Source organism: Xiphophorus maculatus, chromosome 4 (assembly GCF_002775205.1).
Source record: "Xiphophorus maculatus strain JP 163 A chromosome 4, X_maculatus-5.0-male, whole genome shotgun sequence".
Classification (NCBI taxonomy): Eukaryota; Metazoa; Chordata; class Actinopteri; order Cyprinodontiformes; family Poeciliidae; genus Xiphophorus; species Xiphophorus maculatus.
Genome location: NC_036446.1, coordinates 5,561,449 through 5,849,806, shown reverse-complemented (window position 1 = coordinate 5,849,806; position 288,358 = coordinate 5,561,449). Strand labels below are relative to the sequence as shown.

The window sequence follows — 288,358 nt, the reverse complement described above, 5'->3', positions numbered from 1 at the left end:
AAATTCAAGCAGAAACTATCCACAAACTTCAATGGATGGAAGAATTGTGCAGGTGATATCAAACAAGGGGTCCTATGTTAACATGTAACTCGGTTTGTTAAGATGTTTTTTGATTGAAATAGCTTTTGATTTTAGTACATGTGACCACTTAATGCTGGACATTCAAAGAATGACTGTTTGCAGTTCTTTCTAATCCATAAAATGTTTAGAAAATCTGCTGTGCATAATAATTTGGAACAGTGCATTTTGAGTTTTTTATTTTTGAAAAAAATACTGTTCTTATGGGGAGCTTTGTTCAGTAAAATTTGATTTATACTGTAATAGTTTATGACTTGAAAATTATACTGACCATCATTTGCACTGACCATTTAAGAAAATCTGGGAAAATATCACTTGCATAATAATTTGGAACACGGTGTAGAACTTAATCAGGATCAAAGCTATCCTCTTTAACTTCAAACACAAACTCCATTTCTTCATAAAGGATAATGGCAAGAGCATCCGTGAGAGCTCTACAATATTGCATAACAATCCAGAACTTCACACCTGATTAATCAACACTTCCCTTTGTTAGAAAAGAACCACAAGCAGTGATATCCTGCTGTCACAAGATCTACTGACCAGAACCTATAAAAGACAGCCCTAATGAACTGCTAAATAGAGCAGACTTGGCAGATTCCTTTCCTTCTGTATTCTTGAAAGGTTTTGCTAAATGTGTTACCTTCTCTGATCCACACTATTTTTCTATGACAGACCACTGTCAGAAGGATAAGAAGACATTAAATTTCAGCTACTCGTTTAAATGTAAATGAAAAGATAAACTCAGTGTCATAGAATTTTGATTTGAATTTTGTCATAAATAAACAACCTGCTTGTTGTAAACAGAAAAGGGGTAGAGGTTCACCATCCTTTGTAGAAAAACGACTGCCTACAAACAATTCAATAAATTTGGACAGTGAATGAGAGGCTGTGGATTTATCACATTACCTGTGATAGTAAGCACTAAAAACATAAATGCTTTTTAATGATTTCATCTTATTTTATGTGTGCAAAAAATAAAATAAGATGAATGGTTGTCGAATGGGGTGGATTGGGTATCAAGAGGTTTAGTTCCAGGCTAAACCTGCTAGTAGTTGGAATGCGTTTGTTTTTTGGCTCTTCTTTTTATTTTCAGCAGATAGAGCACATTAGCATCACTGCGCCGCCATTATGACAACCGCTTCAGAGGGAGTCAAACATCAGACTGGGTCAGTCTGATACTCTGTATCCTAAAGAGAGGTACAAACAGTCCCTCACAATTTGAAAAAGACTGGTAAAAAGAAGAACATGTTAAATTATCCAATGTGGAGAAAAATCCTGTCTCCATAATAAGTTCTTGATGTATGAAGTTGAAGAATCAGTGAGTTGAATTCATGAATTCCATTTATTAATACCGAAATACAGCTGGTGCATTTCTCATGCTACCTTTAGGAGCTAGCAGGACAAAATGGCATCAAGCAACAGTTTTTAATTCCCTTTGTTAGACCTAAAAAAGGCATTCCCTAGTGTGTAATTTCCTTTAACCTTAGCTTTGTGTTTCCTAACATGTAATTTCCTTTAGCTTTGCCTGCATGTGATCTATGTGAATGTATGTATGTGTATCAGAGCATGCAAATACCTAAAAGAGATGGAAGAAAACAGAGAATTTTTTTTTCTCAACCACAACATGCCAAAAACAAAGGAGAAAGAGGCATCTGGAATTGAAAAACTGTGCTAAATTAACAGACATTTTCTGTGGTGCAGGGGTCAAGGTCAGTGAGGAGACAGAACCAAGCAGATCAAGCCCTGCCTACATGGCTCCATCCATCCATCATCCCCTGATCTGGGTAAATACCGTGTTTGTGTTTTTGAATGTGTTCAGAAAATTAAAGGGGGCTAATCAACAATATTACACAACTGGTGTGTAAATGATTAATCTGCTTGATTCATTAAACAAGTTTCATACTGACGGACCAGGAAAAAGCACACATTTATGTATTGCAAAACAAAACATTTTAGTAAGTGTTCCAAGAAAGAAAACTCTGAATATATAGGCTATATATCTAGTCATTCTCTTATGTTTTCTCATTAATACTCAACATTTCTTATTTTTTAGATATAATAACCATTTAAGATCTAAGGATTGTGGTACAACCCTCAGCTTTTTGTCATTTGAAAAGAAAAAAAAACTAACATTTCCCTACAACATGTAATAAGTCAGCATAACTTTGAAGGTTGTTTTTAGTTCCCTAATATTTGCTTTGGTTTTTATTAGCTGCTTATTTAATAAACTTATGTTGACTGATTTTTATTTTGTCATTAAGTACATACACAGTAGTTTTAATTGTTGAAAAAACATTTGTTTTTATACTGCAAATAGTGCTCTACTGTTTTATAATTATGGTTCCGTTGTGCCATCCAATAAAAGGCCTCTCCAAGCCAACCTCCCGGGCTGATTTTCCACACGAGCCCACCCCTGATGGTGGTAAACCTTGTGCTTTGAAGCGGCTGGCAATGAAGGAAGAGATAAATTTTATATCGACAATGGCAAAAAGATGGAAAACCTTGGAACACAGTCTGCCACTGCACCCACCAATACAAGTAAAATCTACAGGATAAAGAAAAAACAAAAAAGTAGGAGACCGTGTGGTCTGTCAAATCAAAATATAACTTCTTTTGGAAAAGATAGATGCTGCATCCTTGAGACCTAACAGTGTATTTTTAGTAGACATCCATGATGCATGTTACCTCCAAAGAGCAGTTCATTATCTTCATCTTCTGCTTCAGAGATCCTGGATATAATGGGTGCCATGTTTCTTGCCCCTGTTGTTAAATGAGTCTGGTGATGTTCCAAGCTGTTCAGACAGACTACTGATAAGCTCTTGATGAAGGACAGGCGACATTTCCTTTTATCACTGTTCTGCCGGTATGTGTGCAGCAACCTCTTTGACTCCATGTTGACATGAGAGGTCACTCTTAACTTGTCTGACGGAGTAGGTGCATGAGCTTTCTGCTACTGCCGAAAGATGTGATTAACCTTATCATGATGGTGTGTCATTGCCCGGTTTAAAGCGTTTACAAAAGATTTTAGAAATAATGTGTAACTGACCCATAGGCTTTGGGAATGATGATATACCATACTGGTTAAAAATGCATGCTGTTTATATTTTTAAGAATGAAGTGATAATTTTTACTTGACTCCTTATGGTGATTTTTGTGTCTTAAATTGATTTATTATTAAAATACTACAATTTAAATAACCATTCTCAACAGTTTTGTTAAAATTAGAACTTCTAATGCAGTTATGTCTAGATATCAACCAATCAGTTATTAATTTCTGTCAACGTGCAGCTACAAAGAGGTATCTACAAACCGTTGGCACAACAGATAAAAAAAAATTAACACTGACAAATAGCACATGCCAAAGGTTAAGTAAAATGGAGGAGAGGAGGAAGACGCATAATCACCAATGGAAACTGAACATTTTCATGCTGGAGGGGAGAGCGGATGCAGCCAGTTGGTGTTCTGGAAATATCAACCTTATTCCCAAGTCTAACAATTATATTAACATGATAAATAATATTTGAAGCCTGGCTAAGGTCAAGCAGGTCTACCACTGAGTGCCTACTGCAGAATAAATTTATCAGATGGTAATTATTAACTCAGATTAATGTCTTCAATCCTGTGAGGTTTCCTAAACCTACAAACTTCACATTATTTTAATTAGACATTTCAAATAGTCACAAACCTTATTAACCCAGTCTCACTGGGGTTCTTGAAGCAGTCACAGACTAAGAAGTATGGATCTTACAGAAGTCTTTCTGCAAGTCTTCTCTAGCAGTGATGGCAAATAATGATATTAGATAAGGTAGGCTATTTACAATACACATGCTAAGATAAGACTTCACTAATCTTAAACTGGAGAAAATTTACTGGACAAATTCAACCTGGCAACAACAAGTTCTCATGCAGCTGCCTTTTCATGTGTATCTGATATTCACTGCGTGATGCATCATGTGATATAGGAAAAGTCAAAAACAGCTAAAATTATGCTTTCCTCCATATTGAAAGTGGTTGCAGACTCCACTAATTGGTCACTGATTGGTTTTAGTGCCACGCGACAGCAAAACAAATTCAACACTTTTCAGCTTTGTTCTTTCACGCCACCAGCCTGCGTGTGCATGTCTATGTGTAAAAGATTCAAATTACAGCTGACGTAATTCGTTAACATGAATGAATTATGCCAGCCGCTTGGCTGCAGGGAAAGCAACTGTTGCCTCTTCGCACAAGTTCACTGGGAAATAAATGGAGAGGGGGTGACGTCATTCCCGGTGTGTTGAGCGTATTAGGTTTAGAGATTCTCAAGACCTTTGAAGACACATTGTATGTTTTGTCTTGTTAATCCATTTTCTGTGTTAATCCATTTTCAATGCATTTGGTCAAGGCACGCAACCTTTTAAATACAATGTCCTGGTATTACATATTCCATAATGTTATACACTAACAATGTTCCTGGCAGAGCCTTTGAAAGAGAAAGAGGCCCATAGCATTACAAATTGTCCTCCATACCCAACTGTGGGAATAAGATGTTTTAAACATTTTTACCCACATGTAGTATTCATACACATTATTTAATTTATGTCTATCAAGGCCAGTATTCCCATATTTTTTCTCCTGTACCTTCCCATACCATCCGGATCACTGTGCATGCTGCCAAAATAAACTTTGTCCTTGATCAGCATTGTTTGTCACAGTTCCAAGTGTTTTAAATGTAGGCGTTTTTGCAGGAGCATTCACTAGGCTTTTTGCTGACGCTTACAAAAAGTGTCTGGATAAATCAACTTACAGCTAAATAATGAGACGCTACATAGAATTGATAACTGATGACTGCTAACTTAATTTCTCAGAGAAAACATTCGAGCAGCTGGGCCATTACTTAGGCCAATAGTTGAAATGTGATACACTGAACAACCTAGAGGGATTAGATGGAAAAAAATTGTCTATATAATCTTGTTGTTGACCGTTTCTTGGATGGAGCAAAACTATGGACAGCTGTTTAGGTCATTGACTGATCCTCTGAGGATGTGAGCCAGCCATTTGTACTAAAACCTACACAGAAAAAGACTATTTGAACATACACTGTGCCTTTGGTGGTTGATAGTGGCTGTAAAAATGAATGGAAAACCAATAGAAAGGTGATTAAAGCAGTAAATCGCTGCTCCCTTTAGTATTTAGACACATACTAGATGCCAAAACATGTCCTTGTTTTATCATTTAAAGTGCAAAATCTAAATTCAGATAACATTTGAACCTCAAATTTTCTAATAAAAGCTGTTCATATACAGGTTTTATGCAACCATAAAATCCTAAGACATTAGAACCACAAAACAAAATGTCTGGTGGTAATGATCTTTCCAGCAAACAACACATGGCTTTATTAGCAGTTTCATTAAATCTCACATTAAGTGGGACCCATGAGAAACCATCTCTTGTAAAAACTGTTGCTCCTGTTCCAAATGATCTATAAAATTGTTGCAGTAAAATCAGGGCCTCCCAAAGGTCAGGTGTCAGCAACTTGTGGCTCTAGAGCTGCATGTTGATGTCTGAGCTAATCACACTGTTCCTTCAAAACTTGGGCCAAAAATCACTTACAAATGAGCAATATTTTTATTTAGAAAGTTAGTAAGAAATTCTGTCTATATCAGTTCTCCTTTCTGTTTTATGTAATATCTGCATAAAATGTCAACAAAATACCACCTATGGTACAAACACTTATTTTCTTTAGACATTTTGTCATTTAGTGGCAGCTGCAATACTTTAGTTTTATTCTCAGGTCTTAATTGGCTTTATTCTACACAAAATAATTATTTTTGGTAAAGTTTGATCATTTATTTAGCTGAAAACATAGACAGTAATCATATAGTTTTTATACAGTAGGCATCTATGAATAACAAAGGAAAAATCACTATCATCAATATAGTACTAGGGGACATCCAGGTCTTTCGTCTGTTTATCTCCAAACTGAAATCTTTTATCTTCATCCTGAACACTGTTTTGTGCGTAGCCCCACTCCAACAATCACTAGTCACATTTTCTTTCCCTTTCAGTGACAGCATCGAAAAGAGAAAAAAAAACTGCACTCACAACAAATAAATGAAACAAACCATATCAGGAACTTCTGTTATTCTCACCTTGTGTTGTGACTGAAGCTTTGCAAACATTTCCTTCAACAAAGTTTGTATTCTTCAGATTCTATTATGATTTTATCAACAGTGAAATACTGCTGAAAAAATATTTATGTAATGTAACTTGTCATTTAAATGCATGAGAAGTATGGATCAAAATATCTAAAGCCCTTGAATGTAATTTTCTGTGGGGTCGTTATTACTACCTGTAAAAGAGTTGTTTTCATCTATGTCCTGCTTTATTTCATGCAAGACTCTACAACAGAGCAGATTTTTAATAACATCAAGTTATAAGACCTTAATTTAGACTGACCATCATAATGATACACTAAAAAAAGTGTTCTTTGATTTCCAGTGAACTAACATGCACCCCTAAATCAGCTGGCAGTGGGAATCAGACAATCATTCTCTAGATTGGTCTAGACCAGTGCTTCTCAATTCCAGTCCTGAGCCCCCCCTGCTCTGCATGTTTTAGATGTGCCCCTATTCCAGAACAGCTGATCCAAATGATTGCATGACCTCTTTTGCAGCCATCAAGTACTGCAGAAGCCTGCTAATCACTTACAGATTCGATCCAAGTGTGTGGCAGAAGGGAAACACCTAGACATGCAGGGCAGGGGGGCCTGAGGGTCCCCAACCTTTTTAGTACCACGGACCGGTCAAGACTTCACAAATTTACTGCGGACAGGGCAGGGGGTGCGTACAATGATGCCGATGCTGCTGTTTCTAAATCATTCTTTAATCACATTAAACAGTATTAGTTTATACAGCACAGATGTTTTGAACATGACATAATTCTAAATTATGCATAGTCATAGCCTGTCACCCATCACAATTCATTGCTCAGAAATGTACTTTATTTGTGATACTTTCAATATTTTCTGCAGTGGTGCATCAGGGTCTGTTGTGCTCCATCCAATATTTCAGTTTGCCAATTTTAGACAGGAGAGAAAATTTGAGAAACTCTCAGCCTTTTCAATGAAGCCATCTCTATTATTTTGTTTAATTTCTTTTTTTGGTTAGCAAATTCTAATCTGTATTTCAAATTTTTAACCAAGATTTCCTTTTACAGATTTAACCTTTGCATAAATGATGACTACCTAATATCAGGTGCATTTTATTGTTACCTTTGGTTAAAACATCTATCCTGCAGTGTTAAGCTCTCTAAAATCATTGAGCTTTGCATAATCATGTCACTTGCAATTATATTCATATGCCCGTGTTACTTAGAATGTGTAGAAGTAAAGCCTATTTTAATAAGTAACCTAACGCTTATATTGATAATCACTGCTGCATTTATATTCTATATCTTCATAAGCAATTGTTTTGTCTGGGCAACATTTTTACTATCCTTAAAAAAAGAAAACCCTTTCAAAGTCACAGTAAAGCTTCTTAAATATATATTTTTACATACATCTTGTATGATTCTGTAAGGGTAAATCTCAATTATACTTTCATTCCTGTTTTGGATTAAGATTTATAGAAGTTTTATTCTCAATGCTGAAATGTTTACAAAATTTGGTGTTCTTGATATTATTCACTTTCAATCCCATTGGTTATACTATTGGATAACTTGAGCAATTCACTCCTTGTCTTTGTACTTTACATTTTCTTTTACCCCGAGATCTATTTTTATCATCAATGTTAGAAATTTGTTTGATAATGTATAGCGTAAAGCACTTTGGGATCCTCTCGAAGCCTGATTTACTGTACTTGCTACTTACAATTTTTTGGAGGAGTGAAAAGTTATAAGCAACAAAATTATGTCCTGCCCTTTTGCCTTAACCAAAATGAAATGTTGAGTGACTGAAAGAGACAAAAAAGAGGCACTGGACAAAACCAGAACCACAGCTCACACTTTCTCCCAGGTTTGGGAAATTGTCATTTAGAGTCAAGAGACCTCAGAAAATAAACACACGCAAACACCTGCACCATGTGGATGAAAATGTGTAAGTTCTTGTTCTGAGGGGTCAAAAAATTCCAGTTGTTAAAAATGGAAAAGACCAGAGGGAAGGAACAGCTTAGGTTAGATAGCCTTGGGCTGAACACAAGAAGGGAAAACTCTGAGACTAGCCCAGAAACAGAAAAGCGAAAAAGGAAGAGTCTGTGTTCAAGGATGATACCCAGTAAATGATCTAAGATGAAACAGAAAGCTCACAAAAAATAAAGGATAGGAGAAATAAAGCAGCGTGAGTGACAGGAAACAGTTGTTGTGAGGAAGAGTCAACTGAAAAATTGAACAGAGAACACATCAGAAAAGTAGATCAGACAGACAAGAATTGTAGTAGCAATTTTTCACAAGTAAACAAAGACTTATTTCATGAGGCTGGCAACGTTCACTAGTGAATGACGTTTTACTTGAACTTCTTAAAATATGTAGACCGACTCCTACAAAGATGAATCTTGTGTTGGATCTTTACTTTAATTATTAACATTTCCCCCAAAAGACACTTGTACCAAGAATTAATCTTGCCGACTGGTCTTACCACATTGTTTGTGCCTCAACAGGTCCATTACCATCTAAAAATGCTACAGGGTACTAACATTTTTCAGTTCGTTCTTCATCAAAAAAGATGCAAATGTCATCTGTTGGACCTAACACATGCACTGAGCTATGCTTTCAGGAACTTTACTTTTTGGAAGTCCACAAACCCACTTCCATGAGATTGCAGGTCCTTGTGGATCACCCATCATCCTGTGCATACATATGTTAGATGAAATGTACAATACAGTAATATGTACTGAATGTACATGTATGTATGAATTATGTAATTCTATGTTGTTACATAAAATAGAATTACATAATTCTATTTCTAAATATAGAAAGTTAAAAAATCCTAAATAAAGGAGTTAAAAAATCTTCTACTAAGCAACTTTTGCTAATTAGCTCGAGCTAATTACTCAAACTAATTAGCTTTAGTTCGAGTCTTTTTGGACTCGAACTAAAGCTAATTTGGATTGTCACCTACCAAACTCAACTAACACCAGGAAGTTGTTTGGAATTGACAGGAGAATATTTTTTTCTTTTTTACACAAAATTTTGCAAATAGGACTGCGCAGATGTAGTGAGGTACCCATTTTACCCATTCATTTCTTTATCTTTTGGTGCAAATTGTGCTGCTGCTGTTTTTTGTGTGAAACTACATTGAAGCAAGAACTGTTGGAAACAATTACATGTAGGCATACAGACACAGAAATAGGATTGATAAATGTAAAATGAAAACATAACTTTGATAGCTTCATACAGTGTAATTTTCTTGAGTTTTGATATTGTTCTATTTTCAGAAAAAAAAGTAAATCTGCAAGAGATTGGTAGAAAAAAGTAACTAAATATCAATAATTTTGAAAGTAAAAATGATCCATCCACGGCGATTTCTGGATACTGAGAACATCCCCGTCACCTGATGTTGCAGTGGTCTGCTGGATAGTTAGAATAGTTATAGTTCACAGATTGAACCACAGAAGCAAGTTTCAAGGTGATTTGTTGAATAGGTTGGACAAGGAACTTTTAAGAGATTCTGACAAGGATTCTGAGCCATTTTCATTCAGTCTTTTTGACCTTTTCTTTGAAGAAAACAACTCAGAGAAGAATAATACTGCCTGAAGCAAGCATTTCAAATGAAAGTGGCTCAGCCTTATATACTTGAGCCAGATTAAAACTGTGACAATCCACACTTCTCATTTATAGATGGAGTTATAAATGAGTCATTTAAAACTTTAGCTTTTTAACAAAGTACAAAAGCAATAAAAACACATGTGAATAACAACTTTTAGAAAAAACAGAAAAATGTATAATCTGTCCCTCAAATTCACCTTCTACAACAAATCTCAGTTATGTACATACTGCAGATGTTGAGTTTATATAGGATATGATATATGGAGTTCAGTTACGTGCAATGAGGTTCACAGCTGGTGGGCATTGACTTAATCAAATTCATAAATATAAACACTTTACATGTTTGTTTACGTACAGAAATTTTGTGCATGTGCACAACACTGGAGGACAGAAAGACTATACTTTTACATGTCATCCATAGCTGCGCTGCTGCCTCACCAGCTTCACTTTCTAACATTTGAATGGAAGTTGCGAAAATTCAGCCATTTTGAAAAAAAAAAAAATCAAAATTGGTTAAGCTAAATGAAAAATAAATACTTTATAGTACAAACCAAAGGTTTGCAAAATAGCAATATAAATGATCTTATTGTATATTATTTTTCCAAGATCACAGGTGAGGCTCTCCCTCACCTGCCTCCCCTGACCGCAAAACAACTGAAAAACTAACTGGCAGGGAACAAAATCTCTAGCATGGGTTTATTTTATTTGAAATCAAGGACTGTCCAATAAGTTTACATAAATACAGTACATCAATTAAACAAATAAAATAAGCTAATGTAATAAGAATCTATTTAAAGGGCTTGTATATTGCAGCATATATTTTGAAGTGAGGCTAATGCATCAGTTGTATGACATACTCAATATTCAAGTAGCACTGTTGAAAGCTTTTAGCAAGATATTCACATTCGGGTACTTAGAATAATAATGTTTGGCCAAAGGAAAATTAGACACCAACACCAAGGAAACAAATGACATTTTATTGTGTTTATTTATTAATTAAGAGACCAAAGTCTAATTAGGAGCCTGGAGAAAAAGTGAATGGAAAGTCACGGGTACTGGACACTAAATATAAGTTCAACAGCACTTCTGAAAATTTGCTTCTTCTTTTTTTAATTCCATTTTGTCAATCACTGTTTATTTTAATGCTTCACTTAAATATTTCCTTTTTACATGAATACCAAATACATGCATTTAGAAAAAGCTTTAAAATGTTGTCAAATATTGTTAAATATATATATATATATATATATATATATATATATATATAGGCCAGTTGAAAAATGACACTTGAGCCTAACTTTGTATGTTTTTGACACCAGAGTTTTTGATAAAAGCACTAAGGCAAACCTTTTCAACCTGTGTGGATTATTTTTCACAGATCCCCTTTGAGCTCTTTGGACTCTTTTTGGTTGTCAGAGCACCGAGTGCTGTCAAACAGCCTTTTTATGTCAGTCTGGAGAAGCTACCGCAGCAGGCACTGTCAATTGTGATGACTAACAAAAAGTTAGGAGCTAATGACAAGTAAAAAGAAAAAAAAAACCTTTTAAATAGTTTGTGAGTATACATATCTAGCTAATTCAGAAAATATTCAAATGCATTTGTACAATGGTCCACATTATGCTTAAAAATGTACAGGTATTGTAGCAAAATAAAATTATATGCAAATTGCATGAGTACAACTTAGACCTAATTTTTACCTAACAACTGTGTGATTTATTATCTTACTTACAAAGTTTGCTTTCTCTTTATTGCATCTCCATCAGCTGAAGCAGCCCCAAATTTGGGTCGGCAGCACTTCTGCCAACAAGATCAATCTAAGCACATGCTTTTCAATAACCAATATAGGCATATTGCATACGAATGTAACGGCCAAAAGCTCATCTAAATGATAACAACAATATTTTCTACCTCAACAACACCCAGCTCAAGCACTTAGCACCTTAATGAAAAAACAAACAAAAAAAAACACAAAAAAAACATAATTAGACGCTAATTAGATACCAACTACTCACACCTGGTAAACATGCAGCAACCACAGCGCAACACGGTCCTACCCACACAAATTACCATGCTATTTGTAAAAACTCACTGAACCAGCAGCCACAGAAGACAAAAAAATATAGCTAATTTCACAAAGCTAAAAACATAAATTTAGTCCTACCCTGTTGTGTCACGGTCATAATCCATGTGTTAGAGTAAATATTTCCGCTGTATGCCCTGTAATCCATTGTCCTTGTGTCACACTGATGTGATTCCTCACTATTTTCAACTTTTCTATCACTTTGGATACCGCCAATAAACTCAAAGGGTCCTTCCTACTCTTGCACGCAGCTGCAGTTTTCCCTCGTTTAAGGAAATACATTTTCACTTCTGATTGGTGAAAGATATTTCGTTGGTAGTTTGTAATACCCACTGATTCTATTGGCTAGTGGATCTGTCAATCACCCAAATCAACCAATGGGCTGCAGATAATCTGCCCTGAAGGTTTGGTTTTATGACTCAAATGCTCAATGCTTCTATAACCAGGGCGCCCAGGGCAGTACTTCTTAGTAGCACTTTACGCTTATATTGTTTCAAAAACCATTGTTATTAATTACAAAGAATATTTATAGCAAGATATGGTGCCAAATGTCCAAAAATGGCACACTTGAATGTACGCCTGGAATTTTATCAACCAATACCTTTCTAAAATGTCTATGCTTAATTTTTTTGGAATGAAATGTGGTACAGTAGATGGTCAGAACCTGTACTGTGAATTGCTAGAGGTTCTGGATTTCAACTGGCTTTCAAGGAAAATTCACATTACTTAATATATTCTATTAGACTGTATATATATATATTTTTTTCACTGTGTGCCATATTTATTTGTTCTTACTCGGTAATACAATTGTTGATTTGTAGACCTCTAGAGTATTCTCTGGACTATTACCTTCTTTAAGGTGTATTTGACTGTAGTTCCTGAGATATATGGGATTCATTTTGGGGGTGTCATTTTGAGAACTCTCCAAAAAAGAGGCTTGGTGTTCAAGGGGTTGAAATTTCAAAATGCAGCATTATGTTCAAATATAATCCATCCACATACATATTTGCTAACACTTCCTGTCTTAAAAATAAAAAGAAGCAAAAAGCCAGATGCTTATGAACTTCATTGACTTCACAGCACTTGCACATTTCTTAATTTCTTGGCATGTCCCTTTTGTCTTTGATAAAAGGAGTGTTAATTACCTTTTTGTATTACTTTTTGCTCATCAAAACAAATAAAATGAGAATATTCCCATAAAACTATTATTACCTCAAAAAGTTTATTTAAAAAATACTAGAAAAATTTACTAAGGATTAAAACAACCTTTTCATACACTGCTAACTTTTTTAGTCTTTCACAATGTAATATAATGAAACACTGCCTAATGAAAACAAAGATGGAAAACCTATTTGTAATGTTGCATGTATCTCTTTATTTGATGAATGTATTTAAATGAATAAATAAAACACTACGGCGTCACAGCACAGAAAAACACAGTCACCTGGGAGGCATGTTTTGTAAAGCACCTTTTTTTCAAAATGAAAGCGGCATCCAAACTGCCACCCCTGAGCTGGTTCTCTGCCACTCTGCGACAGTGTGCCTGCCAACCCTCCACCACTCTATCACTTCTTCTCTGACACCCTCTGTTTAATTTCTGCACTCTCGGAGACTGTTTGGCTGCCATGAACCCATTTCTTTCCCCTTTTCCTAACCTCAGTGGAGTCCAGAGGTAAAGACAAAATATTTAATCTTGTAATAATTTTCTACATGGTGTGAGGCCAGAAACGTGTTTGATCACCCACTCTGCAAACAGCCTAAGCGCTCTGTGACGACTTTAGTGCTATTTGCAATTAACTGGGATTGATACAGCCCTTTATCAGTACTTGCAATTGGATTTTTGTACAATTTAAATGTCACCTTTTTACATGAATTCATTTAATATGTTTCACCTTGACAACACTCAAAAAAAGTAAACTTAGTTTTGATTAACATGTAACATGTAAGCCGAATAAAATGAGATGTTTTAATGACTGGAATTTTTCTAAATGTATAATCCAAGAAATTTCTCATCTGTGCTGGATCCAGTAACAGTGATCAAGGTACTCAGCAATTCAAGCTGAAAACAGAAACAAAACCTATATATCATTTTCCACTTCAGCACAGGTGTTCCCATAACACAAATACACTAAACCTGTGCTGGCCATAGATCATCTACTTTTGTCTTAGAAGTACTTTTTCACAGCATGCACACACTCAGATTGAAGGCAATATGGGCCTTGGCTGTTTTCTCTAAAATCTTTCAACATATGGATTGGGGAGCTAGGATCAAACTTCCAACCACCTGATTGGCAGACCACTGTTCCCCTTGAGTTACCACAGCTTTGATTCCTTTCAAAACTTGTTGACTTTTTTTAGTTTCGCTTGCCAGAATTCAACACCTCTGTCTCACTAGATTTAAATGTTTTAGTGGGACATGCTTCCATTATTTTAAACATGTAAAAGGAGCACCTTTCATGACACTTAAAACTCTCACAATAGGCATACTATAAATAGTGAAGACATTAATCTGGCTCCTGGCATGGAACAAAAGGACAACATGGGCACAATCATATTTTATTGTTCAACTTTTAAACCCCAAAAGAGGAGGGTTTTATTTGCAGACTTTTGTCTCTTGTCTGTCATTTTACTATTTCTTTTTTTCTTTTCTGCCCACATAATCTCTGAAAAATACTAAATACCCTGAGGAAGAACCACCTGTCCTCAGAGATCCTCACGAACTTCTACCGCTGCACCATTGAGAGCATCCTCACCAACTGTATTACAGCTTGGTACGGGAACTGCTCTGTCTCCGACTGGCAGGCGCTGCAGAGGGCGGTGAAAACTGCCCAGTATATCGCCGGGGCACCGCTCCCTGCCATCAAGGACATCTACAGGAAGCGGTGTTTGAAAAGGGCCGGGAAAATCACAAAGGACTCCACTCACCCAGCACACACACTCTTTTCCCTCCTGCCCTCTGGGAGGCGTTACAGAAGCCTGCGGACCAGAACCACCAGGCACCGGAACAGCTTCTTTCCCACAGCTGTCACGCTTTTGAACGCCTCCTGACATAAAACATAAACTATAAGGACTGTACTCCCCTATCCTCTCATACAACAGTAACACATGGACTATCCTCACACACACACACATCACGGACTGTTTTCTTCACACACACATACAACCTGTAAATTTTATCTGCCATTATTTATCTTGTATTATATTATATACATATATAATCCATTCCCTAACATTCTTGTATATTCTGTATATTCTGTATAATCTGTGCATATAGCTCCCATATTTATATTTATACACAATATCTATATCTCTTTGCTATAACCCCTTATAATCCATACATACATAGTCTTGTACATCTGTAAATAAATATTTATATCTCGTAGAGCACTTCTGGATAGATGCAAACTACATCTCGTTGCTTGTACTTGTGACAGTGCAATGACAATAAAGTTGAATTCTATTCTATTCTATTCTATTCTCTATTGCTTTTTTATAAGCCCACTATCTTTAATGTTCACATAGATCTGTATGTATGTGTGGCTATTTGTGCTTTAGACTTTACTCATTATTGAAACTAAAAAAGTTGCCTTTGCAGCTCACTTTTTTGAGGATATTTTATTATTTTGAAAAAGATTAGAGGCAATAAAACACTGTACCAGAGACAATTACACCCAGTATGGGGGTGGTTTGAAGAATGTCTATGATCACTTTGCTTGTTGATTTTTCACTTTGACTAATACATCTGCAGGAAAAGAATTATTATTAAAGTAGGATGGGTTCCTTTGCAAAGTCTTGAGGAAATTAAGAAAACAAACATCAGTGATGAATGACTTTTGCTTTTGATGTCATTTTAATACAAAAAAAATCAGCACATTAATACTCAGTCCCACAAATGCACTCTGCTTCTTCAGTGGCATTCTTAATCACCTGCGCTTCTCCTCGTATTTCAGCAAACCTCAAGATGAGTGATTGTAAACAGGTGCAGACTCCTTCAGAAAAAGTCCTCATTTTGCACAATGAATATGCAATTTTATGGCACAAATCTTTAAAAAATAAATCGTGATCTGAATGCCTCTTCTGATGTGTGCCTCTCAAGATGCTCAGAGTTACCAAAAGAAATTTTCCTACATGTGAACACATTCTGACAACACAGGATTCTTAATTCTTTTGATTTTCCAAGTTTCAGTAACAGTGTCCTTACTGGACCTTGTTTACTGAGTTCAACCATTTGATGAGTTATGTGTGCAATGCTTTTATATACACAGTAAAAGGTTGTGACTGCAGTCCAGCAATTTATTTTAGTGTCCATTTTTAAGTTTTTAACTTTCTATTAGCACTATAATATTTGGTTTTGCTTTCAAATCAGCTTTGCTGCAGTCTTGTTATCATTTCAAGAGTACACATAGCAAAAAGCACTGGATTTTACTATTAAGATAGTTTTACTTTTCAAATTAATAGTTTGAACAAAGGATGGTTTGACAAATTTATATTTCTTGGGCTGCGTGAGGTCTGGTAAATTTTAATACAGCATATTCTATCTGAATGTGTTAAGATATCATGCACAACATTCGGGAAAGACATCATCACATTTTTCTATGTTTTGAATGACTGTTTTGTGACAGTAATGACTATCATTTTCAAAAATCACAGTATATGACCAGATGTTGTGTAACATGCCATTGTCGCTTCTCAAATGGTTCTCTGAACAACAAACAACCCGGAAGCTTGTATTGTTTTACCTAACATTTATTTGTTTGCATTCTTATGTTTTCTTTATCCCTAAGGAAACTTGGGGCAAGTAAAGGGACTGAAAATGGTACGTTCTAAACCTGTCTAATGAGCTAGATTATAAAATAATATAATGTTATTACTTATAATAATATAATAATAATATATTTTCTAAATAGGATTAATCTTTTTACAACCTCATATGTAAACAACCCATTGGACTTTTCTTTTAAAATCTGGCTGCTGGGTAATAGTAGAAAAATAATAAAAGCCAGCTTTCAATCTAAAATCTGAGATGAACTTTCTTTTCCTTTTTTTCATTTTAGCTAAGTTTTTCACAAGTCAACAACTGGAGCCAGATTCTTTCAGTATTCATATTTTTCCTTTAAATTAGTTGTTTTGTTTTTTTCAGTGAAACTGTACAAAGGTTGAAAACGTATTGAACATATTTCTCATGTTCTCCTTTTAGTTCACAGACACCTGGCATTTTAACTATAAGGCCCAAATTAAAAGTATTATGTGAAAGATGCTCCAAGAATTCAATGAGTAAATAGCAGCCAGGTGCTGCTTATCTACACACAGTTAGATAAGCAGCACCTAACTGTGTGCTGCTTATCTAACTGATCATCAGAAAGTGTATCCACCTGCAATAAAGCAAAAATGTTTTTAGTTTGCAGATTTAAAGCAGTGAAGCCCTCAATGATATGAAAGAACCAAACAGCTGTTACTCATTGAACTGAGATGTATGATGAGGCCATTTCCAAATACAAGTCAGAAATACTCAGGGCCGTTTCATCTTCCAAGGAATGAACACTGAAGCCATTTTATCTTAAAGTCAGGAAGCGCAATGCTCAACTAAATCCTAGTCACTTAATGAGGTCTAAAACTCCACAGGCCTCACATTCTATATTTCATGTTAAATTAAGGGCATGGATAAGATTAGGAAAAAGGAATGACAAGTGAATGATAAGTTTAACCTATCTGGGTTAGGGTTGTCAAGTGACAGAAGGAAGTCTAAATTTCCAAAGAAACCACCCACAACCATGTACATAGGATTTGTACATAGTTGTGGGCTTGTTGATAATCCAGTAATACAGTAGTAACAATTTTACTTATGTTATTAAACAACACACATTTCAAGGCAGTGGTATTACTTTGCAGTGTGAAGAGTAAATACTGAAAATGCTTGCTTGCCTAATTATAGGCAAGCAAGCTATGGTTACACTTTTTTGGGGTTAAGTTTTACAATTGGCAAAATACATCAGCACATAAAAGGGCAACAATTACAAATGGTCAGAAGGATTAAGGATGTTACAACACGGCTGACTTGTAGATTAGCTTTCCATGAAGACTGGAGATGGTCCAGCTTGTTGCTCTGGAAACAAAGTGCACATGCCAATGACCTGATTCAAACAAATAAGACTGAATAACAATGAATTCAGGAAACATTTTTTTTCCTCAAGAAGAATAAGCAACGCTTTTAAGGGAAACACAACCAACTGCAGTCAACCTGTTAAACATTTTGGTGCATTTTAGTCACAATCTGTAAAGTTGTATACTTCCCTATTTAAACACATAGAAAGGCTATTAGAGTCCCTTTGACAGAATAACAAGATAACAAAATATCTATGTTTATATATTTTTACATGAGTTGTGGAAGACAGACAATAAAAGTATCATAGGTATGGACATTTATGGGTTATTTGCACAAAGATGACAGCAGAACTACATGTGAATTTGATTTTGCACAGTTTAAATATGAATATAAAAATACTTTTTCATCACATTTATTGTAGTTGGTTGCAGTCAGAACAGAAGTCACACCATATGCACTAACTTTACAGAAATCCTATTATTGCACCTGCTGCTTTGTATTTGGCTGGGACAGTCAGTTTTCTCCTCAAGTTGTGAGATGGAATGTTCAATCTGATATTTCCTGAGATGCACAATGTGTGCTACGCTACAAATGGACAACTGACTTACCAGAGACTGAATAATGTGTTTTTCTCCATGTGTGAATTAAACATTTTGGCAAGGCTTCCTCCAAATAAGCAGATTGCTATGCGTCTTATTTTTTATTTTATATGTAGAGAGAGAGAGAGAGAGAGAGATGTAATACAATACAAGAAAAATGCCCCCGACCATGCCTCCAAAAAAAGAAAAGAAAATGAATTGTTGTCCTTGTAAAGTTTCTTAATACATCAAATGTGAATGTATGGTGGTAGATACCTCATAGCTGCCCGAACCACCGGATGAATTGTCTGCCAGGCTAAAAGTTATTAAAGATTTTTATTACCACCTATTTTATGCTCTACAGGTACAGCCGCCTCCTGCCAAACAGCCAAAGATTTGCGAAAAATCATATTGGAACTAATCAAGTTTTAGCTTTTTAAAGTGCAAACTGTAACAATCCTGGCACCTGTGCCAGTAGGATGAATTAGTAAGAAAGTCAGTTCTCTTATTTTAGAGTTGAAAAATAAAATCAGGTAATTAACCTTTTTTTTCTGAGGCACTACTATGGAAATCACTAACTGCAAATGTTAATTATATTGTGAAATGCTGTACACGTATAATTTTGCAAAACAACCAATGAATTAATTGTTAGCAAGGATGAGTGCACATTATTCAAGTGTTGAGAAACAGCATGGATTAAAAAGCTGCATGTCAGTGAAGTATACCCTCTGAGCAAGTTTTTGTTGGACAGAAAGAGAAAAGACAGTATTTGCCTTCAATAATACGAATTTGAGTGTGAAAGGTGAAAAGAAATCAGCATAAAGATATTTACTGATGTGTAAAAGTTGTAGAAAGGCATTTGGGGTTGATTAGCTAAACTAACCAAGCCTTACTTGCAACTCTGTGTGTCTAGATGAAATTTGGACAAAACCAAGGTGCTAGAAAAGTCCAACTTACAACATATTTTTTGTTGGCTAAACAAAGACAGGAACTGGACAACCCTTATTTTCCTTAAAAAATATCCATGCTTGTCGAGGTTTTGTTCTCCGAGTATAATGCTGTTCGTTTTTTGGGGGTTTCTCCAAAAACACGGATGTTAATTCATGTTGTTTAAATACACTTCAGACATGACGATTATGTAGCTGTGTTTTGGTCTTTCACATTAACCATTTGATGTACCTGTGCAGGTTTTTTTCCATCTCTTGCCTGTAGACCAGTAGGGGGAGATACCTTCACATGTCTACTTCCCTACACTGAACCAGAATAAGTTGGTAAAGAAACATAAATGGGTGGACTACAGTGTAGTGCATTGCACTGAACTAACCACTAAATTAAGAGTTATTATGAAATGGGGAAAAAAGCCCTAAAGCAAACTTGAAAGGAAGAAGTCCAAATTTAAGGACAAACTGCCAAATTCTGCATTGCTGCACACTCAACTTCACATTGTGCACTTGTTATAAACAGGTGTAGCCAGAAAATCCATGTAAACCTAAATGTTGACAATTTATTTAATTTTTAGATTATGGGACTCATATGTAGCCAAAACACCATGCCCTTCCTGGCATTTCTCTAATTTGTTACTTGGCCTTTCAAATGTTGGTTTAAGGGGACAGCAATGAGCAAATCATTTAATTTAAGTAGGACTGTACAGGAAGTGTAGCAATCAGGCAGACAGGGAAATGTCCCAGATGTTATGTTTTAGATGATGAATATGCGGAGGGAGTGAGACTCTTGGCATCTGGCACAGGTTCATTGCCTGCTTTCGGATGGCCTCATTCCTGTCAGAGCCCCAGCCACACAATGTCTGTTTGCGGAACTAAAAATAGTGACAGAGGCAAAGCAACACTGGAGAATTGTGTTCCCAAAAGACTGACGTTGGCCTGAGAGCACTCATGTGAGCTGTACTGTCACACACCACAATGCTTTTTTAAACACTGTAATGTACAGAAAACAGTAAATGCATTCCTAGATTAGGCAGTGGGAAAAACAATACATGTTTTTTGCTGAAAGCTTTGTCCTCAGATAACTCCCTCTTAAACAATAAAACGGCTGCAGGTTCTAAGTTTTTGATGGTAATTTTATACCAAAAAGATGACTGTCAGGCTGTCAACCATCTGCGGTCGTGACTGCCTGCAGCTCCCTTTCACTGGATTTTCACAGTAGTGGGCTTTCCTCCCATTGTTGCCGCTTCCATGCCATTTATGTACCACCTGCTCTCAAGTGTGAATACTGCAGACAGCTGTAAAATGTCCAGCCTGTCCAAGCATTGCTGCTACAGGGGTTTTTAGGAATAGAAGGTGCTTTTTCAGGTCAACTTAGGATTTTAAATTGGTATTCTTAACAGGAGAGACAGCAGCTTTCTCCTTGTTTCCTCAGTTTCTGCAGGGATTGTTTCTTTCATTGCTCACAAACTGTTTCAAGGCGCTTGCCTGCTCAATGTTTTCTTGCCTGTCTTATATAGATAAAGCAAACATTTGGGAAGCCCTTAAGTTTTTTTTATGCTAAGTCAATACTGTTCATCTTCACAATGGTAGATTCTGATTGAGCTAAATCGTACAACGTTCTTCATGTTTTAAAAACTTAGACCTATATTTAGAATTATCAAAATGTACCAATAATCCTAAATGTAGTTTGAGAGTTAACTTGCGGAGGGTGTTGCTTTCGAAATCTCTTTGGAGAAATTTAAGACTACGGCTACAAACACTATGTATACATAGCGTGCAAGTAAAAACAAAACAAAAACCACTGAGCTTAGTATGAAAATACCATCATTATTCAAGAGAACACAAAAACATTTTGCATCAGAATATTTACAGAGATCATTCTCCATTGCTCACCATGCAGAATATGAAGAATTGCAAAATTCCAGTAAAGTCAAAACAAAATGCTTGACAGTAAACAAACAACAAGGATGATCAAAAAATGTGAAATATGAAACAGTAAGGCTCAGTATAAAGTGATTCCAAAGCTGTTTTTAAAAGTATATAGTGCAGACCCAAAAGAGTATATGTGGTGTTTTTTTATTTTTGGAGTGATGAATAATTCAGCAATCTCACAGCATGATATTATAGCACATGTATTTAGGAACATGAAGTCTCTTTCTATTTTGATGCATTTTCAAATTCTCAACATGGAACAAGGCCAAAAAGGGAAACCTCCTGTTGTTCCAATTGTGGAACTGGAATTCTTGATTTTTGCTCATCTGAGTCACACCAAGAAGGGTGATATGATTTCTTTGAACCCAGAATATCATGTCACAGTTCAGCATGGCTGAAAAAATCTGACAGAGACAGGAAACAGGTAACCAAATGTACTAATTTAAAAACATAAAAAAATATATAGATTGATAAAATATGAGCACCACAATATCCTTTACACTAAATGCCAACTGGCAGAATTGTGCTCCAGCATCTGTAAAAACAGATGCTGGAGCACTTTCAGTATCTGCACTTTCAACTGAAGCTGCCTAGTCTATATTAAACAGTCACCAGGAGCCACAAAAATACTCCTAAGAGGTACAGTAAGTCCATAATGTTTGAAAACTCCATTTACCATATGTATTTTATTATTCATACGTAATTGGATCCCTTTTCTCATAGCCAAGAAAAGTGTAACTACCTGTTTCAACACCTAGCTATGTTGCCACTTAAAAGCTTTAATCAGCGGTTCTGCAGTTATTTCCTTTTTTATCTGTACTGCGTATTTCAGACTTTCTCTTTGGAAGGTACACATGCCAGAACTGAAGACAACCTGTCTTCAGTGCACAGGAGGTTGCTGTGGTAGTCAAGAGAAAAATGACAAGCACCTGAGACAAATAAATGAAGCTGACATAGTACAGTGCTTTGATCAAAGAAATACTAGAAACATGTTGCTGTAAGGGCAGAGAATATGACCTAAAAACTTTGTGCAAGTGAAAAATAAGTTTTATTCTGAATTTTGAACCTTTAATATGAAACCACATCCTTCTTAAAGGGGCAGTAATATCAATTTCCTAGGCACACAGTGTAATTTTATACCAAAAATGCTGTATATGCCTAATAAAACTTAAAAGAAATTTGACATCACAATTGCATGTCTTGAAACCGGGCCTCTGTCTCTTTAAAGCTGGGGTATGTAACTTTCATGAAAAAAATTTTAAATTTTCAACATGTCATGACAGTACAAGGAAAGTGCATCTGCTCTTTCTGACAGCCCATCATCACAATGTGGCTCCATTCAGTTTTTACCAGTGCTTTACTGAGAAGTTCTTTTGTAAGATGAACTCTGAAGATGCACAGTTCCACCAGATGTCTGCTAATTGCTGCTACCACTAGTCTGGAGGAGCTGAGTGGGGGATTGGAGGGGTAGGAGTACTCTATGAAGCAGAAGGTTGGCTTAGAGACCGAGGCTCGGGGGAGGAGCTGCATGGAAAAGACAGCGCTACGAGGCTACCAGGGGAGATTGAAGGATTTCTGAAACATGCATGAAAGAATGAAGGCAACACTCCAGATATGTATTTGTTGAGGAAATATCATATAATATGATATAAAGCTCAAAAAAGTTTATTTTACATTATACTGCTTCTTTATCATGTACTCATCACATCATACCTTACTTCTTTTACCACTGAACTCAGCGGTAATAGAACTATGTGTGTACTGGTCAGCTTGCAGCTTCACCATTCCTGATGGTGGTTTTCTTGTGTGAATTTGTACCCATAGTAAGAAGGTTTAGTTTATCAGGGTGGAGTTTATGAGAAGTGCATCTCAGCATGGAAACTAAGACTAACATAACATCATAATCTGGTTATCAGTACATTTAAACAGCTATTGTTAACTCATGTTGCCTGGCATGTTTACTAATTCACTGTTGCAGGTACTGTAGGCTTACTGACCTTTTTAAAGCCCTCTCAAAACATCAGATGCTCTGATTGTAGTATCACTTGGCTGTGCTGCACCCACTCGGTAGCAAAGGTTGCTGTTTCCATCCTTTGTTGCTTCCTGTTGAGCTGCCTCATAGGTCTCATGTACCAAGACAAGATCTCAAATAGAGAAATTCGAACAGCCTGCTCTTCCAAAGACCTATTTTTCCTCTCTACTATGTGTCCCCACCAGGTTTGTCCTCTTGGAACTCATTTCTTGTTTTATAGACACGGCATTAATTCTGTCTCAAGAGCAGAATCAGGTTAAGGGTTAGTTTGAAGGTATGTCAATTTATCCAGCATGGCCTTTGTAATTAAACTTATTTCTGCTCTTTATTTAAAATTTGTTAAAGATTTTACACAGATTGAAGAAGTTTCAAATTGCTTATCAGTTTATTTTTTGTCCTTCATAAGAACCTTGTATTTACAGAGACATGGATGTTTTGAGGTCATCTGCATGCTATATGTAGTGTGCTGGTTATGTAAACAAAAAATCAGAAAAAAGATGTGAGAAAGAAGTTCAAAGTGAAACAGAGAAATACAAATCATACCTTGTAAACTTTTGAATTGTACAAATACCATCCAAATATGATTGCATTTGCATTATTCGTTGATAAATCATACAAAAAAGAGGTTTCATATAGGTAAAGTACATCTAAATATACTTCATAAAACCCCTCTGCAGCATTAACACGACTTATTATTCTCTGTTGCAGAATGGTAATGATATGCATGAAGCAAATTCTGATGTTCTGATGCAAATCTAACTGGGCTTTTAGATAAAGATCAAAGACTTCACAACCTTGCATCAAATTCTCCCTCTCTCTTTCTTGCACACACACACACATAAACCATGCATTTCATTTGATGCTTTGAACCACAGAGGGCCTCACACAGGAAAAACTTTAAGAAGGGCCTAAATATGAAATGATGCAATTATCTGACACATCCTTCAATAGGTGAGACTTCACTCTTTTGCCTGCTTGAAGCTCTGTACTTGTGCCTCTCCGTTCTCCCCCAGTGCCGAATGATGAGGGTGCAGTGAGCATTAAAGGGCTCCTTTGAACAAAAAGATTCAATATGAAAAGGAATGAGATATTAGGCAGCAGGAGGGGATCGTAACGCCACTGTTCCCCCTCCCTTGAAGCTGTCATATAATTAGATAAAGGTGACACTCTGCGGTGAGTCCTTTCTGTTAGAGAATTTTATGTGACCCACAGGTCAGCACATGGGAAGAACACCAGACACTGAGTGCAGGTTGTTCCTACCTTTAAGTCAAGGTGACATCACCTCACAACAATGGAGGAGGATAAGAAAATCAAAGAACACAAGGAATACTGTACAAGGGAGATTTGATGTTGGAAAAAAAAGTTACTGTAACAACATGCCTGAAATTTAAATGCCTGCATAAAATGTAAAAGCAAGTTTCATTGTTTTCTATTATGTACAAGTTGCAACATTTTAAAAACTGCTGACTATTCATTATAGACAATACATTAGGCAGTTTTGCTAATTTGATCTGACTATAAAGTGAGAATTTATTTGTGTGAATTTATGACAAGTTTATATGAACTACTCAGCTGAACTCAAGTGTTTATGCAATTTTTATTTAACTGTCTCCTTATCACCAAATACTTTTTTCATTCAAATCAGAAGCTTGATATGCTTTATCAAAGCCACAAAAATCACCTGACATCGTTTGCTTTATTCTGACCTAAATCTTTCTTTTCCAAAACACCAAGTTATTTCATCTGAAATAACTCTTAACAGTAGATAGTGGTTTATTTTCACAATTTCATCATGCACCAAAGCTTAGCACAATGAAATTTAATCAAATTAAGTCAAGCTATTTTTTATACCAACCCATGCTAAAAAGCAATCCAGCTGAGCTTATAATGCGACAACTATCAGGGTTTTCAACTCATTTTAAAATTGTATTACGTTTAATTATTGCATTTTATTAAACACATTTAGATTTGATTCAGGCTTATTTTTATCTAAACTTTTTTGTGTACCAGTTTGAACAATGAAAAAAGTCTACATGGACAATAGGGTGTTGCTGAGTCTTTGATGCTTGGCCGTCTCTTAATGATCAGAAGCAGAAAGGAAGATCTGTCATATTGGCAAGGGATTGGGAGCACAGAGTTTTCTGAGACCTTTCTAAGGCTTTTCCCACTGATCTTCCTTCTTTTGTTTAAAAAAAAGTTTTCCTAGTTCAGAGAACACATAGAAGAATATGAGATCTGAAACAAAAAGATGTTTTTAAATGTTATCTAAAGCTTGAGAGTTAAAAAGGGAAAAGAAGTTTACTTTATGGCATACACTTGAATTAGGATTTTGATTTAGAAGGAAAATGCACAGCGAAAATAAAGAAAAAATATGTATGTTGCTTAGGGTTGCTAATTTAAATATCTATTGATATTAAAAGAGATGAATGATGAAATAAAGATTGCATGATTTAATAAACAAAACTAAGCCAAAAACAAAAGAAGCTGGTTATGGTAAAAGTAGTTAAACAATATAATGTAACGTATAGTAAACAATATAACTTGGAATAACAAGAATAACTTGGTATTGAACTTTCATGTAAATGTGGCCATCTCATTGTAAGGCCTGGAAAAACTGCTGTGTCATTGTGTTGACTAAGACAGGGCTCTTCCAAGAGAAAAAAAGAGATCACAACAATGTATCCATACTTACCCTGCAAATTCTTTACATTGTAAACATGACAGGACTTGACATTTCACAAAATGCATGTTTTTTATGTTAGGGTACATGCGAACAGTGACTATCAATATGTCAACGTCATAAGAGACACTGTCAAGACAGCGGAATAAATTATCCTAAAAAGATTAAAATGAAATACAGTAAATATATCATGCCGATATGCTAAAATCAACTTGTCCTCTGAAAAGGATAGAAAGTGTTGGGTAAATAAAGATGGCAAAGAGTAATAACTTTCTGAGACTCTGGCAAAAAAATAACATTTGAACAGTTGCAATCTCAGATGAGCAAGACTGGCATAGCTGAATGGCAGAGCTGATGTTGTGCTCTCAGGCCTTTTTCTATTTACACCCTAGCAGTATAGTTTGGCAATCATTCATTGGACAATCTGACATGCCTCAAATTGACGTGAGTCTTTGTGACAAAGACTGTGACCAAGATTTTATTAGAACTATCTTGCACAGTGCCACATGCAGTAAACTTAAATTTCTTTGCTGTGGCGCTGCTAACTTAAAAAATGCTTGAGGGAGAGGTCACTCTCACAGTTTTAAAAAAAGCAATGCTGACTTTGGATAAAAGGAAGCGAGACTTTGTGTTCTACTTTCACCTTTTCACTTTGGGTTCTGCAGATGAAACAATGTCCCTGCTGTACAACTGAACAAAAAGTTGTTTAAACAAATGTGACACCTTATTTTTTTATTTATTTAAGCATGCATGCATCCATGCATGCATGCCTGTCAGTCACACCTCTGTCCATCCATACCTCAGATGCCTTCTGTCGCTATCTCAAGCATTTAATCTACTAAACCCAGAGTATAGTCTGGATAGGTCACCCGTCCATTCCAAAGGGTTTTATTTTCATCTAATTTCTCCTGGTCAAATGAACATGTAAGAGCAACTTATATTGCACAATGTCTGCCCTTGAAAAATGAGTCACAGGGTGCTTTCAAGGCAGTCTCAAAGCTGAGTTCTCTCTACAAAATTATTTTTTAGGGCATCAAATAAAATTTGTTGTAGAGATAATGAAAATTCAGTAAAGAAAGAAAACTTTGTGGAGTCAGAGTGATGTATGCAAGTCTTTTCTTATACATCAATTTCTTTGAACTAAATGCATACAAACTCAGGCTGAAAAGTTGTCCTAGACACAGTTTTTTCTTGTCTTTCCATCACTGACTAATAATATTGTGCGGTTTTTTTTAAAGCTATGTGTTGAAAAAGTCCTAATTATAAACTTTTTAATATGGTGTACTGCAGCATTACAAAAAGTTTGGAAGACCAGAAAGTATCTCCGTAATGCAAACCCCTACTTCAACAAATCTTGCTGAATAGGTCAGATATTTATGGCCGGAGTTTGAGGATACTGTTTTTGGCAGCAAATGAAAAAGTGCTTGTGGCTTCACCTGGAAATTTTGTAAAATCTATCAGGGGATAACAAAGATAGATGTTCCAACTAATCATTTGAAGCTACTGTTGCAACAGCTGAATTGTGTAGGCACTCTGAGTCTGCAGAACCAGGTATTTTTTATCTATTTTACATTATTGAAGTGATTGTTTTCCCATAAAGCCTGAGTCCCTAAATGCTGAACAGGCTCTTTTCAGACAGGGATTTAAGTTGTTCTATTGGTGTCCGATTGCCAGAACAAAGCCACTGTTACAAAGATTGATGTTGTACTTGTTAATAATTTTCGGTACATATTGGGAAGCAAATGGTCAACGTGGGATTCTGCACAGTTTTAGTATGCTTTCTCTCATTTAGATCATGAATCAAAATGTGGGGGCTCTGTGTGTAACTGTGTGATCAAGATTTACTTCAGTTTTTAGATTAAGAGCAGATGCTGGCATTTATAATTCAAAGTTTTCCTCAGTGAGTTGGCTCATAAGAGTATCTTTGTCTCTGCCCTGCAGCTTAAAACTAAACCTTAATGAAAATTAAAAGCAAAATGAAAAGAATATGAAATGGTTTGCTTGGCTAAGAAACAGACATGTCTAACATGATGTAAAAATTACATCAAGTCCGTGGTCTGATCCTGTAATTTTAAATAAAACAAGTTACACTATGTTTTTAATTTTATTTAGAAGTGCAATTAAAATGTACTTGGATCAATTTTATATATTTCTCCAGAGGATTTATTCGCTTTGATGGTTTCAAACATACTTTTTTGCTGTGTCTTTGCTTTGTTTCACAAAAAGTGAGACTTCATAGAATAAGCTTGTTCTGGTCTACATTAATTTGAGAAAAATGGGCTGTTTTATAAAAAGTTCACACTCTTAACACCTGCATCTGATTAATGTATATGTACTTTTCTACAGCAGCTTTTCATCTCAATAATCAGAAAGACGATTGCAGTTGTTTTGAGTTTTTTGGATGCCCCTCTTTAGTGGAAATTGCTCTGATCCTTCTAAACACATTTTCATGGCTTCAACTTAGTTGTACTAAATGTTTTGGTCATCTGGATGTCAACTGCAGTATCTAGTAAGTTTCTAATTATTTTAAATCTCTACAGAAGTTCAAAAATTGAATCATATTTATTTATTCTCTATCAACTCTGTTACTAATTTTGTAACTGATCCAAAGAGAATCAGATTAAATTAACTGTCTTTGTTCCAAACATACTTCTGACTACTGTGGAATTTATATTTCTAATGGTGGCCACATTCAGATGTTAGTTGGATGGCCACTTCTTATTCAGTCACCACTCTGAACACTAATTACGCTTGCTGGTTGTCCAGCCTTGTGCTTGCATGAGAATGAGTTCTCACAGTGGCAGTGGTATGCAGCTTAATTGCATACTTTTATGCAAATTAAGTTCAGCTCCAAACACTTGGTTCAACTGTGTGATTGCAGTAAAACTTTCACCTCTTGAATGCAAGCTTGAAGCTCATTGTTACCCTTGGTTAACATGACAGTAGACAAAGCACAACATAAGCAGAATACAGAAGAAATGTGTTGCTGGATTTGTCTGTTCCAGAACATAAAAGCTTTCTTTTCATCAAATGCTCAAACCATTTTGTAACTGATCCACTTTAAAGCGGTCGAATGCCAAACAGCTTAGTTTTATTAGAGTGGAAAATGCATGGTTTGTCATATGCATTTAGGATGAAAAATAACTTGGGACTGTGGAATAATTCATGGATTTCTAAGTAAGAATCATTCCTGGAAACCTTGATTGTACCAAAAACCCAACTATATTAAAATGGAAAACGTTCTCTCCTGTACTACATCACAACTGTGTGAAAGTATCTTAAAGTGCAGCACTGTCAGATCTTGCCATCGTGTGAATTAGGTAAGTCCAGCCAAGCCCAGTTCAGCAGAATTCAGAAGCTTTATTTCTATAAACTGGTATTTCTGTTAGATAACAAACAGACATAAGCAACGCAGAGGATCCCACAATAAATCAGGGACAAAGGTGAACTTAAATATGCTGAGAAAACACAATCAGGAAAACAAAAACAGCTGCGTAGATAACATCCAGGTGGCGGGAATGAAGAGAACAACTAAGGATAACCAAACCCATCATGAGAAGCACTTAAAGTAAAATATACAGTCCTTCTATTAAAAATGTTAGTTTTAATAATTTGACCCTAAATCACTTGATATTTTACATGAAGTGTCCAAAATTCTAGCCTTTGCTATATTACCGAGATAAGTTCACGGGTTCAGTGAAAACAATTTAAGAATTCGAGAAATTAATACACCAAAAAAACATAGTTTTGCTCTTTTGGGATTTAATGTTTTTTAATGACATTACAAAACAATTTCTTGGGGACTTGAAACATTTTTTTTCTTGAAAAAGAAAATGGTATGGTTTTCCAAGTTTCTTTAGTAAAATTCAGAAAATATATTTTCTCTTACATCCTTAACTGAACTACAGTGCAAGTAATTGCCTTCATAGCTCACCAGATCCTTAGATAAAGTCCACCTCAAGAGATGTTGACAAGTCATATTTTCCAAGTTCAAATTGAGTCTCAAGTCACCAAAGTACAAAATCCAAGTACTGTAAAGCCTTTGAAAGGAAAATCTAAGTTAAGTCTTCATCTCCAATGACTGAAATAAATGTATTCCTATCAAATCCTTGGCATCTAGTGCATCTCTAACACTGCATCACTGCAATTTATATTCTGATTATATACCTATGTGCTGTTCATATACCTAAATTACCACATTAATATATATTAATTATTTTTAAATCTTTTAATTTCCATAAACAGTTGTCATTTATCTAGGCATGCAGAAAATTGCAAAACTTTTCTTTACATTATTTGGAAAATTGATCAAATGTAATATTTACCCCATTAGAAAAATAAACAGGCATTTCCTATTATGCTACAGCTTACATTGACAAATTGTTTTGAGTTATTAGGAGCCTATCCATGAATGTCATTATTTAATAATCAAGCACATCCTTAACAGGAAAACATGTACAGCAGAGCATCACCTGTCAGGGTTGCAGCTTGCATACAGGTTTCCTTTCAATCTTCATACATTCTTTATTCTAAACCATTCCTTTTCAGCTTTGTATTATCCTGCCTAAGGGTAAACCACTACCCCAGTTTCAAATCTTTTGCAGCCTCTAATGACTTTTCTTCCAGAATTGCCCCATATTTAGTGCCCATAATCCTATCTATTCTGACTTGCTTCCACCTCTCTACGGAGCAAATTATCCCGATAGCATGATAATGCAAGCAAGTTTCAGTGTACAGTAGTTGATTATGCGGCAAAACTGGTGGTGGAATTGAGGACTGCTGCAGGCTAAACTTGGATGAACTTTCTGTCCGACGCACACTCCAAACAAACTCCAGACCACTTCTGCATCAGGAGTGATACATTTATTCTGTTTCAAATCTAAAGACATGACGTGAGGATGAACCACTGACTGAGAGGCAGACTGACCAAGTCCAAGCAATTAATGTGGTCCAGGTATGGCACCATACAACACGGTCAGCAGAAAACATGACATCCACCAAGGACTCCCCACTTCCTCATTCAGATAAAGTAGGTGTGCCAGAACGCACGCCATCCATACCTAATGACATACCTCCCCACCACACACACAGGCAAACACATCATCTGCTACAGTGCCATTGCTGAGCATTCGGCTGTGACATTAGGAATTTGCCATTTTCAATCATATGGCTACAACACTAGCGATGGTCTGTAGAGTGACATGCAGTGTTAGCATTTGCCCTGGCTCCCACACAGCTATTTGTATGGATGGTGAAAAGATTAACTTTGGTCTCCTCTGACCAGAGCACTTTTTTCCAAGTGTTAGATATGTTTTTGATATATAGCCAGTATTTTAACTTCACCATTCTCCCATAAAGACTAAATTTTTAGAAGTTAATAGCTGTCCTTTCAACAGACTTTTGTTTGTCTCTGCAGCTCCTCAAAAGTTACCATGGCTGCTTCTGTGATTAATACACTCCTTCCTGTTCAGTTTAGGTGGATGACCTTAGTAGCTGTGCATTTTTTCATTTTCAGATGATGGATCGAACAGAACTCTGTAAGCTCTTCAAAGTCTGATATATTGTTTTGTGTCCTAACTCTTTAAACTACCCCACAACTTTATCCCTGACCTGTCTGGTGTCCATGATGCTGTTTATTCACTGAAAAACAATCAGGAATTTAAATTAGTTTATATTTGGTAGAGTCTATATTAAAGGAGGATGTTCTATAAATTTTATTCTAGGTTGAGTAAACCTAGATTAAAAAAAGTGAATCTTCTCAATTTAAATATGGGTTACATAGATATTACAGATGACTATTAATAGCAAATAATCCATATGTTAAACTCAGCATAAGGTAACCTTTAAATTCTTAGTGAGATGGAAATATGTATTTATTTTAAAATTGTAGAATTCTTGAGAACTATGAAGCTTTTAAACATTAGTAAGTTTTAATAGTTGTTAGTAATACAGGAGAAATCATGATATTGTTAATTTTAGAGGTGTGTACAAATTTTCTGGAAATAAGAAACTTTTATTATATGGTGACCAGAAATAGCTATGCAAATATTGAATAAAACCTTTAATTTACTGTATTGCAGGCTAGACAATGTTGCATTTCTGGGGCTGCTGTAACAGGCACAGATTTGCACTGTTGTAAAGCTGCAGCACTACGCAAGGAGCCCAGAAGAGTACTGTACACTCCTTGTTTCTATGGTAACCATGAACATGTGTGAGTAAAGAGGAGGAGACCACGGTGAAGATGCTCGAGGTGAGATCATGATGCAAAATGACTTGACCATGTAATATTCTTCTCTTAATAAGTGGGTTGGTGTTTGGCATCTATGTGGCCCCCAGTGACTCCGAGTCATTTTCTGTTTTTTCCTCCAGTTTTGAACCACGCCTACTGCACAAAACAAAGTAATTCTCTTGGCTATAGTGCCAGCAGTACATCTAAGGTGGGAGACTGACAGGTCTGGTGAGGATATCTTTATGTTTTCTTTCTTTTCTCATTATTTCAAAAAGAAATGCTTTGAACTATGAGAGAAGGCCACTGGGGGATTGAGAAGTGCGAGTATGACGCATAACATGTTTAATCTTACAGTAGCTTCAAAGTCTCCATGGACTTCTTTGGAATCTATGACCCCCATAAAACTAACATGGTTATTTCCATACCTTAGGGACTTGTGGAATACCAACACTGTAAACAGATCAAAGGTACAGGATTAAAATAGTGCCGCAAATGTAGACCAGAGTGCGGTGGTTAAAGCTGTCACCCTCACTAAGAAGTTCCCCAGTGAGTTCCCCTGCATGAATTTAGATCTGGCACTCTCCAGCAGCCCATAAGCAGGCATCTGAAGTTAAGTGGTTATCAACCACAGGAGGTAGTGTGAATGTGGATGTGTTTTTGTCGCTTGTCTCTGTGTTGGACCTATGATGAAGTGTATAACTGTCATGCATCTATCCTGCCTACTGAAAAATAATAGCTGAGACAGGCTCCTTATAAACCTGAGCTGGGTAAAGCATCATGTAGGGAAATAAATGGATGAATGTGGACAACATTTTAATTAGCATCCACTGACACATTTTGTTAATAACTCTTTAATGTTAGAGTATTTATATTGATTTTCTCACTCCATTTTGAACTGAAAAAAATTAAGTTAACATACCAGTACATTTCAGATGAATTCAGCACTGAATTCCTGTTTGATTAGAAGGTCAAGCAAGCATTCTTGTCTTGAGCTTACTATTTTTTGAGAAAAAGAGGAGGGTGAAAAAAAGAAAGAGTAAGGATGGTGAGATGGTGAAGGCCCAGGGAGAAGAAATAGGAACACAGAGCACAAAGGAGAAACTAAGAAGAGATGTACAAGTATGAAGAAAACAAGCACAGGACAGAGGAAGATCAACTACATCAAATAGTATTATGTTCTACACTAATCAGCTATGTCATAAATTATGGACTGAGGATGAGGGATGCTAGTCTGGGAGTTTATGCAAATATCTGGTAGATATATAAAGGTATAAGTCATTTAAACAGATTGTCAGATTTATAAAAAAAAAAATCTGCTTCCCATATAGTAATTAGTAGCTTACTTCATCAATACTTTAAACCATGTTACATTTTACAGTGTTTTTGTATTTTTTTCTTTAGTTTACATAGGAACTCTAAGGAAGTTAAGTTCAATTTTACTAACCACACCTGAGCTTGAGTACCATCATAACTGTCAGATAAAAATTTTGCCTAAAGGAGCAGTGTTATGTAAAATCGTCTTCTTTGAGCTTTACATTATGTTATATTGTTATTCAATCATCAGAAGCCTGGAATGTTGCTTTTATTCTTTCCTGGATGTTTGAGAAATCCTTTAATTTCCAGTGGCAATTGTTTGGGGACACTGAGTGCTGCCTTAAAGGATAAGCTCCTCACTGGAGATGCAAATTCCAAGCTTCCAAGCATTACAGAGCACCCTCCCCCCACGACTCTGCCACTCAGACTAGCCAGCAGCAATTAGCAAACATCAACGGAGTGTTTGCTAATTGCTGAGCTCATTGTGTGAGCTACTTCTCAGTGCAATGCTGGTAAAAGCATTGCTAAAGGTTTAATAGAGGATGTTGTAGTGACTTCGTGACTATCAAAAATAGCAATAGTTTCTTAAAGAGACACAGGCCCAGTATCAAAGGAATTAACTTATAAAGTCAAATTCCTTTTAAGTTATATTTGATATAAACAGCATTTTTACAAGTGAACAAAGTAAATTGATTGTGCTATAAAATGGCTGGAAAACATACTGTCCTTTAAATAAGACCTCTCTTACAACAGGCAGGCTTTAGGATCTCAAAATATTCATGCCATATTTTAAGAAATTTAAGAACAGATGAGAAACAGAGACATTGACACCCAAAATGTATTAGACCTCTCGCAAACCAAACTGAAAAGCCTTATCCACAAACCTACATAAATGTGGTGAACCATCCTAAGAGTGTCTTGGCTATCAAACTCAGTCAGAGGGCATCCATAACTCATCCAGGAGGTCACAAAAATCTAGAACATCTAAAGCACTGCAGGTCTCACTTGGCTTCTTTAGGGTCAGTGTGCATGATTCAACAGGGAATAAAACAATCTGCCACAACAGCTTTGATTTGGTTAAGTCAACTGATTGCAAGTCAGTTAGAATATTTTTTTAACACAGGAACATACAGTCTTAAATGATGCCTGTTTGAAACAAAATCCAAACGTTTACGGTCTTAAATTCCTCTTCAGCGACAAAAACACTCATCCATGCTTAATGAAAGATGTTGCTGCCAAGGGTGATGCAACTAATGATTACTTTTTCACATTAGACCAGGTAAGTCTGGATAGCTTTTATCCCTTAACAAACAAAATTATCATTTGACACCTGCATTCTCAGGATATTCGTCTGTAATTTCAAGCACTGTGCCCCATTTCAAAAATCTTGAAGACACTCCGAGTGTCAAAAGTGTTTTGGGATTTAGTAGATTGTGAAAATATTTTGCAAACAGATTTGTTTGTGTGTTCTGCTAATTATGTGTGTAGTCGTGCAGAATTACTGAGTGGTTTCTGCTTTTAAAAGAAAATGCAGAAGCAATAATGGAAAACATATTCTACTTTTGAACTTGGAGATGGGGGAGGGGGAGGGAAGCCTTGTTAATAACTTAATGTTGCTGTGCTTTTAAGATTTTCTTTTCACAGAAGGCTGAAAAAAAAATTAAAGCATTTTCTTTGTTTTATTTAGGGGGTCACTAGCTAAAAAGGTTAAAAATCACTAGAGAATTAGCCTCATGCCAATCAGCTGTCAGACACCAACGGCTTGCCCTTTAAGGTTCACTGAAATACTGCGGTTTCACCCTTAGAGCTTCTCAAGAGTAATTTAGCTGTGCCTTTGATTTTTTTTAAAAATTAGAGCATGGTAAATTAAACATGATTTCCCCTCTTCCGTTGTTACTTCTGCCCATGCTGCTGCAACAAATATCCAAGTTTATATAGTACCTTTGTAGAAGAGCAATAGGATTTATTTTTTTTTACAAATATGGGCGCCTTGATGAACGTCAGTCAGTTGTAGCAAAGAAGCCTTTTCGCTTGTGAAATGTGATCACATTTAGAAAGGTTCATCAGGAGCCAATGTAGCATATGATGATCTTTGCCTTGCCATTTGTGAAAAGACTCTTCCACACACCAGAGGCAGCTAATATTTTCTGCAAAACTGATTGATTTGGGCATGTGAACTAAGATCAAGGACCTCGCAATAACACAGCCCTACAGGAATATGTTAAACAGATTAGCAAATAAATTATTTAAAAAGTAAAATAACTGTCATTTTATTCTTTTTACACCTGCTTTTCTCTTTCTTCCTTCTTGAGTAACAAGAATGCTGCTGACTGCCCTCACTACCACCCACTCACATCACAAAATATGTGTTATGTACTGTAGATGTTTATGTTTATTGTTCTAGCTGCTGGCCATATAGCACTAAAAATGTGTAACTAATCCTGCAAAAACAACAAAAGATCCTATTTGGAATTCCAACTAGCATGTGCCCATAGGACTATACAACAACAGTAGGCATTTAATCAAAGACGATGCTAGGCTACTCGCTGGCAGTGGGAATTTTATTCAGCATCATACTTAAAACAAAACCATTGTGATCCATCTTTTGGTAAGTTTTAAAATCATTATGGACTTTGGAGAGTGATTTCATTACCAGCCTGACCAACAAACAGCCTCATTTTAAAATGTAAACAAACAATACGCCTAAAGCAACTCTGCAACTACTACTCCTTCTTGGCCTCATTACAGGGCAAAATCTACACACAGGCTCCTCAGATAACAGAACATAATAAGTCAGATGAGACTTTATACCTTAGATGCCTGAGGCCTGTATTGTTCTTTTATGTTGTCCTTGGCCTTAATTGTGTCAATGCAGATAGATTTCTTCTCAAAACTTTTGGATGTTATCGACCAACACCAAAAAAAGAAAAAGGAAAGTAAGAACAAAAAATCCTTGATTCATTTTCTAAGAAACATCATTCCTTATCAACTTTGACAGGCCTGTAACTAAATATTGAAGCATTTAACCCTGCGAAATCCAAAATCCAAGTTTTTTTTTTACTCTGGCCCAAAACTTTAAAACTTTTCAGTTTGAAACTTCGCTTTTCGTTTCTGCTTCCACTTGCTGTTTTGCTTTACCATCAAGAAATACCTGGCCTGGGCAACAAAAAACATTTGGTGCCTTGTCTCAAAGCAATTCCTCTGACAGTGTATCCTTTTTGTACAAAGCCTTTTTCTGGTCTGCCAGTGACGAGTCTTGCTGCCTCTGCACCAGACACAAATTCTGACACAGAAAGAAAAAAACTTCAGTTGAATAAATTACACCAAGTGTTGTAAGGAATGTCACAAAAAGCACAATTTGTGTCTGTCAGCATACAATGATTTTGAACCGGTTTCTCCTTTTTCCGAAAGAACAGGTCATGTTGGAGGTACATGATGAATCAGGATCTTTGTTCCAAATGTCAGACATTTCTTTTCACTTTATAGTTAAAATTTTATCTAAAATTTTATTACAGCTTAAGGGGTGTATTTTAGCAGCCTTAGTCCAATTACATTATCAAATCTGTATGCTCCAAAAATCTTACCCATATCACAGCTTCATACAAAAAGTTGTTAGTGAGTCAATGACCAAACTTTCTCTGGCACACTAATAATTTTAATGAATCAAGTTGAATACAGCCTTGCCACTCTTTAGTGTGAGGGTTGCCCTGACTTGAATGTTCTGGTCCAACTTGATATGCAGTAATTGCATGCTGCTTTCATGAAGATCATTTTATCATATTTAGCTGTCTCTCAAACACTGAGAGAAAGTTCTTTAATGTTTTTTTTTTTTGATGATTGGTTGGGCAAAGGAATTAAATGTCAGAAAATGGTAGAAATATTTCCTAAAATTAAAAGAAAGGTTTACTTGAAGACACAGCAATTTGCCTAAATGTGAAATTATACCATGCTTTTCATTGTTTGATTTTTTTAATGTTGCTAGTAGGAGTTCCAGGCAATGTACTTTATTGCAGTTTGTGGGATTTTTTAGAACTGACTGACAAAATGAAAATACTTTTGAAGTAGAAGAAAAATGTTTAAATTCAAAATGTTTGCAAATAAATAAGTAATCCACCGCTACTCTGAAGCCACCCATTTGCTTTTGGAAGTGATCAAATAGTCCACCTGGGAGTAATTTAATCTAATTCGAGTACATATTTTCTGTAAAGCCCTTAAAGCTTGCTAGCAAATATTATGGAAAAAATTGCCTTGTGAAGACAAAAAAACCCCAAAAAACCCGGAAAGGTCAGGGGTAAAGTTGTGGAGAATTTTAATGTAGGTTTAGGATCTTAAACAATGTTCAAAGCATGGAATATCTAACAAAGAGAAGCCATTTAATTCTGGAGAAACTGCAGGGAGCCACAGCTCTGTCTGTAATTGGAAGAACTATTACTCATACACTCAACTATTTCGCCTTCATGGAAGATTTGAAGAAAGCCATCGCTGAACAATAGCCTTAAGTTGTCAGCACTTTTGCAGTGTCTCACAAACCATTTAGGAGACACTGCAAATATGTGGAAGAATGTGCTCTGGTCAGATAAAACCAAAATTAAACCTTTAGGCCTGCAAAATATTATATAGATTATTCTAAATGCACCCTCCTTATGGTGGCACATGGAAATGGCAGTATCTTACTGTGAGGATACATTTCTTTAGAAGGAAGGGAGGCTGCTGGAACTGGTCAGAAGATGAATACACATACATTCAAGCATTTGAAATACTATGAAAAGTTTTGTTATATTACTGTGGGGGAATTATGGGTCACCATTTTTAAAATTATGTTTAAAACAGGGGGGCTCATGCAAAAAGCTAGAAAACACAAGAGATTTACATAGGACAATGTTTAAATATATAATAAATAGAATGGTTTTTCAGACATGTGACGGTTCAATGGAGTCCAACACACCTAAATCGCCTCTCCAGAATGCAGTCTAGTTGGGCAGAGTCCTGCTAATTTGCTAATTATTTCATTCAGCGGTGTTGGAGCAGAAACACGTTTAAAGTAGCAGAAAGTCCGACCCTTGGACTGACAGTTTGACACCTTAGGTATAGATCAAAGCTCATGTCTTAAATTGGCCCAGTCATATTGCAGAACTGGGGATCTGTGGCAATATTTGAAAGTCGATGTTCACAAGTGCTCTCCATTCAATCTGACTGAGCTTGATCTGCCTTCCAATGAAGAATGGGGGGAAAAAAATCAGTATCCAGCTCTGTAAAGAAGGGAATTTCATATCTAAAAATTGTAGGACCATCTTTTACTGCAATTAAAGTATTGATTCAGACCAACTTTGCACAAATGGATACAAGACTTTTCAGGTTTTTATTTTTAAAAAGTTATTAAACCCATACATAAAAATGTAAAAGGATGAATATTGTTGCAAGGTTGTAATTATTAAAAGACAAAAAACATGCTCCTTACCTTTAAAAACATTTGACGCAGCCAAAAGATCATGGAGAATTATTTTGAATGACCTTACTTCACATTTAAAATTTTTCAATCAGCTTGTAGGATGAACATCACCAGTTGCCAAATTCTAATAAAAATGCATGTTTACATACCCTCTTCTTGTAAACAAGTAGGGATTAAATTTGGATTATGGCACTGTTGTAGCTTTAAAGTAGAGCGGCAAAAACATCTGCTTGCTAATGTTTTGAATCATCCCTAGCAGCTAAAAACAAATCAGTATTCTCTAAGGGTTCTCATGACTCAGCAGCGGTCATGCACTTTCTTTCCTTTAAGCTAATTTTCTTACATTTTCAGGTTAACTTCTTTCTGCAGTTGCTCTTGTTTTATTAATTGTATCCTAAAGACAGTGTTTAGCTTCACTCCCTTCTTGAAATGTTCGTCGGCACGTTTTATGAAAACAGCACAGGGTATGTTAGCAGGGTTTGAGGAAATTATGTTCTGCAATCCAGTCAATGAAAAAGATACATCATGTTGTGTAACAATACTTTTCTCTTAAATATGTCTTCTATTTTGTTGTGTTTTTTACACTTAAATATTTCAGTTGAAACTAAATTAAGTATCAGGGAAAATAAATTTAGCAGGTAACAAAGCAACTATCAAATGTTTAGGGGTAACAGCTACCCAAACCAACCTCTTCCTCTGAAAACAAAAAGTAACCCAAATATTTCCTTTTTTGACAAGAGCTGCAGTCAAGCATTTGTGTTAACCTGCAATTAGTGCTTTACAATCACTATTTGGAGTCCCAGAACCTCAGAAATGCATTTTTGTTCATTTAAACTACTGTCACATTTATACATGTAATTTCTTGACCCAATCTGTCATGGGTGTGTCTACTGAAATTGAACTCCAAAAATGTTAAACATTTTTCATAATTCAAAAATTTTGAGACCATGTTGGTCTTTATACCCTTGTTCCCTTAATAAATAAAATACATTTGAAAACTTTACTTTTCGCTGGTTATCATAGTTTGATAATAAAAATGGTTTGATCATTTTTGTAAGAATTTCAAAAACTGAAATATATACCAAAATATTTTTTTAAGGCAGCACACCAGCTCTAGAATCTCAGGCATTAAAGGGTGTCTATATTGTAAAATCTAGTTTTTTGAGCTTTAGATAACATTATAATGTATTTTCCTCATTAAAAACATGAGTGTTCCTTTGATTCTTTTATTCGTGTTTGAGAAATCATTGAATCTCACCTGGCAGCCATTCATGGGTGCCAAAAGGCTTACTTTCACTATACTTCATTATATCAAAACACTCCTCCCTGGAACTGCACCTGCCTTGCCTATCATCCTAACTTCTTGCGTAAATTATCAGGGTGATATGACGTTATTTTTTATTTAATTATCTATGAGTAATTTTATTGATTCTTATATACAGAATAGTATAAACATCTAAGTGACTTGCAGATACTGTAGTTTTTATTCATTTATAAGTTTTTCCACTGAAAAAAAAAGATAAATATTTATATATTTCTTATATTTGATGTTATGGACTTGTTTTGATATTTCCTTTCCTTTCTGCATGCATAGGTGAATGCCTGAGGCACTGGAAAACCAAAGCACTGAAACATGACACCAATCAAGCTGAACATTGTTGGAAATGAATGAGCCAGGATGGATTACAAAAGCGGCTTTCAAAGTCAGGTTAACAGTGTATGAACAAGCTTCTTAGGCAAATCAAGCAGCTCCATGTGACTTCATTAAGAGCTACATGTATTCAAAAGATGTCAAGGTATCTTCATTTAGCTGTTTATTCAAGCATGCATTGAGAAATCAGCTGTCATTATATCAATGACAAAATATTCCATAGAAAATAAAATCAAAAACACATTTAAAAATATGTGTCTATGAAACAAAATTAAGTCTATGGATAACCTTCAAATATGTCTTTTCATTATGACGCATTGAACTGTACATGTCTTCGAAGACAAAGTTTCAGTTTTCTCAGATTTAATACCATAGAAGCCAAAATTTTCAGTATCTGCTTGTGAACAAAACACAGACTTGGCACTTCTTCGTCTCCTCTACCAGCGGCTGTTTTCGACCATGTCTGCAAGAGGTCACCGCACATCAGGGGTATCACAGAGCAAAACAGTTTCTTAGAGAAATAAGACTCCATTTCTGCGATTGATTCACACTAGTTCCATTCTGCAGCCAAGAAGAACATGTGCACACCTCCGCACACAATCTTTTTTCTTTAGTAATGGCTTCACCACTCAGCTCACCAATCCCGAGTCACTGTCATGCTGCCAGACGTGAGAGACTGACAGACAGATAGTTGATTGACAGGTGGATGGAAACAAGACACATCCACCCATCCATCCATTTTCTCTAATATTTTTGTTCTGCTAAGGGCGCAGACGATGATCTGGTACAGCCCGGACAGGTTGGCAAGTTCATTGCAGTTCAAAAAATGTGCACACAACTTAGAGGATATAATCATTAACTAATCTAATACACATTTGACAGTTGGAGGAGCCTCACAAAAACTAATTAGAATGTAATTATTATTATTATTACACTGGAAAAGTATTTGAAATTCCTGTGTTACCCTGCAACCTCGGATGGCTGAGGGTAATGTAGTAGATGATCTTCCCTCAACGTGTGATGCTGCGATATAGAAAAGACGAGACACACACGTTGAGCTCCTTTTACCTTCAACAGGAAGATTTATTCTTCTGGTGATGACCGTACTCCATATACACTACATATGCAATACTTCATATCAAATACTTCAGGTATCACTGTATAACTTCAACAAATAACCCTTCGATTCAGTACATTACAAATGACTGCGATATCCCTTTAAACCGAACAAGAATTATTTTAACATGCTCCATCATGAATTTTATTGAATGACAAAATATTTTAGATAGCTTTTAATTCTCTAAACCAATTAGTTTTGTTTTAACTCAAATATCTTGTCCCTTTTCCTCAGAACTTTTGTATTTTTTAACTGTCAAAATAAAAATATATGGATTTGCTTTTAACTATTTTAATAGCTTTTACAATTTTTATTTTGCACAACATATACTTTAACATTTAAGCAATGTAGCTTTTAACTGTTTTAACAACATTACAGTATTTTATCTCTTACACAAAAAAAACTGCTCCGTTAATACAGTCTCTTCATGTAACCATTTACTCATTGAGTTTGACAACAACATTGTTTCTGTGTTTTTTTTAAATAACCCATAAAGAAAAGACACCAGAAAAATGTCTTTTACTATTTCAAAAGTGAAAAATATAATAAGTTCAAAGTGCATTCAATCTCTAGTCCTTCAACTGTTTCTCAGCTAGCTCAACACATGTACAATGTTCGCTCGCATTAGCATTAGTTAGCCTCCCGAAATACATCCCGTTTTCTACACATTATCAATCCAAAGCTGTACAAAGTGACCCACCAGTTAACTCTCGAGTCTATAACCTCTTAATTCTTGGACATCACATTTATGCATCAAAATACATTTTTACTGACCTGCGATATAGAAAAGACGAGACACAAATGTTGAGCTCCTTTTACCTTCAACAGGAAGATTTATTCTTCTGGTGTGCTCAATCTTTTCTTGGTCACTAACGCGTCAGCGCCCCTAGCGGCCATGTGTAGCATTGCACGGACTAACTGAAATAACGCTACAGAACTTATAACGATGAGAAATTAAAGATACAAAATGAAAAATTATGTTGGGGTGCCTATTTTCTTACTTCTTGGTTTTGTTTACTAACAACTTGTTTTTCACCCCTCTACACCTGCTTAAAGGTTGTTATTTAGAATTGAGATTTATTGGTTCATGTATTCTAATTTATTGAATAAGAGAGTGTTTATTTTGACTAAATAACACATTTAAAAAAAATTAAACTGTGGAATGTAAGCTGTCATGCTATCTAAACTAGTATTCAAATGAGAAATACTCATCCATCAGGAAGTGGATGCACAGCATAGGGACTTTAAAGTTTCTTCAAGATCCCCTTATCTCCAATTTGGCAGGAGGCAAATTTCTATGGGCTTCTTATGAAATAAGCAAAAAACATAGCATTTTATCAAATGACATCATAACGTCATTATATAATCATCAAATATACATCAAATATTTTAATCAATGTTCAAGTTATTAAAGAGCTGGGATTGTAGCCTTGTTTTAAAGGAGCTAAGTAGTTTGGCTCTTGTGCAGTTGTTTGTAAGTTTGATCAAGATTAACAGAGCATAAAAAATAAATTCTACTTCACCATGTTTGGTTCTGGGGATGCAGAAGACCTGAGTGGTGTGTTTAACATATAAAAAAATAAAACAAAGTTGCAATGGTTAGTGAAATGCCATACTGACCTAATTGTATGATGTTTATTGCTCCTAAAAATAGCAAGTGAAAATCTGAATTAGGCTAATCCTATCTAGTTTCTTTATAGTGACTTTGATTATATATGCAACTGAGGCATGCTGTGTATCATAAATGTGTTTTAAACTAGTTAAATACCTTCATTCCATGTGTGCACAACCATTTTGTCAGGTTGTGAATATTTCACTGATAAGAATGACTCAAAAATATATATATTTTGCTTCCCTCTGTGTTGGAATCCAGTCCTGAGAACATTTTGTTCTACCATACCACAAACACTACTGCAGGTAACTGAGCCACAGCTACAAATGTAAATGGAAGAAAGAGTTAAAAGTGACTTGCTGAAACCTTTTGCCTAGACACACACATACTGTGATGTTTGTGTGGAAATGATGGAACTGATACAAGAGCCACAATCAAAAAGTTGACTTTTAGTTGCTTTCCTCATTGGAAGCACAGCAACACTAAAAAGCGACAGCTGTGTAGTGTTGAGTGTGGCTCAGTTAGACAGGATCTGACAAGAAGGGACACAAAGGTGGGCAGAGCCAATTGTAGTTTCAAAAAAGAGGAAAATGTCAGCAGTTATCTGGCAAACTGCTTACCATTCTGCAAGGTTCCGATCGTTGCCTTCTATTAAGCCTATAGCACAAATTTTCAGTTTAAGTATATATATCTATATAGAGAGAGAGATAGATCCATCCATCCATCCATCCATCCATCCATCCATCCATCCATCCATCCATCCATCCTCTTACACTCTTGTCCTTAGTGGGGTCAGGAGGTGCTGGTGCCTATCTCCAGCTACATTCTGGGCGAGAGGCAGGGTACACCCTGGACAGGTCGCCAGTCTGTCGCAGGGCAACACAGAAACAGACAGGACACACAACCATGCACACACACACTCACACCTAGGGAGAATTTAGAAAGACCAATTAACCTGACAGTCATGTTTTTAGACTGTGGGAGGAAGCCGGAGTACCCGGAGAGAACCCACCCATGCACAGGGAGAACATGCAGACTCCATGCAGAAAGACCCCGGGCTGAGAATCAAACCCAGGACCTTCTTGCTGCAAGGCAAAAGTGCTTCCAACTGCACCACTGTGCAGCACTGTGCAGCATATATATATATATATATATATATATATATATATATACTTAAACTGAAAATTTGTGAAATTACAGAGTATAACTTATGTATCACAAAAACAAACCATCACAAACCAAATCTGTAAATGTATATAAAATTAGTTTTACTGTATGTGTCTAAGTATTTAATATTTGTTTTTAGATTCAAAGTTTCAAGTTGGAGAAAGATTATTCTGCTGTATGGCTGAAGAATGAATACAATTTTACAAAACAAACACCTTAAAATATGCAATAAAAATGCTGTGCTTATTGTATGGTTATTGTATATTTCTGTAATTTGCTGGATTATTGCAGTTGACAGCATTGTTTTATAGTTTGTTTCAAAAGTTTAAAGTTTTGAAATTAAAAAATAATTCTGACTGAAACACCTCCTTATAACACTAGTCATTAGGAGCAACAAAAGAACTTAGAAACTGCCTGCTACTAAATCAATTAAACTGGAAATAAAATAATGTAAACGATAGAAGTGATCCATGTCATACTGAATCATAACCCAGCATAGACATTTAGATATTCAAAGAGAGTCAAAATATGAGTAAGTAGTATGCCCTTCTTTTAAACTGCATTATTTTTATCAGTGGTTTATGTACAAATAGAGCAGCAGGCATACCTAAGGTATTTTAGTTACTTGCCTGAACATCAACTCATCTTCACATTTATAAATGCTTTTTAACATAATAGTAGTGGAGTTAATTCATTTTCTTGTATTTACTTTGTTACTGTCAAAAAATGCAAGTAAAATGCTGTAATTCAGCAAGGGACTACAGCTTTTTTCTTTCTAAGCCCAAACTTTCGTTATTTAAATTAAACACTGACCAACAAGTTACAGAAAAAAAGGAAAGGAAAAAATGCACTGGTTGAAATATAAAAATATATGTATCATGTTTGGTGTTTGTTAAGCAGATGTAGAGGGGTGAAAAACAAGTAAAAACATTTTTCTGTTGTCTTTTCTTTATGGGTTATTTAAAAAAAACATAGAAACACTGTTGTTGTCAAACTCAATGAGTAAATGGCAGCATGAAGAGATGGTATTAACGGAGCAGTTTGTAGTTTTTTTTGTGTAAGAGATAAAATACTGTAATGTTGTTAAAACAGTGGATACAGTTAAAAGCTACATTGCTTAAATGTTAAAGTATATGTTGTGCAAAATAAAAATTGTAAAAGCTATTAAAATAGTTAAAAGCAAATTCATATATTTTTATTTTGACAGTTAAAAAATACAAAAGTTCTGAGGAAAAGGGACAAGATATTTGAGTTAAAACAAAACTAATTGGTTTGGAGAATTAAAAGCTATCTAAAATATTTTGTCATTCAATAAAATTCATGATGGAGCATGTTAAAATAATTCTCGTTCGGTTTAAAGGGATATCGCAGTCATTTGTAATGTACTGAATCGAAGGGTTATTTGTTGAAGTTATACAGTGATACCTGAAGTGTTTGATATGAAGTATTGCATATGTAGTGTATATGGAGTACGGTCATCACCAGAAGAATAAATCTTCCTGTTGAAGGTAAAAGGAGCTCAACGTGTGTGTCTCGTCTTTTCTATATCGCAGCATCACACGTTGAGGGAAGATCATCTACTACATTACCCTCAGCCATCCGAGGTTGCAGGTTAACAAAGACCCAAAAGCAGCAGGCATGCAAAGTAGAGTTAAGTTTCTTTTGTGAATTTTAATGAAAAGATGAACAAACTTACAGCACAGTCCAAAAGGCTAACTGAATAGTTTTTCTATTCAGTTGCATTTATCTATTACAGTACATCATCCTTGAATTTCACCACAGGTGACATTCTTTGACACCTGCAAGTACATCTTGGTAAATTGGAATATGCATTCCAGTGAGTCTCATTTGTCAGATTAAAAGAACCCTTTGAAAATGATAACCTCTAAAAAGTAATTAACATGCTTTTAATTAAGCTTAGCTATGTTAAAAATGCCGTTTACTGGTCGAATGTAATATTCTGATGGTCAACAAAATCAAAGCAAAGTTTTAATTTGCTGTAAGCAAAAAAAAATCATCATAATTTACAGAAGACAACAACCTGTACAATTCAGTTTAGTTATGTAATTATATATGTCAGGTTAATTGTAAAATATATATATATATATATATATATATATATATATATATATATATATATATATATGTATATATATTACACCACTGAATAAATGTAAGTTTTGGATTGTTTCAGAATATATTAAAATAATATTTGAAAAGAACAACTTTGGCCTGAAAATAATTGAAGAAAAAAACAAAACAAAAGATTTACTGACAAAAAAATTATAATTTAGTACAGTCAGTTTTACAACTCAGTTAATGTTTATGTTTGGAATATTAACATGAGCAAACCAATGACCCAACAAGTATAAATATCAAGCATGCTGAATTTGAAGGAAAATAAGACAAGTTGAAGGTCAGAAAGTGATCAGATATCCTTAAATGTGTCATTAAAGAAATTATAGATGCAAATTTGCAATAAAAGTACAACATAAATGTAATCAGATCTGTTAAACTTCTTAAAAACTGGACTTTGTTATTGTCCAGATGCTGAATGATTTCAGTCCTTGAATGAAAACCATGGTAAAAAATAGCAGGAAATATTAATGAGACACAATCCAGATTTTGGGATAAGTGTGGAGTACTAAGCACTGGTAAATAACTGGACAATTTTTAGTATTTCACTTGTCAAAACTGAGCAAAGATTATATCTAACAAAACAGTCGCATCTTTAAAAAGTCAAAGAATAAACTCCTTAATTCTAACTTTTAAATGTACAATCTTGAGAGATTGCTGTTGTTTGTGTTGTGTCCATGGTAGAAGATAAAAAAAACTCTTCTTTTTAAAAAGCTTCTTTATGTGCTTCCAAAGACACTGTTCTAAGCAGCTTTGTTGTCTCAGAATTTTTTCTTGACATTTGTGTTCTGCTCCAGATTCCTGAGTGCCCATACTGATAAATATTACCCGACAGGTGCTGCACTCTATTTTGAGACCTATAATCCATGTTTTTTGTAAGTTTGAGAGCTTTCGCCAGGTTGGCTCTGTCATGCTGAGATGAAAACAAAGGGGATTGTGGCCAGGATTTGTTGACCCACAGCGTATCTTTCAAACTCTGCCACATAAGCTCAGAGCCACCAGCGGCCAAAGCAATGGGAGAGCAAGATCTTGGTGAAGCTTGCTCTGCAGTACGCAGGCTTGGGATATGATCAAAGTGACAGTGTGGTTTTTGTATGCCATCTCCATTTACTGCTTGCTGTTCGCTGCTTGTAATGATGTACTTTTCAAGCAAAGTTAGACTTTATTTATAGCCGAGTTGCACAAGAGATTGGTTTTCACAAAGATCAACTTGATGATGGTAAATGTAAAGGCAGCATAATTCATTGTGGCATAAATTAACTCATCTAAGCATCTAAAAGAAAAACTCTCCATGTGACTCCACAGATTTCCTTTTAGATCTGTGTAGCTTTTATTCAACAAGAAAATCTGAAATTAAAATAATATGTACTCTACATTCTGGCAAGATAATTAAATGAATTCATACACTGCTGATTTTTCACATTTTCCCTCTTGCAAAGAAGGGAGAGGTCTGTAATTCTCATTGCAGGTATGCCTCAAATTTGAATAAATTGTAAACAAAGAAAATCACATTGTATAATTTTTAAATATTAATTTTCCTTTCTGTGCATGAAATATGCCTTAACCCCTACCAATTATCATACATTTTGCCTCTCACAGATCTGTTAGTACAGTTTTAAGAAACTCTCCTTTCCTCCACTGTATTTACTGCTCATTTGAACTTTTTACCTGTATAAAATTCACCTGTTCACACAATCAGTCAGACTCCAACCTCTCCACCAAGACCAAAAACCTAAGGACACTAAAGATGAAACTGTAAACCTGCATAAGGTTGAAAAAGGCTACAGGACAACAGGCAAAATGGTGATTCAAGAGGCTTGACAGTCTCAGTCAGAGTGGAGCTGCATGGAAGATCTTGCCTTGTAGCATGACAATGATCATGAGAAAGGTGACATGAGAGAACCTGGTCGTTGAACCAAAGTGAGCTGGAACCACAGTCCTATAGGTTATCAACAGTAAATAGGATTAGAAATATTGTCTTAATACAATGCAAAAGCAGATAAGTGTCTATAAAATAAATCTGTAATTTGTGTCCCATAAAAAGTTCAAATAATCAAATATCTAATATTTGATTATTTTCTTAATAATGTATTAATAATAATATTATTCATATTATTATAATAATCTATATATACCAAATAATTTACAAGATCATTTGTTTCATGTATAAGTCTTAGAATTTATGAGGAACCTGTAATTTTTAAGTATATTCATATCATTTATATTCACAGTAAGTGCAAGATGTTTAAACCATCTTTGCTGAAGCAAATGGTAATGCTGTATGTTGTATGGAAAAGATATTTTGATGCACAAGTGTTCTCACTTGAGTGCACCTTCAGGGTAATGGCATACAGACAGACTCGGTTCCAGGATTGGGTAGTCATGGTTTATATAATTTTGAAGTGCATGCCCCTGAGGAACACTTGAAAAGGTTGCATTCTAGGATTTTTTTCCTGTAATAATTTTTTTCCTCCTTTTTTCTCACTCTTGAACACCACATATCCTAGGTAGTGGATGAACATGCATCCTCAGATGAGGCAGTTCATACAGGTAACTGAAGTCTTCTGCAAGTTTGATTGGTCATGACAAGTAAACTGCTCATTAGTTTTTGAGTATTATTCACTCTGAGCTGGAGATTTTGCAGACAGTAGTCCTAAGACGACTGAGGTCAAGCACACAGTGATAGACTTATGTCATATAGTATTACTGCTAAAAAATAATATGGTTTTTACCACCTCTTTACATTCAACCTCCAATCAACAGTGATGCATATTAAATCATTGATCTCTTTTTTGTATACTCACTAATCCTATTCAGGGTTGGAAAGTATCCCAGCAGTTATTGGGTGAGAGGAGAGACAAATTTTAAACAAAAAACCACAATGTAGAAAAAGTGTGTGAAAAATTTAATACTTCTACTGAAGTACAGTACGCTCCATTAGGAATTTAGAACTTGAACATCAGAGTTGTGATGCCAATATACTGACCATGTTGATGATCAGCAGGTATGAAAAGCACGTTAGCAAGTCTGTAACAATGAGGAGTGTATCAGCATGCTGAATACACAAAAACACCCAAAAACGTCTGAATCAAAATCCTTTTACAAGCTATACCAAAGTTGGGATGTTTATATTTTTTAGATCTCCAGCCATGAAGGACTGGTATAACTATTGATTCAACAATGCACTGCAACACTTCAACAGGAAGAATAGTTTTAGGAAAGAAACTCTGTGATCTTTGGGAGCTTATAATAAAGGACTAAGACAAATGGATGTCTCTCTTTTCACCCATTCATTAGGAGGGCAACATCGGGAACATAGCGTGCCACCTAAAGTCCTTTCACTGCTGGTTGAGAGAAGATCCACTCCATGTCCCAGGAGCTCTGGATCCAAACAGGTGACTCTATTAATCAGTTAAAGGAATAAACATTTATCCTGGTTTCATTCAGAACCGTTGATCCGGTAACTGATAGATTATGCATCAACTCTTCAAAAGAGATTATTGACTTCTTAGTCAAAAGTAATAAAGCATCACTTCACTCAAAATAAAGTTATGGTTTCTGAATATTCACAATTCACACTGAACTGTGACATGATTGCATTTTGTTATTGGTTTCACTTTATTGATTTTTATATATTTTTGTTTTATCTTTCATGGTTTTAGTTTCATTATTCTTTTATATTTTTCTTATTAGCACAGCAAGTTTATCGATTAACATGTTTAACTACATGGTAAAAGTTTGTGCAAAATTTGGTTGTTAATAAACTCTTGTATATTGAGTTTATATTGAGAGAATTGCTATTCCACAGCTTTGCTGTTCAAATAATATCGGTGCTGGATTTATACCTTTATATGTTATTAAATATATAACATGTATCTATAAACATTGATTCATATTATTAAATATATACTCAATAACAGAAATTATTTATTTGAAATCCAATATGTCAAGCTATTTTTCAGTTTGTAAAAAAAAAACCTTCATACATTTACACGAATGCTAAAAAGGGAATGCAGTGATCAGCAAAACGGAGCATTGTTTTTGTTTCGTGGACAAAAATGGTCTTTTTATGCACAATCTTTCTATACAACGTCAAAGACAAGAGTAATGAAGTGGGAAGCAATATAAAAAATGTTTCACCAAGCCTTTTCACAGTTGAACCAAAGGAGTGTACATAAGATTGAGATTTGACTGCACAGATTTGACAGCACTTAGTTAAACTATGAATAAAACAAGGTGGCAGAGATAATCCCATCCTTTTGTATTTTTGTGCTGCTCTAAAGCTGGACACCTGCACTAAATTGACTCTGTCTTGACAGAAGTGAGATATTGCTTGTTTCCTATAGAACATGGTGCACTCCCTGGTTTGCAGCTTCATGACTCATACTCCAGCAGGAAGATGAACCCAAACACACTTTAGAGCTCTAAAGAATGTCTTGAAGAACAAGATGGATAAAACATGTAGGGTTTTGAGATTTTGCTTTTTTGTTTTTTTGCAGGATCATTGTCAGTTTGTGAGTCTGTTTGTAACTGAAACAAAATGGATGCATGACAAGAAAACAGAGCTGAATCATTAACTTCTAATGAGAATTTTGTCAGCCTTTCAAAATTAGCTTTCGTATCAAACCAAAACCAAAATAAAAACGTGACTGCTATAAAAAGCAGTATTTTTTATAAAAATATTATGTTTATAGTCATGACAACAGTAAAACTTAATCAAACAATGAAAAGGTGCAAAGAAAAGAAGAAATCAACTTCAGATTTTTTTACATTTGAAAAAAAGCTGGTATTCTTAGTGGCTCCTAGGCCCATGAAATGAATTCCTCTGCAGTCATGTCTGTTTTAATGCTATCTCAGGACTTTAAAATCCATACTATGCAATATTGGTTTTTAGCTTTGTGCCCATTGTACAGTTTTCTCCTTGCTTTTTAAGGACTGTATTGCTGATGCTGTTTGCATGGACAGGATTTTAAGGTATAGTCATGGAAAGAGATTTCTGGATTTGAGAAAAGGAGTCATCCTCAAGCTTTCGTCTGCAGACTGGTTTGCATTTCATTGTGAAGTGGCCAGGTGTCAGGAAGCACTACACTCGTCTTTAACCTTTTTATTTTAATTCAATGTGTAAATTTGAACATTTTGGGTAAAAGCACTGCTGAGATATGTGTTTTGTGGTGTGTCTTCTGTGGCAGTCATATTGTGTTTCAGCTAAAGAGGAGTCCAAACTCAACCCCAACTTCTTAACACTGAATTGAGTTGATAAGAGCCAGATTTTACTTGGTTGAGAGTCTGAAAAAAGTTCAAATATTTAAAATAATAAAATGACTTTTAAACTATGCATACATAAGATGTTTGCTTGATATTTCATTATTGGAAGTAATTGTTTCTTATGTGAACGTCAACTTCAATGTTGTCTTTTTCTGTTCTTGAAGAAACAGGAAAAGACACCTCAGCCTATCAGCCTGAGGTGATTGGCTGATTTGAATTGAGAAGGTGGAGTCTGAAGTGTGTGTATATAGGTGGACTCCTGGATGGAGCAGAGAGACTGATGGAAGGGCTGTCATTTTGAAAGCTGCTGTGAAAACCGATAAACCAGCTTTGTTTGCTGTGCAGCCAAGTCTGAGTGATGACTTTTCTTTACCACACCACACCTCTCAGAGTAAGGCTGTGATTCTCAACTGAAAAGAAGTGAACTGCACCATCTTAGTTGGGGAATAGGATCTACTTCGAGCAGTTGACTTGACAATGAAGAAGTGGCTTAGGTGTCTTACTCACTAGTGGCAGGATGGATTGGAGCCTTGTTTGCAGGAAGGTGGGTAGTGCTCTTGTTTATTGTGAGGAGGAAGGATCTGAGACAAAAGGCAAAACTTTTGATATACCAATCTTTGACTGAAAGGTAGGTGGAATCATCCTTAGAGATAGGGTGAGAAGCTTGATTATCCTGAGGATCCGAAATTATAGCTATTGCTCCTCCTCAAAAGGAATCAGAGGCGCTTCAGGAATCTGTTTAGGACGCCTTCTGCACCTCACTGTGGAGATTTTCCAGGAATTTTGCACTAGGATGAGACGACAGGACAGGCTTCGAACCTGCTGGAGGAACTCAGAAACCCTTTCGACATAGAAACACCCTGAAATCCCCTAAAATAAGCTGGAGAGTGTTGCCGGGCAGAGAGACGTTTTCTACTGGACCTGGTACACAGGCCACATGCCTCCGATAAGCCAAGGTAACAGATGCATGGATTTTGTTTTGTTGCTCATGCAGTATTTGCATTTTAGTGGTTATATTTAAAATTTGTGTTTTATAGTTTATATTGTTTTCAAATAGGAATTTCTGGCTATACATTTTGTTAGGTAATCACTGACATTTTTTTGGAATTGCATAAACAGGGAACTTGTATTTTTTAACAAGCCTTTAACACTAGAACTACCAAAGATTCCCAAAATGGGAATCTTCGTCTAGGTACCAGAGAGGGGCCAGTTTGGCCCTGTCCCTAGAGCTACCAGAGAGGGGCCAGTTTGGCCCTCCAAGAGAGGGTGTGAAGAGGCACCTTTGTTATGTAAATAAGGCCATTCCAAGGACAATCAGCGTGAAAGTTGATGTAGTGAGTTTGGCTCTCCTCCCCCCTGCTGGTCCCTCAGGCTATGGTCACATCTACAGAGATGCTAATTAGACCATTCAGAGTCGTCAGTTTGGCCACATTTGGATGCTAATAACCCAGTTTGGCCCTCTCTCGGTAGTTCTAGGAAGATACCCAATTTGGCCCCTCTTGGTAGAGATAGGAATTTCTCAAAATCCTGGTAGTCCTAGGGTTTTCTGGGCATATTTCACCTAGTAGATGTACTTGGTGAGACATGCCCACCATGCATCAGAAAGGTTTCTGAGACATGCCCAGCAACTCTTGAAAGGGTTTTCTGGGCATGTCTCACCAAGTAGAGGCCCACAGGGCAGATCTAGATTACACAAGTGACTGCATATTCCTGTTGGAAAGGGCATGCATTGGGATCCTCCAGAATGTACTGTAAAGAGTGCAGAGAGTGAAAAGTGTTGCTAGGGAGACTTGTTACCCTAGCGGCCCAATGTCAAATAAGCAAAAGCCAATAAATGAATGGATTTTACACAGATTATTGAACATCCCATTAATTTAGTTTACAAAAGTGTTTTTTTTATTTTCAAATGTTTAATAAAAAATCAGTGTATAATGAAAATAGCAACCATATTCCCACATTACATAGTGCATGACAGTCTCACAATTATTGTTGAAGGAACTCATTCTTTTTTGTGTTACTGTTTTGTAAAAAGCTTTCTACCTTGTTCATTTGTGTTGAAGAGAATCTGGTTCAATTTGTTTCAATTTAATTTATTTCATGAGATTGATCTATTTATTTAAAGGAAAAAAAATAGGTGTTATTCCAAGATCTCTTTGAATCTTTTCTTTTTTAACATTCAGCATACAGTATACAGTACAATCAAAATCACTTTTGTACAATTACATCCAGTCAGGTGCTGGTTAAAAGCAATTCATTTATAGTATGTGCCCAACCCCTTGATTATAAAAATGATACAATTATACATTCCAGCTTGGGACACATGCAGCATAACTTAGATTTGACTATGTTATTCATAAATTCCTATGAAATCAGTTCTTTCCTCACTTCATCCAAATATAAAACAATGTCTTTTTAGCATTGATAGCCTTTCAATAAGCGTTTCTTTATTTATGTATAGTTAAAACTGGGGGGGGACATATCTTTAGCTAAGTTTCACAATTGCACAGGTCAGCTGTAATATGACAGTGAAGGACCCTCTCTACTGAAATACACAAACTTAATTAAGCTCTCAGTCTAATTACACAGCCTGGAGCCACTTCTTTCTCAACTTGTCCTGTTGGGGCTGATGCCACATTGAAACACACACAAATGACTGCAAAATCTTTACAGACTGTGCACAAGTGTGTCAGGATAACCCACTTCATCTGCTCTTTCATCCCCGACTCTTTAAGTGCAGCTTGTTAATGTGCTGATAGAGTAAATGATTTTAATGAGGTAGAGGCTTGTGATGGAAGACCTGGCTTACAAACCCATCAATTCTAAGCACCCAGGGAAAGCAAACCTGGGTCAAACAACAGGTGGAGATAGCTTTAAAGTTTTGAATACCAAAGTAAGGACCACATGACCCAAGTACATCAGTACTTTAGTTAGATGTCCATCACAGATAAGCACTGACTTTACTTTTTTCTTTTTTTTTAATCTCTTGGTATTATCTGGAAATTTTAAGAGCAAGGTACCCTATTTGGCAGGAACAAATGACTTGGGAAGAACAGATGAGACTAATCAGTGGAAGCATCTCTGAGTGAAAATGGTTAGGATCTGCTATAAGGGAAACACAAAGAAACATATTTGATAAAAAAGTGATAAGAGGCTCAATAGAAGTAGAACTAAACTTAAGAAAGAGCTACATAACAGTATTACGTTTCCTAAATCCAAAACATTAAGATACGTTCGGCCACAGAGGTTTATTCTGTTATATTTGTTATTGAACTTAGAAGTTATTGATGATATATACAAAAAAGGGGAACAAAAATGCCAAGTTATCATTTAGAAAGACAATGCATTGACTCATAAAAAAGTGGAATCTGAAGAGTTGTTCCTATGGGACCAAAGCACAATATCAAGTTAGACAAGTTTCACCCTCATTTAGAGACCAAATAATTGCAGGAACATTGACAGGGCTGAAACAGCCTTTTCATCAAGTAACCTCATTCAAGGTTTTACTGCGTCATAGCACAAAATGACCTTAATATTTCTGCCCAGCGAGAACAGAGTTGATCAATAGCAATGAGATGGGTAAGATTTCTGTCTGACAACACTCATTTTCCGGTCTTTACACTGGTGCTTAAGGCTTTTCTATAACTGTCTCACATCATCTTGCTCTATTTTAATGATCAGTTATCCTGATGTAAAAAGTTAGAGTTGTACAGAAATCAATGTTCTGGAAAGAAATTCTGAAATCAGTAAAGAATAAAACAAAGAAAAATCAGCCTCAGAGGGAGATATTGTGTTTTTTTCTGTATTTGAAAACAACCTTGAACAATGACCAATATAAATAATATGAACAAAGTCTTAAAATGCTCTATTACTTAATTTTTGCATAAATCAGTGTAATTTACCTCCGACTACTACTTTCTTGATATCTGTGTTCTGTAATCGACCGGCCCTTGAGTAATTTGCCTCCTAAAGCCATGCAATTCCTCTGAGGAAGGACAAATTTGTAGTCTGATTCAGAAAAGCTTATAAAGAAAGCTTGCTCTCAGTAAAAAGTGTTGCACAATCACCCACTTGCTGAGAGCAGTCTCAAATATTCTGAGTTAACAACTGGGCACCATTAAAATTTGAATGAACACTATGTTTTATAAACAATAGACTGGATTCTACAAGAAGCTGTTGCTAAAACACCACTTTTTGAATAATTTAGAAGTAAGCTCCACGGGCCATTGTTTAAAATTGTCCACCTCTATCTTAGAGGCCATAAAAAGGCTCATTAGAGCACACAGCGTTTCTCAACTTATAGCAACTGTCACCATTTCCTCTAATGCTGAAGTTATGAAAATACATTATCCACTAATCATGGCTCAGTATAACCCTTATTGGCCTGATGAAAAGCACACTAAAGAAACAATCAAATGTATATGTCTACATATAAAAAGGCTCAATAAGTGGATTTAAAATGAAAACTAATGAAGTTCCAGTATATTCCTCAAAGTGCAAACCTTAATTTAGAACAATGCTTTTTTTTCTTCATACAATTTTTCAAGCATAACTTTTATTCTTGTTCTCATCGATTAAGAAAAAAACCTTCTTTGTTTTATGCGTGCAAAGTCTGGTGAATAATTTCAATGAGTGCCAGTTTTAAGACTAAAAGTGCCTTTTGAAAATAATAACATTTTAGCAGGTATTAAATGTACTTTTCGTTACCTCATTAATAGTAATTTATCTGTCTTACGTAATACTGCAATCTTAACTGTAGTTTTTTTTCAATAGCTTAAAGTGAAAAATCATGAATGACAAAGTAAGGCTCGAAAGTCATGTATAATTAATTCATACAATGTGTTTCACTTCTTGAACTAAGTTACTGAAATAACTTAATTTCCATAGTACTTTAATTTACTGAATGGATCTTCAGTAAATATTAAGAAAAATAAATAAATAAAAGATTAAGTTGTAAAACCTATGAAGAGGATGCAGTCCAACACCAGCCATTTGCCATAATTGATATTTGATATAATAAAACATGCATTTTAATTATTTCTGTTATTTAAGCTTTTGAAACGAATGCATTTTCCTTTCTAGAAGAGGTAAACATACTGGAATCAAAGTAGAACAAACAACACAAAGCCCACCTACCTCTCTTTAATCGGAATCTTAGACATAATCAGTTGTTTCACTGCATGGTGTTGCATAATTTTACAATGCATCTAACTTTGTTTTCTTTATACCGCAGATATGAATAAAACGATGTCAGAGACCCACTGATATTGTGGATCTACACAGCATGCTCTCATGTAATTTATGAAATTAGCCTAGTGAATATTACTCTAAACGTGCTGTGGTTACAGAAACCAGTAGAAATATTGCAAAGGATTTTCTACAGTTCGAGTTATTAGAAAAGTATAACAAAATTAGGTGAGTATTAAAAATTTCAGGAGGTTGGTCAATGGTATAATTAGAATTTTGAAATATCTTGTAACCCATGATGATTTGAACATTTGCCACCAAGTGTTCAGTGTTTCAGGGAGCAGCAGTGGCAATCTCCAAATAGCAAAAGTTAAGATACTGCTGTTGATTAGATGCGTTGGTACTGCAGTAATTAAAGTCTTTTCTTTGGAAACTACAAACTTCTTTGCATCTATTACATTTTAGCTCTACAATTTTACAAATTTGAAATTTATAATTTAATCTATTTCCTCATTGGATGGGAAATGTGGGAAATATCTTCAGGTATTTTGGAAACTGAGAATTAGCAGAAATTATGACTCATAAGTCAAATTCATAATTTTAAGCTGTGATCCAGACAGTTTTATTGATACTGCTGATTGGTGTCTTTTTTTTTTTCGCTAAATATACACTGTCAATATGAACTCAGCTGAACAATTGATAATGGACCTACACTGCAGGATTTTCCACAGGTATAAAGTTTGTTAAAAGAAAATAGATATTTACCGTTAAAGAATATAGAAGAAAATGAATATTATTTTCATTGTGTATTTGAGTTGATAGCAAAAGATGACAGAAAAAACTACCCAATCTTCTGGCATTAGTGAAGTGAATTCCATAATGTCTCTGGAACTTTTGACAAATTTTAACATGGGTTCTGAAGCATTCAAGTTGCACTGGAGTTACTAAGGGCTCAAAGTTTTTATATCTGAGGCAGAGTTCAACTCCAGTGACCCCCCACTGGGCACGTTATAAGTCTCTGTGCCTGCTGGTCATTTTCAGTGGAAATAGCAAATGATGCTGCAGCTCTGCAGAAAACTTTGAGGGGATTTGAAAATCATCATAATGGAACACACTGATCAGAGCATATGGATTTAATGTAACCTAACATTTTCATTTAAAATCCTTATCAATAAAATCTTCCCTTGTAATCCCAAGTAAAGGCTTTGATGAGTTGTGGTAATCCTAAAATCCAAGTAGTGTCCTCAATTACAGGTTAACTACTTTTACTGCAGGCATACAGAATACAATTGAACACTTCTTAAAAAATAAAATAATGCAAATAAAATGGGAAAAAAACAAAAATGGATATTTAATAGAACTTTAATCAGTTGCCTTGTGTCTTATGATATTTCAACAGAGTTGTGTGGAAGCTTGTTTTTAGGAGGGTTGAAAATGATCAGGTAAAAATGATTTCAGGCATTCTTTACAATGTCAAAAGATGGTCACTGGTACACATTTCCTCATGCTTGAAGGTCATATACACTGCTCAAAAAAATAAAGGGAACACTTAAACAGGTGTTTAACACTTAAAGTGTTCCCTTTATTTTTTTGAGCAGTATATATTGAAAGAGTTTTGTTGTGCTTAACGGTGCTGGTTATTCTAATTAGCTTAAGCGGTTGCACCTGTGAAGGTGTGGATAAAAGCCAAGGTCTTTGGCTCATCATTGTTACTGGAGCTGTTTCTTTGTACTTTTGTGGTGTAGATTTGATTATGATGTCTTAGAATGTGTTTCTTTGGCCTTCAAGAAAGATTTCTTTTTCGTTATGCTGACTTCAGTAATAGTTATATTAAAAATGTGGCAATGAACACCTAAAGTACATAAAATAAAACGTATTCTGATGATAATATCAGGGTTATTGTTATCCAAGTGTGAAATGTCTATGAGTTCAGGCAGTCTCCCTAGGTGGGAGATTAAACATGACTAGAGAGTATTGTAGCATGTCTGCCACATGTCACACTCTCTGACATCTGGGTTTATACAAGCAGCTCACATGTGGGCTGTAAATAATGGTTTTGTGTGCCATCAGCTCCAGCACATGTTATGCCACAACAAACCCTAAAAGGTACATAAGCATTATTAGGGAAGAAAATGTAGCCCTAACATCAAAGGCTCTGTAGAACCAACCTCCATTTTGATGTTGTAATTTCAGAGCCTCTTTAATAATTGAAAGACACTTGAAATGAGGATAATTGAAACTATCCTGTACTTGGCAACGCAAGGGCTGAGAGATGAGAGTGATGAAGCAGACTCAAAAGTCCAAAAGGGTAAACACAATTATCATGAATGATGCATCCTAAGGGATACCATCTAGCAATGCAAAAAAGCTTTTTTGTTTTTTAAAGCACAGATTCACTCTGGGGGGGAAGCTGTATAAAATAATAATAATTAAAAAAAAGAAATACGGCCATTCTCCACAGAAATTGTTTGTGTTGAATTGAGAGGCTTGTTATTGCAACTATTTAATACATTGTTTACAACTTCACTTTCTGAGCCAACAGTGTATCTAGCACTTGGAGAACCAAATTGCTATCTTCATGTTGATAAAAGCCTGCTGCTTCCTTATTCAACCAGATTAATTACTTGAGCCTTTGTGCTAACTCAGGAATCATGAGTCTGAGATCCCCCTTAAATTGGATCCTAAATCCTAATGCTGACTGTTGTTACATTTTTTTTTAGCTGAAACATTTACTAAGCAACCAACAATGTACAGTATCTACATTTTATAACATGGCATATGAGACTGAGGTTGCTGCTACTACGTACCCAAGGCAAATAAAGCTGCAGACACACTACATGAATGTCACAGTTTTCATTTTGAAAAGAGTACATGTTCTCACGAGCAGACATCACACACTGGACCTGCAGAGGGATCGCAGACCATAGGATTTTTCAGACCATCTAAAGACAACAGAGCACATCAATGTCTGATGGAAACTCTCAAAAGATTGACAGGTTGAACATACAAGTAAGTGACAGTTATAGAGGATATTCTCAAACTGCAGATGATCTATATTACTGTCTCTCACATAAAATGGAAAAAGATGCAACTAAAGACATGGACTAAGAGCAAGACAGAGAACTCAGAAATGTAACAGAATCAGCGAGTTTGGTTGGTTGAAGGATGGGATCACCGAGTTTGTAAACACCACTGACTTCGATCGTTTCTTCAAGAGTCATCAGGGTCAGTACAGCCCTCAGTCAAAGGATGGCACCATATGTACAGCAAATAAAGAAAATCACAAGTTACCAAAAGCAGAAAAAAAACAATATGCCTCATTTGAATCAGAGCGCTTAAAAAGTAATTCAGATTACTTCATGTCCATAAAAAAGATTTACCAACTCTAATGGTGATTAAAATGTTTTTTGAACTTCAGTCTCTGCACTTTGGGTTCATTATGGGAAGTTAGACACAGTATCCAACTTTGATGTCAAAACAGGGGTGTCCAATCAAGGTCTGGCAACCTGCATGTTTTAGTTTTAGTTCAACAATCTGGTAGTAGCTACCTCCTCGGTATATCAATGTTCTGCAGAGGCCTGCGAACGAGCCATCATTTAATTCAGGTGTGTTGAACCAGAGAGAACAAAAGAAATTCAATATACCTGCCCTTGAGAACTGACTTTAGACCCCTCTGAGTTAAAGATATGCTGAGGGTGTATTGCATCAAATTTGAAGAGGCAGAGTTGCTTATATCTTATTTACCTTATTCAGTTGTATTCTATTACCTACACATATTCTGTTTTGCCTCTATGACATCAGTTAAGTCACGTTTCTGTGCATATTACATTTCAGTAACAACACAGCTCAACACCAATAATTAAACAAGAAGCAAATGTTGTCTTTTGTCAAATGCTATCAACAAAATCGTAATGAATAGACTAAATCAAATGAAATATATTAATGTTTCAGTTGTTTTTCATAAAAGGTGACTCTAAACAGGTGGGGAGTTTAGCCTTGTTTTAAAGAAATTCTGTGCTTTAGCTGTTTTACAGTTAAAGCACAAAAACAAAAAAAACTGAATGCTGCTTCTCCATGTTTGGAAATGACTGGGGATTCAGAGTAGACTTGAACCAGAATACCTGAGTCAACAAATGTCAAGACCAAGAAAATACAATAAAATTGCATACTAAATCAGCTTCAATAATAGAGATACATCTACAAATGCAAATTTAGATTTTGCGTTGCAGTAAAAAGACCTTTGCATTAAAAATAGCAGAAGGCTTTAAATTAAGCCATTAAGTATATTGATTTTGAAAAACATTAGGATATGAGCTCTTTTCTCAAATCTTCATTGTGGTAAGATCATGTAAATATTTCTTATATTGATGAAAACTCAACAGTATGTGTTGCCGGTTTGCTCAGCTGGTCAGAGTGTGGTGATAATACCACCAAGGTCACGGGTTCAATCCCCATATTGGCGAATTGAAATCTACACTATTCAGAGAATCAACACTTCAAAAAAGCAGTAGACTTTAAATTAAACCATTATGCATATTGATTTTGAAAAACATTAGAATATCACTGCTTTTGTCAAGATCATGTAAGTTTTTCATACATCAATGAAAACTCAACATTATGTGTGGCTGGTTCGCTCAAATGGTCAGAGTGCAGTGCTTATAGTGCCAAGGTCATGGGTTCAATCCCCATACTGGCAAATTGGAATCTACACTCTTCAGAAAATCAACACTTAAAAATAACAGAAAGCTATAAATTAAACTATAATGCATATTGATTTTGAAAGATGTTAGAATATGAGCTCTTTTCTCAAATCTTCATTGTGGTAGTGCCACGTTAGTTTTCTTAAATCCATGAAAACTCAACATTATGTAAGGTAGGTTAGCTCAGATGGATAAGGTGTGGCACTAATAATGCTGAGGTCATGGGTTCAATCCCCATACTGAACAATGAAAATCTAAAGTCCTTGAGACAATCAACACTTCAAAATAAAAAATGGTTCTGAAATAAAATCAATACTTCAAAATAAAAAAGGGTGAAAAATAAAATCAACAATTCAAAATTAAAAAATGGTTCTGAAATAAAATCAATACTTCAAAATGAAAAAGGGTGAAAAATGAAATCAACACTTCAAGATGGAAAATAAAATCAATAAATCAATACTTTTAAATAAAAAAAATGCTGGAATATAAATTTAGCACTTCAAATAAAAAGACTGTAAAATACACCTTTTAAGCATGTTGATTTTGAAAAACTTATTAGCAGTTTTTTTAAAAATCTTCATTGTGGTAAGATCATTATGCACCATTATGCATATTGATTTTGAAAAACATTAGAATATCACTGCTTTTGTCAAGATCATGTAAGTTTTTCTTACATCGATGAAAACTCAACATTATGTGTGGCTGGTTCGCTCAAATGGTCAGAGTGTGGTGCTTTTAATGCCAAGGTTATGGGGTCAATCCCCATAATGGCCAATTAAAATCAAACTTTTCAGAAATCAACACTTAACCTCATCTAGAGATTCCAGTGAGTGGGCTCATAAGTGTTCAGGGTGGACTTTCACTTTGTGGAATTGTGTTATGGTTAGCAAAATTAATATTCCATATTCCTTTTGAAAAAAAAAGGCAAGATGAAAATGTTCCTCTCAGACTGTTACCAGTGGAAGAACCCAAAAGCTAAGATCTAATAAAATGGGATTTGACGAGTTCTCTTTGTAAAGCACATTTTTCTGATGCCAGCATTAATGTACATTTTGATAATACTTAAGAGCAGAAGATTCCACCTCGGTATAGATATATTTTTCAACAATGAATTCTAGCTTTCTGCATTTCAAAGGCATTGCTGTAAAGGCAAAGTTAATGGGTACTTGACAGGCCTGCCTGCAGCCCTGAAGTGTCACATTAGAAGGTATATGATAAACAAATAAACAAAAATGATTATTTGCTTTTGCAAATGTTAACCCCTTTTTACTGGATGAATGAGACAAAATAAGGTCTGAAACACCCTATTGCTCAACATCCCCAAGGCTAAAATGTCTCTAGTTTGAAGTGTTCTGCGAATAAATTAAACCTCACAAAGCAGGATAAACATTTCTATTACATCTTGTTTGTAATGAAAGCTTGCCCGAAATATACAAACTTACAATAACATTGACTTGTTAGTGAAAAACAATGCCTTCCAATATCAAGGTTCTTAAAAACTTTTAAACAGTTCTTGTTTATTTCACATCTGTCTGACATTATCCATACTTTGGTTCCCTTAAGCTCCAAACTCAAGCTGGAGAAGGTGATGACTGAAGGAAAAAGACAAACTATGTCAAATAAAACAAGAGAACAACAAATGGAGAATTGTTTATGTTAAGATACATATCTTTCTATGTGATCAAAACCAAAGGCTGACCCAAAATGATTTGTCCAAAGTATATTTCCTTATTATTTTTTATGTTTATATTCAAACATAAGTCTCTGAAAAAAGCAGAGAGCGGAACCAACCCAGAAAGGCAAAAACAGAATAACTGCAACATGTTGACATTGTTTTATCTAGAAACCTTCTGATGATTTGGTTTTTATTGTGATATACAGAGAACACCTATTATAGGGAATCTGGGATCAAATTCTTAAAAGTAAGAGAGAGAAAATGTAGCAAACATTCCAACACAGAGTTCTGCAGCTCACCAGAATATTTCCTTTAAAGAAATCAGGATTGGATGAAATGCATGAATTGCTACAACCAAATAATATTTATTTTCAAAAAAACTTTTGGTTCTATTGACTGAATGCTGCTTAAAATATTAGATGGCATTTTAATCAATCTAAATTTGACTCAGTTATGCTACTTAAAATGTATTTGCATATTTGTTTTTCTGTCTTTTGTTGCAGGTGAATGAAATGCAAATTTCTGTCCTCTCTCTGAAGTCCCTTGACAATCTTTGAATTCAATTTCCTACCTTTGATGGATTATTAAATCCTACAACTACAGCCCACATCCCATTCTCATCAAAAAGAAGCTGCATCAAATTGGCTCAATGAAAGACAGCTTTGACTTTCACATTTCATTTGAGATGGCAAATAGTCAAGAATCCACACACAGAATAGTAAGCAGAGAGGAGATGTTTAACCTTTCAAAATACTTTGGGGGTAAATTGCATTTAAAAGGTCATTTTTATTAGTTGTGAGAGGGCCACTGGCACCAGACCAGGTCAAAAACAGATCCTATAATCGTCCTGGTCACAAGCTACTGACATTTTAATTCAGTCCTGGAAGAGCTCTCAACTCAGGAAGCTCAAGGGTTTTGAGGTAGGTTACACCAAATGTCATTTTTCACTCACACGTGCACGCCCACATTCACAAACACACAGAAAATAAAAAGCTGTAGATCAGCATTTTCTTACTCACATTTATAAACATAGGAATACTTCAAGTGGAAAGGCACAAAGATTCAGTTTATGTGTCTTGATGACAACTCTTAACCTCCTTGAAGAAACTGAGTACGATTTGTAAAGCTGGTGCTGCAGAAATAAAAATGGATATAGGTTTGTTTTTACCATTCAAGGTCACGGGAAATGGTGGATATCTTTCCTCCATAATCCTTATATCCTCATATCTGATATCACAGCTCAAATATCCAAATGTTTTCAGCATAGGATGATGGCAGGGCTTTTAAGGTCATTACTAGAAAAGAATACACGAAAAGTCTCCTATTGCTTATTGGTTCATTGTTTAGCCAATGTTTAACAGCTTAAGTGACCAAAATATATTTTGTGATGTGACAAAAATGATTTAAAAAATGTAATCACGCCTATACTGAATGAATCCAACATTGTTATGAGCCTTAATTGCACAATGTTTGTGTGTAGAACTAAAGAAACAAATGTATGTCTGACACCTATTATGTAATCTGATTGACATCAGTGCACAACGTCGAGCAAAAACTTAAGGCAGTAGCAAAAATCTGAGTGCACTGGTTTCTGAAGGCTGTCGAACAGATGAAATATATTTACTTTATATTATACTTCTGCTCAGGAAGCAACAAATTTTCCAGCTGCAGACAGTCTCTTGGGACTTCTTACCATCAGCATTAACCAACAAAAGGTTAACATGCACAGGTGATACTGACCTGAAACAGGTGCCTACACAGATGTCTTGCTTCTACTAGTTTCTTACTCAATTTAATGAATTTTACATTGTTTTTAAGTGTCTTGCATAAGTCACATCAAGTAAGTGAGGCTAATTAAGAGCTACTGTAGTTGTTTAATGCCCCTCCTTTGCCTGGTTTTATCTATTTTAACAGAACTAAAGTCCCTTTCTCCTGTCGCTTTTATCTCAATTATTTTCTATACATGCGTACTGCACAAAAATATAAAAGAAAACTAAAATAAAGAAAAATAAACACATTTAGGCAAACATTGCATTTTGTTTTCAAATGCAGCAATAAAACCCATCTTTGAGGAGATAGAAAATGTATTGTTTTACAGTATAATTCACAATATATGAATTTATTATATCCCCTTATGCTACTAATCAGTCACTTCTAGTAGCCTCTCAGCCACTCCAAATGCAAAAAAAGCATAATTTTTCTGCCCATTGCAGAGGCCAGGACTGCAAAGCATAGCCTTGCTATGTTTATATCCCAGTAGGTGTCAAAGTCAAGAGGCAATGCCCCAGGCAATAAATTCCAATTAAATGCTCATTGAACCGTTAAATGTAAATTACATTATTTTCAGTTAACTCCAGACTAAATATGAGTTTCTGTATGGTTATTTGGGCTCAGTCTAAAATATACTGGCAACTGTGCATAAAGATTCTAAATATCTGGCATACACTCTATGGTACACTATGGGAGGAATGTGCCAATAATCTTTTATCTGAACTCCAAACATACATATTGAATGCTACCTTAAAACCAAAACCTGCACCCCAGAAATAATAATGTAAAATAAGTAAAATTGACTTTTTTGAGCTTTAAATAATATTATAATGTTATTCTCTCATCCAAAACATACCTGAAGTATTGCTTTGAGAAATCCTCGAATGTCCCATTGCATTCAGACTAGCAGCGCAGCAACTGGAAAACAGCTGGTGGAAGTATACATCTACTGAGCTTATCATGTGAACTACTGAACTTCTCAATCCAAGTGTTGTGCTTTAGTAGAAGTCAAAAAATATTATAATTGCTTAAGGCAATTATAATATACTGCATGTTCTCCCTGTGCACGCGTGGGTTCTCTCCGTGTTCTCCGGCTTCCTCCCACAGTCAAAAACAAGACTTTCAGGTTAACTGGTCTCTCTAAATTCTCCTTAGGTGTGGCTGTGGTAGGCATGTGTATGCGTGTGGGGGTGGGTGTTTGCCTCTGTGTTGCCCTGTGATAGACTTAAGACCTGTCCAGGGTGTACCCTGCCTCTTGCCCATCTCGTCCCAACCCCAATGGGGTAGGGGTGTAAGAAAATGGATTAAGTTTGATATATATGTAGCATATATATATATGCTATATATATATGCTACTGGGGGTAGCATATATATGCTACCCCCAGTAGCATATATAACTGGGGGTAACATTATTGATTGTGCTATAAAATGGCACTATGTGTCTAGAAAACACAAAACACCCCTGGCACCCCTTTAAATGTTTTGGTTTAAAGTGCAGATTAGCCCTATACATATCATACAGTATGGTGGATAGCCTAGGGAGAAGCCATAGCTAAGGCCCCAATATGTTAAAGAGTGCTTTAGCAAGTCTTTTTTTTGCCTGAGGAGGTCAGACTTTTTAACATATATGTATCATCTAAGACACAAGTGCACAGTTGTATGTCTTAGATGAAAATACAGTTATCTATCTATCCATCCATCTATCTGTCCATACAAGTGCATTTTAATAAATTAAAATATTATTGAAAGAATTTAATTCACTAAGCAAAACACATGATATGTGACAGATAAAAGTGGACTCCCAAAATCAAAGAGGTAGGTGAAAGTAAAAGGCTTAACCAAGAACTTTAGCAAATTATGAAAAGATGCATAATATTTCTGAAAGAAATACAATTTAGTTAACACAGATATTTTCATATTCCTTCCTGTCAGTTAAAGGCTTTTACCTCATTTACTGATGAGATGTTCTACTTTGAAGCAGACTTCACTTACCTGCATGAACTGCCTCAACTGAGGATGCATTTTCATCCACTGCCCACTTTACCTTACCATCCCACTACATCAGTTATGCTGGTAAAAATGATATGCACTTTTTGCACTGCTTGGTTTATGCTCATGTTCTCAGTTTACATCACAATTTACTTTTGCTTATAGTTGCTATTTGGTTAGATTTAAACATCCCTGTTTCTTGATGTGACTCAGAAACAGCCTACTTATATGGCTAAGCCAAGCTATGTGGTAAGGCTATGGAAAGTTACCATAGCCAAAATACTTACCATAGTGGTAAGTATTCTGCTATAAAATGTACCCATTGACTGCATTCAGTTAGCACTGCATTGAAATACATGGAAATATACCTCACGATTATATCTTATTTTTCTCTTAAGGTTACTAGCTGATGCTAACATTTTTTCTCTGAATCAGCTAAATCATCAACATTTGATGTAAGTTAAACTTTATAGTTTAAAACATGTCATAAATAATAATCTTGTAAAGTAATGTAATGTAGCAGCAATAAAAATATTAATAAATTTAAAAAAATGCTAGGTGCTTATGCGTGTTCTGTACTGTGTCAGTTAATGTGGAAGTATGGTTCTGGTGTATCGGAGGAACAATCTGTAAATATTATAGGGATGGCCTCTTTATTGGAATCCCTGGTAAGACATGTTAATTTTTTTTAAATATATCTTCATCTTTTATTGTAGCAGTTTTATTGTGCCACTGAAAAATAATTTGAGAAAAAAAGTCCCACAATAGCAAATAATTGTTTTAAGAAAAACTGCAAATATTATAATTAAGTTCTAACTGTCTGCTAGTTTCTAAGAACTTTCTCTTTTCGTATGATGTGATAGATGGGTCTTCTTCTAGGCTACTAAGCTGGATGAATGTCTGAATTTATCTCGCCACCACATGCATTGTGCAAGATGGCAAGAGCCGTAATAAAAAAGACAAAAGTCGCCAAATCTCACTGTTAGAGAACTGCAGTAAAAAGCGTCTTTCTGGGTCGCTTTTCTTTGGGACAACAGTAAGACACTATTTAAATTCCAACAGGTTATATGGGGGGAAAAATATTTTTTTCAATATTTCGCAAGCATTTGGAATTTGCTAAATTAACTAGAGTGATGTGCTTCTGTCATATGTGCCTACAGCAAACATTTCAGTGAAGTCTGGCATGAATATTTAGAAAAGCACCTGATCCCTACTGTTAAGTATGGTTGAATATACTTGACAATTTAGGTCTGTATCTCTTCCAAAAGTCACCAATGACGAGATGAGTTTTTTTGAAAAACTAACAGTATAAAGAAAAAAAGAACAATTTCTCTTAGTAAACTTCAGTTCAATTCAACTGAAAACATTTTATTTTCAAAGCCCTGATTTACAGCAAATGTAATTTAACGGCATTCTACAAAACAAATAAACCCAATTTATATACAGATATTACATTGGCATGTTATATGACATTAGTGACTCAAAACAATTTGTTAATGTTGTAGATATAGCCTCATATTAATAAGCACATTTTAGTCTCCCATACTAAATGCTGTGTTAAAAGACTGGATCACTTCAAAACAAAGTAGACAAACCTCTGACACGCTGTTGCTGCTAAGCGAGCTGCAACATTACAAGGACACTTCTTGCTGAAAATATCAGAATAAAAGCACTTTGCACTCATTTACCTACTAGGCTTTGTCTTTGTCATTATGTTGTAATGCCTACCTTAAATGTGAAAATCTTTACCACATTGTTCATGAGAACAATGAGGTTTTGTTCTCATTTAAAACCTGAGAACAAAGGTTTTAAATGTAGAGTTAGAAAATTGTTTCCCCATATCATTAAAATTTCTCCAACTCAGAAGAAAAATCTTGAAACCCTATTTAGCGTGAAAATAGCTCTACAGATAAGTAGACAATATGAAGACATAAATAAACAGGTGTTAATTGTGTCATTACAAAACAAAAAGGTTCTGATTCATTCACAGATCCAAAATGACCTTTCATGTTGTGACCTTAGAGCATAACTGCCTACATATGCCTAATTAGAAGCTTGAGGCCTGACTGAATTGGGTGTGAAAGACTTGAGACTTGACTTGGAAAAATGGCTTGAAAATCTCTGCCAACTGGTATAAAGTTTTCTATTTAAAGGAACCCAGTTGACTGCATCAAGTGACGACGTTTCAGCAAACACTGAGCAATCACAATGTTTTCAATGTGGCAACACTGAACTGTGTGGTATTTCCTTATTCAGTTAGCCAAGAAATGATCAAAAATGATCAACAAAAATTTTAATCATCAAAAACAAAACAACTTTCAAAACCGCCATCTCAGCCAACAAATCTAATCCTACAGAAAACTTGTGGGGTGAGCTGAGATGATGCAGGCTTTAGAGTGGACTCAACATACTGGACGATTTAGAGAGATTGTGCAAAGAATAATGGTTAAAGATTCCGATCATAACATAACATTTAAAAAAAAAAGTCAGCACTCAATTTGAACACTGGCATCTTCTTAAATGTTTAGTGTAAGATTATGTAACTGCAATCAAAAATAGGTTTACTTTATGACCTTTTAACCAAGGATGTTTATATATGTAGTGAACATTGTACCAAGGGTCTTCAAATCCAGATTTCGAGGTCTGGTGACCTGGAACTTTTAGATATGTCTGCTTTAACACAGCTGTTTCAAATAATGAGTCATTGGCAGGTCCCCAGAGACCTTTTTTGCAGGAGGTGATTCAGCCATTTGATTCAGGTGTGTTGGAGAAGAGGTACATCTAAAGGTTATAGGCTACTAGACCTGAAGACCTGGATTTGAAGACTTCTGGAACAATTCATTCTAAAAGGTTTTGAAAAAAAAAAACATATTTCCTTGACTTTGTTAGGATTATTACTCTGTATTTCTGTTTGAAAATATTTCTGAATGCTTAACAGTTAGGTCATTATCTTTTGGGAGAAGAGGTGATACTTTCTATACATGCGCTTTAGCTGCATGCATAGAAAGTATAGCATGCTGTTAGTATGCAGAGAGTGCAAAACCTGAGTCAGGATTCATTTCTTGGATCACAAACAGGCTCACTCGTTTCTTTCCCACAAATCACCATTTATTCTTCACACATTTACTGAAAATTACAGTTTATTTAAAGGACACAGGAAGGTCAGATAACACAGATACATGTAGCTAGGAGTTACTACTCAGTGCATGGCACATTCTCAGGGAGACGACCCATTGTGAGTCTTTGGCTCTTTGCCTCAGGAGTGTTAAAGGCAGAAAGAGTGCTGAATATTAAACGTTGAACAGTTGGCCAGCCAACTTGAGCCTTTATATTTCAAAATGTGGAGTAAATTAACCTTGCTACAATGAGTGACAAACAATATTCTAAGTTGGGTAGTAGTAGTAGTAATAATAATAGAAGTACTTTTTTTGTCAATTGATATACTTATCACAGGAAACAGTGTCAGACCTCACCAGTGCAAAGGGTATTTCTAGAAAGATCACACATTTAGAAAGCAGTGTCCTCACTTATAATAAAACTCAGAGAATTAAACAACAAATGAACAATCATGAAACAAGTTACCAGTGCCACTGCTACCTTTGAAAAGAATATCTAAACGCATGCCATTTTACTATGACGGTTGTCAGATGACAGTTTGAAATTTGTTGACAGTTCCAGTGTCTCAGCCTTCTCTAACAATGCTCATATGCATATGTCTTGCTCTTTGTGTGTTTGGCTATGTTTGTGTGTGTGTATTTTAAAAAGTAAGCGTGTAAGTCAAAATGTGTGGGCGCACGTTTTTCCTTGTAGGCGTGCGCAAGTGTGTGCTCTTAGAAAGATCCTCCAGGCGATGCAGGCTGCTCTGCGATGACATGCTGTCTGCTCAGTTGTATTCGTGGAGCTTTGTCTTTTTGCTGCTCTCGCCGTCTGCATCCTTATTGTCGTGTGACAGCTTTGTGTCAAGTTGTTCACTCTGCACCTGGTCCTTTTGCTGTTGAGTTACAAAAAAGGTTTACATTAGAAAAGACCGAAAGGATTCAGTTCTCCAGAACAGAGGTGAATATAGTGTTGATTAGAGGAGATAGAGCCATAGTCAGACTCCTCTAAATAAGGCTTGGAACACTCTGAATGAGGAAAAAGAAATATCAGGCTGCAGAGATAAATCATTTAGAAATTTCATGCCACCAAGATGTGAGGTGGAAGGGAAGTTAAAGCAGACCTGTAAAATAAAGGCATGTTCTTCTGTAAACAGAATTCTTAGAATAGTCCTGAAATGGTCTTGTTATGACCTAGTCATACCAATTACAATCATCCAGCCCAGCCCTGATGGTTTTTTTTCTCCCCTCCAGGGGATCTTTTGTGGGCTCTAGTGTCCCTTATATGAAAGTAGGCTGCCAGGAAAGGGGGAAGACATGCGGCAAATATCGCCGGGTCCGGGAATCGAACCCGTGACAGCCGCGTCGAGGCCTCCAGGCCTCCAAACGTGGGTCGCGCTATCCCCTACGTCACCACACCCCAGCCCTGATGTTTATAGGACATGAACATTACATTGTTTTTTTGCTGTCAGAATTCAACTACAAACCATTCTGGAGCAAACTACAGCAAAATCAGATCCTCAACCTATGAAAAGAACAAATCTTAAAGTACAGCAAACGGAAAACCAAAGTGATATTGCAAAAAGGGAAATCTTGTTACAAAACTGAATTTCTCTGATTGTCTCTTTAATTCAGTTTTGTAACAAGATCTCCCTTTTTGTAATATCACTTTGGTTATAAAGTAAAAATTGAACTTGTCCACAATTTTCTTGAGAAAAGGGGCACAAATCTGTGTTCTTTGCCATTTCAGTAAACGTTTTGTCCATCTTATAAAACAAACCGATGAAAAGAAAAACATTATTTTGATAAAATATTTGATTCAAAATCTTTTCTGATCTGATTTTATTTAAGACGGAACTCAAAGGTAAGAAATCAATCTTATGTCTTTTAAAGAGCATTAGAAAGTGGGGTATTAGGTAATTATATCTATATAAAGTCAAACTAAACCTAGATGACATAAAAACAAAACAGACACTCTTATAATTTCACAAGTAAGGATGAATAATTGCCACAAACGTAGAGCTAGTTTAAGCAATGGGTCTGATCTTTTGTATAGCAAATAAGTAGTTATGAATTCCTAAAAGCTGTCCTAAAATGAGTTCACAATTCTTCATAACACTCATATTTGGAAATGATTGCAAGCCTGGAATGCTCACAATCTGAGAACAGTCTCTTACCCAGCTGCCTAATTGGAGGCTACAAATCTTTTGCCAACTTCAGCTCGTAAGAACAACAAAACTAGCTTGATTTCCATTTACCCTCAAACCCTAACTTGAAGAATACATAAGAAAGGTTAGCATGCACCTTTTGAACACATACCTGTATCTAATTAGGTAAATTAGAAGAGAAAATCTAAAGGTGAAGTTGTTTAATATTTTCTTAAAAGGATCCACAATTAGTTGTAACAATAGATTTTATTTGGGAAATATTTATTTTAGATGTAAAAACAATACAGTAATAATACTGTAGGTTATTTGTTGTTATACATTTTAAGAAAATATTGTCACAGAAATGTCGCCATGTTGTTCACACTGCAATGCATTCTGGGTAAATGATGTGCAATGGTCCAACTGCCTGACTTTCTCCAGCCAAATCAGTGATGAGTAACATTATTAAGCCTTTTTGATTTGAATTGGAGCTCTTTGAAATCGATCGGAATGTAGAAACCACAGAAGGTGATGATGACCAAATGGAGGAAGAGGACAGAGTTGGTTGTAGGAGCTTGCTGCAGCTGCTGCCTTCAGTTTCATAAATGAAACAATGAATGACACCTACCTCTGGTTGGACCGATTGATCGGTAAGTAATTCTATAGCTCTGTGTCGGTTCGGCAACAGCTGTTTAGGGTCCGAACTTGGGCCGGTGTTGTAGTGGTTTCACATTCAGTAACGTGTTCTAGCTCAGTTAGTATTTCCAGTAGCAATAGCTCTGTTAGCGCTGCTTGTTTTTGATGTTTCTCCCAGCATCTGTAGAGCAGTGTCTGGTTTGGCAACACTGTATAGGGTCAGGTGGGGTCTGGTAACAGCTGTATAGGGTGGCTTTGGTCTGGTCGGATCAGTGGTGTTAGTACCGGAGACAGTATAGCTCCTGTTAGCATCTCAAAGAGTCTTCGTAAATCTTGTTGGTACAATAAATGTAAAGGGCACAGATTAAGTCCTTTGGTAGTTGTTTTCTGTTCCGTCTCTCGCACTGCGCTCTTCTTTCTTTCATGTGGGAAATTATCCAGATTTGCCTCACTTTTTTCGTTTCTCTTTTCTTTTTTCTTTTTTTAATTGCAGCCAATAGTGACACAGTGTGGCATTATCTAAAATTACACCAGGCAAACGTGATATGATAAAGAACTACTAAGATAAAGTTAGCCTTCCTATGTTTACTCTGTAGATTCCAGTACAGAATGGTCCATTATGCATCATCAACCCATCGGTGAAAAAATGGCGACCTCCATGGGTGAAAAATATAACAAAAGATGCATATTTGTGAAATAGTTATGAGTGTTGGCGTATCACAAACAGCATTTTTTTAGTTAATACTAAAATTACAACATACTTACACTAACATATTCAACCAGTCGTGGATTCCTTTAAAAACTTGATGATATTTTGTAATGTCTGATTTTCCATTTAGTTACGCTAAAGTAAACACCAGGTAAATAAAATTATTTGACTATTTTGTAGAACTTGTTAGGAGTTGTTTTGTTGGCTTGCCATATGGAAGCAAACCAACAAAAAGCACTCTCTTTTTGATATAGACGGTGAGTGAGTATGAGAGGGAGAAAGGGATAGAGAGGAAAATGCTGCAGTAAACTGAGCTGTTTCTGAAGGTCTGTAGGATGTGAATTGCACAATTGTTTTTATTTAAAAAGTAGGAAGAAATTAATAGTAAAGACAATAGATGCTTTAATTAGTCTGATTCCCCATCAAACTTTCTTATGTATGTATAAATTGTACCATCTGTAATTCTGTTTGAGTAGCTTCTGTTTAGAAATTACATTTTCATTTGATGGAATCAAGTTGAAAAGTTATTGTAAGACTAAACGCTATTGATGAGTGCCCCAAATCTATGTGGACACATGAGCTAATAGGGTATTTTAGCAGGTTTCTTAAAGGTGTATCTTGGAAATTAGAATAGCAAAGAAATTTTATTTTTCCAGTATTATAAAGTGAATTATATAGTCACATTACTCAAAGTTTTGTATATTTCAAGTGTTAATTGCTGTTAATTTTGGAGATTGTGGCACAAGTCACAATCTCCAAAATAGGATAGACTGCTGATGTGATCTGCCCAGCAGTCTTGACACCTTCCACCAGGGACCTAAGTTTTAAAAGGTCACTGGTTCTTGAGAGCTGTATCCAAACAAAATAATTTAAAATTCAGTTGACGGAAAAGCGTTATAGAAAAAGGTGCACAAACTAAACAATAATTTATCTTGTGAGGCAAAGCCCATTCAGGAATTGCAGCGAGATTTTAAAGACATCATACACAGATTCACCCAGGACATGGGCTATGTTCCTCTTGGTAAATCAACTTCTTTTTTCAGATTAAATTTTGTATTTAATTTGGAAATTAAGAGATCCAGAGGGAGAGTGGAGAGGCACAGGACCCAATCTGCTTGGTATCAAGTATACAATTTCTATAGGAAATGATGATTTGGGGAACAACTCCAAGACAGAAAATACTTCATACCTTCATACGTGCTTTAATAGCCATGGGTTCACTGGACTAAATTCCCCAGCAAACTGACCTTAACCCCAAAAATAATCTATGGGGTATTGCGGAGAGGAAGATGAAAGGCACCATACCTGAAAATGTAAGTGAGCTATTAAAGCAACCTGGACTTCTTCGACACTTCAGCAGTCCCAGAGGCTACAGTAATCCCTTCTAATCGAACCCTGTCCAAGTATTGAATGTCTGTATTGTACAGTACACTTATATACATTTCAGTAGGCCAGAATTTCTGTGTAAAAAAATATTTTAATATTGGTCTCATGTGATATTAACATTTTCTGAGAAACAAAGTTTAGAATTTTCATTAGTTGTAAACCATAACAATCAGAACTAAAGCAATACTTGAAATATATCACTCTGTGTGTATTGAATTTATGTTATTTATAAGTCTTGCATTGTGAAACAGTTCACTGAAACTGAAACTGCTTTACCTAATGTAAATTATAGCATGGGCTGTTAGATTTGGACAATTTCTTTCTCTTTGCTTCTCTAATTTCGCCATGTTCAGCAGTACAATGGCAATTTAAATATTTCTGAAATGTAAAGCAGTTTTTAAATATTAATTCAGGCTCTCTGATACTAATTGTTTTTTTTTAAGTAAGCATTTTAGAGCTTGCATTGATAGGAAGCATATATGCACTGATCTCTAGCAGCTTCAAATCGAGGCCAGTGGTATCAGCTCCTTTTGGTGAATGACTTCCTTAGATAAATGACAGTTTGTGCAATGCTGTGTACTTTACTATGGATGGTGAGAAGTGTTTCACCCATAAATTATTGATGTGGAAACTCTGGCTGCTTTGTTTTTTTTTATTATTGTTTGCTGCTTGTGTGTCTAAATGCTGTGCACCCAATTTAACCATCACATCCTCTTAGTGTAGGATGGAGGAGAACTTCCAAGCTGATGATGTGCAATTGTGTTGGGTTTTCATGTTACAGAGGTTTTCCTGGCGTGCTATGAAAAAATCATAAAACTTGCACAAAATAGTGTTAGTTCTGTTGCAGGGTTTTAATCCAAAGCTTGCAGTTATGCATGGACTTAATCTTGTTGACTAAAAAAAGAGGTCACTACTCACGCTGTGCATTAGTGAACAGAACTCAAAGTTCTTATTAACGGATGTAACATCTAAGCATTACAAATTAAAAAAGTCACTTTGAAAACATGTGTTTCTCTAATTTGTGTCTATAGTTCACAACACATTAAAACTGAATCTTTATATTTTTGTGATTCGAGTTCAGGATCCAGAGCAGCCTTCTTTTCCATTTTAATAATTTAAGTCATCTTTGGCAATGACAGAGATGACACATAGACTCTGAAAAAGAAAATTCTCCAAGCATCTGTTTAGTGCTCACCAGTGTCACTTCAGAGAATGCCTTGAGGCTTGCTGACTGCTAAGAAACAGAGTTACACACGGCTCTGCTTGGCAGTAGACTGTAGATTAAATGTTCATCTTGAAACAAAATGCAAGAAAAATGGCAGATAAAAATGAGTAGTATAGGTCCTACCAAATGATACAAGCTAAACTGAAAGGTACATCTAATTTTCACCTAATTCTACTGGAAAATTGGGCATTTCACTTAGTTATGAGGATTCCTGACAACAAACAGCACTGTGTGCTTTGGTATTTCCTTTTTTTTCTATATGTCTTATTTATCAGCAGTACAACTCCCCTAAGCACACCCGGGTATAAGTAGCTTTTTTCATTTATTCATAAAATAAATACATAAAAACTCTACTGCAAATCCACATCGAGTGTGGCTTGTACAAAAGTATTCATAACCCTTTAATGACTACAGCTTCATTACATTTATATACAACACAAAGTAGCACATAACTGTTATGTAAAAGTTTCCAAGATGGCGGCGCCCAAAATGGCTGCGGCTGCATGGGCTCTCGACAACTTGCGAGTATTTGAGCAAAATACGCCGCCTACAACGCTACAAACTTTGCATCCACTCAGTAAATTAGCATATGATCGCCAGCGTCTGCTGGAATTACGATCATCAAATGATTTCGGACTCTTAAATACGACTACACTGGAGTGTTTACGTGACCTCAGAGTGCTACGGAAGCAAGATCCAGCGGCCCGCAGCGAGGCGGACTCGCCTAGCAGCACTAGCCGGAGGAGGAGAAAGCGAAGGCGGTGCAACCGGCAGCGGAAGCGCGGCTGTCAAAGTGGACTAACAGCTAAGCTAAACGCTAACCCCCACAGATCGCTGCTTCCTTCCATCTTCCTCTCCAACGTCCGCTCTCTGGACAACAAAATAGACCATCTGCAACTAGAACTGTCTTCAAAGAGAGAGTTGAGGAACTGCTGCGCTCTTATTCTGACGGAGACATGGCTCAACTCGTCCATACCGGACAACGTTGTTAGCCTGGAGGGGCTCGCTACATTCTGCGCAGACAGGAGCAGCGCTCTCAGCGGTAAAACCCAAGGAGGGGGGCTGTGTAATTGCATCAACAACAACTGGTGTAAAAATGCCATGACTGTTGCCAGTTACTGCTCCCCGGACATCGAGCTTCTGACTGTTAACTGCAGACCATTCTACCTGCCCAGGGAGTTTACTGTGGTTAGCATCACTGCTGTGTATGTGCCCCCCAGTGCTAACACTAAAGAGGCTATGAGTGTTCTCTACCGGACCATCAGTGATTTGCAATCCTCACACACAGAAGGCGTTTTCATCATTGCTGGGGATTTTAACCAGGCCAACATGAAGTCTGTTCTCCCTCACTTCAACCAGTATGTGAATTTTCCAACCAGGGGAGGAAATACTCTAGACTTGGCCTACACCAACATCAAAGAAGCATTCAGAGCAGCCCCCCGCCCCCACCTTGGCTCTTCAGATCACCTATCTGTCATGCTAATTCCTGCATACAAGCCCCTGCTGATCAGAACAAAACCTACAGTGAGGCAGGTGAGAGTGTGGACTGAGGGGGCCATGGAGGCACTTCAGGACTGTTTTTTTTTTTTTTTAAATCTGGAAAGTGAGTTGTGCATTTATTTTCTGCCCCATAAGTAAACATTGTTATAGAACTAACTTTTGCTGTAATTGCAGCTACAAGTATTTTGGGTGTTTCTCTATCAGCTTTGCAAAACTACAAACTTGCATTTTTGTCACTTCTGATCTGCCTGTATGTTCAGGTTTGTCGTCCTGCTGGAAGGTAATCCTCTATTTATTACAAAGGTCCTTTGCAAGTTCTGAATTAGTTTCAAAATTATCACAACTAAAACTCCAGTGTTTTGCTCTTAAGGTTTACAACTTTAGTTTGTACTACTTTGTACACCAAAAAGTATAGACGTGCAAGAGCAGATTCTGTCATAGCTCTATTATTGAACTAATTCTGTTGTAGCTCTTACACACTACAAATAAATAATAAAAACAGGCTAACTTGTACAACTTTTAGGAATATGTGAGGTAGGAAGTATGTGGCAGCATGCTCAACAGTTTTAAAAAATGTTACACCTGTGTTTACAAATGCTGGGAAAATGTTAGACTCTCAAATTCCAACCCATTAAATGAGTAATAAATTTTGCTGCAAAAGACTGAAGGCATTTTATTGTTCAAGTCATTAACATATGTATTCTTACAAGCAATTCCTGCAGAATAAAAAGCTTGTCAAACTGAAAAATTAATCTGAATTCTTTTAGTATGAATGGCAAGTAGTTTATGTGGATCTTCAGACTAAAATTCACTCAATTTTATCCAGTCCCGAGTCACGCTATGCCATTTTTCTTTGTCCACCCTTCAAAGAACATCTTCACATCAAGCTAGAAGCCTCTCAAGTTTTCAGTCTCATAAATCGAACATGAGGACACATAATGAAGGTAGACTGACTGAAACGAAGAGCGCCTTGATGCAGATTGATCCGCAGGGACCGGAATGCAAATTACGACTAATCACATTGTTTACTACACCCTGAATGGCAAAAGGGCTGTGAATGAGGGATGTGGGAAAGAGTTGATTGTAGGCTTGCTGTGGTAAGCCAATTTGAAAAATTTCCCTTGCAATAAAGGAAATACTGAAAAGGTTTGGAAAGCAGGGAAATATGTTACATATCACTTTTGCAAAAAGATGTAGGCATTTATATTTGTCAAAATTAGACTTTTAATTTATAAATATTTTTCTGTAATTTTGTTTTTGACTTAAAAAAAAGAAAAAAGAAACTGAATCACTTCATGTAGACTGACTCTTTTATGCTTCTGCATCACATAAAATAACACATCCCTTTCTCCACACTGACCGCCCAGGCTCCCCTGACATGAAGACAAAAAACAAAACAAAACATGCTTTCTAGCATAAAACAAACCAACACTCAAATGTGTCCATTGGAACTGTGTCAAAATGTTCTTGAATTCTAGGCATGCGTGTTCTAAATATGGACTTCTGCCACTTGGAATGGGAGACAGTTGCTCAGTTCCGACGTATTGCACTGCATTTAAAATTAGATGCATTGTTTTGCCATCTGCCAAACAGGTGTGACTCAGTTCAATAATAGATTGACGGAGACAACTATGCATAGAATTTGGCAGACCATTGAAAATCACACTACAGAGATGTCACTGGCACATTGAGTGTTGGATTTGACTGGATTGGTAGTCTTTTCTTATCAATATGATGTAGGTGGTGTTTCTTCTTTTATTTCAATATCTTTTGATTAGCGGTTGCCATCAATTATGTAGTCATCCTGCTAGATAAGTTTAGGTTGTCTTTCCTATAGAAGTCTTTAAAATTGAGTTTAATTGCAGCTTTTGATCTTTGGAATTTTATTTTTGTGTTTTGCTTTATTTTGGTATTTAACTTCTACTCCCACCTTCCTTTTGTGTTCTGTCAGCCATTTCTCCCATTTCCTCATCTCACTTCAGCTACTTGCCTTCCCTCACAGCTACACCTAGTTTCTAATCAACCACCTGCTCCTTGTCAGTAATCAACTCTCCAGCTTCAACAACTCTCATCTCATCAAATCCTATTACTGCATCCAACATGTTTCCTGGTTCATGTTTTCTTGTTCAGGTTCTCCCAGGACATTGAGTTTAGTTTTTTTTTCTTGTCTGCACAGTTTAATTTTGGAACAACTTGTCTGATGTCTTGTCTCTACATTTGGGTCCTTCTCTTTACCATTTTTATGATAATATCATCCTCATGTCCTATAAAGGTTATGATGTAAATAACCAACAGCCTAAATATGGAGGATATGCAATATAATCGCCACAAATGACCATTCTCTCCTCTTTAAATAGCAATTATAAAAAAATGCACTGACTAGGCTAATCGATGATGCAGTAAATTAACCCAAAGCATAAAATAGTCTCTGTAATTAATAATTAGAAAAGTTGTCTATAAAAGTAATGGCAGATGAAGTATTGTATAGCATACCTGAATGTCTGGTAGGCTTTTGCTTCCTGGGGCTGATCCATTCGTCTGATTCTGGAAGCATTCACCTGCGGCCTGTAGGAAACAAACAAGAGCATATAAGTACATTGCAGACAGTGATTGTATCATCTTTCTGTTTAGATTAAAAACTAATGAAGTGAGTATAACCATATTAGTGAGCCAAACGTTTTATCAATAATAATCATTGATTGATTTTTCTTTCACCAGATAGAACTTTGATTTAAGCAAGTAGTTAATCTGTTGGAAATCTAAAATTAAATCTACAAACAATTGATTTTACAGCAGTCAATGTCTTCAGTTTAAAAAAAAAATAATAATAAGGTTGTTGCTAATTACAAAATACAAATGAACAAATTTATATTCTCTTCCCAAATTAAAACAAAACAAATAAGAAGTGAAGGACATAATCTAAAGGAATCTATTAAACAGAAAATCATCTTTCCTGTTTAATAGGCTATTTTATACTGTATTATTATTATTTTCCAAGCTCAGTTATAAAAGGAAAATAAAAACAACCTTACAGCACTTGTGTTTGACTGTAGGGATAGCATTAAATAGGTATTATCTGCAGCTTTCTTTCCTCTGCACACAGTGTAGGGAATTGTGGACAAATAGTTCAATCTTTGTTTCATCAGAAGAGAGAATTTTGCCTCACAGTCTGAGAGGTGTTCAGCTGGCTATTGTCAAATTCCCAGTGGTCTCTCATGTGTCTTTTACTGAGCAATGGCTTCTCCCAGGCCAATCTAACACAAAAGCCTGACTGGTCAAATAATGCATCAATGGCCATCGGTTTGTGAGGTTTCCCCTTCTCCACTGTGGGAAAACGTTTCACTCTAATTACTTAATCTGGCAGGGTAAGCAGATCTAGGAACTCTGTTCTAGATTTCTTTTGATTTCAATAAAGCACATTTTCTAATATTCTTTTGAAGATCTGAACCTTGACACGGTCTTGACATGTCAATTTTGCTACATCACAGCTTGCTCGTAACTCTGACAGTCATTTTCAGCTGTAAGATGTCACACATATAGGTGCCTGCCCTTTTAATTGGGACTCCTGTCAAGTTACAGAACAAATGCAAGGTCTATTGACAAAAGAAGAGAGCTTGTGACTTTTTGATGCTGGTTATAAAAAAGATTTCTCTGGATTATCAGGAAACATACTGGCCAGAGTGCAAACCCAATTATCCCCAAACGAAGTTCTTCCAAAGAAAACAATGGTTGTGGCTTTTTTTTTTTTTATTAAAGAGAGACTGTGTGGGAGTAGACTTAAAACATGTAATTTAAACGTGCAACAGTCTTATTTTCACCACAGTGACAGGCACTGCTCAAGAGGAAGACAACTTAAGCTGGTGCAGCAGGACACATAATCAAATAATAAGCATAAATATGATGCTTATTATATTTATACAATAAGTGTAAATATAATAAGCATAATATTATTATACATTATTAAATCAAAGGTTATGTATGCTAAACATAACCTTTGATCCATTGAGTTACCAAAGAGCAAAGAAAACATGACATTTTCTCTGTGTGCCAGAACCCCACTTCCTGTTGAGACTCCATCAGAAAACTTATTTTGAAGAACTCTAATACTGAAAACCTTAATATCACAGAAAATCAGGAGTAGTTTGTTTTTGATAATAAATACATATTCTGCACGACATGTCGTCTGTAGGTAATATCTCAATAATTGATTGAGTCAGTTCACTTCTACTCCCTTATTCAGGTGATTCTGATCTTATCAAGAATATTGGCTGTCAGTAAATTTTCATAACTTACTGCTTCCAGTCCCCAAGACCGGGATTTAGACTGCAAGACACTAAACTATGCTTCCCTCATTCTGTGCTTTTAAAGTGTCAGTGAGGCTCTATGTGAGGAGTGTTTTCACAACAATCACAACACCAATGCAAAGCTGGAGCAATTGAAGGAGATAATTTGTATATTATTTTTTTGAGCAGTGGCAGTGGGGAGGACTAATTAGTAAACTATGTACCTTCTCATAAATATAAAAAAACGGAATTTTCTCATGACAAACTATAAAACAATGAACATCCTTTTCCCAAGGCAAAATAAACTGCTCATTTGAAAAGGAGTGCATGGCACACTTCAAGACTATATTTACAGTTCCGATAATTGCAACTATGATTATGATGTTAGACCTTTTGTCTTTTACATGCTTCTATGTATTGTAGATTTATATTGTATTTATATGTTATTTTTATCATTTTTGTCTACCTTAAGGACTACAGATGGAAATCAGCCAGTAACTAAATCTAGTGCAGTGCAACTCCTCTTATGAGATTAATGTCCATGTTTATGGTCCTGAATAAATACATTCAAACTCAAAGTACGTCCACAGTGCCATCTCTAAAGAATCCGCAAAAAATATGTCTACTTAGTGAAAATATACAACACCAAGAAGGTTGTATTACTTTTCAACCATATGCAAAAAAAAAGAAGTCTAATTAATCTTTATTAAACAAGAATCAGATAACAATTTGAAACAATTTCATCACCAAGGTGAAACTTGCTAAAGATCTTGTAAGTTAGCCAATTTTCTAACCTTAATGAAGACGCTTGAAGTAAGTTGATTTGATTTCTGATGAAGGAGCATGAATTTCATGAAAAGATGGAGCTCATGAATACAAGCCCTGTGGTCACATAGACTATTACCATTAATTACTCCAAACGCTCACCTTTTCCATCTGGCACTCTTTAACTCCAACATTCTCTCTTCTTATTTCACTGATGTTCATGGGTGATTTACTGGAGGAAACAATTCTCTGAACCTTGGAGATATCCTGAAGAGAGAAGTAGACACCTTTTTATTTTTATTTTGGGTTTAAAAAAGTACATAGACATTTAACAGCTCTGATGGAGATGGATTTTGACTTGTAGAGTACTTACAATATGCATACTATTTAAAACAAAACTTTGCAATTGCATTGGGTTGACTTGAAGTGGATATATAACCTAAAATTTCACAATATAATAGAGAGGGAATAGAGGTGCAATATTTCACAAAATTCACAGCTCAGTTTGCTTTAGTTTCAGGGTACACTTTTCAATTCAGGTTGTATCATTTTTTTTTCTTTTCTGTTTTGTCAACATTCCAGAAACGCCATACAACAGCATTCGATAATGAGCTTTTTTTGTTGCTGCAAGAATGGGGGCTCCCAGGAAAATGTTTCCAACTCTGAGTCTTCACAGCAGCCAGGCGAAAAAGCAAAACAGCTTCCTGACCTGGCTGTTGTGCTCTGCTGCTTCAACAGGTTAAAAGTACAAGACGCTTGTCTTGCATGTGTGCTGAGCTAAATGACATACACATGTCCCAAAGCGAGACAAGCCAACCAAAGATTAACAGCAAGACTATTGACATGCAATCACAACTGGGGTTTGGTGACCCTTACTGAATTTAACACAAATTACATATGGGAATGTGGAAAATGTTGCTTTTTGTAGGAGCAGCATTCAGTCATACACAAAAAAACATGTACAGTAATAAGTGCTATTGAGTACATGTTGACCACAACACGGACCTTTTCAGCTGAAATGAAGCTAGAGGGAGCATCAGGAAAAGGTTAAGTCAAGTCAAGCACATTTAAGCAACAAAGCAGTTCAAAGTGCTTTACATTATAAAATAGGGTGAAAAAAAGCACACATCCCTCTACACAAGGACACACTCCAGGCTAGAACAGGCCCTGTGTCAGGGTTTCCCAGTGCATATGGACTGTAAACCTCCAAACTGAGACTTACAGAATGCATCGTGATCAGATGCAACCTTAACTGACCGATCTTGACACAGAGAGTGAGTGCCTGTATGGCTCCTATGGAGGAAGCAAATTTTCTTCCAAACTTAGTCAATATCAAGACTATTTGTGAAGTTATGAGGGTGAGACTTGAAGCCAGACTGATAAATTGAGAACTTAAAACATTTTGGGCCAGCTCTAAGACAAACCAGAGCAGCGCCTACATTCCTGCAGATGAAGCCATAGTCGACCCATCTCCTTGTCCATACCACCATCATTTGTGAACAAGACACCAAGATACTAAAAGTCAGACCCCTTATCTGAAGGGAGCAATCCACTTTCAGAAGGCGACTTAAAACAATTTGGATTTTTGTTGTGTTTTTTGTTTTTTCTTATATTATACTACAGGTTGTGTGGTGAAGACAAAAAAAAATATGTGCTAAATGATAGTAATTTTGGCATTCAGTATTTGTTTTCCAAACAAGTATACAGTTAAAGTAGGTCAGATTTGGTCTCTTGAGAACCCTTTGGAGTCTTGGGTCTAAATGGCCGTTTTGGTCTAATTTTGAATTTACCCTTATATTTTCACCATAAAAACTATTTACCTTACCTTGTTTGGTATCATTATTTTCAGAACATCCTAAACTTTGTGATTTTACAGTGTTTGTTTCATTTTGACAAAATTTATTATCACATTGGAGCAAAAAACACACACAGAAACATGACGTCATGCCCGCCACAGGGCGGGCGTCGACCTTAAAAGGTTAAAGTAAGATAGCTGCGAAATGAAGGGAGGCAGTCTTTGCTTGTCACTGCCAAACCTCATTCCGACTTTGTCAGCTGAAGTAACATGCTTTTAGCAGGTTCAGTGGAAATGACTTTACTTGAAGAAGTTACCACTTTTTAGCCATTTCATGCATAATTTTAAAACTTCTGACAGGATCTGTCTCAATCAGCCACAGTTTTTTGAAATGCAATGGAAAAACCTTTTACATGTAATTTTTTTGGAAGTGATCTTCCAGTAAAAAAGCTGATGTTTAAGGTGAGAACATTTATTATTCAGCCGTTTCAGCAGTAAATTGAATTCCACTGTAAAATCTTAAAAAAGTGAATAATGTGATATAATTTATAACATAATGGGTCAGTCTACACCCATTGGAAAAGCTGACTGATGCTTTTAAAAATGGCATAGCTTGCAGTTATATTCACTCTCTACAATGGGTCCAAAAGTGTGTGTGCAGGCCCCAGGATCAAACTTCAGACAGTGAAAAGTCACTCTTCATTCACAAACTAAAGCAGAAGGTAATGAAAATGTCAAACTGCGAATCTAAACATTTTTCACTGTTAGAGCCTTTATACACAACAAAGCTGGAACGCATATAAATGCCCTTCTGGATTTTTTTTCTGATGTTGAGAGGTACTTATCAAACAAATCAGGGTTGCCAGAGCTCTGCATTTCCAACTCTCAAGGATGTGAAATACTATGTGTGAATATGGGCTTACTCACATTAAAGCTAATCTTATAATTATTCGATGCTAACTGAATATTTAAGAAAGCAGACAACATTTTGGGAATCTGCAGGTGAATTATATTGAGCCCTCAATCCTTATTTCATCTTTAAATGACAAATTATGGATGTTTAAAATTTGTAGACAATTTCACTTGATAAATGTTCATCAGGAGAATTTTAGATTTATTTTTTTAAATAAAAAAAATATATATAAAGCTAACATTTACATATACAGTATATATAATACCACCTAATAATATACATATATGCTTTATAGATATGCTTTATTTGTTTAATCAAAGAAATAATCACACAAGTGCACACAGGAGAGCACAGCAGTGGAATGTTTGAGTTATCTTCTCTGGCACAGTGCTCTCAGCGTCTAATGAATCATCTCCCATCACTTTGATGAAAATTGCATACTATTGGACCACAAGCCTTGGCTCTCCCCCCAAGACTGTTAAATATGAAGCAACTTCCATTTGAATGTTGCTGATCTCTGCATCTTCACACTAATGAATCTTTCACCAGCTTGGAGTCTTCATGTGTGTCCGTATGTGTGTGAGAGAAAACATTGTCAGTCTTATCTATGGAATTAAGCCAAACTAAAGGGTTATGTTTATTCAGGCTATATGATTGGAGCTCAAAGTGGAAAGATTGATGGTGCAAAACAAACATTCCTCCATGTCACAGGAGTCAAACTCCAGTCCTCCAGTCCTCAAGGGCCGGTGCCCTGCAGTTTTTAGATATGCTACAGGTACAAAACACTGGAATGAAATGGCTTAATTACCTCCTCCTTGTGTAGATCAGTTCTCCCAGCCTTGCTAATGACCTAATTATTCTATTCAGGTGTGGTGCAGCAGAGGCACATCTAAAAGGTGCAGGATACCGGCCCTGGAGGACTGGAGTTTGACACCCCTGCTCCATGTAATGATTTTAAAGCAAAATTAGATTTTAGACAGTGCTCCCAAAAGTGGAACAACTATTTCATCCATGATTTATTTCAAATATCTCAATATAATTTTACTTTCTTCTGGCCAGAAATACCTTGGAAGTCCCCAGGATTAGGGAGTCACTGGTTTGAGAAATATCTGGGTTTCCCATCCCCCCTCCCCCGACCCGACCTAACAATACATACATATGGAACTATCAGTGATTTTACAATAATACCACTTTTATATTACTATATGTGACTGACACACAGAAGAACTTGTGTTGAAAAGTGGCAAATGTAACACAGTATACACAAAGTGCTGGACAAATGAGCAGTCTATACAATAATTCACTACAATCTCCAGATGGTTAATTTAATATAAAATTCAGTATATGTTGGGTTTTAACAAGTGAAATGAGCCCTTGTGTGATGCACTGTGGGATCATAAAGTGCAGAGGAGTTTAGTCTCCACTGAATGAAAGGCTGTGCACTTATCACTGCCACAAATTGTATATGCAAGACTACTCAGCTTTTTGAAAAGGTTTTTGTATGAGGAGGTTATTGGGCTCGAATTTTAACCAAGTAACATTCTTTTCCATTCCAGTGTACTCTAATTTTGAGACTCTCCAGATAAGGCTTAATTCAATAGGGCTAGGTGTCATTAGCATATCTAAACCTGTGTCTTGATTTGTTCCCTTTTGTGTGAACACCTCCACGTCTAGAACAGCCACAGCAGATGACACAAATGCTTATGGTTACACTCAGTGGTATGGCATGGCTTGGTGCAGTTCTTTTCGCTATTTTCTGTCATATTCTGGAGAGCATTTCTACTGCTATTTGGACTCTCTCTAGCCAGGTGACGCTTCACAAAGTTATACAAAAACAGTCAAACTCTTAAACATTGCTGATCACAAATGTTTTCCAGAGATTGAACTATTAAAAAAAAAAAAAAAAAAAAGTAAAAACGGAGAAAAAAAGCATCATCTTTATGTGCAATGCTGGCTAGAGACAGACCAAAAACAAACAAAGAACAAAAAGCAATTGATTTATACCTATTTATACCTAGTAGATATAGAATTTCAATAAAATATTGTTTTTTAAATACTTTTTAAGACACTGTAGACATCTATCAAGCGATATAAAAGGACACAGCAGTCTGGGCTAAATTTATTTAGTTTGCCATTTCTTGTGAAATCTGCTCATTGGGGTTTTCACACCAGACAGGCAAAGACAGTTCAGAGTTGTTGTGGAGTGTAAGCAACAACAAACCTCTTTTACAGCATGATTTGTGATCCACAGTCTGAAAGCAGTTCTGTAAGCCTTGGAGATCACTTCAGAAACAGAAGGTTGGACATCAAGGTTGATTCTTCGCCGTTATGGCTCTTAAGTTCCTCAGGATTTTGTCACTGAATCGTAATGGTCATGCTAGGAATATCCAAGTCAAGATTACAGGACAGGAGGGATCTACAAATTCTTTCAGCAGAATCTGATGCATATAATCAAATGCTCAATAAGGTGAATATTTTTTCTCTGAAATTTGTTTCCCTATTCTTCAGTTTCCTTGTTGATTTTAAGATTAGATACTATTTTATGCTCTTGCCCTCTTTTGTTCTAAATATATGCTCTCTTGGCTGTTAGATTATTTGTATGATATTATTTGTGATATATTAAAAAATGCTTAAACTTATTATCTTAGAGTAACTTTGTTGAGTTCTTCTTAGCTTGTAATAAGAAAATGATCATATGATAATCCCAAAGTCAAGTTCTTGACATTTGTGACTCAGCTGTATGTTACTTGGCTCTTCTAAACTTAGTAAGTGTTGTTTGTTGTTTTTCATTGCCTAACTTGAGTTAAATTTGGCAGTGATTTAAACAAGGTCTGACCCTCCTCCACATGCACAGGCAGAGTGGACAGATGGAGCACCACAGTAACTTTTACAGTGGGGGCTAAGTAGGATTTATCAGACAACCTGTCAAAGTAGCAAATGCTCACAACTGAAATTCTGCTATTTGTATGCTAATGAAGAGGAAAGTAATAACTCTGTTAGCATAAAAATCAGACCATTGCTTTCTTGAGTTTTTCTACTTATCTTTGCTTTTTTAAGATGTTTATTTTCATCTGGTTTGGGCATGGAAAGGAGGATGATGGGGAAATATGAACTTTTCTACTGTATAATGGAACCTTACATTTTGCTACCAGAATTTACATGTACATGGCTCCTCAATTAGAGGTTACTGTGATCTAAGATGCCACAACAGAGGGGCAGCAATGGTACCATGGAATCTGGATGATTAAAGATAAAGAAAACTTAGAAGTGGTATGTCAAATTTCACCACCCACGAAAAGAAGCACACAGTGAATTGTGGCAGCTCTGAGGGGGGGAAAGCCTCTTAAAGCCAGTAATGCTCACCAGGATCATGGCAGATGAGACACAGCAATCCTACGGCCTGCTTGATGATTTCAAAGTGAATGCTTTTCAAAAATAACAAGTAATACAATCTTTGATTGAAGTTGACGTGGCTGCTTGAGGGGAACCAAAACAGCCATTGGAACCATGAACTGAATTTTTATTAAATAACAACTATATGTATATTTTTGTTCCCTCTGAATTGTATTTTTATGTCAGCCAGAATGGGTATTTTTGAAGGCCCAATGTTGCTGCATTGATCAAACCTTGACAGCTGATATTGGTCGTAAAATGTCAGTGTTTTCCAGAGAAAACAAAAAAGCAATATCTACACTGAAAGCTAAATCCTATATTTACTATGACTCTCCATGGCAGTCACCTTGTTTTATTTCTAAAAGGATTAAATCCTAAAGCCCCAGTTGAATCTGCTGTGACCTTGACTTAAAGAGACTCCCAACAAAGACTATTTGACAGTGAGTAATTTTCATGGCGGACGAACATAGCAAAACTCCCATAATGCTTGAAAGTAATTGTATTTTATATTAAAAGCTACATCACCCTCTACAAAGGCAAGCACAAACTTCCAAACTGCTGCCTGAGTTAGACATGCTATTATTCTGAACACCCCAGGAATCATGTTGGCCCAACTCTTATATTCTGTAGTAATTATTGTCTGCCCTATTTCTCTCTAGAGAGTGGTACTCGAGGTACTAGATTCACAAATAGCCACTTGAAGACGAGGTTATAATTAGCTAAAAAATTTCTGTTCATATGGCATCTTGTACATTATGTACACACTGATGTGCAGTGAAGTAAATATTGTAGCAAAAAGGTTCCCAAGCTGGCTGTTTCAATTTGAAATGAATTTTAGGCTGGATGCATCTAAATAAGTAGTGGGGGAAAAAAAAAGAAAAATTTACCTGCTGTAAAGGTTTGTGGGAAAGCTTTGTACACAAAGAAAATTCAGATTATCTCTAATTCTGATTTAACAGACAACAGCAAATATTATTTTTGAAATTTGAAATATTTGGCAGGGACTTTGCACAATAATTAAAATTGCTATAAATGTGCCCGAATTAGCCATTTGGCTGTTTCTTGTGTGTTGTCCCTGAACATTTAGTATTTTTTAAAAGTATCTGTTATCAGTACTTTATGCAACACATGAAAGCACACGTATACAAAAATATGGTATCCCATTTTCCAGGTTTGGAAAATAGTATACTATTTACACAAATCATAATAAAAGCATTGTTATTTGTAACAGAACAATTGTACATGCTTGTTAAAATATGAAAGCACTGCAAAATTACATGTAGTTTTTAACTTTTGTTATAAAATTAAATTATGCATTTTGAATCAAGATATTGAAGAGAAACAAAATGCTGATTCCATTATTATAACTACGACCAGAATATGCAACTTGTCATGCATGAAGTATTTGCAAAAGGTTTTGCATGTTAATAAACAAGCAGCTATTAATGCCTGAATAATAAAACCCGGGGCCCTGATGTATTAAGTTTTGCAAAGTTGTTTCACTAAAACTATTTTGAGGAAAATTTATTTTTGCTGTCTTTGCATCAGATTTGTGATGTAAATGTATGCATGTTTCCCTTTGACAAAACTTTGTCACAAGGCACTTGCAAATTCTGATGTCTGGTTCCTGTTTTTAGACATAAACGGGGGATACAGGAAAATGATTGCAAAAACAAGAAGCATGGTGGTTCTTTTCTTAAAGAGGCTTTGATCCAACCATGCATTTTCCTCTAAAAAAAATAAGAGAAAACAACATTCTAAAGCTAAACCCCTTACACAAGCATTTTATTGTGCTTTGTTTTAAATTATGTATTTCAAAATTTGGTTTCAGGAAAAAATATATACATCCCCCTTGTCATATTGTTGAGAAACAATTGCTTTACTTTTTTAATGTTAACTTGTTTCATTTTTCTTTGAAGAAGCACTGCTGTAGCTAATCATACTCTGGTCTGTTGTTTCATCTCACTGATTTAGTAAGACATCACTAAACCTGTTTAACGATTATTGCTTTTCACACAGCGCCACTAGCAGATCTACTCCTGCCATTGTTTCGTGTGTTCAGACATTTTTGAAATGAAAGTTCTCTCTGTGCATGTTTACTGTTTCTTTGTGTGTCTGCTTCCTGTCTTCTCAAACTCAAAGTTGGTTGCAGCAAATGGCTTCTGAAACATAGACTGATTCTGACTGGGGCTTTCTTATGGTTAAAAGGAAGTGACTTTTCATTGCTGCCACATGTTTGCTCTGTGTGAGAGATTGCTGTAAAGCCAATGACTGGATGTAACTGGCTATGTTTCCTTACAGATAACTTTTAACTACTTGTAAACTGAATTAAATTGTCTTGTATTACACTGCAGATGTGACTGTGAATATATATGAATGTGTTGGATTGGTATGAATGTAATTTATTGTGCATTTCTGTATAACTGGAAATTAATTTCATCTGTTTATGTTGTTAAGTGTCTTTGGATGACACTATGTGAATAAAAATCTAAGGTCTAAATTCCATGAATAAAGGGTTCAGTCATGCGGGAATTATCTATGTTCATCCATTATATGTATCAGTGTTTAACTTTTTTTCAACAATATTGTCAAGGCTAAGCATTTTCTAATACTGGCATTAACTCAATATTATCACGAAATTTGAATTTTAAATGCTCTTGCTATAAAAGGCTATTCTAAAAGAGGTTAGTCACTAAATGATTGCAGAAAGTAAAGGACAAAAATGCCGATACATCAATGCCCTTGACAAGGGCTGCTTTTACTGAGTGCATGTTGTTGCTAGGATACAAAAGCATCCTAGCAACTATTGCTGATCTCAACTATTGCTGATAGTTGAGATCTATCTCTCCTTTGTTATTGGTGATTGGGTTCATATGGTGGGTCCTTCCCCCCTCTTGATTTTGCAATGACAATGAAGGAAAATAATAAAACTCAGGAAATGTTGCAGTTCACCTATTTTTGACTGAGAACAATGTGAAGGCAGAAAGTTTATTTTTATTTTAATTTTATTCCTCAGGGACCTACCATTTCTGAACTGCGTCAAGGTATATATTTTTTCTCCTAGCGAGCATTAAAATAGCCAACCTGCTTCAATCCTTTAATAAATTTTGGCCTTCTTGACCAAAATTATTATTTCTTTTGCATATTAATGCCATGAACTGATTAGATACTTAGATAGAATGGCTTATTTGCGATTCTCTGCTTTGCCCACCACAGGGTCTACATAAGTTATTCAAACCTGTGTTTGACCATCCATCCATCCATCCATCCATCCAGCACAAATGATTACACTCTCTCGTGCAACTCTTCAGCTCTTCATGGGAAATTCCAAGTCATTCACAGGCAAAATATATTAGAAAAAATATTCAATATAAAAGTTATGTTTCAACTCAGGTAGGCTTTGAGTCTACTCTCAAACCAGGACAAGTACAAAGTAAGGAGTCTGGTTGGTTTCCAAATCAAAATCTCAAGCCACCTCAAGGGGCTTTATTTAATGTGGAGGTGCTCAAATTCTTCATTGTCTTGTTGGTTTTGTGCTCCAAAAATATGGTTTAAAGCAGTAAGTTATTTAAGAATAAGTCATCGAGTTTATCAGTCCTGTTAAGGATACAATCATTTAAAAGGACAGTGTAAAATCTTTAGGGGAATGTTCAACAATGACTTAGACACAGTGACAGATAAATTATGTCAAGAGGTAAAACAAGATTTTGTAGTGAGAAGTGTCATCTGTCTAACTCACTTAATGTTGGACAATGGGGAAAAATATTATTTTCACCAGTTTTCTTGAGCTTTTGTGTTAAATGTTTCTACTGATGTAGATTTTATACTGTACAGTAAATAGTCTTTAATGCGTAAAACAAACTTGTAATCTTAGAATGTTAAAATTCAAAATTTCTTCTGTAGAGTGAATAAAAAGATTTGTACAAGCCAGTGTAAAAGACAGCTTGGCAGAGTATATATTGACATCTGAGAGGGAAACATCCTGCTCAAGGACAAGCGGATCTCATCTACAGCAGATGTATGCTTAACAGAGCAATCTCTTCACTCATTCATCAATTATAAAAAGGTTGAGTTTCTTACAACGCCCAGGCCATCTCTTGCAATAACATTAAATCAGATGGAACTGTGTGAAATATTGAATACCTTAGCATGTGGCTGCTGAAAGGTGAGTCTGGAGCTGTTGATGAGCGATGAGTATCTGAATAGGTGGCTGGGGGAGGAGGGGAATCTGTGGCTGCTGCTGGGCTGGTTGTGCAGAACAGCTGAAAAGCAGATGTGAACTGTGTCCTTCAGTGCCTTCAGCTGTGACTCCTGTCCCCGCAAAAGATTACACACAGAAGACACCTGAATCTCTCCTTCCATCCACATGAAAAATGAATGTAAGCCATAAAGCCAGAGGTCATGCTATTAAGTGACTGCCAAACACCTAAAAGTCATTGTTGGGTAAGACACAAAGAAGAACTCAGCATAGTAAATGTTCAGTAGAAAAAAAATCATTTACATTTAATCAATAATAACAGACAGAATTATAGGTATAATTATTTTACAACAGCCCCTGATGTCAGTACTCCAAAAGATGAACTGCAGAATTACCTTCTTGCGTAATCTGCATTTTTTTTTCTTCATGCAATTTTAGCTCATCCAACTAAACCCTGCTAACAGTATGTCAATAGGCATATGCAAAATGAAAAAAAAAAAAATCTTACCAATTAAACCTGAAGCATGTCTCTAAATGACTGAATCTAAACAGCATGAAAACACAATCTTGGGTGTGAAAACTGGGAGAAAAATCTTGGTACTTACTCTTCTGTTCAGAAACTACTTCTAAACAATGCTGTTTATTTTGCTGCACATGATTTATTCATTCAACAATTGGAATGTCATTTCTATAATTTAATTTCTTAAATTGCTGTTTGAATTGGTCAGATTAAGATATTCAAAGCTGCTTCAGACATTCAAAAATGTTAAATAGATATTATTGACCAACGTAAACAACATCAAATCCTTATTATGTCACCTTATCAAGGGCTGTCTTCTCTAATTCCTCCTTGGCGATGGTTAGCTTGTGCTCCAAGTCCAGAAGCTGTTGCCCCTGCAGAAATGCATGACCACAGATGTAGGGAAAAAATATTTTGAAGGTCTATGAAGATATTAGAACTGTTACATCAATTGCTACACAAAGCTATGATTAGTTTGATCTCTACAATAAAAAATTACTTGATAACCCCTCCTCGACAATCTAACCAGCCCCATAATGATCATTATTTTTTGACTATATTCCTCTGGATGGAAGAGAACACACAAAAGGGTCATATTCCATAGATGAGCTGATTTACCATCAGATGATGTTAAATCATCATGAGAATCAACAGCAGCTCCTCTGAGGTGTCTTTAATTATTGATAAACTCATCAGTATTGCAGAAAAATACGCTCATTTTAGGATTATTTGCATGCAGCCTACGTTTGACCGGCCTTGATAGTGAACTTTTGAGCCATGAACTTTTATTGGGTGTCTTTTACTGGCCTTTCAAAGTGATAAACTGCATAAGCTTACATTATGGAGCATCCAAGGTCAGATAGCACAATAAATAGTAATGGCAAACTCTGCAAACAGTCCATGACATTAGAGAGTGAGACGATGACCCAAAATAAGAAGGTTTTTTTTCAGAATTTTATCATTTTTAAAGACAGGTCCATCCATTCTACCATTTACCAGGGTAAATGGTAGAATGCAGTTTTCTTTTTTTAAGATTAGTCATTCAGGGATGATAAATTATGATATATTATTAAATGATATAAAATTAAATTCCGTTCAGTTTATTTACCTGGAAGTGAAAATTCCCAGTATTACTTTTAAAAGTATCACATATTTCTTCCAGTAGGTCTCTTCTCACACAAAGCAGAGTTTGGAACTAATACAAGACTCATTTGTTACTGTTGTATTGTGCTGAAGAGAAAATCAGAGCTTATACATCTTCAGGAGCAGTTCTTTAATAATTGACACAGAGGTGTTTGCACAGAAAAATGAAAGTGTTCACTGACACACAGCTATTTCCTACATAATGGGATGGAGTTATATATTTTAGCAAAGATTATATTTTTGAGATTGAAAAATATTTAATCAGATATTTACCACTAAGCTAACGGCGCTAGTCCAGTCCAGGCAATGTTGGTCTAATCATTGTTCATGCTTTACATATCTTCACTCTCGCTTAAACAGTAAAATTTATATTTAATAAAGAATACATTTCTGCAAAATCTATTTTTGGTATTGAATAATGAGCTCACTATATATTTAAAGGAAATGGATATTTTGTAGTGTGTTTTTGTGCTGTATCACAGCACAGAGTGATTACATCTATTACACAGAGCATCATCAAAAGATAGTCCATTGAGGAGGATGCATGCCTGACCACTCACCCAGAAATGCTGACTGCCAGGGTTAGTGCCTCCAAGTCGCAAGCTTCATATTTCCATTATAGAGGTTTGAGGTCAGTGGGCCACTAGCTTTTCAGCTATATATGGCATGCAGCTCCATCAGGCCATCATTTTTCTTTAGCCTTTTTCTTTTTCTACGCTCGAGGAAAAACAGCTCGGGGGGCAAATTTAAAACTGGACTGATGGAAGAAAGAAGATATGAAAGCCTGAAAAGAACTTCTGCTCCAAAAATACTCTCTCAGAGAAGCACTGCAAAGGCACTGGCCGTCCTTTCAGCATTTTCGATGGTAAGTGTGGGGAGACCTGCATCTTTGAGCTGTTTACAGCTGACACATGATGTAGATGCTGAGTTTGATTTCTGTTGCTATCTTGAAGTGCTACATAAGCAACAAAAACACATCAAGTGCAGAACTTCTAACAAGACAGCATGTCCCTATTGTGAATCTGCATTTCTTAGATTTTAAAAACGGAGTATTCCTTCTTTATAGCTACAAGTCTGTTACTTTTCAAAACATAATTCCACTGTGAAGACCCAAAAGCGGCTTCACATTGATTGTGTTACAACAAATCTAATGATGTTACTAAACTGTAGTACTGTGTGTACACAATTGATTTAGTTCAAAGCACTTTGTTAATAAGTTGCTTTAGCATTTTATAGAGAACTTTGAACTTAACAGGGTATCTTTCAACATGGCAATCTATTATAGGAGTCTAAGCACTTTGCAAACTGTTAGGAGAGAATTAAGAAAATATTTGTTTCAATTCCCCTCAGTTTTTGAGGTCATGGTCACTCCTATGCACCTGATGTGTGGCTATTAGATTCAGGCCTTTGCAAATTTAAATTTTTGAGTAAATTTGTTGTGATATATGCCTTTGCTCTCTCTTAGCACTGTAAACTTGAACGGCAGTAGAAGCTACGATAAGTCAAGTAGTAGTTACTACATTATAAAATAATCAATGGGTGAACTGGATCATATTTGTCGAAAATATTTTAAAAGCTAAACAATTTGAGCTGTTTCATGTTATGGGCATGAAGTTGGTTCAGAAAGATTAGGAAGTGAAACTAGTACTTGCTGCAAATGGAGTTTCTAGACATCAAGGAAGGCAGTGACAGTCCTAAATGGTCAGCTTGTGAAAGGGTAGGATGGAAATGTGACACATAGGTTTGCTGTAGTGCTGTAACACAATCTGTGTGACCAGGTAATTGTGTGTTTTTGTTTGTTTGTTTGTTTTTTTCTTTTTTAATTGCAATCACCAAAATACCACTTTTATGTTTTAATTATTTGCATTTGAAGCACTGAATGCATTTGAAAGGCCAGCAAGAATTTCATGGCAAACTTCTTGCTTTTATTGTTTTGACAAAGCTTATTAGCTGCACATTTTGTGTCTGGTGCCACAGATCAAGACTGCTCAGTTATATACCATGAGTACTTTCATTCCTTGTTGCTGGCTTCATTGTTCAAGTACACTTCATTCCAGAATACTTTTGGCTCCACTGAAGCATCTGATTGACCAGAGACACCTTTAAAGTGGGCGACATCTTTGCAGCCATATCATGAAACTGTAATGTAACGTAATATAACAGTCCATTAACCCATAAATTAGAATAATAAGTTCTGTTGAGTTCCTTGATCATTCTTATCAGCATGCACTGTGATGTGCTGCAAAATGCTCTTTGATATGGTACAGCAGCTGTCATAACCCATTCAGTTGCTTTCTGGTGGTAGGTTGACTCACATTCCCCCTATGATGTTGATGACATTTACATATCTCAAACTACTCTTTGCCACTTTCTGCTCCTTTGTTGCTCGCTGGGGTTTGGATTTTAGCATATAGGAATTGCAGATGAGGTTTCAGCAACAGGAAGATCAGGTTCAGAAGAATGTGAATCATATCTGTTTGACCTTCCCACATGCGTAAAAGAAATCAGGTCGTACCATCAAACAAGGCTGACTATTTCAATGGAAAAGAAAAAATGCTCAAATTAGTCTCTTGCCTTTACGGATGCAAACCACGTCTTCAGCATAAATACTGAATGTTCGACATTGAGAAATAAAGTTCTTTTACTTGAGTGACTGATCCAGTTTAGAGACAGTGATTTACAAGATCTGACAGCAGGCGAACAAGTCAATACATTCATCATTCACGGAACAAAAGCAGGCCAAAGATCAGAACACCCAGCGACAATAAATTCAGCTTTAGAGCTAATAGTAGAAAATGTAGTCTGCTATCAATTCACCTTTTTTAAAATCACATCTATCTGCATATATTATAACTTTAAAGCATCGAAATGCACACTTATAAGGAGGCATTACAGAATATTTTTTGCAGAAATATGGACTGACATTTTACCACTGCAAACAAGACCGGAAAGGTCAGTCCGTGTACCTGTGAATGCCGATAAATATTACGTGCTCACTCAGATATGAGAACATTTAGTCCTCACAATACAGAAGAGGCAGACAAGTAAGTGAAACTGGCCACCAGTTTTGTTTTTTTTTTATTTACTGCCGCTCATATTCTGCTAACAAAGGTAGCAGACGCATAATGCATATCTGATTCCTTGAAATAAGGACCTCCCAAGGAAATACAGAAAAACATGATGTCATATGTAATTTGGGTCAGGAAAATTCTTATTTATGAGCTTACGTAATTCTGTATTATCATCTGTTGTCGAGAATGGTCAACCACAAACCTTGTTTGACTGAAAGGGATGAGCCGTATCATGCAGAGGCAAAATCAGAGAACAAGATTTAGCAGTATGTGGTTTAAGAGACGGCCAATTGACTTTGCAGGCTGCTGTCTGGCTGCAGGCAACTTTGTAATTGTCAGCTGAATTAATTGGAGCGCCGTCTGTGATGGGATCATTTTTTTTTCCAAGGTAAGTGTTTACCCCTGGTCTGTTACAAAGCCACCCACCCACCTTCAGTTTGAGCTTACCTTAAAAATTAAATCCTTTTTCCCATACCGCAGTTCTTTCAGTTGAGCCTGGATTTTTTTGGACTGCAAGGGAAAGATAAGAAAATAAGTGTTAGCTTATTTAAATAGCAAAACTGGTTTGAGATGTAGCTGGATTCTGCAAGCTGCAGCAGCAGAGTCCTTTGTGAGTGTTCCCTGGGCAAAGCTCTGACTCAAAGAAAGGCCCTACTGAGAGGAAGAAAACATCAAATCTGCCCTTCACTGAACTGCATAGTACACAAAATAATGCAGTCATGCAGTGGCTTCTTGCCCATTGTCTAAGTCTGAATTCTTACTGCCCCCACACATGCGACTGCTGCCGTCGCTACATACTTGCAGGTTTTTACATTGTGACTGGCTCTGGCCCATTATTGGATCGCAACACACATAAACAAAGAGGTTCTTCACTGCCAACTACCCTGAGCATGAACGGTGTCCAGAGCTGCCTGACATTCATTCTGCTGTTTCACATCACTGGGCACAACCTAACACTGGGGCTGTCTCTTAGTCATACTGCCATCCTTAAAACTGCTTATTGTATGAACACTGAAAGCCTTCAAATGAAACCCATTGGTTTCTGGCAACACCTTATGACACCAAAATATTTGTAAGTTAGGTATGCACTGTAAACTATGGAAGGCTGAGGAGGCAAGCGTGAAAAGAAATTATTTTACACTCTGACCAAAAATGTTCCTTTTCTCACAGGTATAAACCATTTTAACAAGTAAAGAATACTAAAGGAGGGACCATAAGTCTTTTTTTAAACTTAAAAATCCTTTTTTTTTGAGTTGGCCAAACAAATGTAAGATATAAATTGAAAGAAATTGCACCCATTCACAGAAGTCCTTCAAATTTCTAAAGCCACTTGAAAACATTTGGGGATGGATGTAAACGAAGATAAAAGAAAACAAAACAACCTTCAGTTGCAGAAGGTGAATGCCCGTTCTGGAGCCATAGCTACATCATGGAGCAACAGTTCGAGCACCCTCCTGCAAACACTTAATATAAAGCTTCCTTAAACAGGTTTTTAAAGAAAGCAACAAAAACAGCAGAACTGTTCATTACTGAATTATTTTATTGACATATTTAATTGCCTGTCAGACGAATTTCTTCTAAAACCATATACTTTTGTTTCATTCTGCATTTCAGAGCTGAGAAAGAGGATTTGAGAAAAATCTATTTGCTTCTTCCAAAAATTAAAAACTAAATTCTACAGAAAACCAGAAAACCTTAAAAACAAAATGAAAGGTAAAACAGATTGGACTTATAAGATGAAAAAAAAAAATGTACTGCTTGCATTTTAGGGCCAACCAAAGCACAAGTATCTGTTGAGCAAAATGTACCATTTTACCTCAGATCAGCAAGAAGTAATTATTTTATCATTTTAGGCGTGCTACAAAAAAAAGAAATGCTGAAAAATGATTTGTCTTTTTGTCAGTACACTGTGTTGTGAAAAGCTCAGTTGCAATGAACCATAGACATCTGCACTGAGTCTTACCTTATAAACCGGGAAGTGTGAATATACTGAGCTTTCTGAATTGTTTTGACTTCTTCTTCACCCTGGAGAATTACAGCAGTATTTTCCTTTATTTTTTGACTAAAATCCTTCACACACGAGGCCTGCATTCTCAACAGTTTTTCTAAAACAGTCAAAATACAGTGACACTGTATTTTGGAGCTAGTTGTAGTTTAACATCTTTCCCAAACTTTTTTTGAGAGAAGACTCACGAAATGTGTCACTGTGAGTCATCATCCCTGGGAGGTCGATGACAGAGCTGTTAAATTTCAGCAGTCTGTCCAAAGGACAGACATAAACAGAACACAGTGTGTCTTTTTCTTTTTTCATCCAATGGGTTTACTGTTTAATAACAATCAATGATAGGCTCTCAAATATGGAGACAGTTGTAGAGTTTAGTAATATCATTCATTTGGGTTGTTTTTGTGAAGCACTTATTGTTGTCTGTTCAGCCACAAGGTAACAGGCTTATTAGGAATTGTTACCATAACATTTCTAGTTTTATGAAGGCACCCACTACAGTTATAGACATCCACGGTAAAGACAATTTCTAAATCTAACCTATTATGCAAGTACATTTGTTTATTAGGCAATACAATTATGACATAACATCAAATATTTTTGTAATCAAATTCACTTCTATTATAGCTTTTGGCACCTCAATTAACTCTATAACGGTAAAGAAAACATTTTGCATTTAGTAGCTCTTTGAAGGTTGTTAACTTTTAGAGATACTTTTAATTTGACAAACAAGCCTCATTGGGATGTGTACTTTAATTTATTGAATATGACTGAAGCTGTAATAAAACTGTTGTATTAAAGATGTGCTGGTAGTCCTACTCTTACAGGCTGTAAACCAACCTTTTTTAAAGCATGGGTTAATATTATTACATACAATTATATATATATGTCAAGGATTAATAAAGTATGTATTTAATTGTTTTGATTATTTAGAAATATGTGTCTTTGTTGGAGACCATCCAACCATTCAGGGAAAAGCAAGAATGTAGCTGGAATTCATTAGAAATGAAATTGTACAAACATTAAAAAAAATTGTAACTGTGGAACTGAACCACATTTATAAAAATCACCCAGTGGAAAACATCAAGAACATGCAAATGTAATTCTGAAAGGTCCTTCAAAGTTTTACAATCAGAAATCTCCTTTACCTAGCAGTTTTAATCAAGCTTAAAATAACTGCTAAAACTTCCCACTTTCTATGTCATGATTTAAAACTTTGCAGATTTCTGAATTGAGTTTATATTTACATTTAACAAAGGAAAGTCATGTCAGCAAATCTCTGCAAAAATGTTAGAAGGATCTAACAGTTTTATTGTTGATGCACCCTCAGAAAAGCTGGGTTTTTTTAAAGCGTTCTAAAGGATCCACAGTAGAAATGTATGCATTTTCTTTAAGACTATAACGCTTATTTTTCTGTTGTGTCTCATAAAAATGATCCAATTTTAGTTTGTCTGAAGATGAAAAAGAGAAAAAATGCTGTGAAATGTCCAAAGTACATCCTCCCAGAAGTATTGTGACTTGTCAACATTTATTTTAGAAAACTCCAGTCATGCTCTTTTATGCCTCTAGTTCAAAAGTGGGGTCTTGCTGGGTCTTCTTCCTTGGAGCCCACTTTCATTCAGAAAGCAAAGAGACATTGTTGTTCCTTCATCTTGAAGTTGAGATTGTGTCTTGTTTTGAGGTTTTGTGTGTCTTTTTTCCCCACAATTTAAACTATTCACTTGGGAGGCTCTGGATACAGATTTGTCTCTTGTTCAAGGAGATTAAAAACAACAAACTCATAACAGTAAATTCAAAGTGTTTTACATCTAAAGCCAAAATGAAGGCACAAACTTTAATAATAGAACAAAGATCACACAAGCAGCAAAAAACCAGATAAACTGACATTTATCTATTTATATTAAAGAATAATCTCAAACAAATTTACTAATGTATTGTGACTCCATGACAACCGATTTCAAATCTGTAGATTGTGGTGCTGAGTTGCAGTGTTTTTTATTTCTACTAATCACAAAAGACTTGAGGTATTTCTTTTACATATTTCTTAGGACCTTCTGTGGGGCTCAGTTCGTCCTACTCATGTGGAGGTCACTATGGGTAACACAGCAAGGTTTTAATGAGGTTGTAAGTATGTTCAATACAATAATTTTAATTTCTAACATGTTACTTAACAACAAAAACAATACTGAATTTGCAACAGGATTTGCTTTTAGGTTACATTGTCCTTAAAAGCTGAAAATAAAGACACTAACTGAAAAGATTGTAGTAACCTTAATGACTACCAGTGCTTATTGTTGCCAGATGCTTGCTCATTAAATACACTTTTTTAAATTTGTGTCCTATAATAAATTAAATTTCAGAAGATGGTATTATAACACTTAAAGAAGACTACATGTAATTTGACCCAAATATGTTCTACTTAATAAGGTATGAGTTGGGTTGAGTCGACTATACACAATATTCCTATTAGATGTGAACTAGATCAGTTTGTCTTGTTAGTGCATTTTGATTACATTTGTTGTGTATTTGTTCAAAATGGCACAATATTAGCAAATGTTTTCAATCAATCAAAATTTTGAAATGCTTGACACTTAACAATCAGATGGTGTTTACTGAACTCTATTTCTCAATTGTTCTATTTGTAGAATCATCAGGGTTCTTCTTTTATTCCAAGCGACCACACAGAAAATTGGACAGAGAGAAAAACACAGCAAATGACCGCAATCTGAATCTCAAATTAGGGAAAGAAATCTTCTAGTACCTATTGTGTCTATTGTTGGAATGCATTACTGTCAGGTCTAAATACCTATTAGAGACAATTAAACAAATACAGGAAAGACAAGAGAGTTAGATTCTTTTATACTCGCGAGGAGAGCAGACAGAGAGATGTTTCCAGTTACAAATCTCCACCTACTCTGGAAACACATCTCCCGCTCCCTCTATTTTATTGATCTTTAGGAACCCTGCCACAAGGGGCGCTGCAACCCTATGGGGTGGGGTCAAAGCATTCATCACATGGTTGCAGCGCTAAATAACATTCACTTCTAGACACATGTTATCTATACTCTAAATCTTTCTTGCTCCAGGCCCGGTGTGAAACAAGACACATTGCATAGCTTCAAAGCAACGGCTTTGTATCACAAAGCAGCACAGAGCAGAGTTTATTGTCAGGCCTGTAAAACTCTGCTGGGAGCAATTAACACCTCTGTCTTGTAGGAAGTCCTGCAGGGCAACAGCTGCTGAGAGTAGCTGTCACCCCTATTTCCCAGGGCAGTCTCAGGATAGAATCAAAGTTATTTAACACACAGAAACATTATCTAAAATGTAACTACAAGACTACATGATACAACAAATATTTGATAATTACTAATAATACAATTTATCCAACAGTTCCCTCCTGTTTATCGAATATTTGTTCCATGCCCCTTATCCCTCTAAAAACAGTCACTTCAAATGATTTTCAAACTGGAAGTTCATGTTTTGGAAAGCAAACATTTTTACACTCAGGGGTTATACCCAGTCCAAAAATTAGGATCTGGATACCTGTCAGAAGAAGAGTCATCATCAGAGTAGGCTTTGTCAACACCAGATTTTTTCTCTAATAAAGGATACATCTGTGCCATCTGGTCCTCCATGGGTGAAATCGCTGTGGTAATGAGACGGTTGAACAAAGAACGCAGGCACGGAACAAAACAACATCCACACAAAGTCAAAATTGCAGCAAATACTGCAATTGATACTAAGACAGAGGACACAAGGTTTCTATACTTCCCAAAAGCATCCATCCATGCATCCCACATGGAAGTATCCACTCCAGAGTGTTCCTTCATTTTGCCATTAAGGGTGCGAAGCCCTGTAATGGCCTTCGTTAAGCTTCCATCAGCTGCTGTATTGTTTGGTAAAAATGTGCAACATTTTTCTCCAAAAATCATGCACACCCCTCCTTTCTCAGCCAGCAGCATGTCAAGAGCTATGCGGTTCTGAAAAGCCATCAGTGAAGTAGCAGCCAGCTGTTCATACACTGTCTCGAAACCAGCCTGTATCCAGTTTCCCAGTTTTTGTACATTGTAATGGATGTAATTTATTCCGTCTACGTTTTTGTTAATCGTGCACCACCAACAAATTGTAGATTCAACCCCACCCTGATCAACTAATTTATATTCATCAGGCACTCCACGAGGGACCCCGATGGCATCGATGTATGTCGGATCAGTATCTGTATTTTCCATGTCACTTCACGTTTCTGTAAGTGTTGCCTCTTCTGAAACAAAACACTAGACAAAGAAAGTATTAGATCTTCAGCAGATGTAGGACAGACATATACAGGCAATAACAGAGAAAACTAATGCACAAAACCCCGTTACCACCAGCTTCAAAAGACATGTTTCTAAAGTAATGTTTTGCCAAAATGTTAAACATATGCAGATCTTTCTCTTAAACCAATCTTATAAAATAAAACTAAACAAACAAAACAAAACAATCACAAAAACTTAAAAATGTAGTTGTAAAGCTTACAGTTACCATCAAAAAATGAAAATCACTGTTAATTAAACTGTCCAGTTTAAATTACTTTTATAGTACAAACTGGATCTTACTAGTTATTTGTCTAAAACATTCAACATGCTTTCCTTAAACAAAAACTCAAAAGAGTTAGACCTGGAGAAATTATAATGTCAATGTATAATTTAACAAATCTAGGCATTTTCAGAATATACCAATTTTACCTAGGTCTTTTGCTTGTCGTTGAATTTAAAGTTCTATTCAAAATCGTTTTAAATGGATTTAAAATCAAAACAAAAATCAAGTTCAGAAAAATCATTATAATCCCGCCTGTGTACTTTTACTGATTAGGGATAACTTTAATCAAGAACAGATTCTTCAAAACATTTCTTTAAACATTCTTGCTCCATTAAATTAATGCTCTGAAAATGGCTAACATAATAATATTTTTAATCTCTATAATTGTTTTCCTAAGTTAATTTACCAAAATATGCTTCATTAATCGCTATAAATTTGTTATCTATTGTTTCAAAATCCTTTAGCCCATTATCAGAACATGTTTCAATGGAGAATGACTCAAATCCATTCAAAAGAAACATATATTTCACCAGACCATATCTTTCCTTTCACTTTCTATGTGTAACACGGATCAAACATGTTCTTCAAAAATAAAAAATATTATTCAAGTAATATAAAAGATAACCCTATAACATTCTCCCCCCTGTTGATGCATTATCTGCTAACGCATCACATTTCCACTACTTTTAAATAACGATGTTGAGAAAACAGGTTTATGATGTTCCCTGAGAAATTCTACCAAATTCAATGCTGCCTTTTTCCCAAAAGGTAAAACCCGTCAAAACAAACAAAACAATTAATGTTAGCATGCTTTATCTTCAAGATTACTATTTTCCCAAAACACTTTACATTACAGTTTTAAAGCTCCTTATCTCATCGTATTCTTATAATTGTCAAATAATTCATTTTATAAACTCCTCAAAAATTTTCACTAGTGTTTGACAAGGCGTGTTTACCAATTAAGACTCTGTGAAGGTTTTTTGCATTAACCAGCCAGAGAGACATTGAAGAAAATTCAAAAATATAGTCTACAAAGAAAATCCAAAGATGATAAATTGGGCCCAAACTAAAATCAACATAACAAATACAATTCAGTTGTTAACAAAACAAACTCAAACACAAACTGACCTAACAAACAAGACATGAGGGGAACTTAAATAGTGGCTGATCAGACCATTAACACACACTAGCGGTAATTAAACACACAAAAACCTAACAAATACTGGTCAGAATATTACCAAATCTACAAATGAAAGAAATTAAACTAAAAACCAAATTTCCCCCTCCCTAGGTGAACAAATGGAATGGCCCGCTAGGGAAGTTTGACACCCATATATAGACACCAATCAGCTGGAGCTCATCTGTATGATGAGCAACAGGTCCAGAGGAAACTGGTAACTCAAAAGAAAGAAATTAATTTGTTATATTTAACAAAATATAAAGAACGGACACTTAAAGTTAACTAAATGAATACACAGCAAATAGCTAAACAAAAAGTCAGACCAACGAAAACAAAATTCAAAAATAAAAAATCCAAACTACTCACTAATCGATATATAAAGTAATATTAAAGGAAAACAGCAAATCAGTGTTTGGATGCAAAAAACTTATATTTAACATTTTCCACATTATTCCTTGCTCACTAAGTATTTACTTGCTTAAACTATTTACACTAAAGAGAAAATGTTTCACTAAATCTAAGCACAATCCTGCCTTATGTAATTAAATCCTTATATTTTTAGATTTATTATCTTTACCATTAACCCATAAGGTATTTCAAACTTAATATTATCCTTTAACAACAAATTTGTACAGTGTAGCAAACTTTTTCTATATTCAATCAATTTCTTAGTCAACAAGTGAATTACTTCTATTTTATTCTGTCCTGTAGATTTAATAATATTTTATCTATCCTAAAGTTTTGGTCAGTTTAAAAAGACCGATTGTGAAACTATCTAGAATCGGTTGCATACTGCAGTTTGTTGTTATCTGAGCAATGCCTCTTACAGTTAGAGCCTGTTTCTCTATATAATTTATGCATTCTAGGCATTCCCCTTGTTGGCCAACTGGAAACTCCCCCTGATCTACGCAAAGATCAAAGGGCCATCTGCCTTCTACCGAAACAAAAGAGCGGATAGCTGGCCCTGACCCCCCGTGGCTCCCACGGTCATTCTGAGTACAGAACGACCTGAGATAAGACCTCACAGATACCTGAGAAATCTAAAGTCTCTGTCTCCCAAGGAAAATGCAAATTTTATGGCTTCGCCTGTGGCCTGGCCTCACAGTGGGGGTCCCATTGAGAGATCTCCCATAATCTGCATTTGGTTCCTGCGTCTCTGAATGCTTACCCCTCTGGTTTAGTTTTAAATGCTTAACACAAACCTGTTCAAAATAAGAGTGTTCCATATACCTTTTAAAATTAACTGTATTAAGCATCAAAAATAATCACATTTCCTCATTTCATTTGCAGCCCTCTCTTCTTTCTGTAGGCATTTTTGAAATGAAGTGACCTTTTGTAATACATTAAAAGTTCTTGAAAAAGAAATAAATCCATACATAGAGTAATGTTAATGTATCTCCATACATAGAGTAATGTTAATGTATCTATCTCACCATCCCCCCAGTTGAGACATGCAAAAACGCCATGGCTCAATATAGCAGCCCACTTATACAAGTTGTTTTTTTTAACAGGAAAAATAGGAGTGTTACATGAAGAATTTTCACACTGCACTATGACTCCTGCCACAATAAGATCTTTAATTTCTAGTTTTATACCCTCCTGTGCATCCGTTTTTAAAGGATATTGCTTAACTTTTGGTCTAAACTCTGTTTTGGGTCTAATTTGCACTGGCAGAGCTTCTTTGACAAGACCCACGTCTGTGGGCCCCTTTGACCATAATTTATCAGGAACGTCTTTTAAAAGGACTTCCTCTTCTTCTGTAAGAAACATTTGTCAGTTTTGTTTGGAGTACAAATGTTGTCCCCTTTTGCACCCATGTTGTCCAGAACAATGCTTTTCTAGTTAACCCAGTGGAAGCACTAGTTTCTATGTTTGAGGAAGTAGTTACCCAATCGGTAGCTGCTTCTCCTTCCTCAACAAGATTACCTAAATGATTCCACTGCTCATTTCTTTGTTTAAACAGCGATACATGCGGGGAGGTCCACGTTCTGTCTAAAGATTTCAAATCATCAGGAAGAGCAACAGCTGCAACGGCTGTGTGTTTTGTATCTGTATACAGATAGGTCACTGTAATTTTAGCTGGAGTGACCTTGTTGAGCCTGTCTTCATAAATCTTGTCAGGCTCAGCCGCATTCCTGAACCAAAGGGTTATGTGTAAATTGTCAGGAGGCATTTGATCCTGTGGGGCAGAGATGGCTTTACCTCCCTCTGTCAGGAGTGCCTGAGCAAAGTTATGCGGGGGTCTGCAGGGCACTTCTAATGTATAACAATAGTGCGGATTGCCATTACCCTTAACAACAAAGAAATCTCCCTTTTTCATTTCTGACTGCCTTTTAACTGCTATGTGCCCATCAGTGGTTGGAATCAGAGCTAAACCTAGCTGTATAAGGCCATCTCTGCCTAATAAGTTTACTGGGCATTCTGGGAGCATCAAAATGGACAACTGGCAAGCTTGTCCCTGTGGATCTCTAAGCCAAACTGGCTCTGATTCATTGACTTGCGTTAATTTTCCCCCAGCTGACCTCACGACGACAGTTTCCCCACTAATCTTTACCCCAGTAATGTTTTCTCTGCATGTTGTTCTACATGCACCAGTGTCACAAAGGAAAACTACAGGTCTACCATTTATGAAAAGAGTTATTTCTGGTCTTACACTATCCATAGATAATAAATCCTGTAGATTTAATTGGACTTCTTAACTCTCTAAACTTTCTGATTCTAGTCATGCTGACTGATCTATGTATTTTTCTGGGCAATGTCTGGCTATGTGTCCTTCCTTCCCACAACACCAACATCCTAAATCATTTTGTTTGAAATTATTTTGTCTGTAATTATTTTGTCTGTAGTTTGCTCTTCCCATTCTCCCTCTCTGTCCTCTGGGGTTTTGACTTCTACCTCTGAAGCTTCCTCTGCCTCTCCTTTCTTGATAAAATATTTGCTCCTCATCTTGGAAAAAGGCTCCTGAAACCTTTTTCTTTTCTTTTGAGACCTTTTCTGCGTGTATAGCGTGGTTAATGTATTCGTCTAAAGTTCCAGTCCCCAATCCTATGTAATGTTTAGCTACCCACGCTCTAATCGCATCTTTTGACCCTGCATGTAATGCATTTTTTAGCTGTTGCTTATATGGACCATTGTCATCATTATTTTCCACTAACCCACTGTGTGTTTTAAATACTTTTGTCATTCTCAGGCTATATTCATCAAACGATTCTTCCTCCTTCTGTTTGACTCTGCTTATCTCAGTGTAGTTTGCTCTGCGTTGATATCTTTGAACTGTCCTTGCTGCTAAAGCATTAACTCTGTTTGTTAATTCATTACTATTGTGTGCAAGAACTTGAGGAGGGTTCCCTGCTAACAATGGGGTCCAGTCTCCTCGAACATGATGCCAATCACTGCCTAAAGCAGTCATCCAGACTTGTTGAACCTCATTTCCATTTAAATGATAAGATTCACGTATGTTATTCATGTCTTCAACAAAGCGGTTCACATCCTCTTTAAGAGGTGTGATCCCTTCTAGCGCCTTTTTATATCCTCCAGGGTCCACGTTCTATATACTAGAATCGTGGGCGCTGCTCCATCTACTCCTGCATTAAGATTTGCTACTTGTATCATAGGGTAAAGATCAGTCGTGTGTGGCTGACTATTTGCCTCTTCTGAAGGGCAACATGGGGGAGGGAGAAAAAGCCCAGTGGGAGCTACAGCTCCCTGCACCAAAATTTCTCCCCAGTTCTTAGACCACTTAAAGTTTGCTTTTTGTGATCTAGTAATAGGTCCCTCACTACCTTTTTCCTCATATTGTGGGGGTGAGGGCAAGTCGGGGTATAGTTTTGCATTTTGTATTATTTGTTTCTCCCCTTCTGTTTTGTTATTTTGGTATTTGGTAACTTCAGCTACGTCCCCTCCCCCTCCTGCTGCTTCCTGCTCGTCTGCCTGCCTTTTCACACTTCTGAAACTTGTCTCATCATCCTCCCTTCTATAAAACATCAAATTCTTTGATTTCTGTGGGTTTGACTTTGTTTTTATTTTATTTTATCCTGCAATACTGTTAGTTTCTGTGAGTTTAGACGGCCGTCAAAGTTGTAGTTTGTTAACCATTTATCTAAATATTTTATTTTATGCGGATCCTAATTTTCAACATATTTCCAGTCATTTGATTTCAACCTGTGTGTTGGCTTATTCTTGCTTATACTTTGCCCATTTTTTATTTTTTTTATATTTAAATTTAGCCCAGTTTGTCGACGCCTAGGGAGTCCTAAAAACTGGGGTTCTGTTCAGTAGGCCAGCAATTGAAACAACCTGTTGAGGTAACCCACGCTTCAACTCTTTCGAGTGGGGGTTCTTACCTCTGCATCCTCAAGAGGTTTGCTGGTTACAATCCTACTGTTTTTATATGAGATAAAACACCAAATGGTATTTATATCTCCAATCACACTCACAATCATACGTTTGTTGCGGAACTTAAGCGCCTGCTCCGCCGGACTCCGCCATCCGTTCCAATTACAATTTTAATGCCTGATTTAAATATTCTTATTATTGATTAAATTTTATTATTATATATCGAATTGAGGAAATTTTATTATTTTTATTTTTATCGGCTAATTGATTAAATTTTATTATTTTTATTTTTTTATCTTCCAATTTATTAAATTTTACTGCAGGTTCATACTAGGCTCCGTGCGCCTGTTGTTTTTCCACGAAATTTTGGCCAAGGACTTCGGACGCCCTTCACGGATGTTATGTTTTATTTTTACCTGTTAGAGTCTAGAATGTCCAGGGTTTTCTTATTCGCGCAATGACCCGCAGTCATTCGCCACACTTTTAAACAAGAATCTACTCACCCTCTCCTGTCTTCCCGTCAGAGCCGTCAACCGTAAGATCCCAGCAGGCAGGCAGAGCGCCAGCCCTTGAACAGGTTCTGATAAGCTTCCACTAGGAAACTTGCCGTGCGCACGGTCTTTTACTGGGGTCCACCATGCCCGCTGGAATCCTTCCGGTATTTTGGCATCCGGCTCGAAGGACCAAATAATGTCAGGTCTAAATACCTATTAGAGACAATTAAACAAATACAGGAAAGACAAGAGAGTTAGATTCTTTTATACTCGCGAGGAGAGCAGACAGAGAGATGTTTCCAGTTACAAATCTCCACCTACTCTGGAAACACATCTCCCGCTCCCTCTATTTTATTGATCTTTAGGAACCCTGCCACAAGGGGCGCTGCAACCCTATGGGGTGGGGTCAAAGCATTCATCACATGGTTGCAGCGCTAAATAACATTCACTTCTAGACACATGTTATCTATACTCTAAATCTTTCTTGCTCCAGGCCCGGTGTGAAACAAGACACATTGCATAGCTTCAAAGCAACGGCTTTGTATCACAAAGCAGCACAGAGCAGAGTTTATTGTCAGGCCTGTAAAACTCTGCTGGGAGCAATTAACACCTCTGTCTTGTAGGAAGTCCTGCAGGGCAACAGCTGCTGAGAGTAGCTGTCACCCCTATTTCCCAGGGCAGTCTCAGGATAGAATCAAAGTTATTTAACACACAGAAACATTATCTAAAATGTAACTACAAGACTACATGATACAACAAATATTTGATAATTACTAATAATACAATTTATCCAACAATTACCAAAGAAAATATTTCAGTGGTGGAAATATTGGTGAATATTGTGACAAAGACATTACTTGCTGCATAAGCCTATTTTTGTGTTTCCTCTCTTTCTCATCTGTGCCTCTATTGCTCTGGGACCTTTATTATTTTGAGCATTGTCATTTGTGTCCATAGTGAGCACCTGCTTCCATGAAACTGTCCAACTGAGTAAATATAATGTGTTGGCATGTAAAATGCAACTGTAGCAGCGTGTGAGCTATTTGAAATACATTTGAATTGTTCAGGTTATTTATATATGTTCCACTTAACAGAATCTATGGTTTCCGAAAGTTGTTTTTTTTCTGTACCTTTCATGATGCAGTACCCAGGAGATGTGGGCCTTATAAAGCTGACAGTAATTATTTCTAACATGAATGGCTGGAAAATAATTACTGTCAGCAGGATTTTACATTGTTTGAACTCTGTCTTTTAGAAGTAAATGTGTTATGTTTCACTTTCCTCCAGTGAAAGCAGCAAGATATGTTTGTTTGTATTTCATTTGTGTTACAAGCCTGTGTTCTTCATGTGAATATTTTTTCTTGTGTGTTTTTTTATTTTATTTTCAAGGTCATCCAGAAGACCCATTGCATCTGTAATAAAGGGAGATGTAGAAATATTAATTATAACTAAAAATCAGCTATCAATGCTATGTTAAACTTTGTTCTTGAGGTGGGGGTCTGCTAAGGAAAGTTTATTATAAGTGGATTATATTGACCAACAATTACTGCTGTCTAAACAGACCTTTGTAAGATTAATATTGCAAACACTTACAGTATATGACAATGCTAGTATACAATATATTGTGCAGTTCAATTATCCAGTAAATTTGTTGTTCCTTTTATCTACAAACAACTGTGTTTCATTAGCATAAAATGTAGCTTTTTCCCCCAATACACTTTCTAGAAAGAACTGATTTCTCTTATATGAGTTTGTTTTACCATAAATTGTCCCTGTGGAACAACACAAACAATCCCCATGACAAATAGATCCAAAGGTGACAGGACACAAATTGCCAGTGGTACTTAAGCAAAAATGCAGTTATCCCCACCTTATGCTAAATTTTTAAATGCAACAGGAGTGCAGCATGGTGATAGACCTGCACAGTCTAGCAGTGGGTTGCTGATGGCTAAATGCTCACAGACTCAACTATTATACTTCAAAAATTTCTGTCAGAGTAATTTGATTTATTCAATATGAATAGTGAATGAGGTAGACGACTACAGCCATACATTTATATTAACCATAAATTCAGCCTTTGTACACTCCCTGCGGACGGACAAATTGCATTGTAGGATATATCATACAGCCGTGAATGCACATCTTCCAAACAACATACTATCAAAGCTGCCAAACATCAAACAAACCATGGGAAGATCTTACTTTGATTTTTCTTTCCTGAAAGAGGCCTGGGGCATCCTAATGTTACATGGCATTTAACATTATCACTTATCATCATGTTGGTCCCTCCTGGAAGGCTTAGTAAATCTGCAATTGGCTTAAAACTTGAAAGTGCAAAGACACACACAAAAACCCTACTTAAGACATAAATGGGGTAATGTGATTGATATAGATGCTTATCCATTTGAGTTATTAAATCAAAAGCAGAAAATGGTTGCACTATCCACTTCTTATAATTGTACATTTTAATAATTCCTTTCAGCCACGTTGCTAAGTGTCAGAAATCAAATAGCTGTTAGTCTGAAAAAAAAACATACATTAGATGTTTGTCCGTTTACCTATAAATATACTGATAAATTACATTATTGACAAATTAATTTATTTAAACTTTTAAAACTTATGATAGATTCATTACTCACCAAGTGATTTTTAAAATTATTATTCTGATTTATATCTAATAAAATGTCAGTCATTTAAAAAAAAACATTTAAAAATAAGTTAGTTAAATGAATGTTTAATACAAAAATGTTATGTCTCATGAGCAATACTACTGACATGATTCCAGTAGATGGGCACTGACACCTTCCACAAGAAAGATAAGCTTAGAAGTTTACTAATAAATAAGCTGGCTGCTTAGAGAGAAAGCTTGAGGGACATTTACAAAACTTGAACCATGACTGGAATCAGTGCCACAAAAACCACCAAACACAAATATTTGAGCTGTAAATGTCTCGCTCCTTATATTAACTACTAAACCAAAAAACTATCTTGTGTTGGCAAAGCAGAAGCAAAACTGGATAGTCGCTCAGTGGTCCAAATGAATCATTTTAAATGAAAGTAAAGAGAAAAGGACACAGATTTAGCATTTCAACTATTATCCCAGGGCCTAGAAGAGATGTAGATGGCACACAATCCAAGTTGCTTGCGGAACAAATGTTAATCTTCATGATACATTAGTTTTACTTATTGCATTGAATAACTAAAATCAGTTAATGTTTTGCTGTTACTCAATCATACTGAGATGTTTAATGAAATAATTTGTTTTCTGTCAATTGCTTGACAAACAAAAAGTAGTTTGTAAAGACCTTTCTGTCTCTCTGACTGTTATTCACCTACTCTTTTTATTAATAAAGGTGCTTGGAGCATTTGTTAAAATAAAGTTGTGGTACTGGAGAAATTGTCTTCAAAGCTCATTAATTGTCCCAATATCTACAATGATAATGACATGCAGCTTCATTCAAAAAGCCCTGCAGAATTAATTACACAAGGCCATTCACCTTGAAATGTGACATTACATGAAATCTTCTTAAATCTGCAGTTTTTATATTTTAGCCCTCTTTGTAATTTGTCCTAGTAAGTGCTATTGGATGGATGGACGGATGAATAGCTGGATGGATGGAAGGATGGATGGACAGATGGATGGACAGATGGATGGATGGTTTCCATGGATGCTTCAGTTAAATCCTGATGCATGAATTCAACGTAATTTCAGTGATAACAGCTCTTACACTGAAGTGTGAAAACATCATTCTTCAACATCATGACTGCGCAGCAACACCATAAATTTGACAGAGGAGAGAAAGGGGTGATAAATTCATGCAGATGTGAAACAGATTAAAGGGCATCTCAAATGCCATTTATCTCCCTCCTTTAGCAAATGGTTCTAACTTTGACACTGAATCAAGGTTCCTCAGCTATCAGATGTTTCCCTTGAGCGCATCAGCAGCATTTTGATATGTTCTGTGACATTTACATAATGAACTGATAAAACGTAAAATAGTCAGAAATGTATAGCAGGTGGTGCTGAATATCCTTCAAGGTTTTCTTTCCAGTTTGAATAAAGGAGCAGGATTTGTGGTTTTATGTGATTGCTAAAGTGAAATAACTGATTCAGGTACTTGTGAGTCGCTTTCTTCGTTGTGTCTAATTTTGAATTTGGCAAGAGTTCTTTCTGACTTTGAGTCAAGAGATTATCTTTGAATACCATCAATTCCTCTACTTTGGTTTCAAAACTATTCATGAGTAATATATCAATTAAGTATCAGGTTAGTGCCAACACATTCATAAATATGCTTATTTCTCAAAATCTTTCCTTTTGAGAAATAAGCACTGCTCAAATGTTCACAACTTTAGAACAACACTTTGTTTAAGAACCTTTTTTAAATAACACCATTTTGTCTGGTATAAGTCTATCACCATCCCACAACTTGGCTTGGAAATATTAATACATTTGTCCACAGCCTTCTTCGTGTGATCCAACAGGTTTTGTGTCTTTTCTACTTTTGTGGTTAGGTCATTCTAAGAATTTAATCTATTTCTCATTAAGACATTTATCTGATGAGTTGGATGTATGAATCTGAAAACAAAATATCTAACTTAATAAAGAATAGTTTATTATTTTACCAGTCTTGAAAAATAACCTCAGTTCCATTTAAAGAAAATAAAACAAAACATATGATTTTGCCACCATGAAGTTTCCTGATAATTATGATGCCCAGGCTTGTTTTTGTGGCAGACATACATCATGGAGTGAGAAAACTAAAGAACATCCCATGATGAGCATTTGATTAGATTCACTGTATTTGGTAAAATGTGTAAACTCAACTGGACATCATACTTAATGAACATTTTAATGTTTCATTATTTCACTTATTATTGCAGGAGATGTGTCACAATAAAGCCGAAGAAAGGTTTGAAATGATTGATCAAAGTGTTATGTTTTAGCCCACATTGTGTTTTTCGTTGTTGTTTCTATTAGGTGAATGGGTGAGTAAAAGGTTTATCCATGTCCAAAGGACGACTCTCGATTCTTGGAGCTGCACTTGAAGTCTTTGCATCAGGATTTTTTTCTTCTTTGCTTTCATTTTCTTTCATTATTTGAATTGATTAACTCAGAATTATTAATGCCTTGAGAATATTCTAATTTAAAATTAATTTAAAATATAAACATTTAGCACCTAGACGATAATGTATTCAATGAATATAATAAACATGTAGAAGTGGCACTATGAACAGATGGTACATAGTCAAAGTGTGGGGTTTTCGTAGGTGTAGCTCCTTGAACAGCTTAAACAGACAAACTTGAGGCAAAAAAGGTGCTCCTTGTAATTACCTTTAGCAATTGTTTTTCAGGCTCAGAGACCATCTCTTTCTGTCAGTCTGTGGTAATTACAGTGCGATTACAGGTTCAGTCGGTAACCCTTTCCCTTAAAACATAAATAACTTTCTAGGATTAAAGTCGAAGCATGGAACAATTTCCTCTCACTGATTTACTTCAAAAGCCAAAGTCTGGTAAGGGAATTGAAGACAGTGACCTCCATCTACCTGTTTTCAGGAAAAGTCTGCAAGCTATTTGCTGGCTTAAAGACCTTAAAGTCCAGCAACCGTGACTAGAGTTCTTTTGACAATAATCAGAAAAATTCAGAGTAATTTTTCTTCATGAGTTCAGTTGAATAGGAATGATTTGTATTAGGTACAAGGAAAAGTTATCCCTTTTTCAACCATTTGCCTAAAAAAAAGTTGGCTCAGTAAATAATGACCTGCAGATTCAATCAGAACCTTTTCGTTGCCTTTTTACTCCTTCCAACACATGAAGAGTTCCAATCAGCCGGGCTGCATCTCAAAATGTGCCATCATCTTCTCAGGGTTTGGATATGTGATGATAGCAAAGATAAGCTATCGCTGGCAACATGTCAGCGAGTTCAGCTTGAAGATTTTTGAAGGAAAGAGGCCAGAATTTTTAACTCCAATTTTCTGTGTCTCAGTGGGAGTGTGGGAGCAACCTTAGCTTTGGAGCTGACTTCAGAGCTGATGAAAAGCTCCTCAACATCAAAAGCTCCCAAACTCAGTGTTCTCTTTGAGGGCTTTAGATATCTAACTTCACGTGGTGTTGACTACTCAGATTAGTCCATTATTGCTGATGCAGTTAAAGCCTAAAGGGGAGTTTCCAGTAATACAATTCCCAAAGTAATACTGAAGCATGACCCAAAATTAATTATCCCCTCAAATTCCTTAATGCTGTGAGATGTGACTGCCACGATGGGGAATTGTAAATAATGAAAACATTTTTAACTCTAGAGCAAGAGTTATTTAAAATATACCAGAAACCTATGAAGTTTTATTTAATCACCACAGAAAAGTTTACTTTTTTCTCTCCAAGTTACCAAGTTTATTATGAGTAACTAAAAGTCCAGCAACAATTTTCTTGTCATAATTTTTGATGTGTTTATTCAAGTACAAACGATTTAAATGAGTAGACAATGAATGAATGGAGAGACACCATTCTTTGTAAAAGTTTTAGGATCCCTTGAATACGTTTCTCTTTTTTTCATGTAATCATAAAATATATTTTTCAGACTATTGCTTTCAATGTTTTTTTTTCATAAAGAAAAATCTGAAAAGTGGGACATGCATTCATATTTAACCGCTTTTACTCTTTTGCCCCTAGATACAATTAATTGCAGCTAAACTCCTTCAAAGTTCACTTATTTAGTAAACAAAGTCCAACTGTGTGAAATGTATTCCTTGATAAACATGAAAGAAAGTGTTCTGGTCAGACCAAAACTGATCATTTAGCCTACATGTAAAAAGGAATATGATGGCCAATTCATATTCAAATTTGAGTATGACCTAATTAAAGTCCAGTCAAAAGTTGAAAACTTGTGTTTGCAGAAGCTCGCTGAGCTTGAACTATTTTGCAATTAAAGATGGGTAAAATCTTTTATGTATAGATGCACATTTGGTAGACATCTACTCAAAACTGTAATTGCAGTAAAAAGTTCTTTTATAAAGTATCACATCAGCCTTTCCAAAGGTAGATATCTGGAGGGCTCTCATTATTTATGAGCTTTCTTTTTGCACACTAACATCAGCAAACTGGTCACAATAAAAATTCGCTCAAACTTAGATTTTACTTCAGAGGTCTGACCTAGAGTCTCTCTGTTACAATAGCAGTTATCAAGCTGCCCACATTATCGCTGTAAAAATTTAAATAATTCCATAAGCCCTACAAGAAAAGGTCGAGAGTTTCAATGAAACAACCACATAACTATAAACGCTGCGATTACACAGCAAAAATCAGCTGTGATGTGAGCATGTCATCAGGATCCCTGCCAGACCCGCTGTCTTGTACAAGACTTCACGGCTAAATTACAGCATAAGCTTCGGTCAGCAGGAAGGTAAAAGGCAGCAGTCAAAAGCTCAAGGCTTCAATGAGGATGTGAACTCCCTGGACTGTGCTGACTATGGCAACTGGCAGCAGAGTCGAAGCACGAAGAGATGAAAAGTGACAGCGAAAATGACACAGACGAACCTCACTCAAAGCTGCTCTCGCTGCAACTATAGCTCCTCAGATTGCACTGCACAGCAATCAAATGGCTGACAGTTAGTACAAGTTGCTCTGAAATTCACTAGACAGGCAAAACCAAGCAAGTTTATGTCCATGTCTGAACTCTAGATGAATGTATAAGTGACAGAAAGAACAGAGTTAAGAGCTGCAGCACTTGCTGAGATTGCCTGGAAAAAAGACTGCAGATGCAAACAAGTACAAATTGTTATGAGAGACTAATTCACAAACTATTGTTAAAAGTTACATTGTAAATGGTCTGCAATTTGAACCTAACTTCAACTGTTATGAACATTCCTTCCTGAAAATGTGATTATAACAAACCTTAATTTTAGCTGCTAATGCTGTCAATACATAATGTTCACACTTAATATCGGAGGGTGGCAAGTCAACAAAAAGTATACAGATAAAAAACTTTAAATCTTTTCTCAAGTTTATTAAAACAATAACATACCCAAGGCTGAGTAGAACCTCAAAACAAATTCACCAAAAACAGATTTTTCTAATTTGTTTTGTGTATTTCTTTTGTTTAAATATCTTAAGCTTAAGTTTGGCGAATTTTTAAGCTGTTATCTGTTTTGTTGTATTGTTTGCTTACAAGTCCTGATCATAATCTCTTTTGAATTCTTCCAAGTCTGTTATCAGAAACAATAATATGGAGCTCAGAAATTACTGCCTTTGTAAAACAGAAAAAGCCCTTACCTCTTCAGCATATGCATCGCAAAGTTTGTTTCCAGAGAGTAGTTTATTTTTTAGGCTCTTGTTCTGAAAAACAGAAAAGAAAAAAATGGCATTAACTTCTGGACAGTATGTTCTCTTAGCTTCCTTTTATTTAGCTTACAAAAGCACTTTGACTCAGTGTGCTACCATTTGTCCAGACCCACATTTTGCTGCAAAGGAACTTTGGCAGCAAGTGCTTGGTTAGTCCTCATTTTCAGGCAAGACCAAAGAGCAGTCACAGATGCAATTGTTTAAAGGATTCACAGATATAAAAGCTTTTGAAAGGAGAAAGTGTAGCTCAGGGTTTCACCCTAGTTCAACCTAGAATTAAAATCATTTGCAAACCAGAGGACAGATGCAAGGTGTGAGTTTGAATATTAAAATCTTGCGGTATCACATAAATGCACTAGAGCAAATTGCAAAAGATTTGTTTCAAATATGAATAATCCTTTGTAAATCTCTGTAAACTTAAATAACTCATAAACAACCCAAATTTTTAAAAATGTGACTCTTTACTTTTTTAAATGTGTTATTTTCTCACTTGAAATCATAGTACAACAAAATAATTCATAGTTAAGTCAGGAAAGACCCAGATTTTTTAACAGGAAGGTCACATGTCAAGACAGCAGAGAATTCTGGCCACAGGCTTGATGTGAGATGACACGCCACTAAGATCTTTTTCTCTGAAGTTGGTCTGAAAAGATCCGCTCCACATTCTTTAAGGGGGGAAATTTGCAAATGACACAGCTGGGAGAGATCATGCTGAGGCATAAGAAAATAAAGCCTGAAAGTGATAAGAGCAATTTAAGAGGAATGGAATTTTCCTTTATAATTGGCAATGATCTGTTAGTATGAGGTTTGCTTAAGTAACTTAATGCTTAGCCTAAAACACATTCAGATCTTGAGATGACTCAATAAAACAGCACAATCAGCCATGACAAAAACTTCACCAGGGTATTTGGGGAACTAAAATTGGACTGTTCCCAGCATCTGCATTAGCCTTTTAGACGGTATCTGTTGTGATTTAAAACTGAACTGACTATACCTCAGAGATGTTAGGAATGAATGCTGCTTGGTAAAAACTGCATAATTCAGGAAATGTGATACATTATACAATGTAAATACAAGCTTTACATTTGTTCATTTTTTCTTTAGTCTGCGGATACAAAACAGCAGTATAAAATCACAGTATCTGCATGCTTTCATAATTTTGTTGTTTTGTAAGGCTTTGATGTTTTTGGATGCTCTGTTACTCTTCTCTTTCTCTTAGTTAAAGCTGAATAAATGTACATATGGATGTCTCTGTAGTGTTTCTGTAAATCCTCTAATTACCTTTTAGTTAAAGTCCTTTGTAGAAAAATATGGGGCAAAAGATGTTGGAAGCTCTTTTGTTGTTTAATTCAGCTCTATTCATTTTAATGTAGTCTTTCTGTATGGTGTGAAATCATAGCACATTATAACAATTCAGTTTATATACATAACTTTACATTATATATATGAACTGAATCTGTGCCTTCAGTTTATGTACATAAACTGTGTCAATCATACAGACTGTACAGACTGTCTGTATGATTCAGTCTGTATGATTGACTGAATCATACATACAGTCAATTACAAGTATTCCCGTTTGATTCTAGCTATAAAGCACTTCATTCAAGTTCACTTTATTATGTCAGTATGGAAAATATTGGGAAATCCAGCTGATTGCATAGAGTTGCTAATTTTGCAACAATCACTCCACCTGAACAAAAATATAACAGTGGACTGCTGCTTCCATCAAGTCATTAATTTTGCAGCAATATTATTGAACTGAAGGGCTTGGTGTATCTGAAAAAAACTGCAGGCATCCGATCAAAGATGTGGCGTCCCATTATTATCATTCAACTTACAATTCTTGATGCAGCAAAACAAACCAGTAAACAGAAAATATCAAACTTAGAACTCCTTTCTGATAATACAGTTGCTACAACTACTGAACTACTGCAAAAAACTATATCAAAAACATGTTCTGCCCCATTCTAGAACATTCCCACCCATTAAGGCTCTGATAGGTTGTTGTCGACCATGATTGACAGGCAGACCAGCCAATCACGGTTCAGACAAGCCTACAAGGCGAAGTCCAGCGAAGCTGTGGTATTTTCCACAGCCGCCCCCAAATTGTCTGTGATAATTTGCAGCTTGGGAAATATTAACTGAAGATCAGCCCTTCATTCTGGAATTTCTGGAAGTTTTACTAGACGTACTACAGGGCGAATATAGTTGCGCTCTTTGACCTGCACTTCAGCTGTGCGGATTCTCCCGTCTGCTCCAGGGAAAACCGTTTTTATCAAACCAACAGGCCAAAGAGCTCGTGGTAACTGTGGGTCTGCTATCATCACAACGGTTCCAACTTGCAGGTCTTCAGAGTGCTCTTGCCACTTATTCCGAGCCTGGAGTCCTGGCAGATAAAACTTTAGGAAATGTTTCCAAAAGTGGTCAGCTAACACTTGACTATATCTCCATCTCCTCCGACCAGCAATCTCTACTTCTGGGTATTTAACTTGAGGAAGAGATGGGTCTAGCCGCCCCATCAACAAGATGTTAGGAGTGATAGGATCTGGGTCAGCTACATCTGCTGAAACATAACCAAGTGGTTTGGAATTAAGTATTCCTTCAACTTCCACCAAAAGTGTGCGCAGCACCTCCTCTGTCACAATTTGGGCACCCAAGATTGTCGTGAGGGCCGATTTCAGGGATTTAATTTCCCTTTCCCAACACCCACCGAAGTGCGGTGCTCCTGGAGGGTTGAATCTGAAGTCTATTTGTTGACCAGCCAGTTGCTCCTGGATTTGTGGCTGAAGGCTCCTGAATGCCTCGGTCAGTTCACGTTCTCCAGCTTTAAAATTGGTGCCTTGATCACAAAGTACTTCATAGGGCTTTCCTCTCCGTGCTATCAGACGTCTCAGTGCCAACAAGAACGAGTTGGCATCAAGGCTGGACAGCAGATCTACATGCACAGCCCTTGTGGTCATACATTTGAATATGATGCCCCACCGCTTCTCATGTCTTCTGCCAACTTTGATAATGTAAGGTCCAAAGCAGTCTACTCCAGTAGAGTAGAAAGGTGGTTTGAATAGTCTGAGTCTGGATGGTGGCAAATCAGCCATTTGGGGAGCAACAGGTCTTCCTCTCCATCGTTTGCAGCCAACACAACGTCGCTGATAGCGCCGAACAGCCTCCCTGCCCCGTAGAATCCAGAATCTTCTCCTTATTTCAGCAAATACCCTCTCTGGTCCTGGGTGGTGAAGCTCTGCATCAATATCCTTAATGATTAATTCTGTCACAGGATGACGAGAATCGAGTACGAATGGGTGGATAGAATCCTCTTCAAGTTCAGAGGCACGTCTCAAACGGCCTCCCACACGAATGAGTTCCATGGATTGGTCAAACTGTGGATCCAAAGGATACAACCGACTACTAGGTCCAACCGTTTGGCCTGATTTGAGCTTAGGAAACTCAGTAGGAAAGCTGTCCATTTGGGTTTGTCGCAATATTTCAATTTCAGCTTTTCGATAATCATCTGCTGTGGAGCTGCCAGAGGTGTGAGCCGCCCCATGAGCACGTTTCACTGTCGCTTCTACAAGATCCCTGAAAGTTTGGTACTGTGTGACCCCAGGGATGGTGGAGTTTGGAATGTTAGAAATGGTTCCACAAAATGATGAATGTTTGAGCTCCTCTTCGCCATCCATGATGGAAATTGAGGGCATGAGCGGCCATTGATCGATAGGATCTTGAAGAAAGAGAGGCCCATGTGTCCATCTGGAGACAACGGCTAGTTCGGTCAGAGTTTTTCCCCTGGTTATGTCATCAGCAGGATTCTCCTTTGATGGCACAAAGTGCCAATCCTGTGCTGAAGTCAGCTCCTGAATCTCTGCCACCCGGGTCCCAACAAACACCTTAAAGTGGCATGACTCAGACTTTAGCCAAGTTAAAACAGTGGTGGAGTCTGACCACAGATAAACCTTCTGTATAGGTATGTTGAGTTCAGTCTTTAGCACATGAGCTAACTGTGCACCTGTGAGAGCTGCACACAATTCCAATCTTGGAATGGACAGCTGCTTTCGTGGGGCTACTCGTGACCTGGCTGCTAGAAAAGCAATTTCCTGGATTCCATCTGGAGATTCTGTGACCATATAGGCAACTGAGCCGTATGCCCGCTCTGACGCGTCACAAAATATATGGATGTCTCTTTTGCTGTCCGGTAGATCTAACTTTTCCGTGGTGTAACATCGAGGTAAAGAGATCTTCTCTAGGTCGGGCAGCTCTGCCTGCCAGGTTTTCCATGTCTGTAGCAGGTCCTCGGGAAGTCTTGGATCATCCCACTCTCTTTTTTTATCCCAGAGACGTTGAATGACAATCTTAGCTCTGGTGGTAAAGGGGATAATATAACCAAGGGGGTCATACAGGCTAGCCAGAGTTCTGTAAATGCTTCACATTGTCACTGAGAGGTCACCAGTAGGAAGATGTTTGTAATGCAGCAGATCTGTAGGACAATGCCAGTGGAGTCCGAGTGTGGATTCAAATGTATCAAGCTGATTCTGATTTATCCACAAATTGCTGCTAGTTGATCTGGCATCTTCTGGGAGATGACTGATTACGGATGGCACGTTGCTCGCCCATTGTCTTAGATCGAATCCTCCCTCAGTCAGGACATCTCGAAGTTTATCAACTAACATCTTTGCCTCCATTTCTGAACTGAAACTGTGGAGACAATTGTCCACATAGAAACCCCTTTCAACTGCCTCTCGGATGTCCTCTTCAGGCAGGCTGTGATCTTGAACATGCTTTTGCAGTGCATAAGTGGCACAGCATGGACTGCAGGTGGTCCCAAAGGGGAGCACCTGCCACTCATATACACTTGGCGGTTCCTCCCTTTTCAAGTCCCTCCAAAGGAACCGCAACAGTGGTTTGTCCTCAGGGAGAAGTCTCACCTGGTGAAACATTGCTTTAATATCACTAGAAATGGCCACTGTATGTTCGCGAAAGCGAAGAAGCACTGCCAGCAAGGATGGGCCTAAAGTAGGACCTGGTAGGAGTAGTTTGTTTAAGTTTCTGCCTTGATATTGGAATGAACAGTTAAAAACTACTCTGCTTTTATTGTTGTGCTGTACCAAGTGATGTGGGATGTACCAGGCTTCATCAGATTTCTCCACTTCTTCAGGCTGTAACTTCAGTATGTAACCAGCATCCTCCAGTTTCTTCATTTCAGCCTTATATATTTCTGCCTGATCAGGATTTTTAGTCAGTCTCCTTTCTATGTTTCTGAGGAGTGGAAGAGTTGCTTCAGGAGTAGCATGCAGAGGTTCTGTGCCTTTAATGCGGAGCATTGGGGTAGCATATCTGAGTACTCCACCAACTTGAGTTCTGATAGTCTTTTCTTGAAGGGTGCACAAAGCCTCACTATCTTGTCGGGACCTGGTCACTTCCTTTGTGCTCCGATATGGAAGAACATCAAGTTGCCAGAGCTTCTCAACTTGTTGATGCAACTCAATGGTGGGAGACTGAAATGAGATGAAATTACATTGTTGTGTGTCTGATCCCGGTTTCACTCCTTCCGCAGGGCCCTGTAATGTCCAACCTAAGCGAGTCCTGACTGCTGCTGGGCCACCTTTACTCCCCAAGAGGACCGGTTCCATGGGAGTGATTAAATATGGGAAGTCAGATCCAATCAGGAGAAGTGGCTGAACCGTGTTTATCGGTTGAAGTGGTAAATCTTGCAGATGTTTGTATTTTCTCTGAAGAGCAACAGTGGGTTGACTGTGTTCTGCAAGGTTTAAAGATTTAGCTGTGAAAGCCCGGTTAATCCAAAATGTCTTTGCTGGTTGAGCTACAGGGGAGACAGAGAATGAAACTGCATGGCCATGGATGACCCTTGAGTCCTTTTTCACTGTGTGGAGAACAAGAGCTTCAGCTTCCCCTTCCAAACCAAGCTCACGTGCTGCACTGTGGAGCAAAATGGATCTCTCCGAACCATCATCCAGAACAGCGAAGGCTTCCATACTTTTGCTCCCGTTACTCAATCGAACCTTGACTATTTTTAGAAGAACTTTACGCTTGGTTAGAGAACGTCCAACATAAAGTTTGTCATCCACACTGCTTGTTAGACATGCACCCACAATGGTTCCCTGGTCTGGGGGTTTCCCCCTCTCTGCCGTCTCCTCTTTTTCCTGCCACTTCTCATTTACATCATGTAGTATCAGCAAGTGCCTACGTCCACAGGTTTTACACGTTGCCTTGAGAGTACATTTGGCAGACAGATGTCCTCTCCCACAACGCCAGGAGCGGTTATTTGTTTTGATCCACAGCACTTTCTGTTCCTTTGTAAGCTGCTGAAAGTTCTGACAACCGTTCAAAAAATGACTGGAATGGTCACAGTAGGGACAATATGGTTTATTCTTGACCTTCTCAGTAGTAATGGCATTTTGTGTCAGCTCAGAAACCTTGGTCTCTCCTGATTTCCCAGAACTGAGCAGTAATGCTGTAGTTCTTGACACCACCCTTTTGTCCTTTTCTGTGCCTCTTTTCCTTTGGCTATCTCTGACAGGAGTACAGAATCTGGTACTATCTTCATAAACCTGCATTTCAAAATCCAGCCATTCTCCTAGATCATACAGAGTTGGAATTGGAACCTTACTTGGATGCACTCTTCTTCTAAAACTGCTTCTAAGCTCGTGTGGAAGCTTGCTTAGCAATCTGGAAACATGAGACCCACAATGGAGTTCAATACTACCTTCTCTTCCTAGTTGCTCTAACATGCCCAACAGAGAACGTATCCATAGTGCAAACATGCGAAATGCTTCCCCATCCCCGCTGCGTATGTCTGGTCTATCCATCAGTTCTGCTATTCGTGCTAAGGCAAGCTGATGTGGCTGGCCAAACTGCATGAACAGGGCATCCATTGTGTCGGTGAAAGGATGTGGAGAGTTGCAAAATGAATCTGCTATCAGGAGAGCTTCTTCTAACTTGAGATGATCTGTTAGGACCTGATATTTAAAATGTTCAGAAGCACCTGCTGGCAGAATGTTATCAAGAGCAATCCTAAGCCTGGAGAACTCACGTGGGTCTGGATGCACAAAATAGGGTATAGTTGGAGCAGGACCATTATATGTACTTCCGTGTTTAGGGGCTGAATGTGAGCTTTGGATCCTTCTATAATCATAATGATCTCCTCTTTCAAACAGAGCAGAAGCAGAAGAATCTGGGTGCTCTAATCTGGAGATTCGGGATGTGACTGACCTTCTCGGAGCTGGCACTGGAGGTGTAAAGGTTCTCATTTTCGCTGAACTTCGTGGCGAAGGAACTGGAGCTGCTGATAGGCTTTCCGACACACTCTCTTCGCATATTTTATTTCCATACCTGTAGCCTCGATCTGAATGATGCACACGCTTCTCTTCGTGAGGGCCAGTCTCTTCGTGAGGGCCAGTAGACTCGTCTCTTATACTTGCTGAAAGTGAATAATGCTCTACGTCTTCCCTCTCTTTCTGTAGTGTGCGAATCCTTGGCTTTGGGACAGGAAATGCTGTGGTGTATACATTATGGGCTGCGGGTGCAAAAGAGTTATCTTCAGCCTCGCTTGCTGTGAGTTTCTCCATTTTGTGTTCCATCACCTTCAACGTCTCCAGGACTGTGGACAGCTGTGCTGCTGTTTGTCGCAACTCCTGCAATTCCCTCCTCATCTCATTGTTACTGTGATATAGATCATCTCTATCTCTTGTGAGCTCCAAAATAGCTTCACGTTGGCACTGATTTTCTTTCTGTAAACACTCCTTTTCTCTCTCAGCTTCATCAGCATCCTCCCACTGATCCATCATTCTCCAATGGTTAGGACTAGGTTGCTGGCTAATGGGTGCACTGCAATGATCTTCCGCATCTGAATCGCTGATATCAGATAAGAGCATCTGTGCTCCAGAAGCAGGCTGATGCACAGGCTGATCCAGTGTATAATCTGCCGTATAGCTTCGTGGACGTGCAGTTCGTCTGGGTCTTACCACGGGCTGCATCTTGGGTTCTTCTTCTCTAACTGGAGTGCTTGTCGCCATGTCCTGCAGCATTTCCCAACTCCGGCTCAAAGGACCACAATTGAACTGAAGGGCTTGGTGTATCTGAAAAAAACTGCAGGCATCCGATCAAAGATGTGGCATCCCTTTATTATCATTCAACTTACAATTCTTGATGCAGCAAAACAAACCAGTAAACAGAAAATATCAAACTTAGAACTCCTTTCTGATAATACAGTTGCTACAACTACTGAACTACTGCAAAAAACTATATCAAAAACATGTTGTGCCCCATTCTAGAACATTCCCACCCATTAAGGCTCTGATAGGTTGTTGTCGACCATGATTGACAGGCAGACCAGCCAATCACGGTTCAGACAAGCCTACAAGGCGAAGTCCAGCGAAGCTGTGGTATTTTCCACAATTATACTGGACCTTTATATTTTGATAATGGAGATGAGAAATAGGTTAGATTCATGTACTGTCTGTTCATTGTTTCTAAATTATCATGTCTAATGTTTGCCAGCCTCACGCCAGCTTTTGGGTCCTCCTCAACAACATACAAGAGATTTAGCATATGTGTTTCAGAACTTTGGATCTTTTTTTCGCTGAAGTGAAAGGGGTGTGAATAAAAACAGGATGTTAAGATGGCATCTACACACATACATAAAAAACACTCAAGAGATTTTCAAATGTTTGTGTGAGGATAAAGACATCAAATAGAGCCTTTTCACACAAAGGTGAGTTGGATAGACATGCGATTGTGTTTTTGAAACCACAGGGAGAAAAATGTTAAAAGAGATCAATTTGCCCCTAGAAATGCATGTTTGACTGATGTGTTTTAAAGCTGTATACCACATGGACACAGCTACTCTGACATAAAATGAACAGTCAGAATCAGACTTCTCGATGAAACATATGCAGTAAAAATATGCTGTTGGTGGGGAAAGCGTCTAGAGATAGAGAAATAAATAAGTCACAATTCCCAACAAAGATGAAACAGTCCAGTGGCGCTGTATTTGCACACACTCCTCACCAATATGTGGACAGATTTTTGGAAATATTAACAAGTTTCTGGAAAAAAAGTCTAGCTTTATCAATGTTAGGCCATATTTTTTGAAGCTGTCATGCATATTGCACGTGACGATTTTGGAATACTTTATCACAACTACACACATACGGTGTGTACCAGACTCCTCAATAAACACACTAGAGGCGCACTGAGCTGAGGTAATGAGCTGCATTGGCAGCTGTTTTGTGATTCAGTGAGGCAAAACTGCTCAAGCATCACTTCCACACAAGACTACCTTCTATCGTCCCTACAGTGGGACCACCATCTGAGGACATGTGGAACTGGCAACTATCGTAAAATGTGAGATAGCTTAGCCTCAGGACATACCGAGAGTGAAAATTAGATCTTTTGGAATCAGAAAGTCAAAGAGCATTATGCAAAATGCAACACACTGAGCTGCATGTGTCATAACGTGTTATTCTTTCAGCACTGCCATCCTCTGGATCTAAAAAATTTGGCTACTGCTTGCTAATTCATTTATTTTCTTTGCTATCTTTATCTACTTCAGGGAAACTGTGGGGTGGCGGTGGGATGTGTGTGCATATGTGTGAAACATATCCCATCTGTCATCGGGTGAAAAGCAGAATATATAGTGAACAGAAAGCCACTAGGTCACAAGACCGAGATAGAAGCACATGAGACAACTTATTTACGTGCATTCAAAGATTAACCTAGAATCACAATTTATATGCATGAATTTGGATTGTGATAGAACATAGAGAAAGGACATGAACTCAATCAATAAATAAGGGTCTTGCCAAAATATTGACTTGCAAATTATTGTGCACAAACCTTTAAAAATGAGCATTCTCATGAATAGTGTTAACTTTTTGGAGACATTTTGGGAACTTGGAAATGCTTGTTTTACATGACAAAGTTAATTTATGGAAAAAGGGCACCTTTAACGTGAGAAACTTCAATGTGGGAAAGTTTTAGCATGAGTGTGGTTCAGGTTGTCAGATACACAATATTTCTGTGGGGACTGGTTACTGATAATGCATGCTTCTCATTTTAAAATCCTCATTCAAACTTCTCATAAAACAACAGCTCATACCATTGGCCATCAAATCTTCCTAGATTATGCCAAGATGTTATTGTGTGGGAGCTTGATGCAGGCAAGAATTTAGACCAGTTGTGGATTTGGAGGTACAGCACAAAAAAGCAGAGGAATGAAGCCACAGCTAAATAAATTCTGTCACTTCTAACATGTCTCTCCAACAGGCAAATGTAGTCATGTTGACAGTGCAGAAAGTTTATTGCTTTATGTGACAGACAGTTTTATCAAGAATTGTCACAATTGAAGAATTGTGAAATTTATTAAAGAGGAATACCAACCACGTTGTGCTTAAAGGGTGGCTGAAATAAAAAAATGTAGATCAAATAGGATAACTTTAAAGGAGAGGGGTGTTATGCAGAATTTATTATTTTGAGATGCATATTATGTTCTAATACTATTCTCCCATAAAAACATACAGAAAAATTGCTTTGATTCTTTCAAGCATGCATGTTTGAAATATTCTTGAATTTCTGGTTCACTGTAGCAGTGCAGCACTAAATGCCCTTTGATAGTCATTTAGTGTGTTATGTTATACATAACTTATTATCCCCAGCCTATGTTGGGAATTACTGATCTTATCACTAAACACAAGGGTAAGTGAATTTAGTGTTCTATACTGATCTTTGCAGCCAGATTTCACAGTGTTCAACACTCATCAGTGTAGGGTCCTTTCAGCCTTAGTGTAAAGTGTGAGAAAGTAACTCTTCAACAAACAGGTTTTTCATTTAATCTCAGTCAACTTGTTCTGCCATTCACACCACTGAGTGTGAAAGTCACACGCATAATAAATTAATTCATTTATCATTTACATTTTAAATATCCCTTCAAAGCTGTTTCCTCACAAATGTAGAGACTTTTAAAATATAAATACAGCTTCCATGTGATTCTAATATTTCTATTTTCAGAAATAGAAATATTCATGCCATCATACTATTGATGGCATGAACCTTGGTTGACATCACTTATAAGTGCCACAAGCGAGGCCTTGTTGTCACAACACATTTTCTCTCAAAAGGTCAAAGAGACAGGAAACAAGTCTTTATCAAGATGTTTCTTTTGCGTTAGTGTGCATTAGCATACTATGAAAATATGCCTTCATTATTCATGTCAATTAAAGCCACATTAAACACTGAATATGTTGTCAATGTTTGTGTAGGACTGTCAAGCAAAACCTTTCCTTTTAAATGACAGATATTAGCTGGTCTGCTTAAACATTACTGTCAAGAAAACTATAGTCGGAAAAAATATTATTTAACCAGACCTAGGAATCTTAAGCTGTTTACACCATGAAGTATAGCTGAAAATTCTGGAAACAATAAAAACAGTAATCTAACTGTGAAAACCTGAGTTATTCTGAGAAGTACATAGTGACATTCTTAAGTCTGTGCAGAAACATTTCCTGGGCTCTGTTGAAGGACCATAAGCACACTTATCATGCTAAAGCAAAAGAGAGAATGCAGATCAACAAAACATGTCATTTGTATAAATTATGGTCAAATGTTTAATTCACAAAATCCTATGTGCTCCTTGCTAGTGTTTATTAGTGTCAGTGAGCAAAATAGTTGTGATGCCGGTGCAAGTGCTTTGGAGTGAGAGGTGAAAATGCTGGCATGCAATAAAATGGATGCATGACCAATGGTTGTCTTGTAAGCAGTAAAGATACATTTTATGGGGCCTGGGCATCTCAGTTGTTTTTTAAGCTTTACTTCCTAAAGAGGATGACTGTATTGCTCTTTTTCAGAGTTCTCAAAATGTTGATTTCATGTACTATGCTCCTTTCTAATCTTTTTTAATAGTTCTCATCAGTTGCAAAACAAAACCAAAACATTTTTTGCTTAAAATCCAGCAATAATTTTGGCTCACACAGATCCGACAAGTATTAATCTATTATGATTGACTGCTTCTCTAATCAATGCCCTCGTTGCCCAGTTTGTAAGTTCAGATGGAAGACCATAGATTTGCAGTTGTGCAAAGGTCTGTGCATTTGTTTTTAGAAAAGTTGTGGTTTATCAAGTTTTTAAAACATCCACAATTGCTGCACAAGCCTGCTTTAAACATATCCACAACTTTAAGGTTGATCTTTCTGGTGTGTTCCCAAGTCTTTGCAGTGAGATTTTCACAGGACAGCTGTTTAGACATGGATAATGAATTCCAAGCTTGTGGACTGTGTAACAAAAATTTGCCTTACAATTTATTAATGTTAACAAATACTATGGGGTATTTTTGAGATCTTTATTTGTAAATAAATAAATAAGGCTAACCATTTCTCATTTTTCCACCTAATACTTAAGGGTAACTTTGTTTTGACCCATCACTTAAAATCCCAACACATCTCAGTTTGTAGTTGTAAAACACTGTGCATTACTATTATATGCCTTTTTCAATCCACTTACTACTTGATATCTTTATGGAAAAAGGCTTCCCTCAGGTGAAGAAAAAGGTCTTCTAAAGTTCACAAAATGATTTTAACATTTACATTTAAAATGGGTTTTCTTTATGCATGCTAATAAAACGTGCTACTGTGAAGCGACATCTGCTATGAGAAAACTAACAATGTGACATCTTTTACTAATAAACCTCATGTATTGTACCATCCATCCTCACAATTTACATTAAATAAACAATATGTTTATCTAATTTTCACAGCCATATATTTGTGTATGAAAGAGATAATGAATCATGTTCCAAAGAGATGGGGAAAAAATCAATATGTACTGGTTCTGACATCTAAATAAATGATATAGAGCTATTATTGTTATGCTTTTGATATGTAAAAATGGTGAGAATGACCTTATCCTTCACACTTTGAAAGCCAGTAAGAGTAATAATTAAGAGCAGAGAGATTGAGAGTTGGATGAGTTAGTTTCATAGCTTAAATTGAACTACAAGCTGCACCAAGCTGTGGTCAAAATGTTTAATGTTCACACAACCTTTTAGCTGTCTCTCTGTCCTGAGTTGATATTAACCCTTCATCTTTGTTGTCATACTTTTCATCTTTGCTGTTCCCTGTACTTTAATATATGCATGTATAATTAAAAAAGAAACATGGAAAGTTCTGCCTGTTTGACAGCGTCTGTCACATATTAATGAAGAGATTTCACACATAACACAACCAATTACAATCTATGTCACTGTAGACCAAGAACCAATCCCAAAGCATTAAAAAATAAGACCGTCACAATGCAAAAAAAACTCAGATGGGGCCCACAAGTAGCAATGTATTTGAAGAACCCATCTAATATAGATTGCTAACATTAGCAAAGCAAATGTTCGGAAATGATAAGCTATTAAAAATGACACATCTCCAGATATCTAAGAAGGCACTTGCCAGCTTCACATAAACTTATCTTGGCAGTTCCTTAAGGACTCCTGAGGTCAAAGGAGAGACTATGCATAAGTGATGGTGCTTTTCTGTCACAAGTCCATTATTGTGGCACATAACTTTATATAGGCATAGAGTTTCAAAACAGAGTTGTTGTTTTTTTTAACATAACCATTTTCACTTTCATTTTACTTTATGTATGTACCAGCAAATAGACTAAGAAAAATGAAAACATACAGTGCTAGTAGCTATAGCTTATTTCCAGCTTGTAAGGCCAGTTCAAACCATTTCATTACTTTTTCAAGTATATGTTCATATGCACCATATCACCATTAATATGCATTACATTCTGATTTGATGGAAATATTTCTCGTATCTTCCTTTGGCCTGACCATATGTGTCAGTTCCATTTTTTCTGTAACGCCTTGGTGAATTTCTCATTTAATGAGTTCCAGTATAAGACATGCAACAAGGCTTAGGGCTATTCAAGAAAACAAGATAAGATGAACTAAAGCGATCCTCTTAGAAACATGGAGATGCTCGCTTCTGCTCATTCCTGAGCTGGCACACTGACCCACTACTCATTCTGATCAATTTACTTGCATTAATCTTTACATAAGCTAAATAAAAATGGACTTCTGTGGGATTGTCTCTGCATTTTACAGACTTTTTAAATTTAAATACAAATTTGCCACTTATAAGAGACATGATATCTGAAAAAAGCCCAAACTAATGTGAATTAGTTTCATAGCTTAATTGAACTACAAGCTGCATCATCATGTTCTTCATTCTCTCAGATGAAAAGGTAAGACCAAGCAAAATTAATAAAGGCAAAGAAATTTCAAGATAATTTTAAATAAAACATATTTATACATGACATTTCCACAGTATTTATAATATATAAAGCAAAATATATTAAAATCCACCATAATCCACCATGAATAACATTGTATTGGGATTCAAGTTAAATGTGGACTATATTTTCTTGCCAAAATCTTAACTGACTAGCACTTCTGTGGTCTAGCATGTGCTCATGTCTCTTCCACATCAACAGCTGTGAGAGTGGAGCTTGGGCTGAGCAGCTCACATCATGAAGAGAGAATGGAAAAGGCAGCATCTATAATGGTCTTTCTATCATAGCGTTTGCTAACACTTCAGTTTTGATTAACTCCTCCCAATTACAATGTGAGAGAAAAACGTAGTTGCCACAATCTTAAAAACAATTTTGATTTTTCTGTCTCACTCAGCCTTACACCTTGTAATCAAGAAAAATTGCTGACTGAAATCTTTGTCTTACTTTTAGAGATATGATTGGGAAGTAATGGGTTCGTCCTGCAACCAGTTGGTAGCCGGTTCAAATCCCTGCTTGTTGGCAGTGGTCAGAGGGCCCTGTGGCGCCAATTAAATGGCAGCTCTGCTTCTTTCCATGTACTCCAGGGCATCTGTGGCTGATAGGTAGTTTGCCAGCATCAGTGTGTGAATGTGTGTATAAATGAGTGAATGACGAACAGTAGTGTGAAGTTCTTGGACTTGACAGACTGCTACAAAAATTTACCACAGTAACATTTGCTGCTCCATTGTTTATTACTAAGAAGTTTCTATGAAAATTAAAAAGTCTTAATGAATAAAAGTGAAATTAAAATTAATGTCAATGTATCATAACAAACTGTGTTAAACTAGTAAAACAAATTCTATTGGTGAAAAACACATCTAAAAATGAAAGATAAACTAAATTTTAACTGTCACACACCTATTATACATTAAACACCGAGAGCAGTAAAAGAAAAAAAAAAAAACTTACATTTAGTTTGTTCTTAAAAGAAGAACTTTTCATGCTAACTAATTAGGTCAACAATTGCATATAAATTGTTAACCTCAATTTTAAAATTAAAATTGAGTCATTGCATACAATTCTGTCCATCTGTATGTACACCCCTGCATACAAATATACATCCTCTGATTATCAGATCATATTTCATCTCCCCAGCTCCTGAAGGAGAATTGTAAGGAGTTCTCAGGGCCAAAAGGGATACACAGATAACATTTTTTTCTCTGAACCAGAGCATTGTTAAGGAGTGAGCTCATTTTAGCAGTTAGGTCTCTTTGTAATCCCACTGAGATATGGTCATGCACCATGTCTCATGAACAGTGGTGAGTGTTGAGACTTGGACTTGTAAAATAAAAAAATAAAAATTTGCCTTTTGGCTCATCTCTTTCTTCCACATGAAAGGCTACAATGCCCCCATTATGGGAAAAACGACATCCTATTCTATTCATCTCTCTTTCCAACATGCCATCATCCATGAAGGCCTCTAGATAGGTAATCTACCTTACTTGGGATAGAAATTAATCTATCACCTGCTAGAAGAATTCCACCTCTTTCCAGTTGAGAACTGCAGTTTTAATCTTGGAGAACCTGATTCTCATCACGCCTGTTTCACACTTAACTGCAAACTGCTCCATTGCATAATAATGATTGTGAATAGAAGACACCCACAAAACGGAACTTGAAGCCAGGGTTTTTAAACTCTTAATGACTGCACTTCTCCATAAAAGCCACAAAATGAGCAAGTAAACGATGGCAGAATCCAAATCCCACACAAAAAAGCTGAACTTTGCGCTGAAGAAGTGGATACAGCACTCTCCTCTGAGAGTATCCAAATCTGAAAATGATATATTCACACATCATCTTCACATAAAACCCACATCAGACATAATTTTGAGTTTTCTTAATATTCACATTACACCAGCACATCTGAAAGGCTAAACAAAGCATCTAAGGTCTGACAGTGGGTTGACAATGCCACATCAATATTTTTGTTACTGGTTTCCCAACAATTTTTAATAGCTTTGATAAACAGTGTTTTGATGTACCACATAGCTATAGTCAGACAATAACTGTGCAGTACACGACTACACAAAGGTAGCAGTAGTAACCTTAAGTGTCCAATGTTTATGTGAAACATATCTGTAGTCAGTGGGAGAAATATCAGCCGTCTACATGTTGCAGGTTGTTGCCTCACTGGTTTCTGACTCTAAGGTTTTCACTGCACTTTACATAACAAGCATAGTTGACAACTATGTCCCTTGACTTTGTGCTGTCCACTACTATATATTGCTAACTGCTTTTTGGGTGTCCACTGTCAGACAGAGTGGGAAAATGTAGCTCTTAACCCCAACTGGAGAAAAACACTGCAGAACCTTGATTTGTTCAAATACAAAAACCGTGTGGGGAGAAAAAAGGCTCCAGAATTTTGACATTTCTGTTATTTATTATGCAATCCAATCTGTTGGTATTGTAAGAGGTAGTCATTAGTAAAGTAGATGCCAGTAATGGGACAGGGTTAATAATAATGTTGTCTGAAAAAACAAAAAAAGAAAATGCAAACAAACTAGTAGTCACTAGTCTCTTAGATGCATTCATACAGATTTATGTGGTGAGCGCAGTTATTTACATAACTATGGCACATCAGCAATATGATTCATCTTTCCAACTATTATACATCTGAATCTTACAGCTAAAATACCTATAATGGTTATTTTTTTTAAAACTACTTTCTAACTTGAGACTGCCTCACAGTGTCCAAACAGTTTGAATTGAAACAAGTTCAGTTTTGGTTAAAAAGCCCCAAGCTAGAATAAAATAAAAAAGTAATTTTAAAAAATCATTTATTTTTCTGAACAACAAAATAACCCCACAATAAAAAAAAAAAAAAAAAAAAAAAATATATATATATATATATATATATATATATATATATATATATATATATAAAGAAAACCTTATCATCCGCACTGAAATGTCACAGTTGAATATGAAAGAAAGCTGGTCACTTGTCTAGAAACTGAAGGCCAAAAATCAATATCCATGGCAGACTGTGAGGAATAAAGCTGCCATGTGACAGCATGACACCAGCACTCTGAACATAGGGAGTCCATCTTTACCTCTTTCAAGCAAGTTTCTAAAATCTGAGTTCAGCTGCCGTTCCCGAGAAAAAACCAAAGTTTAAAATGTAGTCTCAGTAAAACAATGTGCAGCATGCCACAATTGTAATCCCACTGAAGAAAGTGTTATGCATAAATGTAAGAGTTGGCAGCAGGTGGCTGCGATACTCAGACACCCCACACACTGAAAATGACGGAGTATGATTTTTCACTTGATGCTGATGCAAAACTCAGAAGTACCTCTTTGATGTCGGAGGCAGTTTGCCGTTGATTGTTTTCCTGCTTTTACTGAGAAGTTCAGGGGTTACAGTGACTCACTTATGAGTCATTGCTGTAAAGAACAGCTGTACAAACATATTCATTCTAACCCATGTATCAGAAATCCTGACAGCTGATGAAACACTTCAGCAAATTGTAAAATAATAATTTACTATGTACATACATATACAGTACACACACGCACACACATGCATATACATATATACTGTATATATAAAAGCTATGCTTTGATTTTTTATCAAAGCATAGCTTTTTCATTCAAATTTAGGAGTGATGATTCTGGAAAAGTCTCAAAATAAGACAAAGGTCTGAACACACAGAAATAAAGAAAGTAATTTGTGTTATTTTAAACAAGTTGCAATGTGGCAAAAACCACACTGGAAACTGTAGGCAGCCTTTACACATAGAATGTGATGAGTGGGCTCAAAGGAGGAAAGAAGGATGCACATAAAAGTACTCTTGCATATTGGGTGGTTGCTGGACCATTAGGACTATAAGATCGAGTTTTGCAGGCTGCTGTCTGCAATCTGTTAAGAAGAGGGAGAAAGAGCCAATACAGATAGGAGATTTTTAGTTTAAGCCATGGCCAGATTTTGCGGAGTTTAGGCTTGATCAGTCACTGTCCTCAACAACTGATTCTGAAATAACTTGTGATTTTGTAGCATGCATAGTGACATGCTGATAACATAGCAAATTAAATTGCATTCAAAATCCAAAAGAAAAAGAAGTAATTTTGGTCAGCATTTCTGTTATGAGCTCTCAAACTGCACAACTACCCAGATACTTTGTGTGTAATTAATTCTGATTATGATGATTCCACAGTGTATGTAAAACACTACACACAAAAACCATTGTTCCACAGTGAAAATCCTGGGTAATAGCCTGCTATGTCACTTAGATATGTGGTTTTGTGTGAAGGAGTCAAGTTCATATTCGACCCTCATCTGAACTTTTCTTTCCTTGGGATGAAAATGTTAAGCTTTACTGTTTTTTGCAGTATTCAGTCACATTCGGTCAGTAACTAGGGATATATTTGAGAGGTTTCTGATCACCTCCAACAGTCCAAAAACATTACTGTTAGTATAATTGGTCTCTCTAAATTGCCCTTGGTTATGTGTGTGTGTGTTGTTTGTCTTTGTGATGGATTGGTGACCTGTACAGGGTGTGCCCTTCTTCTCACCCAATGATCGCTGGGGATAAGTACCACCCCCCACGACCTAACAAGGACAAGCAGGTATAGACAACGGATGAATGGATGGAAAGCAGCTACCCAAGCCAACCTTTTTCTGCAACAAAATACAACTGTTCTTATTAAACTGAGAAGTAACTGCTTTTACTCACATTTTCTGTCTAACTGGGAATGTGAGTACACCAGAATGAAACACGCAGGATAAATAAAAATCATTATACCTCTCTGAAAACATGAAGTATAAGATCTCAAAAACCTACACCTCACTTTCTGATCTGAAGAAATTTAAGAACAGATGAGAAAGAAAAAAATAACACAAAGGCTGCCAGGAAAACAAACATTTTCCACATCTTGTTTGGCAAATAACATCTTCATGATCTCCATTGTTTTTGAGAAAATATTGCTGGACTAATAAGAAAAAAGTCTACCAAAACTAACAGCAATTCAATAAAAAGTATTATCTAGAGCTGCCTCGGTTTTGAGGACCTGGACAACTTGTATTAGATAAAGTCATGAATAAAAAAAAAAACACATAATAGCTTTGGAGAAGTTGTTGCCACCAAGTGTAGCACAAGCAGTTTTTAATTTTAGAAGGGCAATTACTTTTTCACATGGTGCCAAGTTGGGATAGACAAAGAAAGCAAGTTCACATTCATTTAGAACCAAAAACACTAATGTTTTAACTCAGTAAGAGTTCAGAAATCAATATTGGGTTAAATAACCATGAGGTTTTCAATGGGGTTCAGTGCAGTGGTCTCTTTTTGAACTTTGAATTGAATTTTGTGAAAGGTTCATATCGCTTTTTGTGTCAGAGTATGATGACGACTTCACTTTATATGATTAACTTTGTCATGTGATTATAATTAAAATTATGTTTTTAAGCACTCACTCTCAAAGGATCTAGTGTTTCTAATATCTGCTACTTAAAAGTTGGTTTCCATTTCACCCTAAAGTGAGACAAACATTTGAGACTTATATCCGCAGAATGTGTGTTCACTTTCATCCTTATTACATTGGTCATTAACGATAGTAAATATACTTTCCTTTTCTATTTTTTTTTCTGTTGAATATTTCAAAGAGAAAACTATTTTTTGATTTAGGTATTTGTTGTAATATATAGAACTCAATCTTTTTTGAAAATAAAGTTTTGTAATGTTGTAAAAAAATATTTATGGTCTGAAACTAACTGGATAATATGTGGCTATCAGCATTATGTTCAAAGACACTTAAAATAAGATATATCACCTGTAAATGAAACTGAAACTGCTGCATAGGCTATTTCACAGATGGTAACTGCAGTTTGTCTTTTTGCATATTGCAGCACTTTGGCAGCGTTGGAAGGAAATGCAGATTTAATACGAGCTGGTCTCAAGGTCCCAGAAGGAAAACATACTCTTGTTACTATGCAATACTGAAACCACATGATATGCTTGAAGTTTTCAATAATCAATGTAGACTTATCATTGACAACAGATGGCAAAACTACTTTATTCCATTATTTTATAGGTAACCATCATATATTCTTTTTTTACAGATGTTGTTAGAACAGTTCATTGTGTTTGTGTACAAATTTACTATCTATAGAAAGCTGTCCTCACAAGGGCTTTTAATCAGATCCAGCGATCTCTGCATACTTCCTGACCAACGGGTTATCAGCTTTAATTAAAAAAAGAAATAACACAGCATTAGGAACAGAGCACTTCACAAAGATGTTTATCCTGATGTCATTTGTTATATAAGTACCCCTGCTGATAATAAATCTGCAAACAAGAGTGCCAGAGAAGGATCTCTAGTACAGCACAGCAGCATCTACTTTAGATGTTCAAGTTTGTAAATTTACTCTGATCACAAAGAAAGTCTTTAAAGCCTGCTGCAGGCAATATGAATCTAAAGTGTGTGAGCTGTGTGTTAGTACACATATAGTGCAAGTAAATATATACACAGTGGATGAAACAAGTACTGAACATGTCAAAAAAATTTCTCATAGTAAATATTCATACAAGATGTCACCAACAACGTAAGCAATACAAAGAAATCAAAGCAGATTAATCAATAAATTATGAGTACACAAATGGAACGACACAAGGAATAAATAACACAAAATGATTTACTAAAAAGCACAGAAACAAACCAAGAAACCATCTGAAATCATCATTATGTTTATGTCCAGTTATGTGTAATAAACTACATATGATTTCCCATTACCAAAGTGATGCACAGTGTTATCAATGGTGAGACAGACCTTCACAAAATGTCTTACAATGACAATGGTTACAAATGCATTTCTGACCGTCTGAATGTTCCAGTGTCATTGTAGCCAATGACTCTCACTTGTAAAAAAAAGAATGATGATGAAGCTTGTTCAAAGTTTGCTTTGAACAAGCAAGTGTAGGAAGTGTAGGAATTGGACTAGGCTATGATATACTGGGGCAGCATGGTAAGGTCAGACAAAGCCAAAACTGAGCTCTTTGAATGACCATGCAGTGGTTAAAGTGCATGAAAAATAATATTTATTAACAGAAACAACAATGGATTGTGAATGTCAGTATCAGTGGTGTAATGCAAATGCTTGGATGTGGTGTATGAGTGCATATGGAAGAGTTGAAGTGCAAAAACAAAGACAAACTCAAATGTGCAAAAGGAGGGGAGCTGAGGCCGACAACAGAGCACTACAAGCAGCAGAGCGGACGCTGAAGACCCAGAAGGTGGAGACAGCCAGGTTCAAATACTCTGTGCTCCGAATAAACGGATCAGAAACACCTGCAAAGGGGAGGAGCACAAAGACAGACAAAAGCACCACCTGCAGGCCAGCTCTTAAGGCCCAGGGCCATAATAGTACAGCATCCCAAATATACCAAGCTTATAATAGTGAAGGCTCATACTGGCTGACTTCATATAATTTAGAGATGGATGAATGTGGGAATGAAGATGAAATAAGACCAGAATTTCAATCAGGACAATCAGTCCCAAACACATATTCAAGGAAACTCTTAATTGGTTAATTGGTTTCACACAAAGAAAGAAAAACAAATAGAATGCAACATTCAATCATCTGACAGTCATCCACTGAAAATCTGTAGAGAGAACTGAAAATCAGAGTGCCTAAGAAGGACACCTTCAAGATTTGAAGACAGTTTGTGTGACAAAATGGCTCAAAATCACACCTGTAATGCATGAGACTATTTTCATCAATCAGAAGACATATTGAGGCTGTCACTGCCAAAGAGGCTTTTCCACAAAGTATTTTATATAGTTCTCTAAGTGTGTTCAACACTCATTCCTGAGACATTCCCATTTTTTTACACATTACTTCACTTGTGGATTATTCTTTTACTTGTTCGGCATGTGTGGATTACATAGGTTGTTTCTCATATCTGGTATGAATTTTATGTTTAATTAATGACTTCATAGGACATATTTAAAAAGAGAAAAACCTTAAAATGTTCAATATTTATCAATCCTTAATTTACCTGTTTGAAAGCTTAAGTGCGAGTGCAGCACAGAACAATTTATGAGTTATGATGAGGACCCTTCCTTAGCGTCTTTGACCACCAGAGGAAGTCAAATGATGAGAGCGGCACAATTAATGATGTGAGATGATTAAATAAAGCTGGATAACATATCCCACCACAAGCTACTTCTTAGACATGCCTGTCTCATTTCTTATCAAAAGCAAACTTTTTGATTGATACCAGTAATGTAATGTGTTCCCCTTACTGTGTGTGTATATACTGTACATTGCAATTTCTTTTTAAATAAAAACACATACGTACATTTCTCTACAGTGGACTCAACCGTGTCATAACTTTAGTACACTTACAACTAGTCTGCTGCAATTTATCCACAAAATTTATTTGTGTGCCCAAAACACAGGTCTGTTTCAATTGGTGTATTTCAAGCGTGTTAGATTTGGTTGTCTTCATGTTGTAACTTTGCACTGCACCACAGTCATCTGTTTGCATGTGTTGCAATGAATGTGTTGCAAAATTAATTAGTATCTTTTCCCAATTTGCTTGTGTTTTGTCAATCGGAGTGTGGGCGTGTGTGTGTGTGTGTGTGTGTGTGTGTTTGCTGTTGTTGTTCTAAGTTGAAACACACTGAGCTGATGTTGGAATAGCTGTATATGCTATTTAGCCCCAGTCACTTTATCCCGGAGAGGAGCTCTTTTGTAATGTTCATGCTGCCCATTGTCCAGATTACATTTCTTCTCCTCCTCCCAAAATTTGAAAGCTTCTTTTTTTCTACAACATTGGATAATGAGAACTAGCCATATTATGTAGTGAAAATGGGGCTATATTCATGACTGGCTGAAAATTACTGAATGGATAATTTGAAAATAGACATCTACATCAAAGAGGAGTTGAATCAGATTTCCAATAGTGCAAAGAATAAGGTCTGAAATGTGACTAAGTGGATAGACATGAGGCTATGCTTTGTTGAGAAATACTAAAGCAGTTCATTCAAATGAATTCATGATGTTCAATAGTTTACTGTTATATTTTTTCTTTCTTTTGTCCATAGAACTTTTGAAGTCAATTTCTAGTCGTTTAATGATGAACTTTGATAACCAGTCACAAGAATACCAACTTAAAGAAGAGTAGATGATTTTCAAAACCACCACACCTCCAAACAAGGCAAGCACGGATGCCACTTTTTCATAATGGCAAGCAGCTTGAACATCAATATTTTGTTTTCTTACAAACACCACATGCTTTACTTGCAAGAAAAATTTTTTTTTCCTTCTTCTAATAACAAATATGAACATATCTTTGTTACATTGTTTTGCAAAACAGTAATACTCATCTTCTTTGAGACCCTTCATGCAAGCTAACTTCAAATTCCTGGAACATTTCTTTAATATTTTGCATGTACATATCACATTAATTACTTGTTGAATTAAACTGCACAACATCTTGACCAACAATCACTGCAGTAAGTAAAACTAATCATATCAGTTACATTGAAAGTAAGCGATAAGAACAGGGTTGTTAACTTTTTAATACAAATATCATACTTTACCTGTGTAACGTCAAATCTATTTGATGCAAACTGAGGCAGAATTGGTAACTCTCTTAAGCTCTGCTGGTGCTTGAATAGCAAGGTGGCATAAATTGAAAGAATACGGTTTTAGTATGAAAAGTAAGAACAAGTGAATTAACGTGAATTAACCATGCCTGACACTGAACTTGAAATGTGCAATATTTTAAGTGAATTCTTAAGTATTTTTAACTTCTCAAGTCAGATTTTTTAAAACCATTATATTATCTGGCTGAAGTAAATCCTAATCAAGATTTTTCTTTGCTAATCAAAGGCTCATTGAAGCTACAAGGAGATCTAAATTTGTTACTCAATAGATGCTGATTGCGTGGGAGGATATTTACCAGCTCATCAATCACTGCTGATTGCTTGTTTTTCTTATAATCTTTAGCTAGTTCTTGAATAAAAATACATATTCTTTAGTCTTACTTGCATTTGGCATTTTTTTTAATGTATTTTAGGTCAGGCAGATCTGCATTCATGAATTTGCAGCATCTAATCAGAGGTTTTTGCAATATTTCAAACCACAATGCCTGTAACCTTCATACATGAATATATTGTGACTGGACACACAAAAACAGTCACATTTGGACAAACATCCTATTCTACTTAAATTGAAAACTCATTGCCTACATCAGACAGCAGAGATTGGGAAATATATGCAACCTCATTTGTCTGCAATGTTTCTTTCTTTACAATTTATATATATATATATATATATATATATATATATATATATATATATATATATATATATATATATATATATATATATATATATACAGTATATATATATATACTGTATATAAAAACATAACTTACTGGATTAAATTAAAGGACAGAAAAAGATATATCTATAGAGTTAAACGGTCACTGTTGATACCAAAGAAAATCTGACAAAAAAAGTGAATACATTATTTTGAGACTTTGTCCAACTCTAGCACTTTAGCGTTAGACAACACAATGAAGTTATGTCCTTGTACTTGCTTGAGCAACACAAAAAAAATTTCTGTAAAGGAGAAATTTTCTTTTCATGTTGAAAATCATCCAAAGTTAATCACAAAGTATATTCATGAAGGCTGAGGAAAGATTTGCTGATATAACTTACAACTTTATTTCACATTTATATGTGGAATTTGAACAAAGCATATAGCTCACTTAGGTTAATCATTTTCTTGAAACTTCAACAGTGTTATTTTTGCTGAATTTCTTGTCAATCATCACTGTGGAATAATAAGTTAGGTCTCTTGTCTCGGATACATGAAAGCAGCAATCAGGTGCAAGCCCACTTGTGCACACAGAGCAAACTGTAACCTACACGCCATCTAACCTCTCATTATACCTATGATTTTACCAGCTGACATTTGTTCTTAATGCATGTCAGCTGTAAAATGTGCATGAATCTGGCTTGATGGAGTCTGGATGAGTTATAGAGTTTATATCTGTCAAGTTGCTACCTATTTATTTAATTCTCGTCACACAACCCTAAACAGGATGAAACAGGTTTGGAAAATATATGGATGTATGACTCAACTCAAAAATTGCAACCTGGCATTCACTAGTAATGAATGGCCATATCCATCTGATTTCTTAGATGGGTAGTGCCTTGAAAACTAATTTATATTCATCCCATTGATACCATATACAATCACATTAACCAATATACATAATTACTAATTGGGAGATGCCTTATGTTGGGTATTTTAACCTGTTCATATAAAGAACCATACAGAGAGTAGTATCACTTCAGCCTTTGCAAAGGGAGAGAGTCTCAGTGGTGCCTCAGGACAACTCCAACTCGTCCCCCTGCAGCAGCCTGGGTTTATTGAAAGTGGGGTGGGGGTCGGTCATAAAACAGAAACTTAAAGATAAGGAGTAGAGCGGTCCCTCTGAAATGATAGCTGAAACCGGTTTCTCCAAGAACAGCATGGTCCACCTCACCTTGTTTCCAGCTTAGAGTAGCGAGACAAACTTATTCATGAGATAACTATTTGCAAAACTCTGACACCTTATATTTTTTTTTAGTAAATTTTGTTTCACACTAAAAGCCTTTAATATTACAAGCCCCTATGGGCTTGTAATATTTAAATTGTATCATGGAATTTTGTTCATAATTTGCATCAATTAATTATATGTATACATGTACTGTATATCATTCAAATATATAACTGATTATCTATAACAATACAATTTTTTAAACGTTTTTGTCCAAGGCTTCCTAAATATTCATATAGGATACATATTCAATTTTTGGCTCACTTCATTTTGTCACCTTTGTTGCTAGCATTAGTATCACAAAAACATCCAGTAAATGTTGTGATGCCAGTAAATGTTGTTTCTCTGCCATTTACCCAGCAAAATGACATTCTGAAGACATGAAAGGAGGAGGACAATGATGTGAAGCCATTTTAAACCAAAAAATACATCAGCATCAGCAGCTCTGGGCTGGGAGTGTGGCAAAACTGTCTATTACAATGCTCTTTGAGAACCTGATGAGTCCCAGCAGGATCCAAGTCAGCCTGTAAATCATTCTCCCGCACAATACTCATAATAAGCCTTGAAAGCAAATCATTGATGACGGCTTGACAGTGAATTGCAGCCATAAAGCTTCCCCAGTGACACCATAACAGACCTCACAATGATATGCAACATAAAAAGACATTCCAAAAGCGTGGACTGATGTAAACAAAGGGTATTGTTTGCTGTATAGATGTTCATTTCAGCTTTGCCAGGAATTATTATGAACTTCACAACAAAAATCACATTTCCGTAACAATGGCATTACACAAAATGTTTTGAGTATGCATTCCCAGAAGACAATATTGTTTGAAAATCTGTCAGTCAATAATGAAGAACCAAAGCTTATTGCTTCTATTAACAAAATGTTAAGGTTTCCTTGTTTTGATTGTGTGATAAACCAGGGCACATACACTGGCCACATAACATGTCATTGGTAACCCTTTGAACTAATAAAGATTTTCATTTAAAAAAGAATCCTTTTTCACCTGTCACAATTATGACCTGTGGAATAATGTGAAACTTTGCTTTTTAAGTATCAACATGTAATATAATCTGAAAGCATTGCTTCTTTATTTGAATATAACTTACAAGAGCATTACTTTAAATTTTACTGCTAGGTAATATTAGCAGTGATCTTGTCAGTAGAACATTGCAGTTCAACATTTAGTGAAAAGCAGATATAGTGTACATGCAATTAATTCATACTGAACATAAAATATTTAGGTGCAATGCCTCTTCTAGAGTACACGTTCAAATATTACCATATTTAATGTCATGGTAAATAAAAAGGCTGGACATAGAGCGCAACTCTAGAACAAGGTGCTTGATTTGTTTGCTCATAACTATTTTTAAGTGTTGTCACTCATACCGTCATTAGAATAAAAGAACAGATAACATCTATGGTAGAGACCTCAATCTAAGTAATTAACAAAAGTCATTAACAATCTGAACATTTTTCTGTGAGCAACACTGTTATTCTTCTTCATGTCCCACGCTTTCGAACTGAAAAAGGGAAGCAGGCATTCAGTGTGTTGGCCCCCGCAGCGTGGAATCAGTTGCAGTCTGAACTTAAGATGTCGGAAATGATTTCACTGGACTTATTTCGAGCAGTTCTTAAAGATAGGGAACAAGATTCTATGAAACAGTGTCATTGTTTTTAAATTGTTTTTATTGTTTTATACTTGTGCATATGTATTCATTGTTTTTATCTTGTAACCAGGTTGCTATGTATTGCAAATTTTTGCTCAGGTCCCTCTTGAAAATGAGATCTAGATCTCAACGGGGTTTACCTAATTAAATAAAGGAATATACAGTATTACTCAATTGACGTTATCTGTTGTACTGCTCCTTCTCATCATTTGGTGACTGTAATATTCATCACTTCTGAGTCTTTCCACCCCCTTTATAGTTCTTAGAATACGTCTTGAATCACTGGGGTGAAATAGGTTAGTAGTCAGGCTGATCCATAAAAAACTGTTTACTTTATAAAAAACAAATTACTGTCCAAGTATTAAACAGATAAAAACAGCAAATGGTTTTTTAACCTGTTTATGTTGGCATTATGTCCAATTTTAATTAACTGGATACCTCAACTAACTACTGTTGAACATTAATTTGTCCACAAAATAATTTGTTAAAGTTTGAATTTACCATGCAAGCTACTGTTGCTAAAAGTGTCCTTGATGCCCAAAGGCATCCAGGAATCTTCTGGATCCCCTTGCAAAGTAGAGGACCATCAACACTTCAATCTATTTTTAAGGCTGTATTTTGGGATATTTGCTAGAAAGAAAGTTGGCAGTATTTGGATTTATAAACTTAAGAAAAAGCATATTACAGGAAAAGATACAAGATACGCACACACTCCTCATGTTTTTGGTCATGCATGGGGAGAACTCTATGCATTAAGAGAACAGGCCAGGATTAAAACTCAGAACCTTCTAGCTGCAAGGTAACTAAACACTGCTACATCGTGCAGCCTCAAAACAATAACGGATACAGGAAAATGTTCTCATATTACTCTGCATGTATCTGTGATATAAATGTCAACAATATAAGTCCTTTGACTTCTGTTGGCCACAAACAATCCATTCTGTGATTGCAAAAGCCCTCAAACCTGCACAATATGCAGATGTGAAGCAGAGAACCGAGAACTTAAAATGTCAACAGTGATGCAGCAGTGAGGACAACTGTGTATTTATGAAATCATTTCTCTACTGATGTTTCCACTGCTTGCTGCTTCAGCCTCTTGCCAACAGTGTAATTGTGAGTAAGTAACTTCTGCACCAACTTTGCTGTAGCACAGCGTTTAGACAAGCTTTCATTAAAAAGGGCTGATAATTTGCTGTCTCACTTCAATTACAGCCCAGTTAACTTTAAATCAAGTCTAACAGTTGCCAAAGCTGTTTGCCAGCTCTTTGTTTTGGCAAGATTAGTGTGTGCATTGATGACTGGCTTATGATAATGAGGATTAGTGGCAGGACTGGGTTCCGAACATGTGAAAACATGGAATCATACAAAAGCTGCAGTGGCTGTGATCATCACTCTGCCACTTTCATGCACCCTCATTACTGTTTCCGTTATTCATCCAAAACGAGATGTTATGTGTAAGTTAAGGAATCTCAAATTGTCAATCACAAAGCTAAATCATGGTCCTTTTAAGGATTATTTAGTCAGTTGAACTGATCTGCTGCAGAGTATTGCAGATGTGTACAAACTCCTGCTGTGAAAATCACTTGATTGATTATTGAAGTGTCTCTACGTTTCGCTCTGATTACTTCCAGCAGAGAGACATCCAAGAGCAAATCCAATGCATCTAATCCTAGAACACTCATACCAATGTCTTAGTATGTTTGATATCACAATGAAAGTCCATTAATATACAAGCAAATATTCCACTTTATGAGGCCTTTAGGTTGTACCTGTAGTGATGACTGATGGTAGAATATGGATTTGTTATGGAGGTTTCCCAGAATCAAATCCATATCAGTTACAGCAGAATGTAGCTCAGCACCACAGTGTGAATTACAGGGTAGAATATGAAACCTGGTGTTTCCATCATAAGTGGAAACACTTATAATAAAACCCAAAGTACTAGGTTTTGGGATTTATGTATCCATTTATTCCATGTTACCTGTGTTCATGATATGGAAAAGATAAAAATAACCTTTGAAGTCAATGATTAGATATTTTTTTCTTTCCCATACTGTGGGTGAGCTACGGTTGTCTGTACAACGATATAGTTAGAAAATGCCAAATCTTTCACATATTTTCTTTTACTTTACAATTATGTACTACTTTTGCTGTTTTAATCATAACTATAAAGTACCATTAAGTATTATGAGGTAAATAGAAGTGTAAAAATGTAAAAACATGAAAAAGTAAACAAGAAAAAGTAAGAATGTCTTTTCAGTGCAGTGTTTGCCAATGGGAGAAAACAAGAAAACCTCTGGAAGATCTTCAAAGCTTGGTGTACTAAAGAACCTGTATTGTATAGGTCAACTTTTCCGTTTTGAAATAAAGTAACCTTTGTTACAACTGTCACATTATAGCTTGTGCTCAGTCCAACTTTATCCAAAGACAAATAAGAAAAAGAATAAATATAACAAACAAATCATGAAGTCATGTGAAATGACTACATCTGCTTTCACTGTTACAAGTGAGTCATTTTAATATCCAGGAGGGACTGATTGAATTATTCCACTTGGTGATTTTGGCCTTTTGTACCCTGCTAAAGATGGCAAGATGTTCCCTCTAGGCAGAACACTGGCAACTGTTGATCAGTGAAATATTGTGACATCAAGTTAAAATGTTCCAAATGTGCCATGTTTCTAGAGGTCAGGAAATTACGAATACCAAAAAAAAAAAAACATAGGGAACTGCATAGCAGACTGTGACAAATGATTTCACCAATTTGTGAGTTGAAGCAAATGTCAACTGTAATTAAAGGTGCATAAATATAAACCCCCATAACATGAAAAAGAAAAAACAATGGATAAAAATGGAAATTAGTTGTTTTTTCTTTTTAAATGTGCAAGAAAATTCATCTGATTCATCTCCTGTGACTCACATTGTTTGCATGCATCTTTGATAAATTCACAGAAACCTGCACAGTGACAGGTACTTCTCAGAACAGCTTGACTCCAGTAATTTGATGTCATTATGTCATTGTTTAGTTCCCAATCTGAGTCACTTGATCATGTTACTGAACAAAAGTTTAATCAGAACTGCTCCCTAATTAATTTGAGCATCTGGCGAAAAACTACTTTTCACAGTGAAGCTTTGAGCAATATTGTGTGATTTTTCAGAATAGTTTCATCATCTTGCTCTGATTTAATTTATTAGCTTGATGCAATTGAAAACATTCTCTGTTACTGTATTACATAAATATTACACAATATTTTTTTTTCCCATTGCTTCAAAGTTTAGACCTAAAAACCAATTATGAAATGGGTTTGTATTGATTTCACCATAGAGGTTTATCTGCTAGAAGAACCTTTCTACATTTGTAAAGTCTTGTATATTGTTTCAATCCATTCAGAAATAAGCTTTCATAGATCCTTGTTGATCTGTTAAAAATACTTCTTGTACTTATAAGCCTCTGTAAAAATTAATTACATGGCACTGTATCATTTTGATTTCAATTATCAGTACTGGTCTGCAGCAGTCCCCTAATTTTCTTGTCACATTACAACCTAAACAACCCTTAGGCAAAGAGAATAAAAAAAAACTCCAATGTATGGGCATAAAACATCTTTAAAGTCTTACATGCCCAACATAGCATGCTCCATTAATAGGCAGATGTTATTTTGATTTCTTTTATATGTGCAATCTCGTTTTTTTCCTTTTTCCTCATTTCTGCCGATAATGAGCTAAAACGTAAATAGTAAGGATTCGTAGTCAAAGTTTAATTGGAGTGATGTTTGCTGAAGTTTTTCCACAAATGATTAAGGCATCAACAGTAAAATTCTTGTGGTTGTGAAAACCTTCAGACTGAAAGTTTTCAGCTCAACTTATTTGCACTAATATTGACAACCATGCACAGGGGTACTTTGAAAAGAGGCCAAATTATCATTCAACAATTGCAATCATGGCTGCAGTGATGATCAAAGAATGCCCTCCTGTGTTCACAAAACATTTGAAAGAAACCCTTGTGTTCAACCCAGTGTATGTCCACCTCTGATTGAAATTAACAAGGCCTTTCCTTGGTCCCCTCAGATTGTCAGAAGTCATTTGGCAAACTCAGAAAATCATTAAATCAAATTGATCTGAACAATGAAAAGAGCCAGAGAACTTTGATGGGTAAATTACGACAAGATAGGTTTGATACATGTACCTTATAAATGTGTATTGGGATTCTTGTCAGCATTTGATGATACTTTGATGACTCACCTCTTGTTGTAAATCCTTGATGATTTTTGTTTTTTTCTCCATCTCCACTTTCAGAAATTTTATCTGAGGACAAAAGAGGAACAAGGAACACAATCAGAGAAGCAAACAGCGTCTAAGTGTGTATCTTTTTAGTCAGGGAACAAGGCAAAATGCACAAGCAATTAAATGGAAAGCAGTGATAATAAATTCTCTATCCCAAATGTGAGTTCATATAATAAAGATTTAATTATTGTGTGCGGAAACTTAAAACAAATGTCTAAGAGACAGATGCTTCAGACAAAAAAAAAAAAAAAAAAGAAGTTATTTATGATGCTGAATAGTTATATTTTTAAATATAAGGCTTTAACTTCTTTTTTAGATGCTCCAGTGGGAAACAAATCCTCTCACATTCACATTAGAATGCTTTTGTCAAACAAAAGAAAAAAAGAAACAAAAAATAATAATGCTACTGAACTGCCACACAATGACAACATAGACCGGTTAAAAATGGGTCACAAAGAATCAGAAAAAATATTACTAATCTTCTTAAACAGCTTTGTAGTCTAGCCTATAGCAAAAATTACTCATGCCTTTGGGGAGAACAGTTTTAGCTCCAGATTACCACACATTTGCTTCATTACACATTTGATTCAAGTAATATTAAAAAAAAAGAAACTAACTAGAATCAAATACTATGGATTTACTGTAGGCACTAAAACAACCATGAAAATTTATGAGTAGAAAGAAACAGAAATGCTTCTATATTTTAGTTGATTGTTTGTTTGTTTTTTTCCAGTGAATAAGTCCAGACTTATCCAGTTGACTCACATTGCTACACAGGTCATAATTACATCAAATGTCACTGTCACTGTCTCTAAAAATACAAAGATAGAGAGAGCACTACATTCGAGCGCTAATTGTTGTTTCATAAAATTGATTGTGACACGGCCTCTTAATTGCTGACTGTGTTCAGCAGAAGCACAATGAGAAATACATTTGAATTACTGAGATACTGTACATGCTCATACAAGCATGAGCATGTTTGCAGTTGTATATAAAAGTGAATATAAAAACAGTGACAGGGATAGAAATAGCTAAACACCTGTGATACAATGTAATAAAACTGACATGATAAGTCATTTCAAACTTTACTGTGATTTTTATTTGTACAAATTAGATGAAAAAGAAAACACTATCCAAGATAGAAAAATATATTAAACACCTTTCTATTGATATTTTGTTAAACTGAGTTTCAAATTAACATTAGAATTCAGCCTTCTTTGTTTACACACTTCTGTGGAATTGTCACTTAGTTTATTTAAAATGTTTTTCAGTGTCCATTTCTCAATTTGTAATAAGCCAATGCAGTTTTGTGTGTCCTTCTGGCATTGGTAGCACATCCTAACTGTGGGAGAATTGACATGTTTAGGGATGAAGTTTATACTCTAAGAGTAGAGATCTGAGAATCATTTGACAAAAAATCTCAACTCAGTGACTATCGGCATGGAGATTGCGACCAGTTATATAGAGACTTGTTTTTCTAGTGAGGGAGAAGGCATCCCAAAAAGCTTTCATCTCAGTTATTTAGCATCAGTAGAGACGCTATGGCAAGATTTTAAATGGGTATTCTCCTAATACTCTCTACAGGTGTTACATTCACTAACAGATTTTCCTTGTAAATGTTGCACTAATTGAGGGGAATTAAACAAGCTTTCCAACATCACAGTATCAAGCACTGCCCCAAAGATATTTATATAAAAAACAAAAATAACAAAAAAACATTTAAGTTTAATGAAACAAAACTTAAATCTTTCATCCAAATTCCAGAATATAAGTTTAGTCCAAAAATAACACTTCCCATATCCAGTAGATCTCATTTTGACTTGAAACCTTCATTTGTCCCCTAGAAAGTTGAAAATGTAGATGGATTCTGCTGTTTAGTATTAATGTGAGTTGAAGCATGGGTTCAAACTCACAAAAGAAGGAAATACAGATTTTAAAGTGGCCCAGAACTATATCTGACAGATGATCTCAAAAGTGCTGTGGACTATAGGTCCTTATAATCTGACACATTTGGATTAGTATTGCAGAGACAAAGTCGGCAAATATTGCATGTCAAGATGCTAACACAATCTTATCAAAGAGGACAGAAAATATTTAGTCTATAAGTATTTAGATATCCATTCATCTCAATTTAAAGGCTCTTTTAATTTTAAGATATGTCCACATAAGACATTTCACTTGTTAGTGCTGTGTGTAGATTGTAGGTATGTTTGAGTGCAGACTTCCAGAAATGTGATACATTGATGCATTTATTCCCGATTTGCTCACAGTGCCCGACTTATTGGCTTATATTTTTATTACGGCAGAGTGATATCTTTGTTTTTGGCAATCCTTTTGTCAACAGCTCAGCATGCTTTCCTGGTACAGGCATGAGCCCTGTGAGTATGTGTTTATTTCAGCCAAATGGAAGTTCAAACACCAACTGCAGATGGCAAATTCCTGCCATGGGCAACCAAACAAATACATTTGGTGTGTGTGTATAAGACAGATAGGCTGAGTTTGGAGTTTGTCTGTTTTTTGTTGTTTTTTTCCATTCTAAGAGTATTTTTGCTTTCCCAAGTGTTGTGTGTCCTTGGGAGAGGTCGTCAAGATAGTCTCGGGGACAAAAAGGAAAAGATTCATAGGGCTGGTGACCTCATGCCAGGTATACACCCCAGGGAATAGTAAACTAAGTCTTGCCAGTTGACTCACATCCCCAAGCAGCACATGATAACATCGAGGTTCATGTTTGAGCCTTTCACTCACTGCCACAGCCTGAGGGGATGGTTAGAAAAACAGCAACAAGAAAAATACTGGCATTGGGTTTTAAAGGAATAAACAGCACAAAATAAACCTCATTTTGAATATGAAGTTCAAAGGCTATTGTTTTAATTACTAAGTTTTAGACATTTGCATATAAATTGTAGATTATTTTTATAAATTAGGAAATGTTTGTAGCACTTGTAATTTTTTTTCACTTTGTTGACAATGTCTAACATACTGATCAGGAATATTGTACTTGTGGGACTTAGATGATGCTAATAAAATGCATCTAAGTATTGAGCCAGTGTGTCTGCTGTCATGAGTGCATTTCTTAGAACAAATACAGAGCGTAAATATTTGAAACTGATTAGAATGACCTTAATTTTTCAAACACAAGGCACAAACAGTTTACGATATAATTGAGCTAAATAGCAGGGTATTTATTTAATCCTGAACAAGAGGATTTTATTCTAATCCTATAACTGTAATCATGAAAATTTACACTACTTCAGTTCTGACTGACTGGGAAGAAATTACATATAAAGTAAGAAATAAAACACCCAATCAAAACCACAGTGGTGTTTCTGATATAGGTCAAAGCAGCAAACAAGGAACATAAACTGGTACAACAGAGAGTGCTTTCATCCTTAGTTGGCAGCTGTTTTATTGGCATCTAAATGGTAAGAGGCAGTTATTTAAGATAGTAATTTCTATGTTCTGGGCAGAAAAAAAAATGTTTGAAGGTAATGTAAAAGTGGAAGAGAGCATGTTTCAGCATCCACATCAGTGAAGACTTGACATTCTAACCCGCAACTTATGCCATGCAATTTAATATTTTTACATGATAAATTGGAGAAGCCACCCAGACGTTCCAAGAACTCACTTATTGGCTGGCTGGGTGGATGAGATTGTGCCATGGCAGTGATTACTCACAAAAAGGTTAGAGGGGTAATGCATGACTTTAGGAGGCAAGCTTGTGTCACCCTTTAGCATCAGCTATGTTCAATGTTTCTGACAGCTCATAAAGCTCTTTATCTTGGATAAAACATGTAAGTCAGGTGTCAGATCTCTCTCTTTGTGTCAGACTTTCAGACTTTCAGGCTACAGAGGAGAAAAACCAATACATTCACTTTCACCAGAGGAGAAGAGTGTTTCAAAATGCGGTTGTGTATTTTCTCAGGATAACTGAAGGCCTTGTCATAAAATATGAGGCAAATAAAGACTGCCTACTGTTGTAAAGACATAAATGCCTTAAACTATCTTTACATAACAAGAACAAGTCGAATCTTTGAATAATTGGGGGTGAGTCAGTACTGAAGTAGCCTCTTTTCTTTTTAGTACCAAACCACTAGTATGCCGTGAGTCAGTGCTGCAGTCTAATTTACAGCAGATATATTATTTTATTTAAGTAGTGAAAAGGATTTGAGTAGGTAAGTAAGTTACACAGAAAGTATTTATTTTGACTGAAAATGTGAGAGCTTATTATTACAGGTATTGTATAAATGCAAATCAATCTATTTGCAAAAGCTGGAAGTCAAAACTACTAATTTAGAATTTAAATGACTTGTGTAAAATTCGTCCTTGCTGATATGACATCAAGGTTAAATTACAAGGTATTTGCACCTTAACAGTTTTGTATGTTTTCTGTCACATGTGTAGGTTCCAGATCATCAAGCAAAGGTTAATATCAGAGAAAGATAATATGACTAATCATTAAAAAAAAACATTGTCCGAATGATTTATTTTGGGAAAGTAAAATAACTATTCGAATCAAACAGACAATAGGTGAAAAACACAATCTCCCTCTTATTAAGTCATGAATGGACACAAAGGCTAAGTAGAGTTTCAAACACCACACCTGTACCTGATTACAGCCAATCTTGCAAAATCGAGAATATCTTAAATATAACCTGAGGTAGATGATAGCCTATAACCTACTTCATGTAGATATCTTAATCTACATGATGTAGATTCAAAGATCTACTTTTAAAAATATCTGTATTGATTTCTAGTAACTGTCTCCTATAGTTGCAATATCAATAACCAGATAAGTCTTTACATCACAAGAAGGAGCTGGAACACTAATTACCTGAAAGTGAGTCAGTACTCTAGTGACTTCTTCTTATAAATCCAAAATGGGAATGAATAGTATTGCTTACATTTATCTTTGTTTATCCTACTTAAAATTGTGTTTGTCTTCAATTTTGGTAGTTAAAGGGAAAATCAATGTATCAGTATTTATAGTATTTAGAAATTATAAACTATATAAGAAAAATAAATTACCTTCATGAATGAATTTGACTTTTTTATTTAAAGTCTGTGTAGTTTTAGCAATTATGAAATTTTTGGATAAGCACACTATTAACTCCATTTCAATACTTAAAATAAATGAAATAAACAGCAAAAACCGTCCATCTGTAATATTATTTTGCAACCTAAATTATGTATGGTCACTCTTCACTTCCCTCTGAATAATGGCAGTGTATTCTGTGCATATTTAATGGCCTAAGAATGTGGTTTAAAGTAATGGTGTCATTTGCTACAAGTAAGATACATTTAAAATCAGTGAAGATCTGATTATCTAAAGAAAAGTAACTTTGTTCAGCAAGTTACTGAAAAAAGTCACACGACCATCTATTTAAATTAAAACTTTTGCTTCTTTCCATTATATTATATCACAATATACACATTAGATCAGGGTTTCAAAATTGTAATCAAAAAAATAAGATGTGGCAAAAGGTTTTCTCCTGCTGTGTCAGAGTTTCAGTTTGAAGTTGTGAGACAGAAGAAAAAGCCAGCTGCTGTGTAATGAGCGTCGATCACCAAGGGGGGCTGACAGGTGACGGGGCTGGTTAGAGGAGACCGAGCGCTGATGGTGAGGTCATCTCTGTCTTACCGTGGCCTGCTGCTTTTCAGCTTTCTCATTTGCCTCATCCAGCTGCTTCTGCAGGGCTGCCTGGAGGGACTTCATCTCCTCTCTGTCAAGTGGCAGGGAAGTGAGAAACACCCTGTTAGCACATCGTCCTTACACTCTCCGAGCCCTTTACTACACTACCTCTGAATGGTTTTCTAAAGCACACTCCTTTGAGAGAAAATAGATTTTTGTGTAGAAACAAATACTAGTGACAATAAAATAGTTTTTATTTTGTAGAAAAGAAAAAAAACAACACTTGATTTAAGCTAATTTAATCACAATGATTTTAATATTGGTAGATTTCCTTAATAAGTGTTTATAAATCTTTGGGGAAGAAAAATCATCATTTTGCAGTACCTTTCCTAACTAGTAAAAGTGCAAACAGTTGAGGCATGAACTGCTTTTGACATTTGTGCATATCAAAACAAATGAATGTTTTCTCTGCTCAAAATACATATTTAGTATTTGGTTTTCTTACACTGTCTAGCAAAAGAGTTCAAAACCTCTGAATGTTTATACATTTTTTTATAGTAAAGCAAGAAATTAAAGTGTATTTGTCTCAGATTTTTTTAGAGCAGCAAAAAGTAGCACAATGCCAAACAGGAAAGAAAAGAATTAACATTTTCAAATGTTATTACAAATAAACCCTGACGTGTATGTCATGCATAACTATTCAGCCCTTTTTTTTCTGCATCCTGATTTCCAAAGATCTTACCAACCAAAAATCAAAAGCTTACACTTTAAAATTAAGAGCAGTGTTTCTTCTTTTTTTCTTCTTAACGTGTCCTGGTGCTTTTATGGATTCCAATAAGACAGATGATAAGAACAAGAGGCAAACCTTATTCGGATTAGGGAGTCTGGGCCACTCTTCTGGAGCCAGGCTTTGACTCTTGGGGCTCAGCCTGAAGAATATACAGGAAGTCCCCTCTATGTGGGCCACCACATGCAGGTAAGAACGGATCAGTTGCCATGCAAGTTGAATGACAAGCAAAAGCATGGTGGGGATTCTCAGCCCCCAGCTGAGTGTCTTGATTGAGTTTTCTACAGTGAGCAAGACAGATGCCCCTTTGTGACTTCAGGTTGGAAGAAGCAAAGGTTCTGAATGTTGGCTATGCTTATTGTGCTGGCAGCATAATCTGGTTTTAGGACATGGAATTTCACCTCACTGAGGTGCCAGAGTTGTTGTGTCGGGTTGAGTAGTCCCAGCAGGAAATAACAGGACTCACAGCTTGAGCTCTGAAATCAAACTCCAGGAGAAGAGCTGGACTCACTCCTATGCCGAAGTTGCCCAGGGAGAGAGGTGTCAGGTGGGGTGGGGATGCTCATATTCCCCTATGTGAGTGTCTTGATTAAGCGACAGGGTTGCCTCTTTGCAACTTCAGGTTGCAAGAAGCAAGATTCTGAAAGTTATCTGCACCAATGCATAGAACAGCAGTTCAGATTTCCAGGCCTTTTTGGAGTTTCTGACCAGAACCCAAACAATGTTCTAATGATAGACTTGTTGCTGGGAACAGAATTTCCATAATAAACACTATGTTTGAGCACAAAGTGGTTCATAAGTTTTACACCAGGGGTCGTAACAGGCCTTCATTAACTGGTAAGAAGAAAGCAACAGCACCCTTAATATATAATCATAATCCATAATCATTGTATGGAACAAAGTTCAGATGAAATGAAAGAAAAAAAAGATGTTTAGTCAACATGTAATAAATATATGTGTGGCAGAAAATTAACTCTGCACCTCATCTTGGACAAAGCTTCCACTTGGTAAGTTGGCATGTTAGCAGAATTATGCATTGTGGAAATTGTTTCTTTGCATGGGGAGTTAAACCTCACAGTTGTTATTTACGTCATTTTATTGGAGAATACAAAATCTCTAGGAAATTACATTGAAGTTTTATTTATTGAGGTTTGTGGTTGTAAGAAATGTTTAAAAGGGGTCTACAATGCAAAGTCCTATAAATAATATTTTTTCCACTTCTTTTTGAGCTGAAAAGAATATATTCAACCCAGTTCTTGTTGCCATGAACTACTTCCATCATTTATATGAAATGCACTGTAGTAAACATGCACTGAGCTCAGTTTTGCATTAAAAACCCTGGTTAATGATATGTGAATTTAGACACTTTTGAAAGATACTTGATTTTTGCTTTTTCCAATGACATTTTATGTATTCTCTGGAATGCCCCACAGATTTTTTTAGCCTGCTGTGTGAAAACTATTTTTGCATTTATTATACATCTAGCATAAATGTAAATAGGTGTTATAATGCTGAGGCTATTTCTGTACTGTTTGGTTTTCCTGTGCACAGATAACAGCAAAGCACAATGAATTATATATTAAGTAGGCTGGTGATGTGAATCCGTGCTTTTAAAAAATGCTTGTAGAAATCACATCACAAGAGGCAGCCAGGTTAAATTCAAAAAATCTGCTAATATTTCTAAACATGGCTTTAAACTTAAAAGTACATAAGGCATAGGGAAAAAGTGGTGTAATTAATCTGCAGTACCTTTCAAGATAACAGCAACAGTCACTTTGTAAAGGATCTTGATGCACACATATTTCAGATGCCAATGCTCTTGTCTTTTAGCGCAAGACCAGAAAACCATTTTTTCTTTAATCAGTAATCAGTATAATATATATGCCAGTATCTAAGACATGGAAACAGTTTGAGGCACAAACAAGCAAAACATTGCCTACGCTGACAAAAGGGATACACATCACTCTAGTGAGCAAATAGCACATGTTTTATAGTAGGTTCAATCATAGTCGAGTTAATTGTTGATAATCAAAACATGGAATGTTATGTTCCAACCATGAGTGTCTTTTCTGTTGGAAAACATCCCCAAACTGTGACTGTTCTGTCACAGTTTGGGGTAAAATTATTTTCAGAAAGCAATCAAATCTCTGTTAAGAGATGTCAGAAATAAATGACTTGCAATGAATCACCTGTCTGCATCTGCCATAATGGAGTCAGCAAGTAATTGCTCTTGGCAGCCGTGGAAATCCAAAGGTGGATTAATAACACCCTGAAAAAAACTATGCCTTCCAAAATGCTAGGTAAGCAACACTGATCCAAACTGCTGCTTTATAGTTTTTAGCTTGATAACATGTGAGAGCTGCCATGTGATGGACTATTGATTGGCGATCAAGATCTTGCTCACAAGACTTCTATAGCTTTTCAGAGAGCATGTGAGGTGACAAGTGACTCCTAATCATGAACAGACTCATTACACACTTCATTAATCAGACGATCCTAACTGGTAAAAAAAAAAAAAAAAGCCCCCTAAATCACAGATGGCTTCTCATATGTTGGGGGAATAAAGACTGAATAATCATTTTTTATGTACACTAGTTAGTTTATTATTTTTCAACTCCTGCTTGCTTCTTTCTCTACCATAAATAAACTAGACCACACCATCAATTACAGTCAATAGCATCAACTACTGTATGCAGCTGAAAGCTTTTTTTTTCTATTCATATTTAGATTCTTATTGTAAGCTTAGGGAAATGAAATACACAAATCTCATTAAAAAGATTCTGTAACTTTAGAATTTATGTTTAACATGTAACATTCATCATTCAACTAAAGAAAATCAGATTTTGTAAATGTACTGTTTTATTGGCATCGTTTTTCACTGAAAATTGGAAAAAGCCAACATGCTTCAAAATTACTGATACTGAAAGTAGTTACTACTCCAAAACCTGAAAACCAAATCAGATAACTCAGTGGAAACCAGACAAAACCACCGACTGAATGAAGGATGTTCTAAATGTTCCTAGGAGAGTCTATCATTTCATTATGGAAGCTGGTTGTTTCGCCCACTTCATAATTTTGTACTTTTGCATCTTCAATTATACAAATCAAAAAGGGGAAAAAAAACAAGTGTTCTTTTACAGAATGTTCTGTGATGACCACGCATCACTTTGTTGGGGTTGCTTAGAATCAGCTCTGACACATTTTGTTACATAATTCAATCACAGTCTTTTAAAACATTGTTTATGTAAATAGCCTCCACCAGTAAGAGGTGATTCATGTTTTTTTTTTTCAGCTGTCCTAATGTCTCATATTTAATAAGAGTAGACTCAACTGTGATCAGAAGTCCAATCAATAGAAATGTAAGATCTTGGAAAAATTGTGAGCAATATGGATCCTGATGGATTTATATTGTTTGTGAAAATGTGTTTAAAATCCATCAAAATGTAAATGTTTTATCACATACATGTAATTTGGTTACAGTACTCAAAAAATATCCTAACTTGTTTGAGGACAAACAAGTTTGACAATTTGAAGGGATTCTACATAAAGGACCAAAACATAAAACAAAATCGAACTGCAATAGTAATGTACTACAAAACTGCATTTTGAATGGGACACAAAATCCTCTATTTAGTTTCATGACTTTTTAAAGAGTCTATGAATACTAAAAAAATCTAATAATAAAAAAAGAGATCAAATTTTTGTAATTTGCATAAACAGCCAAAGGATATGGAGGAATAACTTTGGGAAAACAGTCAAGGGACTCAAAAGGATAAACATCACTCACTCTATTTATCAGGGTTACTTCTATCACTCAAGCCCTCCAGATCACTCATGTGTCCTGTTATTCCCATGGTAAAATATTATTTTTCTATAAATCCCTCTTCTGTGGAACAGTGTTTCATGGCTTCTGTTAAAAGCAAACTAAAGACATCTACTGAGTTGACACAAGTTAATTCTTACAGGCTGCTTAAGTACATAAAAACAATGGTTAGACAAAAGAAACATATGAAACAGGTGTCATATGACAAATTGACAGGAAGCCATTTATGAGGATGGGTTCAAACTTTTTTTTTATGTCTTTTTGCATATATATATACAGTATCTACAAACTGAAACTTCCTTTAGATTTTTTAAATAAAATACCAGAAAAAATAGCCTCAAACTCTTAAAATCTACCTAATTTGTCGTATTATTATTTTATTGATAAATATAAATATAATTTTGCAAATCATAGCAGAACACATTGCAAATTAGGAGACAATGATCAAGATCTCCTTTCTAAATCATCCAATGGTGCCCAGTTTTACCTTTGTTTGTGGCTGAGCTCCAGAATCCTTTGCACATCCTTCTTGGCCACTGACTCATCATTTTTCAGGGACTGAAAGAAAACAAAAGACACTATTTTTTCTCAAGCAAAGGCACAGTTTTCTATATTGAATGGCAATTCAAAGCGTCAAACAAGGACAAAGAAAGACATTTGAACTGGCTCTGTTTAGTACACGTTTCCTACAATTCCCAGGGATTTAGTAAAGATGGACTCAAATCCAGTCGGTGTGAAAATGATCTGAAATGATACAATTATTGAGAAAAGTATTAAAATAATGTCCAACAGATGTGGAATCCTGTTGATGTCCCTTTTCTAAATTCTATTGCTTTTAACAATCTGTTGATAAATGTCCTAATGAGTGCACACACAGATGCACAGATTGGTTTCTGCTGGTGGCTAACCAGATTCCTGATGGGTAATTAGTAATTAGTGATATATTTGATTGCCCCAAAAGCCCTTTGAGATCTTTTATTAGTTGAGAGTGGAGCCGAGAAGCACAGACTTCTGGGGTAAATCTGGAATCAAAGGGAGAGTTTGTTTTTAAAATATGTTTGAAAGTCTGTGCTAATTAACACAAGTCAATACAAACTGTCTTTTTTTTCTCTCCCAAAGGAGGAGAACCAATGCACCCAGAGCATACAAAACTATGCTAACGATATTGATAGAAAAATATAAAAATTCAAGCAAACAGGTGTTGATGACAGTGGTTACCAGAACAACCACATCAGTCATTGCAATTATTTCTAAATGAATATAGCTGATTAATTTCTATGTAATGTTCTGGTGGGGACATTTTGAGTCACATGCGCTACATGCCATAAAGACTTCGACACACCAACCTAAATAATATCACAGTCATTGAAATGACCTCCAAATACCACAGTCTGACTGAGTTTATGTACAGCATGACCCACAAAGGTGGCAACCCATCTTAATGTGCAGACTGAAGACTGCTGGAAACCGTCCAACTTAAAAAACAACTTTTTGTCTCTGTCTCTTGCTCCTGCCATCTGTTCTCATTTCTGTTTACAAGCAAGGCCAAGTTGATCTTGAATAAGTGTACTTAGTTGGGTGTTTGATTTATAAGTCCTTCATAAACATCTTTTGCAGACCACATACAGGCTCCATTACTCCTGGTGGCAGTGGCCTATTTTTATCAGAGGAAACATCCCCACACACTGCACGATTTACTTAGAGTTGATTGAAGAAAATCACACGAATTTCAAGGTTTTGATAAAGCCTCAATAATCCTTAGATCTTGGGACGACCCGACAATTGTGAGATTTTACTGGAAAAAATTTCTGGTTCAAGCAGAGCAACACAGTTTGGCGGATTTAATGGATCTGCTGCAATCATCTTGGATTCCGTTATAAAAGTACCCCATTAAAGCTTTTACTGTGGCATCTTTGCTTTGACAGGTTGGTTGTTATGGTTGTATCTATCCAATAGCAAGGAGGAAATACGCTCCCCTCCAAAGCTTCTAGATAATGCCAAACTGGTGAAGAGACACTTGTATGTTTTTTGTTTGTTTGTTTTTCTTTTGTACATTGCTCAAAAAATGCTTTCATAACATCACAACTTTAAACTGTTAATTAAGACATTAAAGAGAGGTAAAATTGTGTATCTCAAGAAGGGTTTTTTTCAACATTTATTTCACCTTTAAAAATAAGCACAAACCTTTATTTTCTGTTAAAATAATTTCTTAGCTTATTTGTATAGGGACAACTAAACAACTGCTCCTGAGAATTTTAGCTAATTTGGAATATTATAGAGGCATGCTTTTAGTTAAATAAATAGCATGAATAATATTATAAAACATTTGAGATGCAAGTACAAAACAGAGTAACACATAACTCTCATTAAGACCGGTAAAATACAAATTGCATAACACCACATCCTTTTCCACCAAACTGAATTAAAAACAGAGGCAATTATTCTTGAAGACTATGGCCTTTCCAAAAGTACTGAATAAGTTTTAGTCTTAAATAATGTCAGTCAGAGTTCAGTAATTATCTGCAGGTAAAAAAAATAACTTGTTTAAGCAAACCAGTACCCAGTTTCACTCTTAAAGAATAGTCTTGTATTAAAGCCTATTAGGTAGTTTAATGGATGATATTTTAAACAAACAGCATGTTTGAATTATATCACAGGAGGGTTGTAAATCATCTCCTAACATCATTGTATTATGAATATAAAATTCACTGCATACAATCTTCTCTAGAGTCATTAGAGCTTATTCAGTCTACATAACTGGTTAATAATGTTCAGTCATATTTTATATTGCAGATAACACTAAGAAAATGTGACAACATCAAAACTGCTTTGAACTCAGAATTAACTTCTTAACAACATCACTAGGGCATGCTGCCAAGTAAAAATCCCCCTCGTCAAGGAAAGTTTAATTATTGAGGTTGCTGACCTGGACCTAGAGGGCAACTTGTTAGAAAGATAAGCACTCGCTCCTTTGTCTTTTGAAGAAACGTAGCACTGCTTTATTCTGCTGACGCTGATTTTGTTTGAAAAGTTAATGATATTTATGGAGATGGATCCTTAGCTCTAAAGCATAGATTTGTTCCACCGCCCAAATATGAGGGGTTTCCTTTGCCCAACCGCTGCCCTGCCAACATGCAGGAGCAGGTCCCCGGGCAAAGATGGGTGCCAGCTCTGCTTGCCTGGAGTGAACACACATCAAAGCCTGTGTCCTCAATGATGGTGGCCAGACGACCTGAGGTTTTACAACTTTTAACAGACATATGAAAAACTCACAGCGGAGCTGGAAATACACACAATTCCAAATGGACTATTCTTCGCTGGGTATTAATTATGCCAGAAAATTTTAAAACATCAACAGTAAGAGAATCATGGTCTACTTATAAGGTAGGTGGCATCATTTCCACAAACGTTTTTGATTTGATCACTGTGACTGAAAAATGTGACATAATTAAATTACCTGATTATATTAATTAATTTCCATTTACTTCAGGTAATGAACTTAGTCTTAAATAATTACCAGAATTTGGTATCTGAAAGTGAGATAATTGTGTTATGCAAAAATTCTCAGAACACTTTAACATCTAAATACTGAGCAATTTTAAAGTGTCCAAGGTTCTTTTATACCAACTGTTTTGCTGCTAAGAGATACAGTACATCCAAAGTATATATCCTTTTCTTTCCTGCAGGATATGAAATCAGACTAAACTTATAAGGTTTTTGTTTGTTAAGTGATAGAATATTAAGAATATGCATCCATTCGTTTATAATTTATCCCATCTTGCCCTTACAAAGTTGCTGTGCAAGAGGTGGGATACATCCTGAACATGATGTCAGCTTTTATTTTACTTTCATCAAAGTCAAAATTTTGCATACTAAAATGACAAAATCTTCAAATAACTCAGAAAAGCACTGATGATTACATCATGACTTAGCAAATTTCCTCTAGGCTGATAAAAAAACAACTTTGAAATTAAATGGAGGTACAGCTGTGAAAGAACGAACTGAAGTAAAAACAGAAGTAAACCAGAAAAAAACAAACAAAAAAAAACATAAAAAACTAATAAACACTAATAACAAAACCCAAAACAAATCCTAACACTTTGATGATAGTTTGATACATCTAAATGCAATAACTGTTGTTGAAAACATGACAAAATAAGGAGTGGTAGTTTGAGATGTTGAAAATCAATAAGGCTCCTAAATATACTGAAAAGCCATTGGAGGTCACTTATTATTAACAATAAATTGAAATGCTATTGAGATATATGTCTTAATTCTGTCATTATAAATATTGAATAATCTGATGTTGATTAAATGTCTATCAAGTTTTAAAACTAGTGAATATCAACTTTCAACCCATCTGAACGGTGGCATAAATTTAGTCTTTTATTTACTTCAGGAAATGAGTGACATTCATAACAAATGAAACTCAGTTTCAGAGAATGCTCTGAATTCGGATACTAAACTATTACTATGTAGTGCAACTCTCCTGACAGAGCAAAGCAGAGGAACGTCGTAACTGCAAGAGGTGATTGGGAAATTCAATAATTTAATAATTCAGGAAGAGCTAGCAGATGCTGATGTGGCAATCTGCTAGCTATCTGCTGCAATCTGGAGCTTTTAAAACTGAACCCGAGGCAAAGGAAACCCCTCAAATAAAATAAAAAATTTATGACGTTTACACTGTACAGAGCTGATGTAAACAACAACAAACAAAAATAAAAAGTAAACCTAAGAGAACAACAAAAAAGTACAAGTATCTAATGAAATCTAAAGAACAAGACGGAATCAATAATTACAACTTCAAATAAAAAACAAAAAAAAACAAACTGAAGCTAAATACTTATGATTTCAATTAAAACTTCCTTTTGAAATGTGTGGAGAATTTTGAAGAACAGATTGTGAAAAAATCTTTCTGTTGTAGCTCTGAAGAAGTTTTCATTTGTTATCATGTGTTTCTGCATGCCAAATCCATGTTATTTGGCTACAGCATTTTATGTGACGCTGTACAGTATATGTAGTAATGGTGTGTATTCTGAACTCAAAAACCCAGACACAGAAATCTAATTCTTTCAGTCACTTTCCAAAGCTTGTGGCCATAGATCAGGGTAGGGTCATAGATCAATTGCTAAATTGAGAGCTTCACCTTTTGGCTCAGGCAAAGCTCTTCACATATGATTAGATAATAATCATTTGGCTTACAGCATAATGATCAAAAAGCTAAGACAGAATTTTTTTTTTTTTCATCTTTGACCTACAACTCAAAACTACCAGCTGAAACATTGTGCAGAATTATAAAGAGAAGCAGTGTGTTTCTCACCTGAAGGTTGCCTTTTATGCTGTCCAATTCCTTTGATGTCTTTGAGAGCTGATGCAAGATGCTGCTTCGTTCACTGAAGACTTCTTTTAGCTTCTTCTCCAAACCATCGTAGCTTTGTCTATCGAGAGTAGAGAGATTTCACGATTTAATGTTTGCCATGAGCTGAGGAAATTCAATCATCAGAGAGCTCTTGAGAGATAGACGTGTTTCAACTTGCAGTAAAACACTTACTTTTAAAATAAAAGAACATCAGACAGAGACAGACACTTGTATCTGTTCAGCAGAAAAGTATTGCATAATCAAAACTTTACGTTTTGTTTTATATTTACTGAAGCTTGAATTAAAAAAACAAACTGTAAAATACAAATCACTGGGTCATTGATCAATTACCTGTCACACTGCAACATTTTACAGAATTATTTCAAAAAATGGAACATTGTGTAGTGATCTGCACTAAAATGTTTTGTGCCAAAACATGTTTAACAAAAACCATCGAGAATAACTAAGCATGTTCATTTTGCTATATCTAACCAGCAAGCTTATGATAATCCTAAATGCTTTAATAGAATGCAGCTTTACTTCATTTCATGGTTGTTTGACCTAAAAAGGAGTTACTTAATTTTTAAACACCCAGAATACCAGAGTTTAAAGCTCAGACTCTGGAAGGATCTTCAGGTGACCAAAGCCCTATGTTGGATAGTATGCCAGTTTTTTGATAAAAACAACAAAAAAAAGTTATGTTGCTCAAAAAGTTAGAAACAAAAGAGCTTTTGTGAACGTTAAGTTCTGTCATTTCTTTGAAGCGTATATCAATTTTGATAAACTCCTGCTCTAAATAATGCATACATGCTAAGAATCAGAGGGCGGACTTCACAATATTCTACTTCATCGGAGTCAGGCAATTTTCTGTGTTGTCACCATCAATTTTAATTTATTTTATGTTGAATTATCGACTGACAATTTAAGGAAAAAATATCAGTGGTCTAAGAGTTTCCTAATTGGTTAGATATTTTTTCTCTGAATTATTCAGATTGAGAACGGTGACTTAAACTGTAGTTTCAGAATACTGACATGAGTAAGCAGTCTGCATAATTTAATGTGAGGTTAAGTGATGTTAGTATTGTGTGATTGCTGTGATATTTAACTTGGAGTTCCATTGTTTCTGTTTCAGTGATGCACATGTGTATCATTCATGCCATTTGAGAGCTGTGGCACTTATGTAATATAATCTTTCAACATTTTCAAAAGAATCTGCGGTAGGTCGGCTATGTTGTGATGGAAATGAGCAGGTTACATTGACAAATGCATATTAAGGTTATGTAGAAGTTTTATATTCCTGTGGTATGGTGTCTTTCAATGCAATTGGAACTAAAAGAAAGTAGTGAGGGTTCCAAGGTTAAATTCTAATATCTAGAGAAAACTGAAAGAAGATTGAAAAGAAACTAAATAATCTGCTTACTTCCTGAAATCAATATATATAATATAATATATATATATATATATATATATATATATATATAATATAATATCTGATTCATCTGAGCGTTATATAGCTTAAAGACAAATGGATAACAACTTTTTTTTTATATGGGACGCGTAGGATGTGATTATGTGAATGACAAAAAAGTGTAATACCATTAAGACGTAAATTTAATCCCACAAAAATTAACAGATTTGACTAAACTGATTTCAGTGGTTAATGTTAGCAGACATGAAATATCCTTCAGCCACCTCTTCAGTAGACAACAGGAAGCTTACATGTACAGCACTCCCACATTTATTGGCACCAACGTTAAAGATGTAAGAAAACCCTTTAAACATATTCCCTATATGGTCCCATGTAAAACTAAAGGAAAGCTTCTGATACGGCATCCTTTAGTTTCATCGTATTTGTTCAGAGTTGGGAAAAAAATGCCTTAAGAACTTTTTTTGTCCTTACGCAGTCATATGAGTCCTGGATGATTCCATAAAAATGGATGCATCTTTGAAGTTTTAATTAGTAATCCACAAATCTCTTCTAACTCTTCAAAATATGAAACAAACCAGAATATAATATTCAAGTAAGGCAGACATGTGTTGATCTAGAAAAAGGTGGGAAACTGCAACAAGATAATGTGGAAAATAACACTAAGGACATTTACCCAACAGGAAGAAATTCTGTTTATTTTACAGGTTTTTCCATACTGTTACCAGGAATACTAAAATTGTCAAATGTCCTGAAAAAGAAACTGAGTTTCATCATGTCTTTGAAATAATTGAATACAACTTTCTTTATGTTATTTTTTTTGGCTTCACACTAAGCAGACTATATGGTTTTTTTTTTACAAATGAGTCTATATCTAATTAGTCTGATTTTATTCATCTTCTGCACTCAGAATAATTATTTGCCTTGATTTCTGTGTATGGTACGTTTCAGCAACATGGCAGTTTGAAGTTCTATCTTAGCGTCAAAAAGGTATGAAGTATACAGTCAGCTTTTGCTTGAATAAATTCAAGCAAAAACCTATTTATAACTAAACAAAATCAAAATTAAAAAGGCATTCAAAGCCAACATACAACTGATTAAATGGGTCTCTATTTTTTTTTTCTTTGTGGACAAACTGGCAAATTACTTATATATGTTCCTAATACTTATTTTTGCTTACTTCATCTTTTTTTAACTCATTCTTGTGAACCAGAATTTGCCTGAGCTTCCTTTTCCTGTGAATAAAAATAGAAAACAAAAACGCTTGTGGATGGAGCTTATAGTGCCACTGAATCTGAAACATTATTCTGAATCCATGGCTTCAGTTCAGTCTGGGCTTTCTTCCAAAAACCCTCTGCACCCCGTGTCATAGATCCCAGCAGCAGATCATACACAATAACACATAAATCACTAACAGAAAAGCAACACCTGGGAAATAAATAAATAACACAACGTACTAAATTCCACACTTGACTTGCTACCATATGGCATTGGCGGGAAATTTATTACAGGTTCATGCAACGAGGGAAGATAGGGTGAGAGAATCCTCCCAGTCTGCCGTATTATTCATTACCCGATGGAATTGGCCCTTGGGTATCCATGAAATGAATAAGGCCTGTAATTTGAGCCTCACTGACACAGAAACATGTATATCAGAATGACTTAAGTATTTTTATTTCAGCGACCCAATTCACTGTAAATTCCTCACTTGTGAAAACAAATAGTAACAGCTGCATAATTGTACCAAAGAATTCAGTACTCTAGCATGCTCTGTCCAAACAAAGCCTATGCTTGTTTGAGTCAGCGATGTTGATGACAGCTAAAATGCCTGACACGAAAAAGCTTCTAATCAGAAATGGCTCCACCAGGCAAAAGCCCATATAAAGCAGCAGTGATGAGATAATGAAATCCTCTTTTTTTGGAGCTGTGTGAATTGATCCCTGGCTGTCATAATGAAACTCATCAAACTCCTAAGATTAAGAGGGAGGTATCATTTAAAAAAGCAGATTACAGAGGACAAATATTTATATACCCTTATAATCTCATAGCAGATTTCAGAACATTTTTCCCTGCTTACCCTGTAGTGGAAATAGAACTGCTGATGCCATTTGAAGCACAATAGAAAATGAAAGTTGATTTAAAAAATGTTTAAGACACACTGACCTCTAAATACCTGTAAGTACTTTTATCACAGTTAAAAATGCCAGACATGACTTGAATTTCAATGAGCTGCCTTATACTAGAGATTTAGTTGAAACACTCCACAGCTTCACAGCATGTTATAATTGAAAAAAAAAATTCTCTATAGAAAACTATTTTTCTATGATGACTTTCATAGATTTGGGTCACTCTTTGTGCAAACTAAGCACTAGTTTGGTATTTGAGTGTCTTTATTGTGGCTTTCAATATTGTCACCTTCCTAAAATAATGGCCAGAGTCATTTTTGCCAACTGTGATTTTGGGGGAAAAAATCCCCCAAAATTTTATATATATATATATATATAAAAATCCTTACCACTTGTCTTCGTTGTGAATCAGCTCACTGTTATGTACTAATCATCCCTCCCTATACACAGACTTTTGGGCTTCCTTGAATCCTATTTCACTTCACCTACTTAAAATCACATGATACGCAGATGGTGTTTTGGTTCTTTGTTTTTAAGATAACTCAGTTGTCATCCCAATTGTGCCTTCAACATGACTACATTTAGAATCTCTATGCAATTCAACATTACACTAGAAGGCATTAAAAGGTAAACCTGACATGGGCTGTTGGAGAAGTAATGTATCTAACAGTCGATAGCAACTCTCAAGGTCAGGAGTTTGATATGCCTGATTTTAACAAAGCTGCAAGCTAAAGGCTCAGGTCGCTGACTCTTAAAGGCAACATATTGAACGTGGTACAGGTAAGTGGACAAATTAAATGTCCATCGGTATAACAAGAACAGTAACTCTAAAGCACGGTGTCCGGTGTGAGGCAACTTTTAGATGTTTTGTTTTTCTTTTGTTTCAAATATATTTCCCAGGTATGTTTAAAAAGATAAGCTTTTCAATCCACTTTAATCATAAAAATTTTTAAACAAGTCTGTTTTACAAAATATCTCGACATATTTGGACAGAGCTTTTAGTCTAGTCTCTGCAAGCATCCATCAAAACATTCAAGGACACATTGCATAATGGACTCAGCTCATGGTTAGCTGCATGCATATAATCAGGATCAAATTAATCTTTATGTCTAATGTCCATATTGCTTCATTATTTTTACATTTTGCTTGGAAGAGAGCAAAATTTGGGAAATTATCTCCTTGCCTGTTTTGAGACTGTATTGGCTATTGACTTTAAATTATGCAGTGACATTGAAGATATTCTCCACCACAGACTGCTTAGCAATTAGCTGCAGTAAACATGAGAAGCTCAGTGTGTGTCAGCAGGTTGAGTAACCCAATGCCTTCCGCTCCACAACATAAGCAAAGCTATTTCTGGAAAATTTACAAGAGACAGACAGCATTTTAGACAAGGACAAATTAAAGGATTCCCTGGGGCTCAGTGCCTTTGGAGGCCTCTCCACTATGAGACCTGTCACTTTAATACCCACCAACAGCCTCTTCTGAGCTCTATCAATCACGCATTTCAAATGTCAGCTGTGCACATAATTCAGCGAACACACAGACAGCAAGCTGCTATCTTTTAGGCATAACCAGATGTTTTTTTGGACACAAAGTAGCTTTTCAGATGAAGATATTTGAATATTTCCCAACAGCTTACGGCCTACAAAAAAGAAAGTCTCACTTTCTATTTGAGTCAGACTACCTTGAAAACATGAACACAGTGAACCAAAAAATTATTGTCCAACACAAAGTAACTTTCCACACTGAAATATTTGTATATTTTCCAAAAATGTACAGCCTACAAAAAGTGTATCATCTCATAACTCAGTCGGAGTACCATATAAACATAAGCTTTTAGAACTTTAAAGGGTTCCCATCAACACAAAGTAAATTTCCAGACTGAGAAATTTTAATATTTTACAGCAACTTTCTGAAAATGGTAATCTGATTAAATAAATCTGACAATTGTTTTCAAAGCTTGAACTAGCAAATGAATACTTAAACACTGGCTGTGTTGCCAAGGAGAATATTCAAACTTAACATAACATAGTTCTGATTGTAAGATCAACAGTAAATATCTAAAGTTTTTGAAGGCAGTATCCTCAAAAATTCTACTGAGCATAAAACATCCAGCAGATTCTGGGCAGCCAGTGGTTTAAACTGTACTTCCAATTTCAGGCTGGATTAATTATGCTGTTGAAACTGGGCAAATAAATACTTTTAATAAGGAGGGCTGCCCAAGGCCTGTCAGCAAATTAATATATTCTTCTAGCAGAGCATGACCACCATAGAGCATCTAAAACAAAAGTCAGTCATGTTTACCAACTGCTGTATAAACAAGGCAGACAGCAGGGAATATTAATTGCATGCATGTCAGGGGATGTCTGACACTAAATCTGCCTTAATTGTTCAGTCAGGGGAAATGATGAAACAACTGGTGATGAGGAAGCCAATTTTGTTTGGTTAATAAAGGTCAGTGCAGTTTAGAGACCTTGAATGTCTCAGTATGTTAGGATATTAGTTTTAGATGTTCATTTGATTTTTTTTTTCTTCTGTTTTGTACTTTTATATTATTCACAAAAGGCAGACCTTAAAATATTACCTGTAACATTTCTCCACAAATAACTTCTGTTTTACTAATTTGTGATGAATATTGTGAATATGCACTAACTGAAACAAAGTTTTTTGTCACTTCAGCACAGTGAAAATTTTCACTTTTCATTTTTTCATGATTATTTTTTCTGCCATTTCCGCAGATCCTATGTTAAAACAATTTAAACAGACTCTACAATAATAAAAGCTGGTTTGCTTTGTCAACAAGTGCAGAGTAATTTCAATTTACATATTTATTGCTCAAACTGAAAAATTAAGCTAAGACAAACCAGTTTTACACTGGAAATATTGTTAATCTTACCTGTTTTCTTGTTTATTTAGAAAATGCATAGTGAGAATTAAAAAAAAAAGTTTTCCAACTGGTTGTACATTTTGATAACAGCTACCATTAAATGATCTACATTTATCAAGTCAATATAGTATAAAACTGAACTAGTGAAAGAACATTTAAAAAAATGTACAAGATCCCTTTAATTTTTATCCCAGGAATTGAGTTCCTCTTTAGTCATTTTTTTAAGTCATGTAATTTTCAACCATGAGAAATTTAGGGCACTGAAAAAGAAATACTTAGCATATCAGATGAATAATTAAATAATTACTCTAAGGCTTTTTTAATGCATAAGTAGGAGACACTTTCAGTGCCTCTGTTTATTTCACCCTATCTCTCTGCATATAGCTACTAAGAAATAATCACTCCTTTTAGGTAAGTACCTCATGAAAAAGGAGGGAACATTTTCAATGCTGAAACCTCCCTCTCCCTTTACTCACATCAAAACACGTACACACAAACCACAAAAAAGTATAAACATATAGCTGGTTAGAAGAAAAATGTCTCATCGTACCAACAAAAAAAAGCTAAGCTTATACGACCTTGAGTTTGACTGGATTTGGTCATTTTCTATCTCAGTCTTAACAATTCATTTGGTCACTACATTGTCAATTTTCACTGTGACATAAAATTATATTGATGATGCTATGTTTTTATTGGACATTTTGGAGTAGATTCGTACACTGAGAACAATAACAACTGATAATCCACACATGAGGAAAACCTAAATGTTGAAATTGCAGCTGATACCACAGTGAGACTCATTCATGGGAATGATGATCTACAGTGAGGAAGTCGCATAGCTGCAAGGCTGGTGCAAAGGCAGTGATGTGTACAGAACAAATGAGAGGATCATCAACTTCTCAAGGTCCTGACCTGAGAACACACCCCTCAGCATCAGCATTAGTACTGTGCAGTAGGGAGTATAGACAGCATTAAATTCCTTGGAGAGATCTCTGACCTCACCTGGTCAAAGAACATCATGGTGATTGTGAAAACAGCCCTACAATTTCAGAGGAAACTCTAACCTATCAAGCCCTACCAGCATCCTCTCAGTGTTCTACAGAGCTGTGGTTGAGAATGTGTTGAGAAACTATCTCAAAGTGGGAATCCAGCTGCATTATGGCAGACAAGGGTCCTGTAGAAGATATACAGAGGAGTGGAGAAAGTCATTGGAGTGTCTATATCGTCTGTCCAGCATCTGTTGCAGAGTTGCTGCAGGAAAAGAGCACTAAATACTGTCGGAGATCCAACCTGAACTGCTGCTGTGAGGCAAATAGTATCACATGTAGGCCTGTCACGATAGCAAATTTTGCTCAATGATTAATTGTCTCAAAAATTAAGATATTCCACACTTTTATTTAGAAACATGATACTAAACAACTATTAGATTTATGTTGATTATTGTAAGATAGTTTCATGTTTAAGTGTATTTTCCCATCTATGTTTCTAAAATAAATCTGATCATTGCAATTTTTGAGACCTGTGTCATATTACCCACAGACCAGAAATGCACAACCGAAATGAACAGCTTTCAGCCACAAGCTGTTAGAAAGCAAAACTGCAGATAGGATTATGCACTTTGCATTATTGGATCTATGTTGTTTATTTGGGTAAGCATTAATTTAGTTTTCATCTTTCTGAGAGAAACCTTTTAACTTTGGGATTTCCTATTAGATGTGCAAGTAAATTATTTAATATCTGGACTTTGTTTCTTGGTTTTTGATGATTTTTCTACTGTCATTTTTATCTACAAAGCTTGTGTTTCCTTTTAATTTTTCAACTATATTGCTTTACTGAAATTATATATTTGCAGTTTTCCACAGGGGTGGGTGGACTTGTTCTTGGTTCCAATGGCTTTATCCCCCAACTAACAACTACTATCACGCAAATGGCTTTAAAAGCATCCAAAGTACATCTAAAAACTGCAACCTTCAATTAAAGGTAGAATTTGAGTGCATCTAATGCACTTTCATCCATTCGTGGTTTTCAAAGCAGATATTCTAGCATCAATAATTGTGCTATTATAAAGCTAGATAGGCATTTTTACTCTAAAATGGCACACTGGCAGACTTCAATGCTCAGTATCTTGAGTGACAGAGTGTTTTTGTGGGCGGGTTGAAAAAATTTTTTCTTATGTTTTGACAACGTCTAATCAGGCTTTCCATCTAGTGCTCTTGGTCAATTCACCAACAAACAATATGACAAAGAAAACATCCAGATATTCGGAGAACTAAAATGGTATGTTTGTCTTATTAGCCACCATAATGCCTTGTATGTAAATTATATCTTGAAGCATTATATTTTATGGCCATAAATATACACATGTAAACTCCACCCAAAAAAAGGCCAGGCCAGACTGCGATTAAAAACCCAGAACTGAGTTAGTGTGAGGAAAAACCTCAATGTCCTGCACAACAGTGCTACAATTTTAATATTATATTCATTTTTGTCCAGTGGACGCCCATCACAGACAAAAATAAACTGTTGTGCTTGACAAAATGACTAAAGGATTAAAGTGACTGTCTAAACCTTTAATCCGTGAACACTCAGGTGTTGTTAAAAGTGGATTTCTTCACAGATTTCCATTTCCCTTAGGAATAATCACAGTTGGTTGGTAAAATTGTTGTTTATGAAATGTCTTTGTGACTGTCATCACAAAGATACTCAATTTATTATCTATGGGACAAACATTTCGTCACCTTCCTAAAATAAAGGCCAAAGTCATTTTTTGCTAAAACTGACTGGTGCTAATAAGCCTCAGTTATCTGTCTAACTCCAAAATTTAACACCATTAGAGAGGAGGTAAATGGCTGAATTTGCTCTCTGCTCTGCAGCTCCTCCCCCACAGCGGAGCCTGCTGTGAATGTACAGAATAGTGAGCATGGCCACCACCAACAACAGTTTGTTGCTCCGCCATTAGTTTGTGCATCCATGATTGACAGTGCTAAGATCCTCCTTCTGACTCTGACTGGTTGTTTCTGATTGAGAGTGGTGTATTTCTAAAGATGGCTGTAGAGTTGCTGGGAAGAGGTAGAGGAGCTCGATGTTTTCACTGATGATCTGTATTATATTATACTGTCAGGGCATAGTGACAGTTTTAAGAAATATTTTAAAAAGAAATTTTTATAAAAGCTACCATGTTTTTAACAGTACATATGTGCACATATATTTTGAGAAGTATTTATTAATGAGGTGAATACTAATTGAAGTCATGTGCTATAGTCATTTGACTATACCTAGTAATAATATTTAGCTCATGCATAGTAGTTACAAATTTAAAGTACAAGAACTCAGTTTTGGCATCAGAACTCAATAACAAAGAACCATGTAGTTTAACTTATGTTTTACTTAAACATGACAATCTTCAGAGGAGTACAAGATCCAACAGCTTGTTGTATCCACTGTCTTTTGGCTCACCTTTAAATGCAATTTGGTAAAAGTTCAAGAAAATGACTGGTTATTATACAATGATTTGAACAAATCAAACAAAATTGCTTGTCTCACAAACAAAAATGGCACAAACACAAATGTGTTTGTGTTTCAAATATTTACATGAAATATTTGACACGTAAATACAATAAACAGCGCTTGTCTCATAAAATGGGCCTCTCCAGACTGCCGTTTCTTTTTTCTGCTCATCTGACCAGTAGCTGTTAAGTTGGAAACTGGCAACAAACCGAAATTTGAAACTGATTCACATCAAGGGCAATCAGTGAAGCCTCTTCTCGACTTCCAAGTGTCACTCACGGAAAACACAAGAGGATGAGTTAAGCCAGGCAAAAGAAAAGGGCGGGCTGGTGTGTGAGGTGGAGAATTTAAAATTGTCTGACGGATGTGACTTGATTACTGGTTAACTATCCTGCTGGTGCACCACTCTGGTCTGGGGGAGAAACCTGCTGGTAGCTGGATTATCAATTTGGAGAAGGCAAGACTATTAGAATGTTGTTTCACTTCAGGCAGACTGACAATAATGGGGCCACTGCCTTTCTCTCCACTTGAAGTTGTCTTTCCGGTTGTTATTTGCCTCAGTGTTTTGCAACCTAACTAAAAGTAAATGTTCATGTCAAACATAATAACAAATTTGTTTTCTGTTGGTGTGCTGTAGCAGTTGTGCCTGCAATGTTTAAATTTTCGCACGAATCTGCCCACCATTCTAAAGAGTGGACACAAAACACCCTTCAACTTAAGTGCGTTGGTAAAATGGCTAAGTTTGAAATTCATAATTTTGTAGAAACAACCAGCAGGGAAGTGAGAGCAATATTGATTCTCTTATATAGCCTCTTCAACATATAGACTTCTTTTTGTAAAATCATATAAATATAATATCCCTCAAGGCTCAAATGTCAAGAAACATGGCCCTAATTCAATATGCATTTACAAAAAACACAAATATTTCGCCTGGATATAGCCTGTGTTCAGGCTGAAATTTAGTTCAAACAAGTTGTGAATAAGTCACATAACATCAGGGTTATTCACCAGTTTACAAAAATGGTTAACTCAAGACGGCTGCAATATAAACCGTGGAATTTATTTGTTGTATTATTAAAAGTTCTGTCCCTTCAAAAAAAATCTGTCATGTTACAAACTTCACTGTGTGATTTTATTAAACACATGTTGGGCCAGCTCAACAGATTATTAAACATCCCAGAAGAAGGAACAAGACAAAAACGGTATAAATTCTGATGACTAGTTTTTTTTCTTTGTTACGTATTTTACTGATTCTTTTTTTCTTTTTCAGAGTTCATACAACATTTTATGCAGAAGGATGCTAGAACAACTGTTGTCATTCTGTAACACTATGTAACAGTATAGTGTTACATATGTGTAACACATGTGTTTTATAGTGTAAAAAGTACTTTTTACACTATAAAAAGCACTTTATAACACAAAGTGCTTTTTTGTGCTATTAAAAAGCACAAAAAGTCTGGCAGCCCTCCTAAATGAATATTAATGTAAATTGACTGAGGTCTGTAATGACACAAACAATGTATTCAGTTTAGATTAAAAGTCAATATGTCTGTTTTTAACTTCATTTCTTAAACAGTATTTACCACTTGGAAACTTATAATCAAAATCTGACAACACATATATCTCCAATCTTTGTTACTAGTGTTCCCTTTTACTTATTTGTAATAAATCAGGTTTTCAAACACCCACAATTAAATTAACATTGTATTTGATCCATTTTTATTAAAAGAGCTCAGCTAGAAAGTTGTGTTCTACAACAGCATATCCAGTAGTGCAAGTTAAATGTTTCCATTTCTAATTTTTAAGATATTACATTAAGATTACTGTTTAAAAGTTATGGAAAGCATTATTCATTATCAAATTATCCTGATAGATATTTGTTTGAGGATGCTCTTTCTCTGATGTTGTTATTAATCTTGAGGCTAAGAATTAACCTCCACAAAACTTTGGGGAGAATGATTTACAACACTAGTACAAGCAGTAAACAGCTATTCATATGGCATCAGCAAAAGTTTTTACAAATATCACTTAATTACCTGCTGAGGGAGTTCATAAATGTTGAAGAAGCAACTTTTTAATTTCTCACAAGACACTATGTTGTCTGAAACAGTTCCATTTATGATTACATAAAACCACATTATTCTGTTGCTTTTTGATAGGTAAAAGAAAATCATTGGAAAAGCACTGTATAAAGAATTCCTCAGGGGATCTAGTAGGACAGTGCATACAGAATTTGAAGTTTTATAAAACCTAAATGTTGCGAGTTATATTTAACTTCATAAATTTAATGATAACTGAACAGGTTTTGAAATACATAGATAGGAAGATGTGCTATAGGAACAGCTACTGCATGTTTGTACATAATAAATAAAAAGAGATAAAACAGTTTCTTGTCTTGAAACCCAACATTTTCATATTAAACGTTGCTTACAGCGTTATTAGACATTAATGAGGTGTTCACCAGCAGGATGAGAGAAAAACGTTACTGTGTGTTACAACTTATGATTTATTTTAATTTCCCCTTGTTTTGCCCCAACAATGTTTTTTGCTTTTTTGTTGTTTTATTTCCCTTTAATGCAAAGCAGTTTAAATTGCCTTGTTGCTGAAAATGTGCTATGTAAATAGCATTGTTTTTTTTCTTGAAATTAATTCCAGTGATGTTCAGACACTTTGTTTTTAAAATAAAATGAAAAATAATCAAGAAGTGAAAGAAAGATCAAAAAAGATTTTAGAAGTAGAAGACTGGTATTTTCTTTAAGCTGTACTATATAAGTATAATCACAAACAATTGCTGGCAAGATTTGTGACCTCAATAATGTTGAAAATAATGTTTAAAACCTATTCTCTGGTTTATCAAAAAGATTTCAATTCAGCTCCATGTCATGACCCCTGCATCTCTGCAGTGTGCAGAGTGAATACAAAAAGATGTTTCAAGTACAGGATGAACAAGATGACAGATGGCAGCATGCTGATATGGTTTCTGAAAGGATAAACTACAGAAGAACATGATGTTATGTTCATTTTCAAACATAAATGTTTTCAGCTAACAGAGGCTTGTGCAGCCTCCTGCAAAGTCAAGATTACCAAATGATTTTTAATCTTGAAATTGATAAATCACCAAGCTAAAACATGGTACATATCTTTACTCATCACAGGGACAAGGCAATGATCCTCTCTTTAATCTGCATGAGTTGCATATCAAATTTGTAATTACAGTTATTAGCATTTTAGGTACAAATGCAATCCTAATCTGGAGCCCATTTACATTCCTTTCACTGAACTGTGCCACATATGACTGTACTGAAATGGATATTATCTCTGGTGCTACAAATAAATCCAATCTGAAGAAGGACTGAAGTGAGCCAAGGTTAATAGAGGTCCTCACCCCTAGTTGATAAAAATAAATGTGGGCAGCTGTGGTCTTTCACAAGAGTGACAAAAAAAGCATTTTGAAATTAGATTCCTCTTCCTCCACTCTCACTGAGACAATTATCCTGTTACCATAAAGTATTTGATGCATTCCTCCATATAACAGTGTAATCAATGTTTGTTCTAATAGCTACAAGTACCAAGAGCAAAGTGTTAGCAACCACATTGTGGATCAGGTATATTTACAGAAGCAAAAATATGAAGGAAAATTAGTTGTTTTTAAATCGGTAACTTATAGACAAAGAGAGCAAATAAAATCAAAGCATAAAAGTTTGAAATGTACCTACATTTTATAGCACAATTAAGTAACTATGTTAACTTCAGTTATAAAAATGCCATATATATCATATGTAACCTAAAGGAAATTTGGATTTATCGTCTTAAAATTGAGCCTCTGTCTCTTTAATAACTCCTGCTCTTTCTGAAACTTTGCCTTTAGGAAGTCATCACAACATCGCTGCTCTATAAATTTTTTAATAACGTTTTCACCAGCGTTGCACAGAAAAGTAGTTTTTATAATGAGTTCAACTGTGAGACATAAGCTCGAAAGCATGGAAACTGAAGCTCCAAGGACAAGTTGCCTATCAAAGCGGTGCTAGGTCAACCCAAGTGTTTCGCACAGTTCAGTGGCTGCCAAGACTAAAGGACTTCTCAAACATGCACGAAAAAAAATCAAGCCGACACTCCAAGTATGATTTTGATGAGGAATTAACATTATAACATGATGTCAAACTAAAAAGAGTCAGTAAAGTATGCAAGTATGTATGTGAATGTACTCATTAGTTGTAATTTCAGTCCCACCTAGTTTATAGATATATTTTTGTTTCTTGTTAAATATGTTTAACTCCTTAGATACTTAAGTTAGATTTTCTTCTTTTAATAAAGAAACTATTTTTTATTGTGTTGTTACTGTTAAGCACAAGAGCCACAGCTACTCCAGGGTCATTTCTCCTTACCTTTGTATTAGTTAAGCTCAGCGTCTTTTGTACCAAGCTCTGTCAGCAAAACCGTCAATCACACCTTTGTTGTTATGCCCCAGGTACCTGGACTCGCAGGATTTACCACTTGTTAACATGCTCAATGTGCTGAATTCTCTTTCAACTTGACCCTGTCTCGAAGAACACCTGCGCAATGAAAAGACAGAAACCTTTCTCTCGTTGCCTGCTTCTATATTTTTTCTTTTTTACTTCCATAACTTGTAGTAAAAGTGCACTTTTAAATGTATCGGAGAAGGTTTGGCTAGGGGCATTATTTCATGGTGGGACACTTTGAAGTAGGTTCATCATTCATCGCTTGAAATTTCCTTCAACAGGAATACTTGTCAAAAATATTAACAGAATAAGGACTTGCAGCTATTTTGAATAGCAATGAGGTAAGAGATATGCTTCATTTGCTCTAATCAGGCATAAAACGGGATTATAAAGATTTATTTCTAAATGGAAAGATCATGGTCACAGTGATTTGCAAATTTCGACTGAACCCACTCAATGAAGATCACTGCAGATTAGCGTTGTAATATCTACATGTTTTTATGCAGAAAATATAATCTATAACCCTGTCAGTTCAGAATGCACATATACCAAACAGCGTTTAATACATAAACACATGCGCAATGATTATGTGCAACCAAGTGCACAATGCAATGTTCTGTAGAGCAACTTTAAAAAGGGACACCAAAATAAAACAGAGGATTCCCAGCTATCACTAATCTCTGCAATTTGCAGCTACATTTGAGACAGAAAATGCTATGTATCTTTGAAGAGAAAAAAGGCATGCAGCTGGCTCTGCACTTACGGTAATTACTCATTTGAAACATCATCAAGCAGAATGCAAACAAAGAGAAAAATCTGCTAATGTCCAAATGGCTACCTGTAGCATCCAATCAGCCTAAACTTCATATATGCTATAATAGGCAAGATGGTAAAATCTCTGTTGATAAAAGGTGATTTTACCAGCAGTTGTGCATATGTTGAATTCAGGTACAACTGGGACAGTAGGTTGCTGAAATATCAAAACAACACCAAAGTGTTTTAAACATGTTTAAATCTGAAATATGAGAAAAGTTTTAATAAAGAAAATTTAAACATTAACATTAACCATCCTCAAGTAGTTATAATGTTGTACAATCTGTGTATTATACATATGTAACATATAATACATTATTTATCATGTATAATGTATAGATAATGTACATTATCTATAATGTATAATGTATTACATTATACATACTTTAATTACTGAAAAAAAAATCTTCCCAAATCTCCAGTTGGTTCTGTACTTGTTTTCTGTTTTAGAAGTTTAGCAGTCTAATTTCTGAGTTTGGTGTAGATTACACACACCAATTAATATGATTTTCAAAAACTATGTCTGTTCATACACCACTTCACATTTTACTCTTCATAATTTAGCAACAAATATACAGAAAGAAAAGGTACAAAAAGAGAAAATACTGTATCAATGTACTGTCATGGAAAAAAGTCTGGATGAGATGAAGCAACAAATTTATTAACACCTTGCAAAGTAAGAACAAAATTCAGAGTCAAATGAGTCTGTTGAGTCTCTAACAAGTAGTTCATTCTGGCTGTCTTTTATAGATTCTGGTCAGCAGATCTTGTGACAGCAAGCTGGCACTGTTTGTGGGTGTTTCCCAGCAAATGGGAAAAATGACTGCGTTCATTGAACTATATGTGTGAAGTTGTGGATTGTTATGCACCAAGGATATTGTGGAGCTCAGCACAAATGGTCTTGGGGTTGTGTTTGTTGTTAAGGAGGACAGCTTTGATCCATATATGTATCACAGAGTATAGGAAAGTAATGCAGACATTAGTTCTAAGTATCAAGTATCCATCCATGACACTGTCTCTCATGCCTCCCTCCACAAGATGCCGCAAATATCAGAAACCACCACTGTGTCTATGTGAGACCAGCTGACCTATCTTATGACAAGAATATGCATTTAATCTAAAAGAATTAGATTATGAAATACATTATAAAATTGTCAGTTTTATGAAGCTCATTTTGATTGAATGTAAACATTTAGTCTTGGTCAATTGACACTTTTCATCAATAATGGTCAAATTTGATGAGTGCAGATGTCCTGTCTTTTCCACATTTCCATATTTTATCTAAAGCCAAGGATTGCAGAGACCCCATCTCAAGGTCAGTTTTATTCAAACTGTAAAAGGTTTTGTCATTTCTTCCTTAATTTACGTCATTCCTCTGCCATAAAGACACTGGAATTTACAATGTTTACAAAAAGAATTCACCAAATCAATCATGATCAAATTCAACAACAAAAACTACAAAAAACTACAAAACAGTTTTGCAAGGAAGACTGGAGTAGATCTGCAAGTCTGACCTAGACACAGGAGGTGAATGTTTATGCAATCACTTGTTTAATGTTACGTATTTGTATTTAGTCTGCATTATTTTGTAGAAATTAGTCTTTATTTTGACAGAGTTTTTTGTATGGGTAAAACTTACAAGAGTGTAAATACATTTTATAGGCAATGGATATGCAGTTGACTGTTGTCTGTTGCATTTATCAGTTTTTATCATTTAATCTGCAGGCTCATGAAAGAAATCTAGGTGAAATTGATTATCATCAGTTAATAGATTAAATATATGGTTGCTGTTAGCTATTGGAAAAACTTTCCAATATTAATCAGGAGTGCCCTCACTAGAGATATTTTTAACACACAAACTAAAATATTATTTTTCTCTACATTTTAACTGATCTGCCCTATTAAGCCTTTACTTTTTATATTTTGTTCTTGTTGGTTATTTTTTTATCTGTATAACACTTTGACCAACCCTGGTTTAAATAGTGTTCATAAATGTAGCAAATTTATTTTGAAAAACACATTTGACATTCTTAACACATCTAAATTTAGCATGCACAAAGATGTTGGAAGACATCTTGTTTTTCCCATCTGAACAGCCCTACCAATGTTCATACTAGATTAAAAAAAATATATATTTTTAGTCAGACATTTTTTTACCTTATACTTTATAACTAACTTTTTGTATGCATAAGGAAGGTAGTCATATTTTTTTACATCTGAATGAAATTTGCTTAGATTAGGTTACTTAAGAGCTTACAGTAGGTGAATACGTGTGTTAGGTGCAATGACTGTGTGTGTGAAAACTGTGCTTAACTTCTTTATTTGTTTCCACATGCATATAAACCCCAGTTCTGCAGTTTCAGGGCAAAAAAAATCTATGCCAAACTTGTGCAAGAATATTCTAATTCAAGATATCGCTACATCCTAACTGATGACTATTTCTGAAATCCATGTACAGGTAATAAAGCAAAACGTGGGAAGGAGAAAAGGAAAAATACCCATATTCCTGAAATACAGATTGATTGACGGCTCTGCTTTTCCTCCTAAGCCACTGGCATTTCTCTAACCAAAGCTTTAATGTTTCAATTTGTATGATTCTTGTTTGCAGCTCAAGTTTTTACCTGGGGTTGTTGCTTGTCCTACTGCAAGAAGTACAAGATTGGCTTGGAGCAGTAACTACAGTATGAGATGTACTATTGAGGGCAAATAAATTAGAATACTACATGAGTAAATCAAAAAAAGAAAATAAACGATGTGTCTTTAGGGCTATCCAGTTATATAATCCAAAAAGACAAGACCCTTGAAGGATAATGATTAAAATAATAATAGACTTGATGAATAATGCACATAATTATCAGTGCAAATATGACAGTAGGCAGGACTTTGCAAATTCTAAAGGGGTCACAGGTGAATCTGGGTTGAGTTTCTTTCTCTAAACTGTCTTAACAGATCAGCAGCTGAAAGTGTGAGCTGTGTGCAACTGTGAAATCTCTTATTTAAATCTTGTCTAGGACCTTTACTGCTTGTCACATTATCTCCCATCTTTTTTGTACTATGAACTGTACAGTAGAGCAGAAATGCCATTAAAATGGTCTTTGAGAGGGTACTTATCCAAAACTGCCACAGGGCTCTGAATATGCCCCTATGAGACCTTTGTTTTTTTTTTGCTTTGAAGATTTGCAAAGCATTATAGTTGATTTGGTTTAAGAAGGTAGGATTCTACCTATCAAGATTAAGCATAACATAGAGCATAATTTCTTACAGAAAGCAAGGTCAAAGAGCAACCATTTCTTTTATTTTCACATCAATCACTTTGGGGTAGAAAGTGATTTAACATTAGTTTGCATGTCAGGAATGCAAAAATAAGTAAGTAAAATTTTTTAACCCATCAAATGCATAGTAGTTTTGTAAGTTTCCATTATAGTTCAACAAATTTCCAAAGTAACTTCAGAATATCTCTACATTGAGCAATATTTAGACTCAAATGTTGTAAGTAATGTATTATTTATATTATAGATGCATTTGAAATACATCTATAAATAATTGTTCCAAAAGATATGTCAAGCATAAGTGTACTCAATTTCTGTTTGCATTACCTGCTTTCCTTGTTCAAACCCGCTAATCAACATCATAGTTAATTGGGGACAATATCTATGTTCTGCTAATAATTACCTGATAGCATGTTTGTCTCATTTGAACCCAACATGACATATTAACCTCACTTGCTTTGTTTTGTCATCTGGGCATGCATTAAAAATAGCTAGTCCTCTTGCACACATATCATAATTGCATGTGGAGAGAAAAACATGAGAGGAGAAGAGCTTTAAAAAATATTCGGTCATCCATCTGACCACTAGTCAAATAAAATGTCTCATAAACAGGTTCACAGCTCTTGCTTTCATGTGTAATCCCAATATATGTCCTTTCTTTTTATGGGAAACATGATTTTGTTTTCATGGGAAACAGTGTGCAAAAGGGAGCACTTATTTTGATTTAGAATCAGTTTTTAAAATACAAGTTCCAAAATCATGTTATAAAAACTGTAAAGCTGGCATATATAGAACTTAAGCGATTCTATCTTGGTTTAATATCCAAGGATGATAGGACATTTTTGCTAGAATTATAGCATCCTTGAACTATGTATTCTGCAGGGAATAAACAGTGAAACAGAGTGCTGGGTTGCTACACTTTAATTGGTATAGAATTTTATCTTAGGTAGATGTAATCTGTTCTTTTTTTTGCGGATGCTCAGGAAGTACATTCCATTTAATAATAAAACAGAAGCAAACTATTTGATTAGTGTTGAAACTCCCAGTGTTCTTTGAAAGCAGCATGGTTTCATTTTTATCACAATGCTGTGTTGCTAGACTGACAAATGGAGTGTATCTCCAGAAATCTCCAGTGATTGATATGCCCACATCAAGACCCTGCTTGCTAACCCTGAGAGCAGTTGTCTGAAACAAAGTAAAACCAACCAATCATATCTTTCCTTTAAGTAGGTGGGCTTTCTAATCATAATTCTATGACAAGTGTCATCTGCTACAGGGGCCACCAATCAGAGCTTAGCCTGTATGTTATTGTAGAATTGCTGGACTTCAGTAAGATACAAGAGTGCTAGTTGCCATGTTCGACGATCTTACAACAAGAAGGAGATAGCTGATCAGTTTATTCTGCCATTGAAGGTATAAAAAAATCAATTTGGGAAAAATATGGTTAAAAGGCAAACCTTTGCTAAATAAATAAATATGCAATGTGTCATTTGAACTCTACAACTTGATTTCAAACTTGTTTGATTGAATGCCTGCTGTGTTGATGGGTTCACTTCTTGGCGCATGTTGTGTCAGACCAAATTTGTTTTGGGGTTTAATTGTCTGAGAATTAAGACAAGATGTACATATTTGTTGTATGTTGGACCAGTAAACTCTTATTTATGCATTTAAAATTTTAGGCCTCTAATCCTCCCCTCCTACACAAAGCATTTCCAAAACCATTGCTCAGAGAGCTCAGTAACCAGAGATGTGGGCTTGCCTTTCAATTCTAACCAGTTGTCATGCTGGAAAGGATTTGTCTTTTCCCAGCAAATAAACCTGAATCCAATGATGTTTAAACTCTACACACAAGTAGCCATGAAATCCTGTCTTGATTGGGTTTTAGAGCTGGATGAGCAAAACAGAAATGCTCCCATTTGGAATTTAGTTGCCACACTTTTGGAGCACTGCCCAATTAAAATATCCCAAGCACAATTTAACAGCACTTGACAATATCTTGACAGTTGTATTAGTCACACTCATGGTAGAGATCAGCCTGTTATCGGTGCTTCATGCATGCTCACTGGACCTTGGTGGAAACCACTGCTTGGACAGATTCGGTTTGAATATTGAGTGCGATATCACTTTTCTTTACAAGAAATGTCAAGTTGTTCAATTTGGTCAAACTAAAAAATAACTTTTCTTTACAAAGCAAAACCACTCTTTCATACAATGAGACTTGGTGGTCATAAATGAATACATGTAAAAAAAAAAATCAAATCAAATCAAGTCAACAATTCCGCATAAACCTGTATAACTGGACAAAGAAACAAAAACATATATGACATGACCTTCCAAACATGAACACAAGACTGGTTGTCATACAAGAGGAAAATGAATAATAGCACTGACTTTCATTGCCATTGTTTAAACTGTCATTTTACTGTGGAGACCCATAATATGTGTGTCTATAGTGAATGGTAATAAATTTGACATATGCTTGATGAGCCCTATTTTTCCTCTCAAATTGGACAAATGGAGGAAGAATTGCATACTGGCCACATGAGACAATTTCATCACAGATAAAGTCTTTAATGATGCCTCATCTGCATTTTTCAATTTATGGAGTGCCAAAAATAGATCACTGGCTGGGCTTTGTTAAAATGAGTCATGTTAAACAGAGAGCAGTGCAATATTCACATATCAAGTTTGCGTGTCTATTTTACCAGTAATTCATTTCCATGATTTTTATTAAAACCATTGCTAATAAATGAAGACTACGATGATTAATGATGATTGCTTGTTCAGCTCACTAAATGCCAGCTGGAGGGCTTGGTTTATTTATTCAGTTATTCCCTTTCATGGAGAAGAGAGAAATTTGTTTATTTTAGTTCAGAGAGCTATAACAGAAACCACAATAATGAGTAATGGTTTTCTGAAAGGTTTATCAATCCTAAATCATTGGTGGAAGAAAAAACATACTAAGCAACAGATATTTACTTCAGTTTTAGAATTAATTAGAAGCTGGACCATCGGTGAAAAAAATGCAATCTTCAGTTATTTTGCTACATTTCTGAATATTCTTTTATTGCTAAAAATTTCAAAAGATTTATATGCTTTGATAGAGAAAGTTGTTGTTTATTCCAACAAAACAATGTTGGAATAAGCAATAATTTGCTTATTCCAACATAAGCAAGTTATTGTAACTTAAGAACTTATAAGAACTTAGAACTTATTTGTTCTAAGTTCTAGTAACTTATATAAATGCAATATAAACCACAAATATGCAACCCTGCTACACAAACAACCACCAAAACGGTGATACAATCATACTTTATTTCATGCTACAATATGGAGATACTCTGTCTTCAGACTCTCTCACATTAAGATCCTCTGTGCTGATCATGCACTTGACCCACTATCTGATTAATTCTGCTAATCATTATTTGACCACTTGAGAGCATTGACCTTTGATTTCCAAATTATAAACTGTTTTAAAAAAGAGAGACACAGCCCTTTTAGGTAAATTTAACATAGCCATCATAATTATGTTTGAGTGCTAGTGTATGTCCTTCATTCCAATAAATACTGTACTCTATACAAAATATGGGTACATCACAAGCAACACACATTCTTCATAGATGTGACAGAACTTCCAATTTCCAACAAATGTTTCTCATATCTTTCAGTTAAAGCCCATCTAAAATGTTTTTAGATACACTAACAAGTTGATACTCGCAACTGTGTAAACTAAGCTTTTTATTTAGATATACTGTAACTAATCAGTACAAATCCATTCATGCTGACTAAAACTAAAAATGAAGTTTTTTTGGTCATTAGGAAATCCTCTCCTCAAATTTGCTGAAACTGAATCAGTTTAGATAAATATGTTGTCAGAACTAGTTTTTGTGCATAGATTATGTGGCTTTCCACAAGGACCCATGTGCTCTGCTAAAAGCTGGGGCAAAGACTTGGCCTTGGACTTCAGAGATTGGCTGAGCTATTGACAACTCAGCCTCTTTTCCTGCATCTTCCAGCCAAAATCATTAGCATTTGGATAAATTGTGATGAACAGCACAGAATCATAAGCTGAATCCTGTGATGAAGTCAGACAGATAATAGCAAGCGACTGCACCATGTTGTGGCCATTTATGCTAAATTTTTGTGGATTGAAATTTCGACCAATTTAGTTTTCTTCTTTGGGTAGTTAGAGTACATTTAAGTTAATTTAGAATAAAATTTGTAATTAATTTTTATATTTGGAATTGTTTAGATTACGTTGTTAGTTGTTAGACCCTCCCATTAATTTGAGTAATTAAGAACACACCAGGTGCTTGATAGAGGTCTATTGTTTGGTAAGTGTCGAGTGTGTTGATGGGAGGTTCTGTTAAAGATTTTTTTGACCACTTTTAGAGTTTTAAACATCAAGTTGAGATTAATTTTCGTTTTCGACTAAGTTGCAAGACATTTTTAGTAATTATTTTTGTCTCTACTTTTGCAAGAAATAAATCATATATATTTTTATAAAACAATCAAGTCGGAAGTGCGTGCAAATCAAACCACCCACGGCCTTTGTTGGAAATGTTGGTTTTTGGAACATAGAAGGCCGCGACACACCATATTAGAGATTCAAATGTCTTGTTTGTCACTACTGATCTTGCATTCTTCTCTCAACAAGGATCATATTGTATATTCTCCCGACTGTGAATCCTGATCTGGACAAAAGCAGAGCAAGGAAAGAAGAGGAACCTGGTCAAGCTCACCCCTTCCTATCTATCCTATCTAACACCATCGTGTTGGCTCTTATGTCTTTTTACGTGAATGTCAAAATCAGAATAATCTGCTAGTGTTGCTGCTGTGGGTTCTCAGCTCATTTGTGACCTTTAAGATTTAAGATAAGACACAAAGTGTTAGCTCTAGCTCAATGGGACTTTCTCCTCATTTTATTTAGGTTTGGTTCTGATTAAATATTTAGAACAGTTTCACAGAAATACAAAATGGGAAGATGTACAAATAAAAAAAATGCCTGCTAATAAGTCAGTTCTAAGAAACTGTGATGAATTGTTGTCATAAAAAACTTTGATAAAAAAATTACTCTTCAAGCACTTCAAATTAAGAGATGACAGACATTTGGACGGCTGAAACAAATCACAGAAGCACAACACAGTACTGTGGCAGAGATGCTGCTGGTGAGCCAAAACAAAAACACTGTCTTATCTCAAGTTGATTTTAAGACTTTTGAGGATTTATACAGGTTGTCTGTCTGCTACATATTTTTTCAGGTTTTGCTACACGTTGATTAGTGTGATTAGTTGTCTGATGTTTTTATGTGCAGATTCTGTGCTGACGCACAAATTGATTTTTCTTCATCTCAATTCATCTAGACATCTACAGGATGTAGATGTAAGCATCTACAGGAATCAAAATATAGTAAGATTTTAAATATATATGTTTCTAAAAGTAAATACCTAAAAAGAAAAAATGTTTTTGCAAGAGAAGAGGAACTACTTAGAGCAACAACAGATGAAGAATTTTTACAAATCGCAGGTAATGTTTGAATGCAAAAGATAACATATCATGTATTCAAAGGAAGGCATAAACTGTCTCTGCCTAAAATACACCCAAATCCATTTAATTTTTAAATTTTTTTGTGGCAGATGGGACTTCAAGAATATTTTGAAAGTCATAAAATTATACTGTAATTAAAATGATTTTAGAACCATGATTTAAACTTGATCAGAGTACAGATACAGGGCACCAATTATTTACTGCAGGTGCTGATTGGAAGACATCAGTTTGGATTGGTCCTATTAATTCATTTTGTTAAGCTTGTCATTTTAATATATGTCTTCTTTCTAAAAGACAGATGGTTAGTTTATAACACTGATCACTACATATTTCCTACTTCACACACAACATGCATCTAGTATTGCATGCTTATAAGCCTTGAGGCTAAATTGCAAAGATTATTACAGGGTCAGCCTGGAAAGCTTTCTTGAGTTAATCAAAATGTGAAGTGAAGTACAGATTATTGGTAATAATGCAATGTTCTGATGGTAAATCTCATGTCATGGTTTCAATATAGATATTATTTCAAAACATTGTTTCTATGGCAAAATACACTCCGTGAGCAGGTCACTGAACAGTAGAAGAAATTCTGGGGTTTCACTGAACACCACTGTCAGCTTATCATGTTGACCCGGCTTGCAAACTTTAGTGATTCTAATTTCCAAGACCATTTACAAGATCTGAAAAAATAAAAAATAAATCTAGAAAATATGTACTTCTTGTGTCCCATTGGACTATAACCCCCCAAGAGGTTCAAAATATATTTAGGTACATGCCATAACTGTACATACAACAGTTCTAGAGAATTTATGCAGGGATTCAAACTTTGTCACATGCAGCTCACACAACCTCAAAATATGAATTGCATTTCACACACACCCACACGCACACACATCAAACAGCTCAACCATCTGCCTCAACCCCCCAACTGGTTGGGGCAGATGGCTGCTCTCCTTGTGTCCGGAGCTACTTGAGGTCTCTTTCAGCTGAAAGAGAGTTCTTCCTCTCCACTGTCCCCAGTGGCCCTGAATGTGTTCAGAATAAAGGATTTGTGCATTGTAATTTCTTAAATAATAGCTGCATGTACTGTATCTGTGTTTGATTAAAATGCTTGTATGAGGATCAGCTTTGACAAGAAGTAATATGATTAATTTGACAGAATTTGAACTATACTATATACTGTAAAGTGGATTTCAACTAACCTTGCAATTGTTTTTTATAGCTACATAGTGTCATATTTATTACACTAAAATTTTCTTTTTGTGCTCAGTCTCCAAACAGCACAAGCAGAAGGTTGCCAACACACCAGTGCTACAATTTGTAAAGAGGCCTCAGTGGAGGATGGCAAATAGAAAGAGAGAGAACAAAACAACATACATGATTAATCCTTATTCAACATTACATTGTTGGATTCTGCTGACAGATCTGTTTACAAAGAACAGATAAAACTGAACAACAAGAAAAATAAATGTGAGTGTTGTGTCCAGTCAAATATGTGCTCCTTGGCATCATCGATTTATACTGGATAATGGGAAACATGACAATGGCTCAAAAGACAACGTAATGAATAAGACATATCCCATAAAGAATCCAAAATACAGCAAAGAATTGCAATTCTCTATGTAATTTTAGGCAAATTACTCTTGGTATTTTGACTCAATTAATGTTAAGATTGTTTTTCTTTTATAATTCACAACTCTTCTTTTCTTTCATGGTGTAAATCTGTTCCAATTTTTCCCCTAACATCAATAAAAGAACTCAGTCAAATCCGGCCAGTGAACTCCCTAAACAATACCATTCTGTTGATTAGAGTGCATGAAATCTATCAGAATATTATCCCGCTGTCAGAGCGTAATGCCAAGCTAAGCTGATCAGCATCTGGCCACTGCAAACAACAACCACCTTTCTGCTTTCTCCATGACTAATTTACATAAATACATATTTCGTCTTGCTTCTTGTCTTGTCAAAAGTGTGACCAGACAAACATTCATGAGGTACAAGTACACCGTTAACACCTGTTTGCAGGCTGAGTAACTAATTAAGTGTTCAGCTGCAGCACATTTAGCAGCATGTGGCCAAACCTGGAAATGTCACTTTGGTTCTTCGATTCTTGCACGCTCCTCACCCTTCAGCTTTACTGAGAAAAATGAGCTGTTTGCCCATCTGTCAGCTCTATAACTTGTAGTTAAAAACTTTTACTCTGCTTCTTGGTTACCCTTATTTTCCAAGAGGTGAATTTTCAAAGAATTGTCTATGGTTTGATTTGTTGAATCTCCTATTAATGTAGTTAATTTGTTCTATTGTTTTGACAAATTACAGTGAAACACTTTCTCATTCTACAATAACATGATATACCATAGAGAAGAAAAGTTTGATGATCTGTTTTATTCATCCTGCACCTGGGGTTTAACGTAAGCAGCTTGTGAATGTTGCTTATTTATTATACCAAAATCAATTTTGATTAATATTTTTGGTCCTGTGCCATAACATTAACTTTAGTCTGTCGGCACATCTGGCCTGTTTTGGTTTTGAAAGAAAGTGTCTATATGTTTTGCTTTCAGTAAAAATTTCAGTGAACCATCAGTAGTGTCAGAAACTTTGTGTCAGGATCGGTGTTTTGTTTTGTTTTGTTTTGTTTTTTGTGGAAGCCTGCTGCTTCCCACTTCCTCCACCAGATGCCGCCTAGGAGCAGAGCCCCTGGAGAGGCGTGGGGTCGAACCCGGGGACTCACCTGTGGCGCATTGTCTGACTGAGGCTGGGAGTATTTAAGAAGTGGCGAGCGACACTTCCTTGCCTGAGTGTTTGTTTACCTCGGTAACAAATCGTTCCTGAGTAGGCCCTCTGAGCATTTCCCAAGATAATCGCCTCCTGTGTTTTTTCCCTGTTGTCAGGTTTACCTGGATTCCTCCGGAGGTTTCCGAGAGGAGAGTTCTGTGGGTCGTTTGTCCCGGACTCCGACCAGCCGTCAGTTCGCTCCTCCGCTCAGTCTGACTTACCTGTCCGCCCTCCAACGGTTCGCTGCCTCCCCACGCCGCCCCTGGGTCCGTTGTTGCTCCAAAGGAAACATCCATCCGCTCCTAGTAAGCCTTTCCCTGCGTCAACATACATATTCATCCACCTTCCTGGATTCGTTTATTCTAACAGCTTCTCCTCGTTGACAGTGGCTGAACTGGTTGCCCCTTCCAGACTCCTGCTCCGTGTTTTCTCCCCAACCCTATTCCCTCTTGTCAATAAACTCCATTATTGTTTTGCACACGCGTCTCCTGATTGTGTTTGTGCATGTGGGTTCGTAAACTGGAACCAAACATGACAGAACACTCAGGCCAACAGTCTACCCCTGCAGACGCAATTAGGAGAGCCTTGGCTGAACAACAATCTCTCATTCAGTCTCATGACGCAGCCCTGCGAGAGCTAGGTAGCCGGCAAGCAGAAACTAACCGCCGGTTAGCCGAAATATCCAATTTCCTCCAGGGATCTGCCCAACCGGACCCGAGCGCACCGCCAGCGGCAGCTCAAGCTCCGGATCCATCTAGCCACGCCACGTTTTCGGAGGTACGACCGCCAGCACCTGAGAAATTCTGTGGTGAGGTGAGGAAGTGTAAAGGCTTTATTTTACAATGTGGAATCATTTTCAACCACTCACCTCAGAGTTTTCGCCATGATAATGCCAAAATAGCTTATATGTTATCCTTGCTAACTGGACGTGCTCTGGAGTGGGCTGAGGCTAGGTTTCCCTCCCCCACCAATTTTGGGTGCACATTTTCTGAGTTTGTGAAGGAATTTAAGCAGGTTTTTTGTCGTGACACCGACAAGACTTCAGTTTCCCGAGAGCTGTGGACTCTCAAGCAGGGTCAAGGAACAGTTTCTGAGTTCGCTATTGACTTTAGAATTAAAGCTGCAGCATCTGGTTGGGACGCAGCTGCGCTAAAGAGCGCTTATTTCCACGCTCTGAGTGAGCAGGTAAAGGATGAACTAGCCACTTTAGATGAACCAGAGACTTTAGAAGATTTCATTAAACTCACCATAAAGATAGATAACCGCATCAGATCACGTGCTAAAGAACGAAACCGTCGTGACTCACCTTTTAGATCTCATTTTCAGAATCTACCTGCTATTTCTCCTGTATCCCCTGCATCAACACCTCTTCCCGAGCCTGAACCCATGCAGCTGGGGCGAACTCACTTAACCCCGGAGGAGAGACGTAGGAGGTTACATTCACGTCTTTGCCTGTACTGTGGTGAGTCTGGCCACTTCATTGCCAACTGTCAAGTCCGTTTAAACCCCCAGATCCGACAGTAACGACGAGGAGACTGTTGGAGCCAACACCCACAACCCAATCTCGTCTCATCCTACCGGCAACTCTCATAAATAATCACTTGTCACTTCCCCTGTCAGCACTTATCGACTCGGGCTGCGAACAAAACCTAATCGACTCGACTCTGGCCAAGCAGATGTCCATTGAGGTAGAACCACTGCCGGTTCCCCTCCGTGTTGCTGCCCTTAACGGTAAAGCATTACCTCATATCACACACAAAACCAAGCCAGTCTGTCTTGTCGTTTCAGGTAACCATACTGAATCAATATCCTTTTTTGTGTTCAGTGCTGCCAGTTCTCCCATTGTTCTAGGATTTAACTGGTTATCTGCCCATAACCCTCACATTAACTGGGTTAAAGCTCACATAGAGTCCTGGTCGTCCCACTGTCATGCTACTTGCCTCCGTTCAGCTATTCCCTCGAACTCCCCAACTAAGGATCCTTCTGAGAGTGAACCCCCCGACCTTTCCTCAGTACCCGTTGAATACCATGATCTGGCGCCTGTATTTAATAAAGATAACGCCCTGTCACTTCCACCTCATCGTCCATACGACTGCGCCATCGACCTTCTGCCTGGCGCCCCACTACCCAACAGTCGTCTGTACAATATCTCCCGGCCCGAACGCCAAACCATGGAGAAGTACATTAATGATTCCCTAGCAGCAGGTATCATTCGAACATCCACCTCACCCCTAGGGGCTGGATTTTTCTTTGTTGGGAAAAAAGATGGCTCGCTACGGCCATGCATTGATTACAGAGGATTGAACCAAATAACTGTTAAAAACAAGTACCCGCTACCACTCCTCTCTTCAGCCTTCGAACCTGTTCAGGGAGCGACCATTTTCACCAAACTAGACCTAAGAAATGCCTACCACCTCCTTCGAATTCGCGAAGGGGATGAATGGAAGACTGCTTTTAAAACACCTATGGGTCACTATGAGTATTTAGTCATGCCCTTCGGCCTGTCAAATGCTCCCGCCTTCTTCCAAGCATTAGTGAATGACGTGTTAAGAGACTTTATTAATGATTTTGTATTTGTCTATCTGGATGATATCCTGATTTATTCCAGCTCCCTGAAGGAACACAAGCGGCACGTCCGACATGTTCTCCAGCGCCTCCTAGAGAACCGGCTTTATGTCAAAGCCGAAAAGTGTGAGTTTCATCAACCCTCAGTCACCTTCCTCGGCTATGTGCTCGAGGGCGGACAGGTAAGACCGTCGGGGGATAAGATAAAAGCAGTATTGGAGTGGCCCAAACCTGAAACCCGGAAGCAACTGCAAAGATTTCTAGGGTTCGCCAATTTCTATCGCCGCTTTATACGCGACTACAGCCGGACGGCTGCTCCATTGACGGCACTTACATCCACCAAGACGACGTTTACCTGGACGCCCGAGGCAGAGGATGCTTTTGCACGTTTGAAGTCATTGTTTGCTAATGCACCCATCCTCATCCAGCCAGACCCTACCAAGCAGTTTATTTTGGAGGTCGATGCATCAGACTCTGGAGTGGGAGCCGTCCTGTCCCAAATTTCTTCGCAAGATCACAACACTCACCCTTGTGCCTTTTTCTCCCGCAGACTGTCCCCGGCTGAACGAAACTATGACGTGGGAGATCGGGAGTTGTTGGCGATAAAGCTCGCCTTGGAGGAGTGGCGTCATTGGCTGGAGGGAGCTGAACATCCTGTAGTTGTCTGGACTGACCATAAGAATCTTTCATACCTGCAATCCGCTAAACAGAACAACCCCCGACAGTCCCGCTGGTCAGTATTCTTTTCCCGGTTTAATCTGTCCATTTCCTACCGCCCAGGATCTAAAAACGTCAAGCCGGATGCCCTCTCCAGACTCTACACGCCTGATGATTCTGATGAGGGTCCAGCACCCTTGTTGCCCCCTAGCTGCACCGTAGGGGTGGTGACATGGGAAATAGAGGATATAATCCGTCAGGCTCAACGCCTGGAACCCCCACCCGAGTCTTGTCCCCTAGGGAGAATCTATGTCCCCACCTCCGTCCGACCCCGCTTCCTACGGTGGATACACTCATCCAAATTCTCCGGACACCCAGGTATGAGCCGCACAGTCGGGTTAATTAATCGCAGGTTTTGGTGGGACTCTGTTCACAAGGATGTGAAGGAGTTTGTTCTCGCCTGCCCCGTCTGTTCGAGAAACAAGTCATCTCACCAGCCTCCCGCAGGGTTGTTACAGCCCCTTCCCATTCCCAAGAGACCCTGGTCGCACATTGCCATAGACTTCGTTACTGGACTACCCCCGTCTAAAGGTATGACCACCATTTTTACTGTCATTGACCGCTTTTCGAAAGCCTGCCATCTCATTCCTCTCCGCAAGCTTCCCACCTCTGCTCAGACCGCCCAGTTATTGATTAAGCATGTCTTCAAGCTGCATGGCATGCCTCAAGAGATCCTGTCTGATCGGGGCCCCCAGTTCACATCACAGGTTTGGAAACAGTTCTGTTCTGCATTGGGTGCCAAAACTGCTCTCTCTTCCGGTTATCATCCCCAGACCAACGGGCAAACCGAGAGGATGAACCAGGAGATGGAGGCTACCTTACGCTGCATCTCCTCCTCCAACCCCGAAGACTGGGCTCAGCATCTCCCTTGGGTCGAGTACGCCCACAATAGCCACATCTCTTCTGCTACAGGGTTGTCTCCGTTCGAGGTCTCCCTGGGGTACCAACCACCTTTATTATCCGTTGACGAGGGCGAGATTTCGGTAACCTCAGTTCAGCATCATATCCGCCGTTGCAATAAGATATGGAGGGAGACTGTAACCGCACTCAACCACACAGCCGCACGAAACAAACGTCTGGCCGACCGCAGGAGGACGCTGGCTCCAGTCTATACAGCTGGTCAGAAGGTTTGGCTGTCCACTAAGGATATTCCCCTAAAGTCATTGTCCAGGAAGTTGTCACCTAAATTTATTGGTCCGTTTGAGATTTTGTCGGTTGTCAGTCCGACGGCTCTACGACTTCGTCTGCCCCCCTCCTTACGTATTCACGCCACCTTCCATGTCTCCCAGGTCAAACCGGTCCGGTCGAGCCCCCTTTGCCCTCCGGCCGAACCCCCTCCTCCCGCCCGTGATGTTGACGGTCACCCGGCATACTCCGTCCGCCGGATTGTGGACTCCCGTCGGCGAGGTCGTGGGTTTCAGTACCTCATCGACTGGGAGGGCTATGGCCCGGAGGACCGTTCCTGGGTTCCCCGTTCTTTTATTCTTGACCCCTCTTTGATAAGGGACTACGCCGCCTCTCTGCCGTCCACCTCTTCTCGGCCGCCAGGGGGCGTCCGTTGAGGGGGGGGTACTGTCAGGATCGGTGTTTTGTTTTGTTTTGTTTTGTTTTTTGTGGAAGCCTGCTGCTTCCCACTTCCTCCACCAGATGCCGCCTAGGAGCAGAGCCCCTGGAGAGGCGTGGGGTCGAACCCGGGGACTCACCTGTGGCGCATTGTCTGACTGAGGCTGGGAGTATTTAAGAAGTGGCGAGCGACACTTCCTTGCCTGAGTGTTTGTTTACCTCGGTAACAAATCGTTCCTGAGTAGGCCCTCTGAGCATTTCCCAAGATAATCGCCTCCTGTGTTTTTTCCCTGTTGTCAGGTTTACCTGGATTCCTCCGGAGGTTTCCGAGAGGAGAGTTCTGTGGGTCGTTTGTCCCGGACTCCGACCAGCCGTCAGTTCGCTCCTCCGCTCAGTCTGACTTACCTGTCCGCCCTCCAACGGTTCGCTGCCTCCCCACGCCGCCCCTGGGTCCGTTGTTGCTCCAAAGGAAACATCCATCCGCTCCTAGTAAGCCTTTCCCTGCGTCAACATACATATTCATCCACCTTCCTGGATTCGTTTATTCTAACAGCTTCTCCTCGTTGACAGTGGCTGAACTGGTTGCCCCTTCCAGACTCCTGCTCCGTGTTTTCTCCCCAACCCTATTCCCTCTTGTCAATAAACTCCATTATTGTTTTGCACACGCGTCTCCTGATTGTGTTTGTGCATGTGGGTTCGTAAACTGGAACCAAACATGACACTTTGACTATACATTTAGTTTTAAAGGAGGATTTTGTTGTACACATGGAATTCCATGTGAAACTCATATTTTTAAGTCATACTTTAAACTCAACATAAACATATTTTTTGTCTCAAATGGAAAGTGAATAGAAATTCTGTGGGATTTTGTGGGAGATCAGGTCATGTCACATTTTTCATGTACCACATGTCTTTCGCTTTGTATGTGTCCATTCCTAATAGTGACTGCGGATTGGAATAAATGCTGTAGTGTTATGTCAGAACGGAGCACCATACTTTGAACATGACATCAGTGTCTCCAATAGCTTTTTCCACAAGCCTCAATTGATCACCACTGCAGTAGCTGAGCCACGGTATTATATGGAATGGTAACACACCTATGCTATGCTGAAAGCCACCTGTCAGGTATGCACAAGAATTTTTTAAGATGCCAGAAAAAATGTGGCGATCTATATTTTTTGGTGATCAAATTATAAATAGTTGCAGGAGCCATGTTCTGAAAAGTGTTTTTTTTTTTCTTACCGTGGAAAAGAACAGAGTAGTTTCTTTCCATGTTGTTAAAGCTGCAAACTTGACTGAAATTGACCATGAGTAAGCAAAAATAAATATGTAGCAAAATGTATGGCAAGAAAAATGCTGTTTGCTCTTTTGCCATTTTTTTTTTAATCTTTACCAAGGAATAAAGTTGATATTCTGTCACAGAACTATAAGTCTTGCAGACATCTCACTGAACCCCAAGCATTCTTTATTAATGTGAAATATGTTTTAATCCAACCTGATGGTATCACATGCCAGCAGGTATTTTATATTGCATGACAGAACAAAACAGTGAGAATTTTCAGAGTGAGCATTGCATTTTTCTTGTTTCATTGTGGTCTTTAACAGATCTTGTAAACAGAAAACTCACTGAAGGAGTGAATGTGAAAGAGTTTTTATATGCAGTGCAAACGCTACATACTTACAAAATAATATTTAGGAAAAGTGACAGTAATTTGTATAAACATACAGCACCTTACCCAAACAGCTTGTCATATAGCATAATGAAACCCAACATAAACTTTGAAACTTTTAAATCACCAATTGTAGGAAGATATATAAATAATGCTTAAGCAGATGCTCATATTCAATTCTTAATTTAAAAATAGATTCTATAGCACCAAAGTAATATTTGTGATAAGAGAGAAAAACAACTAAATGAGCTCCATAGGAACATTTAAAAATGTCAAGTGACAACAGTTGCTACATTATTCTCATGCGCAACCTTGTATTTGACCTTCCTCTGCCTGCACAGCACGAATACAGCCTGCCCATCTTGTTCATTTTGTCTGTAAATGGCAGGCAAATCTACCTTCTTGAAAGACCCGTTTCATCTGTCAAGAGATGGATTTCAGAGCCAATTCTAATAACTTTCCTTAATGACACTAACCTATAAATCCAAATGTTACACTGAACCACATTATGTCTGCTTTAAATGAAAAGTGATATATTTTCCTAATAACAGACTGTTAAATAGTTACAAATACATAGTCAATAACAAACACCCTTGGGTAGATGGTATGACCAAAATACCTGGAATGGTTTGCTCAGCTGCAGCAGCCTCTGTTCAGAGGAATGTGTTGATAAACTACATGCATTAGGCTTTGTTCATTTTTCTACATTAATAGACTACAGTGAGGCATAGACCATGCAGTCTTGTACATTTACAATCTCAAGGGAGCTGACAATATTGGTTTCTAGAATTGCATGTGTAATATTTTGTTGCAGAAAATAAATCTCATTGCAGTATTTTTCCAGAGTTTCTATAGCCTTTGGACTCACAAACAAAACAAAACTTGCCCAATATCCATAATGTGATTTGTTGCAGTTGGCCAACTTATTGCTAAACCAGACAGAATAAATAGCAACAACCACAGATCTGAAATATGACATACTACTCCTTCATTTGTGTAAGAATTCAAAGCACAGAGCATAAGAGAGCTTTCCATTGGAAACCAGCAACTTTTTACAGAAGATCTGTTTAGACACATAAATGATAACATTTCTAAAAAAGGCTGGTGGAACTTGACCTAATGGTTAAAGCTGCAGTCAAAAGCTTTAACCAGCTCACCATTATTATTATTAACCTCATTTATTTATTTATAATCTCTAGCACATAAAAGTCAACATTTAATCTCTTGAAAAGGCTGAGTTAAGAACTGTAATCAATTTCTACCCTTCCCACTAACCTCATTATGAATTTTATCCCTTTTAAATTCCTGTGTCTACGTTAATTACAATACTCCATAATTATAAATAACTGAATCATCCAATTGAGTCATCTTATTAGAGACAAGGCAATTTTTTATGGAATAAAGGGAAATGATTACAAACTTAGATGGTCGTAGTGGGTATGGTAAAGAGATTTTTAAAATTTATTAAGGTAATAACATAAAGTTTTCCCTGTTGATTTAGAAATTTGGAATAGTTAAGAACTGTACTGTATATACGCCAGTCAATATTCAGACCTTACAAAAGTGCACCTTTTTGACTGGATGTAGTTTAGTTAGCATGGCAAAAAAAAAAAAAGATTTTGATCAGTTGTCATGGAAATGGTTGGATTTTCTCAGTTGTAAAGACATAGTTGTTGAACCATGCATGTAGTAACTAAGACATCACCATGACAACAGGTCTCACTTTTTTCTCACTAATAAAGACTGCAAACCGGCCAGAGGGAGAAATAAAAATACCTTTAATAAGTTTTTATCTTTTTTGAAACAAGATCACAACTTAGTATGTTTAAATTAATATACTGGTTGAAAATACAGCAGCAGAATCTCAGATTTATATCAAACCTTGTGTTTATTGGTTTAGGTCTGTCTGTTTAACATACCGTATCATTACTGTGCTGATGGCCTGCATTTGGCCTTTTATGATTTTTAGGAGTTCATTTAAATAAGCCAATAATCATCTGGTAGGTCTAAAACCACCTGCTAAATGGTAAGAAAAAGAATTAAAATTACCCTCAAAATAAAAGAAAGTAGAATTCAGATCAGAATCCGTTATCTATTCTGTTAATCTTGGCAACATTGTTCTCTCCTTTAAATTGTGAAAAGAAATGCATTTATAGAAGTTTCATAATTGTTTTTAACCACATAAAAGACAAATCTTAATATACAATGCAACATATTACAAATAACAAACATGACCTGTTACTCTCATAAAAGTATGTTTTGGTTTATTTTTTGCAATCTTATGTTGTGTTAACAATGGTCTTGGACTAACCAGGGGTTTAAAACAGAGACAGAAATACAAGGAAAGGCGACACATGGCCAGAGGGAATGTGCTTTCATCAATCTGAACACAGACAACTACAAGTGACAAGCAACAGTCAAAGAAACAAGTCTGGGCACTCGATCTCAGGTGAAATCACGGATACATTGGTGTTCAGACTGGATTCAGATATGCTACTGCCTTCTTGCAAGAAAGCTTGTACCACAAATCTAGGCCAGTTAACCATGACATCAATCCAAACTGAAAACACTTGTATAAAACAAAACAAGTATATTTGCAAAATATATAAACAAATCTTTATTTAACTGAACTTCCATTGCAAGGATTCATTCATTTTAAGAAGAGGCAAACAGTCAACTTTGTGATGTGTGTTGAAATGACCAATATTATTTACGGTAGCAGATTAAATTTGTCTTTAATAAAATGCATTTATCATCCACTCTTTAGCCTGGAAAAGTTAATAAGGTGGAGATTGAGGTTTAAAAAAAACAGCAGTGAAACAAACAAGCCACCAGATTAGAGTCTAATGATAAACAAGGTAAGGGCCTACTCTCCAAAATAATCAAGAGCTTAAAAAAAGCTTGTTGGGCTTATTATTTTTAGTTGATTACCTGGCATCTTTCAACTAATGCAAGGTGTGTTGCATATCCTCTTAGTAATTTGCATAAACATAACAAAAAATATGGTGCAATAGACAGGAAAAGCTTTAATTTTCTTGGCTTATTAGCATTCTTACAAGAAGAAACTTTTTTATTCTTCATTAATTTTTCTTGAGTCTAGGAGAGTAAAATTGATGCCGCAATCTCGATTCCTGCTCGAGTCTCTGCGTAGTGTGTGGCTGCATATCAGGTCTCATTTTATTTCTGCTAGAAAAAGCCACCTCCTGTCAGTCATCACTCCATGGTTAGAAAAACAACTGCCAAGACTTGAAAGTTGCCCAAGTCAGATAATGTGCTGTGGTGAACAGAAAGCCCTAATTTGCTGGGGTTTTTTTCTTTTCCCTGAGATTTCCTTTACTTCACATAACAGCAAAGAAAAATGCATTCAATTTAAAATTTATCAGGTAAAACTAACTCTAGCAAACGTAACATTGGTGCAATAAATCTGCCACTCTTAAAGGGCTCTAGGTATTGGGTACAATGTGGCAATAGTTTTTGACTGACAATTTATTCTTTATTTCACTTTAACCTAAAAGCCAGAGAAACCCTCCAGTAAAGTTTAAAATGTGAAAATCCACAATTTCATCATAAATGAAAAATGGTTTTGCAGTTAAACTGTTAAAGGTGAAAGTTGACATTTACACAATCACCAAGACAATTATCTTTGCAAACAGAGCATATTTTGTTAAAAATTTGGTCAATTTCATCTTCATAAAATAATTATGCTAGAATTTATAATGTTATTCAGCTTTATTGTAATTTTAATATTTGTGCAAAACATAAAGTTGGACTAAAGGGATTCAGTAATGTTGATGTTAATATGGACTCTGAATCCACGCTCTGCTGCCACAATGGAGACTGAAATTACAAGCTCCACACCAGCCAAAGTTTTTGAATCAGGGAACATTTCTCCAATTAAAGTGATCAGAAGTTGGCAAAACTCTGAACAAAAGTTTTCCTGCACTCACTTCAGTGGGAGGAAATCCTGCAACCCGAAGCAGTGGCTCAACTGCACCAGACACAAATCTGGGTCAAAGATGATATTGAGATGAGAAAATTTTAAAATGCCTTAAAAGTGAAGGTGATTTATTTTTTCCCTCAGCTTACTCGCTGACACGAGGGTACAGAAGGAGCTGCATGGGACAATAAGGAACAAGAAAGTGTCCTGCTGGGTGTCTGAAAATGGCCTTGGCTGCCATCAATGGAAATTAATTTTTCAAAGCAGCACTGTGGTCAGTGCAAACACAACTAGGGGCAAAGTACAATAAGCCCTGCAGTGTAAAAGGCCTTTAGTTGGTGTGGGACTCTTGAAATAGTTTAGACCTATCTACAGCTAAAACAGAAATTGTCTTGTACTAGGCTTAGTCGTACTCATAAAAACTTGGTGTGAGAGAAGTTCAGTGAGGTTATGAAGCCAGAATTTTTGTGCTTCGCCAACTCCATAACAGTAGGGATGAGGAGCGATTGACCTAAGCTATAGTCAGGCAGCGAAAGTAACATTTTTAGTTTCTCTGCTACTCATATTATTCTTTTTGGGGTGTAAAAGTCAAATGGGCAAAAAGGGATTGTCCCTATCACTGTTACTGATTTCACAAAGGTTAAAATGGAATCAGGCAGTGCTTTCAAACTATCACACTTCTCACCCTATCTAGGAACGACCACATTGTCAAAATCTTCAGATTCATGAAGAACAGGGTTTTCATCATTTTAAAGAAATGTGGCGATGGGGCAATGTGAGATTCTGTGTCTAGTTCTTCTATATAAGCTTGACAAGACTAGGTGGGGAGGAGGGATTTGGGCATATCTGGTCAAGGTACTGAGTCTTGAATAAGGGATGAAGGGCATGGGATAAGGATTAATGGATATATACAGTAGATGGATGCACAGATTAAACCACATTTCATTGTTTTTTTGTGGTAAAAACTTTGAGTTCACGTGAAAATAATGAAAGCCATTGGGATTTATGTTTTAGATATAATGGCATTCATTATTCTGAAGGGTTACCTATGTATTACTTTAGGAAACTTAAGATAAAATATAGGTACATCATGCACAGAAAACTCCAGAAGACATGTAAATCTGATGAAACACTTAAAGAGTCCAGAGTAGTTGTAATAGTCTTCAAAAGCGACAGGTTATCCCTGAAAATATCACCTGCAGTGAAGCAAAGAAGATTCCATGGCATATTGAGCATGCAGTGTATATTGATTTTCCACCTCTGTGCACATGTGCACTGCTGATGCTCACTTTTCCATTGGCTTCAGGTAGTTTCTGAAAGCCCACAGTGTTGTCAGAGAACAGATGTCTGTATCAGAGGTGGAGACAAGAGATGCAGTTGTTCACCTAGCAGACTTAGGACTGAGGCTTTCATGAGGTAAGAATTTTGGCTTCACATACATTAAACCTATTGATCATTTGCTACTTCATAAAATCACCAAGTCAGCAGCTAGAAAATTATCTTACTCTTATTCTCCAAATGTTCTGTTTTCATTCTCTCTCAGTCAAATCTGGTCTTGTTTTTTTTAGTTCAGGGATGTCTGGCAGCCACTCCATTATAGTCACAGGATAACAACAATCTGACCAATTCAGTCAAGTTGGCTCTGTTTATTCATACATCTAGTCGGGCTAAATATTCCCCTGAGGTCTTGTGAACAACCTGAAAAACAAGTACACTGTGAAGTCATTGTCAATAAAACAAAGTCAGCAGGAGGCCACTAAATGGAGGTGGACAATTTTACATGGTGTCCAGTGGAGGACAACCTTTTTTTTTGAGAAACTGCCATAAGCAGTAATAATGCAGCTCTCCCCATTAATCTGTTAACTTGCTTTTAATGTCCTGTGTTATTAGCTGTAACTTCTGTATTTGTGGTTTATAGATTTGTTTTTAAAATAATCAATACTACAACATACATTTGGTGAAGGGCTTTATGAGATGCACTTTGTACTTTATGAAGTCATGGCATATGATCTTGCCAATATAACTATGAAAAGCCAGATTAAACTGTGAAATTGAGTGAAATGGATAGAATTAAACTGAAATGAAAATACTAATTGAAATTACTGATGCAAGGAAAAGAATGGTTGGGGTTGGATACATATAATTCTATCTTCCCTGACATTTTTTTTTCACAGTTGGACGATCTGTTTGAAGAGTGTACAGATTACTACTTAATAGATTGGTATGTTACACCTGTCCACTAGACAACTTTAGAGACTTTCTTCTGTATAGCACAAGAAATGTCATGATTTGCATAGTCATATACAGTAGTTAGTGCAGATGTCCACTCCATTTTTTACATCACCACCAGCCTGTAAATATGTCAACTGTTCTATGTACAGTGTGCCATGTTTCATCGATGCACATGTACTGGCGTTTCTTGACTTCTGTTACTTTAATGCTCTGACCTTAATTGAAAGCTCCCATAAAGCAATGTCAAAAAACATAAAAGCAACGTTGTAAAATAAACCACCTATGTGAGTATTGCCTGAAAAATGTAAATGAACCCGCTGTGTTTCCTAGTAACACTGTGAGTGATACAAAAGGTTATTGTTGAGTACAGCTGTATTGTCTTATTAACATGCTTTTTTACTTAAGCCACAAGGAAGTCATTTGTCAAATGAGGCTTATAGGTTTTTATGGGGAAAGAAAAAGCAATGTTGCAATCCCTGACAGACTGATGGCTAACTGTACTATCACTAAATTGAAGTAGAGAGAAACTATAATAATTCAAGGAAGGTCACAAAAGCAACAATGTTGGACACTGTGTTTGTACTGCAGTAACAACACTAATATTGAAAATTGTGAGTAAAATTAAAAAAATGTCCAGCAGTCCAAAATGTTCTTAATATTTTTTGTTGATCTTTTTCTTAACTCATTTTGCATCGCTTGAATTCTGCTCTTGCTGCCCAAATCTCTTAAAGAAATTGGCCATTAACCTTGAAATGGTGACTGAGTGTCTATGGATAACAAGCAATTTTTTATTCTCACTGATTGATGAGGAGGCAAATGGCTCCAAGTTTTACATCTGTCAGCTGAAAAGAACAAATGTTAAGAATGCAGGGTTCTGAGCATTGGTGCAAAGGAAACTTGCAAATCCTTATCATAGGGGACTAAGATGATAAATAGACCTGCCAACCTTGATGAAAGTCTTGGTGGACTACATTTGGCTAAAAACATTTTTGAACATTAAACATTGAACACATGCAGAATTTTAATGTGTGGAACTAATTACACAATGCAAAGTTGTGTAGCCCAGTTTTTAAAAAATGTAAAAATCAAGAAAACTGTGTGGATTACCAGTTATCCCATAACACTACTGTTTGGGAATGTTAAGGTTTCATGGTTTCTACTACAGGTTTCTTCAGTGGAGAAAGTATGGTGGACTGTAAGGTATGCACTTTTCATCAGCAATAAACAAAAACTCGTCCCGACTTGTGCTTTTAAAAACAAATTACATACCCAACCATGATTTTTGTGTACAATATATTCTTAATAGGTACAATTCAACAAAATTGAATATTGCGAAAACTGTTTTTGTTACTAATTTCTGAGTCCCAAGTATATACTAGATAGATGCAGCACACAGAGTGAAATGTTTTAAGCCTGTTTTTGTATTTTGCTTAGCCAAAATAACCCAAAATTCAGTCACAAAATTTTTTTTACATTAAGAAAAGTTACACCTTACTTAAAGAAAGTCATGTGAAAAGAAAAATTGTGTTAATAAAAGGGCACAACAACTGGGATAAAAGCAGACTTGAGAGGATTGTCAGTCAAAATCCATTCCATTGGGAGTTTTACAAGGAATGGCCTGAGGCTCGAGTCAGCACATCAAGAGCCACTACACACAGATAAATCCTACACATGAGCTACAATTGTTGCATTGCTACTCCTGAATCAGAGACAAAGTCAGAAGCGTCATACATAGGCTAAGGAGGAAAAGAACTGGACTGTTGCTCAGTAGCTGAAAGTTCTCTTTTCAACTGAAAGTAAGTTTGCATTTAATTTAGAAATCAATCTCCCAGAGTCTGGAGAAAAGTGGAAAGGTATAGAACCCAACCCACATTGCTCAAAGCTCAGTGTGAAGCATCCACAATTAGTGATAACTTGGGATGCAATGTCCTCTGCTGGCGTTGGTTCACTGTGTTTTATAAAATCCACCATCAACGGAGAAATGCCTACCAGGAAATGTTAGAGCACTTCCTGCTTCCTTTTGTTCACACACTTTATGGAGATTATGATTGCATTTTCCAAAAGGACTTTTCACCTGCCCACACTGCCAAGATCTGGTTCAATTACCATGGTAATAATATGCTTGATTGGCCAGCAAAGAGGCTTGATCTGAACCCAATAGATACTCAATGGAGTATTGTCAAAAGGAAAATGAGAGACGCAAGACACAACAATGCAAATGACCTTAAGCTCACTATCAAAGCAACCTGGGCTTGCATTACTCCTCAGCAGTACCAAAGGATGATCACTTCCATGCCACTCCCCACTGATACAGTAATTCAAGCAAAAGGAGGACCAAACAGGTATTAGCATTGAAATATACATACTTTTCAAAACCCTGACATCTCTTTTTAAAATATTGTGTAACAGTTAGTATGTCATATTCTGAATGAAACATTGGATTTAGTGTTTTCATTATCTATAAACGATAATAATAATCAAAATTACAAGAAATAAAATCTTAAAATATGCATTGAATTTTTATAATGAGTTCCACTTTCTGAAATAGCCGACAAACCATCTGACTCTTGAAGAGCAAGATGACAGAAACCTCTGGCTATAGATGTTCCATGTCATTTGTTTTTTCTAGAATGAAATGTCACTTTCACATGACTTTTTAAAATTCTCTTGAATTTTTACCTTGTTCTGGAGCTGTCTAGTCAGGGTATTCTTGAAAATTAGATTTTTCATTTTCAAGCAGCTTTTATTATTGTTAACAAAAGATTAATAATTATTTGAGTTTTACCCATGCCTCTTTATAGCGTAGCCCTAAAAACCTAAAGGACAACAACAATAAACACAGTACCATTTAGTGACGTTAGATCCTCAGTAGGTTTTAAATTAAATTAAATTAAATAATTGTAATGTGCCACAGGTCTTTTGAATGTCAGCTTCTGCGAGTTCAGTAAAGGACTGACCTTAAAATGGCCTTTTGAATCAATGAAGAAATTAAATCAAGCAGTGATAGAGGAGCTCTAAAACCTAGTTGAGTTAAAGGACAACACTAAGATTTCAGGGTGATCTATTAATTAGAACTTACCATGGTCAAGTTTGTTTTTATGCTCAATATTAAAAGAACATGCATTGCTTCCTGTGTTGTAGATTGTGAATACATGGGAAAAAAATACCAATAGATAAAATGAGAAGTACTTGAGATACACTCCCACATATGAGATGACTTGAAGACCTACATTTTATCATTTTACGGAGGTGTTTACATGCACATGTTAAGAAGGTTCAATTATTATTCCAGTCTTCCAAGTCAAAGTGTTGATTAATGAGGCTGACCGCTATGCTCAGTGTGAAAGCCCTTTGGCACCATCAGTCATCAATCATGTCCATACTGTCATAAACACTAGACATGTTGTTGTCCTGAAATTTATGCAAGATCTATGTAATTACATTTGTCAAACACACTCAGGGCAGAAGGGCCAAATGTTACAAAAACAAAATACCTTAGAGTGACATTTACTAACCTGAGATCTATGTAAAGATTGTAAGATCATAATCTTAAAATATGACTGAGACTGATATAATATATTGTATCTGGTATCTAGTTATAAGTATCTTGTTTCTACAATGAACTATGTGACAATTTCATAAAAATCTGTAATTAACTCATTGTGATTGTATGGGCTATTTTCAAGAGAACTGCAAACTCAATATATTTTGTTATTGGCAAAAAGGTAGTACAGCAATTAAAAAATTACATCGTAACATGTTTTGGTGGTTTATAAAGTATAATAAATAACTTCAATTGTTTGAATTAAGTCACTTATAATAAATAACTTAGGCTTTAAGAACCTCAAACAGCAAAAGCACAATTTGTCCAAAAGGTCAAGATTTAGATGTAAGCTACCAATTTGGACACTCATCCATTCAGTTTCAATAAAGAGATTTGTCCAGCCTTTTTTCATGACAATGTAAACACTATGTGGCAAAACAAAGCAAAACACAATAATCCTGTAAAAGGAAATGCTTTAATAGCCCTACAGATCAGCACATTTATTATTGATTGCATCTCAATGTAGGTAGTTCAAATTATTTATTATGGGGAGCTGGGTGGCTCAGTTGGTGAAGTGCGCACCAGAGAGGTTGTTGTGGAGCAACTATCTTTTCTTAGAGTCAAATTGGTTTGGATATTTATTGTTAATGGAATTATTATTTGAAAACTGTGTTGTGTAGGCCTATTATTTCTAGTAATATCTGTCCATTTGTTTGATAATCTGAATCATTTAAGTCAATCAAATAATGAAAATCAAAATAAATTAAGGGGAAATAAGGGGAAAAAACTCTTTCACAGCAATGCTCACTCAAGACCCCACTTGCTTGGTCAGAGAATTTCATGTTTCCAAGTCAAGCTCTGTTCTGCAGACTTGTTATTTTGATCACATTCAAGGCATCTTGTCTTTCTCTCGTCAGTTTTCCAAGACAGCCACTCTATCAAGAATCTCCTTCGCTGCATCTTGCTAGATCCTCTATTAAGAGATTGCCACTCCAAGGTACTTAACAAGGCTGAAGCATGTGATTTCATTGGAAGTCTGGGAGGTAGTCAACACAGTATTGGCTTGTCAATACACATTTTGTGCAGCACTCAGCAGCTGATCACCTCTAAGCAGCATCAGTGCGGGGATTCCATCTACCCAAAATGAGATCAAAAGGCAATGGTTTTCAGTATACAAACTGATAATTTTTTACTGACTGAGAAAATGTCATTTTCTTATAGATCCATTTACTGATATTCTTCTCAGCAAACTTCAAGGTTTTTTTCTTTTGCGCTTAGAGATTGTCTTTAAAGTCAGCACCATATGCCTCCACAGTAGCTAGTTTTATTCGTTCCTTTGTTTTTCTTAGCATTCCAAGTAAGAAGGAATACAATAAAAGCATTTGTAACTCAATAAATATATCATTAGTAAAACTATTAGTTAGGGGTATGGTCCATATTTTGTGTCAACCTGGGAAACACTTTGGCTTTCAATTAGTGTTCATGACTTAGTCTCTTGGAGTCTTAAACAACTTTGTGAGTAGCGTTTGCTTTTATGGAAACTTCTTCCAACAAAGAAAATAGGATTTGTGCAGTACATTGTTTAAGCTGGAAATGGGAGCAATATTATAACAGAGATAACTGATTTTGACACAGTAATAGCTTTAGCAATGATATACTGTCAACACTTATGAGTATGACAGTGATTCAGATGAAAAAACTACATTAGAAACAGCTTAGCTAAGTCTTTGCTGTTTCACTCTTGGAGGAGAGCTAAAAAACAAACTTGTGCTTGAGAGTAAATTGTAGTAAGTAATAGATTTTTGTGCATTTTCTGTGGTTAGTTTTTTTACACATTAAATGTTTGATATCCCACCTTTTAGAGAAGAGCTCAGTAACAGCACATAGACTGAAGAAAATAGAAGAGAGCATCTGTAAGCTATACTTTATGCAGTCTTATTGATATGGAGAAACATAATGGGGGTTTTCATGGATTCATTATCTATAATATAAAATAAATGAATGTTCTTCTTGAAAAATTCAATAGAACTATAAATCCATTACTGTTTTGCTCTTTATGTTCACTCATCAGTGAAAATTTTATTTTTTTCCTTTTTAAAGAAAACCTTCAAGGTGTGAGTGTTTTCTGGTAGTAAAAAAAGAATCAAAATCTGTCCAAAACAAAAAAGATCTACATTTGTTGGTGGTAAATATTTTTGCATTACTGTACATACTGCTTTTGTTTTATTGAATTTATGTACCTGCTATTCCTATTGAGATCACACATCTCTTATTGACACAGTTCCAATTTAAAAAGATCTCAATAGATCAATGAATGCCTGAAAATACTTGCACAGTTATGCTAAACTATGGAGATTTCACAAAAGCTTTAAATTTGGTTAGAGATAAAATCTAGTTTGAAGGCAGATTTCCTAGTTTATTTCTTGCTCTTGGAAGCACTCTTGCAAAATGTTAACTGAAAGAAATTGCAGTTTTCTTGTTTCTATATCAAACACTAAGCAAGAATGAATTCTACATCAAATAGTAAGCCGGAATGAATTGCACCCAAAATGATTTAGCAAATTAACCAACTATTCATGAAAAATAAGTTATTAAAAAAGGTGAAATAAACTTTGTAGATCTTCCTAATCGATTTGCAATTATTCAAAGGTGGAAACTGAATAGTATAGGTTTCACATAGAATATGAATGTCAAATGATGCAACTCCGTAATTGGGGGAAAAAAAGCCAAAAGATAATGTCCAGTGATCAAATATCAAAGACTAAAGAAATAAAGAAATGTACTACAATACTTGCCCAGAGCTTATATTGCCCCCCCGTGTAATCATTTTTTAAAAAGCATTGTTTTTTTCTAAAGCACAAATGGGAAGTATGTCAAAGAATATCCTAGGTTTTGTTTCAGAGCCAAATAGATTTTTTAAAAATTAAAATCTATTTATGGCAGTTCCACTCTAGATGCCACCCTATTTCCTTTATGGATAGTTTTTGCTTTGATTGGTGAAAGGAAAGTCCTTGCATAAAACCTAGAAAGCACAGGCAACTCATACGTTATGGAAAACACATGCATTTATCCATGGTTTCTTCACTTTTCTTTCAGCTTATCCTGTGACTGTCAGTGACTTAACCTTACTAGCGCCATGTACTTTGTGCATAGTTTGGTGTTTTGGTAAAATCCTCAGGTAAGGAAAATGAAAAACTCAAATTCAATGCAGACTTTTCCAATTAACCCAATGAAGTCCCTGCAAATGGTGACAGCTAAAAACATTATGATGGATGCTCTTCATTTCTCCATCCTCAATCTATATCAATCAATCAAGGGGGCAGTTGAGGTCAGAGTGCTCTTACACCTGTCTTATTTAGCCCAGTGTTATTTGTCTGCGATTATAAACCAAACCTAACTGTTCCTCTAGGGGAGGTCTAGATGATGTGCCAAGTACATGCTAGGGGATAATTAACTCAGCTTTCCAATTAGGACAAAGCAATCCACTGAGGATACAAGTAGGGAGAGGATAAATACTAAAGTGTCAGTGGAGGAGGATAAGTGCAGGACAGGCAGACAGAAGCATGGAATGGGAAAAGGAGAAATGCACTGAGAAACTTTAAACACTTTCTAAAATGCAACAGTGATTGATACAATGTGTCTTTTTTGCAACAGTCATCCATTCTTCTGTATGTTGCCATAATGTTTGAAGTTTGAAAATGTAACAAATGACTTTGTATCACCTGCCTACTTGTCATAGTGAAAAATTCAGAGACTTAACCCTCTGATGCAAGACATATTGACTATACAGTCTTCCATGAGTGGGTCGTTTTGGACCTGTGTTTAAATCAATGTGTTTTTATGCTACTTTTGTCATTTTTATTCAAAATAATGTTTAGTATGATACTTTTTGTTGTATTTTATTTCACACAAGTATTATTTCATGTTTGAAATATTTTCATTTTTCACCTTTTTAAGCATTTTTAGAAGAAATTGTAGAACATTTGTGATGATTTGTAGAACATTTTTAAAACGAAATGACAACAACAGCAATTGTACAACAGCAATGTTGGAACAATGTCAGTGTCCATTATGTGTGTGTGGGTGTGTGTGTGGGCAGGGGGAGAAGTGGATAGAAAGAGCTCTTGAAACTAGCTAGCTAACCAAGCTAGCTAACATTGCCGTCTGTGTTCTATTGTGCTGTGTGTATCATGCATGTGGGGGTCCGTCTGTCCGTCTTCTTCCATTTATCAGGGGTCAGGTAGCGGGGTAGCAACCTAAGAAGGGAGGCCCACAGTTTGCTCTCTCCAGCCACTTGTTCCAGCTCCTCCGGGGGAATCCCAAGGCGTTCCTAGGCTACCTGAGAAACATAGACCCTCCAGCGTGTCCTGGGTCTTCCTCTGGGCCTCCTCCCGGTGGGTCTTGCCCGGAACTTCTCACTAGAGAGGCATTCAGGAGGCATCCTAATCAGATGCCCGACCCACCTCAACTGGCTCCTCTCAACAAGACGGAGCAGCGGTTCTATTCTGATTCCCTCCCAGATGACTGAGCTTCTCTCTGTAAGGGACAATCCAGACACCCTAAAAAACCCTAACAGTAACACTAATTTCAGCCACTTGAATCCGTTACCTCGTTCTTTCGGTCATGACACAAAGCTCATGATCATAGATGACGGTAGGAAAGTAGACCGGTAAATCAAGAGCTTCGCTTTTTGGCTCAGCTCTCTTCACCTCAACAGACTGGTACAACGCCCGCGTCACTGCAGACACTGCGCCAATCTGTCTGTCGATCTCCCGCTCCACTTGGAGAAGGCACTCTATCTTTTTTCAGCTCATTTATTTATTTTATTTATATAGCTATGAATTTTTATTTTATTTTTTGAGATAATAAAAGTAAGAACCTTGAACATATTGATCAACAGGTTTTGCATATCATTCAACACATTTTCTCTTTTGGTTTTCTCATCCAGGGTATCAGACACGGAGACACACACACACAAATAATACACATGCACAATAAAGTATAGGCAGTAATGTTAGCTAGCTTGGTTAGATAACTAGTGTTTTTTTTTTTTTTTTTTTGGGTGGGGGGGTCATTTTATTTGCACAGCACATTTCAGCAGCAAGGCATTTCAAAGTGCTTTACATCATATAAAACACAAAAACACAATGCAACATAGAATCAACAATCAAAGCACGACATTAAGTCAGGTTCCATCAATAAATTTGTAATTGATTACGTTTCAAATACAATTCCAAACAGGTGGGTTTTTAGTCGGGTTTGCCTCCATAGAAGGTTTACCTGTTACACTCCTACTGTGTTATATGGAACAAAATACCTATTGCTATTTTTATTCCCACTCACGCTCACAATCATACAGTTTAAAATGATGTAGACAGCATTTTAATGGGCTTCTGGCACAAGGCTCCATACACCTCTTTCACGGAATTTCGAGCAGGGACTCCGCCGTCCCTCAAGGAGTTTTGTGCAATTCTATGGTACCTGTTAGTGTCTAGAATTTACAGGGTTTGTGTTACGCGCAGTGACCCTCAGTCACTCGCCGTTTTTCTTCCGGCACCAGACTCCGTACACCTCTCACGGAATTTCGCTCTGGGACTCCATCGTCCCTCACAGATTTTTGTGCAATTCTATGGTGTTAACTAACTTCAAAGAAGGCTAATAGGTTGATTTGTGACAATAACACTGTCACAGCACTGATGATCGGCACACACACACATTTGTGAGGTACAAATAAAGATAACAATTAAATGTAAAAGTTCTTGCGGTGTAAAATATTATTATTCAGGGGTGAGACTTAGGACTCAGTGTGTATGGTTCACAAAAAATGTGTTCCTGACAGTCACAGCTGGTAAGAAACAAAGATTCCCATTAAATTCCATAGGAAATGAATGCTGGTCATTTTGGACCCACGTATGGAAGAATGGGGTAGTAATGTAAAACAGGCTATTTCTTAAAATGTGTGAAAGGTAAATTAAAATTTTGAATTGAATGATATCAATAACATGTTTGTGGAGGAATATCTGGAATATGAAGTGATGAAAACTTTTCATTACAAAGATATTGCAAAAAGATGACCTCACCGGGTCCAAAAGGACCCACTTATGCATCAGAGGGTGAAAAATCCGTCACAATCTGTTTAGCTATTAATCAAGTACTTGCTTCGATAAATAACCCTGCTGAGAATTGTAGGTTTTCTTAGCTGCCGTCGTCTACAGGTGACATTGTGGTCAACAGATTGTAAGGTTTTCAAAAGAAGCAAGCAGCTTTCAGTTCTCAAATTCAGAAGTTCAAATATTTATTATAATTCCAAGAACTTTTTGAGTTTTTGCTATATCACAACCACAATCTTGGATGTATTTTATGAGGATTTTTATGTCATAGACCAACAAAACGTTGTGAAGTATCATAAAGTGGAAATTAAACTACTCATGGTTAGAAGTGGCTTTCAAATTAGAAGAGTTTGACATGGATTTGGGTCATTGTAAAATACAATGCAGCTTGTAGTGGACTGTTAAGTAAGACGCCAATAAAATGAACTGAGGCTTGTAGTTATGACAAAATGTGGAAAAAGTTGAGGGGGTATTAATACTTTTGCAAAGTACTGATCTTGACCCTATAGAAATGTGCGGTACAGTACAGTATTCCCAAATGCTAATGTAATGAAATGCTTTTGAACGGCAACAATATGGGATCGCGGATATTTTTACACTAGCCGATGGCAGGTTGCAGATGCATAAATACACAAGTGTAGCGACTGATTTAAACCCTCATTTCACCAACACGGGCTTCTACGCAATCATGCACATTCAGCAGAACGCAAACCTCAATATAAAATCTGCCTTTGAGGCACTGTCCCACAAAATTGCACAGAGACGTAGAAGTGTTTTATGCTTTGTGATGTTGCTGCTATGAAATATTTGGAGTTAGATTTTATTACTGCTTTATTGCTTTGCATTGAGACTGATTGCTCTGTTTGCTTTTAATTTATATGAGTGCATCAACTGTTAGAATTACCAAACTAGAGACAGATGAGTCAAGTTTGAAGTACTGTTTTAAACATTGCATATATAAACAGAGAAAAAATTTGACTGTAAAAATGAAACAATAATGGACAGCACATTTGAGTGGTTTTCATTTTTTCTGAACATGCTATAGAATACACATCTTGAATATTTACTTTACATTCTCTTATTAAAAACTAAATGCTGTTAATTGTTCTAGTTTTATGCCGAGTTAATCTCATATTGTCATTCATGCAAAGGCAATCATTGTCATAGGAAGTGTGTTAATTAGAGATGTTCATTTGAAAGGACTAATTTGCTAACATCTCAGTACACTGTCACCACTGTTGTGTTTATTGAGGTTTTTTTTTAAGAAATTGCATTTGTCATATGTGTATTTATTTTATTTTTTTTACTAAATAGATACTAAATAAATGTTTTGAAAAAATTATTTATTTTTAAGTTAGGAATGAGTTAGAGAATAAGGAATGAAATCTCACTTAAACCCCCAACAGATTTTGTGTCACAAGAGCAGCTCAAGAGAAGGTCATCTTGTCTTATATCTACATGATTGCATGATTCTGTGAAAGAAACTTGAAATCATCCTCTTTTTTTTGCAGGATAGCCTCTTAAGTAATGCAAATTTTGTAGTTGCCTAATATCCTGACTCTTTAATCTTTGTCTCATGAATCAGCTACCTAGGCCACTCTAATCTTCCCTTGAAATTAAAATAAAAGATGCTGATAATGCAGAAGAGGGCATGGAAGTAGAGCAAAATGTTCTCAGGTAACTACTTGGCTACCTCTTCATTTCACTGGAAAACTAAACATATTAGATATCATGTCAGTTTTTTAAAGATGTTTATCAGACAGACCTGTACACAAGTGCCCTATGGTATCACTTGTTAGGTGTTTTATCAGATTTGGTTTTTAGCCCTTAGAGGTGCTTTTCCCCATTAACCCATAGACATGACATCAAACAAATGCAGTCCATTGTGATGGAAGGACAAGTTTAGTAGAGAAAATATGCTTTGTGGGACACTTTCGGTTTCAATTGGCCTTTGTTTAATCACTAATATGTTGAAAAAAATGAGTCAAATGTTAAAAATTAAATTTGTGTAAATAAAAAACATTTGATTTGACAACAGATATTTTCTCTTACACTAAATGCACTAAAGTAAAGCTTACAATACCCATCATGACCTATGTCAGCTGTTCAACAGTCATGCTGGAGCAAATTATGGATTCACCCCCAGCTGTTGTTGGCTTCGTTTTACCAGCTGAAGCTGATTTATTTATTTATGGACATTCATCATCAGATGAACAACTTGTGACAGTGGCTAAAGGCAGACAATCCTCCATAAATGAATCGTATGTACAAATTGATTATTTAACAACACACACTTACAAGTCAACAAGTATTAAACTAAGAGCTATACAAGAGTCTGAGCAAATGCATAATTTATTGCCTGTGTTGAAATTATTATTTTTGTATGCAATATGTTATTGCTTACACACACACACATGTGCACCCATATTATGTAATATATATATAATGTTTATTTGGAATCTTAGGACTAAATGAACAAAAACCTTCAGGCTTATAAATTCTAATTTTTCCTAATACAATTAGCAATTACACTCTCACATGCTGATTGTTATTGTCTAGTTTTTTCTACTTAAATGATTTTTTTTTTAAAGTTTTTGCATTCTTATCTTAGTGTCCAAATAGTGCCCAGACGCAACATTGACCCCAATATATTGCTGAAACTTAATTACAAATTATAAATATTTCAGATAAATGTGAATAAGCCAGTCTTTTCATACTGCATCCTTGCAAGTAGCAACAACACTATTGTGAGCCCATGAGCTGCCTGTCACAGAAGGGGTGGACAGATAAAATAGGTTGCCACATGACGCTGAGGTACCCTAAGGGTGGAAGTGAATATCTACCAGCCTGAGGGCTTATCACTCCCTGACAGCTTATCAATGTTGGTTTTTTTGTATTTCTTCTTCTTTACTTGGTAAGAAAAGCATTTACACATAATAGTTTTCAATCACTATTTAGGAATTAAAAGTTTAATTTTGAAATCACATCTTTATTATACTTCCCACCAAAACTGAAGTGGTTACAGCAACATAAGAGTTATGCTAATTATTCATCTTTAGTTAATAGTTTTTTTTTCATTCCCTTTGTCTCACTTGGCAAAAATACCTCATCATGCTCTATTCTTTGTTGTTTTTTTTCTGTGGAGCAGAACTAGTTTCTTTTGTTACATATTTAAGTGAGCAAAATCTAAACTTAACACAAAAGTGTAAATCTAAACATGAAGCATTATTGTCAATACTGAAGACAATAGCAGAGAAGCAAACTGTGGGTTGCTGAGTACAAAATGCATTTTGGAGCCTAATAATGGATGCATTACTTTCATGGTATAAGTTGTGGTTTGTGTTTCAATAGGTTAGAAGATCCACATTAGCAGTATTCTCAGCAATAGATGTCTGACACCTCATCCTGTAAGCTAAAGGTCATGAGCATCTCTGTGCATCTGCTTTTAAGCTTGAAATGTACAATAATTTCTTTCAGCAACTGAACATTGAAATAGCAATTTGTCACCTTATAACAGCTTAAACATATAACTATATCATTTCTAAAGATGCAGCTTCAATATTTTGGCACAATAAAAACATTCTCAGGCTTTGTAGTAAATATTAGGCATGCAGTTTTAACAACAATTTAACAGTGACAGGTTTGAATCTTGCTGATGTGCAAGATGACAAAGCTACATGAGAATTACAAACATACTGTAAAAGACAAACACTTAAGTTATCACTGAAATTCCCTGCATTTACTTACGCTAACTTAAAATATATTGCGTGTGACAAATTGCTCTTGTCTCTGGGCCAGGGACATTTGAGACACTATACCAAAAAAATAAATATATAAAAATGCTTTTTTGTTTGATAAGACAGTGGGTGTTAATTGGTTGCTTCTACGGAAACAGCTTGACCTAAAATACTCAAGTGTAATCCTTTCAGTATTAAATCTAAGCATGTGGTGAGTTTGACCTTTTGCTGTGAAAATAAGGAAAAATGAGTGGAATTACCTCAAAGAAAAAAGTCAACACCCTCTGTTTTTAATTTAAATGTATTTAGATCAACAATAGTATGTGTCTCAAGAAGTCTGAAGATGTAGTCAAATCACATATTTTTTAAATACTTTTTAAAAATTTTATTATCTGGATGCATGTTAACATTTCTATAGAAGAGTTTATTTCACAGCTGCGACTTGTCCTTGAGAGTCTTAAAGCATTTTGAAGCTCAAAGGAGCTAATTTATAATAAATGTCACACCAGTGGGGGGAAAGAATGTCCTCCAAAACTGTAGATTGTTTCCTGCCAATAGAATTTACCCCCTTCCTGTCTACAAAAATACCATTTCTTCTTACATCAAAATTAATTTCTGTAATTTTCACTCAGATAAACTTTACATTTGTATTCATGTCTTCATCTGTTACTCATTCATGTAACAGTTAACTTTTGGTACTGCAAATGTCAGGGAATGGTGGGAGGAAATCTTTATTGTTTTAATGTGGCTTTTATGAGATGATGAGCTCTTGAGAAATCAGGCACGTCCACCCTTCACCTTTGTTTCCTCCAGGAAGACATTTTAAAACAGTTGTCTTTGACAAGCGTTTGACATTGTAAATCTAATTATGTAAATATGATTGATTGGGGGGGTGCTTTTAAATCATCTGGGTGGACAGTAAGGTCAAGCTGATAAACTAATTCAAAGTGAATATGTGTTGTTTTTTTATCTCTTGAAGGTGATGATGCAGGTAGATAAAAGTCCTGCTAGGGCCACTATTCACTGTCACTGTCTGTCTCAGTGGCCTTCCATTGCATTATTTGTAAGGATAGCTGTCTGTGGCTACATAAATATGCACCCGTTAGGGGTCACTGCAATCAATGAGGACTGACTGACATATTAGATGTTGGGTTAAAGGCATATGTAAGTGAATGGAGTTGACTGACCCACTTACATTGATCCAGGGTTTTTGGTGTATGAAGGACAAGGACGATGACGCCCATGATGCTAGACTGCTATAACATTCTTTACAGGGAACATACAGCCCATATCCATGTGAATAGAATGCAATACAATATCTCTGCATGACACTCCTAGATCAGGGGAGCAAGAACAATTTCCAAAACATAACCATACAATAAGGATGCAAACAATATAAATAAACTGCAGGCATCCTCTGGAAAACAGACGTTCCTGTCGGAGGTGCTTGTAACAGGGTACCATATGTGCTTGCTGAGATAAAACGGAAGGGATGGGCACACCCCCTGCAGGTAAATACTCATCAGACCAGAGTATTGGCTGCTGTGTTTCCAGATTATTCCATCATTTGCTGGCAGTGCCAGTAAATGTCCTGCAGTCTTTGATATTTTCTGAAGAGTCTGTATGCTGGTGAGCAAGAACTGGCTCAAAAGGAACCTCTCCATACCCCTGGAAGGTGAACATATGTCTTGTTTAACATATGGGAACCATTAATCATTCTATTTTAGTTTTTCTTGCCTGAACCACATCAAATCTATTTACACATTAAAGTGTTGTGCGATGGCACATTGCCTTTTGGAAGTATTTATACTGTTTTATTAAGGGGTATCTTATTAAAAGGTGTTGAATAGAAATAAACACCACACTTTTAAATTTTTATTTGTAATAAATTTGGACAACTATATGTGCTTTTTCTTTTACTTCACAATTAAAACCTGCTAAGTGTTAAACTATAAAATCCAAATAGCTGAAGCACTTAAAGCTTGAGGTTGTAATGTGAGAAACGTGAAAAAGGTCAAGAGGCCTACATACTATTGCAAATTGCTGTATGCATTGTGTTAATGCGGTTAAGATCTTGTATAACCAGATATGTTGTCATCCTTTTTCCATTTTAATATATGTGGACATGTTTTACTGATCAAAGCTCCGCTGCAATCACTGATCACATCCAGGCACGCAACATTCACAAACCATTACATCCCGTGTTTGTACTCTGCGGACCATGGGTAGCCCAGCTCTTTACGTCTCTCTCATAAAAATGCAATTAAAAGTAAATCCAGTCTCATGCATAGTACATTGGCTTGTTCAATGAACTTCAATGTAACCGCCGTGGATTCAATGAGTTTTTCATGGGCCAATGACAATTTAATAATAGCATTTCAATAACAGACTTTGGCTTAGTCTGCTCTCCACAAAGATAAGTACTGCACTCTACTTTGAGATGAATGAAGATGAGATAAAACTATCTGCATCCTTCAAATGGCCATTTCATTTCACCAACACAGGATATTGTTGGCTATTACAGCTGCAGCAATGCTGCTTGAGCCTCTTCATGACTGCTCGGATTATAATGTCACAGAGGTGCTCTTATCTGCTTGGGTGAGTCAAATAAGTGACATAGCAAAAATCTTAGGTGCTACTCTTTGAGCTTGGAGATGTACAGATTTGTAGTTGGAACTACTGGAAGATCGAATTAGCTAGGGTCTTATCATATTAAGAATTAGGTGTTCTGTTTTGAACTAAGTGACTAACTTCAAAAGCAACCTGAATGAGCAGGAAACAGAAACACCTTAAAAAGCAAATGCACTTGACAATGTTATATGAATGCAGAATAAGCAACCTAGCTTCTGTTGGAGGTCAGTAGAAGAAATTGTTGTCCGAACACAGTGGTTCCCAAAGATTTTCTGGGCCCCCATATAGATTACAATAAAATCCTCCCCGCCCCCCCCAAAAAATCACATCGTTCACACACATCGTTCAACCAGACATAAACCTATACACGTATTTTGTTTTCAAACTCCAGTAGGGTTATTTCACACTTCAGGTTGCAACAAAACACACTACAAACCATCTTTACAGTGAAACACTTTTGTGTAAATGTTTTTTTTTTTTTCATTCATCCATACCTCTTCTCAAGCTTCCCTTCAATGGCACTGCACCCCCCGTAGGGGGCGTACCCCACACTTTGGGAACCACTGTCCTAACATGAAACAGACATCAAGCAAGAAACCAAAACCAAAAAACATCTAACACAAATATCCCAGAAAGAAAAAAAGGAGAGAAAATCATTCATGTTCATTAAATTATTTTCCCAAGCCAGTCAGGGCAATTATTACAGATCTTGGAGCTCTGTGTCATTCACATATGTTAATTGTGTAATTTATTTGAATGAATATGCAAATATTCTTGCATTTTTAACATTTTATTTTTGTTTGGATTTGCACATTTTAACCATTTTCATAATTTGGGTAGGGATTTTAAGTACAAATCCATTTACTTTCTACTGCCACCACTAGTACAGATTTGTGACATGCCATCAGAAATCCAGGAACAAGTAGCCAGAGCAGAAATAATAAACAAAAGCTAAAAGCCACCAATTTCTCTTTTTTAAATATTCTAGTTACAATTCTAAAAAAACCCAGCTCCTCCGGGTGAATCCCGAGGCATTCCCCAGTCACCCGAGAAACATAGTCCCTCCAGTGGGTATTTAGGCGTGGTCTAATTCTTCTAAAGTTCGGGGTTCAGAGAAAACTCCATGACCAAATCTCACAAGACAGAAGCGCACAGCCTTATTGGAAAATGGAACAAAAGTTGAAACTTCCAAAAATATATATGAAGTTATAAAATGAAGTTATGGATTACAAACTGTATAAATTAACAAAGATGTTTACATTTATTTTAATGAAATTATTAGGAATACCAATAATTGTGACATTAGTGATTTTAAATTAATGTACTCACTGAAAATTAATGGTTAAAATTGTGATGCCAAATAAGGTCATTGCAATCTTTTGAAGAATTTGAAGAAATTGAATTAGAATTATTTTTCATATAAAAATGTTAATATTATTATGTTCTCTAGGACTGAGGCTTAATATTTCAATAACATTTTGGGCAGCATATGGTAGAACATGAGTGTCAAAGGAAAAACTGAGCTGTCAGACATCTTACTGCAATAATGTGAAAATGTAATTAGTGGCCCTCTGCTGGTAAAGCTACGTGACACTAACATGACATGAACCTGCTGCAGGTGCTGGAGGTGCCTGAAATTAGAATACACTTTAAAAAAGAGAAATTAGATCTATACATTAACCAGCAATACCACAGACTCAGCAAGACTTTAATATTTCCAATGATCACTAAAATGATAAGGTTTGCAGTTATAATATTGTATTATGCTAAATAATTTCTATCATGGGGAAGAGAAAATCGCTAATAATATAATCATAAGGATCATAGGTTCACAAAGAGAAATATACAATGACTTAAGTGGTGCCTTAGACCCAAGAAACATTGGAATTATTCAGATAATGGCAGACTTTCTACAAACACTGAGTAACTTTATTATAGTAAAACATATCACATTTTGAGACAATAATTTTGAGTTTTGTTAAAGAAGTTAAATATGTTTATTTATCAAACAAGTTCATTTCTGTCCAATATAGTATCATTTACAGAAATGCAGCAATAATAGTGCTTTTATCCCCTTTCAACTTCCCCTCGTTTCTTTGAGTCTTTATTGATTAGGACTGCCATTTTTTACTAGTAATGAACAGAAGCTTTGTGCAATGAGCTGAATGACAGCCTTTCACTCATCAATGCCATCCAACATGACATTAACTGCCTGTAACAACGCAGAACTAAAAACAGCCCTGTAAATGGATGCAGAAAAGAAGCAGGTTTCATTTTATAAGTCACTTATAAAAGAAAAAAAAATAAATAAAATGAGTTACTTATGTTATAATATTGGCTGTTCAAATCTTTAGATATCCCATTTGAACCCTGTACCATTACAGTCCCCAACACTGATTAAAACCTCCCGGTTCAACAGTTACAGTCAGAAAGGTCCTTGTACAACCACAATTATGGTACTTCTTGCTTAAAGTATCACCCTAACTTTACTGTTAGAAAACTGGGTGGATGTGACTGGAATCCCAAGTAGGTCTTTCTGGTGAGAGATATGAGTCTAGAGTGCAAAGATATGCAGAGTGCAACTATCTTCACATGGCAAATAAGTTTTCGAAAGTAATATGGTTAAATACATGTTGAAGTGTTATAGATTCGGAAATGCAGTAGATTGAATGTTAGTCTATTTGGGGTTTGAAAAGGAGGACAGAAGCAATGAAATGTGACATAGTAGCTTGCATATTGGTCAAAGATTTAAGATAGGAAAGACATAATTATTAAATCATGCTTAGATGGCTTTATAAGAGACTCATCATACATCATGCAGGTATTAAGATGAGAAATAAAATACCCAGAGCATACAATCCTAACAACTCGGCAACATAAACCATCAGCAAATACAATTTATCAACTGTCTATGCTTAACTTTGCCTATCAATATCATAAGACTGTTTTAAAACACTACATTCTTTGACATCTTTCTTATGTAAAAAAATAAAATTAAAAAATTACTTTTATTACAAATACTTGTCATTAACATACTGTTGTACAAATTTATCTCTAGGAACACAAAAATATTATATTTTGTAATCGTTAGTGATGTGGATTTATCAGGCACAAAAATTTTTTTCCCTTAACCACAATGTAACAGTGCTGAAAATCCTAGAAATCTGTGCATTCTAGAGCACTCAAGACAGCATCCACACTTCTGCACATCTCACTGAGAATACACAGAGTAGACAGCCATCCAGACAGCTGACTGACAGATGGAGGGAAAGTAAAGAAGGAAAAATGTGGGGTTTAAATTCATACTGAAGTGATTTATCTTAAACAAGTTGCATGGAAATATAAGCAATTTCCATGCACTATATAAGTATATTAAGTGTAGTGTTTCATTGATTTGGGGCTGCCTTTATGTCTACTGTTATGTTTTAAATAATCTTGTAGATGGGCTCATTTGACTGACAGTAAGATGTGGTTCAATACTTTTAAGGCTGCTTTAGAAAATCTAGTAGGGAAAGCAACATAAGGAGTGATATTATCTTTTAGATATGTAATAGGTAGCATGTGAGAATTTAATTAATGTTTGAAAAAGTACATTAAGATGGCACAATTTTACAGAAATAAGAGGCAAAAATAATTAGCTCCATCACCTTCTTCATCAACATTTAAAGATCTCTTTGAGATCCTGTGTTTTTTTTTGTTCTTTTTTTCCTCAATGACAGCTCTTATACTGCTTAAAATCATAAGTCTGGCAATTTAATTATGGCAGACTTCTGATTGTCTCTCCTTTTTTCCAGAGGTGGGCAAAGGTTCAGCAATCAGTTTGTCTGTTTTTTTGAAGAGGAATATACAATTGTAAACATAAAATGTGTGTTTTAGAGGAGTCAGCTAAAAAGTCTGGAAACTAGATATCAAATCAGTAACTATGGGGATGGAGTGATACAAAGCAGACTGCAGAAAAAAATGAATAACGTGCCAGGTCTTCAATATGACCAGGTGATGTCTGTGGTGCAATCACAGTGGGGAGTGACTGACAAACAGAATGAAACTAACATCAGATCAACAATACGTGTGTCCAAAAAAAGATTCTCACTTTAGCATAAACTGTAGCCGTGTGTCTGTATCTGGTGCATTTTTGGTTAACATTGGTTTCTTAGTCATTTACTGAAGTTACTCACAATAGGTTGAGTCAAAAATTGTACTCAAGAGTGGTAATACCTCATAGTAATAATACTCAAGTTAAAAAGCGGTGGAGTGAGTCTACTCCTAATTTTTTTTTCAACCTGAATGTGAATGTTGGATTCCCATGAAAGGATTTAAATCTCTTTCTAAAAACAGTTTAACTCAAGACTGTAAGTGCCATTCTTAAATAGCATTATGAGGACTTAATTCTATATTCTATTTTTGATCATTTTTATTTTGTGTATGTATTTATGTGATGTCCGGACCTTTTAAGTATTGCTTTGTATGCTGTACACCAATGTACCTCATGGCCAGGTCTCCCTCTAAAAAGAGATTTTATCTCAAGGGACTTATGGTTAAATTTTAAAAAAATAATATGTTATTATCCACCGCTGCACAAACATCAAACTATGAAGGGATATAGGAGCAGTCTATATGTTTATCTTTGGTGGGGGGAAATTCAACTTCAAGAATTAAGAAACTGAAACAAACTGTGACTATATTATTCTTGTATTTTCTATGTGGACAAAATATGCAATTGTTATGTCTAACAAACATTTTTATGAGTATTAACTTGTTGCATCTTTTTTCCAGACACCGTTGCCCACATCTAAATCAACTTGGTATCATATAAATCATATAAAATTCATATAAAAGTTATTATTCCTACATTCAATTTTATTTTTTTAAATCTTATGACATTACTTATGCTCCAAAAACAGTATCAAATTACATTATTTAGCCTTAGGCACAGAAAATGAACCTAATCATTTCTTTTACTTAAGGTCTTGCTTAAGAAAGCAAATTCTTATGAAACTATATGAATATGAAGCAATTGAGAATAGTATGCACTTTTCAGCCCTTCATTTCTGGTTGCTGATTCTGAGTGTCTTGCATTTTTATTTCATCAGCATTTTCAGCTATATCAATTCTACACACAGCTTGCATTTACCAATGCATAGCACTCCCCTGATGACCTAAGCGGTGCACAGCATGAGTAAATCAGCTGTACAGTGAGGTGTAGCAGTAAGTACATAAACAGACTGTTTTAGAAGCCCTGCCTTTTCCCCCATTTTATAACCACCATGCAGTTATTTTTCCTTCACCAAACATTGAGCATAATGTTTCATCAATTCCACAAATAAAACAGACTTCCTCAAAGCCAATGTATATAAAAGGTGTTGGTGTAGAAAAAGCAGCTCAACAAATTTCCAAGAGCACAAGATCATTGTTAATCCAGCAGGGTCCGAAGTTATAATTTATTATTAGTCCTATTCATTTAAGCAACGGATTCCGCTTGCTATGTAGCGAAAAATTTTCTCAAAGAAACCTGTTATCGCCAAAGGTTAGGAAACGGTTGGATTAGTATAACACATTTCACAAGTGAGACAAACCAAAGCATTCTTTTACAGACATTGGTTGGTGTAATCTGTTATTAGTGACAACGGGCTGAGCTTAATTTCTTATTGCAACACAGAAAATGTTTCAAAGGATCGTAAAGCCTCTTTTGCAAAAAGGGTTTACAAATGCGTGCTGCAGTACTCTAAATTTGTGCTTTTCATTGTTTATCAATCTCTTAATGCTGTAGAGGGATTTAAAGCGCTGGGCTTTTAAGCACCTTTTTGACTTTAAGGACAAAATCAAATGCCAGAGTTGTAACTACTGAGTTGTGGTCAATGCGGACAGCAGGTGATACTGCAGAGCCTTTTGTCTGGATTGAGACTGATAAGGAGAAGACGTACAAGGTCATGTTCACCGGGGACAATTTTTCATTCCCACAGACGACCATTGTTCGGGTCTTTTTAAACCTGTCGGGGTCCCAGCTTGGCCAAAAATTCACTTACTGGGCACAGTATGTGTAAGTTCATACTCAAAGCATCCATTTATCTTTGAAAGGCTTGCACCACTAAGACTATAGGTAAGAGCATTAAGCACTAGCCACAAAAGGAACAATATTGGATAATAGGAATTGAGTATATTTAAAACCACATTGTTAATATGTGATCAAATCTTGTTTTATATGAAAAATAATGTTAAAGTGAAATACATTTCTAGTGGACTCATTTTAAAATTTGAACCACATCTTCAAATATACTGTATATATATATATACATTTTTATGTAATGCTTGATATTTTCCGCACTTGTCACAGTCAGTTATCTATTTTAGCACTGTGGATGACTATTTCTGCTTAATATTGTTGTTAGGAACTTGTGGATGTTCTGCATTGTTGTGTCCTAATTAATTAAAAAAGGCCTGAAGAAGATAGATAACAAAACCTAGCCTTTAAGTAGGAGTGACAAAAATGGACTGAAGCTTTTTAAAAAATGAATATCACGGTTTTTTTATTGTGCTCCTGGCACAAAGTGTTAAAAGTCTTTTTGTCTATAAATAAAGTAATCTTGTAAATTTTGCCTCAAAAATAGCTCAGCCAAAACCAAACAAACTAAAAATTAAATTAGATGGTCAATTATTTGTATTTCTTTTCATGTGATGAAGCAACACAAAGTAATGCATAGTTGTGAATAGAAATTAAATGGAATTTTTTTACAAAGAAGTTTATTACAAATCTAAAAAGCAGGTGAGGCAAATATCTTGTACATTTGTTCTATGAAGGCTTCAGAGGACTGTCAGAGGACATTACTGAACAAATTGAGGTTTTCACTGAGGTTAAGTTATGAAACAATGTAAAAATGAGTATGGCAGAACTATAAGCAAAAAATTCTTCATAATCTTGCAGCGGGTATTCGCTCCTTCATCAGAGACAAGGAAGCTAGTCTGACATGATGAACAGATAGACAGAGCCAGCCTTGGAAGAAAATCTAAGCCCACAGCCCATGACACAGCACAGTTTCAAAGATCATGTCACACTGTGCAATCTCAATATCTCAGTAACCACTGTCACAATGCTTGATGGAAAATGCTGGATTTGTTGTTGCAGGCCAATTGTGTTCCATAATGAAGCCATACCAAGTTACGAGTGTTAACTCTCTGTCGCATCTATTAGTAGACTCAGATGCTGAAAGGAGGGAGAGGAAAATGAAAGAAAAGAAACAGCAGTAAGTGCCAGTAGATGGGCAAAAGAAACAAAATGTCAGAAATCTGTCGCAGCTGCAGTGACACAGCACAGTTTTGCCAGAAAATGTCAGGCACCGCTTGATATTTATAATTTCTTGCTTTTTGGGGGACAGCTGAATTGGTGATCAGTGCTTCTGATACATCAAGTAAGTGAAGGCCAAGATCATGACCAGATATTTCCATACTTGGCACAACATTTTGGCAGATGGTCAGTTAACAGACAGCACTGAACCTCGTTTTAGATGCTGCAGAAAATATTGAGGCAAGAGTGGTCATGGCCTTAAAGATAAAGCCAGGGCTGCAGTGAAATAGTTTGAACTAAAGTATATTCATCTCTAAGAATAGCTCAGGTTCAAATCTAATTGAGCCTGAGCTTTTGTGCAAAGAAAAATGGGTAATGCGCAAACCTGATTTAAAACATACCCGAAAGACCTTCAGTTGCAACTACAACATAACGTATTTTCCAATGATGATGTAATCATCATGAGGAATGACCACATATGGATGGCAGACTTCAGATTTTTATTAATAAATAAAATGCGGTTTGTGGTTTAAATACTTTTGCAAGGCATGGTCTTTCTGCTACTGGAATTTATGTCATCAGAATGCCCCTATCTGTGCATGTATTCCAATGAAGCAAGCCATTATTGTTTTGAACATGAGTTGAATTGTATTTTCATAACATAGGTTCGTTTACACTTATCACAAAATGCTAATCAGCCACTCTTGTAGTTATACATTCACATATAGTCAGTCCCTATTCAGAGAAAGTCTGCATCCGTGTCATCACATGTGGGCTTTTTTATAATCTGCAACCTCAATGAAAATTTCTAAAGAACAAATGTCACCCACCTACCAGTGTGCCCAGACCACCAGATCACCCTTCCCAAGATCCCTATACAGTTTCGACAAAGTGTGATACAACCAGTGGGCAACCTAGGGGCTCTACAGTATCTTGTGCTAACATTCCTGTTCAAAATAGTTCACAGATAATGTGGATATTAAAAAATTAATTTTTTATCACATCGACACTCAATTATAAGCAAAGGTAAAAAAAAACAAGTATACTTTTTGATATTTTACCATCAACCTTTGGGGTCGTTGGTGGTCTTTAATGCAAGTAGGGACATTATTTTCAATTTTAATGGTTTCAGCAGCAAGTAAGTCATCAAAAAACTGTGCCTTTTGTCCATGGGAATTTTATAAAGCCTGTTAAATCAATGTTAATCCAAGCACCTGTCATCATATACTAATTTGCCAAAACCTTTGGGGAAGGTTGTTTGGTATAAGGCATTTAACACTTGAGGGTAAGATAGTACACAAATTTTCATGTTTAGCCTTTAGATTCATGTATGCACAAAATGTTCTTTGTAACCTCCGTGGTTCTTCAACTCAATTACAGTTTGTGAATGACTTGGAACTGTGTTGTTACTACACAGATTATAAGATTAGAGTCAAAGTAGAATGCTTCTCTAATCCAAAGAGCTGGGTCAGGAAAGTAAGTGCAGCCAAAACACTCAGGTCTGTGTAAACGTTTGAGACTGAATTAGTACTTTAGTGCACATTTTAACTACATTGCTAGCGTCACAAATTCCACATGGCAGCTAACTGGAGCTCGAAGGATGTAATTTCATTCAAAATGTTTATCTCCAGATAAAAACAAACAATAATTGAGCTTCATATGTTGCTATGCAGCTGTGTGTTTCATATAAATATCCATTACACCAGAGTTTGTATTTTCTTCAGAACGACAGCTTTTCTTTATATGTTTTGGTGGGTGAGAGCTTCAGTGCTTCTGGGAAAACGGCGCTTCGCAGCCAAATTGACATTCACTGGAGTGTGCCACCCTCCTGTCATTTTGTCAACACCATCGCTGTGTGGAGTTCAGCCAAGCAAGACATCTGACAGACAGTCAAACGGGGGTGGTGGACTTCAGCAACATAACACCCTCTCGCTGCCCTCTCTGTGCCCAGCAGTGAGGTTCAATGCTTACACACACACACACGGACAAACGAAGAAAGGACACATTTGCAACAAAAGCTTACTCTTTGCTCTTTGGCCCTCTATCAGCACATTCTGCAACACAGACCTCTTGGCACTTTTTTCAGAACTAAAGAGTCAGACAGGCACAGATTGATCAGAGAGATGCAATCAGCAAGAGAGGCGACTGCATGACTGAGTTTACATCTGTAGCCAAAAAGTAGTCCTGACAAAGGAAATTGATTGGAAAGTACCAAAAGCCTCTTAGTGCTGAAAGCATCATTGGAAGATTACTGCTTGCTGCTCAGAAATTATCAGTGCCACAGGACATTTACATTTCTTATTCAAAGCTACTTAGTATTAAGTAGCATATTAAAATATGGATTTTAATATATATATGTGTGTGTGCAAATATGCAGGCGTGTCCAAACACAGTGTGCATGATGATCATGACATGACAGGTGCATATACCATATACCTCTTGTGACCACTGCTTTCTTTTGCCAGTATGCTATATGTGTTCTGTTAAATGTGCACAGTTTCTCACCATGCTTTACTTTGCCTGATTTCCATGTGCCTACCATAATCCCAGTAAATGACAGTGGCAGAGTTAAAGGTCCTCCCTTTCAAATCCTTTAAATATGTGTATAAATTGAAGGAAACCATCAAAACAAAGCTATTGTCCCACACAACGGAACAAAAACACTGCTGTGGCAGATTTTTAGGCACAAACATTATAATTGCCAGTAGACAAATTTGTTGTTAATTTCAAATTTAAAAACATGATGTGAGTGTTTCAAGCACAGATGCAAAACAACTAGAAAAAGATTGTACTAATTTCTGCAAAAGGAATATGTGCTTAGGCAACCCACCAGTCATTTAGGTAACATAGAAAGATTACCTTATGTAGCAAAATATTTGGTAAGATAATATTTAAGTAGAAGTACAGTTCTATGTAATTTTGTCCATAAGAATTTCTTCATTACCAGTCCTGCACCTGTCCTATTTTCATCCTATTTTCTTGGTTGGCTTAGTTAGGTTGTTATTGTTTCTAATCAACTTTTATAAGTGTCTGGCTGGATCCTTAAAAATATGTATAAACACATAATATATAAATACATTTAAAATTCTTCACTTCTTAAAAAATTACTTGGCCTAATAAAAACCGTTCTCTGCTTCCCACAGATCGTTGGCTATTGAGAAACAATTGCTTACAGACAGAGAACAATTGTAACACAGTGCAGAAAATCAGCATCATCATTCAGAACTCTTTCTTGATTGGTGAGGGCTGAAATTCAGCTGGAGAAATTGATTTCATTGGGTGAAATCCCAAAGAGAGTAATGAAGGAACATGAGAAATGAGCAGAATTCCTATGAAATTCTGCTCAATTCTCATGTTCTTAATTTGTTAGCCAGGCTAAGTAATGTGGTTTCTTAACGTTGGAGTGTGCATCACATACAGTTTTCTTACAAAGATCAAAATTTATGTAATGTGTTTTATTATTAGCCATAGCCACTATTAAAAATACTCTACAATTGGACGAACAAGTATAGGGTGTAATAGTGAGTTTCTAACAAAAAATGAATGCAGTCTATGTAGTTTGTCATGTTTAATATTTTCCTGTTTTTTTAGTATAATTAGGTACAAATATAAATTACTTCACAGTCTATTGGATATCCCACTGACATTGAATGCAAAGATTGTTGTTTCAACAATATTTCATACGTTCATACGTTACAGTAATGCCTACTAGGATGAAAATGATTGAGATTTTTATTGTTGCACACATTTTTGATGGATGCAGGTAGAGTACTGGAGGGCAAAATGCACTTTCTTATTAAGAAAAATTGCTTAGACATACACATTTTGAAAATGCAAATTCCATGTTTGACTTAATTAAATTAGTTTTCCACGGTTCTGCTGCTTAGCTGTTATTTCAATTTTGCATATTTTTGAAAGTGGCAAATTTATATAAATTGTCTTCTTTGACCAAAGCATATGAATTAATCACATCTCTGACACTTTGCCTTTCCTCAAGACACTATTTTCTTTTGCAGCGAATAAGCAGGGGTCTCCTCAGTGCCATCAACTACCAAGGTCTGCAGGCATGAAAATATGAAACAAAAACCATTTACGAGACAAACTGCCACAGTGGGCAATACTGAATGACTTCTCTGTATTAAATGCCAACTGTCACTGCTGAAACTCATCCCTTCTTAGGCACACACTGAACAACACACTTATCAGTTAGGTGTCATGGCAAAACAGTGGAACAACAGGGAGATTGGGGACTCACATGGAACCGGCGCTTGTCACCCAAGATGGATCCTGACACCAGAATATGCTCAGGAAATGATTAGATAACAATAACAGAATCCACACAGGCGTCTTTGAGGAGGTGTACTGGTGCCCGATAAAGGATTCAGATTTATGTATCCTTCACCCAAAGAAGCAGATATGTTTCTTGAAAAATGGTACATGGAAGCTTAATTTGATATACTGTACAGTTTACTTAGCAGAGAGGAAATGCAGAGGGGTTAATAAAAGACAGGAAATGAAAAACACAGAAGCAGTTTGGCAGCTTTATGTTGTGTCTTTAGAAATCAATTTCATCTTATGAACATCTGCTTATTTGGCTTCTCCTTGAACACTGACAGCACAAATCTGCCAGACACAGTATTAGAATGTGCAATATGCCAGCGTGCAGTACAAAAATTTTCTTTTTTACTTAGGTAAAGTGGAGTAATTAGGTAGACGGATCCCAGATAACAGGTGTTTTGTGAAATAGAACGAAAAGCTGAAAAGAGTTTTAAAAACAAACAAATTCTGGCAGCTAAGACTTCCATCCAATGTGTGTACGTTCAGCACTGATCAGGCCTCAATTAATCAAAGACATTGTATCTGCACAGCCTTGTGCTGCACCAAATTTAAAATTTGCACTGTTTCTAAATGCTAAAACCTATTAATAACAGTTCTCCCAACAGAACTTAGAATGACCCACAACAATTAAACTGCACAAAGCAAAGACATATCTAATAGCTGACTGACCAAAACAAATACCTCTTTCAGGAGTAATTCCTACAGCGGGATTCAGATGGGAATCCACAATGAATAAGTAATAAGTTAATCCCTCCTACCACTTTTAGGAGGTAGGAGGGATTAACTTATTACTTATTCATTGTGGATTCCCATATCACAAAATCAGGATTGTTTGTTGTCATTTTGTGTGACCAGCCACCACTTAGCAGTTAGCTAGAAAACCAATCTTAAGCAAGTAACATTTTAAGTGAATAACTGCATATGAAATCTTTAACATCTACCTACTGACAGGGTAAAAGCATCTCCCGTACTTTAGAGAGACTTTAGAGAGAAATATCAAGGTTAGAATCAAATGACATATGGTTTTGACTGAAACCTTTTATTTGAGTTGACGTTACTCGTCAACGTGCAGGTTTTTGTACGACCCAATACCAGTGTTGCACAGTGTACAAGTGCTTTATTAAGAAGGATGAACAGACAGTTTCAATGGAACTAACTGTTCTACATCAAGGATTATTCAACATCCTGTAACCTTTAAAGTTAAGCATTGAGAAGAGAAGAGAGTGGCGAATAAATACAGAAAAAAATGTTTAGCATTGGGAAAAAAAGAAGAGTGGTATTTTTTTAAACAGTTTTTAACAAAAAGAGTTTGCTTTTACCTGCTTGTATACAATATGTTCTTTCAAACAAGGTATATATTTTGTATTGTACTGTGTGAAATAATTCTGTACTATATACAGGTTTTTCTCTCAAAAAAAGAAAAAAGAGAATATCAATAGAGCTTGTGAACCTGAAATTGTATCACAGATATTTAACTAAAGCAGCATTTTTATGCACAGGTGTCGCTGGCATGGTGCCCAGTGCTTCAGCTGGAATAGATACGTTACATTTATAGAATTATATTACATAGTTATTATAATTAAGGTGTTTATACATTTTCACATACTGCAAAGGTTCAAGCTCATTTGAACATTTTCTGTGAATATGAAAAACATTTAATTGCAAAAGCATTCATCTCTGCTGGTTAAAAAGACATGTATGTAGATCTTATCTACATGTATGTACATGTACATACATGTAGATCTTACATGAAATTCCAACTTGGTGAATAAAAGAAAAACATAAAAATATTTACTACTAGAAGAAACTGAAGCCTAAGTGAAAAGATCAGGGAATGAAAATAACTGAACAATGGGTTAGGGTTAGGATGACTTCAAAACTAATCATCTATATTCTCTGATATCTCCAATGTTCCAGTAATCATGCTTCTGAGGATTCCACTTCAATCTGTACTCAACCAGTTATGGGCCATTACACTATGGAAAAGGATGAAATCAGAGAAAATGCAGATTGGTGATTCAGCTTAATTATTGTTCAAGTATTCCCTGATTAAGAAAAGAATCCCATGAAACCTCAGGAAAACCGGGATGAGTAATGTGATTAAAAATGATTTCTACCTTTATAACTGCTGCATAGTTAATCTGGTCTTGCACAACCAATGGCGCTAACAAAAAACCCACTGAAGGGATGTGGGGGATCACACTGTGAAGGGCAGTATCTTGGTGTGCAAGCATGAATACAAATTAATTCAAATGTTTGATGTGTTTCCTTAATATTACTTGCAATTGAAGTTTTGCTATTAAGATGATATTTATATTCTGCATGTATTTTGTTTTGATAATTTATTCTAGCTTACTGTATTTGAAGATTAAAATTCAACAGGTAGCTTTCAATAGTATTCAAATCTCTAGCTTTTTCGTACTAGGTCACATTGCAACCACATTGGCATATCTATTTTTGACTTTCATAAAAAAATTATGAACATGTGACATGAACACACCAATACCATGTTAAAACATGACTGGTGCAGTATTCTGCTATGGAAATACTTTTCTTTACCAGTGTTAGCGCCTGTCAGAGCTGATGGAATGGTAGATAGAGAAAAACACAGGCCTGTCCTGGAAGAGGATCTGTAAGAAGCTGCAAAAGTCTTAAAAGAACAAAAATGGAAAGGTTTACAATAAATGGTTAAAAGCAAATTTAAAGTATGTGTTGAATGGCTCAGTCAAAGCTGAACCCTAAATCTAATTAGGAAACTGTGGTAAGAACTGAATATCAATAATTTCACAATTTCTGGCAATACAAAAAGTCTGAGCTTAAGCTTAGACAAGTTTTACAAAAAATGAGTGAAAACATGTACAGATCTGGGCGAGACATACCCCAAAAGACCTGCTGTTATGAGAAGTGGTTCTACAAAATACTGACTCAGAGAGGCTAAATACAAATGCATACCAAACCTATTTAGTTTGTAAAACAAATGAAAACCTTGTATTATTTGTATTCCATTTCACAAAAGTAGCCTTGTGTTTGTCCAGCACATAACTGCTCAAAAACATCCACTGAAACTTTCTGCAGATAAATAAATACAAAGAAAACATTTTTTTCCTATGCAAGTAGCCAGACTGGAAACAAGCTGAAAATATAAAATGTATTGATCATGCACTTTAGTTCAAGCCCATGCAGTAATGTCACAGCTCTCTCAGTGCTACCAAGAAACGACACGCTCCCAGGCTTATTTGGCTGAGGAGCAGCAAAGCTATTCTACAACAATCCCCACAATGAATACTGACATTTTATATGCAAAGTTACCATGACAAAGAATGCAGCACAGCGTTTGTTTATTATGCTTATACATCTTGCATTTCACTGTAAAACAAAAAGCCTGGGCTACTAACAACTCATCACTTAAACAACACAAGCAACATGTTTACAAGGACTGAGTAATTAGCCGTCTGCCAATTACAGCTGTGACTAATATCTGTGCTGACAAATCAAGTTCTCGAGGATGCAGCGATTAAGACTCATATAGCTTCCACAACTTGATCAATATTTCTGTGGCAGTGCATCAAATGGCAAAAGTGAACAATATAGAATAAAAACTAAAAAGTAAGATCTCCATAAACTGCCAAACTCAAAGTATTCAAACCTGTAACAAAAGTCATTGATGCAGAATCATATGCACATTTATGTGACACTCTTAACATCAATAAATACAGATTTTAGTTTGCAAGAGTTAAGAGTTTGAACCTTAAATATGCCACAGTTTTACTAATTATATATCCAAAAATCTACATGACTGAAAAATCATAAAATCACTGGCCTTTTTAATTTGCCATTAAAGCAATTTCTGTCGTTGTCGTTTTTCTGTCATTCCTGTCTGGTTGTGTTTGCATGTTTTTTCTATCTTTCTTTAACAACCACCTTTTGCAATCTCCTCATTTTGTATAGACTGTGTGAAATGTTATAAATGAAAGGTCAGGTGTATTTTAAGGTGGGTGTGAATAGGGAAGAGTTTCATTGTTATTTAAGTATCTTTAAGCCCAGCTAAATATGTAAATACATACACAGGCAGCAGTATATTGTCTTTCAAAGATGCTTAAAATTTAAAAGTTTAAAAAAAAAAGTTTTCTGAGCCACACATCTTTAATGTGAATTACATTTTGTGATAATGCAAAGTTTCATTTCACATGAATGATTTTTTCCCTTGCTTATCTGGAATCAATTTCTCAAGAGAAAAACTACTTAGAGTTTCATTTCTAAAGATTAAATATTGCACTGCTATATGCTGTTCTAGCTTGCTTTAAAGATATCTGAATTTAACTTTCAAAAAGGAAAGAAACTTATATATGCCTTGAATTTATATGAGAACTGTGTGAAGACTTCAAAACTACATATGAGAGCTGTGATTAAAACAGCCTCACATTACATAGGGCAGTACTTTATAACACTTCAGTCAGCTTTAAAGAAGCAAAATATATCTCAAGCAGGCATGCGATTTTTAATTGGACAAATTTTAAAGAAGAATTAATAAAACATACATAGCCTCACAATTATTAACTAAATCACCATAGTGCTTTTTATGTACCTTGTATTAATTTAATACCCAGCAAATGTCTCTTTTTATTTTATTAAAAAGGAAAGAAGAATTATTTATTTTTATTTTGTTTCTGACTAAAATGTTACTAAATTACTAAGTTAGATGAATATTGTAATATGTCTAATATATGCTTGGGTGCTTTTTATTCTGCTGTTCCAAAGTCTCAGTGCTTTTCCACCTAAAACTGTTTACGTTTTAATTGAAATAATCAATAGCAAATGTTATTCTTTTAAGTGCTTTGGTCTGCCTGTTTGAATATTTGAAAGCATTTTATAAATCAATACATGGAATAAATATGTGTTTAGAAAGCTGAATATATAGCTCAATTGTTAACATTTAAATTGCATCTATGAAACATGCACATTACCCTAAAAAGTTTGTTTTAAGATGTCAAGAAAACACGATCTATATGACTAATATGACGGACGTAGGGCTTGTATGGTTTGATTTTAAATTATGCCACTAGACTAGGTGCAAAGCACACTTCAGATAACAATGCTTCTTGTATCTCTCTATAGTATAAAAGGAAAAGCATAAGGAGAACTCTGGCGAATGGAAAATTGAAGCAGAACATGGTCAGTCAGAGAGCAAGCACAATATGTCGACAAATACCTGGAGGGATAAAAAAAAAAAAACGTGTTGCAGTGCTTAAACCCCTCGCTACAAAAACGGATGCACTTTTGAAAGTTCAGTGGTACAAAAACCCCAGGCAATGGTCTCAAGAGATCTAGAAAAAGTCATATGGTCAGATGAACCATGCTCCTCTATATTCCTGAGTGGTCAAGTCCATGAGTGTTGATCATAAAGAGAGCAGCTTGAATACATGAACCCTGACTGTAAGGTCATCTAGTCATGTCCTGTACAGGAACAGGTCACAGAAAATTAGTACTTACATTTGTCTAAATGATCACCTTTATCCTCTTATGAAGCATTTCTATCCTGATGGGGTTTGTCTTCTCTGTGACAGTGATGCCCCCAATTTAGTGGGCAGGAGCAGTAATTTAATGGCTTAAAGTGTATTGAATGGATGTAAATCATTGGCTATGGCAATTACATTATTAACCTAAGTCAGCACTTTTGGGAGATTTTGGACCAATGTGTTAGAGAGCACTTTCCCAAATCATAATCCAACACACAGAACATTGTAATATCGTTGAAAGAGCAACTTACATTCCTTTCAATAGTTATCCAAATAATTACTGAATAAATGTCAAGACATACTGGGACTGAGAAACAATCCAAGTTTTTTTGGTTTTATCTAGGATCCTATTTGGAAAAAGGATGTACACTTACACAAAATAAATAAATAATATATATATATATATATATATATATATATATATATATATATATATATATATATATATATATATATATATGTAGATTGAAAACTCCTGGGCATATTTTTACATAGACTTCAAACAGCTTGTGATAAAAAACAAATAATGTAGACTTAAGCTGTTGCGAAATGATGAATTTGGACATTCACAACTTAAACTTCAAAGTGATTTGGTCTCGAAGAAAAATTTCAAAAGAACACTATGACAAAGTGGTTCTAGTGATGGGCAGATGAAGCCTCATTGGCTGTATGGCACATTTTCCAAAATGTCAACAATGTGTTGAAACTGTGCTGCTGTATCACTTGCAGTGATATCTGCTGGATTTAAAAAGTCATTGCAGGCAAATTCAATAAAGACTGGAAAAAGAGTGAATAAGGTTCATTCACATGTTTTATTTTCAATAAGGACACTCACATCATTGTCCACTTCTGCTTGTATCAGCATTGACAACGGTGCTAGCCAAGTGTTACAGTAAATGTAATCTATGTTGTACAGTTTCAATTTCCAAAGTCTTCACAGAACACATAATCTACTATGTGGCCTTGAATATAAAACACATGGCTACTTTTCACCCAGCACTGATCTTGGCCCTTTTAATTACTTTCTCATTTGTTGGAGCCACCCAAGGTTCTGTTTATTGTGGCCCACTTCATTACTGTCATGAGGTGGTGTGGTTGCCATGGTGTGACCATTACGCCTTGTCCTTTGAATTTTAATTATCATTCTCTACCTGATTTGAGCAGAGGTCATTCCCAGCCTGAACAAATATAATTTTGTCTCATCTTGATGACCCCACTCCTGAAGGTTGTGTTTTTCTGATTGTGGCTGTGCAATAGACCCTGTCTGATGATATAGTAAAATTGGGATGCAGTAAATTGGTATGTATAAATCACTTTGATACACACAAACATACTATGATGCATGAGTCAAGTCACACTCAGTTATACATCAGAAAAGTTTCTCTGTGATAAAGCAAATGGCCATTCTCCCACATTTTTTAGTCACTTTTGACACTTTACCCATTTTCCACCAGCCTGCCGTTCTTTGACATGCACAAATGTTTACACGAATATATAAAAATATATGAATTTGTTTAGATGATGGAGCTCACCCGCTTTCAATCCAAACTGAGATAAACAGCAGGATAAGTTGCTGACTTGAACTAGAAATGTCACTGTGCTCTGACACTAAATTCATAACAGACATAGTTTAGCTCTCCAAGTACTTCTTCTGTACTTTCCTAAGAATCCGATGGCTGAGTTGAAACAAGGCAAATCAAAGTGTGGAGTTGCAAACCTGCGTCAATCACTGCCACCTTTGCAGTTGCTGTGAAACTTCTACAGAGGTCAGGTTTTGAGAATGAGCTAAAGTCCAGGAGGACCTTCATTTCATTTTAATACAAAGTTAGATGCTGAGTTCAAAGTCTTTTCAAGGTTACAGACTTTTCAATTTAATATAATCTAAATAAATTGATCCCTGTAATCTGTTCTTACTTAGGTAAATGGAAAATCTACCCAGAAAGAAAATGTTGGCTAGTTTTCATTTTATAAGTACTGCTAATCATGTTCTGTCACATTTGATGTATGCAATTTGCAAACTCAGTCTCAGTATTAGTATCAAGAAAGCTCACAGTTCCTCAAAGCTGCTGTTGTTTGTGTTTTCAGCCTGGTGTTTAAGGCATTATACACAAAGACATTCTCTATGAATCCTGCACAAAGAAGTAACATTGGAGAAATTTGCTTGCTACACAAGTGCATACAAACAGACATATGTACAGAGAATTATAAATTACTAAAGCAACCTGATTGAATTGTGTAATAGAAGTCTTTTTAATTGCTGTCCAAAACATTCATAAATATTTAACTTTCCAAGGATCCAACCAGAAATCACCATTTCCAAGAAGAGTCTGCTAAGCTAACAGACATCAAAAGTGTGTCAAGTCAATGTGTCAAATATGTTACAAGAAATACCTTAAAGGGAATATTTGAAAGTGTAAAAAGGAGGACCTGTTTGATCCTAAAGGTGAGAGAGGGGGAAAAAAGCAAAAGAGCAGAGTTGTTGTTTTAGCCTCCCAATCCTTACCAAACAGTGGACGGTCATATCTCAGGGGGCTCATGTCGATGCAGCCTTGTCTTTAGTCTAAGCACAAATTAATTACTGCAGACACATGGCTATTCACCACATACGCATGGCCTGTGTAACCACCTCACTCCACAAGTCAGATATTAAAGCAAGCAAGAATGAGTAAAAAAAAAAAAGAAAACAAGACATTTATGACGACTTATGCATCATAAGTTGTCAATATTATAAGTGAGCATTCATTTTAGAGATAAAATGAATTGACAATTTTATCAGTAAAAAATAAATAAGAATAAATGCTAGGTCTAAATTTTAAAATCTCAAATGTTACTTGCAGACATTGTAATTCATTCTGCCATATATCTTTAGATTCTGTTTTCAATAATTGTCATCCCTTCAGGCAATGTTATCAGGTCAAACAATGAAGGTTGACTGCGACATACAACATGGATTGTCTTACGTGCTGCAGATAAAATGACTGTAAATCAAGACGAGCGTAAAAAAGCAATCTAAAGACTAGAGGACTGAAGCTACAAATCATTTCCCTGCCGCAGAAACACCTCTCAGTCAAGTTTGTCCTCTGTAATACCATTACAGCAAAACATAAGGATGTCACAGATAATGAGCATGGTTTGGGTCCATGACCCACAGAGTGAGAACAAAACACATGGCAGGTGCCTGAGAAAACAATCAGCACAAGAAAGGCTTTAGTTATCTTTTAGATCACAAACAAATTCAGTCTTAAGAATTTAATTAATACCCTGAAAAACAAGAAACACACAGATTTCTGTCTGCCGAAGTCTTCAGACAGAAATCTGTCAGGATAGACTACTTTCAATTTTGTTTCTACCAAGACTTGATATGATAATCAGTTTGCTGAACAATACATCATATCAATGCCAACTGTCATTGGCATTGATATGCCAATGACAGTTGGCATATCAATGTCCCACTCCAGAATGTCCCACTCTGGAGTTAATCAAACTCCAGAGTGGGACATTTCTTCAGTTCAGATGGCTAATAAAAGAATCTCGTGATTCATAATATATCTAATATTTCAATGTGCATATCAATAAGTGCAATATTACAATAAGAGAGCTTAAAGTGGACTTAAAATTTAAAACTTATGTCAGTTCATCTGTGCTGATAATTTAATTAAAAATGACAATATAGATCATATGGTAATATGACAATATTATCAATGGCAGAATCTGTCCATTGATTTTCTATGCTCTCACGTACAAGCATTACTTTTAAACCATAAACTATCGTCTATGCTGCAAGAGTGGGCTTTGGTGTTTCTTTATACAGTCAGGCTATATTTCAACTGCACTTGACTCAAGCAGGCAAAATTTCACAAACAAATTCAATTTTGAACCTGCATTAAGAAACTTTTATGAAGATGCTTTTATATATTTGATAAAATGTCCTGATGAAATAATTTGAGACACATAATTTGTGGAAAAAGTCAGGCTATTCTGCTTCCTCCCTGTGGTCCTTCTGCGATCTACAGAAATACACCAATCAGAGCCAGAAGGAAGGTCTTAACACTGTTAGTAAAGCTCATGTATGTGCTGCTTACACCCTCTCCCCTTCTCTCTGCTGCGCTACAGATCCTGTTTTTATGGAAGCACATAACATGGACAGATATTTGTACAGCGTATCCGGAAAGTATTCACCAGCGCTTGTATTTTGTCACATTTTATGCTGCATCCTTCTACATACAAATACACCACTATGACAATGGGAAAATGTTTTTTTCAAGATTTTTACAAATTTATTAAAAATAAAAAATCTAATCACATTTATGCAAGTAGTCACACCCTTTGCTCAGTGCCTTGCTGATCCACCTGTAGATGTAATTACAGTCTCAAGTGTTTTTAAATATGATGCCACAAGCTTAGCATATATATCATCAGGCAGTTTTTACATTATTTTTTACAGTATTCCTCCAAACTACCACCATACTTCACTGTTCCTCTAAGCAGGACGCCTGACATTTACACCTTGACTAATCTAACAAGAACATTTTGTTTCTCGTAGAAAAGTGTGTGCCTTTCATTATCAAGTTAGATAAACTCAATGTACCACAGGTGGACTCTTATTTAAGCTGTTAAAACATCTGAAGGGTAATTAGAAGCAGCTCAGTTTTGAGCTTCATTGCAAAGACTGTGAATACCTACCTAAAATGTGCTTCAATAAATTTGTAAAATTCAAAAACTTTTTTCTACATTGTCATAGTGGGGTTTTTGTCTATACCACAGGTGTCAAACTCCAGTCCTCGAGGGCCGCAGTCCTGCAGTTTTTAGATGTGCCACAGCTACAAAACACTGAAATGAAATGACTTAATTACCTCCTCCTTGTGTAGATCAGTTCTCCAGAGCCTTGCTAATGACCTAATTATTCTATTCAGGTGTGGTGCAGCAGAGGCACATCTAAAAGTTGCAGGACAGCGGCCCTCGAGGACTGGAGTTTGACACCCCTGGTCTATACAATCTTGAGGGAAACGATTAATTTAATACAATTTGGAATGAGGCAGTAACATAACAAAATTGGGGGAAAAGTAAAGTGCTGTAAATACTTTCAGGGTGCACTGAACAATTATCTGTCCATATCATGTGCTTCCATAAAATAATACAAAAAAGCAATTGTGGCAGTGCTAATCTCTTTATTACCTGACACTTTGTAATTTATTTCTTTGTTTAAAATAAATAAATTTCAAGAACTCAATACTAAGAAATTAAATTACCTGGATACTACGCCTTTAGCAAACATTCAGAACTCTGCACTGATTTTTTTATTTTTTTTTTATGTTGAGTTAGGAAACAAACTACGTAATAAAACACTGATTATATCTGTGTGGTCTGGTAATTACTTTTCATGACATCCTCCCTCAAGAGGTAACAAACAATCTGTGCTGACCGACCAAATTACCAGCGTAATGCCTCCCTCTCCAATTAGTACCTCGAAAGATGATGATAGCACACAGTATTTACAATCAAGGCCTGAGAGACAAAGTGTGTTTTAATTATTCAAAACGAGACAAAAGCTTTAATGTGGGCGAATCATCTCATAATAGTAGGAGAAAACTGCATGTTTTGAACAATTACCCCTGCAGGTTACATACGCATTTTTGTCTTTTAAAGGAGTAGTTGTGGGTGCTTAATTTGTAGAATGCAAACAGATAGAGGTTAACACTTCAATGCAGCCTGTAGTTATGTGACTCATAAATCATCAGTGAACCCCAAAAGGTATATGGACATATATATCATATATAACCTTGCTTTTCTCCACGCTGTAACTCATGATGCGCAGAGAATAGTTCTTTTGTTTTATGTCTTTCATTGTATTTAACATCGATCAGGAACAATGAGGATGTTTTTCCATTCGGGTAAATTCTACAGCAGGAACTCTCGACTTCAAAGCCATTGATCTCTAACTGTGTTTTAAAATAAGATCTAACCCAAAAATGTTTAAATGAATTGAGTTGAAAATAAAAAAGAACAAGTTTCAGAACGCATGCCTTCCTGTAATTGTCAAAGCCTCGGTTTCTTCGCGCAGCTCTCATTAAGACAGCGGTGTCGAGCACTGACAGAGAAATCCGCGGATTTTTATCAATGGTTCAACTAATCATTAAAACTTCCTCGGCTCATGTGCTTATCTGTACTTCATTTCTCTTCCCCATGCCTCCCGTTGCTCCATTTCCAGCACCTGATATTGCAGATAAGTACAGAAAAACACGCACAGGCACCTGCTTCTTTATCATGCGCTGCAACACAAGTAGCCTTGTCCCTTTCTCGCACACTTCCCGTCACTTTAACTTCCACCCTCACCACAAAGCAGCAAAAAGTCGCCCATTAATAAGCGATGTCACCGCTATACTGGATGGATCACAGGAGGAAAATCCAATGAATCACCCACACAAAAGGACAACTGTCTCTCAGTCTGCCCCGAACTGAGAAAGATAACAGCCCAGTTGAACAGATAAGCCCTGCCTTCCTCCTTCAAAGTCTTTCAGCATCCAACATGCTTAGCACACAGAAAGCCTTTTCCAGGAAAACATAACGATTTAAAAAATGGCAAGACTAAACGGACACTCAGGTTAGTGATCAAGATTTTCTAAAGGCGTGCTTTGAACCATTTCTGTGTTTGTTTCCGAGTCTCCACCAGCTCAAGACTGAAACAAACAAAAATAAATAAAGCACTTATTCTGTATCTTACCTGCTGTTGAGGGTCAAAGCTGGAAAGAGAAGCAGTAAGCAAATAGCCTGGATGAATTTCATAGCTGTCTCACACTCCCGTTCCTGCTCCCTTCTCAGATGCTTTTTGCCTTTCCCCTGTGTCTCTCTCCGCTCTCTAGCTCTCCCACTGGCTGCCTGGGTTTTTTAGCGCACTTTCACACTCCCCCTCTACACGCACACAAACACACACACCGACGCACAAGTAGCGTGGCAGACAGATGCAACACAGTGGCTTGGCGAGAGAGGGAGGATCTCTGGCTTTAAATAACACAGGGACACAGACTGACTTGGTAATGGAAAAGAGCGGGTGTGGCTAAAATCAAGCGAGGGAGATGTGGGAGTGATATGATGTCAGCGACCATGCTGCTTCAGCTATTGGTGAAAGGCATTTTTTCTGCTTTTGTTTGGAGCTTGTTGTGCTCACAACAAAACACCTTCCCATTCATTTCATTCTGCCTCCTACATTTTTGTAAAGATGCAGTCAAACATTTGGGGGAAAACAGCACAGGTTATAAACCAGTGACTACCAAAGTCCCAACTGAGTTCAAGCAAGGCACAAGAACAGATTACAGTATTAGTACTATAATGAAAAGTGTGGATGGAAACAAGAGGAGTGCCATGCTGAACATTTTTGATAATGCTACTATCAGGCTTTGGATGGGAAACCAATCAATGAATTTACCAATTCTGATGGGAAGAGATTTGAAGTGATCATGCTGAAACCTTGATGTGTGTAAAGACTGAGCGATCAAGATACAACCTGCTAAGGGACTTGTGGGCCACAAATTTAGGTGGTGTTGCATGTGTATATTTAAGCTTTTATGTGTAATGTTGACCATGCCGGAAGTAAAGAAAAAAAATAAATAAATCTAAACTTGTTCACCTTATTTCTGTCTTTAAAAATTGTTTAAAAATATTTGTCGGAGGATTATTCAAAAAAAAAGAAAAAAAACCCAAATGCTTTAATTCCATTTCAGTGTTCAACTACTTCTGAAATACAATGTGGCTTTGGAAAGGTTCCTTGAAATTCATGTATGCATTCATCAGTCACATTAAAACAAAGACTTTGCAGCATTGTGACACCCTGATGTCTGTTTTAACCCAATTGTTGTAGGTTTGCTGGTGTGCAATGGATCCCTGTCCTGCTGAGTGAACTAGCTTCTCTTAAACTTCAGCACTCGGACATATGGTCTAACTCTCTTACTTTGGTGTACAGAGGAGTTCAGTGTAGATTCAATATCTGCAAGATGCCCAGGTCTCATGGTGCTAAAATAAACTGAAATAATCAATTCTTCCCCACTGTTCCTTAAAGGTGGTATAAGTTGCTTAAATCCTTTTCATTTTTCACCCAACCTTGCTCTAAAACTCACGATGGGGTATCTTCTTTTCACTTGTGGTTGTTCCAGTCTCTTTGTATTTTAAAGCTAACTTTACAAGTACTCTCCAAGAATGAGAGCCGTTCAAAAATCCATTTTTAACTTTTTCTTGTTCAGTTATGTAAATATTTTATAAGCACTCCATCACTGATAAACTTTGAGGTTATGCTCAGAGTTTTTATTTATGTATTTCCCCCACAGGTCATTTAGATTGTGGTGTGATCTTACTGGGATGTCCACCTTTGGTAACATTATCAGCTATTATGCATGTTTCCTTAAATTTTGTAGGAATAGGTTAAAAAAAATCCCAAAATTGATGGGTCATGAAAAGTTATTTCCATAATTTTTGTGTTTATCTTTCTCACACAAGTCATACATGCTTTTGACCAACACCCTATCACAACCTTTGTGTTTGCACAGGTGTTTTTAAAATTGATAATCAACATTAACTAGGTAGAGTGTATTTCACTTTTCTCAAGTTTTCACAGTTGCCTGTTACCTGAAGTGCTTTAAAGACAGTGAGTTAAATATCTTCAGCCTCGTAATGCGAATGGTTTTTACTCATATTTATTTCAGATTCACCTCAGTGTTGCAAAGTAGGGCATACACTTTTCATTTCGTAACATTAACCACTTTTGATATTGGTAAAAAATGTAGAAATATGTGGCAATACAATCATCTTTTTCCACAGTTTTACTCTGTGTACTGTTCTAGATTTCAAGGTTAATCTTGTGAACATAGGAGCTTCTTAAGAATAAAAATTGAGCACTGAGAGAATATTACATGGCAGATTTCAAGCCATGAAGCACAGGTAGAATATTAAGCAGCTCCTACAAAAGGTGGAGGTCACACACAATAACCATGATAAATTATTTCTATTCCAGATTTAATAGAGTTTAGAGTGTATTGTACCCTGTAGTAGTCCATTTCCACGCTGAAAGACTTCCACTCATTTACTTGGTCTAATTAGAAGCTCATGCATGAAAAGCTGTGTGGACCAGTTCTGATGACTGTGCTGGACCACAGCTTGGCTTGGTTACCAACAAGTGTGTCTTTGGGAGACCTGTGCCATCCATCTCAGTCAAGTATCATATCAGCTTGAAACTTGCAGCCATGATGCACTCTGGTTCAACCTGTTGAACTTCTTACCATAATAAGGAATAATCACCATGAAATGAGCATAAATTGTTGACATTATGCGAGGTTACAGATGGAAAAATCCCCATAGCTAAGCTCAAATATGTTTTGATTTGTCATTCACAAATGCAACTTCCTCTCCCTCCCACAACCCACCGATCAAAATGCTTTGATTTAGACAAACCCACACGTCATTTAATGTCTCATTGTTCTAAACCTTCTTGAATCAAAAAACGTTCTGATATAACATGTTTTTATCCACAAATGCATTATGTATATCATTATGTTATCATTTCTTGGTGGGTACAAAAACTAATTTTTCTTTCATCATATCTTTAAACATACCCATTTTTATTCTTTTCAAATCAGTAAAACCACTATATCAAGCTATTCTGCCAGCTTCCCCCGTAACCTTACATTTCTATAACCACATTCAAGCTGAGTATGTTGCAGTATACTAAAAATCCAGATGTCTTTCTGAACTCTGTCAAAATACTAACAGATAATTTTCCCTGGTTTACTATCTTTTCTCCAGGTAAAAAAAAAATATAATCCATGGACTTGCAAGCTAAATCTAAAGAAATTGTACAATTTCTAGAATACTGATTGTAAGTAAGAGTAAGTAAGGAAGGGGAAAAAAGTCACCAAATTCACATCCTGTTCGCACCGCAGATACTGCAGGGAAATAATGAGTATTGGACTGAAGCCGCTAATCAGGCTTTGGACACAAGTTGATCTAACTGAGATTAAAAGATGCTGATTCACTGGTTTTCAGGAAGAATAATGTTGGTGCATTGATTAGCACTACTATCTCAGGAAAAGAAGATTCCTGATTATAACATTGGCTAGGCTCCATGGGGAGAGTTTTTATGTTCTCTACTCTCACCAACTTTTGCAATGTAGAGTAGACAAAAGGTAGAAAATTAACAAAACTGTTTTAAAATTTAACACAATTTCTACAAAACAAGCTAAAATAACTCATCCCATTATAGCATGACTTAATGTAGTACATTATGTTGGGTAGTATTATCACTCAAAGCAGAAGTCTGTGCTCAGGCATCGTTTTATGAAAAACTTTTATAACTCTGCATGCATTCAGTCTTTCAAACATGTGGCCTTTTCTCACCTTGGCTAAAAGGCAATGCTGTATGCACTGTGTTTTGTTAACCAAACGCCTACAAGGTGCCACTAACTGGTGTCAACGTAACATCAGAATAAACTTCAGTACCACAAATATGTTTCGAAAAGCAAAATATAATGCACCATTTAAATTCTTTCTTTTTTTTTAAATCACTTAATTGAAAAGGCTATCTTTGTTGTAATTTATATTATATTGAACTTTGAGGTTCATATTTGTACTGCATTTTGTGTTCCTCTTTGACACCAAAATGTATTAAATCCATCATTTGTGATGGAGTAAAACTGACATAACCTTTCATTTAGTTAGCAACAGTGTGCAAAATGGGTTCCATTTTTTCATGTACTGTAATAATTAATTGTCGAGGGACTCCTCAGTATGATTCAACAAATATGGTTCTTATTTTCTTTCTTTCAGGTTACATGCCCCCTGTCTGCATAGGGGTTTACTATTACCAAAAGGGATATCTTATTTTTTTCTTGCAGGAACATCACCAAGGACAGTAATGTTTACTGAAAGGAGGCTGAGTAAATCAGAATAGCCTGGCAACTATCAATACTCTTTAAGTGATACTGATGCTCTTAAACATTTTTTAATCTCTTTATTTACTCACTGAAAGGTATACTCAAATACTCTACAAACTAAAATCAAGACACTTTAGAATGATAAAACATTCAAGGTCTGCTTTGTATTTTTATAAAGTCTGCAAATGAAAAAGAAATCCAAGTATGTATCTAAGTAGGGTTGACAGTTCTCATAAGGTAAGACATGTTTTTCCCCTTTTGGGACTGAATAAAAACTGTTGGTATTGAAGCAAAGTTTAAAGGGGCAGTATTATGTATTTTCTGGGACACTTTTTGTAACAACATTTTTTGCTATAAAAATGCTGTATATATCAAACATAACTCAAAAGAAATTTGACTTCACAATTTAACACTTTGAAATTGGGTCTCTGTCTCTTTAAGAAGCCCTTGCTCTTTCCGACAGCCCGTCTTCAGCACGTCACCACAAGAACAGTTCTCCAATAAGCCATTTACAAATGTTATTTGGAGCATTGAACTGAGAAATAGTTCATATAATAAGCTCCACAGATGTGGAGTTTCACCAGGTGTTTGCTAATTGCTGCTGCCATTAGTCTGGAGGAGCTGAGTGGTGAAAACATGGGGTTGAGTTCTGTGAGGGGAAAAAGCAGTTGCTTGGAAGCTTGGGGACTGCAGCACCAAGGCGGAGCTATGTGGAAGGTGTGGCACTTGGTGAGACCAAGTGCTTAGCCACCACTGAATGGTTGCTGTGGGAGAGTAAAAAAAATTATTCAACATGCATGAAGGAATCAAAGCAACCCTCCTGGTATGTTTTTGATGAGGGGAATAACATTATAACAATGTAAAGCTCAAAACAGTTGATTTTACACAATACAGTCCCTTTAAATTAGTAGGATGAGGATGAAGGTGAAATAAGCTTTCATAAATCATGTACAATTCAAGTACAAGTCTTACCTATGAGAATTTTGTTTGGTTCATATGTTGGGAAGGACTTTACAGATATGAAAATATCTAAGGTTCAAGTTCAAAAAAATTATCTGCTCTTTGCGCTACCAATTTCACAAAGGACAAACGACTGACAATGAAAGACAGAAAAACCCAAATCTGACAGATGATAAACTGAAGAACTATTTTTCAGATCTCTTTTAGTACCAGAGAAATGTGTCTTTTAAACTTGAAGAGACTGTTCTGGTTCTTGTTAAGTGAAAAAGAAATAATCAAATCATCTTGCTTGACAGAACTTTGCAACCTAAGTTGTTTTGGTGCTGTGCCCTTTTCCAAAACTTTACTTTTTATGTAAAGAAAAAAAACAAAAACCAGATCAGATTCCAAATGGGGGAAGATTAGTATGATTTATGTTATTCTTACACAAGAAAGTCATGTAATACCAGGGTTGCCATTTATTTTTTTTCTTTTCAAAAATACAATGACTTGACACTCATTGACACATACATAACAATATGTTCTGTGTATCAGTTCACATAACAATTTGTTCAACAGTTCACAACAAGTTGAACAAATTAGTTATGCCACCACAGTAGCACCCTCAGAAGCAGCCTCTTTTATCAATTGTCCTGAATCACGCAAGAGTGTCCCAAAGGCCGGATGTGGCTGCAGAAAGTGCATCATCACATGCTCTCTTTTAAACGATTCTGCTTTTGTTCCTATCCGAGTGCTTCCAGTATAAAAGAAATTCTGTGATGGTGCAATCATTGTCACTATTTCTTTGACAACAAACTGAGCAAAAATGGTCACACTGGTAACTTGAAAGATGGGGGTTCAGAACAGACTTCTTTTATTTGTTTTGGTATCAATTCTGAGATAGAAATACGCAAACAAATCCTATCTTTAGGTGGAGAAAGTTTGTTTTACTGCTTTTTTTTTTCAAATATTATTGTTGCTGGTTGTATACTTTTGCCACTGACCCAGTGGGAAGCTTGTCGTGAGCTCTGCAGCCAGGACTGTGAGTGGGAGAATTATTGGATTAGTGTTTCTTCTTCCCAGTTCCTCTGACAAAAAGCAAACCCCTTGTTGGACCCTCCAAATAATACAAAATATGCAAAAAATAAATAAATGGTAAATGTGGGCATAACAAAAAGAACCACAACAGCAGATCTATATTTGAATTGTTTTTTATATGTTATTAGGAGTTGCCATGATTCATTTTGATGTTAGGTTCAGGGAAACTGAACAACAAAAGAAAAAAATAGCATGCATTTATTTTTACTAACTTTTGAAGTAAAAGAGGTTGCGTTACTAATAATATTCATACTGAGAAAAGGGGGGGAAAGTATCCAGTGTGACTGTGCATGTCTTATGTTATATTTCTCAATATTTCAATAATCATAAGGTTTATATACCCTCCATTAATTTTAGGCTTCATTGGAGACTGAAAGTGTTTGAGCTCAAGCAAAAGTATTGCATATTTTTTTATATAACATACAGATGGTATATGTTTAGCAAAAGTAGAAAAAATCGAGACAAAACACAAGGTTTTTTATGATGAAATGTTGATCTCCCTTCTATTAACCGGTGTTAATATCATCATTATTGAACTGTGTAAATTATAGCTTCAAAGACACTATCACAGTATTGATGTCATGGTTCGATACACACAGGGAGAATACTGCTGTGAAGATTGATTAATCAAATGTGGAACCAAACTGCACAAGCATCTTTTTCACCTAATGCAGTTCTGATGCATCAGCTGCAAATGCAAGCCTTCAATGTTGAAATTAGCTTTCTGGACTTTAAATGATCACATTATTAAATCAGTTATTAGAAAAAGACAGAAACACAAACTCTGTACATTAGTACTCTGGCATTAGTACAGTAACTTGTATTCCTTTGCAAATGTTTATCATGTAACCTGTCTCTAAATCAGAAGATATAGCATTTGTCCACATGCAATTTTTTAAAAACTTTTAACTTATCAATTTTTTCTTCACTAATTCTGGTGAATTAATACCTTCCAAATCTGATAGATTTACCAGCAACATATGGTTTTTAACCAACTGTAAATAATACAATTGCCGGAGTAAAAAGCAATATACCAACAACAGTCGGCCAAATGCTTGGATCCTAAAGCTTCAGAGCCACACAATTACCAAATGGCACTGAGATATCGAGACACAGAAACTAAGCAGTGCCATAAGGTGATTTGTGTGTTATGATGGAACAATTGAGGATTTGTACAACACAGTGTGGAGCATTTTAAAATCCTGTGCAATTAAGAGCAAAAGAAACAAAGTCGGTTATTGTTGTTCAGCTTTGGTAATTCTAAGCAACTGTTATGTTCCAGTAAAGACTTTCTAGGCAAACACTTGGCTGTAAACCACAGTGATGCTGCCGCTGGAGAGGAGCATTTGTGGGGGATTTTGACTGAGTGTATTGTGTCTGTGGGCTTGTTAACCACTGAGCTACTTATTTTACATCCCCTAAGAACAGGCCAAAACTACTTAATACCATTTCCTATAAATTATTCACCCATGTTGTAAAAAGAAAAAAAAAATCATTGATTAAATAAACTACAAATAATCAACTATAATTAAGCACTAATTACACTTTGTATTCAATGCTTTGGTTCATAAGCTCACTTAATAAGCTCACCAACAGCAAAGAGTATTGGGATAAGCAACATTTTAAGCATCTAAAGGAGTGGTGGATAACAGAGTAGACTAGTAATGTCTAGAATAAACACTTCCGTATTTACTTGGGGATTATTTTGCCCAAGAAAATCTGGAGACAAAGAACAAGGTTTAACATTGTAGGTGTATATTTGCAAGTGTAGGAAGACTGTAGGTTGATTGGATTACTAACAGTGTTTTCCTGCTCTTAGTATCTTAGTAGTATTGAAGCTACTAAAAATAGTGCAGTACTGTGGCTACATTATAATTCAAATACACAAACCATCTAAGACTGCTTATAATAAACAGTTAGCTTAGGAGCACAAATTCCTGTTGGTATCGACATTGTTAAACATTTTTAAGAACTGCATGTTTTTAAAAAATTATTCCCCTGTCAATAAATATTTTTGAGATATATCTTATTCAAACACTATTTCTGAGATGACTCGTAACTAAAAAATTGTAAATATTTGTTGGTGGCTTTTGTATTATGACTTTTGCTGCTCTCTCTGCATCATTGCTGCAGGTAGTGACTTTAATCATACACTAACCTGCAACCATACATACAGAGAGCAACATAAGGGTTGCACACTTTAATGGTTTTCTCAGTTGAAATATTTCTAATGTGGGTACTGACTTAAAATTTACAACAGATGTTGCCAACAACCTAAATATTCCATGCAAGCAAAAAAGGGAAAAAACCTAAGCAAAATATTTCACATATAAATTGGTAAAAAATTAGAATTAGTTTATGTCGTGGAAAAAAACATTTTCCAAGCACTTTTAGATGAAATCACTCAATAAGGTTTATTATTTTTCCACAACTGTTTATAAATAGTACACACTTATAAAGTAGTAGTAGTAGTAAACACAGAAAAATACAAAATACTTGGTGAATGGAAGCTTTCCTCAGATCTGAAAGATTCAGGGATCCTTTTTATCCAATCGGATCTTCAGTTCTTTCCATAGTCTTTTATTGGATGTAAGTCAGGTTGACTGGGACACTCATTGTAGTTTTACTGTCTTTCTCTGAAACCAATTTCTTTGGATATGTGTTTGAGACTATTAACTTGGTTCGGAATCCAAACTCATTTCATCTTCAGATTCCCATCAATAAATTTCCTTGTACACTTTCTCTTTTAACTTTTACTTCAGTTCAATAAAGTATTTTAGCACCATAAGCTGAAAGATGACCTACATCATGTATTTCATACCTGCAAGCTTCACTTTTCTAATTGGCTTTTAGGGCAGATGTGCAAAATAATTTCTCCTCCAATCATAACATATGAAAAAACATAAAAGAAATTCAGCTTTGTCCTCACCTAAGCATAATGTTTTCTCCCAGAATTGTACTGCAGTGGAGGCCATTGAGGTTGAGAGCATTTCTTACCATTTTTACAGGAAAACCTGCCATTTCCAGGTTTTTGCTGAAGCTCTCTGTGAGTGCTCTTTGGCTTTTGGTAAACACTCCTGATTATGGTTTTGACTCTTATGAAGAGCAGCTGACCTTTGATGGTTTTTGATGAACTAATGTTCATTTCACTGTTGGACTATGATTCCAATGGTGCTAACTGAAATATTCCAAAATTTAGAAATGAACCTTTAACCACTGCCAGCAGTATGAATGCTTTCTAAATCAGGCTGATTTAAGTTGTTTTTGTGGTTGCCTTTGAATTTTCTTCATGTGTTTATTACTTATTTCCTGAAATTAACTTTAGAACAATGATACCATTAAAAATTTTTAAACAGAATAAAACCTTGACACATTCATCTTTAGGTTAATTAATAAATCCCATGTTTGTACCTCTGGGTTATATGTTTGATTGTGGATATACTAATATTATCGCTTTGTGTTACCTCAGAATACTCAGTTTCTTTAATTCAAGGTGAAAAGTAAGAAACAATTGCTATACAAAACCAAAAAGTATAAATCTTTGTTAAAACCTTTGCCCCACTGTCTCATAATTTGAATTCTGCCAAAGTGACATATTTCTAACAGCCGACATAAGAGGTGGGAAGAGTTCTGGTCCTTTAATTCGTTGTTTTTTTTATGTCTGCAATAGTGATGCACTGTATGGGTTAATGATGTAAAAACTGCACATTCACTGACATTTTTATTGTTGCTACATCTGTCTAAATTTTGAATGTTGTTTTCTGCAGATGCTAGATAATTTTCTTTACCCAGAAAATAAATTCTACTTAGTTTTTATTTTAAAAGGTACATGAGCTGGAGGCCAACATTTTTATCTTTCACAATAATGGATAAATAAACTGAATTTTTTGAGATGGTAGGGTTGACAGGTCTCATAAGGTAAAGTTTTTAATAAAACTCATTGATGGATTTTTACTGCCACCCTCAGGCTGATTTGTAAAAGTGCAAGTAATCTTAAGACTGACCACTATGGAATCTGAAGATGTTTTTTTTCCCATTGCTGAATAGAAAAACTATTCAAAACCATGTATTGAATTAAAATGTATTTTTTTCTAAATAAAATTCTGTGACAGTTATTTCTGTTGACCATGCAGCTTGCTGTTTGTTCATGTTTCTGTTCTGAAACTGCTGAGCCATCTTCAGTAGGAAGTGGAGCACATTCAAAATCTCACAATGTTCCCTTTGTTACACAGCTGCTGCATGACCTGGATAAACAAGATGAGGCAGACAGAAGTATTACACAGTGTTGCCTTCAGATGTGTTTTGGGCCAAAGCTCAAATTAAAATGTTTCAAATCAACAAAAACACTTTTCAAGTATTGGCAATTAAAGGACGGTATTAATGAATGAATCTTTATATTGTGGGCATGGCTAATAACATGCTAAGCTGGACTGAAATGTAACATGTTTTTCAATGTATTCAGCAAAAAAATAAATAAAAACCTTAAAAATTAGACCTATTTTTATGTGTTGAGGCTTACATAATGTCAATCTTTGACCCTCGAGCTTTGTTTGGAGACAAAACGAGGCTCAATCACATAGGGTTTTGTGTCTCTGTGACTTATTTTGTAGGCAATATAACAAGTTATTTTTTTAGTAGTAAGTCAAACCTACTTACTAACCCCCTTACTTTGCCACTGCAGTGTAATGTTGGTTGCTTGTTTGTTGTTTTATTCTATTTCTAATTATGTGAAGCACTTTAAATTTTCTTGTTGCTACAAAATTGCCCTTCCTTTGCTTAGACAAAATCTGGATTTTGAAAACCACAGATCCAAACAAACTCAGCAAATTTCAAGCCAATCTATCTAAATATCTTCAAGGACTTTGATCGAATGCAGTGGCTAGAAATCGCTAGATGTCTGACTTGCAGTTTGTTGCAGAATTGGTCCCAAAAGTGTTTTTAGTAGGTCTTGGGAAGCACTGTGTATAAAAGTACATAATATTATATAGACATTTCTAGGGGGCTCCATTTGTGTCAGTTTTAGGACCTACACTTGTTTACCATTTAACAATTTGGGTCCTTGTTTTACAAGTGCAACTGTACATTTTTATGCTGATGATTCAGTCATTTATTGTCGTACAAAATCAGTTGCCTCAGTTTTTGAGCACTTCTAGTCAGTTTTTGGCAGCTTTCAGTCTCAATTATTACAACGCGCTGCTACTGAATGCAAGAATAAGGTGCCCTCATTTCTCCCTTCTATCACCACCACATGGGGTGTGCACATTGATTTTGAAACATCTTACAAATATTTTGTCATCCCCATAGATGAAAATGTAACTTTCAAAGCCCACATTGAAAATCTGTTCAAAAACTTCAGTTTAAACTAGGCTTCTTTTATCAAAACAAAATTTTTAATCAAACAATGCCAGGAAAAACTTGTTTCTGCCACTTTTAAGAATATTTTAGACTTAGGAGATAATATGTAGATGAAGGCCTCTACCAGCTCTTTACATCTCTTGGTGCTGTCTTTCATGGAATGGTTAGATTTGTCACAGGAAGCAAAGCCCTCACTCACCATTGCACTTTACATCCTGCAGTTAAATGACCCTCTCTACACACTTGCAGACTCTTACACAGGTGCATTTTAATTTACAAATCTATCCTCCATCTGGTTCCATCATACTTGTCATGTTATATTTCACACAAAAAGCAATAGCACAGCTTTCGCTCTCATTGATGGAACAATCAGTGTTCCATCAATGCACTGAGCTTGGCAAAAAAAGAAAAAAAAGATTCTCCTTCTCTGACCCCGACACCTGGAACAAGCTTTAACAGCACCTGAAGCTCCTTTATCTGGTTACACTTGAGGATTTCAAAATTCTAATAAAGTAGACTATTATTGTTATCTTATTTGTTGTAGATGAATGCAACAGGTCTCTCTTAGGAATGAGATGATGAATCTCAAGATGATGATTATTAATACTATTTCTTTCATAAAGTAAGGTAAATGAGGGGGATATTTTGAATATTTCAAGGGGATACTGAGGAGTTTTATATTTTGCTACTTTTTAATGAAACCCTTGAAGTGACAGTCCCTGCTGTGCAGTCCTGTGTGTGTGTGCTATGTAGCTGGTAAACTGTTTATCAATTAAGTTCCTCGATTGTGGGACACCTGGTTTGTATATAAGGAGCGCCGTTCCACTCATGCATGCTGGCCGATGCAAGAACCAAATGCAGACGAGATCCAGACTCGGAGGCGGCGCCGGCAGAGTTTGAGACCTGTGGGGCCCGAACTGTCACGTCTAGGGCTTCCGCCCATTGCACCCCTAGACAATCCGTTGTTTTAATAAATGCCTCTGAAGGGCTAAAAATGTTTCTGGTTTCCGTGTCCTCCATATTTTTTGTTGCGCCCATCCGAGCCGGGCCGTAACAGCTTACATTTCAAACATTACAGATGCTTGTGCAAAATGTTGTGAATTTTTGTATAGATTTTGGCCTCCAAAAAGCTAATTTCAAGGGAGAATAATAAACATTCAAATTCCAATAGACCTTTGAAGAGCTTTCACTGCTCGGGCCTAATGAATAGCTATTAAAATTGAATTTGACAAGTTATTTCATATTATTTCCTAAAGTGAGTCACATATCCTAATTGAATGGAAAAACCAAATGTCTATCATTCGAAAGTGGACTTGCTCCATTTCTGACTAAAAGATGGAGGATATTTTGACATTGCCCTGGATGTCCTAACAACTGGCTGCTGGCTGACTATGACAGGTTCCAATTCTAAAGCCTGGCAGATCCCCACTCCAGTTCTCTCAAGCTGTCAAAGGCCTATTTGCTGAGGTGGGTAGAGAAATATTTGGAGCAAGTAGCCTGAAGCAGCTGTCATGTTTTCAGCAGGTGTTAGATATGGATGGTGGTTTGTGAGCATTATTGAGCCTTGCCTTTCTTGAGCATAATGAGGAACAGCAAATGTATTTTGTTCCAACAGAGAAGAAGTCAGCAGTCATGTTAAAATTCTCAGCTTTTTCAAATCTGTGTTCAGCTCATGTATAATCTGCTAGCTCAGATGGGAACTCACTTTTCTTTTACTTTTCTATTACATACTTTATTGCTATAAAGTAAATTGTTCATTTAAAAAAATTCTCCACCAAGAGTATTATTTGTATTGATAAGTATTTTATTCTGGATTATAATAAATAAAGTTAGCGTGATTTAATAGTATGTCAGCAAGTAAAAATTACAACTTGTTTAGTTAGACGAAACCTGATACTAATCCTATAGTTTCACACTTTGTCAGTTTCTGTAATTTCTGCCCTTTCTATGTTATCCCAAGGCATTTTTTATATCCACTTATTATTTGTTGGCATACCCTAATCATCACCACAGGACAGAGCTCTAATGATGTCCTTTCAAGCTATGATCACACTGTCAAGGAGACAAATGAGAATTGTTATGTCACTGATTACTCTGAGCGTATCTAATAAAATACCGGCGAATGGGCCAACATTTTAAATGGGCTGGCTGACTGTGTAAGATGAAATGAAGGTTTTAAAGAGGCTTAACTAATTTATTCCAATGCATTTAAAGTGTAAGGTAGCTGGAAAAAATTGGGACTCACTACTATCTGTCATTTGTAAATTTTTATATTTTAGTGTAGTAAATGTATGCTTTTTGTAAAGTCATTTGGAAGATTCTGGTACTGAGATTTTTATTAATTGGTGAGAAAAACCATATGTTTAACAGGGAAATAAAATTATCTTAAATTAAAATACAATTCATTAAAAGCAAAGATTAAAGAAATCTGAATATGTTGTCAGAATGACTAATTTTGGCCTAGCAACAGAAGCATTTCAGAAGTTTATGTTAAAATGTTTGGCTGATACATATTAAGAATAAATTAGGTTTTCTAGTTTGTTTTTTTTATTTTATTTATTTATTTTTTCAATTACAGCATCTTTGGTTAATGATCTAATTGTGCATTTACAAGCAAGCACTCCAGGCTAGGAAAAAAAATTAAATAATAATTATGGAACCACCATACCAAACTGGAAAAAGTACTGGTAAAGCATTAACAACCTGATTTATTTTCAAAGGTAACTGAACCATGAGATTGGATATTAGGACTTGTAGCTAGTAGCAAAGCAAAGCATGACAGGAAGTGTGTTGACTTAGTATCTGTGAGATACAATTAATATGTTATATTTTAAAGTTGGTGTTGATGTGGTGAGCTGGACAAATCTGGGCAATAAAATATACTTTTTCCACAACAAATTTAAATGACTCAAGAAATGACATTTTTAAAGGTATAACAGGGAAAATGTAATTTTTAGCTGCAACTGCTATAAATATTGGTGAAAACTGCTTGACTAATAGAATCAGAATTTTTTCTAATGTCATTTTGAATGAATAAACCCCAAAGGAATTTTAAAAATAGCAACTCTCGAAGAAACACAAATCCAAAAACTGGATTTATGTTTCTCTAAGCATGTAAATATTGGAATTATAGGCTTATCTGACTTAGTCTCTGTATGACTTGACTGAATTGATTATAATTCTGTAAAAAGCTAGATCTGTTTGTCTTGAAATGATGCAACATTTGCTGTGAATCTGTGCTATATAAATAAACTAAACTGAACTAAATTGGTATCAGACATGAATTGAGCACACCTGATACCAATAACCAAGCAACATTTAAAGTCAACTTCAACTATGGCCTGTTTGTGATGCCCTGTTTGAACTTAATCTTTACCATGACTTTATGCCTAAAGGCACTGAAATCTGCTTTGCGATTGAACAGGCATAACTCATAAAAAGGCCAGTGAATGTATCTGTATGTAGGTAACCTATTTTTAATCAGGTATATCTCATTGAGATTAAAAATCTCTTTTTCCAAGGGGCACTTGGCCAAGACTTGCAGTAACACATCAACAATTACACATCAGTTTCTGTATAGATGTCTAGTGGTTTAGTAACTTGTGTGTGACTTTAAATGTATAGTTTTACAAGAGTTGAGCAAGGAAAACTACTGTACCTTAAATTCTTCCATCTGTTTCTTTTGGATAGAGCGCAAGGATGGTTAGTTGAGCATAATATTTGTTAATTTGACGCCGAGTACGAGGAGATATTATTAGCCTTTAGAATCTTCCTAAATGTATCTAATCTGTAACACCGAATAGAGCTTAGTTTTGCCCGTTAGTTTGTGAAAGTATGAGAAGTTTGGCTTTCTAAATTTAAAAATATTTCATTTTGCAAAAAAAAGAAAAAAAAACATGTCAGTTTCTACAGAAATCTTTTGACTTACCACTGTGCAATGGAGCGATTTTATGTGTTTGCACAGCTTTTGAGTTAAAAGCTCAATGGCTAAAATCATTGAGCTTTAGCCAATGGAAGGATTTTTTTTCCTAAAAAAGCAAGGTCTCAGGAAATGGTGCATGACTGCCAAGCATGGTAGGTGGACATGCTTTATGGCATATGCAATTATGTTCTCAAGACAATGAATGCTCACTGGCTGTTTCTGCAATTTTAGAAACACGTGTTCTCCTTGTTTTTCTTGTTGCTTCACTGCAGCAGAAAATTGAAAAAAAAAAAAAAAGTCTTCAGCACATACATCATGCTCGACTAGAGCATACATTGTCTGTTCAGGTGACATGATCACAGCACAGTCAGCATCATGCCAGAGAAATTAGTTGTGTTCCTGCTGTTCTAAGGATTATTCACTGTGCAACAGCTGCATGTAATTATATCACCATTGAAGTATCCTTGTATGTGCAGCTGGTTTGGCAATAATTGTACTTGACCCATATCTTCTCCTGTAAATGTCTTGCACTGACCCTTTTGGACAAATTTAAAATACAAACTAAAATGTTTCAGACAAAAAATGTACATTATTTGCATAAGTTCTTATATTACTTTGGGTCATGTGCAAATACAATTCTTTGTCCACAAAAATGACAATGTACAAAGTATGTTCCTATAAGAAGAAATTACATACTAAAATTGTCATTATATCTCTGGGCCACAGGATGGCAGTCTTTTATAAACTTTGAGCAGAAAACATACTTTAGTCGTTTAAATAAAAGTAACTCGTAGTTACCTAATGAAAGATCGATACAAAATCTTTAACATGTATAGATCACACATATTTTCACAACAATTATTAATATTTAGTAGACGTAAAATAATCAGTTTAAAAGGAAATGATTAAAAATCATACTTTCTTTTTCACTTTGTTTTTAACAGACAATAAAATAATAAATAAAAAAAATATTGCTCATCTAATTATAAAAAGGTCCCAGTTTATCATACTGTTAATCACCAGCATACTAACGGGTTATTTCATAGAAAAACAGTAATGCTTTGTAACATTTCCTGAGTAATAGATATCATTTCAGGGATGTCATTGTAATCCTTCATCATATGTAATTGGAGAAAGGTTTCTTCCACTTGTCAAAGCTGTCGTAGTACATAAAACATCAGTTTGGGAGAGCAAGTACTATTACTGGTCAATCTAATGATAGTTTAACTTCTGCCTGTCCATATAAGCAGAAAACCTGGATAATAAAGATTTTAAAACAGAAGGATGCAGAAGTTGAACAAAAATCTTTATACAATTTTATTTAATCCTCATTGTGAAAATGAAAACATTGTTTCACCTTTTGATAGGACATCTTGTGCTTCGATGATCATCATTTTCTTTCTGCCTTGAGATTTACTTAAACCCTGAAAAAACATCAGCCTCTGTATTTCAAGCATCTTATTGCCAATCATCTGTCGTCCTATTATCCGGCTGCATCATTGCCATTCTTCACGCAGTCTTAGTCACCATCTGCCAAAATCTGAATAATGAAGCATCATTACTACATTTGCCACCCAAATGCTGGAAAGTCTTGTGAGGGTTTGCTAATTTGCTTTTGTTGATCTCCTCAGCTCTCAACTTTTAGAATTACAGTCATTATCACTATAAAGAGTAAAAAAAGAATAATTACTGTCATTTTTACATTCGAGTACATATTCTGTGTATTGGGGTGTTTAATCCCATATATAGGTAACGTTTTTTCAAATAAAAAGAACATGTAAAATCATTGCACACCTTCCTGGAGGAGGGTAATCCACTGAACTATTGCTTCCAAGAACTTTCTCCATCTATAGATGATAAATTTGGACTTCTCTTTCTCTGTTTTGCAGTACATATTACCGATCCACCTAACTACATGCACACTTTTTAATCCAGTTAGTACAACTGGTTCAGAGGTTATCTGTTTAGCTGTCTTTCTCTCCTGGATGAAGCTGGTGAAAAGCTACCACATCTATTAACTAGATGACTTAATCTCTAATGCAATAAAAACTCCAGGAGAAGAGACTATGTGTTTTTGTGGTTGTGCTGTCATTTAAAACCACATTTGGTCACAGCAGATGGCCACACATACTGAGACGTGTTTTACTGGAGGTTTCTTCCTGTTAAAATGTACTCAGACATTTCAACTGTCACCATGTGATTTCTCAGGATAACAGATTTTTGCAAACAAAGTTTTAATGCAAGCAATGCTCCAACAAGCCTGGCTTCCGTAAATAGACATATTTTTACTAGTTAGAATAAGAGGTAATATTTGACTACACTGCACTATAACTGGAATCATATCAGAATGTATATAGTTAAATTTGCATCAATCTACAATTGAACTGATTTGGCAATATATTTATGTATAAATTTGATACATTTATCCTGGTAAGAGCCTTGAGATAGCGTTTGTTGCAAATTAGTGCTATATAACAACTGGATTGAATTAATCTGCATATACTTATACAAACATGAGGATGTAATAGATTTTACTTAAAGTTGTTGAGTGGATAAGCATCATCATATTTTAATTTTTTTATGCTCTAGTTACAACTGACTTTGTTCTTAGCTTTCAGTAATAAAATCTCCATTTTACTAGCTTTTTATTAATGCAGCTATATGCACTATTTCAGACCAATAATCATCTAATAATCTGCGTGTCATTTAATCTCATTGTAAATACAGTACTGCATTTTAGTAGTGAAGGCATCAGAAGTTTGTTTTAGAGCATTTGTGAACAAAATCCGTTGTTTACTAATGTTGTGGAGAAGAGTAATGGATATATATGTATGTAAACTCATCTGGGTGGTTCTAGATTTGAAGTGCACAACTTTTGTTTTTGCTACAAAACAAAATAACCCTGCAGTTACTCTTTTTGAATAAGAATGTTTTCAGAGCATTAGACAAAACTTCTATTAAATCACTGAGTCAATCCATTCATGCCTTCTTCAATTAGTATTTTCCATTTGAATCTTCTAAGATTTTTTTGTGTATCTAACCATCTGGTGAGCAAGCTTATGTCTCAGTTGAAAGCATTAAAAAGCAAAGTAAGTGTGGTTAAACTACTGCAAAGATATATTTTTATTGTTGTTTGCTTTTAGATGGTAAGTGGCTAAGAGTTTACAGTGGTCATACTGATGGAAATATGGAAGCTGAATATGACAAACTAACTTGCTTTCATTAAAGCTTCAGAAGAATTCTTTGATGTTTTCAGACTCTATTCCTCTAGTCAATATTAGACATAAACAGAACTCATGCTGCATATGTGTGGGTGTATTTCATTTATATATTTTTTCAAGATATACCTCTTGCATGGTAATTTGTTTTGTCCATATTTTACCAACAGAAGGAAATAAAAATAAAACTATTGTTTTTTGAGAATTTTTATGATTACATTGTTATGTGATTTAGTGATTAGAAATGGTCTACACCCCTTAAAAACAGCTCTAACTATGTTAAAACCTAAAAGTGTATTGCTAGCTGTAAGCAGCTGTTTAGCTGACCACTCAAATTGGGTTGTAATGATTTACTAATCTTAATACAGACGTTTTCTCAATAGACAAGCTTAAAGTGATCCCACAGAGTTTATTTTGGGAAACCGTTCCAGATGTTCCCTAAAATTCAGTAGAAAAGACACTGTCTTTGTTATAAACAACATGGACATATGGTTGAAAAATGCAAGGTAAGAGGTGATTAATTATCGAATGTATTTATTGACATCTTAAAGAGTTTAAAAATAGATTTGATCAAAGCGACTGAACAAGGAACCATTTCAATCTCCTTTTTTGGCCAAACAGTGAGATTTTCAAAGTTTCTTATCTTTGATGACTAAAGATAAGAACTGGTTGACCAAAAATAGCTTAACATTCCACTACTGAAGTCTTAGCAGCTAAGAGATTCACCATTCCAAATGTGACTTTGACAGCACAAATGTTTTTAAGCAAGTTTTATATCATACTTAATGTTGTCAACTTTTAGGTATTCAAGAATATAGATATTCCTTAATACAATTTTCAGGTGAAAAGGGGTGAAATTATCCCATGCTGTGACATTAGCAATGATTGCTTCATACATTGCATGTGATAGGACAGCATTAGGAAAAATAAAGCTTAAAACATTCTGCGGGTGGCTGTTCTTATAAAAAGCATCTCATAACTCTATGACATTTTTAAGCCTCTGTGGCAATGCTTTAGAGTTTAAGTCTTCCACTAAATGTATAGTGCACAGACAGTCTACAGTGTTTATATTCGGGGATAATTTGTTTACCTTGAGAGTAGGTAGCTGCCTTGTGAATTGACAGGAGTGACAGCAGCTTTCCTGGATTTGACACTAAAAGTCTGCAGCGCTTTCAGACCAGAGTTTGGGGGGCTTACTGGGGGTAATGGGCGATGGCGCGCTCCCCGGATGACTACACACAGTTAAGGGTTTTTTCTCTGGTTGTGTTCTCAGAACATAATGTAACAGAGAGATGATGTAACCATCAAACTGACAAGCGTTCATCTCTGCAAATAGAAAAATTATGGCATGTAATTTACATCATAGTGCAATGATAAAAAAAGAAAAGACAGTAGGTGAAAGGAATGGGTTGAGAAAAAAGAATGTATATGTAAATTATTCCAAATGAATAAATAAGCATAAAAACAAACAATTTCAGCCTGAGCCTTTCAGTTCAGTATTGTGTGTACTTATCAAAAAACCCTATTTCACAGAGTTCTTTTATCAGAAGGAGCAGCTGCAAGCAGTCTGTTATTCATGTAATAAACATGTGAAGCTGGCATCAGCAGTCAGCCACCTGCAACACATAAAATCTTTCATCAACATTTAAAAATTGTGGGACTGCTTGCAAGGATTTGGCAGCATGCTGTGGTGGCACCTCTAGAAATGAGGTGCCACTGATAATCAAAATGAAAACAATAAAAAAATAAGAATTTTGGATGTTTTGCTACATGTTGTTTTTGGTGAAACATGAAAATTAAACCGTGAACATGTTTTTTTTTTCCATCTCTGTGTCCAAGCTATTTTTTGAAGAACCTTTTACAAAAGAAACATTCATCCACTCATTTTATGCATTGTCGCAATGGGGAATGTTGACTACCTCTAGTAGTCACTGGTCGAAAGTACACTCTGCAACAATATTGCAACTTATTAAAGAATTCCCACTGCTTTCTTAAACTGATGTGTAAACATTTTTCTGCATATTACTCTATGGAACCTGCATGGCCTAGCCTGGCCATTGTCTTCCTGTACAATTCTGCTCTGAAAAAAAATTATTGCATCCAGCACAGTGTGGGTTTTCTCCCCTCGACTCGGATTGTCCCTAGTTGATATTTGATTGGGCCAATTGCCAAACAGAAGGAGGAGTTGTAAAGTATAACGTCGATTTCCTGAGCTGTTTTGAAATTGTATTCTGTCTGTAGTTTTAGCAATGGAAGAGGAGGAAGTGAACGAAGCCATTTAGTCCGTGTTGGCCTCTCTTCTAAATATTGAATTAACATTAAACAGCTGCCTCATTCGGACACGTCTTTCTTCATAGTGGAGGATGGCTGTTTACAATGCGGGCAGCTTTTTAGCATCGACTGGTACATTACATATGTCCCGAGAAAACATTAGCAATTGGGTAAAATTTCAAACCTCGCCCCCAGGAAGTGATTGTTTCTCAATAGCCAAGAGGCCAAGCCCTCTGTATAAAGCAAAGTGTAGATCAATGGGTTGGTTTTTACCAGGCTATGTGTGGCCAATCCTACTCAGTGGAATAATTAGAATACTATCAACAGGTTTGCACAACACTACCAAACCCCTTGCAAAAACTTCAGCTATTCACCAAAGAACCCAACCTTTTTTTTCCTTTGGTCCTGATATAAATAGTAAATTACGATCAAAGTTATTCTAGTTTAAATGAAAACGACGTTAGCTGGAGAAAGTTAATCAAATTATGGTGTGAGATCTTCACTATTCAAAAAATTACTGTATCTTGTCAGGATGCAAATTATATGCAGACATTAATTATGAGAAATAGAGATAGAGAGAGTAGGACAGAAAGAGGCAGCGAGAGGGAGGGAGAGATAGAAAACTTGGATTTTAATTAAAAAAAAGGAGCTCTCACACTTTTTAAATGTCTTGGGGAGCATATCCAGTTACTTAATATAGGTTTAAAGTCACATAGTTCTTGTCGAAGATGAAAATTCATAGCGCTATTGAATGTAAGTGCAGTGTCATGAATCAGCTGTTCAATCGTTTTTTAAGTGGCCATAGACGGTGTAGTCTCTATGTCTGGTTTGGGCTTTTTCCTTCAAACATCGTTTGAATTCCTTCAGCACCACCTTTCATCTAGTTTTATTTCTTACATGGGGGATAACTCATTGCTTTTAGATTAGCTTGTAGTTGGTAAAATGAACCATAAATTTATTTTATGTTGGACTGGTGCGGAGTGCGTCGCCTTTTCCACCTGTCTTAATAACTCTCATCCTTCCGGTATGTTTTATTGTTCAGCATAGTTGTGGCACCATTGGCTGTCTCTTGCTTCATATGCTGTTGTTTGTCTAAAAGACAGATCGACTTTACCGTGCAGAGTACATCCTATCACCTCTTAAAAACTTATTGAGAATACATCACATTAACATCAAGAGTAGAATATTCAGGTAAATGGGTGTTTTTCTTTGGTTCATATTTTAAAGCAAATTTAAGCCTTTAAAATTGGCTTCTTACCCATTCATTCACTCAAACCTCGCATAGCTCTAACACACAAAAAATTACCCACTATTGACCATATCACGAACATTGTGAGATTTCAGTGTTTTACACATGGACACTTGAGATCTATTTAAGCAACCAACCAACCTTCCAACTGAAAGACAACCGCTGTACTACCAAACTCAGGAATAACCTTGCATGGCAGACGGTTAGTTACTCTGGAGTCTTTCTGTCGCCTATCATTTTGCGGCCAGGAGCCCTTCAGGTCCACCTCCACTCCACTAAATCATCACCTTCTAATCTCCTGTAAACACTTCCTGACTGTGGGGCCTCCTTGGCACTGCCAATGTGAGGGTGTGCCAGCCCCTCATATCCATTACCAGTGTTAAGCCTCAGCTCTTCATCCCCAAACTTCACTCCTTGCAGTAAACCTGAGTTCATGTGATTATTACTTCGCCTTGCGCCGTGTGTCAATAATCCTCTGGCAACAAATCTTAAAAACAGAAAATCAATTCATTCCCTTTCACAGCTGTCTTCCCTTGCCTATCATTTGCAGTCAAGATTACATACATCAGAAAATTTTGCTTATTTAATCCAAACATATTAGTACACATACCTTTTTCTGATCTCTGTTATGACTTAGTGTTTTTTTTATAAATATTTCATGTTTTACTGATGAGTGAACTTTTGGAATAAACTTGCAATGATTTGCATATTAATAAATACTAAAAAAGGAAGGAGGGGACTAAACAAACACAAACACTTTTGCAAATAATCTAAACTGGTAGAGAATTCGTTTTCTTCTTCCCAACTCTAAACACTACGCCTTCTCCTGCAGCAGCCGGAAACAAAATAAAGCACCAAAGCAGACCTTAAAAGGAAACGTACAGTGAAAAAATATCATTGTTGCAATCAGAGAACGTTTCTCTTCATCTCTTTTCAGCTCCCTGTGGTCTATGCCTCCTATTCTCCCAGTCCTCTCATTTTCCCAGTGCACTGCAGCTCCTCCCTCCACCTCTCATCAGCCGCCCCTCCCTCTTCCTCTCTTTTCTCTGCTAGGTGCAGCATGTATGTGAGCGTGTGTGAGCCAGCAGAGCCGCCTGTGTGTTTACATGTCAGCCTATCAGTGCTGCCGGATTTAGCACATCTGGAAAGGACGAAGGCATTTCTCAAATGCCCCTTAGACGAGGGATTCTCATCTCTGCGTATGCTGTCCTTACCCGTCTTAATCTAGCCCGTCCTGAATCCTTGCAGCCCCGACTCCATGCTTTTGGAGGCATTTTGAATTTCCTTGGCAACATGGAGCTGCCTGAATTAGAATTCTCTGCATGACAGTCCTGGTAAGTACTCTGTCTCTATGGTGGGCTTTGAGCACTGAGTCACTGGATCAGATTTATTATGGTGCAGTGGTGGGGCCATGGGATCGGCAAGAGGCAAATTATTGTGAGGAAGAAAAAAAACTGAGTACCCTAAGCAAATGGAGGGGATGTAAAAAAGAAGACTTATGCTCAGATGAAAGCTCTTGGTTTTATTTGTGCTTTGTCATCTGGAAAGGTTTTATCTTGCTCCTCTGCCCTAAAATCTTAAAATTGTGAAGGGACCATATATAAATGATATGTGCATGTCATTAAAATATACATTACATTGGTTAGATACTTTTTGTTGTGTTTCACAAATGCATGTGCTCTGTAGTTATGTTATGTCTTTGCTTGCATCTGTACAAAATGGTCTTGGTCCCTCCTTTTTATGCCACACATAAAGGTGCAAATGAGAGAGCAAAAGTGTCCTTTTTATGCCTCCCACCCTCAGTGTTTTGTTTTTTTTTTTTTTTTTGGTTTTTTTGCCAGGGTGGTTTGCTGTTGCTTCCTAATTTGCTCATTAACATTCATGTTTTTTTTCAAAATGGTAATAAACTCATCAGGACTGACACACATTCTCATAAAGCGCTTGCTGCTGGCCATTTCCTGTGGCAAACAGGGATGCTGTTGCAGGTGTTTGATTTGCCACAGGTTAGACAGATGGATGGCAGTAGTTTTGATGGTGAGGGTGGGCATGGGGGGATGGGTTGTGGTGGTAGGGTGACTTTGTTTGATTATTTATGGAGGCCAAATGAACAATATCTCATAGCTACATTTTTTATTGCTTCTTTATAATCATGGCTGATACACTCCAGCAGGCAAACGGCAATAAAGGGACTGTTTCTCTCTCTTTTTTTTAGCAGTGCAGCAACATCCACTGCAAGCAAAAGACCCCCAACAGTCTCTGAGGGAAAAGGGACTGTTGTTTGAATCCAGATTTTATGAACTATGCAGAAGCATTTAATTGGGACCCACTTGTCAGGTTATGATGGCTGACTGGATTCTCTTTCCTGAGTTATTATTCATGCACATCATTGTGTCAGAGCATCCACAGATTCAGATTAATCAAGCAAAAATTTTGGAACGTAACGTTGAAGGTTTCTTGGAACTCTTGAATCATTCTTGCTACTGTCAAAATCAAATCCGTTTCTGGTTTGTAGGTCTTTGTATTCTACTGTTTATATAAAATTGCAATTCTTATGTGAATATAAAATCTTTTGCTCTTTTCCATAAAATATTTGAATTAAAGACTTTAAAAATGTGTACCATATTACCATTTAATATAACTCGTCAGATAAAGATCAAGCAATTATTTTGACAGGATCTTCTTCTCCCGAGTTGTGAAATTTCATTTTACGGTCATTCACCTTAGACATTAGCTGCTGGGGGGCTAGGATTTGGGCAATATCCAGATTAATTTGGTCTGCTTAATTTTGTCAGGATCAACAAAAAAAAGCACAACCTGGATAAATGTTTGAGCTGGTATTTTCTAAGACAGCAGAGCAAACAGAAACTGCAGCAGCTAGAAAGATCTCTGGAGTCCTGGGAACATCAGCTGTTAATTTGGGGCCACCTTTGCTTGTCAGCTTTGCTAGTCAAATACACTTGATTAATAGCAGCAGGGGCAAACAACAAAAAGGCAAACCCACAGAAAGTCAGTTGGAAAACTTCAGCAAAATAGTTTTTGGGTTTTTTTCCAAGGCCAATGCCTGATGTATGTTTTTTAACCAATGTAATAATTTGGAGCTCAGAAGCTAAAAATACAACAACAAGAACAATAAAATTTGCCCACTCCATTTCACTAGCATAAAGCACATAGTACAAATAAAGAAAGGTTATTTAAGTCATCCTTGTTTAATTGAATTTATTCATTATTCCTTTCTCTCTTCTTATTTTTACTCAAAACAGAGTGCTGCTTCAGTTTTACTTAAGGGAGTAATAAAACAGAACAAAAACATGCATTGAGGGTATTAGTATTACAGGCCTAACAATAAAAATACCCACTAAAACAAAATACTGATATAATTTGGAGTCAAGTGTGCTTCAAATTTGGGCAAGTCTCCCCTCTCATCTACACAACTGTTCAGTTGTGTAGACTTTGGCTGGGTATCAGTTCTGCATATTATAGTTTTGACCATTTCGATCTTCTGATCTTCAGATCTGTATGAACTACTATGCTAGCTAGTACTAGCTGATGTCCCTACTTGAACAGGCCATGAACATGTTGAGTTATACTCTAAATGGTTTTCATATTTTATATAATTTGTATTTGCCACTGTTCAGAATGGCAATTATTAATAAACCAATTGAGCCTAAAAAATATTAATCATTTGACAAACTGATGTTCACATAACAAAATAGCATACATAATTGACATTTCTACATAAATGTGTTAGGGGGTTTCTCCAGTAAGCATAATGCTGTATTATTCTATTTTTTCCTGTGACCTTTTTAAAGCTCCAATCTTTTCTAGCTTTACTTGCATTGAATTGTTTTTCCACACCACTTGACTGGCAATATTTGCCTTGAAAAGCTCAATCAGTTCTCTATATATACATATTATATACCATAATAGATATCAGAATTGGTTAAAGGACCATCACAAATAATCGCAGCAGCATGTCATTAAAAAAAGCACAGATATAATAGTGAACAAAAACAGAATAAGGTCACACTATTGTGGTGTCATCAATTAAATACGAGTCAAATGGGGAATTTGATCTCTCTCCCTTATACTTATTTAACTTTTACTTTAAATTCTAACTGGACTTAAAAGACTGGACAGCATTGAAATAGTTTGAAATTATTTGAACTGAATTTGGATCACTTGGGACCCACAATTTTGTTGACTTGTAAAGTGTCCAGAAATTATGTAACTTCAGTAATTTGGCATTTTATAAATATGAAAAAAATTAATTGAATGTGCTTAATTACTTATAAAATGTCATGTGATTTTGTATGAAATTTGAATTAGATTGTTCTAAATTGGCTCTGATTAGGACTATGTGATTAGATTTGATTGAAATAATTTGAGCTGTATTTGGACTAATTTGGATTCTGCACAACTAACCAACAACTGGACTATGTTGATAATATTTATTGTAAACTCAAGCTAAACAAATGAAGAAACTTAATTTGACAATGCAATCAACTTGTACAATAAATATTGGATAGATACTTTAAGCAAAAGAAAACCAAAACTCAGTTTCAGTTTTGTCAGAAGCTTTGCTAATGTATATAGTAAAGTTGCATTGCATAGATTATTACTTGAGAGAAATATGAGCTCCATTACTTTCAATTTACTACTCTGACAGCTTACAGAAAATAAAATGCTGTTAATAGAAATATTGATGCATGACGCATGTAAGTAAGTTGTAAGTGACAGGCAGAAAATAATCGGTGCCTGGCAAGAATATACTTTAACCAAAATTTGGGACCAATTTGTCCTCTTACCTTAAAAATTAGGATAATTATTGAAGGAGATTTCAGAACAAACTTGAATGCAAGCTTAAATTGAAACTGTAAGCATTGTTAGTCTATTGCTATTTGCAATAACCACTTGCCAAGTTTTTGTTGTTTAATTTTAGGCTTTATTATCTTGACATCTATAAATAAACAACCCATTTCCAAGATGGATATATTAAAAGGCTGTATCAGATGTGTGTTCAAAGTGGTTGTAACTAATGTCTTTAGTCTTAGAAAATTTTAAAAATCAATGCAGGTGCTAATATGTTGACACCCTTCAATTCTTGTAACATAGTTTTAGTTGATTGCATTAATTTGTATGTACTCAAATTATTAACACAGCATTAGTTATTATGGATACAAAAAACACAACAGATTGGAAATATTATATTTTTAGTTTTTTTACACAGCTAACTGTATCTGACATGACTGGTAGGTATGCAGCCCAGAGGGATGTGCCTTCACGTTTTATTGATGATCTGTCAGATAATCAGATAATCCATCCATCCTGGACAGACAGCCAGTTTATCACAAAGCTACAAAGAAACACACATGCAGTTACGCACTAATACCTAAGAGCAATTTAGACAGACCAAAGGACCTAATAGTCAGGTTTTTGAACTGTGAGAGAATGGAGCACCAAGAGGGAACAAACACAAGTGAGGGGGAAACATCCATGTTCTATGCAGAAAGAGCCCATGACCTCCATTCTGCAAGGGAACAGTGCTACATGTGTGCATGCACTGAATATACACTTAATATCAACATATACATAGCACTTTGGTGTTTGCTTAAAAAAGAAAATAAAAAACTAAGCAGATAGAACATATTCAAGGAGCATCTGAAGGTATGCTAGAGAGTCTGGTAGGTATAGCGATACATTATTGAGAGTGAATTGTGAGGTGGAGTCTTTGTGGATCAGGCTTGAAACCAATAGATGGAATCAGATCCAATCCCACTGGTATCCAGGGAGTTTGAAGGCATATTGAACAGATCAGACTGTAGGTTGTGGTTTTTATGGCAATTTTAAGCATTTTCTGTTCAGCTGTGTTGGAAGGGGAAGGATTGATAAGTGTTTTCATGATGTGGGGGTAGGGGTTGCAAGATTGATTTGGAAAGATGCAGGCTTTCAGAGAAGAATATACTGTTGTAATAAGATGAGCAATCCTACTCACTTTACCAGTCAGTGTTCACAATGGAATGTCTGGTCTAAATATGCAATCAATTTAATACACTACTTATTTAATAAAGTTGCTACTTTATCCCAGATAAGCCAAATAGATAAACATAGGCTTTACTTTCATTCTGATATATGTAACTGCTATATAAAATTCTCACTATAAATTTGGAATCAGATCTAAGTTAACTAAATGTAATAGTATGAGAATCGACATCATATATTGCTGGAGTTTATGAGCAGCAACACATTGGGGAAAATAAAATATGAAATAGAAAACACTGAGAAGAATCAGTTTGGTCAGTGGGCTGCATTTTTATGTTTAGTTCTAATTATAGGCCATTTTATTTACATCTATATTCAGGGCACTTCTGCACATAACAGTTCATTTGTGATGGCCCAGAAATAAGAAATGGGTGAACCAGCCAGAAAAACATCTGGGATGTTGCTATTAAAACATTTTCTGTAACAAGATCTGTCTTGGATACATATGCAGCTCCATAATGGGCAACATCAAAGGAAATGATGGAGCATGATTGTGATAAATCCTCCCAGACTATGAGTGTTTATGCAATGTCTGCTGGATGGAGAGGTGACAGTCGAAGACAGATCTGTCACAGGATACTCAAATTTGCGTTCTACAAATGTATTCAGAAGGTCACAGTCCTGCTGCTCTGCAGTATCCTCATTTAATTTTAATAACAGCTTTACGCAAAATATGAGACAGAGACTATAGTAGTGGGGCAGAGGACTCAGGCTGGCTCATTCTTGAGTGCTTAGGTAGTTTTAAAGTGAGCCCAACAGAATTTACAATTATGGAAACTGGAAGCTACAAGTAAAAATTTTGCATGGATTTTGTATTTTTATTAATCTTTTATGAATATGATTTTTTATATCAATTTTTTATTTATTTTGAACATGACAAATATAAAATCACCCACATCAATAAGGAATGCAACAGACACATTTTGTGTTCCTGCAATCCTTATTTCTGTGTTGAATCTTTGTACGTTGGGTTTCTGATTCTCTGACTGCTATTTTTATGACTGAGTTTTTTCTTTTGAGGCACAAATTATAAAAGTAAAGTAATATTGGCTCTATACCACAGAAAGAACACAAATAATTAAACCCCTTTCTTTTTATTTTTTGTCTGGTCTATTATGTCTAGTGAGATAAATAATTACAACTGAATGTGGTTGCAGTGAGCATTACTGCCATTCATTATTGAACCAAAAAACAAATCTGGATGTTACAGATGCATGCAGTGTACAAGGGTACAAGAAGTATCTTGTATCTGCTGTTCCATCAGGGATCTGACTGACTGTGTTCATTTTAAACCAGAAAATATGCAGAAGCATGCAAATACCAGGGTTTCAAGTTTAAAAATGAAGTGCAACTCTGACAAGTTTTATTTCTAAAAAAAGACTATGAAAGAACAGCCTTGCTGGTATTTCTGCGAATTTGCATTGGGTGTGCATGCCTTGTCCAATCCAGACAGCTTTCACCGACTCTTCAACTAAATGTTGTAGGCAGCAATTCCCAGCTCAGGACCATTTTACAGATTTTCAACACACTGTACACTCTCTAGTCAGTACGAAACAGAGCAGATTATAGAAGTGGTTTTTTTTAATAATTACCTGTATAGACAGTATACCAAGGTAAAGGGACAGTAAATTAAATATAATTTAGACAACATCATTTATATGTCACTATGCTTGGCCACATTGCATGAAGTGTTCAATATTTTAGAATAAGATTTTGGTAACAGCAAAGGATACTTCTTTATCCATTTAATTTATTAGAGTCCTAAACTTTCAGTGGCTTTATTCAATCTAAATGTATTTTTTTCAAAGTTTTTTCAAAAATGGGCAATGGTCAAAATAGCCTAAAATCAATAGTACTCTTTCATAAATTTCACCTTCTAGTTGATCTCTCCCCTGTTCAAATTAAATATTATAATTGGAAATATAAAAACAAATGGATTTTGGTCTTAATCATTGTTGTGGTCCTCATGGTGTGACATATGCAAATAGTTTATTTGAGATAGTTATGCATTTTGGCATCCTTGAGCAAACAATCCATTGGTTGACTAGATTGTTAAAACTATAAAACATGTTTTAGTTTACTCACTAGAAATGGAAACGCTAAGCTCAAAGCCATCTGCATATTAAAAATATTAATCTAAATATATTTATATAAATCAAACATACTAATCTAAATACTGCATCTAATATTTTAGTAATTGAGAGCAGTTCACATTTTAGCACAATCTTAGGCCCCACTGTGAGGATTAGACAGAATTAGGAAGGTCTCATCCTACTTGACATCATATGGAGTAAACATTTGAGAGTGTTACATTTTTTACCGTTTTGTTATGGGAGTCTGCTCTTTGTGGTGCACTTCAACAAAGCACTGATCTGCAGTAGCTGTGTTGTTGGCAGCTTTATAAAATGTGTCATGCTCACAAAAAAGCATTGGGAATCAAATTAACTAAAATTTTTCCTGCATTTTGTGTTCAAACCTTTACTATTAATTAGTCAGGTGTATGCTAATTTTTTATTATTATATAATTGCACTATCTTCCAATGCATAAAACCACAGTTTGAAATTTTAATAAGAATTTGGAGATTCAGTAAGTATTACAATATTCTTGCAAATAGAAGCAAAGTCATTGAGTCTTTATTATGTGAGCCTTTTTATACAAATTCTAGCAGATACTGAATCATTAGTATTCATACTGAGCTGTAGCTTGTCAGGTGACAGTAAAGATGAATGGTCTTTAAGATGAGATGGGGCAGAGAGTAATCATAGATGTTCTTCTATGCCTAAACCTTACTAGCCACTATAGATGGTGTTACAGAGAAAAATAAATGTACATTTTCTACACACATTTCAAAGCAGCTTACACTCAGACTGAGAGTGAATGATAAATTAGGGCTGACAAAAATGGGTAGAGTAGCCAAAAAGTGGCACAATAGTACCTCTATTCAGTATATTTTTACTCAAGTAGAAGTAAAAAGATGTAATAAAAATAATAAAAGATATTTAGTCAAAAATGCTACTTCAATACCCAGTTCTTGAGTACCACTGTTTGTTCTGATTTAATTAATTTGAAAAAAAAAAAAACATTACATGCAAGTTCCGGTACTTTACTGATAAAATAACAATAACATCAAATTTGAGAAGAAACACACATTTCCTAATTTTTGTTTTCCCCAACATAAAGCTTTTGAAACCAATACTTGCAGTAAGTGATGTATGCATGTTAGAACAGTGCATAGTACAACCAGTGGCAACACGCAGGAAACACTTTGTTTCCTGTATGTTCAGTTGACCTCCAAATGGCACCGCAACCTAGAAAAGAACAGAATGACAAAGCTTAGTGAAGTAATAGACAAACCAGAAGCTTCACCTTTACACAAATTGGGTGTTTCTGTGTCTGATGTCTTTTTGGTTACACCATGCTTTTATGTCAATCAGTGTAGGAACTTGAGGAGAGTAAAGTAGCCAAAACCTGTACTCAAGAGTAGCATTGCTTCAGTTTCTTTGACGTACTGATCAAAATATAGCATAATTTTGTATGCACTATTATCAGAATGCATAATTTTTCAAACTTAAAACATGCAGGGGTGCCCAATCGCAACAGCGTGCAGCAATACTGTACACACTAAAAATCTAAAGACATGATTAAGTTTATGATTATAGACAGACTCTAGGCATAGACTGTACCATAGGGCCCTAAAGACATTAATGGGAAAATACAAAATCTGTTGAATAAATGACAAAGAAACCATTAGCATCATGATTAGTTTGCAGTTATTATTCATAAACCATTTCCTTCTTCCAGCGTAAAAGGTCCAATAAACCTGCCACTTAATTCCCAATGTAAATATTCTAATAGGTTTTTCAATATTATGCCACACAGCAAAGGTATTTAATAACTAAAACAGCTGAAAGGGACAAATGCACTGATGCAGAAAGCTCATTTGTCTGTATAATGCTTGAGACATTCATTGACCCATGAAGTGCACATCTTACTCTTAGATGCACAGTTTCACCTTCATGAAACTGTGCAGCCTGTTGGGGCATCAAGAGACAGACGTGGGCAGAGACAGGTCTTTTGAGAGACAGGGTGAGAGGTCCCCTGACATAACACAATTGTCATGAAGGGCCAGTGTAGAAAAGGCCTGTCCATTCAAATGTTCACAAAAATAATGCAGTTAAAAATGAATGGGGTGAGTCAAAGAAGGGAAAAATAAGTGACAAAGTAGACTGAGGTAAATATTTTCTCTAACAAAGACTATTTCAAACATTCAAACATTTTTTAGGCCTATCCAACACAGAGAAACTGTTGCTAGGAGCAGCAATAAGTCTTCTTGCTTAAAAAACATGTAAATCAATTTAAATGTAAAATTAAAAATGTGAATAATTGGAGAGATTAAAATGTGCTAAGTGGTTAGAAGTCATTGAAACAGGGTTTATGTCAATTTATATCTAATAAATGTAAAAACAAAAGACACAAAGGATTCTACACTATCATTTAAAGCAAAAATTACACCAAAATGGGAAAACTGACTGTAAAACCACACCTTTGTTTTCCCAAAGGTTTTAAAAGGGAAAGTAGTAGCCAGGTGCCGTCAAAGAAATGGTATTTGTTATAGGTCATCAACAAGGGTGATCAACTCTTTGAAAGTGGGTGTCTAATTCTCTTAAACTGGAAATCAAAGAAGTCTTTACATATTAGCATCTGGGAAAACTGTTACCTACTCACACTAGGGGGAGAAATGAGAAAATTACCCAAAATGTTCCATCTCAGACTCCATAAACCTCATTGATCATGCTCCTGTCTCTTCTCTGGGCCCTTTCCCTTCACAAAGAAACTTTCCAAAGACATTTGATCTGTTGCTGCTTGTGGGCTCAATGTTGGAGCGCAAGACGTAACCGAGAGAATCCAGTTATTGGATTTTCAAAACAAAAGATCCTCCAGACTCAAATAATACATAAAACAGAAATATTTAATTATTTCTTGCCTGGGGTTTGGGGACCACTGCCCTACGCCACCAAGGCACGCCCAAAAAATACACTATTCCTGTTGCACAGGGGGTCTTTTTGGCTGTCAATGGTCTTGGAACTATTGTACTACAAATGTAAGTCTCTGTAACTGAAACTTTGCTCTTTAGTCACTATACATATATATATTTTTTTTCTATATTTCAGCTTTTCCTTTCAAATATCTAATGTTCTATACCTTATAGCAAACAAAATTTTAAGCATTTATACTATCATTATGTATAAAAGCTCTAAATGCAGTGTTATTTAGATACATAACACTGCATCTAAATTGTTTAATAGATGCAAACACCAGTAACCAAATCTGTGATATTATTTTAATAATGCAACATCATCAGAATATTTACAATTTTGTATCTCAACAGATGAAACTGTACTATGTGATATTGGGCTGCTTGTGTCCACAAACAGACACAATGTGTCAGTGGGATTGATGGTAATTGTTTTCAGCATACTCAGAAGTCTGCAGTATAGCAGGGTAGTTGCACAGTATGGCAAAGCCCTTTCATTGATTGTCTGATTCTATTACTTGTGAGGAACTTCACCCTAACTAAATTATATCCAGGGGAAGGGAGAGTCATTGAACATTTAAAGTCATGTTGATGTAAAAAACAATAAATAAAAAAATTCTGATTTACTTATGAAAAGGTATTTAGGTGCAAGAAGTAAATTTGGGTTGTAATTAATATCTTATGTATTTTAGAGTTAATCTACCTGAAACTTCCTAAATCATAAAATATAATCTTATGGAAAGGTGTCTTTTTTAATCATAGAAAATCTTCCCTAAATTTCAAAATAATGTTTGCATCAATAGAAAAATATGATGGCATAAAACCCATATAGACTTTGCAAAGCAATACTTTATAAAGAATTCCAACGCAACAGAGTCCAGTCTTTATCATGTATTTTCTCTAGTAATATACATATCTCCCTAGTCATAAAAATCTATTTAGTGAAATGAATTTTTTTCTTCCTAAGGTTCAAAACACAACAATATTCTGTATTTTTCTGTCTCCACAGGTAAGCAGTAGGATGGTGTCTGGAGAGGCAGGAGGGCACAGCTACTTGGTGGCATGCTGGCAGCCCATCCTGATCCTGATGCTGGGCACCGTCCTTTCAGGCTCCACCACTGGCTGCCCTTCAAAATGTGACTGCAATGGCCAGGAGCGATCAGTCGTCTGCCATCGAAGAAGGCTGGCAGCTCTTCCTGAGGGCATCCCCACTGAAACTAGACTCCTAGACCTCAGCAAAAACCGTCTGAAGACTCTAGGGCCCGAGGAGTTCATTAATTACCCTCAGCTGGAGGAGCTGCAACTGAACGAAAACACTATTTCATCCATTGAGCCGGGGGCTTTCAGTAACCTAATGAACCTTCGAACGCTAGGCTTGCGCAACAACGAGCTAAAGCTCATTCAGCTTGGAGTGTTCACAGGCCTGACCAATCTCACACAGTTGGATATAAGTGAGAACAAAATTGTTATTTTGCTCGACTATATGTTCCAAGAGCTGTACAACTTGAGGGCTTTGGAAGTTGGGGACAATGATCTAGTCTTTATATCGCCTCGATCATTTCATGGTCTGAGCAATCTTGAAAGCCTCAACATTGAAGGGTATAAACTGGGCTCAGTTCCTACTGATGCCCTTAGTCATGTTCATAACTTGCTATCCCTTCGATTACGCTATCTGAACGTCACTGATATAAAGGACTTCTCCTTTAAAAGGCTGTATCGATTAAGAATACTGGAGATTTCTCATATGCCTGCCTTGAATACTATAGCTTCACAAAGCTTGTATGGACTCAACCTCACATCATTGTCTGTCACAAATTGCAATCTGTCTGCCATCCCCTATGAAGCCATTAATCATCTCAGATATATTCGGTTTTTAAATCTATCTTTCAATCCTATTCATACTGTTGAAGGTAACCAACTTTTCAGTCTTCAAAAGCTCCAGGCATTTCACTTGGCTGGTGGACAATTGGTGGCCATTGAGCCTTACTCATTCCGTGGACTCAACCACCTACGTATTCTGAACGTGTCAAGAAATAGCTTGAGCACCCTTGAGGAGTCAGTTTTTCACTCAGTGGGAAACCTGGAGACCCTGGCTTTGTATGAAAACCCTTTGGCTTGCGACTGCCGCCTGCTATGGGTCTTCCGCAGGAGGTGGAGGCTTAACTTCAACAAACAGCAGCCCATTTGTGCTTCACCTAAGATTGTGCAAGGAAAAGAGTTCAAAGATTTCCCAGACGTACTGCCTCCAGACTACTTCATCTGTCAGAAATCAAAGATTGTGGATTATAAGGTTGTGGAAAGCCATGTTGATGAAGGAACTACTGTTCACTTCACGTGCATGGCAGAGGGTGATCCAGCTCCAGTGATAATGTGGCTATCCCCCAAGAAGGAGTACATTACTACAAAGACTATAGGGTCAAGGCTCTCAGTATCCAGCGAGGGTACACTGGAGGTACGCTACGCCCAAATTCAGGACAATGGCACCTACTTGTGCATTGCCAGTAATGCTGCTGGCAATGACACAAAAGCTGCTCACCTTTTTGTACACAGCTACTCCCCGAATTGGCCACATCAGCCAAATAAGTCATTTGCTTTTATTTCTAACCAGCCAAGTGATGAAGGTGCTAATGTGACCAGAACAACAGTCCCATTTCCATTTGATGTAAAGACACTTATTGTCGCAACCACGATGGGATTTATCTCATTCCTTGGAGTGGTCCTCTTTTGTCTTGTAATTTTATTCCTCTGGAGTAGAGGAAAAGACAGCACAAAGTCAACTATTGAAGTTGAATATGTGCCACGAAAAGAGGAGACAGAGGAGGCCAGTCCAACTGAGGCACCTGTACAATTCAACATGAAAATCATGTGAACTCTTAAAGGAGGTCATGTAAGCTTACAAACTGCAGCCAGGATGCATACTGTTCTTGTCAAAAATATGTAATCAGTTTGTGAGCGATAGCACAGCAGCAAATGCATCTAGACAGTATACCTTTGACATTTTTTACTTCAGGGACTGAATCTTTAAAAATAAATGTTGAACAATTGTTCAGATTTCTGTACATGTACTGTACAGTATGCTAACATGCACTCAAATTACATGATTTCTGTGTGGAACCAAATAAGGGTTATATAAGAAAAAAGCACAGTAAAAGTATATGACAAGCAGGCTAATACAGATAAGCAGTTGATAATTATTTTAAGTAATCTTTCTTTTGTGAAAAACAAAAATGATGTTGGGATTTTTGTTTGTTGGCTATTTTTTACCTTTGATAGTTGTTAAAAGCACATGAACCTGTCACGAGCCAATACTATATTGCCTGAAATACTGAGATAAAAATAATTTTCCTTTTTCCCCTCATCTAGTTCATTTTTCTTTTTCAGTCAAAAGAAAAGTATAACACAAGTACTTTCTTTTGAGTTTATTATATTTAACAAAACATACATTTACTTTTCAGAAACTGACCCCAAAATTTCTAAGATAAATGTTAAAAACAATAATGAATCAACAAAATAGTCATGGTTTTAGTGGCTAAATATAAAATTAAAAATTAAATTTCATTTGTTAATTAAAGACAAAATAGTCTGTTAACACTGGTCTTTCTGATGTTTTTTTTAAATCCTTAAATCATTTATTGAAAATTTACAAGATGGGGTATTTGGCTAACGTGGTAAGGTTACATTTGAAAGTGTGCATGTTACCACACTGCATAGAAAAGCCAGTTTCTGCTCCTCTCTGCCAGCAAAGGAAGATTGTCATTAAATGTATTTAAATGTTGTGATATACATATTTTTTCTGTATTTTATTCCTCTGTGTACATTACGCTATTGCATAATAGTAATGCTTTTGATAGCTGTGGGTTTTGAGCAAACTGCAATCCAAAGAGCAGATTAAATATACAGTAAACATGTTTTTGATGTACTTAACTGAAAGAGAGTGTTAATGATTTTAGAACATAACCTCACCCTTGAAAATATTCTGAGCAAAAATCTCTAAAATACTTTACAACCTATTAGACTGTTTAGTAAGGTTAATCACTGTCCTAGAATCCAGAAGGCACAACGTCACTAAATATTTACAAGGTAGTGACATTATTTAATTGTTGCCTTAAGAACCAATTTTCCAATTTTCTGCTAAGCAATACTCAACATTTCTATGTAAAATGGAGTTCCAGTTCTCATAAGAATTTTATGTTGTCCAATTTATTTCACAGTCAAGGTCTGCTCTGAAGATAATGTGTTCATTAACTTCTAAATACATGTTTAAAAGGGATGGGTAAATTGAAATTCTATTAAAATAAAGAACATTTTACACAACAGGCTATTTATTTTATGCTAAATGAGAAAGAAGAAGATGATGCTGCTGCAAGTACATTTAACACAGGTAGCTGCCTTTATAAAAAGGTTTCAGTAAGAAAATATTTCACAATACCTTGATAGCATTTCCTGGTATTTCTATGTTGGTACATGTGACTGAGCTTGTAAATTTCAATTGATTCCAATTTTCTGAAGAAAAAAAGAACATATAAATATATATATATAGTAATGTAAGATGTATTATGGTAACATTTTAAATCTGTTCTATAGCACTGTGAAGATACAGGCCTCCCCTCAAGAGATTTCTTTTGTTTTTTACTTTTATTACATTTACATTTCAGATTTTCAAACATTATCACTTTGAATGTACTCAAACAAAGATGGTCTGAGTACATCCAGCGGTGCATTTATCCAATAACTTTATTTGAAAAAGCAGTAGTAGTAAACCAAACTGGGAATTACTTGCCAGTATTTCACATCACTGTGGAGGCATTCTAGCACACTTCTCTTTGCAGAATTGGTTCAATTCAGCCACATTGGAGGGTTTTTGAGCATGTATGTACTGTTTAAGGTCATACCATAGCATTTCAATGGGCTCTTCGCACGTTTGGTGCTGACGTCACATCTGCATGAGCGAAATGCGGCTTTCTTGCTTCTGCTTTGAGTTACCATGACAGCTAGAAAAGAAAGTCGTATTTCAGAAGCAAATAAAGCAGTACAATGAACATTGTTGTCTTCCAAATATAATGGACTTTTCATTGATTTCCAAACGATCCTGAATTAAGAAGGCGGTTGCTTGTAAATATCAGTTGCTACCAGTTAAAATTAACGCCGAACAGCAAAGTCTGCAGCCTTCACTTCATTCCGGATCAGCTTCTTCAGCCTAAAAATGCCGGGGGGAGACAGATGGCAAATAAAGAAACCGTCCCCGGGTTATTTCCATGGAATCACTTATGTATTCAGTCTGAACAAGCAAGTTTATGGGAACAAGTGAGCCGACTAGAGCCAGATCACCAAGCAACAGATCTGCCTACACTGCTGTGAACACCATCCTATTTGAGCTCTTCACAAGAAACATGCAGAAGTAATAAAACGAAATAACACGGAGACCTTAAGGAACACGGTCATATTTTTCTAAAAGCAACAACTTTGAACCTGAACAGTCAGCTGAACTAAAACTCTGACAATTACCAATGCTGCCCTACTTTTAAGCTACGGGACTTGTGCTTCCTCATGCTACCTCATGCTAAGTAAGCAAACCGAACCTTAATCTCCCCCGTAACTTGGCCTCTGTTTGATACTAACGACAACAAACACACATAATATACTTGAAAATAAGTACAAAATAAGGCAAAAACATTGTTCGTTACAATAAATGAAAATGATTAGATACTTAAATAGCATATTTTTATAATGAAAATGACTGAGAATATTGTCTATTAGCATAAGCTAAAGTTAATGTTAGCCACAAAGTTTAAAGAAAGTAAAACTCACCTTCGTATCTGTGAATGTATAACGAGGCATACATCTTAAAACCGTTCTCTTACTTGTTGAAGCTTCGGATCGATGTACATCTAATTGTTACATTGGGCAAACAATGAAAGCACCTAGTGTAAGTTGCCATTTTCAATAGACCGGAAGCGACCGAGCTGCTTATCCCCGAACACGGAAGCTGTTCCAATGGGCAAAGAGCCCATTGGATTTAGATCTGGACTTTTATCCTAGAGTGAGTATATATATAAATAAACACATTGAAATGTGTGTTTTGATCATTATACAGTGGCCTAAATAGGGCCTTAGAGTTAAGGTTTCACATGGATGGCCTGACATATGTCTGGATTGTCTTATAGATATCAGAATGTATAGTTTTACCAGTTACAGCAAGTCATCCAGATCTTTAGACGCACAGGAACAATTGTAGGTGCTACTGTGTTGCAGGGGTAATGTAGAAGTGCAAATCACAAAATAACTCCCAATTATCCAGTGGATGATGTACATTATACAGTGCAGAACATTGCTGATTATTAGGCTAAAAAATACGCAAAATATACTGAGACACTGAAACTTTTAAAAAGTAGCCAAGATTCACAGCAAAATGTAAGCAAATGCATTTGGGGGATGGATAGTTTTTGTATTATTATGACACCAACCTGAGCTGTCTGTCAGTTTTGAATTAGATCATTTGTTCGCTTGCAGTCAGGCTTGTTAAATCAAGATTTTAACTTTGCAAATCAAACTGTCAGCATCTTACAGAGCCCAGCATTTATGTCGAGCACAACTAGTTCTAAAGCTCAGCATGTTGCCTCTTCTGGGCAAGCAAAGAAGATACCAATTCTTCTTTCTATTGAAAACAGCAGTTGTTTGCTTTCTACTAGCTTTGTGCATACTCTTTTGTCTTCTTTTCATCTATCTAGAGCAGGTGTGTCCTGCCGGTCTTACATGCGTCCTTGCTCCAAGGCAGCTGATTCAAATGACTGAATTACCCCCTTAGCATGTCTCCAAGTCTGCAGAGACCTGCTAATGAACCATTAATTTGATTCAGGTGAGTTGAATTAGAGGAGCATTTATTTATTTATTTTTATTCCAGGCATACCATAGGAAGAAGCTTTTTGCTAACATGTTTGAGGGCATCTTTGCTCTACAAAAAGGATATGAGGATGGTATCTAATTGAGTGATTAACTTTATTAAATCAGGGATGCCTCTGACATCAATGTAGACAGGTTGCATAATGAAATGTGAACCTCTGTTGGTATGACCTTTGGCCTTTGGGATTATGTATATGTCAACATTTACATTTCTGTGTGTGTTTGTGCATGTGCAATGGATATGTGTGCTAATTTGCCACTTGGAATTGAGACTGTGCTATAATGTTGAGAACGGTATGAAGCTCATTTTGAACCCAAGAACAGTAGGCATTAGGATGAGGGTCGCCCCCCAGAAGCCATAGCGTTCCCCAGCAGAAAGCCACCAAGCACCTCCCAGAGCAGCTATCTGCCTAACACAGGTAGGTCGGCAGCAGCCCTCTGGCCACAGAAGCACAGAAACCACAAATGGTTTTCTGTGGACAGTTAAAGTGACATAATATTATTTATAATTTGCAGATATCATCCAAAGAATGTATCGCAAATGTGAAGGATCCATTGCTTTGAAATTGTCTAAATACTTTTGCTTTGTCTGTTTGTTAATTTGTTTTAAAGTTAAGACTTAATTCCAAAACCTGACTGTAACATTTATTTTTTGCCTTTGTACTTAGGGACTATTATAAGGCAAGCATGGAAACATTTTTAACAAAAAAAGGAACAATATATATATATATACATTTTTTTTTCAATATTGTATATAATAGATCTTAGTTATGCGGTTGTCTAGCAAGCACATTGCAGTGTCAGAGTCCAGTGCATTTGTACTGGGTGTATGACAGCTACTGAAACACTTCCAGTTGCTGTTTTATTCTCCGCATCTGAAGGAGAAAATTTTATTTATGGCTCAATTTCAAGGAAGAAAAACCTGTGCACCTCAATTTATAGAACTACAGCTGTACACTTACACAGTAAACGGACATAAGCTGTAAACATCCAAACATTGCTATAGACAATGTAAGCACTGAAATTTTCGAATTGATTTGTTAATAAATAAAAGGAGCAAATTGGAAAAAATGAACCGGTTGGATGAACAAGTTATGGGGACACAGTTACATTGCAACTAAAGGCTTTGAAAGAGATTTTCTAAACTGTAAATAATAAAGAGGCTGCAATAAACTAAGCAAAACTTTTGAAGTTTTTTCCATATCTTGTAAGACAGAAAAGGTGTGAAAACTACAATAACGCCAAGTAGTAAACTATAAAGGTTTAATTTATAAATAACTTTTGACATCAGCTTTGGTACAAAGAAATCTTTTGTATAAATAAAATACTTTAAAAGCAAGATTACAATTATCCCTAATTAATTTAAAACTGAGGCAGCTAGCATGAATAAAAGAAAATGAAAGGCAATAAAATTTTGTTCACCCTTTTGCACAACGTTTCGCTGCCTGTTTTGCTCTGATGAGTGCTAAAAAGTTGAAACACTAAAAATGTGGCTAAATAATTTCAGCTGCTAAAAATTTAAAGCCAACACTCAAATGGGTTTTCCCATACTTACAACCAAGTAAATGCTCTCAAAATCCTCAGTACGCAATGAAGATCTCAATGTTTTCTGCAAACTAGTTGTGCTTTTGGAGCTGGATACAGATTCTCGTCAGGCTCCTTAGATGTCTTGAAGTTTCTAACAGCTTTTAAGCCTCAACAACCAATTCTGTTGTTAATCTATGGTTGGAAATAATTAAAATTTAAACACGAGACATTATTGAATTGATATTACTTCACTGATATAGACATAAATTGTATGTAGTTTGTATGTACAGTTTATTTATACTGTATTATAAAAATTCACAAGAAGTCATACTAAGAGGCAGTTAAATTACAGTCCGGTGTGCAAATGCTAAAATGTGTTGAAGAAAATGTTGACTAAGAAAGCAAGGTTGTATAAAATCTTCATTGGGATTCAGTCAAGTATCCTTTGCATGTATAGGGTGACAGGCTTCACTGAAGCAGAAAAAGACTTTTTTAACAGGAAGCGACCTCCAGCAGAACCGTACTTAGTTAGGGCTGCCATCTGTCCAAACAAAAGAGTGTGCCTCGCCTGAAAGCAAGTACAGCAAATAAAAAAATCTGAAATCCAAATGGATTCCACAAAATTTGTATTGTGATGTAGAAAGCTGAGCAGAGAAGCTCAAAACTTGTGAAAAGG

At 36.0% G+C, this 288,358-nt stretch overlaps 2 protein-coding genes across 2 annotated transcripts; one reads left to right on the top strand and one right to left on the bottom strand.

The window, feature by feature from the left end:
• Positions 1–71,179: 71,179 nt before the first annotated feature.
• On the bottom strand, positions 71,180–246,224 carry luzp2 (leucine zipper protein 2). Its single transcript, XM_023332965.1, has 12 exons — positions 245,934–246,224; positions 166,525–166,642; positions 161,692–161,762; positions 156,604–156,685; positions 150,924–150,986; positions 119,061–119,123; positions 98,653–98,715; positions 94,291–94,365; positions 93,417–93,584; positions 83,335–83,439; positions 80,618–80,689; positions 71,180–71,417 (listed from the first exon to the last, which is right to left on the bottom strand). The coding sequence occupies exons 1-12, from the start codon at positions 245,993–245,995 to the stop codon at positions 71,310–71,312; spliced, it is 1,050 nt and encodes a 349-aa protein (XP_023188733.1). The 5' UTR covers positions 245,996–246,224; the 3' UTR covers positions 71,180–71,309.
• Positions 246,225–269,238: 23,014 nt separating this feature from the next.
• On the top strand, positions 269,239–283,569 carry LOC102220559 (leucine-rich repeat and immunoglobulin-like domain-containing nogo receptor-interacting protein 1-B). The gene is made up of 2 exons (XM_005811068.3): positions 269,239–269,514; positions 280,265–283,569. Exons 1-2 carry the CDS (start codon positions 269,503–269,505, stop codon positions 282,122–282,124), a joined length of 1,872 nt encoding a protein of 623 aa, XP_005811125.1. The 5' UTR covers positions 269,239–269,502; the 3' UTR covers positions 282,125–283,569.
• Positions 283,570–288,358: the final 4,789 nt, after the last annotated feature.

Coding starts and splice junctions, on each gene's coding strand:
- luzp2 (XM_023332965.1), bottom strand. CDS start 245,995: ATGAAATTCATCCAGGCTATTTGCTTACTGCTTCTCTTTCCAGCTTTG. Junction 150,987..156,603: donor CTGAAAAGCAGCAGGCCACG/GTAAGACAGAGA, acceptor TTTTGTCCTCAG/ATAAAATTTCTGAAAGTGGA. Junction 83,440..93,416: donor TTCAGCAGCCACATGCTAAG/GTATTCAATATT, acceptor TTCTCTCTTCAG/GATATCTCCAAGGTTCAGAG.